The following is a 253,497-nucleotide window of genomic DNA, read 5'->3' as shown; positions in this document are numbered from 1 at the left end:
TCATCCTCCATACCAGAGACTTTAATCACACTGCCTGTTCCACATCCTTAACCTCTGTGATAGTGTCCATGCTCAAGTCCACCCCTCAAACACAGCATCATTTTAGCCAGAACAGGACCCTCTCCATGTCATCCCATAATTCATTCCAGAGTAATGTTGGATTCTGCAGGAAAGGACTGTCTTTGAACACACACACAACCTTCCTGCTCTCTTCTTACTATTAGGGAGAATTCTTGCCTTTCAATGTGAGCAGTTATGCAGATTCTCGAAAACAGAAATGTTTAGGAGAGGAAGTCCTGTGCTCTAAGGCTGTAATTGACCATGGTCATATACAAACATCTTCAGGGAGTATTTTTCGGCTGCTCTAAGAGTTTATATGAGCTATCTTTACAGTGTGTGGCCTAAATTTTGGGAAGTTAGTTAAATGGTATGACTGTGAGCTTACAAAATAACATGGAGATGAGACATAGAAACAGATGCTATATGAAAAGGGTTTTTTGTAGCAGAAAACAACTGGACATGGTTAGAGGTAATTAAGGCACATCCACTATATTATAGTTAGCGAAGCGCTACAATTAGTTGCAACATGAGGAAAAATACCAGAATGGAAGATACACTTGCAATATAAAAGACTAAAATTGCCCACAGATTGTTAGACTCAAATTATTCCTGGATTCTGCTGACTGATAAGTAATATTTCTGAAACTTTAAATAAATTGAGGGCTCTGTGAAAAGTTACAATCACATTATGCTTAACTTTTGTAAATCAGAGCTTCAGACTACAGACAGCTGAAAAATGTGGAGGTCGAGTCTTGTGGGATATAATTTACTGTGATCTAAAATTAAATACCTTCACAAGTGGTCTGAACCTATCTGTGTGTGTGTGACTTACCTTATTGGAACTGCTTTTCAAGCTTTCCTGATCTAAGAACCTAAAATACTAAAGCAATTTTAGTCTAGGGATCTTGCAAGGAAAGACAAGAAAGACTTCTGAAAAGGGTAATATTGAGCTCAAATACATAAATTGTTAATTAATTAAACTAACAAAGAAAGCTTTGTGGGCATTTTGAGTAAAGCTGACTTTATGTTTTTTACACCCTGCTAGGAAATCAGATTACTACTACCATTAGGAGGTTGAAGACTGAGTTCCCTAACACCTATCTGCTTATCCTCCTATCTTTAAATGGGACTGCTTTGCTTTTTATGATTTCTGGCTTTATACTAAGTACATTATGTAAGCAATATTTGTTCTTAAACAAGGCGGCACAAAGTTAAACACGCCTCCTCTTTTCCTGACAGAGTTAGTTTATAAATGAAATTTTCATTTCTGTATTTTAATAAACTGGGTTCTTTGGAGGATTGAAAACAAGGAGGTCAAGACCACCTCAGGTCCTCCTCAGTTAACAGACTACGCCTCATTTCTGGGAACAGGCAAAATTTTATCGACTATTGTGGGATTGGGAGTGGAAAGAAAACTAAAATTTTCTGTAAAAATACAGAAATATTGCAATGTTTATTCTGAATGCTGTGAGTAAAATTTTTTATTTTATTTTCAAGAGGAAACTGGGTGATAATGAATGGCCTTTTATTCCACCTGCCTTTTAGAGTTTTCTGTGAGGTTTTACTCATGCAGTACCATTGCTAAAAAGACACTCTGCCCGAGATTTCCTGTAGATGGCAACAGTAACAAAGGAAGGCATGCATCCATGAGTGTGAATTCAGTCAGCATCCAGGACAAGAGGAATATGGATAATGAACTAGTGTCCCAGCCCAGCTCCCTAAAAGTACGTGTCTGTTATTTCCCTATACAATTTTCTGGGTACCCGAACAAAAATTTGAACAACATTTTAAATATGAGATCAAAATCCTTATATGAATCTTTACACCAATTTCTGTGTCAGGAATGGATGGTAATGTTGGCATTGAGCATTGGGGAGATGTAATGATACAGGCAATCAATAACAGAATAACTAAAAATGAGAATTCTGCACTCTTGTGAGATAGGTGGTTTATTCTTTCAGATGTATATAGCATGTGGCTGCTATAGCAGAAGCACAACCTTAATTACTCAATTCTTAATTAAGTAATTATAGAGAGGAAGCTTAAAAAGGTTATTTTGAAATGTGTTTTAACTTGGGAAGCGACAATTATGTGTAACCATATGTACTTGTCAGCCTTCAGCCATGAAGCAACTCAACAGCATTGTGAAAAACACCTGGTCTTAAAAAAACTTGCCTGTATGTACATCCTGTTCCTTGTGTGTGTTTCAGAAACTTGTCACCAGAACTCCCTTTTGGGGCACATATTGTGGGATATTTTTATGTGCTTTACTTTGGAGCATGAGAGATGGTGGCTCTCTTGATTCCTCCTCTGGAGCTACACATGCAGTGAAATGGAACGGGATGGAATGGAATGGGATATAGTATTTCAGGAAGAGAAGTGATGTAAAATAATCATCCAAACCAACTAGCCTGACCACTTCATCGCTGACCAATAGTTAAAGCACACTATTAAGGATATTTTCCCAATGCCTCAACACCGACAGGCTTGTGGCATTGACCACTTTCTCCAGGAAGCCTGTTCCAAGGTCTGAGCACCCTCCTGGTAAAGAAATGCTTCCCAGTGTCAACTCTGAACTTCCCCTGGCACAGCTTCAAATGATTCCCACACGTTCTGTCACTGGACATCAGTAATTTAGCTTCTTCCTGTTAAAAACTGGCCCTTTTGGGGTTATTTTCTCTCTTAGGATAAGGGATACCCCAAAGATGTTTTTTCCCCCTAAATAAAAAGATGATTATTATTATATAGTTTTTTTTTTTTTAATTACTCCTTGCCATAGTGGTTGTGTAAGAGAGATGGAGAGGAACAGGTAAGTCTTTGGTAGTTTGGGATTTGGGAAGAGCAGAGGACACTCCAGTTAGGAACTGAGCAGCCTGAACTGTAGTGCTATTTCCTATGAAACAGCATGTGTGCCTCTTTTTTTCTGCCAAGGTTTGACGGTTCTTTGGCATGTAGTTTTTCCGTGTTTTGTCTGTTTGCTTCTCACATAGCAGAACTTGGACATGTTTAAGAAGTTTTCAAGTATTCTTCTCCTGCAAAGATCCAGCAATACAAAATATAAACTTCTTTGAAATTTCATTGCCTCAGCAAAGGTGTAAATTACATTGCATTGCAAAGTATGCTAAATTCAAAGTTCATTTTAAATTATTTTTACTTGACTAGTTCATGAGTTCATGTGGTTGTCTGAAAATATTTTGCTACAGAATCTCTTAATTCTGTACCAGTAGGAAGCACAATTTTCATAAAACTGTAACAACGTGGTTGCACAACTGAGGACTTCCTTAGTAGCCATGGGTTGTCATTCCTCAAGAACAGTTTCCCCATCACACTGCATGTAGAAGTTCTCTAGAAGACAAGATGTTCATCATATTTGTCAGCTGCTCTTTACAGAAAATGAGACTCTCCCATGACCTACAAGGAATTCTGTTTTTTTTTTACAAAACTCCATTCTTCCTCCTTTGCATAAGGAAGCTATTGTTTGTGGAATATGAAATGGGGGTAAAGATGATTAAGGAATTAGTAATAAAAATTGTAATTGATTCTCAGATTATTTAGAAAGAGTTGGCAAGACTAGAATGCAAACTCAAGAAACTTCATTTTATTTGTCAAATTAAATGTAGTGAGGGTTTGACCTGACAAAATTCTAGTCACACCTTCCACTACTTATAAGATAGTCCTTTGTTAATTGTATTGTTCTGGTTTGGAGAGTTTTCATTATTTTATCACTAGAGGTGATGTTAACATTGGTGGGGGACGTTACGTTTTCCTGAACTTACTCTCCTTTTTTGCTGAGTTTGGAAAGGAGTCAGATAAAGCAGACAAAATGTCCTATAAAGAGTAGCAACAGAAGTTTTAGGTAAGTGGAACACCACTGCCAAAAAGTATTCAGCATTGTTTGCTGAGGTAATTTATGGAACACCAGGAAACCTTATGGGAGAGGAAAAACTTCAAAATCCCTATAGTTTACAGTCTTTCCTTGCTATGTTTCTAGAGAATCCGACACCTTAATGACTCCCAGGTAAGCCAGGGCATGAAGCCTAGAAAGATGCTTGTGGTGCTCACAGCTGGCAAGAGCTCTGCATTCCAAACTCTTCTGTAAGGGGCAGATGGTCTAAGCCTGTTCGGCTGCATGCTCAGATTGGCATGGGACAGAGACACTTCTTTTGGATTTTAAGAAGTTTGTAGTGGTTCCACAGTAATGAACTTCAGGGAAGGGGAATAAAAAGTGAATACCGTGTAAAGACCTTCTGCCTTCCTAAAGTAGCTAGGTTTTCACTGTAGAGGTATAAGGTTCTTAAGAAATACTGAGACATCATACCAGTCCCATAGGAATCTCTTTATTGGTGTCCATTTTTATTCAGCACATTACAGCTTCAGCAAAGACACGGAGCAGATGTGTTACCAACATTTGTACATAAATGTTGTGAAGACACAAAGAAAAGCACTGATCTGCGGGGCCAGCCCTGTGGAGCTACTTCCAGGAAAGGATAACTTGCTGCAGAAATTCAGACATTTCTACTTGCATCAAGGCAAAAAACCAAGGACAATTTCTGTTAACAACAGACTGTAGTTCTAATTCAAGTAGAAATCTGACAGAAGAGCACTAATTGTATATGCTGATAATATCAAATTGGTAAAGACAAGAAATTGATTTAAAGCCTTTCAAGTTCTCAGAGAGATGCAAGGGACTGTTTCAACATTTACCTAACATCTATCTAGAATGTTTTATCCCCATTAATAACAGTGGAAGAACTGTTTAGTAGTATAAGAAAATAAAAATAAATCCTGTCTCTATTACAGACATCATTATGCTTGAAAAATCTGAAATTTACTGTAAGTTTTTAGGTAAGTAAATTACGTAGTGCTTTGCACTGAAATAAAATAATCTATTAAGAATCCTCATTTATTTTCATCTAGTTACTTCTAATCTCAAGAAGTGAAACTAAATTACAGTGGCCACATGAGTGCTTTACATAGAGATGACAGAGTTTAAAACATAGGACTAAGGTCTAGTAAGGCTTACCAGAAAGTCCAGTGGGCTCATGACAGAAGTCAAGACAAGAAATTAAACCAGTTAAATGGTGATACACTTCAAACTTCTCACATGCTTAAAACCTAGAACTTTGCTGTAAACTTTATCCTCTTCAGCATATCCCCTTGTAAAAAAAAAACTTGTCAAGGAACGATTAGCTAAGAAATCTTTCACTTTTTCTTCAAAAGACAAACTGCATGCTGTCCTACAGAGCACAAGGTACAGCAGGTCTTGTATTTCCCTATTGAAGATGCCAGCCCCAAGGGCTATGTTTTCCAGCTCAAAGCTTAAAATTCTTTCTTCTACGACACTTTTACATCCCCTCTTATACAACATCTCTCTCCAGGTTAAAACTGACCTGCTGAGTTGCAGTGTGTGCTTCACACTTTTGTAGTTCCTGCATCTGAAAATTTGCAATGAATATTTATACAACAATTTGGTAAAGAAAGTCAGAAGTCCTCAAAACTTTTTTTTAAGATTAAATCTTTAGAACTCAAGATGGTGTACTGGAAATAATTTTTATCCCATCGAAAGTCTAAGATTCCTTTCTGCACGTTCTGTGAGCTCTGAGAATTGTCGTACCATTACTTTAAGCTTTAAAGAAATGCCACCATGGAGATGAAAACACAGAAATTTCAGTAATTCATGCCTAACTAATTAATGTAGTCGTTTTTGTTGAAAATACCACAGTGTGAAAGAGATACAAATCTAAGAAAAAAAATTTTTTTTACATTGATTGTAAAAAACCCTGTTATTCTCTTAGCAACTTTGGCTGCACTCCTACTGATTGATCAGGAATATATCAAGTAACAAGAAGAGCATCTCCACTCAGGAAGTTTAAGTGCTTACAGAAAGTTGTTCTTAGTATAGTCAGAAGAGATTGCAGATCTTTATGAGCAAAAAAAGCTTGTGAGAGTTGTGGTCTGTCCCCTTAACGAAATAATTCTGAGGACTGACATTCAAGGCAGGTGATACTTTAAAAAGAATTCGGGAAAAAATGTTAAAAATGTTTGTAATGGTACCACTCCTTAGCTAAAGGTGGCTTGTGCTTTTTGAATGTGATCTTAAAAAGCACACTTTGAACAATTTTGGATAACAACTTGTTTTAGCAAGAATAGGCAAGAAGTTGTACTTCAGTCACGCTGTGTTAATCTTGTGGGATTTAATGCATCCATTTCTAGCAAATCACTCCAGGCCAATATAAGCTTGATCACTCCAAGGAAGTTATTCTTTCCTATATTTAGTATCCATCCATTTAAGAATACACACATTGTACCAAATACTGTGTTACAACAAAACATGCAACAGTGAATAATCTCTATAATCAGGTGGCTAGAACACATAATTTCACAATTTACAGCTCTAGTGGTGGGGAATACATCCATTATGCCATCTCTAACAATAATTCCCTGTATATTCAAGAAGATCCATTCAGAATTTTCCCTATGAAATAGCTTTGTGCTACCAGATGCACCACCACAATCAAAGAGTAATTTCATACACAAAGAGACAAGTAAAGTGCAGAGCCTGAGTGATATATACTTTTTATTTATGTTACTGCAGAGATTACTGAAAGACTTCTTCTGCATGAAGATGAATAAAATATTTTCATTAAGCTTCAGATGCTGCCCACTGCATTGCTTTTAAATAAAAATGCATACTCTCTACCAGTCACAGCAAAGTAGTAAGTAACCTTACAGCACATTCCTTTAATATGTCAAAATGTTTCCAAGGCAATATTATTGAACTTATACCACAGTCCCCAGTAACATCAAGCTGCACAAAGGAGGTGGTAGGGAAACTTATCCAGTTTAAGTGCTCTTCTTTTCTTCACCCAGCAAGTTCACTGTTGCTTTCTTGGCTGCAGGAAAATAAAATCAAGTTTAGTCATAGGCCCACAGACAAAGTGGGTTATCAAATGTTCTCGAACTGAATGGAAAAGTATTTCTTTTTACTCACAAGAGAAAGAACACAGAAGAAAATCATAGCTTTTGTATACACCTAGATATAGTGATAAAACTTATCATAAAAACCATTCAAAAATAAAACATAAGTAAGGAGTAGAAAAGTAACTGTGGTATTGTTAAAACAGGGCTGCTCATAGTGTTAAGGACATACAGGTTTGCAGCAAGAAATATACCATAATGATAAAACAGGCTTGGAATAATACTAATATTTGTGTATGCATGGTCACTTAAAAAAGGCTATTGTTTTATTTTGGTGGTTTTGTTTTGTTTGGTTTGTTTTGTTGTTACTGTTAGGTTTGTTGGGTTTTTTTGGTAGAAATCTTTATGAATAAAAATAGGAAAAAGAAAGAATAAGTGATGAAATAAGGGCAGGAAAATCCCACATGCAGCATTAAAGGACATTAATTAAGGTACATACATGCCTAACAATAAGGACTTGGGAAGAATCATGCAGCAAAATTTCCAAGAATAGTTGAGCAAGGCAGATCTTTTAAGCAGACAGGAAAGTTGGTAAAATGAAATGAAGCTGCACTTATTGTTTGGTGGAGAGGAGCATTAAGATGCTTTGAAATACAGATAAAATCCTTTCAAGTGAAACTTAAAAAATCCTTTATTTTAGCTACTTAATACATCTCCTTCTCTTATTCATAAAACTATCATCAGATATTTTAGAATGCAAGGGTTCACTACAGAATGCAAGGAAATAAAAAACTTAAGCAATCTACAGGCTGTTATAACACATAAAAATAAAACGTAAGTTAATTCCTTTAAAGCGAGGAATCCTTTGATCTCCAGAGGAAGGAAAAAACATATACATGGGAAAACTGCACTTTCCACAGTGCTGTGTATTGTTGTTAATTGTTTATTGCACATCTGGGAGACCCTCTATACTACCAGGTATTTGAGGGAGTATTTTAGGAGATATGAGGATCTACTAAAACAATAACTGCATTTATGAAAGTTATGTCTGGATCTGCCTCTAGAGAGAATGTTTTTAGTGGTGTGTATAATGGGAAGACACAAAACCAATCACATTTCTTCCACTCATTCTAGCCTAACTGCAATTCTAGAAAGCAAGATCCACTGCAGCCCCCATTTCCCAAACTTAACTTCTCCATCATAACTTACATTGCCTCTTGCAATGTATTTTTGTTTCCTCCAAATGATGCATATTAAGTGCAGCAATAAGAGCTCCCCAGTGCAATTGCCCCTACTTGCTGTGACCAGCGCAGGGCCTTTTGCTCACCCTCTTTAGTGATGGTGTCTGCAGTCTCTGCAGCCTTGTCTTTCAGGTCCTGCACGACACTGTCCAGCTGCGCCTCGTGCTTCAGGAAGAAGGGACGGATAATCCTGTGGTAGAGAAACTCTGCCCCATTGGAAGGGCTCGGAGCCATGCACCACAGCAGGAAGCCGCACTGTGAGAACGAGAACATCGGCCTGAGTGGAAGGAATCCTGAGTAGGAGACAAGGTGCCTTTCCCAAGTGCCGGAGAAGCGAGCGCAGTGGGAGCAGGGAGTCGTTCCCTGCACGCTCAGGGCTCCGGGAGGGCGCACACCAGGACAGCCACACACAGGCCATCTTTACACTGGAATTATTTCATGGATAGTGTAAGGACAAAGGAGGAGGGCTGCAGCAGTAAATCCAATCTGGTGTCAGGTGTATCAAGACCACATGCACTTTTTTTTTCTCTTTAAGGTGGAACTATAAAACCTGGCTACAAAAACATCAGTCTCTCTCAATATTTCTAAAGCACATGGCACAGGCCTCACTGAATGCCTGGGTCCCTAAATTACTTCAATTCAGCCAAAACACATCTCCCTCCTCTCTGTCTGCCTGCCTGGAAAACACAGTGAGGGAAAGAACAGTACTGTGTGTACCCCAGAGGTAAGTTGACAAGGAGGAGAGATAAACCCAAGCTACACACAGTGCACAAACAAGAGCAATGGTTCTGCATTACACTTTAGGTATAGCTTTTAGAGCACCATCTGCTCTCCAGAAAAATCAAAGACCATAGTGTGGGGTCATATTTCTGCATCGTAAAAAAGGGGATTGGAAACACAGTTATTACATGTACTACAAATCCCTGTCTTTACTACTTGAAGCACTTTTATTTGGCTTCAGTTTCAATGCCATACATCACACAAAGACAGTCAAGCAGAGCAAGATGAAACATTTAAGGGACAGGGAGTGACATAAACTAAATCTGCCTGAGCGATGAAAATACATATAAAAATACTTTACAGGATAAAACAGAAACAAAATGAAGTACATTTTCTCAGTGTTTGTACAGTTCATTCTATACCCAAATAGTACAGTATTATTCCATGTCAAAAGCCTCTCCAGAAAATGAAGGTATAACAGCTTTTCTCAGACTACCCTTTCCTGAAACAAAAACCAAAACAACCTCAGCCTAGAAACATGACTTGTTTTCATGTTAGAAAGGATTCAATATTTGAGGATTTCCACACATTTCTGGGCAGAAAGGAAACAAAACACACTTCTTCAAACAAAACAGTCTTCTTCAAGCAAGGCCTCCAAATATTTTGAAATATGTCTCCTCTACTCCTTCCCAACAAGGTATACGGAGACTGAATGTTCTGTATGTTCTACTCTTCCCATCTGTAAAATTTTGGCTTTGTTTTCTCTGCAGTGCCAGACCAATTTACCATCCTTCTGGCTAAGGATTAAGGTTTCCTCTTTGAACTATTTGATCATGTTGTCAAAACAGACTGAAAGGAATGTTTGCCAAGAAAAGAAAGAAAGGTTTTTTAAAGTAAAGTGTTCACGAGAGAGAGTGGCCCATCAGGAAAATTCCAAGGAACTAAAACAAATAATTCAACATGCAATAAAATCTGGCACCAATAAATAGCTACTGATGAATTATTAAATATGGTCAAAGAAAATAAAGGCAAAAAATGCCTTTATCAATAAAAACACTGATTTTCAAAAGCTTCAATTCTTTGGAACTCAATATAACAGAAAGACTACATGGTAGGATCTTATGTTGTTATCTTTCATTAAAAGCTGAGAAGTACACTGACTTTACTTCCTGTTCAAGAACATGTGGTCAATTACTGAAAGTTACTTCTCCCTGTTGCCCTGATTTTTAAAAGTGTTTTCTTTTACAGTTCTTTTGAAAGTTTTAAAGTTCTCATAAAACTTCTTCAGCCTTCTGATAATGTTTACATATTTTTACTAGAGTTCTCACACACTGTTCATTTAAATAATGATCATTTTACATTATTCTTTGTGAGAAGAGAGAATTGATAGGCTTAGATTGATCAGTGTGGTTGAAAAAGTGGCAATTTCATCCTCCAATCCACCGTCATTTTTAGGATTCTATATATTGTGAGGTCAGAAATAAAATTAGTTCTTTTTTCTCTCTTGAACTCACCAAGCTTCTGTGTACTCATTTTGTGTCCAATAGCAACATTTCTCCCACAAAACTGCACAAATATCTCAACTTCTACATAAAAAAAGTTAGTTATCCTTTGTTTTAGAACAATCCCTCAAATCGAAGCCCAACTTCCTCTAAAACCAAAAGAAATTGAAATTTCCCTTTCCCTGCCTCTAAGAACAAAATTAGTAATTTTGATTTGACAGCTTTGTCCCACCCTAGTTGAGAAAATAAAATTACAGATTTGTTCTCAAATACTTGTTACTTTTGAATTGTATTGAAACATGTTTATATGCATTTTCTATTGGACTCGTAGCAAAGTTGAGATTCTCACTCTTTTCAAAGCTTGAAAATGTCAAACTGCTAACTTAGTTTATTTTACCCCTATTCTCATGAAAATGAAGTAACACAGGCTAGTTCACTAACTTTGTTGAAAATAAAGAGGGTTGTAAGAAGTTCCAGCAAGCTCAGAGTGGTAAAACTGTTAAGTGGAAAAATAAAAACCCAAGCCCAAAATATATTCTTGCAACCCTGCAGACCAGACAGATAGGGAATGGAATTCACCTGAGCTCAGTCTGGCTCACTTGGACCTGCTTGTAGCAGCTGTTTTTGCCCTGGCAGCACCAATTTTGTTCAGATATAGCATGACAGTATTCCAAGGTAGAGCCATTAGTGGAGTAAGAACTTGGTGGTGGGAGTCACACCCACCACCAAGAATACTCATACAATGATAAACTCTGCTGCTTTTACTGGATACTGTACTCTAATACCTGAATGCCACAGAAATCTTTAAAGCTTGAACGGAAGTATTTAAAACCCAATCATATGCACAAGAAAGTATGGGTTGCATGCATGTCCTGTGCTTCAGAGATAAAAAAAGCAAGCAGGTAAGTAAGAAGCGAGCACTACCAAAAAAACCCCCAAAAAACAAAACAAAAAACCAGCCCATAAAATCCAAGAAAAAACCCACAAAATCAAAAAAAAATGCCATATGGAGAATAAAAGGGCAACATTTCTTTCTCCCACCCATAAAATTTTCTAGTCTGCTGAAAACTTTAATGTTACAGAGTCTAAACTCTGGACTTGGGGACTCTGGAAGCAGTGGTGCTCAATGTTTCAGCCACATATATGAACATGTTTTGAAACACTGAGCAACTAGATCTCCATCTGGAGTGGAAGCTACAAGTGATATCAAATAATTCAGCACATCTTGAGAATGAAAGCAAGCTCAAAATGTTAATGAATGATGTATCTGGGCTTCTACTTCATGAAAGACATATGGACACATCATAACTACCCTCTTAGTTCATGGATGGAATGAAGTGTGGAAGCTGCCTGATTTCTCCTTCTCCTCCTGTGGTGTAACCTCCACCCATTTCCACCCATTCAGCAACACTTTCTGATTCTCAGTCAATACCTGCCTGCCTTTGTACAAACCTGTCCTGCCAGCCACTACCGAGAGCAAACATTTGGCTTCTATGTGCCTTCTGCAGCTATTGAAGAAAGCTGTGTACTGACTTAATTCCTTGTGCTTGCTTTTGCAGAACTGAGGAAAGTTCCTTTCCCTTGATTACAATACTGCATGTAACTATGGCATTCCTGAAACCATTTTATCAGAGCCATTTGAAGTCTTTATTTGGAAATTCAACCTGAATTTCAGCTGTGTGCTCTTCAGAAAGAGAGCTGTGGTGGCATGAAGAAACCACTGCCACATCTTTTTCCACTAAGAATTTAGAAAAGAACCTCTGAAAATACACTGTATGAATTCAGCTGATAGATTAAAGTAAAAGGTGTCCAAATGATTGCCACAGTTGAGGCTTGTTAAAGACTGAAAGGAACAAGGCAGACATGTAAACCAGTTGTCACAGTCAAATTTTGTCTATAAAATATGGCATTTCCTGGAAACAACTTTTGACATCGTCAGGTCTTATCACTAAAATATTAAATGACCCCCACAATAGCTGGCAAGTAAATTGTTTTAACAACTTTGGTGGGACTAAACCAGGATAACGAAACAAAAGAGAAGGAAGAGAATAGCCCACTGAACCAGAAAACCAATAACAGAGATAAAGAGCAACCCCTGCAGCAAGCTACGTCTTTTACCCAACAGCATATAGAGTGATCAGCTATTAGCTATTCCTAGAAGAATTTAACATGTTAAGGTTGACTGAAACCTTAGATAACACATTAACCAAATCATTGTTGCTAGTCAAATCACACTAACAAGCACACTTTAGGAACCATCTCCTCTGATAACTACCAGTTCCTTTCAGGAAACTGAGCTTAATTAAAAATTAAAACTGTAGGACAAAATATACCTTGTGTTCCAATTTCCTTCCCTGCTCCAATAGCACAGATGTTATGACCTCTTTCATTATTTTACTTGCCACTTTTACTAATCCCCTTAAAACAAAAATAGAATCACTCTGTGGGGCTTACCATGTCATTTGTCCAAATTTACCTGAGCACCAAGAGAAAGAACTGTCTCTGGTTTGAATTTTTTTTTTTTTGGGACAGTTACAGTCTTTTCTTCTTTCCTAAAACCCAGCAGACCTTTCCCTTCCACCTATCCCAACTTCCCCTCCTGCCTCATAAAACGATCAGCTGTAAACAGATCACTCTTAAAACAGTAAATTACACATAACCTGCATGTAAAAAGAAGGTGGACCTGGGAATGATTCCAAATGAATCTGTTGTTATCTACCCATTCCAGGAGATGTTAAATCAGTTTTATCAAAAGGTCCCATTTTAGGCGAGGGGTCACATGAATTAACGTACCTTTAGCATGTAGTAGAAAGGGAACCATGACAGAAAGATGTCAGAGAAGAATTCAGCTATGCTGAAAATGCCATACACAACCCAGTAAGTCAGCCACTGCGTGTCATCATCTTTGTTGGGACTTTCAATGGCCTTGATTCTGCAAGGAGAATAAATCAAGTGAGTAGCACAGTAGCATCAGTCTCATCATGTAGCGATGAGGATTTTATGACTCAGATTTGTTGTTATATGTGACTCTCCATAATTCAATTACACCAAGAAAACTAATTAACATCTATCACTCAGACAGTGTGTCAAGATCTTTGAACAGTAAAGCTTCTTCCTTATATACCAAAATTCAAAACTAAAAGATACTCCAGCTGTTTCTACCTCTGGGATTACAAGGAGGATAAAAACCCAAATAAAACCAGTGAGCAGTCTGACCTTGTTCACAAAACATTTTGAAAGACAAAAAAAGAGATAATCTTTGGCCATGGTTCCAGTTCTGGAGGTATTGTAGTAATCCTGACCAGAAAGTTACTGCACATTAGAGCATTATTGATCCATGTAAAAGATAACCTGAGTGAGCCCAGTCCTGTGAGGCACAGGATGTCACTGATTACAACACGTTCCTGGCCTTGCCTATAGTGACCATCCTCCTCTGGAAACCAGAAAGGAATTATGAACAGAGTTGTAGTCTCAGATGAAAAAATCCCACAATACCTTAAGTTATCAAAATGTGGTAGCATTGTCTCCAGACAAGGCCCACACAGTGTGGATCAGAAACTCATTCAGTGCTGCATAGTCTGGGGTTCCCAGCACCACCACTGGTATAACACTGTCTCTATTATTCTGTTTATTTTACACAGTTAGGTCTAATAAATAACATTTTAAATGTACTTGTACATACACTAGATTCCTCTCTGAAAAGGGAAACTTATCATAGGATTTCCTCTAAGTCCTAAGAAGCATACGTTCTACATAAGCAGAGGGAATCCAGATCCATATGCATTTGCATCACCTAATGTATTGCTCTATAAATTAATTCCTACAGGACTTGCAAAGTCTGATGTAGACTAAAGTATTAAGAACAGGGTAAAAATACCTCTACTAAAGTATTGGGCTTTCTGCATAATGATTTAATGGGCTTTTGTTCTCCATCTGCTATGCAAATGTAGTTCAAGTTTATACAGTTTTTAAAAACAGAAACTAAAAGAAGCGCATGTGCTCTTTCGGTAAAAGTAGTGGAGTAGAGTTTCTGGAGCCACTAAATTCCAGATTAGAACTGTAAGAAATTTTAAAAGAAAATACTAGGAAATCCAAGCCTAGTAATTTCAATCTTAAGAGTCTTAGAGAGCATTTGTCCTCTCTACTTATGCTGGAGGATTAAAATCTGTAGACTCAAGTTTAATGTAGTTAGATTAAATTCTTCTATCACTTTTTTCTTTAGTATCAGCTGTATTGTTTCTGAAGCAGCATGTGTGAGACGTACCAGAAGTGCCAAGTTTTCTGTTAGTTCCCTTAAAAAGGCATAGGGAAGTTTACAAGGCAGAAATCAGGGAGCTGGCCTTAAGTCCATTTCCTGATCTGTGAATTGAGAAATGCTGTGGATTATGTCACTTCCTAGTTCTGTAGTCAGTGGGGAGCAGGGAGAGTTGGGGGAAATAATTCCTGTGACATATTTTAGCAAACCCACTACAAGCAGAGGGAGCTGGCAGAGCTGCTGGAACAATTTCCTTTGAAATGCAGTACAAGGACCTGATACTTAATTCATGCATTATTTCTACTGGAGTGCAAGGATGGCCAGCAGTGTCCTGCAGTGGGAAAAGTAGCAGCCCTTGCCATGACCCATCAATAAGGGGATCTTACCAACACACAGCATCACAGGTTTTGCAACAGCAAGTCTAATTTCTGCTACTATTGTCACAGGCAGCCCTAGTCCAAGCAGTCTCAAAGGCAGTGACAACTCCAGCTGCTCCTACTCCCACTGTTAAAGCACATACTTTCCACACCCACACCTCTGAAGTATTCTAGTGAGACCAGGTGAAGTGACTGTACAAAAACAGCCCCTGGACACCACAGGAGTTAAGAAAGAAACCTATAGAGCTATTTTCACTGTGTGAAACTGCACTTCTGGAGGTAAAGAAAAAAGTACAAGGACCAGTAAGGATATTGGAGTGGTGGATAAATGGAGCAGAGAAAGGAACCAATTGCAAAATTTCTCACTGTTAAGGAAAACTTGCTGTAGAGGCTCACTATGTGAATTCCTTTAATTCTGGCAATTTCTCCATTAGAGGCATAGAAGAGAAGGTTTATATTACCACAATAAAGCATCCTAGCTTGGCATTTGTGAGAAAATACCTTGCAGTTAACCTGCCAGCAGTCTTCCTGTTTTCCAGTCACCATATATGGATTTAAGGAGAATTGTTTCATTTTCCTTTTTAACATTATTAAAATCATCTCGGTAACCACAAAAAATAGCTTCCATTAAAAAAAAAAAAAGCAAAATAAAAAGCTTAGAATCTCCAATTTTGTGGCAAAAGGCAGATGGCATATCACTGTGTTAATGGGCCACATTCTGTTATCTTCTCTCCTCTGGAAACAAATGGCCTTTGAGAGCTCCTAAATGCAGTGCCATGGGTGTTCTCCCTTTGAATGTTCACCATCTGTTCCTGTAGTTCCTTAGGGGATACATGAACAACACGCTTTTACTGTCAGACACAAGCAGCAGCACTAGAAGTAGCCAAAGCCCCATCAGGTTTAGCCAGCTGATGTACGCAGCATTAAATCCACACGTGGCTGTTTTCTTACACACTGCAGGGAACAGCACATCTCCCCTTCTCCTGCAGTGGTCTGATATTGGTGGGCAAGGCCAGGGGCAGCACCCTACCACAGCCAGCAGGGAACAGCCACGTCAGCTCAAACTGCTCCTGTGGCCATGGCTCCAGTCCCAGCCAGGGAGAGAGGGAGGGAGGGAAAAGCAAGTCAGAGCAGGGCCACCAGTGAATGAAAGCTTTACTGAAGTCAAGGAAAGGCAAGTATTTTGTAAATATTCTGCTTTGGAAGGTGGAGTGTGTCCCTGAGATGAGACAGGGAAATCCAGCATAACATGTCCCTGCTGAATAAAAGGGCAAAAGTTACCACCATCACTTGCTACTTACACACTATTTCAATAGTAAGTCACAGAAAATAGTACTTGTCCAAGAACAAGCACAGTAAGTTATGCAGAACATCTGAACAGAGAAGGATTTTCATCCATTTATAACTACATTCTTTTCAACATGAGAATCACACCATAATTAAACTTAGTCCTCCAAGTTATTCTAGAGATATTATCCTGGTGTAATGCCCTGCACAATTGAGCTTAGGAGAGACATCACAGACAATCAACCCAAGAACACTCCATTCTTCTCCATGTTAGGTCACCAATCAAACAGGCTGATATTCGAAATGCAATCTCCATCAATAAGTGAAAAGTTACAGACCAAGAGGCACTGACACTATGTTGTACTTTAGGATTGCCTTCTTTTAAATTATTGCTGTGTTGCAAGAGCAAATAAGTCAGTCTCACTAAAACACTGTATTTTCTAACAAATGAAGGACCATCCAAAGACAATGGCTTCAGATTTTAAAAAACTATACTGTTTTGTCTAGTGCTGATCTGACTAAATTCCACTTTAGTTATGCACAATAATTACATATCCCAAAGGATTTTTTATACTGCTTCATCACTAAATGCAGAGGACTTTTAAACAGAGCCTCAAACAACTACTTACAGTAGTTCTGAACCTTGGAGGTAAAAGCAATCACTAGGAACAGCTCCAGTAGTCTGGACAGTAAATACCACAGATCAGCAACTTTAGTTAGCTGCACTACCAAGAGTGAAAATGACCTGCTGTGGGCCAGCACTGTGATGGATGTGGAGCCAAGAGAAACTTCATTTTCAGCCGCATCTGTTCCCCAGGAACCCTGCTAGCTGGTGGTGCCAAGAGGGAAGGGTGGAGGTGGTCACATTCTGTAGCAGCCCAGGGCTCCCATCCATGCTGTACTTACAGTGCCAGAGCACTGGCTCAGCCTTGACCCTGTGCATCCTAAAATCAGTCAAACTTTACCCTCGATCAAGTGTGGTTGCTTACCCTGTTACTGATAGCAACAGACACTGGTCTAATTTTAGTAAGTTGCCAAGTGGAGTTCTTTCACTTAGAGCCTGTGACTCATTGCAACAAAAAATCAGCTCTTTCCCAAGAAGAGACTGTTGCTCCTCAATTAGCTCTGGCATAACAAACTATTTGTTACAGTAAATTCACACATACAGTACTCACAGTTTGAGTAGTATATGTGTTCGGAGTGGGGGTTTTACTGAGCTGAGTCCAGATGTGGGAGGCAGAAATAAAGAAATGCCAAATTTTATTGCTGTGGTCTCCTGTGAAGTGATCACCCTTATCCCTGCAATTTACAAGGTGAACCTGACGATTCTTGTACTAAATAAAGTTACATGTTCAAGGCAAAAGATCAGCCTCCCTTAAACCCCATGCTCATGTTGTAGCTGGGAAAGACTGGACCATTTTGTGCATCCTTCCTTCAGTTTTCTGGTAAGTGCTATATGAAATGAGTAGGTAGGCATATTTGTCATACCCTTAGCCAAGCGTAAGTTTGTGTTTGGTTTTTCTTCACTTAACTTAAAAGCCCATGAAATTACCGACACTTCTAAAGCTTATCCTACTGGTCTGCCCCAACTCTTTACAGCAGGTTGTAAAGTCATTTACTTCTACCTATCTATCCAGACACCCACGCAGAATCAACACTCCACTGCACACAAACTTCCTTAGCTTGGTGCCTCCCTGTCGTCCTCATGTCAGACTCATCCTGGCAGGCTGCCTCCCTGACATCTCACATCATTCCAGTGAAACCTGTGTCTTTGGATTCATTTTATCATTTTGGCTTCTGCACTTCTATCCATCACATAAAGGCCTTCTGCTTTCCATCTTTCTTCCTCCTCATTGATTGCAACAGCAGTCATGCATTTGCAGATATAGAAAAGATCTTCCTGCCAACTGCACTTACACAATTTCTGTGATTTAAGTCTCCCAGTTACCCTCTCTCACAATTTTGAGGATTGAGCAGAAGGGATAAGAAAAACTCATCAAGGATAGCAAGGGAGGGTTTCACTGACCATGCACAGACAGATATTATTTGAAGACACCAAAAAGCTACACGACAGTAGTACAAAGGGTTCTGTGTTTCTGGAAAGGAAATGGGGACTGAAGTAGCAAGAGGAACACATGCCATTTTGGCCACCCTACAGCCTACACGCTAACTCAACACAAAGCAGGGGAAAAAGCAAGCATCCTCTCATTTCACTGCTCTCTGCTCCCTCCTGGAACACGTATTTGTAGGGCCAACCAATGAGTCAGTTCCCAGTTCTGACTCAGGGCAAAACCAGCTTCCCCAAAACAAACTCCCACACATGCTGGCTCTTCTGCTGGGATTAAGATGTGTTAGTGCCTCGGTTCAGAGTAGACCCATCTGTGTAACAAACACTGCGGTGGTGTGTCTTTAATTTGGTATTTGTTCGATATCTGTTCCCCCCCCATCCCTAATCTCCTCCTCTCCCCAGCTGTCAGTCTTCCCTAGCTCTTCCCTAATCCCCTCATCTCCAAATTGTCAATCCTCCTTTACCCTGCCCCTTTCCCTGGAACCTTCCCTGTCATTCCTCCTAGCTCCCTCCTCTGCTTCCAGAGCATTCCCTGTCTGTTTATTAAGACTCGAAACCCTATTGCTTATTTTGTGTTATTCCACTTCCCTGCTTCCCCGATAGGTTTGTGATATGTTAGTTCTGCCCTAAACTCCCCCCTGCTATTCCCTCATTGGTTGATGTTCCTACACCCATCTCCCTGAGTTCTTGTATAAAACCTCTGCTCCCGCTCCCAAAGAGGTCTTGGGGCTCACTGAATAAATCCATCTTGTTCACCCCCAAGTCCCGTGTCGCCTCCCTCTGTTCCCGCACCACCAACTGGGACAGCAGAGCTTCGCAGGGGGAGCGGCCGCCCGTTCTCTTCCCTCTCGCCGCCCAGCACGGCACCGCTCGGGGAACCGCAGCGCGCTACTACAAAACACCTTTATATTTTTAACCTAAACGTAAGATGTGGAAGTAAAATCAAAATGTTCATACTGGTATCAGAGTATTAGACTCCCTGAACCTAAACACTTGCTTTCTTTAGAAAGGAAAGCACCTAATTTGTCCAAATAACTGCTGACATGGCTTTTAAACATGTTAATTTTTTATACTAACATTCTAAAACCTAAAAACTGAAAAGTGAGTATGCTTGGAGGAACTGGTTTGGCTGGACATATTAAGAACAACAAACCAAACAACTTTTTAGTGTCTGAAGCTCCAGATTATCAGACACAAGAGAAAACAGCACAAGTGCAGACAGATTTTAAAAAATTCTACTTATATTTATACTGGGCATTGTGAATCTGGTTAGGTATGTCAACTCTCTCAAATCATATTTATAAACCAGCAGCAGAGCATTACTTCTAAACCTTGGCACATCATGCATCATTTTTCATGAAGGACGAAAGTAAGCATTTGCCTTAAAATTTGTTAAGAGAAAGGAAATTTGCTGTCCTAGTTCTCAAAAAATACACAAGAAATACACAAGCAATTTTGTCTTTTCTAAATAACTGTCCCCAAGGAAAAGCAGTATTCCTGTTTTAAAGGTATGAAAGAGGAAAAGGAACTAGAAGACAGACTCAAGACACCATGACAATATTCAAGCTTCAATTGAGTGTTTAGACTTCTCTAAAATCAATCCAGATTGTTTCCTGCTGGTAAAATGCCACGAGCAACATTTACATAGTGAAAGCAACTAAAGTGAAGTAACAGCATAAACGTAGTCAAAGCAGAGAGAGGCATTATTGTACTAAACTGCTTTTCTCCCTTGAAGACACTAGTAGTAAGTTCAGACATTTTACTGCCCAAAGCTATTTTCATCTTCGCTATTTTTAAACCAAGCATGACAGCACTTAAGAGATTTCCAATCTTTGCACACATTTCTTAGTCATCAAAGGTTCCCTTCCTGCTTGCACTCTAATTTTAACGAGGCAGTTAACCACCACTAACTATGGGTGGAGCTACATTTCAGCACGCTAGCTCTGGAAAGTTTAGAGAAGCGGCGAAAATGCTGGCAATTGTATTTACACACTTGCCAACACTAATTTTTTCCATCTCTAGCCTGATTACTGCTTTGTGCAGTTAAAGCTTGCTAGAAGTTTAAAAAGTTGTGTCTATCACCTATGGCAAACTTTTCAGTATTGGTCTACTGCAACCACAAAAGCCTGTAAATTAAGTATTAGATTTCAACTTAAAATTATTTTTTCTCTTTCATCAGGTTGTACTTACAGACTCCTAAGGAATAAAAGGAGAGATTGCCAGACTTACTGGGAAACAGCCAGAGAACTACTGCTTCATTTTGCCTATGTTAAGAGATTGAGGTGAGTCCTTGCTGTGACATGGCATGTGGATGTACGGGGAGATTTTTGTATTGCCAAAGAAAAAAGTCCTCCATGTATGAAACCACTGAAGATTTACCCAAGGCAAAGCTGAAGGTGAACAAGGAGGAATAAGGAGAGAAACAGCTGTGCCTGCTTGAAGCTGTTTCAGGCATGAAGCAGAGAGCTGCCCCCTCCCCTGGCACTGGTTTGCACCACAGTGATGAGAACACAGGCAGCAGTGCAGCTGCAGCTGCACCCCTTCATACCATCTGCTTGGTCTAGCAGTTACAGCCTCCAGCATTTCTCCACTGAAATCCATACCTGCTGCACTGCACACACCACAGTGAATACAGACATGACAGAGACCAAGAAAAATAAACTGCAGATTTACACAAAGCCTGACTGGCAGATACCTGCACAAAACTGTCCTGGTTTCATGCATAAACAGAATTAACTCTGAGCTGAGGGTCTCTGGGTTTGCTGTGACTCCAGTATATTTTCTTTCAGGAAAGCACAGAGATGGACAGCAATCACAATGACTGAAGTAACCCAGAACTGATATCCAAGTAAAACAGATTTGGAACACGTCCATAGGTCACCCATCAGGCAGCTTGTTTGCCATTTTAAAACTGTAAAGATTGCTGATGTCCCTTGAGAGCACAGACACCTGTCCCACTCTTTCATGAGTGCCTTTTCTGCTGACAAAGAGTCTGACCCACTACTTTGTCCCTGGCCGTGGCAGGGTGGCTGGAACTACATGACCTTCAGGGCTCCTTTCAACCCGAACCATTCTTCTCTTCAACAATTCAATTACCAACAATGGAGAAATGACACACTGGACTACTTCACAAAAGAAGAAAGTAAATTAACCAAGGAAAAGTCTTTCACGCTCGAGAGGAGTTACAGCGTTTTCCTTGTCCCCCCTCCCATCACTGAGGTAGGTTTGGAGTAAACAGCGCTCCTTAATGCACCTTTGTCTCCAGCCCATCACCAGCAGCCGGCACCAGGCACACGCCGCCGATGCGCCAGTGCGCCCCGCTCACCCATCAGCGTTTTAACAAACACCCTCAAAGCGGCGACCCTCCCTCCCGCACGATCCAGCTTCCTGCTGGGGATGACAAAGCTGGGAACCCCACCCCAAAGCTACAGGAACTTGTAATCAAGTGTGGAAACCAGCCGGCGTCTCCCATCTGTAACTCCTGTAGCACTCGCCAGATGGGAGAAGCCTCATTCTTCACCTGGCAGCTGTACCTGCTCAAGGAAAGGGGTGGCCGGCAAAACCAACACTTTGTGCAGCACGGTGCCGGAATGCCACCCCAGAGAGACTCGGCACGGCCGCAAGTGATGCGACTTTGCCACCACATCGAAGGGCGGCACCCGGAACCACCGCGTGGCGCAGGAGTCGCGACACTCACGAGACGTAGGCGGGGTAGGCGAAGCCGATGATGTTGCAGAGCAGGGACGCGCCGTATCCCACCACCAGGTACACGGCCACGACCCCGAGGATACCTGGGGAGAGAGCAGAGAGCCGTCAGCGCCCGAGGGACCGCGGCGAGGAGGCGCGGGCGGCGCGGCGGCGGCCGGGGCTCACCGGTGGCGATGTAGGTGCGGCTGACGCCGGTCTTGCTCTCGATGCGCTCGAGTACGGCGGTCATGCAGTTCTTCTCGTGCAGGAAGCGGTCGAAGCGCTGCCGCATGGCCGCGGTCATGGCGCTGGTGCCGCTCCGCTCCGCAGCCCCGCTGCCCGCGCCGAGCGCAGGCGCCGCCCCGGCACCCGGCGCCCGGCCCCGTGGCGCCGCGCCCGGGGGCGGCGGCGAGCGCCCGGGATCCATCTTCCGCGGCGGCGGCTCGCCGAGCCCGCCCCTGCGCGAAATGGAGGGCTGGGGGCGCGACACGGCAGCCGGCGTGCCCCGCGGCCTCCCGCCCTTCTTGCCCCGCTGGCAGAGATAGGTCCTTAATCCCGGAGGGGGCCAGGGACATTGATGCCCTAAATCCCTGCAAGGATGGTGCGCCTTGGTCAGGTATTCAAACAGACAAGACCCCTGTGTCGGAGACGGCAAGGAGGAGGAGGCCACGCGCGTAGCCGGCTCCAATATGCCTAGAACTGCACTAGTGACTAGGCCAGTCTGATCCTAAAATCAGATTAAATAGCATAAAACATCAAAGAGAAAAAGATAAGGATTTGTATTAACTGGGAAAAAAAAGGTAGCAAAATAAATTAGGACACAAAAAGGGAAAATGAAGAATGGAGTATCATGAAAAGGACATAACCCTGCAATACAGTTTTCTGTTTGTTTCAGAGCACAGCCCTCAGCAGGTAGGATAGGCAACTTGCCATTCTGCATGTGGTGCACAATTCTCCCAGCCCAGGTGTGTCCTGCAGCCTGTGAGTTTAGATGTCAGTTCTGCTACTTCATGGTAACCTACTGGTAGTGGCTGAGTAATCTGGACAAATGGGCTGCTGCTGCCTGTGGTTTGGTTCTGGTGTTTAGGACACCAAATCCTTTATAGGTGCCCCACCCCCAAAACCAATGCGTGATACAACGCTGAACGGTGACCAAAAGTTGGAGACAGATGGTAGGCACTGATGTGATGTAGAAGAAAGGTTATGACAATTTGCAGGTACCCAAAAGGCGCATGTGGCCACGCCGCGGGCAGCAACACCTTGCTGTAACTGTACCCTGGAATTCATGGCGTGTGCAATGTTCTTGCCAACTAAATATAATTTGTTGGCTGTGATGTCCTGGAAACTTCCTCGGCTGGGCTGACCCTTCCGAGCAACTCCTCTGCATTTGACTCAGCATTACAATCAGTGCTGGGACTCTTTATGCCCTCCTCAAATCTGTGTTGTTCGGAACCTGAGTGTGCAGAAAATACTAATCAGTCTTCTTTTGTGTGTTAACTTCACCTAAAAAAAAAAGTAAACATCGCATTGTGCTGTCAGCTGGGAGGGATAGCATCTTGGATATAATTTAAATTTAATTGCTAAAATACATTTTCTTCTTTCAAGTAACTATCTTATTAAAGCAGAGGTGAGGAGAAGAGGGAGAATAATGTTCAGTCTATAACCGCTGTCAAAATGTTTGTCCTATAATAGCAACTTTTTTTTTTTTTAATACAAGGTTTCTGCTTTTATTTAATGGAATAAAAAGATACAGTTAAAAATGATCTTTGGAGGTCATATAGTGCAATCTTCTGCTCAAAGTATAGCTAATGCTAAAGCTAGATCCTGATGCTCAGGATTTGGACATCTAGGGTCTGAAAATGTTAATGGATGAAAATTTCTGCAGCCTCCTTGGGCAGCCCTTCACTGTGCTTAACTGCAACCAAAGAGATATTTTCCCCTCACATTTGAAACTGAGATGTCCTTTGATGTCACGTGTGACTGTTTCATCTTGTCCTTTGTCCTGATTTTTTATACTTCTGAGGAGGGTCCAGTTCACTTTAACCTCCAAACAGAGAGCTGAAGGTAGCAACTGATGTCCCCACTTAACCTTCACTTCTGAGAAGAAGCACAACAGTCCCAGATCATTGACCCTCCTCCTATGCCATGTGTTCCACCCCTCTCCTTATCCCTTCTTTGTCTGCTGGATCCATCTGATATGTCTTGGGTTTTCCAGAGAACGGGGAGGACTATTTGGACTGGAATTAGAGAGTATGAAAGGATATACTGATGTTTTCAAATTAGTAATTATTAGTAACAGTGCCAGATAGCCTTAAGAAATGGTCTGGTACAAGATCTGTGACAGATTTAATTCTTGGCTTCAAGCAGAGCAAAATTCTACACCTTAACTTAAAATACAGCAATATTAAAAATGTTAGCAACTCAACTTATATTCCCTTTCTTGTCTAGTATATAGACGTTGTGTAGAAACTCCCTGCCTTTTAAGGATACTTTAATGTTCTAATGTGCCTATGGGTTAAAAGTGAAACAAGGCAATTACCAACAAAGGTTGCAGAAAGGAACATCACTCTCGTTTTACTTATGATTATGCAGGGATGCCATAAAAGTACAGGATCTGCTAAATCCTAAATGACCACTTCTCAAACTGAAGATTTGCAGGCTTGGATCATAGTTTGTAGGAGTGCAGAAGCCTCGTAGAAACTTATTTTGGTCTTTTGGGGTTTGTTTCTCTCACATGCTCACTCTCTGCACGTAATATGGTCCTTCTAAAAATTTGGGATTTTTTCATCATACCTGTAAGACTGAAGGACTGAGGAGAAGAGCAGGTAAGACACAAAAGTATTATAGAAAAGAGAATTTAATAAAAATGTTAAAACCAACTAAATTCTTGCTGAGTTTTCATAATAACTCACTGTCTAATTTTTTGTTATTTTATTTAAAACTAAACTATAAAACATGGCATTAATAGCTCCCCCAGCTGATCTGTGCTAGACAAATGTTTTCAGTGCACTACAGTGTGCTGTGTAAACTTTTCATAGTAGTAAGGTGCATAACTGTTTTATTTAAGATACCTATGCTACAGGGTGAGAGAAGAGTGAGTTTTTAGAAGAAAGAAACTGGAAAATCAAAGAGAAATACCAAGAATCTTCCAGCACAATATGGAGAACATGCTGTATTGGGCAGTGGTCTTTCATGTTCCCACAAAGTCCTGAAAATATGAATGAGGAAGGAATATCATAACTTGAAAGATCTGGAGAGGAAAGTTAAAGGCAGATTGTATGACCTGCTCAAGAAGCTTCTGCAGGAGAGTAAGAAAAGTAGAAAAATGTAGCAGAACTACCCCATGGAGGACCAAGAGGATAAGTGCCTTTCCACCTATAAAGATTTGGTGTCCTAAACACCAGAACCAAACCACAGGCAGCAGCAGCCCATTTGTCCAGGTTACTCAGCCACTACCAGTAGGTTACCATGAAGTAGCAGAACTGACATCTAAACTCACAGGCTGCAGGACACACCTGGGCTGGGAGAATTGTGCACCACATGCAGAATGGCAAGTTGCCTATCCTACCTGCTGAGGGCTGTGCTCTGAAACAAACAGAAAACTGTATTGCAGGGTTATGTCCTTTTCATGATACTCCATTCTTCATTTTCCCTTTTTGTGTCCTAATTTATTTTGCTACCTTTTTTTTTCCCAGTTAATACAAATCCTTATCTTTACTTTTTCTCTTTGATGTTTTATGCTATTTAATCTGATTTTAGGATCAGACTGGCCTAGTCACTAGACAAGCTCTCTTACTTCTTTAACTGCCTTCAACACTCTTCAACTCTTTTCATCCTGAGCTGAAGCAGTACTCCACTGTTATAATCAACCCAGAGTTAAAGGTCAGCTCATGGCTTTAGCACAGGTGTGTATTTCATGGACTCACAGAATGGTTTGGGTTGGAAGGGACCCTAAAGCTCATCTCATTCTGACCCACCTGCCACGGGCAGGGACACCTCCCACTAGCCAAGGTTGTTCAGAACCCTGTCCAACCTGGCCTTGAACACTTCAGGGAGGGGTCAGCCACAACTTCTGTGAGCAACCTCTGCCAGGACCCTACCATTCTCACAGTTACAAGTTTTTTCACAATAGCTAATCTAAAACCACTGTCTTTGTTTAAAACCATTCCTCCTTGTCCCGTCATTACACACCTTTGCAGTGTCTTTCCCCATCTTTCTTGTAGGCTCCCTTTAGGTACAAGAAGGTGCTATAAGCTTTCCCTGGAACCTTCTCTCCTCCAGCCTGAACAACCCCATCTCTCTCAGCCTGTCTCCCCAGGAAAGGTGCTCCAGCCCCCTAATCATCTTTGTACTCCAGCAGGTCCTTGTCCTGCTGATACTGGGGCCCCAGAGCTGGACGTGGAGTTTGAAAGGATGATCACATCCCGAGGGATGTTGTGTTACTTGGACCATCTGGTTAAGCCTGTTTGAGATCAGTGCTGCCTAAATGAGCCCTGCTGTCTTGACCTGTAGCTTGCCATGTCATGTATGTAAAACAATGCACATGTTATTGCCATTAAATTAATGATTACCTGCAAGGTCTTGGACTACAAATTACTTGATCTGATCATGAAAGCACTGTAATATCAGGAAAAGCCCAGTATAGAATCTTCTGAACAGGCTCACCACAGCTCTCTATACATAAAGTAACCAAATGATTGCTGGCTTACCTTTTTATGTGTGCTTCCTATCTCCTCTGCAAGGGGAGAGGAGGGAAGGGAAGGGAAATTCAAAGGAATTCTCTTCACCTATTAAAGTGGCATTTGAATAATCTTGCTTAAGGTTTCTATCATCAAAGAATAGATTGTAATCACAATTAATCAAATGCAGTTAGACTAGTTATATTGTTTTCAATTAAGTGAAATTTTGCATAAAGAAACAAAAAATCACTTTGAATTGTGAATTTTCAATAAAATTGCTGGCTTACCTTTTTATGTGTGCTTCCTATCTCCTCTGCAAGGTTCTCAGAACCCCTCCAAGGTTTAGGTACCATTATTCATCCAAGTTTCTAATGAGTGCATCTTATTAGATATCATAATGTCTTGTACTTCACCACAAGCGTGTTCCTTTCTATGGTGCTTTTCACTTAATAAAAACCCTTCCAAATTATTTTCAGGTCTTTATGGTTCTTTTTCCTTTGCAATCAGGAAACTGAGATGAACACAGATTTAAGCCTAAAGTTTCGTTAACTTTTGTGTGGGCGATTTGCTTTACCTAAAACTTGCTTCAACGTATTTTAAGTATTCATGTTTCTTCACATGGGTTATATGGGACTAGTTCTGTAGTATATCACTGTCCCCCTGATGGTCTGTGCCAGCTATTCACTCACCTTTTACCATGTAACACATGGAGCAAAGAAGGGGAGTAGTGCTTGCATTGTCTCCTTGCATACAAATTTGACCCAAAATACCAACTTGTAGCAACTGAGGGTGCTGAGCTCATACTGCTTACAGAAAATATTACTTTTCAGTCCACTTACCTCCCACCTCCATATTTTGTTGGAGATTTTAGTATAGAATCTGTTTATTGAAAGGCTGAGTGGAATTAATGCCTGATTACTTAGGCAAGCTGAAGTCTGCAATCTTGATTGCAGACTCTCAAGTTTCTGCCTTGGTCTTTATTCTAATTCACATAAACGGCAAATAAATGTTTATTGAGTTCTGGATTTGGATGGTGCTTCCTATCCAATGCAATTCTCACTTTGGTGAGATTCTCCAAGCAAAACTTTATCCACTTTCAGCTCTTGCTTGTCCTGTGCAATCCAACTCCTTTTCTGAGATCCCTTTCTGAATGCGCAAATGGCTGGCCCATTTTGTTTTCTGCCATCTTCTCTCTTTGCGCAGTTCAAACAGACAACAACATTATTTTCCAAATATCTTATCGCTATCTTTAGGATTGCCGAGTCTGACTGATAAGCAGTAATTTAAAACCAGTTGGACTACATCACTGGGTGATTCTGCATATTGCTTGGAGCTGTGAGGTGTTGTGGGTACTGGATGAGCTTCTCTGTGTTATACCTGGCCTTCCTGCTCTCTTAATTGCCCTTAAAGCTTGACAAAAGCTACTTCCAACTTTGCCACCAAAGCATGCAAGTTTCCCTGAAGGATTTATCTTTGGGGAAATATAACCTGAATGTGTCAGCTTTAACTCAACTTACTTCGTGTGAGCTAACAGGTAAAAGGAGTGCATGTTAATTTACCAAATAAATTAGAAAACACACAGCAAGAAAAAGAAACTACAATGATACACAACTCCAAATCCTACTTGTGAACATATTTTTTCTTATGTTGATGTTCTGGCTAACCTAGTCTTCCAGCAATGTCTCCAAAATGAAGCAAGCAGAAATGTTCAAACACGTCTCTCCTCTCTCCCCTGTCCTGGAACACTGTCTGCAAACTTCCATTATGTTCTTCAGGTAGTACATTTCTCATATGTTAAGGATCTGTATTATCCAAGAATGATTTGTAACTTAGGTAATATTTGACATGTTTGCTTCTTCATTGTATCAGGCTGGGTATTTTTCAGAGACCATGACAGGGCTAAAAGTACCATGGCTAGCATGAGATGTCAAAGTGCATTTTCTAAGCCACCTTTTTTCCTCTTTATCAATTGTAGGAGCTCCTGGTACCAAATTCACATGGGAGATGGGGACCGGGACATGGGGTGCAGCTTGTGAATGTAGCAAACAGGGAAAAACAATAGCACCAAGACCATCCTGATACCTGAAATAATCCAGATGATACAACTTTCAAAGAACCTCCTACATCTGCTCTTTCTGGTAAAAACTGAGCTTTTTGGATTCCTGAGGAATGGGATTGATCCATTTGAACTCAGATCCTTCCAGCTGTTCCTATGTCTAGACATATCAATAGCACTGTTAGTGGACTTTACTTTTCCTAACAAAGTACTTCTGTTAGTCAGTGTTAAAGTGATCCACCCATCACCTCCAAGCATCACAGCAATAAAAAGAGTGGAGCAAAAGTCACTGTCAAATACCACTTAGTGGAGTTTGCTCATGAGTGCGGCACCAATGTATGTAAATACTTCTACAGCTGCTCCTACTAAGACTGGACTCCAAAGTCATCTTACAGTATTGTTTTTTCTACACCTGGTTGAATGCCCTTTCCTAATACTTCTGGAGCTAGTATGGAGCCTCCTGTTCTCTGTTATATCCTTGGAAAGGGGGCAAAGAATCCATCTCTCACTTTCTGTGCCTAACAGTCAATAACAACTGTGAATATACATACTTTTTGTGTCTTCAAATGCTGGACTGGTGTTTCTGTGTTCTAGTTTTGACTAGGGCAGAGCTAATTAGCTGGTATGGGGCCTTGTTTTGGATTTGTGCTGATCATATTCCATACCATATAGCATCATTATCAGGATAGCTGTGGGGAGAACAAAAGGGGGGACATTCAGAGTGATGGCATTTGTCTCCCCAAGTCACTGTTAAACGTGATGAATCCCCATTCTAGAGATGGCTGAACACCTGCCTGGTCACGGGAAGCAGTGAATTAATTTATTGTTTTGCTTTCTTATTTGTGTAGCTCTTGCATTCCCTATAGTTTAATAGGCAATAGTAATAACTTACTAGACAACTTAGTCTTTATCTTAACCAACGAGTTTTCTCATTTCGCTGATTCTCTCCCCAATCCCCTAAGGGAAAGAGCAGCCAGAAGGAGCTCAGGCAGTTTGGCGAGGAAAGGAAGGGGAAGAAGAAGAAGAGGAGAAATGCATCAAAAACTCGCTGCTACTTAAAATCAAAGGCTGCAATGGCAGCAGCAGCTGCTGCGGAGAGAGCAGCGATACCCTCTGCCGGCAGGGAGGCTCCTCCGGAGCCGGGTTTGTTTCGCAGGATCACAGAATCATTCCCTTTCGGAGATGATCCCGTCCAGCCCCCCGCACCAGGGCGCGGTGCCCTGGAGCAGGAGGCGCAGGAACGCGTCCGGTGGGTTGGAATGGCTCCGTGGGGGAGAGAGACCCGCGCCCGCCCCCGGCAGCGGTCCCAGAGCTCCGCCACTCCTCACCGTGACCTTCTTCTTCACACCGCGGCGGAACTTCCCGTGTTTCACTTTGTGGCCACTGCTCCTCGTCCTGCCGCCGGGCACCACCCCCCGGCACCCGCACTGGAGGAATTTACACGCATCAATGAGAGCTCAGTCTTCTCCAGACTAAACCGGCGCAGCTCCCGCTGCCTTTCCTCACAAAGCAGAGATGCCCCACAGCGTCCTCATCCTCATGGCTCCTGCTGGACCCCCTCCTGTGGCTCCCTGTCTCCGTGCTGAGGAGCCCAGAGCTGGACACAGCACGGCAGCTGTGCCTCACCGGGCTGGGCTGGGCTGGGCCGGGCTGGGCTGGGCTGGGCCGGGCTGGGCTGGGCTGGGCTGGGCTCGGCTCGGCTCGGCTCGGCTCGGCTCGGCTCGGCCCGGTCCCGCTGCTCCGCGTCCCGTCCGCGTCCCGGCGCGCCGCGTTATCAGCGCGCTCGCTCGCGGCCCCGCCCCGCGCCGCCCATTGGCCTCCCGCGATCACCTGAGCGCGAAGGTCCCGCCCCGCGCCCCGCCCCATTGGCCGCCGCTCCGCAAGCGGCGGGCGCCGATTGGCCCCGGGAGCCGCCGCTCCGCCGCCGCTCCGCAGCGCGGCCCCGCCCCCGCCGCTTCCCTGCGCCCCGGCCTCCGCCGCGTCGGGATGAGCCGCGCTTCCCCATGGAGACCAAACGGGCCGAGATCCCCAGCAGCGTCCTGGACGACCTATGCAGGTACGGCCGTGGGGCGGGGGCGGCCCCGGGGCTGCGCTGCCGCTGCCGCGGGAGGGCGGGAAAGGCGCCCGCCCCTGCGCGGGGCGCCGCGGGATGCTCGGGACGCGGAGCGGGTGCGAGGCCGCCCGCACCGAGGGGCGGCGGCCGGGCAGCTCCCGCGGCGGCCGGGAAGCGGAAGGACGGGGCTCGCCGCGCTGCCCCCGAGCCCGAGGCTCCGCCCTCCCGGTGGAATCGGTGCGGGAAGGGCGGGAAGGCTGCCCGCGGCACCCTCTGGAGCGGGTGCGGGGCTGCGCGGGGCGGCCGAGTGCGGGAGGCAGGGCAGGAACGTTGTTTCCTGCGGGGCTTTCCTGCGGCGCTCGGGCCGGAAAAGGTAGAGCTGCGTCGGCGGTGTTTGCGCAGGTGAAGGAAGAGCCGGGAGCGCTGGTGCGGTGCCGCTGCTCTTTGGAAGGGCGGCGGGGCGACCCTGCCGTGAGTTACCTCTGCTGGGAGGACACCCTTCGGCCTGAAGCTGCTTGTCGGGTCTTCCAGAGTGAAATCCTTTTCTTCTTCCAGGGGCTTTGCTTACTGGAATGAACATTCCTATACCCCCTCATCAACCAGTGGCCAAGTTTGGTTTTCACCACTGCCTTCCTTATAATTCCTCTGTTGGGTTTGTAGCCTTGTATACTTTATTCGTGGATTCCTCACCTTCTTATAATTCTTCTCATGGCTTTGTAGCCTTGTATGCTTTATTTATTTGTTATACTTTTATTTGCCATCTTCTTATGCAATTTTCGCATGTGATGACACAAACTGTGTGTGATATTTGGCATGAAATAATCCTTCTATTTTACCACCTCCAAGGGATTCCTTAGGTATTTTTGTAAAAGAGGGAAAGGTTAGTGAAGAGGGAAGATACCCCACTTACGTTACAGTTTTCAAATGAGTGAAAATGTTTAGAAGTGAGAATACCACAGGAAGGTAGAACTGTCCTGCTCAGTATTGTTTTCCACTTGTCCAGTGCAAGAGTCAAGCATTTGTGATAGGCATGTAAATTTTCAGTTCCTTAAATCTGGCCTCTGAAGCATGTTTCTGTTTCTGTTGTGTCTCCTTTGGCCTCCGTGCAGAGAGAGGAACTCGCCTTTCGGTTCCCTATATGACACATATGACACAAGATTTAAGAGTTCTTCAGAAAATCCAGAGAGGAATTGCAATGAAACTGATACAGCCTGTTAGTGTCACTTCTGATAGAAGAGCACATGGGTATTTGAATCTTACATTGTAATAGGATCACTCCCAGTGTCTAACTACGTTTCTTTGAGATACTGTCATCTTCCATCTTAAAAATGGTGTTTTGTATTATGATTGTGTTCATATTATAAATGTGTTATAAAAATATCTGTAATTTCCTACATTCTTCAATCTACATATGATACTAGTGGGAATTTTGGTAGAAAGTGACAGGTGATTTTTCCTACTCAGTTACTGGGTATTGTTAAATAACAACTTACAGGTATCCATGTCAGTTTTCGTCATGCTACCTTGTGCTATGGAGCTGTTTAACCGAGTAAAGAAGTGGATGTGCAGAGACATAATGTGGGTTTAGCAGCTTCTTGAAACTCCTTTTGTCTTGTAAACAAGGGCTGTTACCCCATATTTTGACTCCAAGACTGTGGTTGGTTCACCTTGCTCAAATAGCCAGATGCTCACCCAGCCCCTCTTCAAAAAATATTTGAAAAAGAGCTTTTTCTGCATCCTTGTTTTTCCCAGAGAAACTTCATGTCGGCTTCATCCTTTCATTCTCTACTCTCCTCTGCCTCCTCCCCTGCAAGCAGCTCAAGGGATAGGGAATGAGGGTTGTGGTCAGTCTGTAACACAAAATCCTCCCTGGGGCTCCTTCCCTCTTATGTTTTGCCCCTGCTCCAGTGTGGGATCACTTCTAGGGCTGAGGCTCCTTCAGGACATATCCATCTGCTTCAGCATGTGACCCTCCACAGGCTGTAGGATGGACATCTCTTCCTTCTTCTTCTCCAACTTTGGTGTTTGCACTCCTGTTTCATGCTGGTTTTTTCACTTCCTCTGCCTGTCTGGTATTTTTGTCCTTAAATACACTTCCCCGTAGGTTCCACCATCTCAGCTGCTGCCTCCAGCTGTGTCCTACAGTGTGTCCAGCGTTACCTCATCACTGCCAGCACCTGGCAGCTCCATGTAGAGCAACCCAGAGATGCCTGTTGTTAGCACTTCAGTCGCTCCAAGTAACTTAGAAGTTAACTTTTTGATTAATAAGTATCATTGCAGTTGGCTTTTCTCTTGTTCTCTAAGTCTAATCCCTGGCATGTTCTTACTCCTCTTTGATACTGCTGCATATTTTATCTTTAGATTTATGTTCAGCTGCAGTGCTGGGGCAAGCAGATATCATCGACTAGATGTAACGTAGACTTTTAAGTTTTTATCTTTTAGTTACGGCAGCTTCATAGATAAGGGATCTTTTCAGCAGTCATAATAGGACCTTCAAAAGAAATTGGGAGTGGTGGTGCCAATAGAAAATTGGCAAGTGGTAAAATGTTGGTGTGAATAAGGTTATTTATGCAAGGGAGAATCACAGAGTGCTTTGGGTAGAAGGGACCTTAAAGATCATCTCATCCCACCCCCTCTGCCAAAAGCAGGGACACCTTCTAGACCAGATTGCTCCTGAGCACTTCTAGAGACAGGCAATCCACAACTTCTCTGGGCAGTGTGTGCCAGTGCCTCATGACCCTTACAGTGAAAAATTATTTTCCTATTATCTAAACCTGCCTTTTTTCTCTTTAAAGCCATTCCCCCTTGTCCTGTCACTATGAAATTGTAAAAAGCCCCTCTCCAGCTTTCTTGCAGCCCCTGAGGTCCTGCAAGGCCTCACAGAAGACTTGCTCCGGCAGGTCCCCATCATCTTTTGTTGGAGCTCCTACAGCTGGACACAACACTTCAGGTGAGGTCCACCAGAACAGAATAAAGGGTGAGAATCACCTCCCTTAACCTGCTGTGCACACTTTGTTCCATCACAAGAGTGGACTGGGAGCTCACAGTGTCAGCTCATGTCAAGATTCTCTTCCACCAATACCCCAAAGCCTCCTCCCCACTGCTGCTCTCCATCCATTCTCTGATCAGACTGTGTTTATGTTGTGCTTGGGATTGTCCCAGCCAAGGCAGAGCACCTGGCACTTGGCCATGCTGAAATTCATGAGGTAAGCACAGACTCCCTCTCAGGAGACCTCTCAGGCCTGATGAGGTCTTCAATACTATCTGGCCAAGGCCATTTTTCTGTGTGAAAATTGGATAAGAGGATGAGAAATAAAAGTATAATAAATAAAAAAAACATACAAGGCTACAAAACAAACAGAAGAATGATAAGAAAGTGAGGATTCCACAAATAAAGTATACAAGGCTACAAAACCAGCAGAGTAATGGTAAGGAAGGCAGTGGTGAAAACCAAGTTTGGCCAATGAGGGGGCCAAATGAGGGGGTATAGGAATGTTCATTCCAGTAAGTTTAGCTGAGTATGGACCTACTCCTGGAAAACGGGAAAAAATTAGAGGAATCAGAATAAAAAAATATGTAGATGCTAAGAAATCAGAATTAGATACAATGACAAGAAACAAACCTTTTACTTGCACTAACTGACCAACTGCCAAGAAACCACAGGCATGACTCCCAGGAATATCAGCCTGGCCTTTGTATTTGGTAGGGCTTTAGACCTGGGGAGATCCCACACTTGGGGTTGAGGGGAGTGCCACACAAAAGGAGAAGCAGGGAGGGACAAAGCAAGGGTAGGCAGAGGGGGTATAAAACAGGCTGGCTGTAAAACTGGGCAAGTTAGTGCACTTCTCTGTCTGCCCCTTCTGCCCAAGTGTCACAGACTGTCCTATCTTACATCTTCTTAGTAAATATTTATTTTTGTCTGGATAGTTCCGCTCTGTACCCCCTGTGTCTGTGTGCTCCAAGGATGAAGTGCCAGCTGCTGATGGGAGCTGTGTGTGACTGGGCAAGGTGTCAGCTGCTGGAGTGAGGGAGCCGATCTCAGCGCAGCCACTCCCGGGAGGGGTCTCAGCTCCCAGGGTCTGGGTTGGCAATGATGAGTGTCCTGGAAACCAGCTTGTGTGGGGGAAGTGGTGTGAGTGAGGGCAGTGAGGGGCAGAGCACAGGCAGCTGCAGCAGGACTGTGGGTCACCACCCAGACGCTGGGTGGGAGGGGTGGCTGTCTTCCCCAGATCTGTTTGTGCACATGTTCTCACTAGGAAACTTCAGACTGGACCGTCTGGTGGGGCAGCGACCTGTGTGATGGGGGTGAGGGTCTGGGGTCTGGGCAGGGCTGTGGGGTGGAAAATGACACCTGTGCCAATACCTGTGAATGTGTTTGGAAGCCTGGGGAGTATCAGGTGTGTGCCTGCACCGGTGACCTGCCTCTGTCTTTGGCTAGAGTGCCTTAGAGAGGCAACCAGTTCTGGGATCCTGTGACAATTCATACTTGTCAGATTTTAGGTAAAGAGAGTATCCTTTGAGCAATGATACTACGCACTTTTGGAATTTTAGCTGGTTGCACTCAGGAGCTGATGGTCAAAGATCGCCATCAAATGATTTAAGTTCAGTGGGGTGTATATCCTTATGTTTCTAAAAAGGAAGTTCTGCTTTTGATACAAATACATAAATAAATAAAGCTTCTTCTGCTTAACTAAAATGGGCTATCACACCGTGCTGCTAAAACTTTTATCTCAGTGACTCTTATTTGTGTGCCAGTATCTGGGCTAAACCTGATTGTCCATGTTCAGTTTCAGACTGAGGAAATTTGTAGGATCATATTGAATTTTAAAATCTATGTAGATTATTACTTTACTGTGGTTTTAAATGAAAATATGTAACTATATATATTCAACTTGTGTCCTGATAAAGTAGCACTGAAATATCATATCAGAGTTTGCAGATGTTCTGTAATGGTATTGTAAAAATGCTTTCATTTTTGTAACACAGCCATTTAAGTAAGTTGTCTTCACACTCCCTGTTTTCACAACAGTTAATTTACTTAGTGTATTGTAATTGATGTTTCTGAAAGGTCATAACAATCCATTTTCCTTTTTGACTTTAAAAGTTGTATTTTACTCTGTGAAAACCTTTTACTGTCCTTGTGGAACATGAGGAGGATCTGGTGGTCTGTTTGTGTGTGCTAATGGATCAAGAATTGTACTGTTGCAATGTTTTATTGTTAGCTGTATTTAAGTCAGTAGATTTGGCTTATCTTACTCTTTTTCTTTCCTGGCAGCCGATTTATTTTGCACATTCCAAGTGAAGAGAGAGACAATGCAATCAGAGTGTGTTTTCAGATTGAACTTGCCCATTGGTTTTATTTGGATTTCTACATGCAAAACACACCAGGATTACCTCAGTGTGGGATAAGAGACTTTGCTAAAGCTGATATCCTTTTTATTACTCTGCTTGTTTTCTGTCTCAGCGGTGAAGTGTGAACTGAATATTGTTAACGGTAGGTATTTCATAGTATGGTATTATCAGTTCAGGTATTAATGATTAAAAGTTAGCATTGCTAGGTATGTGATGTTACTGAGTTCACTGCTTCCATGATTTTGTGGCACCCACAAAAGAGATGTTTCTTGGACTGCTAAAGAATTATGGAAAATGGTTCATTTCTGATGTTTGAGGATTTTTTCTCATGGTTGTAGTTTGCATGCTAGGTTGGTTTCAAGGCTGAGCTGTTGGCGCTCTTCAAACTGAACTCCACAGTTTAATTAATTAATTTTTAAGTAACTAGTGAGATAAATATTAAAGTAGTTGAGGGTGGTATGTGTTCTGCCATAGGCAGTGGTATATATTTGTTGGAAATTTCTGTAGGGTAGAAACTGCATTTTTACTGAATTCAAATGCTTGGCCTTTGCTTTTTTTGTTGCTTGCAAGGGCTGCTAGAATGTGTACTATCTAGTCATTGCTAGAGAAAACTTTGTGGCTTTCATTCAGCAAGCTTTTTAGTTTTAACCTTGTCGCTGTGTTCTTGATGCAAGATTGTAATATTGCTTCTAACTTTGAGGATAATATTATCCATGGTTTCACTACACAACATACTTAACTGTTAGTTTCATACTTTACATTTACTTTGAAACACTACAGCTTTTAACAGTAAACTGTAAAAATATGGTTGTGTCCTGTTGGTTGATGTTCTGCTGTTATTTTATATGCGTTTTTAATTATAAATGTATTTTCAGATTAACAAAGTTCTCCTATTAATTGTAGGCAGTGCAGAAAAAATGCAGTGTAATAGATGTTATATGCTCATTACATATTTCCCTTTCTAGCCTATATTTGCCACAAATATTTGTTCTGCTGCAGTGTATTTTTAAGTATTCTGCTGTGGAGTATTTTTTACTGGTATTAAAATATATGAAAAATATAATATTAATACTTTGATTAGGGACTTGCAAATTTTCTCTCAAAAATTTAGAGTTATAGAGGTTTATATTTTCTCTGCATGATAAATTGTATTAGAATTTAGATTTCTGTGACTATATGTCATTCAGTATTTTTTTAGTGTAATAAATACTGAAGATAGGATTCTGTGCCATAATCTTAACAAATGATTGTGGCAAAAATTTATTTCCATTTATTTCAAGCACGAGGAATTGACATTTTTTTCTGTCTTGCTCACTTCAAAATTAAGAAAATGTGTTTGCAAATAACACATATTCAAAATAACTGTTATGGGGTTACTTTTTTCCAAAATTACCTTCCTTCAAACAAGCAGCCTTGTGCCATCTTTTTTCTTGGTATGGTTTTTTACTGTTTTGTTGGCTTTTTTTTTTTTTTTTTTTTTTTGGGTGTCTTTTGTGTTTGGTTGGTTTTGGGTTTTGGTTTTTAGGAATTGGCAAATTACTTGATGTACTCTGTGCTTCCTAGTGGATTATTCATAATATTTATTTATTTTCAAGAGAATCTATCTTGAAAGGAACTTAGGGGAGGAAGTGTTTGGTCTAAATTTGGAGTGAATATCTTTTGTATTCAGTATGTGCCTTGGAACTGGCAGCTTAAGTTTATCTTCCTTAACAAGCTGCTATACTCTTCAATCACTGCCCCTTTTTACTGCCTCAAGGTGAAGATGTACAAAAGGTTTTAGATGAGTGGAAAGAATACAAAATGGGAGTGCCGACCTATGGTGCAATTATCCTTGATGAGACACTTGAAAATGTAAGTATGGAAATAGTTGTGAAGGACTGTCTAGAGGGAGGGATGATATATGCTGGCAGAAGTAATTCTTGGTTGTTTACATTTTTCTTCTGGAGAAATTTACATTCACTGTCAGATTCACAGAGATCTGACAATTACTTGATATTGGTGGCTGTGTACAGAAATATAATGTGAGTCAGTAAACACACTTCTGCATGCTTTCCTTCTCAGATTTTATTTTTTATTCTGAGTTACACGATTATGTAAAATATTTCAGTGTTTTTGCTAGAATGCAGCAAACCTAATGATTTCCTTCCTTGAGGCTACCATATTCTTTTGGAGAACAAGGGGATGGTGGAGTGAAGACATTTAATGAAATTGGTTAGAACATCTGCATGTTTGACAGTTGCATTTCCTTGTATTTTGTAGGTTCTTTTGGTTCAGGGCTATTTAGCAAAATCTGGTTGGGGATTTCCAAAAGGGAAAGTAAATAAAGAAGAGGCACCTCACGACTGTGCTGCTAGAGAGGTAAGTTATATCAACTCCTTTAAGGTAAAGAAGTGAAATTTATCTGAAATCAGGATATATGTGTTGGGTGAAAAGGCACTTTACTAGGTAATCCTGATATTGAAACCATGTGAATAAATGATCTGTTCTTGCAGTCATCTTCTGGTGCCTTTCTGGGTTCCAAAATGGTATCAAGGTTGAGGTTATATATTAAAATAAAACAAAAAAAAGGTTTATGTTTCACATTCTTTTGCATTAATGTGCTAAATGAAGTGAGTACTATTTTTAAAGTTCTCTGCTGAACTGTGAATTTACATTTAAACATGTGGTGCTTGGGAAATCTTACATAATTTATGACTTTTGGTGTGTTAATTTCAAGGGTCACCATAACTTTAAAAATGCGGAGAAATGGGAATTCAGCCTGTGTACACTGGTCTGTGTAAAGAGGTTAAAGAGCTGAGTTAGAGGTTGTAGAATTTTATGTAAAAGTTGTGAAGAACCTAACTTTTCTATTTTTCAGTTATGTTCAGGAACAAGAATCAGTGTATATTTGCAAGTACAATCTGAAAAATGAAATAGTCTGTGGTGTTTATTGCTCCTGGAGACCTAGATATATAGTGAAGCTGCATATTCAAAATGGCCTGTAAAAGAATATTACTGGTACAAATTCAGTGTTCATTCAACATAATACTTTCAGAATTTTTGAGAGAGAAAATTAAGTTGAGGGAAAGTAGTATGGTGCATTTAGTGTTCTTCAATTGGACTGAATCAGTATCTGGGAAATCACAGGATTTGTTTTTTTTTTTTGTTTGTTTGTTTTAAGTATACCTATCAAGGATAAACCAGACAGCTACTTCAAAAAGGAGTTACATAAAGTGTATCTTCCTCTTCAAGTTATGCCAGCCAAAGCATTAAAGGGGACACAGTTTTATAGTGGGGAAAAAAAATCTTTTGATGGTGTTGTTAATTTGAAAAATCTATTTAGATTTCACTAGTGAACAGCACTATTATAATCTTTTTTCCATCAAGTTAGATTGTCATTGTAGATAGACTGAGAATTTATTTTATATCTGAAATAAATCTTTCAACTTCTTTCACTGGAGTCAGCACAGATCTGAAATCATAAGCTTCATCTGTGTAAAATCTGATTGAAGAGGTCTTCACTTGGCAGTGCCTACAGAGTTCAGTAGTACCTCAGAAGTTGATGAGGACTAACCCCATCCATATTAATAAATTGCTACATGAAAGTGTAATAGAATTGTTTCAACTTGTATAACAGGTTTACAGTTTCAGAGAAATCTAAAGCATGTAGATAGTTTTTCTATTTATGAGCAAACCTCTGTGTGTAAAGGCTTGTTTTTCTTAGCAGCTTTCATGGATATATCTGAAAAATCATCATTCCTTGGTTTGTGGTAGCAGGTTGTGAAAGGATAACTCTGAATACACACTCACTAACTTCTTCTAAATACTTCTCAGGTGTTTGAAGAAACTGGGTTTGACATAAAAGATTATATCTGCAAAGAGGAATACATTGAGCTGCGAATCAATGATCAGTTAGCACGGCTGTATATCATTCCTGGAGTTCCAAAGAACACAAAATTCAACCCCAAAACTAGAAGGGAAATTCGGGTATGTACTGCCTTGTCCGAATCTATAGCAACTTTGCAGAGGTTGATTTTTAAAGTCAGAAGTGTGTAAAATAATGAACCCAGTAAACACAATGAACACCTTAAATGCTGGGTACCAGTGGCATCTCTTCACTGTAGGTTTTTGTGTTGACTTCTTAGAGCTTGCCTGCAAGTCTGGTACTTGACCATCTGACTGACATCTCTATTCATCATGAAAAGACAATAGAGCATGGTGCTAAAATACAATTATCCTCCTCTTGTAGGTGGTGTATATATTAATAATTTCATATTATTCCTAGTTACAGATGCAAATGTAACTATATATTTTCAAGTTGTAATTATTAGTTGGGGACATGCAAAAGCCCTACATATAAAAAGGACAAACTAACGATTGTTTTCTTTCTTTCATGGCTAATACTGTCAGATTTAAAAAATAGTATATTTTATGGAGGAAGCTGAGAAGGGGACAGAAAAAAGGAACTATTTCAGATGTATTGTGTACCATTTGGCTTTTAAAAGGTATTGTGAAAGGGAAAGACAAAGGCTTGTTGGAGACTTTGTCAGTGGTATCTGTAATCTTTGAAGTTTGAATACTTTTTTCCTTTATGGCAATTCAGTTTAAAATAGCTATATTTCCATGCAGATTGTGTCACTAAATAGGGCACCTTGCTTTCTAAATAATGAAAGTATTTGACAGGACAGAACTTAATTTCTTGCATTAGAGACCTGGTTTTTTTTAAAATATGACATAAGATGAAATTTGAGGGTTTTTTAAAATAAACAGTAAATATGGTACTTTGTAGAACAGTGACCATATATGTGGGAATGTTGAAGCATTCTTGCAATGACAGAGTTTTGAAGCTTTGTCTTCATCTGATCTAATGCCACCAGGCAACCTGATTTTGTACTCCCTGTAGAACTATATTGAAAACTTGTTCAGTTTGGACCTTATTTCCATAATTTGCATCTTGTGTGGACCTGGGGCTTTCAGAGTAGATAGCAAATCTCATCTAGGTTCTCCTACACTGTCTGTGGTCAGAATTCCTGATTTTGTTTCCCCATTCTGCTAAGTATACGTATATAAGTTTTAACTATAAAACTGTAACATATAAGCAGGAACACAAATCCTGTCCTATCCCCATGTTTTTTTTTTCTTTTATAATAAACTTGAAACTTACTGTCAAACTAAACACCCTTCTTACATTTTGAATGGGTATTGGTGGTCCAGTATTGATAACACTTTAAGTAAAAAGTTTTTGGAAGTTATTCAAAGTCTGTACATTTATTTATGGCATTCTGTGTGAAGTGGTTTGGTTGGTTTCTTTATGAAAACTCTTATTCAGAGTTTACTTGTTGATTAATACCTTTCATATTTTAGGTGTGATATCATGCAATGAGTTTCTGCTGTACCATCTGCTACTGTAGTGGCAGTCAGAAGTTAATTAACCTTTTGTGAAAAAGGCTGTTGTGGCCTGTTAATTTAAGTCTTCCATTGTAATTTTTTAATTAAGGGAAATAATTGTGGCTGATACACATTTGCAACATTCTACTAAGGCTACAGTAGAGGATATTGTGATTTTATTTCTTGTTTTTCTAGAATATTGAGTGGTTTTCCATCGACAAATTACCATGCCACAGAAATGACATGACCCCAAAGTCCAAGCTGGGTTTGGCACCTAACAAATTTTTTATGGCAATTCCCTTCATCAGGTATGTTTGAGATGAGGCAAATGCTAGGCCAGGGTCTTTCAGACAACTATAAGTTCTTTAGAGTTGTTTTGGTAAGTAGATCTTGTTGTACTACTCCTTGCTCACAGGCCATTGAGGGAATGGATTTCCCGAAGGAATGGAGACTCCTCAGACAGTGACAATGGTTTTTCATCTGCAGGGAGTGCACCCTCTAAGTCCAACTTGGAAAAAGCTAGGTAAGAACCAGGTCAGTTTAACATCTCTGTATTCTTTCTTACAAAACACTGGTCATACAAATATGACAATATTATACAATGAAAATTATATACAATACTGCTTGTCCTTTTCTCTTTCTCCAAGGATTTGTGTTTCAGTAATAGGTAAATAACAGAAAAATAAGCATAGATGTATATATGTATATCATAGACTAGTAAGTAAGGTGAGAACTTGATTAATGTGATGATACACAGGTGTAAGAACTGAGATTGTTTCCTCAGTCTTGTTTATGGGAATCAAAAAAAAAAAAAAAACCAACAAAAAAACAACAAAACCAAACCAAACCAACAAACAAAACCCAAACAAATAGGAGCTAAAGCAAGTAGATAACTTCCAGTGCTTCAAGTTCAGTATTTTTGGCACTGCAGCACAGGAAAAGTAGGACTCTAAGTAGTCTAAGAAGTGATAGATAAAATCTGTGGGAATCAGTAGGGGAATATATGCTGCTGGCTTTAGATTCAGCTGAGTGAAAAGTGGTAGAGCAAACGTTGAAACCTGTAGTCCCTATGAGAAGACTTCAGTAATTTGAGCCAGGGCAACACCAAGGCTGAGAACAGCAGGACCAATGTTAATGTGGACTTGGCCTCTTGTCTGTGGAGAATGCAGATGGCAGTGAGCATTATTAGTTTTTTCCGTATTAGGTTACTTAAGATTGTCTTCCAGATTGTTATCAAAAAGCAGAAATTTTTTTTCACATTTGTCTTCTGTTCTCAGTAGATTTGAAGTTGTGTTGTAAACTTCTTTCTTTTCTTGTACTAGATCCAAACTTCGCTGTAGTCAGCAGGTGCTTACAGATGGCGTTTCAGGAGAGCACTTGGTGAAGCCAAAACAGCCACAGAAGTCATCTAATCATCCTGAGGTGTCTGAAGTTTTGAAAATAAAGGTAGGTTGTTTCTTAGGCAGGCATATGCATCTGGACTATTTAAAACAGATGTCTTTGTTCATGAGGGTTTCCTCTCTAGGACAAAACCAGTGAATTTCATCACCACAGAATGTAAAAGTAGAAACATGGGAGTAGGGGAATACTCTTGGGAATTCTTTGATTTATCTAACAGTAGAAGTGGTGGTATCAGGTAGCAATTATGTTGTTTCATGTACAGATAGTAATTAGTACATGCCATTTTGCTGTTATCTCTAGTATATCTGCATCAGTGCATGGAAATTCACTTAACTGAATTAATTGTGTAATAATTCTGTTCTTTTCAGTGCAATAGAGAAAGAGTAACAGTTGATGGCCCTGTAGTTTGAGTGTATGTCTGGTTAATTTCAGTGGGCTTCAGTTTTTCTGCAAAAGAAACTGTTAACATATTTTGAAGTTACTTGGAGGGAAGTTTTAGTTACTAAGTAGGAAATGTTAATCCAATGATGTCCAATTCTGCCATTTAAACTCTTCCCTCTACTTATTTTGGACTTAACAGCAGAGCCAGAACCTGAAGAACAATGGCAGAAAGCAAAATCAAGACACTTCCAGCCAAAAGAAGCGAACAAATGGACTGCACAGTCAACCAGTTAAGCAAAACAATACCTTGGTAAGAAACATGCAGTGTCTGTGTCAGTAATGGGTTCCAGTAATGCTTAACAAATGTCCAGGACAATGTCCCACTGAAAGAGAGTAGAATGCCTGTCTATCAAGAGTATGTTTGGTCAGAGTATTTGATACATGTTTGTTGATATATAACATTTCTTACCTTGTATGTATATACATCTATAAAACAAGCATACTAAATTTCAAAGTTTGCATTTTAGAAGTAAGTAGTTTGAGCTGTTGAAAATTTGTCAGCTGTTTCAGTACACAGTAGCTTTCAGTACTGCAGCTTTCGAGGTTCCTGTCATGTAAAAGTCTTCTGTGGTGTGTAGTAACAACTCAGTGTAGTACACATCTTATTTATTCATGTGTGATATCTTTCTGTAAGCCTAGGGATTTGTTATGCAATGCTTAGAAAGTAGTGATGTAAATATGTATTATTTCCCTTCTCTCCAGCAAAAAATGTTGAGACACAGACTTGGCTTGGATGCCAGAATCTCACATAGCTTTTCAATCATACAGTGGAGCTGATTACAGTAAATTCCAGTGCCACACTCTTAGTGTTTTACATTCCCTTGCAGTTACTAATTGTGTTTGTCCAGTTCTCAGTGGGAGTTGACTCAGTGGGCTGTGCTGTCTTTTATAGTAGAATGTGCTTTTGATTCCCTGTTTTTTATGGCTCTTCAGTATATTTTGTTGGCTTTTGTGCAGCAGTGAGCCCCCAGTTCTCTATGCAGCTCAGCTGGCTTGTCCAGGCTTTAGTTTTTCTTATTTACAGGCTTTAAATGAGATTCTTCCCATTCTTGGGTTATTGCCTTCTTTCTCTTATTCAAGTAAACATACAGAAACCATAAACTTGTCCTAAAATCCTGCAGCAAGAAATGGTTAGTTATATTTGAGTCTGAGTGTAGAGGAATGAATTGACTGCCCAGAAATTTAGATGGATAGGAAAAAACTGTAATGGTAATCTTTAAATTCTTCATGGAGATAACTCTTAATGCTCTACAGTTACTTTATAGGCTTTTCATGAACTTTTCTAAATATTTGTTTTTTCTGTTCCACTTGTGTTTTCATGATGGTCAGTCTTTTGAAGTTTGAATATTCTGTGTCCAGTGACAATTTTCTAATGTAATTTGATGGCCAGGAAACTTAATTTGCAGAGAGTGCAAGGAGCCATATTTTTTTTTGTATCGGTGTACTTAAAGCAGCAATACTTGGGGCTAAAACAACTCCTCCCTGGAGAGTTTTGAGTTGGTGTCTCTAAAGCATGTTAATTTAATTGGCAGTAGCAGCATGTTTGCAAATACATTCCCCTTGCCTCTTTTGGGACAAGCTTATTGAAGAGTGGATTTATGCCTGCACAACGTTGATTCCACACCATCATATGCAAGACCCTTCCATCCTAAAACAGTTAGAAAGTACTCAAAATTTTCCCCTAAAAGTCTGCATGTTACAAATGTTTTAGTGACTGTTAAAAAGTTGCATGATTCTGAAAGACTTGTGGATTTAAAGCATGTTTGCTACATCAAGTAATGTGACAGAATTAATGCTGAGTTAGGGGTAAAATAATTCAGCCATTAAGTGTGTCAAAGCAAACCAGCATGCCTGTTAGATGATGCTTAAATATAATGCCATTTCTTCATCAAAAATGTGTAATGTATGGTCATTCTCTTCACCAGAAATGTGAAAAAAGGCTTAATCCAAGAAGACTTCAAGATAACTTTGAAACAGGCAAGTGCAGTCAGAATTTTCATACACTGTCCTGTGCTACAGGCTGAAGGCACCCGAATAATGATGATTGAGGGTTTTTCCTCAACCATTCCTCATGCCAGCCTTCCAAATCTTATAAAGTCATGTTTTTTCAAGGTAGTCTGAGGTTTTGCTTATTTTTTAATGAAAAAGGTACCATTTCATGTTGGTCTTGCAATACTTCTCTTTAATTATTAAGACTGACTGATCACAAGGTGGCTGAGTGAAAAAGTAACTAAAAGCTACTTTAGAAAAACAGCATCTGAGTAGACATAGTGCTGGTAACTGAGCATTGTTTTAAGGCTTTCTGTCCTGCTAGTAATGAACTGCAGCAGAATGCACACAGTTCTTTACTTACTGCTCAGGAAACAGTGCCATTCTTTTCTCCTTGTTAAGAAATGGCTATTGAGAAATTAAACAGTATTATATGTGTAAAAAAAAAAAAAAAAAAAAATATATATATATATATATATATATATATATATATATATGTGGCTATTGAAAGTATTTCCAGATTGCAGTGAATTTGAAGATTTATTCTAGCCTCTATAGACAACTTGTAAATATGGCTGTTGTGAGTTACTGTCTTCTGTTTATGACCAAACATACAGGTTTTGTTATAAATATTAATTGAATGTATGTTTGAGGTATGGCTTTGTGTTGCTGTTGATACTTTTATTGACAACTGCCCATTTAAAATTTGTTTCATACCTTTTTCTCCTTAAGCAGAAGCAGCCTATGAGATGTGTTGCTCCAGCGAAGACGCACTGCCAGAACACGTAGATGGACATTCTATGGCATGCAATGGCCATTACAAATTTGTTTTTTCATCAAGAGCTTTCTTGAGTTTCAAGTTTGACCATGATGCCATAATGAAAAGTTTTGACCTCTGACAGCAAACTTATTAGAAGTAAGAATCAGACTTGCCTGTTGCAATTGAGGGGGTTTCTTATCCAGCCTTACTCTTTCTCAGGAGTTTTTTATTTTGTTTTGTTTGTTTGTTTTTAAATGCAATGCAGGGACTGACGGCTGGTTTGGAAGGGTTTGTTCTCTTTGCAGTATGGGAGTGGCATAGTCAAGTGTTGCACTTTAAATGCAGTCTAGCCTTTGTCCACAAAAGTACCTTTCCAATGTTCAGTTCACTTGTTCCTAGCTGTGCATTAGAGGGCATTCTTTTTACTTGTGTTTTATTTTTTTGTGGTTTTAAATTTTTTTTTTTTGTAACTTGCTGTGTTTTTTGTAGAATGTCATTGACTTTTTTTTTAACTGTTGGAGTATACCAGCTTGCTAACCTTTTAACTGTTCTGATGTAAATTATTGGACTTGTTTGTCATTATTTTGTAGAACATTGCAATATTATGCAGTGGCAATGAACTAATACTCAGAGGACACCTCTGTCCTAGTGATTTTGAAACCAAGTTGCACATTTCAAACCTAGTCTCAGCCTGTCATCCTTTCTCTATACTGATTGTTTGCCACAGATACCTTCCCTCTTTCACACTGATAGTTTTTGTTGGCGGGCAATCACTAGTACTTGAGTCAAATCTATAGCATGTTGACTTTTTGTACCTACTCTTCCTTGGTCTTCAATAATGACACTCAAACTGGGTAAAATTCAGCCCTTCTAAGTGTCTAACTTAGCTCATGTGCACTGCCCACAGCTGCATAAGCAGTTACAAAGCAGCTGCTTGTGAAAAAAAGAGAAGCTTAAACTTTTCTGTGAGAGGTAACTTATGTAGAATTTATACTGAATGTAAATAAGCCACTGAACAGCTTAATCAGGCTTCCAATAACTATTCCAAGGGTGTTCAGTATTGTATTCTGTGCTGTTGTCTTCAGATCTCTTGTGTAGTGTATCTGCTCTGTATATATCAAGTAGTATTGAATTGCACTTGCAGTTAGCATTTAAATGATCTAGCTTCAGTTATTTTCAGCTACAGTGCTTTCTTAGGAAAAACATGAAAGATGGGGTGGGGATGGAGAGGAGGAACAAAAAACCTGTAAGATTTTTGTGATGAGGGTGATGAGTATTACATCACCTGCAAGTCAGTGGGTTTTGAGCATCTGCGTTGCAGTGGAGAGAAATGCACTGGAATAATTTGTCACAGCAGCTTGTAATAGCAAGCATGTCCCAGATTTAAAAATGGACTTTTCTCTAGAATAGAGGTAATTGATAACTTGATAGGTTGAATGAACTACACCCTTGTAGTGTATCTACATGCACTGAGTTTTTATGCAACTCATATATGTCATCCAAAACCAAAATCCTGGTCTTCCTTCAACCACCCTACTTCATATACCCTACCTAGTGTTTTCTTCAGAAATAGCTTTAGAACTTTCTCCTGGGTTATTCACCTGCCTGGCACCGGGTGATTTGGAACTCTAGTGCTGTAATAATTTTGGCCATGGGAGTGTTCAACTTCTGTATCAGTCAACAGGAGAAATGGACTACAGCATTTCCTCCTTCTGGAGGACAAGGGTTCTGAGGGCCTTGTTTTTCAAGACCAAATTGTGAAATAGCTCAAATAGCTTTGACTCACTTTTCTTTTGTTTTTTCTTAAACGTATCCAAAGGCCATACAATGACAAAGAAGAGTAATTGAGAGGGTAGGATTATGCTGGAGGAGGTTACATTATTCAGCTTCAGGTGAATACTAATCTTTAGTTACTTCTTTGTGCTATTTTAGTTGATTTCCCAGCAAAAGTGCCTTTACTCATGGTGAGGCAGAAGTTTGTATCATATCCTGAGGCTGCTACTGCCTGTGGAGCTACTAGGACTCTCCTAAGGCATAATTAAATAACAGGCTGTGGAAATCCTTTTATAAATAAGTTGACTTTTCAGATAAATTAGTAATAGATAATTTAGTGCTCTGTGAAATAATGGGGATGTTGATGAAACAGTGAACTTGGAGCATCTGTTTGGGAAGTCCTGTCCCAGGCAAGAAATCTTTAGAACAATGGAAGCATGTTCTATGAATAGGACGTGCTGGCTGCCCTCTGTTTACTGTGTAATTTTTTTCTTCTTAGTGAAAGGTTGGTTCAGTATGAGACATTGGTTGCTTCATTAAGCAACCCAAAGTGAAGCTTATACATATGTCATTCATTCTAGTAAACCTAGCCTTAATGTGAGTTGCAAATAAATGTGATAAATATGCAATAACTTACTTCTTTGTATAAGGGTACCGTTTCCTGTAGTAGCATTGCTTTCTGCTTTCTTAGTAAGGTTTGTCCTAAAACTATATAAATGTGGTGGCATGTGATCTACTTGGTGGATCCACTTGGCTCCAACATGCCCTGCACCGTGAACATTTTGTTTACTGTTGTTTATGTTCTTATTTCAACATCCCTTTAGAATTGTATTTCTAAGTTTAGAAGTACTGTTTACATTATCCTCCATAAAACAGTGAAGAAATATCAAGTGAGATACAGGCTTCAGTTCTGTGAGTTTTTACTTTACAGGAGCTAGACACAGGGAAATATTAACTGTTTGCATGTCTGACTCAAGAGCTGGTGTTGAGATACTTGAAAAACAAACACTGTCAATTTGAGAATGCTGCCATTTTAGGGGTTATTCAGATGATGAATGGTCAGTCAGTGTTCTTGGAATCAACTTGCAGAGTAAACCAATATTTAGCAAAAAACCCTACAGCTGTGTGGTGCTAGGAATCTGGTACTAGTGTGCTGTTTCTAGTACTACATCAACTCCCTGCTTTAGCATGAGGTTTTTAGCATCTCTCCTCAGAATGCTTCTATTACTTTGACCTTGGACTGAAGAGTGGCTGGCCCAGTTAGTTAAGTGACTGAAGTGCTGCTGACTTCAGCTCCTTGATGTACATCAATCATCCAGCTTTTGAAAGTAACTGTGTCTTGCATAGTTTGAAGCCTGGCAACAGTGGTTCTGGGAAGCAGAGGGGGAAATAGCTTTATTTATTGCACAATCAGAGTATTATTTTTTAACACAATGTAAATTCTTTAGACCAAACATACATAAATTGTTTCTAATGAAATTTTGGGCCTAATCACTGTTCCAGGCTTCTGTGCTGTGTTTCAACCTTGCTGAACTAATTTGGTGATTTGAGAACAATACTTAGTAGGTGATTTTCTTTCACCTACGTGTGAAAGAGAACTGTTACAGATGTAACAGTTATTTTTAAAAACAAGGCAGGCTTCGGGTCTGGCTACTTCTAAGGTACTTGCTCTCAGATTGTAATTTCAAATAAGAATACAGTTCATCCAACCTTTACTTAATGTGGTGATTTGCTTTTGCACTTAGTTATGGTGTGAAGAGCAGAGTCTACATTAAGAATCCAAACTCCAATATCCTGTGGTGCACGACAGCACTGCTGCTCCAGGGGTAACTGGCTGCCCAGTTGTGGGGTTAGTAGGCTGCTTAATCCTCAGATACTTGGGGTTTTATACAAATTCTGAGCAACAGGTTTCTTTTCCAGAGGTAAAGCCAGGTGCCTTCATGTTTGAAGTTAGGAGGTTATATTCTAAACATGTTAGGAAGCTCATAGTTATTGATAATTAGTAGAATAGTCTCTCTTGTTGATATTGATTTCTGTAAATAAACCAATTTTAAGTCTTGCACTGTAAATGTTAAATAATCTGGTGCTTATACACAACTTCATAATTTCAAATTGTTTTTGTTATTACAATATTTCAGCTTTTGAAACAACCAAAATTATTTAAGATGTGGTAAATTTATACAAACTAACTGAAGGTGCTTTTACAGTAAACTAGACTTAGAAACTCTTCCATTATAGGTTTTTGTTCATATGCATTTATAGCAATAGTGTAGTCAAGAATGGAAGTAGGCTAAATGCTAGTATTTGCACTGTTCTTAATCCCATATGTAAGCACTGATAGATGCAGTAGTATTTGTGCTGTGTGTGCATTTCACTTTTTCATGTAGCTTGTGAACTTAAAAGGAAGTCAACATTAAACAATGACATTGGCCGTATTCAAGATTGTACCAGAGGAACTATTCCAGATTGGTAGTAGTACAATAAAACAAAATACTTGGGGTTTGTCTTTCCATTGAAAATGTTAGGTTCAGCAAGACTTAACGTTTTGTGCAGATTCAGCTTTACAGAATATATTTAAATTGTTCTCAGCTCTGGCTGCTTTTGGGAAGTCAAATCTGTCTTCAAGTCCTCCTTCAATACTTCCAGGAAATAAAAAGCTTCCTTTTAAGTAATTGTTAACATTTCAGAATGTTTAAATTTGGAAAGGTCTCTATGGAGATTTTACTGAAAACAGAGTATTTTGTAATTTCTAAGCATTTATATTGTTGATCAGAAGAACTAGCTTCTAGTTTCCAGTATGGGTTCAGTGCCTTTAAGAAAATGATTATAGCTCATAGAGCATTAATCATTTTAAAATAAGGCATTCATAGCTTTTTAAGAAAACATCCTGCAAACACAGTTCTCTATGACACATTTCCAATGGTGAGAAGAATTTTGCAAATTTTTTTAAGCATGTTTGATCAAAATTACTAAACTATGGGGATGAAATTTGTATCTTACTGGTTGGGTACATAATTTTGTTATGCAGAAATGTATGGAAAACCACATGATTAAGAGCTCTCAGCAAATACTTCTCACGCCAGTACTTGCAACGGAACTTTAGAGTGTCTGCATGGCACTGCGCTATGTGGAGGTTTAACCTAACCCCTGAGGAGCAGTTTAGCTGGGTTTGCAAGGCACTTTTACCATTAAAAAGCAAAACAGACCCCCCAGAAGAAGGTGTGGGGTTGTTAATCCAGGCAGAATGCTTGACTGGTGTTCATGTTCCAGGACCCAGACTTGGGCATTGCTTCCAACCGATGACACTTCAGGGCAGCACTGCATGCCTCACAGAAAACAGGAGCCAGTGCTTTGTGGTGTGGCTCAGGCATGAAGGGTTATGTCTTCCTCCTGTGTGTTAAAGCTCAAGAACTCGACCTGTTTTCCCCTGTGTAAGTGGCACATCAGTGCTCACTCGAGTAGAAGGTTCGTACAGCTAAAGAGTTAAAATCATACAGATTTTATACAACTTCCGTTATGGTCTTTGGAAGGAAGTTTGCATTAGTCAGCTCTTCAGTTGTATTAAGTAGAATCTGTAACTACCTGTAACATCTGCTGTACTGATGATTGTGATTTTGTTTGTTATAAATTGATTCAAAACTGAAGCACACCATTATAGGAGACTATGACTAAGTTAACATTTTCTTCTATATTGTTATTTTTTCCTCTGTAAAATTAAATTACTTTATAAATAAACATATTGAATACTGAAGTATGACAATAAGGATTGCTGGTCATTGTGGAATGCGATGCCTCTGCTGCTGGCACAGGTTATTCTTTCACTGTAGAATGTTTACGTGTTGCCTTAAGCCAGCAGTGATTGTATCTCCTCTGGCCAGGAGAGGAAGGATTCTTTTAAGTCAGCTGTAAAAGTGGATGCCATTCAACACAACGGAAAAAAATAATACATGTTAGACAAACTGGAGAAAGGAAGTGTCTGAACTTCAATCAGTGCTTTTAGAATATTTATGTAATACTGAGTATTATGTTTTCTTTATGGTTTGGTCCATATAACTTGTTATTAAAAGAACTGGACACGTGGTAACAGTTTCACATGCACCCTTCCTTTTCTATAACGTGTTCATTGAAGATGTAGAGGGTTCTGGGGTTCTTGAGCACAGCTAAAACCTATGGCCAGATCTGAGTTCTTAACAACTTTTCATGGCTCTGTTAAGTGAACTTCGCTGATAATGTCAAACCATCTCCCTCAGTAACACAGCATGGAGATGAGGTATCTTTGTGCCAAGGTGTCTTTACGCAGTCCCATTCAACAGTAAGGTGACAAGCCATGGTGAAACAACTCCCAAGGCAAAGAAACAGCATTAGAAATTTATTCAGAATATAAGAACATTTGTAATATAAGTACTATAAATGCCTCTGTATAAATAAATGCAGTTTTTACAATTCTATATCAAATGAACACAAAACAGCTATTTTACAGCTTGGAAACTAAAAGTAGCAACACATTTAAAGCTAATTCAGCAAGGTGAAAAGTTTCTAAAGTTACAATGCATGGTGCAGTATGCAGGAGGAGAAAACTAATTAAACTAGTAAAGCACGACATGAATGCAAACTTAGTCACATGTGTTTTGCAAAAGCTAACAGTACATTCAAGTTGGTGAAGACTTGTACATCATAGAAAAAAAATGAATTTTTTCTGAGCACTGTGAAATACAAAGTTTCAAAAAAAGTCCAGTCATTAATTCATGAATGGACTTAGGTTGACAAGAATCACCTCTTTTTCTTGCTTTGCAAATTTATTATTTCTGCAACAAGCGTTAAGAGAGTTAAGTTGCTGTAACTCACGGTGCCCTGCACGCTCAAGTATTTCTGGTGTGCTGGTACTTCAGAGTTGCATAAAAGGAGTTTGAGGTTTTCAAGGCATTTTTGTGAGAGTTGGTGCTGTTTTAATGGGGTACACTGGAGCTGAAGCTGATTATCACTAATGAACAGTTTTCACAGTAACATTAAACCTGTGACCACTTCCCAGTTGATCGTTCTGCTATGCCAACAAATGATGCAGTAGCTGCTTGCTGAGGCAAAGAAATCAACTGCTGGTCTGGCAAGCTACAGCTACTGCCAATGCTGGATGGTACCAGTGCTGCTTTTTCATCTACAACCCTTACAGGGGAAAAAATGGGAGTGGTTTACATTTACTGATGATTTATAATTTATTCTAATGCACTTCTAGAGCACAGTTGGCACGGAAGATTTGTGCTAAATGTAGAGAAATAATCAGCATATTGTCAGGTCTGGAAAAAACCTCTTTGTAAGAGTATCTGAATTTTTTTATTGAAGAAACTCTTCTGTGCTGAGGGTGCAGAAGCAACGTCTTCCACTGGTCCAGGCTGCCCAGAGGAGTTGTAGCTGCCCCATCTCTGGAATGTCTTAAGGCCAGGTTGGATGGGGCTTGGAGCAACATGGTCCAGTGGAGCATGTCCCTGCCCCCAGAAAGGGATTGTAACAAGGTGATTTTTTAGTGTCATTTCCAACCCAACGCATTCTGTAATTCCATTAATCGAAATAGGAGAAAAAATGAGCCTAAGAGGCAGCTCAGTGCAGTATGGTTTCTGTCCTCTCCAGTGAAAGGTATTTCACACAGACATTCTGAGGTGACCTCAAGTCACATGGGTTTTTCAGATGCTGAAAGACAAGAGTGTAACTGCATTTTTGCCACAGCACATGGTCAATTCTTTCCTTTGTGATTCTTCAAAATGAGAGTGCTCAGCTGCTGATGGCAAACCCCAATGCTCCTGAGTGTGAGAAAATTGGGCCAAAAGGGGAAACACCTTAGAGAGCTGCTAAGCAAAACCACAGAGACAGAAGAAATCAATGTGCCTTCTCCCTCAAGAGACTCATTTGCAGTAATTTCTTGTGATATTATAAATTAGGAAGTGCAATTATTCTGAGAAATAGGGTTGATCAAAACCAGAACATCACTACCTAAAAATTTTGAAATCAGCATTGTTTTAATTTGCTGTTGCAATCAACCACATGGGATGCCAGCTTTGTGGATGATGTACTCGTATCCAGGGACATAGGAACAACTCTACTACTCTTCAGGACAGAAGACAACAGCAGCTACAGTGGTAAGAGATGGAAAACCAACAGCTACGCTTCCAGATGTAACCAAGACTTAACAATAATGCCATATTCTGAACACAGATTCCCACAACTATGCTGTCTGACCTAACCCAACAGCAGGCAAAAAGAGTCCTCTAAAATATTTCATTAGTACTAGTAATGGGAGGAATAAATGGAAAAGTTATCATGATTCTAAATATACTAGTAAAAAACTTGAGGTGCAACTCAGCATGTAAAGCAAAACCAATAAACATCTCCTGAAATCAGATTCACTGAAAATCAGCCTGGAAAATGCAAAGCAGAGGCATAACACAGCAGCAGGCTAACACAGTGAAGGGACTACAGCTTGGCTTTTTAAAACACACGTGAAGCTTTTTAACGTACTCTGCCAAAAAAAAGAAAAGAAAAAAAAAAAAAGAAGTGAATTCTGAATATAACAGGTGCTATGGCAGACTCCTGTATTTTGACCCCTACAGAAATCAACCTGATCCCCATGATTTGCTTACTATTCATTAACCTAACAAAACAAAATTTGCACTTCAGTCAGTTTGATAATACAGTAATACGTGATTTAAACAAGTGATTGTTAGCAGTAACAGAAACTAACCTAAGAAAGCTGTAAGACTTCACCATTCACATTCTGTTTGTGGCTGGATATCCATCTACACATCTATAATTTTGTGCCTATGAATTCAATATTAAACAGGTACATTACTTAAGTACCCTTTTTTGGTCAAAAAAAATGTATAAAAAGACGACATTCCACCTCTTGATCACAGTAAGCTGTATTAAGCACAACACATGTGACAAAAATGGCCCAGCTTCTTAAAGAAAACCTTGGATATAGTGTATATCACAAGAAAAAACAATTTTTTTCTACAAAGTAGTTGCAAACACCATGCAATATAAATACCAGGAGGTCTTCTGTAATTTCTTACCCACCCTTGGCACAGACTGTCTGTGTGGCACGGTGAAACCCACAGCCTTTGGCCCTCTTATGCACTGTAAGAATTACACTCTTATTATAATTCTCAGAGATGCAACAATACTTTCTTGTTTTTTTTCCCAGTCTTCCTACCGGACCTGCACTGTGAACAGCAGAACTGCAAGCAGGGCACAAAGAAAAAGCCAGCCAGGTTGTCACACCCACTCTGCAGCTGCCTGTTGGTGGTGAATCCACAGCAGCGAGTCATGAGGGTACAGTATGGACTTGTGTCAGAGAGAGCTCAGGGACTGGGAAAACTTCCCCATGATCCCCAAACTACCCAAATGAAAACCTCTTAACATGAATTATTCTGCTGTGTGACACTGTCACGCATGGGCCATTGATAAAATGGAAGAGAAGCTGTATGAATACAGAGATAACAACACAGACAATGTACACAATTAGCATGATAATTCAGGCACTGCCATTTTACATTATGAAACAGTCCTTAAGGTTAACACTTTTATTATCCCCATGATACCTCTCTGGGATCCCAGAGAAGGAGCTTTTAAGTTTGTCAGCATTGACAATCAGAGCTTTTAACATTTGAAGCTACCTAAAAGTCAACCTCCAAAAGAAAGAAAGTTGTAATGGCACTAAGCATCCTTTAAAGAGATGCACTTAAAGTGAAGTTTCATTGGTGTGTGGTCTGGAGTTCTCTTCTTCCAGTAAAGCTATTCTTTGTTTGAGCATTCTTACTTGGGTTTCATGTCTCTCCACCATGGCCATCATTTGTGATTCCAGTTTCTTCAGCTTATTTTGATGCTTTTTCTTTGCTTTTTCATAAGCTGCTACCAAGTTGCTGTTAAAAACACAAGGTATACAAGGTAATTCTAACAAGCTTGTTTCAGACTAAGTGCTGCAAAAAATCTATGCCAAAGTCCCGTCTTCAGGGAACTTCAAAGGCTGGGAACTGATCCCCGTCCCAAAATTTACCAGTGCTTTAAAATGGATTAGATACAAACCTTTCTGATCCAAACCCAGATCATTATTAATGTCAGTGTCTTTCCTGGGGGAAGCACACACCTTTTCCAGTAAACTGGTAAAGAAAACTAAACAAGGTTCAAAGAGGCAGATGGAGTTTGCTGTTGATGACCTCTCATACCACTTCTATGAGTCAAGACACCGCAGCATCAGATGTGATTAAAAAAAAACATTGCATGGCCAGAATCTGCATAGAAATCAAGGACTGATTTTGCCTTTTTCATTTTTAAGAAGTAAGATTTACATTCAGAGGATGGCATCTTGTGCTAACTTGCTAGCTGCTGAGTAGCTTCTGTGCCTCCACCTTGACTGGGTTGGAAAGCTTGACATGGGTGATGCTTCTCACCAAAAAGGCTTTTAAATGCAATTTAAGGAAAATCACATTGTGAGTCAGAGGGCAGCTGCAGTCCACCATATCCAAATACAGTACAAGAAAAATGCCCTAATGAGCAACGGAACTTTTAAGATTAACCTATTTCCCTGCTTTCTGTTCTTTACTATGTAGTTGTCAGCGGCCTACATGGGAGGTTTAAACCTCCCCTTTCTCTAACTGCAACCCTGGAGTTGACACGTGGATGGAACATGAAGATCCCAAAACTTCTCATTAAGGTAAGTGGAATATTAGTGTTTTGCAAGAACACAGTGAAAATAAACCAACAGTGCACTCATCTGCAGATAGATCCTTTACCTGTTTGCCCTTTTAAGGTCATTCACAAATTCTGCAGACTGCTGATGTCTGATTTCGCTGCTCTTTGTGAGTCTCTCCAAAGCACTCACTAACTCCTGCACTCTTGCTTTCAGTTTCTTCTCCCTGGATCAGAAGAAAAGGAGGTAGATAACTATTTTCAAAACAGAAACAGTACTTCAGCTTGGAACTGTGTAAACAATTGTCCTGTGCTGAACTGACATGCTGCAAATATTTTCCTTACTATTACTAGGATAATACAAGAGGTTGTTCTTACATTAAACTTTTCCAAAGGTTGGTATTTATAACATTCACCATTTTAGAATTCAGGGTCAGAGAAAGAACAGACAAAAGAGTGAACTAACTTCTCTGGTATATCATGGTGCTGTATGCATTAAATCACACTAAGAAATAAGATATAAATAGCTAATATAGTTACCAACTCTGAACCAAAAGCTAATTACATGAAATGTGACAAAATGGAAATAAGGTATCTTATAACATTTTCACATTACAAGTCTCTCTATGAGGAGAAGAAAAAGTCAACAAGATAGAAGTTCTGGGCAGGAGCAAGCATTACAGCCAGGGGATTAAGCTGGATTTAAAAAAGCTTTTCCCAGGTAATCACATGGCATGAAGCAGGTGCTTCTTCCTGGGGAACTCCCTGCTCCAGAGCTGATGGCTGATGCCTGCTCAGCCCACTCCTACACACACATGGGACTGTTCCAGGAGCTCTTCTCTGTGACCCAAGCTCTGCACAGATAGCCCAGAGAAAAATCGTAAGATTTGGAAGGGGGAAAAAAGAAAAAAAACTAAAAAGAAAAAAAACAGTTTTAAGAATTATACAGAGCTGGGCTCAACTGGGACACAGATTTTGCAGCATAAAATCTGCCATGTGGGAACTTTGTGTGTTTACATGGAGTCTGTGCTTCGTTGCCTAGAACCACTCTCCCCTGCTTTGTTGCAGTGCTGCTACATGAGTACACTTGTTTTCACCTCAAAAACGAGACAACTGCTAGTTCCCATATAAGCCCAATGGGAATGAATATACTGAAGTTTGTGAAAGCAGAGACCATAGGGATCCTCCTGGAATCCTAGGTCAGCAGCCTGCAGTTCCCAGGAAGACCTGGATATGGCAGCCTTTTATCACTGGAGAGAGGGACAGCACCCAGCTCCAGCAGCAACAGAAGGGCTTTCACAAAGTCAGCTGGGGAAATATTCCAAGTTAGCAGTCTATCCCAACAGAATCCAGCGCTGGGTTACCAGCCAAATTAAAAAGGACATAAGAGGGCCCTTGTTGAAGAAGAATCATCAGTATTCTTTGTACGTCCATTCATTGAAGGAACACACCCTCTGCTTTCAAGTAATGCAATCCTTCTCTCTTGCAGTTAGAAGTTCAGTGCTATCTATCCCAAATGTAAATTTTAATTTTTATATTCTATCTCAGCAGTCAGAAAAGCTCAGCACAGTCTACAGCCAAAATCTGTTTTCTGCAAAGAAAACAGGAAGAAAAAGAGCCAGAGTACAAATAAATAAAGATCAGATGTGGCACGGGCCAGACCCTAAAGCATTCGTGGCACTGCACTACTGATGTGACAGAACCGAGTAAAAAGTGACTGTAACACAGTAAATTTGTGCTTCTCTGTTCCAATGGTTGCTACATCCAGAGGCTCTGGGGAAGGCTCAGTAGCACCATTTCCAGCGTAACAACCTAGTGTGAACAGCAAGTCCAGTAGAATAAACATGCACAGTGTTTAGATGGGCAGAGAAATCTCAAAATCATGTGAGGTTTATTTAACATCATGTCCAAGAAAACGTATCGCTGTGGAAACGCTGCACACAGTGCCACATGCAAGAGCCCTGTAAGCCACAGTTCACTGCAGCTAAACTGCTTCACACACAGCTGTTGTAATAAAAGCTGTGTGGTAAAGAAATACAGTGGAAACACTTTGAGGACCTTTTCCTGCATAGTAAAGTTTGGTTGCTATGGTGACTGTTACCTGATAAAACAATGATACCGCCTTTTTTCACTCACCACTCACACCTTCCAACCAGCCCTGTTCAGCTAAACATCAAACAGTATTTTTTTACATTTGGTCTAAAACATCCTTGTCTTGCTGCTTGTCAAAGCCACAGAGCCAGCAGAGTGGTAAGCAACCTGTTCAAGCTACTTAAACAACTTTTAGATGCCAGTTCTGAACCTTCTGAACCAGGAAACAATGGGTAATACTTCAAATCTATAGATGGCTCAAATTTACACTAGCACCAGTAAAATACATATATTTCTTTTGGCTTTTCACAATGTCTTCAAGTCAGTGAAATACCTACTCAGCCTTAATCTCATGGAAAGTAATTGGTGGTTTGATTGCATGTGCTGAAATGTCTCAAAAATCTGAAAAAAACCAACACATTAGGATCTACTTTTACACCCTTTTACAATTTTAAAACTGCCTGAGTATCTTTACTTCAAGACACATTTCACAGAACAAGTCACACTTGAGGAGCCACACACAGCAGCAACAGAAAAGGCAGAGCAAACACCTTGGTTTACTCTGGGAAATGAAGATGCACTGGGTTAATGACTATTACACACTAAAACATGTAAAGTTTACTCCAGGGTGCTGCATCTTCTGTTTGAGCAGAAGATGAGAGATCTCAGAGCTGTATGTCACAGGCTGGCAAGAACCCCGTGCCTCACAAGTGTTACTCCCCCTGAGTCCCTCAGGTTCTATCACTGACCAGGCAGTTTGGTCAGAAAGAAGTGTCCGCACTTGTTTCTCTTCAAAACTGATCGCACAGTTAAGTGAGTAAGAGTTATCCTGAATCCTGAGGTGTTGTCCTAAGGGGATTTCCAGCACCACAGCACTTTCCTGACTGCAGGATGTGAAAAATCAGGCACTACAGGGCTTAATATGTCACAAGATTTTCAATATTGCATATGAACCACGACTCTACCATGAGAACACATCAAAGCTGCAAACCAGGGATGAGACTGCATTTGATGTGACAGATATATGGAACAGCCTACTGATGTAGGTATAGCCTGCTGCTGCCAGACAGTCTTCCAGAGTCCAAGGGCCAAACTGCCATGGAAGCAGACACACCAAACTCACACTGCTATTGTGCTCCAGGGGTGTAATATGGACCTCTGTGTATCCCAAGAAAGCACTTATCTGTGTATTTTGATGGGAAGGGGGAAGAAGTAAGTGTTTTTCAGAGAATACAAATTCTGTGAGCCCCTGACTCACACTCTATTGGACTGCAGAAGTCCACAGAGCTCCTTATCCCAACAATTTCTCCTCCAAGTGCATACTGCAAGCTGGACTGCAGAAAACACAGCCACTACACTTCATGTGCACAGAGAAAATGAACAAGTATTCCCAGAAGAGGGAATGAGCTTATGATCTGAGGGCATGGCTCACTTCCAGCACAAGGGTTTTCTGCTGCTGAGAAGTCAGCTGGGGAAATCCCTGACTGCTCCCTTTCCAGGGAAAAGCTCAGAATGAGTGTATTCTCGGCCTACAGCCTACAACATCTGCTAAAAACACTATTTTCAGTGAAATTACTAATATGCTGGTAATAAAGGCTTTTGTTTTGTATTTTCACAATCAAAACACTCAGTGGACAGTTCCATAGTGGTTTTCAAGGGCTTTTTGTTTCAGGATGGCTGAATAGGAAAGGGCTAACTGGTGTTCTCTGGTTTCAATGCTACCGCTTTAGACAATAGGGAATTCTGTCAGGGCCTTAAAGGAAACTGTTTCTGTCAATTTGGCCTCCACGCATTGACACCATGTTTGGCACACTGTAATGTAAACAAGGTCATGAGCACCTTATATTTTCCCTCCTGACCAGGCTTTCCCAGGTATGTCCAGGTTTCATGTGCTAGAAGTCTTCCCAGATTTTCCTGCTCCTTGCTGATTTCACTGAAAATTCCCCAGCGCTGCAAACAAGAAGCTGCTCTTCTCTGGCCTGCCAAAAGTTGATTTTTCTGCCCCTGGCTTGGAGTGCACCCAGCTAACTCCCCTTCTTTTGAAAGCAACAGCTACCACCCCTCTGCCCTGGGGTCAAGAGCACCACAGCTCTTGCCAATTCTGAAGCAAAAGAGGAACAGTGAGGTTTCTCCAAACAAGAGGTGAGAAACTTTCCCACAGCCAGGCAGAGAACTCTTGCAATCCCTAGGGCACATCTTCTTACTCATCAAAAGAGATCTGCTGTGGGCAGATCCCTTCAAATCCTGGCTCCCCTTGAGGAGTGGGATGACCCGGTTCAGCCCAGCACCTGCCCCTGAGCTCTGCAGGCACAAAGCCCTGACGCAGCAGCACCAGCAGCAGCCAGCCCAAGGGGACAGAATTCCTGGCAGAGCTATTCATGCTGGAAGAGCAGCCCCAAAACACGGGGGGAGGGGGAGGAAAGGCACTTCCTGCACAGTCCATAGCTATTCTGCAAGACCTCTGCTTTGAAGAGAAGGCACACATCTCCCATTCCACACTCCACTCCTACTCCTTCCCTGATATCCTCCCGTTGTAGGGAGCCTGGCACCACCCCTCACTCCCCTCTGACTTTTCCAGTTGAACAGGGTGACGCATGATTGCTTTCCTAGGCATCTGACTCCTCTCAGGAGATAACAGCTGGACATTTAAAAGGAATACAGATAAATTCTCTCTTCATCAACTAACTCTAACTCTTTGTCAGCTAATTCTCTCTTCATTCTCTTCATCTAAACTAACTTCGTAAATCAGGCTGACATGCAGAATCCCCAGGCAAATTCGAATGCAAAATGCACGCTTGCCTCACTGGTCTGGCTTGGCCAGCTAAGGGAAACAACCAGAATATAATAAATGTTTTAAAAAGGCAATAAAGCAACAGTACACAAATCCAAGAGAGCCACCCTCTTCAAATGCCATGTCTCCCTGGCTCACCTGCTGAAGCACCACCCGAGCTTGCCAGCTCCCTGTGCACAGGAGGCCTTTCCCGATCGCAGAGGTGACAGAGGGTGTTTCAAAATCCACTTTGCTGGTGAAAAATACCGTACTGCTTTTTTTTTTTGCTGATTGCCAAGATGCTCAGAACAGATCTCAAAAATGGTAACACAGTACCACAGACATGTGTTGCACCACACAGGCCAGGTGTGGTCCTGAAGCAACATACTGGCAGCAAAAAGGAAGAACAGCCCTGGAGGGAGGCAGCACCATGCCTGCTGCACTCACTGCTCAAACCTCCCACCCAGCTTTGCCAGCCCAGCCTGGAAGCTCTCCAGACCTGGAGCTATTTGGAGCTCCCTGTGATGATTCTATCGAAGTGCACAGCAGCTCAGCAGTTCAGATAACCACACGGTGGTAAGAACGACTTACTCTATGTCAAAAATAGCAAAAAAGACAAATTATGGTTGTCTGTGAGGCATATGGTAAAAATAGTTACTCAAGTGCTTCTAAGGAATCTGTCCCTGCTATCACCATGAGTCATTTCTCTTCTTGTGAGAAGGTTTCTCTTAGTGGGACTCTCCAGAGGGATTTCCAGAGACAGGCCATGCCTTCTGAAACCCCCCTGGAAGACAAGGGGAAACCACAGCAGGATACCTGCCTCGTGGATGACTGCAAGCCATTCTAATGTCTGGCTTTCAAATGCCTCAGAGCTTCTTATCTCCTCAATTTAATTGATGTGGTAATTGAAGAATAGAAATAAGCAAACACTGACAGAAAGCAGCTGAAGATGCATCAGTAGGTCCAGAACAAAAACCTTTGTCTCTCCCCCTACTTTTACCCACTGCATGTTTGTCCTGTACCTTGGTCAAAGAAAAGTCTAAAGAGTAATTTTAAAAATGAATGGATATGATGTGTTTTAGGCATTTCTATTTCCATTTCTGAGACAGCCTTACTGTGCTCAGCATAGACCTGAATTTCAATGATGAAATTTACTGACTGCTACTATCATGAAACTAAGGTCAGCCCTTGAAAATATGCAAGCTTACAGTGCCATCACACGGAGTTTATGGAAATTTAAAATAAAGGAAGGTGGCTTGATTTCTCTCTCACTGACCTTGTGTCAGGAAGTAGTCACTGCCACGCCTTGGCCAAGTTTTCTATTGAAATGTTTGCTCTCTGAGGAGAAGTTTGTCATGAAACACAGTTGGGGTCTTCAGACAGGGATTAGGACATAAGAGTGCAACAAACATTGTCTCAATAGACACCAGGAAGTTATGGCAATAGCATGTGTTTTTTATGTCCTACTAGAAATACCTGCAGCTTCCACTCCAAAGAGGTGGGACCACAGTTCTGTGCAAAATGTACCTTTTGTTAACAGACAAGAGCTCTTTGCCAGTCCTACTGATAATTGCTCATTTCCTCTCTCCGAAGTGACTTCACAATTAGTATCATCACTCACTACATTATATCTTAGTTTAGAAGTCAGCAGGCATGGTAAATACAAAGTTCCTTTGCAGTGTTGCCAGATGGAAAGTCACTCTTTTGTGAGGGAGATACTGAAACGTGTCTAGACTGATGGTTCATGTAATCCTGCACAGCCATCAAGGATAACAATTTTGTGCCAAATGATGATGCAGCTGAGGTCTGAACAGTCAGTCTAGTTACAAAGCGTTTTGCCTGCCATGGTCTTGCCTAGTGCTGCTAGATCCTTCCTGGCCAAGCATTTTAAGGATTTATAAATTATTCTCTAAATGTATGGATAAAATGCAACCCTACACAGACAGAAAACCTATCAGCAGCTGGAAATACAAGCACAGACCACAGGAGGACCTCAACCATCAAAACATTTGTAGCAAGGCCTAGGAAGAGGAAGAAGCTTCAGTCTTGCCAGCTTGGCCATTTTTCACAGAATGAAAGAACTTAGTAGAAGAAAATATCAGCTCTATCATCATTATCATCAGCCTTCTAAAGCAGAATGGAATTCTTACTGCCTCCCTCCTGCCACTTGTAATGCATTTACCTGCATTAATGCATAACCTGGTATGTGTCTACTGAGTTACAAACTCATACAGGTCACGCACAGTGCTCCCTGCCCCAGCAGAAGAGATCAAACCAGTAAGGAAGAGAACTCATTTAAGGTCTTTCCTCAGGACTGCACCACGTGTCTGATTTTGGGGTATTCAACCAAATCTTGTCTTATAAAACTGGCCTCTGGCACAATCATTAAGGTGTCAACACCAGACCATAAGGCTGCTGAGAACACATTCCTACCCTCTCAAGAGTAAGATACTTCCTGCCAAGAAGCCTGTTTATGGATGTGTCAGACGCAAGAAAGAAGAGACGTTGTGCCCATTGAATCACTCCATCATTCCATTAAGAAAAGAGAGCGGGAAAACCAAAACTGTTAAAGACTCTGGCAGAAAGTGTTTACATTTGGCTGGAATATGATATATCTGAATTAGTAAGCTTAGCCTGCAACACCAGAAATTGGTATAACAGATGTAGCTTTAACTGCATAGGACTTTAAGATAATTTACATTTATCCCAGTTAGCATAGTGACCATGTAAAAGACAAGTGAATTCTTAAAAAAGCTGGTAACAGGGGTTTTAATGCTGAGCACTACTACAGAAAATCCTGAGTTTTTCTAGAACTAATATGTTATGACCCAACTGCTTCTGTCTTGAATTTCTGCTGATGGGCACTAACAACATAGGTTTCACAACAACGCTACTGGATTCCAGATTTACAAAAATAGCCACATCTGCAGAGAGAAGCCAGCCTGGCTCTGTGGATGAGATTGTTCTGCTGTATGGCCATTTGCAGACTATGAGCAAATAAATGCTTCCAAACTACACCAAAACCCAAACTCCAACTACGCCCTGATGTTTTATTTGGGTTTCACTCTGTTTCAGTTAACTGAGAAGAACCTGACAATTTAACAGCAGCAGAAGGACAGAATGGGGAAGTAGCAGAGGGGGGAGCACCCAGAGCTTTAGTGTCTGTAAGGATGGGATAAGGAGGGGACAGGAAGCAGGGCCTGCTGATTGACATCACACTCTCTGATAAACAGACTCAAAAACCAGTGGATTTCTGCAGCTGTTTTCCCCTGAACCAGTGTCTACTGCCTGGAGAAACAATAGGGAGGACCAATTGCTGGACGTATGGACCAATTGTAACCAGTCCTGAAACACTCCTGAATGCTGGCATTTAGATACTGCTCTGGACCCTGGAGCATGACAGGCACTTGTTTCACCTTTCCTCCCACCTCCACCCTTCAGCAAACACAGCTACTGGGACCAATGCCTTAAATTATGTATTCTGGTCCTACTTCCTTGGCAGGTGAAGAGGATGCACTTGCAGAGGAGAAAGGACTTTGATCATTTTTAGAATTCTTTTGTGGATTTGTGATGGACTAAATATCACTGTGATATCCGACAGCTCATTTATCCATAACAGCAATTAGGGATTTCTGGTATTTTCTGTGGCTTAACAGGTTGCAGTAAGCTTTCTCCATGTGCTAGACAGACCTTCAACTGACTTGCAGAAACAAGACTTCAGGGTAAGGAGGGCTAAGCATGCAGCCTGATCTGGCTGGCACACTGATTAGGGAGAGAAATACCCTGTTCACACAGCTTGCAGGAACTGTGCTTGAGCCCCACTGGCAGCAGCAATCACACTTAGTACAGCTGTATTTCCATTACACAGAAAGCCTTCACAATTTATGTACAGTTTAATCCGATTATTTTTCTTCTCCATTTCTGCCTGACAAACTGTACTTGCGAGGCCCTCGGCTAGAAATCCATGCTAATCAACTTAAGGCCTAGTAGATAAAGCAAAGTTGTTTTCTCTGTGTTGTCAGCAAACCACATTTCATGACTATACTCAAACCTCTGCTAACTAAGGTTATTGGCATCTTCTCAAAATCCAGGAGCAAATAACAAGAGCTGGAAGAGCAGCAGCTTGAGTGAAGGGAGAAAATGCTGGTGGAGCAGCTGACACCAGAGAGCAATGTGGGGATACAGGAGAGGCCAATGGCTTTCTGCAGCATTTATATAAATTACTTTGCTGATTGGTTTTATCCACCTACATACAAATGACAGTTTTGATTATTTTACCCACAGAATTTTGTTCCCTGCATCATGCAAACTAAGTACTCAGCAACTGCCAGACTACTAAGCAAATGGTATGAGATGTATTGATTCTGCAGTGGTAATGATCTTACATTTTTACATAATGCCTTTAAGTGTCCCTAGGCACAGCACATGTTACACCTATGAAAAAAAGCACCTCAGGAATGAAACACCACAGCTGCCTGAAAGGACATTTCACTAACAAAGAAGGTGCACCAGTAAAGCAAAACACACTCTTCCCAGCCAAAATTCTTAGCAGAATTTTGGACTGGTTCTAAATATAAGAGCTAGATTAGACACCAGACAGCCATTTCTTGGTAAAAGTGAAACAAGTATTGAAACAATCATCAAAACTATGAATTTCTTTGTCATTAAGCTTACCAAATACCTGGTGAAGGAAAAGCTGCTGCACAAACAAATATCTAGCTAATGTATAACTATACTGAAAGCTTAGGCTTAAAACCTGGCTGTTGATAAAAGCTGTTTGTCAAGACATCAATTTTCTCTCCCATTGAAAAGCTAATACCTCACACAATGTCATTTGTAATTGAACTGTGGCTCCACTTACATACTCAAGAGGCAAATGGAGCATCTGAGTCATCAAAATGCCTGCAATTCCTACTCCCCCCAGGTTCTAACCTGCAGCCAGCCTTCTTAACCAAAGATCACACTTCAAATCCCGTCTTTACTAAACATTTTCTTTATACACAAGAAATGTGTCATGTCACTGTTTTATGTCTCATACTCTTGCCTGGTAGTGGTCATTACTGCCATTTTAAGAGTTTCTTTTATTTCTAAAATTCAACTGAATTCTGGAGAACCTCAAGGAGAATGGAGTTGAGCACCATGTGAAAGCAGCTAAAGAACAACAGCAGGAGAGAATGGAAAATTAGAAGGACTTTGATAGTTTTCCTTCTCACAGGACCAATCTGTGATCATTCTTCAAACCACTTGAGGGTCAGAGTGAAAGCTCAGAAATAAACTTTTCCCTGGATCTACAGGACTAGTCCTGACCCTAGTGAGGGAAGCTGTGCTTACCTCCTGAGTGCATTTGTCAGCTCAGCAGTCAGTTCACTCTCACTGTATGGTCTCAGCTCAGCAAGTGTTAGTGGTGTTGCAGTGCCATCACTGCACTCCTGAGAAGGAGGAAAAGACACTTGATTAGAAATTACCAAACATCTTAATGAGAAAATTCTGAAAGCCTCTTAGTTCAGAGTACCTTTAAAATGAAGGTGAAATAGACAACACAATGGTACAGCAACACAGCAGTGTATCATCATACTAAGAAATGGACTAAACAGATAATTACTTCACAAATGCCTCTAAATATTTTTAAACCACCACAACCCATTGACTTACAGAATTCTGCTGCTGTGTACAAAACTGCCACTACCTTCCTTGTATTTTTTTTGACACAACACATGAAACAAAGAGGCACTGGGATCAAGAAATTCAGATGATTTATTGCCAGGAATAAGGAAGTAAGACTTCATGTCTTGGTTTTTGTTTTTAAACACATAATTGACATTTTCTGGGGATACACCACTAGAATAAGACAAAGTTTTCCAAGGTATTTATTTCTTAATGCAAATTATTACTGCAAATGCAGAAAACTGTTTATTCTGAATTATTTTGCATTAAGAGAAGAGTCATCATCCTCAAATTATTACAATCTGACTTGGAGAAAGAGATTGTCAATACAATGCTCTAAATGCTGCAAAGAAATGAGTGGTCATGTTTTCATATTTTGTGTTTCTGGGAGAATGGCATTTTGCTTAGACTCCCTTCCAGTGTTTCCAGTGAGTGGCAACAGGCAAAACACATGCTCAACCACAGAAAGTTGTATGTCTGCCAAGACTGGCCTTGTGGTAGTCCTCAAAACACCCTTATTTTAGCCTATGCTTAACACCAATTCTGCAAAGTCCTCAAGTCACAGCATGGAAAGAACCACCTCACAACTGGGGAAGAGAGAAAAGATCTGCATACAGACAAAATAAGAGCATGATTAACATGCTAAAGACTGCAATAGGGATGGGAAAGGTTTAATTAATCATGTTTACAACTTTGGAAATGTAGCTCGACTCCTGACCTTGCCCAGTTTGTCTCTGCTTCCACTGCTGGTTGAGCTGAGAGACCTCATTCTCTGCTCTTTTTGTTCTTCCACTTCAGACTTCAAGTGCTCAATATGGACAAGGTAGGCCTGCTCCTGGGCCTCTCGAGTGCTCAGCTTCAATTCCAAAGCCTTCTTCTCCTTCTCCAGCAGGTAAAGCTGTGCCTTGAGCTCTGCCATCTCTTCCTGTTGAAGAAACATTGTATTATTGCATGCTGCGTCATGGGACTAGGAAGATGAAGTTAAACAAGATTTTCATCCACTCTTATAGCCTAAGTGTTCTTTTAATTGAAAAAACTTTCAGCATCCAGATAACTTTTTATAATCACATTGCAGATTTGTCAAAGACCCGTATATCTTCAGTCTGAGTATGATGAGCCGTGCCACCCTTTTATAATCTTCAGGAATAAGCTCAGAAGCAAAATTAGAATTAGACTATCAGAGATCTGAGAGAATTGCCACAGCTGCTGAAATTTCTCTGGTTCTAATTTGTCCATCAGCAACTATTGTCTTAAAAGCAGAAGTGTATGACTTTGTCCCTAAAAGCAAGATTTCAGTTTCTTATTGATATGCAAGAATTAATCTCAGTGGAAGAGGTTTGAGAGACTAGGACCTATTCAGTACCTTGTAATACCAGCCTCTGTGGTAAAATGAGTTATGTCAGAAAGATCAACTGAGTTTGGCCCCATCAGATGTCCATTTATAATTTCCCTCCCCTAGGTGGCCAGAAGCCCAAGTACACACAACTTGAGTTTAACAGAAAAATGCACTAATTTATTTTCTTCCCTAAACACAATCCACAGCAGATGGACACTGGTACTTGACAGAAAAAAGCTCAATTCTGAGAGCTCCTTCTTGCATCTAACAGGGCTGTCACCTATTGTAAAACAATGTCTGTTGCCTAGGGACAGACCTCTGTTTTAACATCTGTCTGACAGTGGCTGGGCAGAAGTTTAAGAGCAGGGCATGAGTGCAATGACCCTTCTTTTAAGCACATGCTCCAAGACTCCTTTGAAAGGAATAACTCTTGGATTATTCCTGAACCAGAAGGCTCTTTGTGATTAACAATACTTCAGAAATGTTTCTTGTACAGAATGCCTAGTTATTTTCTGTACCCAGAAAAATCCAATATCCACAAAACCTTTGAGATAGTACTAATAAATAATTTACATTAGGTGCTTAAAACCATCACTAAACTAACAAAAGACGGCCAAAACAAAACAAACAAAAAACCTCAACCCAGACTCATGTTTCCACTGTTTAGCTTGCCTTGCCATAGGTCACTTAATGGGTGAATACTAAGTTCATGCAGACATTTTCTGTATTACATTTCTCTTGTTCACTGTGTAAACACCTCTGAAAGACAGAAGTTTCTTGTTGTGTGGCCAGTCTTGGAACAAGTCACTATTTATTAAAACAAACAAACAAACAAAAAAAACCAAAACAACAAAAAAACCCCTAAAACCCCAACCCTAATCACAAAAATAATACAGGCATCTTGCCTTATTGTTCAAAAATAATGCTGTTCATATTTTAGTCATTATTAACAAATGTGATACAAAACTAAATCTTTACATGTATTTAGAAAAAGTTTTTATGTTGAAGATTCCCGGAATCTAAGTTCCTACCAAAAATCTACTGTCTGGATTAAGAGTAAGCAGTGCACACAGGTGTATCACAGTTACAACCATCACTGGCTTATTCAGAACCATGCAAAAATAAAATCCATATCTTAAAAAACCTGAGGGATTTGGAAAGGTTTGTATGAGCTTTAATGTCATTGATTTATTCATCTGTGTGTTTGTGAACTGAAGGTTAGAAGCACAACCAGTTTCATTCAATGTGGTTTACATAAATTTAGTTGTTAGGCAAACTCACCCTTAATTGCCTCTGTCAACAGTAAAAAAAATGTGAACAATACTGATAAATAATGATGGGGAAATTTTATTACAGGAGTTGAACTGGATAGTCTGATATACTCAAGTGTATGCATTTAACTTCTTAAGTCTCTACTTCTAAAGCCATTAATCTACTTAGACTGCTTAGTGAAGGCTGAGAAGTAATTTGAACAGAGCATTTTGACACTTGTATGAATAAAAGATACTTTCGGCTGTCCATGTGGCATGGTCATGACAAGACCTTTCCTGGCTAGAGGATGAAGCTAGGCAAATTCAGTCCAGAAATAAGGGGCATTTATTTTCTAAAATAAAAAAGTGAATTTATCCACTACAGCAATGAATCTCTGGAACAGGTTTTTCTCATCATGCGAAAATTTTGACTTATTTTCATAATTTTAATGTATCCAAATTCAATAAAAATTTGACAATCAATGTTTAACTCCTTTGTTTATGAAGACAGTAAGATTAGATCATCATATATGAATTCAGCAGTTTGCATCCTGTCCCAGAAGACATATCATGCACTTCCTGTATGTTACTTTTCTCATGTCAAAACAATGTGACTTGGAAGCAAAGAAGCAAAAAACCCCCAAAAAACAGGGGAAAAGTTAAAAAGCTTGTGTCAGCCAGTGTCTTACAGAGGCTCACAGAGAAGGAACAGGAGGGAACAGAAAGGCTGATGGTGGCTAAAAATTCAAACTGCAGTTGAGGATTGTGGTATGGACCCAAGCCATTTTAGGAAAATTCAAGTAGCTCAGGTTTACTTAGAGAGTCAATATGCAGCAATTTTTTCCATGAAAATATGTTTTCTGAAGACTGCATCTAAATTTAATTGAAGTGACAGCGCCACCGTTGTACATTTACTATTTCCCTTTTTTTCCAGTTACAGGTTGCTGTGAAGCTCTTTTGCGGTTTAACACACCTGCATCTTCAGAGTGTGAGCACAAGTGGCATTCACTAAATGAAAGCCTGAAGGAGGAGGGAGGTAGCAAGTGCACCTCTTCTAGGGGACTGCACAAGACTTAATACAATCCATGCAAATTCACAAGCTTCAGGTATCAAATCCAGCAGTTGTTTTGGGACTAATTAATTTAATATTGAGGGATATTTTATACTTGCAGTCATACTGTAATCCTGACTTTGGGCAAAAACTTGAATGGAAAATAAAAAATTCTAATTCAAAATAATCAGAGATACCACAGAATTCTCAAAATCAAAATCTGTATTCTATTTGGTCACATAGGACTCTAATGTTGCAAGAAGTTTTTAAAGTCACAGAAAGTCATGACTCCAGGAAAACCACAGTAAACAAGGTGGGACATACCAGGCTTCAGAATTAAAACAAACATCACAGCAGATAAATGTCATGCTCTAGTTAACTGTATTTCACTATACAAATCTGTATGAGCATGAAGGGCTGTAACAACTGTGGACAATGGAATTCTTAACATTTTCCACCAAGAGACTGTAGTCTCAAAGCACATATGAGCAACATTATCAACACCTGTACACAAAAAAGGAAAAATTATCAGTGTAGAAAGCTGAGACTTCTTATCTAGATTAAGTCCTTTGAAATTCAGAAAGGCTGTAAACCAAGAATTATTTACACCCATCAGAAGTAATCTCCTTGCTAACTGGGGCATGACAACAACTGACCTCGAAGCAAGACTACTCAATGACAAACCCAAGACAGAATGTATTTGGAAACATGGTTAATTATTGCTTGAAGCAAAGAATTGAATTTTCTAGAAGTAATGGCAGACCACTAAGTCTTATGCTCTGGATCAGTAAAAAGTAATAATGAACAGGGCAGCATAGAAACAACCCTCAAACTGCCTTTCTAATTAATAATGAAGAACTATTGTTGTAAGGGTATTTCAAACTGATGAGGTGATCAGTTTTTACTGGAAATCAGAAATGGAAGGTGCCAAAAGATGTGGCAGAGATTCCAATGCAGAACCAAATTTTGGGAAAACAGCAGGAGATTTTAAGACCCAGCAACACAGGAAATCATTGAGTAGCTTGGTAGAGCTATATTGTCCTTGCTTAGAATGTAGAACAGAGAGGACAAATTAAAAATGCTAAACAATGAAGTCTTCTGCAGACCATCTGCTTCAAGTTAAATAAAATACTGTAGGGAAACTTTAATTCTCCATTTGTCTCAGAAGGAGGCAGATGCATATGCTGTGTAAGATACATGTTTTATATAATTGATGCAAAAAATATACTCAGAAAGCCGAAGTGATTCCTGACCTTAGGTTCAACTCTGGTCTAGCCTGACAAACAGATGAGGAGGTGAAATGCAGACCTGAGCAACAACCATGGAAGCTAATAGGTAACACATTTGACAAATCACAAATTTTCACAACTGAGTTTTCACAATGCTTCTTTCAGAAATGTAAGGTTTTCCTGCAGTTGTGAATTTCAGCGAAGTACAAGAAATTACAATGAGTAACAGTACTGTCAGTTTCTCCGTACTGCATAGGGCTGAAAATAACTTCACACACCTGTGCAAAATGTGTGTCTATTATGTATGCACTACACACAACCCAATCAAGAAGAAAATGTTCTCCCAGAGGCAATTCAAGCAGTGAAAACACTGCCAGGTCCAGCCAAATGGATGCTGTGTGTCAAAAACAAGTTAGATGACTGTTGTGGGGACAAAAGAATTACCAACACTCAAAAGGGTACCAGAAATTATGATATGCAACTGCTGGTGTTCCTGACAGTCAGGGAAGACTAGGCCACTACTCACAAGGGATACAGCTCCACAGTTTGCCCTTACTTTTAAATTAAAATAATTAGAAAAATTAATAAGTGAAAATTGAAAAATAGAGGTAAGAATGGCGTACATGGCGTACAAGAGATTTCAGGGAAGATCTGGATACAAAAAAGGAGTGTGATATCTGGAAAAAAAAAGAGTGATATCTGAAATACACATCTGATTATCTACCAACATCTTACAGTACAGCTTGCATGTTTTAGTTGTCGGGAATATATTGCTGTTGATCACAAAGTATTCAAACAAGTAACATAATTTTACATCTCCCAAGGTCTAGCAAGCAATCTTTTCTGAACTGCAAATAATGAATGCATTATTGCAAAACTGTGACTGTCATCATGGAAAAACAGCAGCGCCGAGAACATAGTTATCATCACCAGGCTACCACTTAGCCAGAAGCAGGACATCTGAACAAAAATCTCTGGCTTTAGAAACTCATGAAACTATTAGGATTTTCTGTCCCACTCAATACCATCACCTGACATTTCAGCAATTAGTTGGCTAAATTAGCGCTTGCTAAAATACAGAAATCAAACTGAATCAATTCTCAATGCAGACATACACTTGTATTGCCTTTGGTATGTTCCTATGTTTTAGTTCACCTCTCAAAATCAATATAGAAGACTGACTTAAAATAATGTAGGCTCTACACCTGGTCTGTAAAGATCAGCTTTTCTAGATCACATCTTAAGAGCTGGACATATAAACCAGGGTTTTCTCCAAAACCCTCTGTTAATGCAAGTCATTACACACCCTACCCTTTGTTCAGTCTCTGGACTGAGCTACAGATTGCACCACAGTGCCTAGAACAGCTCAGGACTTGTGACCAACTGCCAGAGAGCATTAGGGATGATATCTGATCATTCGTCCTTCCACAACAATATGAATTTATTCTGCTTCAGTTCACAAATAATCATGATGCATATTCTCAAGCTCATAAGTAATGAACTATCTCTTGGGAAGTGCTGAATCATGGTTTTTAGGTCATCCCTGAGCAATTCAGCTGTCATATCTCTCCAAATAGAGCATCTGGTTTGTCAAGAAGAGCACTCCAAGTATAGAAAAACAGATGAAGTCTTCCTAATTCAGAACACACATAGCTCATCACTGTTAATGCACTGCCTTCTGTCGCTTTTTGACTACTGGATTTTCAGTCCAGATTATGTGTTTCAACAAAGTTACCCTTTATTACCCAGTGACCACTATCAAAGCCTCCCACGTGTGACTGAGCATGTTTTGTGACACAGAGGCATTGCCAGCAGAGCAGCTCCCCTCTCGATTATGAATAAAATACCTTCATTGCCATGAGTTCCTGCATCAAGACTGCATTTTCCAGGTCCAGCCTCTGGTTGTCTCCACGTGGCTTAACATCATAACTAAGAGGATCAATGTGGATGCTTTCCAGCTCCAGCATTGTCAGTTTCACTGCTGCCCTGTCGTTTTTCAGCTGCTGGATGTAATCCTTCAGCCGCTGCTCATCTTCCTTTGTAAACTCCGTGTCACAACTGCTTGCAGTGGAGCTGGTAGTACTGGAAAGACAAAGAATGGTATTAGAAAAATATACATTTGAAACAAATTCCTAATTTTTACATCAAACATCCTCCCAATACTTCATCAACGTAACTGAATCTTAATTAAAAGCTCATAGAAAGGACACAGATGTAGCATGACTGGACGGACACTGCAATGTGAGGTGTGACAAATTCAGGATACAAATTAATTCTTTAAGCTGCACAATAAAATTGATTATATGACAACTTCTCTGCAAAGCCAGATATTTAACTGATGTCTAACAGCATTACTTTAGCTGAAATGGTTTCTTCTGAAAAAAAAAAAAGGTGGATTTTTTTTATTCAAAAATGAAAAAAAAAAACTATTAAGACTTCTTAGCAATAACAACACAGCAAACTGCTCAGACACTGAGTCTTCTTTGAGAAGATGCATCTGCTAAGAAAAAAAGAATGAACCTAGACTTGATCCATCTCTGCTTATGACCATATCAGTTATCACCTCAGATATTTTAATGGATACTTTTAGGAATCAACCTAATGAAATATCCACTGGCAGATGCCAGGAGAACTATCACTTCATGTGAGGTGTACTCCTCAGCATTCCTTCAGGGATAGAGTGATTTAAAACTAACCAATGGAGTAGCAGGAATTCTAATAAAAAGTCATCATGAAAGATTTGGTGTATCTTCTGAACAAATAAGGGCCCATTACTCTGCCCCATAAGTGTTTACACAGAGATTGCAGAAAGGGGTAATAATGTCATTAGAGCAACGGGGGCTTGAGTGCTGCCTACCCACCTCTATGCATGCCAATGCTGCAGGGGGCCCAGACTTACACAGCTGTAGCATTCCAGGGCTGAATATAGTTGCAATAACACTAAAAGGAAAATAAAATGCTATGTTGTTTCTATAGCCTCACTCAAAGCTCCCTGCTGTCTCCTGAGGTCCTGCAATCAGCTGCCGGGTGAGGGATAAGTCATCCATTAACTGTGCCTGTCTGGAATGCTAGATGATCTCAGTTATCAGCAGGGGAATAAATCACTTTCTGTATCAAATTGCACTGCTGTCCAACATTTTTGTAATAAGAAGAAAGTCCCACCCGCTAGATGGTGTGAGAGCCAGGATGATGTCCTAAAATATTATGCATGTGCAAAGGGAAAGCCTATCAAGACAGGATTGATTTTTCTCTTTCCTTTGGTTCTACTTCAGCTAAAGCTACATTGTGCTTTTAAAGTGCTTCATATAATTGCCCATCTTTCCACAAATTCCAAGGACAGCCTTGGAAAAGATAGAGAATCAGCAGGATTTTCTCAAAATCCTTCCCCCTCATGGAATATCGTATTACAGCTCTTTACTACAGTTCTACGTTTATTTCACATTATTCCCTCCTTTTCTGAGGGATAAGAGGTGCCTGCTATAGTTGACACAACTGTAAATTGGTCTTTGCTTTTGTTTTCATCCATTTCCTTCTGCAGCGGAGCTTAGGAGCACTCAGTACCCATATGCATAGAAATCCTTTCAGGCTGAAACAAATTTTTGTTCAGACTATTTCTTGATTAGAAAATCATGAAACACTTACTAAAGCCTGTTTTACTGAACCTAAAGGTATCTTGCTGAATTAGATATTTATATAAAAAGAATGAGGATAGACAATGTGGAAAGTACTTTATTCTGTACTGAAGTCATGTTGTAAGTTTCGTCCTCAGCACCCAAAGACTGCAATTGCAGAGCTTTTCTGGATTAAATGTAAAACAGCTGTTGTTGGAGGAAAGATAGCTTTAAAAGTCTTGGGGCACGAAGACCTCATCTCAGTTTTTGCTTGAAAAGGAAAGAAAACCCAGCCTTCCTGCTGCAAATGAAACCTGAGCAAAAAAATGTTAAAAGTTTATTGTTATGTTGAGCTGGACCTCATACTCCATGCATATTCACAGATTTTGGCCCTTGAAGACCCACAGCTATGCATATATATGTTAGGGGAATGGAACCCAAAATGAGGAAGGCAGTCTGGGCTGCTGCCAGTGATACTCAGCCTGCTTTTACTTCAGTCCTGGCTGCCTGCCTGCCTGTCTGCAGCTGAGTTGGCTCCTCTGGTGAATTGCTAGCAAGCTCCTCTTCTTCTTCAAGGTTTTTTTTTTAAGTTGGAGGGAGCTCAGTAACGAACTTGTGTCTCAGCCAGCACACAAGAGGACAAGAACCTTCAGCCTCCCACTGCATTTAGCAGCATATCCCCACCCAAAAGACTGGAAGCAGCTGGGGTAGAAGGGACAGAAACAGCACTGCAGTGTTTTCGATCTCCCCAGCAACTCTGCCAGGGTGTGCTGCCCCAAAAACCCCAACAAACAGCTCTCCATAGACACAGTGCTGGTCCACTACTGCTCTCTTCAAGGGATGACAACTGGTCAGCACTTCATCCTGAATTTCTGATACTGCCTTCCCTTCTGAACAGCAATCAAGACAAAGGAAAACATTTACAGTATAATGCATCCATCCAAAAACCACAGGAAACTGTTGCAAAAGATGTGCAGTTTCTTATTTCTCAAGTGTTTAGGTAAGCACAGGGAAAGGATCACAGTTTCATCACAGCTGGAGAGAATACATCAGTCTGCCCATTCTCACGGATGCTGTATGAGAACAAGAAATATTCTTCACACTTGTTTCATTCCTTGAGTCTTTTATGATGATGTAATGCCTAGGTGATGTAAAATTAATTTTCATACACAATTTTTGGAAAATGTATGGGCTGGTACAGTGTAATGTCAATGTTATTTGCTAGCATGCATGTGTGTGTGTAACATGCAGTGGATGGACATAGAAGAGGTTTTCAGCAGTGCTTCTCTGTGAGTAGTTTCTGCACGCTACAAAAATGTATCCATAAAACCCTAAACGAGCATTATTTTATCTGTTAAAAATCAAGTAAATAAATTAATATAACTGAAATTAAGTAATGGTGTGGATAATACAGTAGAACTGAGATTAACATTGTCAGAACTGAATCTATAAACTTGCTTAATACCTGCACAGAACCTAAAGCTTTAAAGAATGCAGTTGCTCCACTGTGCACATAGTCCAAGCACCTTCTTTCTAGCTGAACATTGTGGTTTGAGATCTGGGACAGCACAATGCCAGCTTCTCTTCCTCAGAAACTGAAAAATACCCCAATTAGGCACAGGACAAACAACAGCTAATACCAGAGCCTTTGGTAAACTGCCCTGCTTCCTTCTGAGACTGCTTCAGTCCAGCAACAAAGTGTTACACAGATAACACTGAAATACCTATTTAGACACTTCCAAATAACTTATTTGCATGCCTCAGCCAAGATAGTCTTGTCTGTCACCAAGTTATCTGAAACCTGAGATGGTTCTGATGAGAGATCTACTCCTACCGTTGACCAAGTTCAGATATTTTGTGACACTGCATAATACTGAAAAGAATTGCTTTTCCACATAAGGAACCCGATCTGTCCTCCCATGAACCCAGAGGTAAGGTTGGGCTTACTAGCAAAGCCTGGAATAAAATACACCATTTTCTGACAGTGTTACAACTGGGCTTCTTCCCTTTTGTTTCCTTCCAAAGGTGCAGTAAGTCAAACATTGTTGGCAGTGTATGTTCTATACTTAGCTTCTGTCCATTTAAAATAATTATGATTTCCAACTATATTGCAAACTGATTTATATTTTCAAGAACTGAATTGGCAACATTATTGTGGTGCTGCTGCCAGTCAAATGAATTTAGATGCTCTTTCATTGCTTTTCATTTATTTTCATTTCAGTTGCTGCCTTTTAAAGTCTTTAACCACTCATCACTAGTGGCTCACCAAGCACTTACTCTCAGTAACATGTTCAGTGATTTGATTCAGAATCTCATCTGAAATTTCAAAGCCCAAGATGGGTCAACAATTCCACTGTAAATCCATATTCTACAGGATTTCAAACAACAGGGAGAATTAGTTATTTGTCACAAGTCTCAACAAAGGATAGTTCTCATCATCCTACTGCCACTTTATTAATTTAGTTTCAAAGGGAAAAGGCAGCAATACATATCTGCAATTAAACGCCTTCAACAGTGAAACATCAAAAGCAAGAAAAATCTGTTTTGCAGATTCAAAGGAGGTTTTAATTGAACACTGTAAAATTATTTTTGCAATGGTCCCCAGGTGGGCAGTGGTTCACACAGCACTCACTAGAGGTGAGAGGAATGACCTTGAATTGTGCCAGAAGAGTTTCAGGTTAGATACTAGAAAAAAAATTTTACTGACAGAATCTTCAGACATTGGAATAAACTGCCCAGAGAGGCAGTGGAGTCGCCATCCCTGGAAGTGTTCAAGAGGTATTTGGATGTGGCACTTGGGAATAAGGTTTAGGGATGGTTATGGTGGTGCTGGGGTAATGGTTGGACTGGATGACCTTGAAGATATCTTCCAAACTTGATTTCTGTGGTTCTGTGATATATAAAAGTACATGCCTTTGGAACCAAGACCGGTATTTCATCAATATGGTAGCACAATGTTTGTGGCTGTAAGCTGAAGAGGGGATTCCTCTCTTTTGAGACAGGGTAGCAAAAATCTGAAAACACCTCTAACCATGTGTCACGTGAATGTAACAGAAGAAAAAAAGAGAAGATTTACATTTTCTGGAGAAGCTGAAGTTTCAAAAATGTCTTCATTGATACGTATGCTTAGGCAAAGATAAACTACTTTGGACATGGGGGAGGGGAAAGGGACAACAATTTTTAAGTAATAATCAGATCAGGGTTCCGATGTCACAAATTCCTGTCTTGCTATGTGCTCTCTGGGTGAGTGACATCAGCTTTTATCTCCTATATTCCACTTATATAAAAAGAAATTGTAGAAGTTACCTCATTCAGCACAATATCTTGCTCTACACCAGAAAAAAATACCATAATGATAATGGTGATTCAAGATAAAACATTTCTTTAATATTAAAACACTAAATTTGCATTTTCATATTCATGACATAGCTTATCCTGATGACATTTTAAATTCTATGCCACTTTAAACATACTCTGCTGAAACTTCATCTTCTGAACCAACATCATACATGGACACATACACAGAGGTCCAGCTGACCACCACTGAACACAGACACAAACACAGACTCTTATCCTCCCAAAAATTCTGTTAAAGCAAGCAAGAGCTATAGAGATTATGTTCCTACCAAACACTTTCAGTGCAAGTCTAGGAAAGCAAATACAGGAACAATCCCCCTCCCCGCCAGTTCTTCCCTGTCAATACTGGAAACTGCCTGAACTGTTTCCAAGGAAAAAAAAAATCACTATACCCTGACTACATGCCACTATCTCACAAGGAACAAAAACACTGAGGTAGTTCTGAAAAACTGAAAATGACTCTTTCAAACAATAGAATGGGAAACAAGCTTGGCTTAGGTACAGGTGTTACTATAGGTAGACACAGACAACATGTTTGCATACAGGTGTAGATATGGCCTAAGACACAGCAAGCCAAGTCTTTGAAACAGCTTCACGTAATTTCTTTCTAGCCTGGTTTAAATGCTTTGGTAGAAAGTGGGACAAGTGTGCTACTAGCACAGATGCTGCCACAATCATTTCTATGTAAAGACACAGCTTCAGTGTACTGAGAGTGCACCAGAAAACTTCTCTGGATAAAACATTAAAATTCACCTCACATTAGGACCCTGTTCCCTCAGATTACCTTTTTGCTCCCTTTTTAGCTATTCCACACCAGTCATATGGCAGGAAATAAGATCCTTTGGAGGAGGCATCAGCAAGAAGAGGAAATGATACAGTACCAAAATAAACTTCTGAAGTGTCAAAAAAATGACAGCATTTGAATAAAGAACTGGCTAGAAAACTGAATTAAAATGAAGGTTTAGAGCAAATCTGAGAAACAAAAATAACTTTTAAAGAGAAAAATGCTCATCTATATTTATCCAGGACACTTGCCAAATTTGTATCCATGCACAAGCACACATATTTACTGCAGAGTACAATTATACCAGAGGCAGGCAAAAACTCAAAATGAAGCTCCTGGCAGATATATTTGAACTGGAGCACTTCTGCAATAATAGCTCATCTATGTTTTATTATTTTATAAGTCTTCAGAAAAACTGCAGTATCCAGCCCTTCCTGGAAGAATCCAATCTATTCCACACCATGAGTGAAAAGAACAGGATAAAAAGGAATAATTTGGATGGGTGCAAAGTGTAAGGAAGGAAAAGGGAGAGGAAATGGTTTAAAAGTGATGGCTAGATTTGCAACATTTAGAAAATAATTCTTGAGAACTCCAGTGAAAGCCTGTTTCAGATCTCTGGTTCTCTGCACATCCATGCTATCTGCATACAATAGATATGAGTAACAAGAACATGATTTGAGTTCCAATAAAACAGTAGGAAAGTCACTGTAGTAAAACAAACATAATGGTTTTGCCCTTCATAAGGAAGATCAAAGTTCTAAGTAACCCATTTGCAACAAATTTACACAAAACTCTTGTTGGCTGGAGTTCCTCAAAGTCCAAAGACAATCAGACCACTGAGGCATGGCAACTTACAAATCAAAGCACAGAAGCCAAAGGACTGAGGTGAAGGAAGGTAGCTCACCAAATACAATAGAACATAACTTTTTGTCTGGAATCAAAGATTAGGAGATTAGGAGAGCAGAAGAGTTGCAGCTACCTGGTGTGGCTGTTGGAGGATAGGCTTTCCCAGGGCTGCACACTACAGCCTGTGACTGCATAGGCTCCCCCACAGCTCCCATCCAACTTCATCAGCAAGGCTTTTGCTGCATTCTCAGCTGTCTTCCGGCAGTCGTGAGCCCTCTTAAGCATTTGTGTGATGTTTTCATCACCATTCTGGTCCCCTGTTTTCAAGAAAACAATGTTTCAGTCAGGAATTAAGGCAAGAGATCCTTCTACTTGCTCTCAGTTTATACCAAGACAATGACAATAAATTACCAATCTATGAACTAAAAGCAACTTCACTTCTTTGTGAGCATCAGTGATTAACTGGGACACTGGCCTGAATTACCCTGCTCCTCATCACAAGCTCCAGGTACTTATGGCTCCAGGCAACATGTCTTAAGTGATGCAGAATTTTAGCTTGTCTATTTGTAATGGGTGTGCATTCTGCATTAGCATTAGGTTTGGATGCTCTAATTATGAACCCACTGGAAAAGCCTCAGCCTCATTTACAACTCTTACTCCAGTCAGTGCAGTGTGGTTTCACAGAGTAGTCATCTCCACAGCTTCTCCAAGGCACCTTGATCTCAAGCCTGATGGTTTTCCAGAACACCTTCTTACAGGCTGCCTGGCCAGACAGAAGAATCGCTCTGCTGCTCAGAAGCACCCTCTCACATTTTACAGTCATGCATACTAAGCCAAAAGAAAACTAGCCCTGGTTAAGTTGCTATAATTTTTAGTGGTTATACAGCACCCATGTAGCTGGTAAACTTCAGGAGAAGCAGAACTGAAACCACCACTGTCACTACTCCTACAGTCTTCCAGCTGCACTGCAGTCAAGTAACTAAATTAAGACATGTTACTGGCTACACAGAAAATCTACAAATGTATTTGTAGATTAAGCTACAATATATTTGTACTTTAGCAAAACCCAACAGCTTGCTCATGTGTTAGATTTTCATGTAATCCTTGTTCAAGTCAATTACCTATACTGCACACTTGTTGAGTGAAGGGTATGCACTAGAAATAACATTGATGAGGAAGAAAGGATGCTCTGTTAGGAGAAGCTGGATATGCTCATCTTTAAGTGATGTAACTCCCATGGATTTTCTGCTCACAGATGTTGATATAAAGCTTCACTGATCTTCAAACCAAAAATCTGTTATTTTATCTAGGTGTGTTCATCAAATTTCATAATGAAGTAAAGTTACATAAAACATACACAACTTCCTCCACGCTGTGCTGTGTAATGGGAAATTTGCACTACTTCTCAGGGCTGTAACCGATAATTAAGAGCTGTAGACAGATACCTACATAAAAATTTAACTACAGTCTCTTCCATAAAATGCACGTCAGATGAAATCCTACTCAAACCCAAAGCATTTCTTCCTTATTAGATTTCTTTCTACCACCTACATGATTAGAAAATCCTAGCCTAAATTCACTTTTGCTACTCACTGATCTCTGCCAGCTGGGACAAGTTCCCTAGCATATTGTAGGAGGGAACAGCAGAGGTTGGAGAAAGGTAGAAGAAAATCTCAGACATCCCCTCTACTGAGAAGCCAGAGCTCTTAACACACCAGCTATGCATCAGCACAGTATGAACAGTTATTCTCCCTCTGAATGCTTCTTTCTCCTTGAAGATTACTATGACTGCCTTCTCCTATCAATTAAAGGAATGGAACTATTAACACTGGAATTTCATTGTGCAATCACCTCTTTCTATCAGAAGAATGGAGCCAGCAGCAATGCCAAGCTCCAAATTTCTGAACTGTACTGTACCTATGATAGTGGCTTGTTCCATTATTTAGTAGGCAGCATATTAAAAAACAACACCTAGCCACAGGATTAACTAAGCACAGAACATACAGGCTAAACAGAAGATAGAATGTTTTAAAATTCCACAACAAAGGTAAAACAGGGTGAAAAACTACAGCCTTAAAAACAATTTTTATTCATACTCAATGCTACACTTGTATTATTTTAATCTCAGTTTTTCACAGATTAGACTGTTTCTGGGGAGTCAATCTTAGTGAATCTGGACTTGCAACTACCACAGCTGCACAGGCCTAAGCCACTGTGCTCACTGGTATTGTGCAGCTACACGCCTACAACAATCTCACCCCTGCCAGAAGAGGCATCTCCTTGTGAAACCAACACAGGTGAATTAAAATTGCTCTCTTGCATTTTACCTCTATTTTTGGGGCGTATAAAATCATTTAAATAGTTAAAACCAAGAAATTACTGGAGCACATTCTTAACTAATGGGTGATGATATGATTCACCATTACAACCAATGTTAGATGACATGCCAGAACAACACTTAAATTAAGTGATACATTGACATCTTACCAACAGAACCAACACCTGCAGCTCTGAATTGTCCAAGAATGAGACTCTGCTCACTTTCTGCCAATGCTAACAGCAGCTCATATGCTTCTATGCACTGTTCACTGAGAGGGAAAACAAAAACCACAAAAAATGTTAACTGCAATTTTAAAGAAGGACAATACCTGCAATAGCAACAACGAAAAAAGAGCTGTCTGATTAACTGCATGATTCTATACTACTTGTCTAGCAGCAGGGTTATTAAAGAATATGATACACATAGCTTCTATCACAAACATTCAGCAGTCTCCCATTCTTGTACCAGTGACAGGCTGGCCTCAAGTAATGTAACAAGTCAAAAGACAAGAGACTGACCCAAAATAAAGGAAGCTCCAGAAGCATGTTTTAAACAGGTGGCAATAGAAACAGCGGTCAAGATGATCCCTTTGACAAATTTTTCCCAGAGTGTCTTAATATACAACATACAGTATACTATACTCTACAATATAATTATACTACACAGTGCTCTAAGTAGAAAAGAGGCAAGAAAAATACTTCTTGTTCTGTCCTGACTGTAAGATGTTCCTCCTTAGGACAGAAGAGCTTCCAATTATATTTATGAGTCATACAATCCCTGTTGAATTTTAATGTTTTTAAAAATACATACTAATACACTATTATAAATTTACAGTTCATTGCAATTTGCTCAAGGCTGATAGTAAAAGAATACATTCTTTAAAAGGCACATGGTTTGTTCCAAGACCAAATCTGCCTTTCCAAAATTAGTTGCAGTTGAAGGTGTTAAGTGACACCATATTTTTGTGAACAGTTTCATGAAAATTTACATACTTACTACCAAATACCAAGCCATTAATCCACAATTCCAACTGATGTGATACAAAGTAATTCTGAGTTATGTGGAGTTTAACAATCTCTGCTCCACTGGTCTTGGGAAAGTACAGAGAACCTGTATCTTAAGGTTGGATTCAGCAACACAGCCTCAGCCTACACACAACCCCTAGTTCAAATACTAATTCAGTATTTAAGAATGAAGAGATAAAACCTCTACATTCCTGTAAGATGCTGGTCAACAACAGTTGAAATACCCTGTAAGAATAACTTCAGTTGGGTAGTTTTGTCAGGCAGTTTAACCAAAGGGGTGTCTTTTTAGGGAGGAAACAAAAAATAAACACTATTACTATGGCACACCATCAACTTCACTCTTAAACACTTCTACCAAGTCTCCCCCAGCTCTCTCTTCCTGGCTGAGCCCCTTGTGTAGGTACATACCTGTACTGCAGTGCCAGCCTGAGGGCCGTGGCATTGGACTCGTACTTGCCCACAAGCATGCTCATCCTCTCTGCATTGCTCTTGCACTCCTCCAGTGTTATTGTCAGCAAGTCGTTCTGGGATTTCAAGTGTTCAATACGGCTGCAAAAAACCAAGTAATTTGCAACCTTCAAGCTTAACTTGCAGTCACTGTCCTGAAAATTCTAGGACAGTCACACTTCAAAACAACAAAAATTTCATAGTTTACAAAAGTGTTTTTTTAATGAAGATGGCAAAATCCATCAGTTCTGCATATCCTATCACAAGGCAAGAGGATAGAAATTTCTCTTAAGTCATCCTCTTCTCCTCCCCATAAAACTTAGTCATAACCCTGTGCAGCAGTAGCAAGCAGAAAGCTGTATCCTGGTTTTGCAGCCACAAGTCTGCATAGGACAGTTTCATATTAACCTTTTGCTCAATTTTTCTGCCTTCATTCCTCACTTTCTGCTGCCACATTAGCAACTTGTTTTAAATGGCATATTCATTAGTGTGATTATGGGTGTGTGCAGGGATCATGCAGTTGCATAAATGCCTTCTTTCTTCTGAAAATCCAGAGTAACCATTCCACCTGAATTCATGTTTGGGTTGTGATTAGAGAGGCAACTTCCAAACTACAAATGAGGTTTCAGTGAGGCAATTTAACCTCCAAATGTTCTGGCAAAAGTAGAATAGAAGCTTAACTGTAATACCCTCCCACAAGGAAGTTAACTTTGAACATGAAAATGAAGATTCAGAGTATCAGTACTACTGTTTATTCTCCCTGCTGAACCACACATCAATATACTTTACCTAACTGTAAAAATTTGATATATGCCAAAACTAAAAAGAGACAAACAATTTAAAACCTTGCACAGGTAGTTAGTTAAGAAATCCATGCCATCCAGGACTCTGAAATCACTAACTTCTTGACAAAGAAGACTGAGAAGGGCTAGTATATATGTTTGTCAGAACAAAGCCCTGACCTTTCTAAATGCTAAAACTGCCACTTTCCATATCTTGACATCTTCTATAATGATACATGTTGTCAAAGCGTAATTGTGCAGTGTCCAGAAAAAAAGAAAAAAAGAAAACAAGAATAAAGTTTTGCAGCAGTACAAAAACACCAGCTATAAATAAAAATAGATATTGTACTCATCAGACTAAATCTGAGCCTAGCTAGCTGTGGGGAAGACAGAATTTGGATAGAGACATGCTGAGACACAATTCTCATACTCCTGATCCAGTTTTGATTTTATGTGCCAAAAAAGACATGAAATACTGGTTTTTATAGAGCTTGCTAAAGGATAACACCAGCAGTGTTTCAACTGCAACCAGAAAGCTGTAATCTCTCTTCTGCAGACAGAAACCTATTTGCTACACCACCAAGTATCAGTACCTGTATTGAGACAGTTAAATGTTATTATTCTGTTTCTTCAGGACAAAACAAAGCAAGCTAATTTCAGAATGATGCAGACTAAGTTATGGGAGTCCTTATTTCAAGGAGCAATGTGTCTTATGACAAAAGATGCCATGACTACTTGGCCAGCCACAGAAAGGGACACTCCAGAGTGCACATAGGGGAAGGGGCTGTGTTGATTTAATAATGCACAAACAAACTTATAGCAGTAGAAAGAATCCTTAGCACACGATTCAATCTCCTCTTCAGCAAGCACATTCCATGCTTATCTGCAGCTGCCACAGCTGAGCTGGAATTAAACTAAGAAATTTTCAAAAAGGGTAAAAAAAGCAGTCAACTCTAATGAAGCTAACAGAAGACAACATGTGTAAGTACATCTAAATTTTTAGCTCACCTATTTAATCTCTCCGTCTCCACTTCAAACTCTCGGATTTTGCTTTCAGATATAGCAGATCCATGTGAATAGAGAGTCTGGAAGATTTCCTGGATGTTTGAGCAGTCTTGGAGGGAATGTGCCAAGTGTTCAGCCACTGTACTAGAGACCTGCATGGGGCAGTTAATAGATCATTGTGAAGAGATATCCACTGGATTTCTCCCAGATACTTTCTGCATTAAGAATTGCATTTGATTGCATGCATTCACTTCAATGCATTCATTATTCAGTTTTTGTTATGAGCTTTACACTGAATAGAACATTTACAAGATTCCACTTTTAGAAGCCATTTTGTTTCTAAAATTCTACTAACCAAGGGGAAAGGCCACTACTTCATTATACATTTAAAAAGTCTACTATGCAAGTTATTTATGTTATTGAGAGCTTAGCAAAGGATTAGAGCCAAGTTCTTCAGTAAAAGAAATATTAACACACAGTAACAACAGTGTTATTGATTTACATTGGCATTTCAAAAGCAGAATCCAGTTTGCTGTTGGTTGAAAGCTGTGAAATGAAACTGGAGAGTCTTTCTGAAGAATATTTTGGTGGAACTGACTTGAAAATTTTCCTCTTGAAGTCACTCATGAGAATGACTTCTATCCACTGGTTTTGGGAAAATGAGATCTTAATACTGGATGAAATATTCTTTGTTGAAATATTTTTGCTCAAGCTAGCTTTTAAAGTATTTTGAGATTGTAAACATATTAATTTTATTAAAAAAACAATGCTTTTATTGGAACATGGATCATGCAAGCACACAGTTCTTAGTCCTTACCCCTATGCTGCTGATTTCTGATCCTAAGACAGGTCTATCAGATGATGAAGACTCTGATCTTGTCTTTGACAACTTCACTCTTTCAGCAATCTGTAAGTCAGAATGCTGCACAAGTTACACAGCAGCCCATACCCCATAAAGATCACACAAACCCCATCTGTTCTCTAGTTATACTTGCAAAGCTGAAGCAAACTACTAGAGAACTGAGTCCTGCATTATGACTGAGAGAACTACAATAAATAATGTTTAATCCCTTTCCACAGCTCATGCTCACAGACCTGTTCAGGACTCCCCTAAACGTCTCCAGCTAATTCCATGTTTGCACAGCACAAAATGAAGCCTGCTTTTCCCAGGTCATGAGAAGGGTTACAGGAACACAAACCCGACCTTGGCGATGGGAATGTCGTTGCTGCTGCTGCTGGTGCTCAGCTCTCCCGTGCTGGGGTTGACGGGGCGGTTGGCAGGAGTCAGGCGGCTCGGGCTGGACGGGCCCGTGGCCTGCACACTCTGCAAACGAGTCTGCAGCTCCCGAACCTGCAGTAGAACACAACATTCTGATTTTTCTACTTTTATGGTTTAAATAGTCTGGAGATTTTCTCATTCTCTAGCCCAATCTAATTGCTTCTGGCTCCATCACAGAAGTTCAGTTTTGTACTCTGGTGGCTGTGAAGTTTTCACGTGGGGAGCAGATGAGTGGAGGTTATTTAAAAATCCCACTCCTATCAGATTTTTAAACTATGTAGAATGTGGAAATATGCAGAATACTGTAGAATAAGTACTCAAAGTTTCAGCTGTACTATAGGTGTAAAAATAATTCTCTCTGGGGTAAAGCTAAAGCTCCAGCGTAAGATGATGATGGCTAAACAAATCAAATTACAATCCTCCTGTTAATGGAAAACTCCAGTGCTGAAAAAACTCTTGACATAAATAAATCACATGACGACTTGGTCATATTTAAAGGTTAAAGAAATTCAAACATTAATCATGCTTTTAAATTGGAGTCAACTAAAACTACCATTTAGTAAGTAATATCCAAACAAAAAAAAAATACCAGCAAAGTATTCAACCAACAGTCTGCAAAAGCTCTCTGTAAATGTACGCTGCAAACACTGCATGGTCCTCATATAACATCAGATACTTTTAGAACTGATGTCAAAAGATATTCAGTTTAAAGGTTAAAAAACCAAAAAAGAAAGGTCTGCAGGAGCCAAACTATAGCTATGCTAAAGATTATGGTGTTTATCTTTGGAATAATTCTTAACAGACAACGAATAAATGATCTGCTTAAGCAACGGTTATGGCAGAAGGTAAAGAGTCAGAGCTCACTTTTCCCACAGATCTCAGACAGAATGTGAGATGGGAGAAGGTGAAGGAAACCATCTAAAAAGGAAATTCCCCTGAATGCAGTTGTCCTTAAATACAATGGTTTCTACACAATTTTGTTGGAAAAGTCCCTCTACAAAACTGAACTTGTGAAATTTTATCAGAAGTCCAGTCAAGTTCAGTCCACTTGATATCTTCCCTTGTATGTAGCATGACATGCAACTGTGATTCCTACTGTCTAAAGAAAGTTATGATTTTATACTAAAATACATCTATATAAAGACTAAGCAAGCTGAAGTCCTTTAGTCAAAAAAAAACAAAATTAAAGTTGCATCACAGCTTAGACTTTCTTAGGTGTAGGTGCATCTGGACAGTGTTTATTAATCTCTGCTTGAAGCAGCAGCAGTGGTCATGTTCTCTGCACAACAGATGCTTCAACCTACTGCAGAGAGGAAAGAGTTCAAGGCAGAATGCTCTCCAGTCACCAAAGCAGTATTTTATGCCTCCTACAACCCTCTACAGCCTGCTTCTATTTCCTGAACAGTATCCCTGCCTCTCCCTCTGTTGCATGCAAACTGAAGGACAGACTATCTGCACATTTAGTGTCAAAAGAATTTTTAGGTATTCACAAATTAAAAAAAAAAAAAAAAAAAAAAGTCTGTGTATTTTACATAATGTGGTATTTTTAAAAAGCCATAAGTAGCAACAATAATAACATATAAAGTCACACTGCACTTCTAAGTTCCCTGTTCAGTTGTGAAGGAGTGTTAGACCTTGAACAAAATAATTCCAAACAACCAAAGTACACAAAACCTCAAATCAAATCCCCCAGTATTAAAAGTAACTTACTGAAAAATGGATAATGGGTGCTTGACCCAGAATTACGTATCATAAATGCAATTATCTCATTAAGTTAACTGAGCAAAATGTACGGACATGCATAGCAAGAATCTTCACATGTTTGCAGCTGAGGCCTCCTTTGTTCATACAGACATATTTAGGTTCAACATGGGTACAGCTGCACTAATACAAACCTGAAGGACAAAAGTGCTCTACTGCTGCAAACCAATAATTTCAGCCTGTTGATATGCATAAACCTGAAATAAACCACGCATGCATATTTTTGCTTGCAGATGTGAAATGTCAGTACAGACAGGACTTGTACTGTGGCATTGACACTGAGGAAAAAAAAAGCAACCCCAAAACTTCATTAAGTCAAAATTGCCATTTATTACTATTTCTTTCAACCCAGGCTGTACCAAATTAAATTCTCCAAGTGCTTAAGTTACAGCATTGTTTAAAAGCAAACAAATAGGAAGACCGTTTGGATGTATTCTTTATAAAATAAAACCCCAGCCTCCATGTCCAGCTTAAAAATTGCTAAAATATTCATCTATGCTCAGAAGCCAGTTCTGGAAGATTGCAGTTCAAAAGCAAGTATTATTTTAAATTTAAGTGCAGCCAGGAAAGAGAGTGGTAAAGTTGCTTAAATGCCAAGTGTTGGTAGACACTGAAGTTAAGAACTACCTTATGCAAAGGCAGTATCACAAAAACCTTTAATGCAAATAGGTTTTCTTTATTCTGTGTTTTCTTACTGTGAAGTGACTACTGGCCAGGATTGCAAAGCTAATTATTCATACAAATCTGTAAAACAACACTGGCAACAGAAAGAAATTAACACATTTAAGAGTGTAGTCAGGTAAAGTTTTGCCCAGAAAAGCACTTCTAGAAGAAAACTTAGAGCACAGCACAATTATTCATCTGTGCAACTTACTGCTTTAATATTGTATCATAGAAGCAACCACGAAAACAAGCTGCCTGCTTATCTGTACTTCCTGAAGTATTTACTAAGTCAGGCCTTCATTTATGAAATTACATGCTGAACTGACTGCTATAAATAACTGCACTAATTTTAGCAACACTCAGTAATGGATGCTAATTCTGAGCAGGATAACAGGGCAAGTTTGTCTGACTGGTAAAATCTCACATCTCACAATTCCCACATTCACCAAGCACATCATGGCTGGGCTGTCCATCTTCCACACTGCCCAGAGACACATTAGGTAACTACTTCTGGTCACCAAAACCTCCATTTATAATAGAGACATATGCAGCATCTCTTCAGAAAGTGCTTTTCCACACTAGTAGCTATTCTACAGAAAAAATAAAGAATGACCAAAGAGAAAAAATATCCCAAACTCAAATCAGAGTTCAGAAGAGCCATTTTATTATCTGGTTTGGTGAATCCACAGGTTATGAAAATAATGGTTTTAAAGGCGTGATTAAAAATTGTCTGACCCCCTGTGTCAAGTCTTATCATCATTACCAATGTAATATAAATTATTCGGTAAAGGTTAACTCATAGAATGAAGATTAACTGCAGTCCTGCATATGAGACACAATAAACACTTGGAAATGGGAGACAGAGGAAGGGAATGTCTTACAGGAAATCGATGACAAAACTGGCAAAATGCAATGGGCAAAGACAAGTATAAAAACAAACCCAAAAAAGTTATATTATAACACAAGAAGAGTGTGGATTTCTGAGTCTGGGAGGAGAAATAACCAAGAAGGATTTAAAGAAAAATTTACTGAATCCCTGCATCACACTAGTTTAAAAACAAACATACAGAAGGGTATAAAAATTGCCATAAACTCCTGAAGCACTAAAATGAGGTGGAAACTGGCAAGCAGATATTATTATGTGGTCAGGAAAAAAAAAAGGATTTGAGAATAAAGGGGGAAAGGATAAATCCAGGGAAATGTCTGTGAAACCCAGAAAAAAAGATATGTAAAGATCGTCCACATGATTGAAGGAAGTCCAAATAATTAATGGAAGTAAAGAAGTGCTGGATGGAACAATGGAAAAAGCAGGAGCAGGTTCATTAAGTGAGACACAAGGCAACAGAATCATTAGGTTTCAGAGCAATGAATAGCCTAGATACAAAAAAAAGGTCAGGTGCAAACAGATGTTCTCAAGCTATTAATATGAACAAAAGTAACTCGAAATCTCACTTATAAATATTTGATGTTTTGCAATTGAACCAACTGTTGAGCTGCATTTTTTTCTTTTGAATGCTGAGAATTGGAGTAGGAAATACTGAAAAATTAAAGGTAGTTTCTTATCAGCTTAAGAACTAAATAAAAAGAAAGTAAGAGTAGAAGAGAAAAGGGGCTGACAATATATAGCAATGTTCAATTTATGAAAGACTTAATAAACTATTAACAGATGTCACAGACATGCTGTCCAAATGCATCATGGCCTACAGAAAAATATTTCAGTGGAATATTTTCATTATTTGTAACCATGAGAAGCATGTTTTTAGTCTTTTTATTTTGTGCATACATAGTGACAACTACATGAGTCATTAACACATCCTCAATAAAACACCACAGCTACGAACTGCCTGTTTCTATCACTGATTTCCACATTCAAAGGACACCTGCTGCTTTTGTTTCTAAACCAGTTTCAAATGAGGGACATGCTCGCGATTATTTCCATTCTATCCTACTTGTGACCTGTTTCATCATACAGTACCTTTGAACCATTCAAGTAAAAGCACTTTTCCCCCTCAGCATTCTAATGCTGCTTCATTTCCTTTCTCCTATTATACAGTGGAGGAAGACAAAATACAACAAACTACAGGGAGTGAACTTCTCCCACTTTCTAATTTATTCATGCATACTACAGATCTGTGGAGGAGAAGATGCCAAATCTAACACTCATGTAACAATCTGAGCTGCTCTGAGTGGTGAGAGTCTTTCCCAGGCAAAAAAATCCCCTACCTTTCATTGATTTTCAGCCAGATAATTTTCTGCCTCTCCTATATCATGAGCACCAGAGCAAACAAAATTTGCTGAGTTTCTATGTATTTTTTGTGATCAACTGAGTATGGTAAAGAAATCTTTCCTGGTATCTCTAAGGTCAATTAAACACTGAGTATTTGCATGCAAGCTTGGAATCAGAAGTAAAACTAATTTGTTGACACCCAGGAGGAGATGATGCTGCATAAGCAAATACCATGCAAGTGAAGGGTGCAGAGAATGGAAATAGCTTTGGGCTGCTAGCTCAGGTTTCTGGTGCTCATCAAGATAAAGGAGACAGAACAGCTTCAGGGTCAATTTAAGCTGTGCAAGCAGAGATATTAGAGATAATAATCTCTAAGGGCTCATAATGTATCAGTGTTCTCCAGCAATCTGGAACAATACCTTCTGATCCCAATGGGAATGACTACAAAACAGAGTCCAGCAGATCTTGCCAGCTTTGTGTCATCTGAGAACAGTGTAGGTCCAAGAACACCTGCAAGACCAAGGATCTGAGTCCTGCTGTGGCAGGGGTAGGTTTCAACTGTTCACAAGAATCATCTATTTTTGGAGAGCCCTCTGCTCAAATAAAAGTTCTCTGGAGTGGGAAATATGGGCAGCTGATTAGATCACACATAAAATGCTGATTTTCTACTACTCCACACATTATGTTTCCATTAGCTGAAGACAAGTGGTTTTTTTCTGGTCAGTTTGGTGATTTCAGCTGAGTTTGGAGAAGGTATAGAACAACTTTCACAACTAGAATCATAGAATTAACTGAACAAGCTGACATATGGCTCATGCAGAACAGACTTAGACTTCCAGAGCTGGGACTGCCTTTTCACTTCAGACTTAGTTCTTCAGAACAGCCTCAGGGAAGCCTGAATGCTGCCCACATCCACTGCCTTTTATGCCAAACAACTCCTTAAGACTGTGCTGAGGTACCACTCATCTGACAACTTTTATAGGCAGTAATTTAAAAACCTACAATTTTTACTTTACCATCAGGATAGAGTTTAGATGCTGTTTCACTGCTGCTCATCTGAATCCCCTGCTGAATACAAGGGCTTTTGTGTAACTTGTAATAAATATTACTTTTTCTTCTACTGCTTAAGCCTGTTACTCTCTATAGCAGTTGTAAATAATGCTGACCCGATTACAGCCTTATTCTCATGAATAATAATATTAATCGCACAGACTGGTACAGAAGATCTCCACCATCTTATCTGTATTACTGGATTCAGGATTATGGTCAGCTATGTGTAAGCAGTTTCTAGGGCACTGACCAGCCTGGCCCTAAATAGATACTATTTTTAATGCAGCAAAGTAATGCAGAGATAAAATAAACCTCTGCATTATGAAACTAGCTGTTACACTGCAGACAACCTACAGAAGTAAGCAATTACCTCACTCGCTAATGACCTGTGAGAAACAAACTCTGAATGTATGATGTTTCTTAGCTACTGTTCCAGAGAGCAGCTCAATCTGTTAACTGAGTGCAGTAAATACCTAATTAAATTAAATCTCCAACAAGCCTGAGAAAAATGTATTGAAAGCACTCTGCTTGATTACAGACATTGGTCTGAAGCAACAGACCTATTGATCTGGTCAACTTCAAGCTTGTTCACTTCACCCAATTTAATTTGAGAAGGACAATAACTAAATTTTATTTGGACCTCCTTTCCCACTCTCCAGGGAAATAATTTGAAGTGACTTTTGAGTTCAGGTGGCGTATAGAAAATATTTCATAGGTCAAAGAAAGCATTTATTTTGTTGTCACTATGGACATGAAGCTACATTAAAAATGCAAATATGGTCTCCAGTGCAAGAATTACATAATGTGCAGACAGGGTCAAATGTCACAAACTAACTTCTCTGGTGGAGGTAATAAATCAGTTATTCTGCATGATAAGGATGATATCAATTACCAGATTTCAGTAAAGTCCTCTGTAGTTACAAACAACTGAAACAAACTGATCATCTTAATTCTGCTTCCATCAGAGATGCCTCCATAATAGAGAACCAGAACTGCTGTCAGCCAGACAAAACATAGCAGAATTGTGAAAAGATGCTAAGGCTGGCTCTAGAATCAATGCAGCTGTGTTAACTTGGCTTTTTGTGCTTTTCTTCGGATACAATCCTAATTAATGATCCCAGTTTTAACAGGTATCTTTGCATAGTAATGTATTTCATTATAGAAACATAACTTTAAATATTAAATTTTAAATTTTAATTTTAAAGCTCCACTTAGAAAGCAGTCAGTAGCTTTATTCCTTACTGTTTCTTCAGAATCACAATCTTCCTGTGTCTTGGGCACCTCACAGTCTAACTTCTGGCCTCATACAGCCACAAGTGTTTCTTGTTCCTGAGTTTAGAGAGACATTGCTCCCTTTTTTTTTTGTTGTTTCTCTAGCATTTATAAAGAGCAAACAAATTAATAATTTGTTTTGCCATGCTGAACAGGACAGGTCCCTACTCTACAAACAATGACCATTTCTCTGACCATTGTCTATGTATTCTTTTTGCCAATTTAAACTGCACCTTTAAGAGATAAGAATGACACATAACAATCCAGATCAGATCTCACCACTCTTTATACAGTTTTTCCAACCCCTACTGAAAATAACTTCTGTGGTACCTTATAGGGCTGAATTTGCTACTATGGCTCAGCCAGGCTGATCTCTGAGTGTACAACACCAATTCTTTCCCCTTTTCTGTTTCTCAACTGAGGAGCTCCTGGATGTCAGCATAAATTCTTGGTACCATTCTTTTAAGCCCCTTAACTTGCAAGTCATACTTCTCAAAATGGGCATCTCTTTGTATACTCAAGGCCACCTATCTTTCTCCTGTTTGATATCTCAGTATTGATCTGTGTCACCTGAAGTGTCAATAACTGCATTTGTGTAAGCAAAGCTCTCAAGCGCACACTTTAATTCTCTGCCTGCTTGTGTTGATGTCCACCCCCTCAATGTGGCAACAATCCAGCCAGTCCATAAACGCTACTTCTGTAGCTCAAGGGGTAGTATTGCCTCCACTAAAAAAAATTGTCAGTATCAGTCCAAAAATTTCAGGACTGAAAACAACCTATGGTATATAATAAGAAGTGGTCTTGCTTTATATGATACGAGATTACTATTCTTGTCTCATCATGCATTCCTTTTTAGTGTTAGGAGAAGACAGTGAGTTTTGCAAAGGTGATTTGAGGCTTCATACCCAAAGACTGCAAATCTCACACGATGTGGGTTCATGCTATAATGGCAGAGTCACTGCAGAACAATGTTGGTTTAGAATAGCAAAAAAAGCTAATCTGCTGCCAACAGGTAAAGAGTAATACTTGCAATATTTTACCATGATATGGTGATATGAATTGACATTTAGACTGAACACAAACTTGAAACTCCCTGCTTTAAAAATAAAAAAAACTTGATATCTAAATAAAACTCTGTAAATTCAACAGGTACAAAGTAAACAAATTTTTAAAGTAACTGAGATTGAGGTCACATTCTCTTGGATGTTTCATCTTTTTTGTGAACAAATCTTCCCCCTTTTTTTCCCACTTTGGACTCCACACAAAGCACAAAGCCTTTATCTGGCCTTAAAGCATCATAAAATGTTGACAGGGAAGCAGGATATAGCTGGAACTACTCATTGTTCAGTATGAGAATTACTGTCCACTGACAGGAGTCCTGCTCTTTTTCTTTCTCCTAATCACAAATTGAATTCCTATCAAAAACAAAGAAATATTTGTTGTTTACAGGAAAAAATAGCCTCACAGGAAAATTCACTAGATGAACATCTGCTTTCTCTATATCCAAGTTATGTATGCTTCCTTGAAGATGAATATCAGTTTTTCTGATTTCTGAAATCAGGCTGTTGTGCATGCTGGCTGTTTTTCACACACTCTTTTTCAATTATGTTCAGTTCTGTCCTAGTTTTGTCACTTGTACAGACCAGCTTTGGAAACAAAAAGTCCTACAGCCTATAGAACAGGAAGTGAGATTAAAGAGAAGCCTGTTCTGGTGACAAAATCACACAGGTTGGACGAAGAAGGCATCATCTGTGCAGCAGCCTTACCCTTCTACGCAGCCTGTCCCTCTCCTCACGGACAGCGTTCATGGTGGCCTTGGTCCTGTTGAGCTCCTCTTCTTTGCTGCACAACATGGCTGTGAGGCTCTCATTCTCTTCCCGTAGGCCAGCCAGCTCCTTCTCCCACCGAGACCTCTCCTCAGACAGGTTTGGATAAAGGTCACGTCCCAGCACTCCCTCAATCTCCTCCACGGTCTGTAAAAACACAGTCATCAACAAACAGAAAGGGGCAAAGACAACTGACCAGGACTCATGGATAGATGGAACAGAACTGTGTGTTAATGGGCAACTCTACACACTTATACATACACTCCTAGCCTCTCAATACCATTAGTTTGCTTCTTTTGTTTGCTAAGTAATATCAAACAAAATTATTACTTGTTTTCTTTTACAGTTTGACCATATCATTAAAACATTTCATACTGACAAACACCAAAGCAGACAAATACATGCAAATAAAACATGTCAACTGTGAGTGACAGCAATCCTGGTAGTTTTATCTAAGACTACTTTAGAACAAATTAATAAGTCCTTTTAATGGGCAAGCACTGTACTTACTGTTTCCCTGCTGAGTAACAGACAGAACAGAGCAGTATGTGAGTGTGCATGGCATGGGGCCTTATTTATTGCTAGCCCAATGCCACAAAAGGGCAATAAAAAGAGTGGGAGAGGATTAAAAGAGGGTCCTTCTTTTCGATGTTCCTGAGTATGTTCTTTCCTTGAGGTGACAGAAAAATAAAAGAAAGAACTCTGGCCTTGACTAGGATTACAGGGGATGTTACAGCCTTTCTAGTACCTATAAAAAGGCTGGGATTCTCTGGGACACAATGGCACCCAGCACTTCCTGTCTGTGCCCAGAGCTGTATAGACACTGCTCAGGTACAAGGGACATTCAGGAATTTCCAGTGGCAGAAACTGAACTACAAGCACCCACCATCAGCAAGGGATGTACTGCCATCCTGAACTGGCTGTCAGGCTGGCCATTAACATGCTGAAACAACATAACAGCCTGTCGGGGAGCCACCTGCAGTTTGGAATCTACTACCCAGTGTATGCTGTGCCTGTGCTCCATGTCTAACTATGGAAAATACCTGCAACAAGCAAAACCATTCCAAATGTTGCCCATAAACTTTTGAATCTCCCTGAAAGCAGTGTGTATTGAAATTATGGCAAGAAACATGGAAAATAAAAGACTATATGACATCACTGGCAATGCAGAAAGTTCATTCCATTGGCTAATCCAAAAACAAGTTATAGGCAAAGCCTATACTTTTACATCTAATATGGAAGATAACCACCATATACGTATTTACCACTACTAAAGCTGTGTTAGAATGACATGTTTAATTCTTATGTAAGAACATAAGTACTGTTGCCTATGAGATGATCACAGACAATGTAAGTGGGACATGAATACCATTCAAAAGGATAAACTGAACAAATAATAAAATTTCACAATGGTCATAGTGAAATTTTTCAGGTATTTTTTGCTAGTAGTAGTTCTCTGAATGCACCAAGGTTAACAATAATCTATTTAGTTGTTTTATTCAAAAGAACATTTATATCCTGATGTGTCCCTTCCAATTAAATATATTCTAGGAATCTATGATTCCATATATGACTGAATATTCACTGCTTTATTTCTTTAAACTAGAGTGAGCAAAAGAACCAACTAGACCAAAAGAATCAACTACAGCTGAAAATAATATGCCTAGTTGGAGACACTATTTTTTTCCTGCAAGAAATCTTACCACTGTTTCCAGCATTGTCTGACTTTGAGGTATCAATGAAGTTTTATTATTTGTTCAGTTTATCCTTTTGAATTGTATTTCATGTCCCACTTACATAAAACTGCAATACCTTTTAGAGCCACAATTATGAAACTCTATTGACAGAGTATCAGAGTATCTACACAGTAATTCTGCTTACAGATTTGACAAGAAACTGAAATTACTTTTCTGAAAAAGAAAAGGCTTGCAACATCTCTGTGAGGTGAAAGAAGCTGCAGGTCTCCCTTGTATTAGCTTCACTCGGACCCATAGGTCTCAAATTATGACCCGGTAAATTATGAGCATGACTTTGCATTAATAAGCACAGGGTGGTTAATCTCACAATGTAAAGAGAAGCTCTGTAATGGCAGGAGCACCCTCTTTTGATGATGACAGCTTTATTTTAAACAGTGCCTCTTTATTGTTGATTTCTCCACTCCCTTCTTCCCCCACACCACCCTCGAACTTCCACTGCTGTTTTTCTCGCCCCTCTAATGCAAAGTTCTGCTGCTGCCTCCTTCCTCCCTATTCCCCACGCTCCAGTGTTGCAATTTTCCCAACCCCTCCCCTTCCTAGACCACTACTTCTCAGAGCACTACATTAGAGCAAATCTCTGGCATCCAATATGCTATCAACCATCCTCCACAGAAAATAAAACATAAACACTGTACACAGATACAGCTATGTAAAATAATGCCGATTAGTATTCTTCAAAGCAGCAATACAGAACAGTTTTCTCTGGTGTGTTGCTGCACAGCAGATAATTCAGGTATAATTTCATGGAGTATGGGATTGAATTACAATGTTGTGTTTTGAGCACAGGGCAGCAGGATGTCATATCATGGTAATTCCAGTCTTGCTGCTGACACTGCCATCAGTGCTCTCAGCCTTATTTACAGGAAGTGTTGTGTTATAGATGAGATATCAGATTAAATCAGCAAGTATCAGGTTTAAAAGACATTAAAGCAGTACTTCTTACCATGGTGTAACTTAATGGCACAATTTATTCCTAACAGAATTTATAGAGGCCAAAAATTTAGACAAGTCCAAAACCAGAGTAGATAGAAACAAAGAGGAAGATTTCACCCATTAAAATTAAACACAGAGACATCATCTTTGGTTCAGGTTCCTAAAGACCCACTTTGCTGGAAGCATCTCTGAAGGAAGAAGAATATACTATGCATGTAATTTTTGGTGCTGTCTTTCCATTAGCATCTGCCACTAGGTAGACAGACTTTCGGTCCAACCCAGTACAGCTGTTCTCATATTCTAAATGTTTCATGCTTGGAAATATTTACAGCTTTTTAATCAGCAAAATTTTAGTGGTTAGGTATCCAGAATAAGCAAAGCATTAACCAGAGTATTCTGTGAAAATTTACTTAAATCCTTTTCTTAAAGTATGCTTTTGTAACTGTTCAGTTAGTAATACAATCTGATAAATTTTTTTCCATGTCTTTGCAGTTTCTGTGGAGCAGAAACAACTGAGACAGCTAGGGTGACATAATTTGTATAAAAGAAGCAAAAAGTAATTCAGCAGCAACTGCAATAAAAGGAACCCAGTAAAATTTAGCCACCAAAGCTGAAGGATTTAAAACACTTAAATGCATTAGTCTGTTGCTGAAGAAAAAAGCCAACAGCCAAGACAAAAAGTAGTCAGAACTCTTCAGGTTTCCATTCACAATTCCACCCACTTTAAAATTCTCTCCGTTTTTTCACTGAGAAAACTTGAAAGCAGAAATGACTGGCAGCCAGGGGTGCAATGGTGGAGTGGGGCTCCATGTGTGGGTTTTGCTCTGTTAATCACATCTCACTTCAGATACCTCTGAGGGCCTACACAGGCTGATCTCTACCTATTTCCCAGAATCCACAGTCTCTCTTTTGGTGAACAGTGACCTCTGAAAACAGTTAATAATAATAATTGGCAATACTCAAAGTCCTGATCCTAATCCTCTGAGACACTCAAATAAACTGCTTTAATACTGATTCCAAGAGACTAGAAGTCAAATACACACACATTCTTCAAATTACTACTCAACGTTAATTGCTTTATATTTTGTTATATTCCTCAGGCACCACCAGGGAGAGAAGGAATTTCTCCCAGTGGCAGAACAAAGGGCTGTCAAAGAATCGTCAGAATCTAGAATGGTCAGAGACCTCCTCATGAAAGACCAAACTGTCAATACAATTTTTCTTGTACAAATGAGTGACTGACACCTTTCCACCTGACACAAAAAGCTTGCTCATGTCTTCCCCTGTATATAGGAAGATTCTCTGTGGCTCTCTTGCTTTCAGATTCTGAACTGCAGTGCCTTTTGTTACATGTGCCACCAAACATCCATCTCCTTGTTCTATTACATTCACAACATACAGGTATCACTTGAATTATTTCTTCCTGAGGCTGACTTATCTCATTTGAACTAATGCACAACCAATGCCTAGTGTTAAACTAGCTTTTTCTGCACTGTGGGGAAGGTGTTCCCCAGTTTAGTGTTCCCACTGAAACAACTGCAAACCACCCCCTGTTCACACACTTCCAAGTTTCCAGTGAAGGGATAGAAAGGAAAATCAGAGGCACAAAAGGCAAAGATTGGGGGTTGAGATAAGAACTATTTACTTGAAATAGCAATGAGGTAAGAAAATGAATAGAAACAGCAAAAATACTAATAGGGGAGTGTACAAGAAATGGGCATTTTGCACATGAGCTCTTACCCCCAAGAATACATGACAGGGAGGGACCCCTTTCCCCCTTCCTGGAAAATGAGGGATAAAGGATAACCAGGCCATGCCCTCTCCTGGTTACTGCAAAAATTAGCCCAGTCCTGGCTGGAATCAGGACAGCTTTGTATTTTAAGGTAGCCAATCACAACTTAGTGAAGTGTTTTCTGTCACTGGTCAATGATTACCTGTAAGACCTTGGGCAGGTGAGAGCATGTTTGCTGGATAAGCAAAATTGCTTAAGAAAGTAAATTAATTGTTGAGTATCCCCATTTCTCTTATCTTTGAAATGAGCATAGGACAAATGCATTTCTGATTTGAGGTCCAGAGTAGCTCCTCCTGTACCCTGGAAGGTGTAGAACAGGTGTGTTACTACTTACAAACACACACTGTGAACTTGAGTTGACTCCTTTAAAGTACTTTTAGCACCTTTGGAAGCAAAGTGCAATTTTAATTATTACAGAAGTGATCAGGTGTCTCAGGCAATAAACATGCTGCATTTTAGAGCCTAATGTTACCATTACCTTAATAGCTAAATCACAATGTTCGCTGGCAGTAGTGAGTTGTTCAATGTGCCTGTCCACTTCTGCCACCGATAAACTGCAGCTGCTTTTCTTCCTCCCACAGACAACATTTTCCAGACCTGTCAGCACTCTCTGCAGTTCTGAATTCAAGTCACTACAGTTATCTAAAAGAAAGCAAGACAAAACAAAACAAACATCACAACAATTAGTGACTCAGTGAAAAAACACACTCTTAACCAGGAAGTGTCTGCTGCAGAACAGCCAGGACTGATACCGTTCAGAGAATGTCCTTGCACTCTGCTACTTTTCCCTTGACAACTGATAGGCTTAAGTACCATAATCACATCAACTGAAATCATGAGCTACCTCTCACCTGACAAACAACATCCCACAGCTTATCTGAAGTGTTCATTCTTTCTTCAGAACTCCCTCTTTTCTCAAGAACATTGCAAGACATTACATGCTTACATTCTGTGACTTTTTAAATGTTGTTCTTCTGGCCATTCAAGGTCTATTATCCTGATTTTATTGAAGACATACATTCATCTCTGTAAATACAAGATTCTTCTGTCTGGTACATTCATGGATGTTATGACTTGATGTTTTTCAGAGGAATTTTTGTGGTTGTACTTAGGTATTGCCTGATTTTAAAAAATCGTGGTGTTTACAGAAATGATCCCTACCAACCACCTTAGAGCCTGTGTTTTAACAGCTACTCCTTCAAACAAAATGGCAGAATATTCAGGGATCATAACACCACAACTTATGTTTCATACTACAACCGTATTACCAGCTTATACAACAATGCTCTTTTAATTATAATGTATCACAGAGAATTATTTCCTTTCCTGTCTTTAGGCAAACCTCTTCTAGTTCCCACTGCCACAGCATCCTCCACATATGTGAGAACAAGTGAGTCTCTGCACCTTGCTAGCTCACTCCATAAATTATTTTTGTCTTATGGTCACCTCTGGTGATGGACAATGGCAGACCCTAAGGCACACCTGTGGCAGAATTCACCCTCGTGCTGTCTCCTGGATGTGCCAGTCAGTATTTCTGGCTTGCTAGGTCAGAGTCTGCAGTAGCTACCCACAGCAGAGCACACAAGGGGCGCAGTATGAGGTGGCAGCACACCTGTACTCCTCTATCCCACTAAAAACAGTGGCAAGCATTCTTGATGGAGGCTGTGACTTCTGTACTGCTGCTGCAAGTGCTTCAGCGTGGTTAGAACTTCATGGCAGTCTCACAGCTGTGGCTCTTGCAGGGCACTAAAGAAGTGTGGCATTGAACTGGGTTGTAATTTTAACATACTTGAGTCACCAGATGATTGCAGACTGCCTTGAGATCTCCCTGTGCAAGGGCAGACTGAGAGCTGCTGGATGAAGGAACAGGAGGAACAGAAAGTGAAAAACTGCAAACTCATGATCATTAACCTAACTCCACAGCCTAATAGATACAAATACAAACCTACTGCTGACCAAAAAGAAGAGTTTAGAATGACGTTATAGCATGGCATGAAAAATTGGAATAGGCAATGTATAAAAATTTCTTCTGGGAAGTAATTTCACTAATTCCTAATTAGCAGCCACCCATGTGTTACAGTAATACCAGAAAAGCCCTTCATAATAATATTACCACTCAGAAGCAGAATATAGCAAGCAGGATGCTTACTTGTAAAAACCTTGTGTTTTGTTTGTTTGAATTTGCTTTTTCCCATAACATCTTCTGTAATAAACATCTTGTACATTTAAACAAACTTCACAAGACCTCGTCTGCTGGGATTTATTCTGACTGTGACATTTCCCCCATAAAATAAATAGTTCACAATGTGAGAACCCCATCTCTGACAGAAAACCAGCACAGCGCAATCACAAGCTCTGCAAGACATACTGGAGAGCATTCACAGTTCTAGCTCTATGTGTTTTACTGCCTACAGCAACGGAGCAGCAGATCCACACGCATTAGAGTGTCATGAGGTATTACTGGTTTTACTAAGTCATGGATTAGGGGCAGTCACTTTATCAGGGCAGTAAGCAAGTCATGCACATGGGTTATTAGAGCATGATTTTTTATCCTTACATACCTATATTTAGAAGGATATAAGATCATACATATTCCTGTATCTATATATGTGTGTGTACACTTTATTTTCACAGGAATATGGAAACAAATCCAAAAAGCATCTATGGGTAGAAGGAAAATATGGAAGAAATGCAGGAAACCCTAGAGATAATGTTCTTACTTTGTCCATTGTTATCTGTGAGCCTACCCTTCAGGGAAATGGAGAACCCAAGATTTGCAGATGCTTGTGGTCAAAGGAATGATGAAAGTCAGAGGGTCAACAAAAGTTCACAAATACACACTTGGCATGGAAACTGAGTCAGGTTAGGCCCTGACATACTATATAATCACATGACAGTGTTTTTTGGATTAAGTAGGAAAGGGAAGAGAGAGAAAGGGGAGATAGAGAAGAAAAGAGTGGAAGAGAGACAAAGAGAGAAGAAAGGAGAAGAAGAGAGTGGAAGAGAGAAGAAAATCACCAGTCCTGGCTCTGGCATAATTCAGCTGTTCAGGATGCTGGGTTGCACATGCAAAGCAAGCACCCTAGGCTTTGTGGACCTGTTTATAGGTAAGTTTTCCCTGCTCTGGATATAAATTTCTCCCTTTCTATTCAAATTAGTTATCACAGGCAATCTCTTCTTTCAGACCTTTCTGAATGTCTGGGAGGGCTTCTGGGGTCTTAGGTGACCTGGATTCCTCTCTACAGCACATGCCCCCCTTCTCAGCTTCACCCCCATGCTTGTGGTGTGCTGCGTTGTGCTCATGTCCTGGAGCTGAACAAGGACACTTGTCTCTGGGAAGTGCTGCCTGTTACCTCCATATGGCTCTTTTCTCCAGCAACATCCTGTTCCTCCTCAGAATGTGTTATTACCTACAATCCTTGGCTGGCTCCAGAGCTATCTGTCTGTTGGTTTCTGAGACAGACACATCATCCCCCTTATCTTCTAGGTCTCTACATTGTACATCATTCTACTGCCATGTTTTTCATTGTTAGAACAAACCTGGACAACTTGCCAGTTATATCCACAAACACTGGTTCAGCTTCACTTCATGAAGACAAAATATACCCTGAAAAGCAAATTAGTTTCTTCTTTTCTTTTCTTGGTAAGAAGAAAATTAAGGAAGAAAAGACCCTCATATTAGAATCTGTTAAAATATGACTTTAACAGTAAGCACTAGCTTTTGAAAGTAAAACATTAACTTCTTTATAACTTTAAAAACCTCAGTTAAATAGTTTCAATTCCTAGGTCAGACACTTCACAGTCACATTATTATTAATACTGTGGTATCAATGTTTCTAGAAATTGTAGACATGAAAATTCAAATGTGCTGTTGCAGGTCTTGCACTCAAACAATATAGTATAGAAAACCATAATAGAGTTATGAACAAAATTCTGGAAATCTGTCATAGTGAGGATTTCACCAGAACTCTGCTAGAAAGTCTGCTTTTGGGGAAATGGAGGCTCAGGGTGGACCTTACTGCATTCTACAGCCGAGAGGAGGCTGCAGTCAGGTGAGGGTCAGACTCTTTTCCCAGGTGACAAGTGACCAAACAAGGGCAAACAGCCTCAAGCTGCACCAGGGAAGGTTTTGACTGGAAATCAGGAAAAACAGGTTCATGGACAGGGTTGTGAAGCATTGGAACAGACTGCCTAGGGGATGCGTGGAGTCACCATGCCTTAAAGTGTTCAAAAACTATGTGGGTATGGCACTTGAGGACAATAATTAAATTTAATGGTGAACATGGTGGTGGTGCTGGGCTGATGACTGGACTCAATTATGTCACAGATTTTTTCCAAACTCAATGACCCTATGATTCTACAATCAAGGCACAAAGATTACTGCACATCTAAGTTCACAGTCATGTAGAAGCTCAGATACCTTTCTGTGGGAAGTCATCACTTCTGCTGAGAACTCACCCACATCTGCAGTGACCATGGTGGACTGGTTCTCTGGCACTGAGACAGAGTTCTGGTCCATGCTGCGTGAGTCTTCATTAACCTCCTGCTGGCTTTGGCTCAGCTCCGACCGCAGCTCCGAGTACTCATCCTCCTCCCTGGCAGAGAGAGCAAAGGCAGAAATTAAATTATCTGAGGAAAAGTATATCTTTGTGATATTCACTTCAGACCTGTAAGGTGAGCCATAGGATCCAATTCACATGAGTGTTCTGTCCAGTAAGAGATGACTTTAAACTCTTCACTGCAAAGCCACTGTGCCACACCCCTAATACCCACTTGCAGCAGTTGGTGCCTGGCTTCCATTTCTTTATTCCCAGATTCATTATTTCTCTTGGCTACTGGAGAAAGAAGCAATGGGTGGAACTGAGTGCTACCAAGGATGTGTGCAAGGACATAGGCTGCTCTGCAGTTACTCCCCATCTGATAATTTACACAAATCAGCACAGGTGGCTTTGATCCCAAAGTGGATTAGACATAACTGGTTTTGGTCTCTTTCTCAATTCAAGGATGTCACCACCTCGTGTGAAAAGTAATCATGCACATGCATATACCTGCATATGTGAATTAAAACGCTCTTGGAGACAGGTTGGTTTTTAATTTTCTCTTCCCAAAAGAGAGAGGAAGAGATAAGTGAGTACTGCACTGAACTGCTGGAGTTAGTGCAAAAGGAAAAGCCTCAATTACCTAGGTTTTAGTTTATTTGTCAAGTTGGATCAACTAAATTAACTGAGGACACAGAATACTTCAGCAAAAGCTAATGAACTTAAAAAATTAGGGCTTTTCTCTCCAGTCTCCACACAAAGAGTTCAAAGCACTGGAAAAAAGATAAGTAAACAAATACTAGCTTTGCTTGAGAACATTTGTAAACATTTTTTCTTTTGATCTATTTGCTGATTTGACTCAGACTTACTATTTTTTTACTTTCATAACAACTTTTTTTTATTAAAGTATCTATTTTAAACATTGGAAAAATACCAGTTTATCCAGGTGCAGGGCCCCTCTGATCGATAACAAACAGCAATCATTTTGTTGCACACTAAATCACATGCAGAGATTAATTTTGCTGCAAATTCAGCAGAAAAGTGTGAGAATGGAACCGTCTGGCCTTGGAAACAATGAGAAACAGCAAAGACCTATCTGGGGATCTGCATCTGGGAGGGGTATCTATAATGTTAGGTCTGTTGTGTTTATGCTACATGATAATGAGTGTTTCTTGCAGGATTCGTCCTGGAGGTGTGTCTCAATTTGTCAAACAGCAGATAAGATGGCCCATCGTGCAGGCATCAATGACAAAATTAAAGTCTGTTCTCAGAGCTGTGGAGCTAAGAACTTATGTACCTCAATAAAACCCCAAAAAGTACTTCCAGCTTGCTTGCTCAGCAGGGTTTCCCAAGGTAGTGAGATGCAATTTCTACCATGCTCTTCTAGCCCTTACATTTGCTTCACTGCAAAGAAAGTGTAAATTTAGCAGAAGCACTTACTGGCTACTATTACTAAACAAGATGCAGGTCAGCTGGTTAACACTGAGATTTACATCAAAGCAAGGTCTTGGAAGCACCATGCAATACTTGTTTAGGACAGTGATAGAACCTAATCATGAATAGCAGGAGTTAAAACAGTGTAATGAAGACACATAAGCATCAGTTAAATGTTCCATGAACCAGTTTGTTATTAGCCACAAAAAAAGCCACTAGTAATTACCTTTAGACAAAACAATTACCAAGCACTCAAAGAGTTGTAATTTTTCATCTGAAGGTAATTGATTTTTTTAATTCATGAAACAATTACTCTGAAATTTTTAAAACCTGCATTACCTCTACAAATGGATAAAAAGCTCTACTGGCCCTAAAGCAACAGCATACATAATAACAATTTCTCACCACTTTTCTTTGGGGTCTTCTTGCACAGATTTTTCTGTTTAAAATACAACACAGCCTCATCTAGCTAGAACTAGTTCTGGGTTTTTCAGTTTAAGTGCCCCTCAGTATCTTGGGACAGTGAAAAGTACATAATGCAGTAGGACTCTCACCATTCTGATGACTCAAGCCAGAAGTCAGTTTCTAAATGGACTAATGCTTTTAAAAGCTGACCAGGAAAGTCAGAAATCCATTTCTGATAAAGTGGCAGCAAGGTCTATCAGTGCCTCCACCACCTGAGAACACACTGGAAACAGACTGAGGGCAAGAATAAGGGGGAATTCAAGGGCAGTGATACATCACAAATATAAATTTTGCCTTTAAAACTGATGCTGCTAGTAACAAAAGATGCTGTTTGATATTTTCCTTTCTCCAAAACAGGGGAAAGTGTTCTCCAGTGGCACTGGAAAGACAAGGTGCTCGACAGCTGACAATGACCAGCCACTGGACTCCAGCTACACCACCCAGAGGTGGAGACACTACAACTTCCTTATTGCTGCCATCAGCAACAGCCTGGTTGTAAAAAGCAGCCATTTGCTCTGTTATGGGCCCGGATGGTCCCACTTGCTGGAATGTCATGGTAAGTTGGGGGCAATTAAGACCAGATCAAGCCATTCCAAACATGGATGGGAGGACTGAAGAAAAATACCTGTGCTTTTCAGTTACTTCTTCACCAATTGCTTTCTTCACAATGAGGTGTAACCAAGGACCAGAATATTGCATAGACACTTGGAAAAATTTGGTCTAACAGTGAGCAAAATTGCACATTTTTCAGCATCCTTTCACACCACAGCACACTGGCAAAAGGTGCATGTTCTCTTCATGGATGCAAACAGTCCATAGCTTTGTACTACAGGTGCCAGCAGATTTTCAACAATCATTTAATTTAAAAAACTATTTTTAAAACCCTCTAAGACCCTCAGATAGAAAATACTACAGGTGTATGTGCACAAAGATTGACTGCACTCTGCATACAAACACTTGAGGTCCCTCTGAACTAGTTCATTGTGAACAATTAGTGAGACGCTTGAGACAGCACAGAAATTAATCACGGAGGGCAAGTGGAACTAGGCATGGTGTGCTGAAGCCAACATTATCACACCCACACTGCCCTTTGAATTGAATCCATGTGCCAAGTTCCACCTAGCAGATATTCCACCTCAAAGCCAGAATTAGACCTTCAGGTCACTGTGTAAACATAACTTTAATTGCTGTGGGTTATTTCTTCTGATGCTGTAGTCTCTTTGCTACCCCTCTTCTCCATTAACTTCCAACATTTTCTAAATGTATCTCAGATTAAAAATTGTAAGTCTGAACAAATTGTTTTACAGTAATGCCTTATACGCTTCTTGACAACTGTTTCAAGTAATCCTTAGCAGGCACCAACATTGAACAGAGTATATTTCTGTCTGGTATTGTTATAGTTGTTCGCTATTTTTAGAGTTACAGGGATGTACCCAAACAGCCACTGGTTTAGAACTAAAAGCAATTAGACATTCTCTTTTCCTTTTCCTGAACCTCAATTTGACATCTAAGAAAAACTGTCAGTCACACACTGAAGTTACAGTTGATTTTGACAGCCAAAGAAATTATTAAGAAAAAAGAGTCAAGTTTAAATGAATCTAAGTCAATACTAAAAACTCCTGAAGTCAGAAATTGTCACCTTAAATGTAGACATTACTACATTTTAGTACTCTACTGTGTAATTTCTATAAACTTTTTTGTCCTTCAGAGTTACTGGGTGTGTCCTTTATGTCCAAGTATTTACAATATGACTCTAGGAAGATCCATTCAACTGGTCTTCCTATCTTCTATGCTGTACACACTTTGAGATAAAATTGCACGGACATTGTCAAAGGACAGAGATCTTTGGCAACAGAGGCACGTCTACTTGCACGTGAGTATTTTAGTACTGGACTCACTTTTTTCACCTTAATACCTCCTTTTGGAGGGGGATTCCAAACCAGCTAGGCTGTCCGGAGCATCAGCAGTAGGGAGATGAGACAATTGCAGATGAACGCTGGCTTGCTCCCCCAAGCATGGTGAACTCATTTTCCTCAAGGAATGCTGGAAGAATGCAGAGCAAGAGCTGCAGCTGAAATTCATGAGGCCATACACATGGACCCAAGAAATGGCTAGCAAACCTAGAAAAATCCTGTAAACTTCTAAAAATATTCCTGTAAGATTAGTGGTACTGGGATCAGCATATCAGACATACCTGGAAAGAGACATATGCATTGACATGTGACTTAAGCTCTCTCATTTCCCAGAAAAGCTGTGCCTTCCCATTCCTGAAAGTGTCCAAGGCCAAGCTAGATAGGGTCCTGAGCCACTGGTCTTGTGGAAGGTGTTCCTTCCCATTGCAAGGGTTGAACTAGATGGTCTTACAAGTCCCTTCTGACCCAAACAACTCCATGATTCTAAAGCTGGCATTACTAAACCACATGAGCAAAAGCTATTACACTTCTAAACTCTGACATTTCAAAAGCAAAAAAACCCCCAATGCACACCAAAAAACAGAGAAAGAAATTCTCAGAATGGAGAATCTCAACAAGCTTATGCATCTTGCCAACACTCCTCCTCAAACTGTTGCAACACCTTATTCAGATTTAACATGGTGTCTCCTTATTTTCTGACCTACATTCTGAGGGCACTGTTCACATTCAAATAAATAGAATACAATTTAAAGTGCATAGTCGAATACCCTCCATGAAGCAGTGGTTTCTTTAAATTGTTTCCAAAATATTTTTGTGTTTAGGAACTATAAGGAATGTCACAGAGTAGAGGTATATGAAGCTAAACATTAGTTATTTTTACAATCTAAAATCAATATGTGAAAAAGAGAGTCACTGTGTCAGCACTGGGGAAACATTAATCTGTTATGCTATTTATGTAAACTCTGCTTCCAGAAAGACAGCCCAGATTTTGTGACAGCATGAGTAAAGCCTCTGCTCAACACTACCTTCAAGGAGACGAATCAAAAATAAAATCCTCCTGTTTTAGAGGAAAGTGTAACTGCTGAGGCCCAAGCAGGGCTGTGGTTCCTGAACACTTTCACTCAGGACTGTTCTGTTCCAGCTCTCAGACTCAACAGTCCCCAGAGCCAAGGGTGGAGTGCTGTGAGTCAACCTGTTCCAGCAAGGACAGCAACTGCACCACCCTTGCTCTGTGGGATGCATGGACAGCTTCTCAAGACTGACACATGTGGATCCCAGAGTGGATTTACAGAAAGCCACAGGAGGAGGTATCAGTTTTCCTTCTTTCAGCAGGTTTTACAAACCCTGTGGAATCCCTTCAGTTTCCATTTTCAGTAGGAATATTATTCCTCTGGTCCCTGGACACCAAATTATTAGCCTGACAAAGAAAATAAGCTATTTCCATCATTAAAGGAAATAAAAAGAGCCACTAACTTAACAAACTATTTTTGTTTTTACTAATAAAACCAAAGCAAATAAAACCAGATAAGGCATTCCAGCTGTCTGAGCAAAACAAGCTCTCATATGATTGAATTAAACTGGAGTGGCATGACAATGGTGTGGCACCTATTGCAGCAGTATTGTTCTGATGCCTTTAAAGACCAGAACTGCCAAAAGGGGCAGCAAAACTGCATTTTTCATAAGAAGCAAGATGTACATCCCATCAGACTTGGCTCTTACACCTCATGTTCCTGTGCATGTCACAGCTGACTCATTTATGGACATGGTTAAACATTCAGAGTTATTCACCTGATTCCAGTAGTTCGTAACTGTACACTACTTGGCATTTACTTTGCCACAAGGATTCCAAACATACCATTTTTATTAATTCTATGTAATATTCTTCTTAAATGTCATAAGAGTTTTTCTGTCACTCAAGATGGAAAAAAATCAGAGCCGCTCTCATGCTTTCTCAGATTTTATTTTTCAACTAGTCTTTTCAAAAGACAAATGGAGAGTTTGTCTGCAGAGGTATCAAGCATAAATGAAGAAGGGAGTCATGGGGATTTTTTTCAGAGAACTACTACCAGCAGGAAATACCTGACAAATCTCACCATGACCATTGCTAGCTGTGATCATCTCATAGGCAAAAGTAATTATGTTCTTACATAAGAATTAAACATGTCATTCTAACATAGCTTTAGTAGTGGTAAATATGTATATGATGGTATTTCCTCTGATTTATGGTACACCAAATATTTTTCTTTTTCCATTCTAATATTTTAATGAAAGATTAAGTGAGTAATTGCAACAACATTGCCTTGTGCTAGCAGAAGTATTTACAACACAGAAATGAAGCAATTACACAAAAAAAAGTGCAACTAATAGGTAAAGAAAAACGGAAAAATTTGCTACATGGCTAGAGCACCACATCAACATTACCCAAAAATGCATCAAATCTAACTTGATGTTCCCTAGAAAATCCACAGATTCTGGCATATCGTTGCGTCCTCACTAGGTAAACTTTAGGAAGCTCCTTCTGCACTCTAGTCCAACTTTTCTACATTGAAAATAATATGTAAAAACAACTGAGGAAAAATGCTTCCATGTAGTCAAACATAAAGTTTATTTTAACAACCTGGTGTAATGCCTCAAGCTTTGCTGCTGTAGAATCAGGCAGTAACATGATTTGTACCATTGTGTTTTGTCAAAAAAGCCAGCAAAAGAAGAGGCAAAACCTACTAACATCTATTTGAACCATATCTTTCCCACGAATGATTTTGCTTAGGTGATCTACAGGAGGCTGCAAAATAACGTTAAAGGCAGAGGTTCAAGTTGGGTGTCTTCACCTTCCTTTATACACTTCTACGGCACACTGGCACATTACAGAAAGGAGTATCCGGATGTCATGATGTATGTTTTGCAGTGCTTGTCAAGTTTTGCAAAGTGTGGCTTTGCCAGAGAGAAGGTAGCACTTCTTGGGTGCTTGGATGATACCCTGCAGAACACTCGCCTTAATTATGGGCACTACTCTGTACCCATCATGACAAGCCTGAAAGTCGTCATCACATTAGATTATAACTCACACCATGTCTTGCCCGAGCCTTGCCCTGGCCCAGAATTCCCAGGAAGCTGCAGTACCTTATGGTTGCACCCTGCAGCCGATCGATTTTCTTGTTGAGCTCGGCAATGATGCTGTGCAGCTCTGTGATCCGCTCCTCGTAGCGCAGCGTCGTTCGCTCCTGCACATCCTCGTGATCTCTCATCAGGTGGGACTGCTCACACTGCAGCAGACAAGCAAGGAAACAGAAAGGCTGTTATGGGCAGCTGCAGGGAGAAGTTGGGCACAGGGCAGGAGTGCACTGCACTATGGTTTTCCTACTCATCAAATCAACAGTGCCTTAGCAAGAGAAAAGGACAGACACAAAACGCCGACAGCTATACGTGGGTAGGTAGTTATAATATTTGAGGAACCCACAGACTATGCAGTGCACTTCTATTATTTGTTTTTTTCCTAAAGAGAAGTTGTCACTTCTGCTTCAAAATAAAACCCCACTATTTGCAACTCAAAATAGCTAGAAATATATAAGCTTTGAATCCTAGGATCTTCCCAGTGTGGTCTGAATTAGAACAAATCCTATGGCAGAAACCACACTATTATAAAGTAATCACACTTTGAGGTTATATCTTCTTCTCTGGTGTAAATACTTCTTTTTCTTAATGTTTATAGGTAACACAGTGTATTTTTAATATGTGTGTAATCTCCAATAAAATGCTCATGATTTGAACAATTAAAAAGCTACATGACTGCTTGTTTTTCACACATATCACAAAATCCTCCTCTTTTCTTCACACAGTATTTTAAATGTAGTCCCCCTAGCTTACTCTTCAGGCCAGCACATGCTCTATTTCAATTACAACAAACCATTACAAACCATTGCAATTACAAGCCAGCACTGCATGCTGATTGAAGATTTGCTTGCTTTGATTTCTAACATTTTGCTTCTGACCCCCTTCAGTCTAGCCTCCTTGCAATCACACAATGCCAAGTATCATGCTGGCAAAAAAATGAAAACTCAAGCCATTTAACAGTATAAAACCCACATTCCTTAATTGAAGAGTTGCAATGTAAAATTCTAGCACTTCTAAGAGCCAAAATTGATATTAATATTGGAGGTCTCCCAAAATTGCTGAATCAAACATTTTTTTTCAAATCAAGTAAACACTCCGTACAAGCTAACTCCCTAAACCCTTTGTACTACAAAAAATAATGAAGTAGTAGATGTGCCAGAATTTTCATAATTTGCTCCCATGTATTTTTGCCACTTACATTCACAGCTTGAGAACATAAGCTACATAAAAGACTGCTTGAAAATTAAAATTTAAAATAAGCTTCAATAACATTTTTATTTTGAACTTTACATAAATTTATACCACAGTTTTTAACTTCCATGAATATACACACTTAAAAGTAGCACAGACATTAGAGCACCTTTCCATACACTGTAACAAAACCATTTCTACCTTCAGTTGTGGTAAAAATCACTTTAACCTACTTCATGTTGGCAACTGATATGGTTGTACATGTAGGCTATGACAAGTCTTTATCATAGAATTATTCTACAGCTTACTTCTCACATTTCCACATCTTAACACTGCATATTTCTAAAGAACTACCATGGCTTTCAAAGTGCAGAAATAACACAAAGAAAATGTGTCACAAAAGCTTTAAAGCAGGTTTAGAGGCATTAAAGAGTTGCTTCTTCAGCCTTTCTAAACCTGAATTTCCTCTGACACATATATGGCCAGAAATGCTATCTCAGCATTATCAAGATCAATCTATTATGTGCAATTGTGGTTTTTTAGCTTTTAAACCAAAGGGATGTTTCAGATAGAGTGTATAATAATTGTTTCCAGACAATAAATAAAACCCTAATCACAACAATTTTTGTCTTTCCAAGCTATGCAGTGAAAAGCAGAATTTGTTTATACTGACTGAAGATATATGGACTTTTGCTAATGGGTCTCAGCCACATTACAACTTGATTTCTGTTTTCTCCAGACATTTCTCAGTCATCATTTTTCAGGATAACATCATCTGGTGACAGATGTACTTTGTGAACAACCATCAGTCTGGCAACATGCAACAATAGCTTCACATCTGATCTTTTAAAAGTGCTCTTGAATTGTCTTAGGTAAAAGCAAGTGGAAAAGGCTGAAAGGAAACCTCTGTAAAAAACAGGCCATTATGCTAAGGACTGGTCTGTCTTTGAGGTGGGGAACTGCACCTGGGACAATTGCATCTCCTAAGTTCTGGTCAGCCATCAAGGAAAAACGGCAGAAGCATCCAAGCAAGTAAATATGGTTCAGTGTGAATCCCAAAATGCACCAGTGGATAGTTCTTCTGGCTATTCAGGATTGCTTATTATTAATCTGAAAAATTTAAAAGGCAAAAAACCAAATTCATGGTCTTCTACCCACTGGTAAAGTTTTTCTCTGGGATACTGCACCTGTTCACCATCCTCCTTAGTTTCTTTGTGCTTTAAGCCTCAGAACAGCTATCTACCACCAATCTGTACTTACTTGCAAGCTGTAGACATTCAGCTCTTAAAATTTATTTGCATGTCAGTCATACAATATAAGGTTAATATAAATACATATACATTTAATAATAAATAATAAATACCCTGTGCCCTTTTCCTCATCTTTCTTCCAGCCTCATACTTAAGAGCTCCAGTCTCAAAACCCTTAAGAGGTCTAATTCTCTAAGACAGCCAACACAGGAATAACCTACTGAGAGGTTGCAAAAGATGAGCAATTAATTGTTGAAGTCAGGAGAGAAGTTTCCAGCACAGTTCTCAATATAAAGTGAGAACTCTTGGTTGTTTTTTTGGTACAGATTAAAAAGGTTATTTCATTTACAACAAAAATTAACAATGGTTAGAAACACCATTGTCTGATCTCTTGATGCTGGGAAACAACAGCAAGAAGTGTCTGAGGGAGAAGGATGAAATTTCCTATTAATGTACACAAATTCTTACTGAAAGAAACACTAACAATGTGTTAAATTCTGTTAATGTTTATATTAAATTTGCAGTGTTCAACCAGAGGTCAAAAAAAAAAAACCCAACAAAACCTACTAGTAGCAGTGCTCATTAAGAGATGCCCCAGTGCCCCAGGCCCTGCAGAGATAAACACTGGCTGTGGTATTGTTCATCAAGAATACAAGTCATCACCTGAACAAGCCACAGTGATAAACCTGTCTAACAGGATTACAAAAGCTAAAAAATCTTTGCTCAACTAATACAGTATTTTAATTTGAAAGGAGTGGCAGATTTAGAAGTGGCAATCCAGTAATCTAAATTTAAGTAAAAAAACAAGGCTATAGTGCTAAATCCTCAATCACAAAAACATGCATGGTCAGATTTAAGTGTTCTGTGGTATGTTTTGTGCATACTTAATGTGGAAGATGAATACAAGCACACAGAATTAATCCAAATCAGATAACGACATCACACAACAAAACAAGTAATTTCAATGTTCATCTGAGCACCATGCATTTCTATTTCAAGATTCTCTGTTAAATGAGAAACTGAAGCCTTCCTGTGAAATTTGCATGTTCTTACATGTCTACAGAGGATGTTGCTTCTGTTCTTATATGTCTACAGAGTTTTGGTTTTATTTTTTATACTGAAACTCTGCTGTTCCTCCCTATATACTGAATAATCGAGAGGATGGCAAAGAATTATTACTGCAGTAATGAGACTTTCTGCTGTGATACAGGATTCAGAACAATATAGCACATTCTTTGTCTACAGCTATTATAAAAATCCAAAATAACAATGAGTAAGCACAAAGAATGAGAGAGCAGGACAACCTTGTGAAAGGAGATGAAATTATAAGAAAAATATAGTAAGTGAATTATCTATTCTTGTTGTATTTGATGACACATTCAGCATGTTATTAAATCCCATGCTCAGTCACAGAACTGCAGAACTCAATGTCGTCACAGGATATTGGAAATGCCAAGAATGCAGATAGGAAGATTATATAAATCCATGGAGGATAGGACTATAGAGGACTATAAAATGTGATGTGGCCTCCTGCTCACAGATGTCAGCAAAAAGGTGGGGGATATGAAAAAGAAAAATTCTCTATGTGCATTTCTTATGCTCTCCCTTCAGAATCCAACTGTTTATCATTATCAAAGCTAGGATACTGTGTCACACAGAGCCAGTAGAAAGCACAACAATCCTCATAATCACAAAAAGATTTTTGGAAGAAGACATTAGTTGTGGTTCACCAGTGTTTCACAGCAAATTTCATTCAAGAGATCGCTTTATTGCTGAACTGTACACTGACAAAAATACAGAGAAAAGAGATCTGCTGTGTTACTGAAATAATAGAAGCATGTAGAGAAATGCTATATCTGGTCTCCATAGACAGCAGATTTGGAAAGGAGTATGCTAAAACAACCACTAATCAATTACATCACTTCACAAAATCTTAAGCCCAGGCAGTGCAACTAGCTTTCTTCACCATTTGTCATCTATTACTTGAGTTCTGGTTCCCCAAATCACCTCCACTCTGCAAATCACTAATCCTTTCTTCCAAATGCCTCACATGCCTTATGAAATTATGGGAAAGGTATTACCAAAAATGCATTTTAAGAGCTATTTGTTCCAGAGAGCATTTACCATGCCAGTTAAAATGAAACATGTGGTGCCTTGGTAAGACAAATCCAGATGGAGAATAGAGACTTAATACTGACCTACTAGCATCTGAGTATGGTTATGCAGAACCTCGAACACCTCTTATTTAATTTATCCCTTCTGATTCACATTAGACAAAGGCTGTAGAGGAAAGAGTAATGAACAAATCTCTGTGGAGTGGGAACAAAAGTTTAAAAAAATGTTAAGTAGCACACATACTTGGTATGCAGTTAGAAAAAGAAGACAAGGTGCAGTGGTTTCACCAGTGTATGTCTCAGTACTTATGTACTGCCAACACATTCAATTCAGTTGTGTTTGTTTAATGATTTGAATTCCTTAAAAAATATTTGTATTTTAAAACATACTAAATTCTATCCTCTTGAGGGCTTCAGAAAAAAATGAACTGCAAAGAGATAAATCATTAAACCTTTATATAAAACTGATCATTAAAAATACTTATTTTCTTAATCTGGAATCTAGCTATCAGCCTGCCTTTCACACATTCCAGTTGTGTGCTCTTCACAGGTCAGGAGGCACTGATCTCTATGTTTGTGTTTGCATGGCTCAATATCAAGTAAAACTCCCAGCATTACAAACCAAGCACTATATACACATGCATAATTGGTAATCCATCAAAGAAAACACCAAACAATCTTGAGCTAACAGAGCACATATTAATTGGTGTTAAGGACTGATCCTTAATCCTAGTTGCCATCAGTGTCTATTTGGTACTGTATGAGAGCACCTAGAATGCACTCATCACTGGCTGAGAGATAATCTCTCTATTTTTAGGTAAAGACCCAGAAATAAAAACAAAACACTAACAAAACCCCGTGACCCTCCAGAGTTATAAATAGCAACAATAAAGTCAGTGCAATCATGCAAAATGATGTGGATCATTCGGATACAATGAATCCACTTGAGAGTTTAATTATTGTCAAATGCAGCCTCATATCAAACTGTAAGCCAGAAAGAAGACTCTATCCCAGGAATGCCACAGAAATTAGAAAAGGCTCTCAGGATTATAGCTGATAAACCATGTTAACTCCAAGCATGGCTCTAGATCACACATTAAGGGGAATAAAAACATGAAAGTGATTTTATTTTTGGGTGTTACATTGATGGCCTGCAATAACAGCATCACTTACAAGCCCATAAATCTTAAAAGCAGCTGAAAAAAACATTAGGGAATTCAGGCAAAGGCCAAAATAATGCAGGACTGAAGAAAGAGCCTGAAAATCAAGACTGCTCAAACATTTTTATATATGGCTTGAATTTAAGTATCGCAGATGAAAGGTCTCATCAAAATCAAATAAATACTGAAAACTTTAAATCTGCAAAATCACAGAACAACTAAGGATGACAGGGACCACTGGAATGTACTCATTCAGGCCCTTATCCAATCCAAGACCTGGTCCAGGTGCCTTGAGTACTTTCAAGGTTGGAGATTCTACAACATCTCTAAGCAACAAATAAGGTGCCATATTTTACAGGACAAAATTATTTGTTTGTCCCTATCCAAGCATTTTTAATTAATTCTGAAATGTTAACTATTTATAAAAGGTATTTGGTACAAGGCAGTATCTGAAAACAAAGATTTTTTTACAGGAGAGAGAAATATTAGAAACAATAGTTCCATTTGCCTTGCTTGCATTTGCCTCTCTGTGAAAGCATTAGAGTTCCAGCCTTATCTTATTTAACCCCTTAGCATTCCACTGGCTGTGTTTTCCACAATTCCACAATTCCAACTGGCATACTGGAAGCCAGACTGAGATCACAAGTAATTTCTCACATAACATCAAAGCACTGAAATTAGCAGTAACTTTTGATCAGTGCTAATTTGTGCTGTGTTTAAATGTGACCCAGGAATGCAAGGCTCTGCAACCAGTTACCTAACCCACTGAGAGCAACCTGTAGTTCTTATATTCTACTATTATTCAAACCACTTGTTGCTTATATTGACTTCAAAACAAAATGTATCCAATTAATTTTTACAGGGTTTTTAAAGAAGAATGTCTTCAACACATTAAAAGTATAACCTATGGCAACGATGTGTCTTACAGTCTTAAAATTCTTTTGACTTGTGACATTGCTTGATATTTTATCCTCTCTCTGAGGAACAAGGACTGCACAAAACTAAGGATTATCTTCAAAATCTTGAACTACTATTGCTCACCTGTGCTTTTGCCAATTTCTTTTCCAATAGGTCACGCTCCTTTTCTGTTTGTTGTAGACGCTTATTAAGCTCCACAATGTCTCCCTTTAATGAAGCCAGGGCTGCTAAATGAAGCTGGAAGACAGAAAGGAAAGAAACAAATTAACCAATTCACATGCCATTTAGCACTAGAGAAGAGATAAAATTATATGGAAGCTATAGTGATGCTGGATTTCTGCAGCAGTTAATAGGAATTTCAGTAGAACAAAGCCTAAAAGAAATCTACATGCAACTAACAATTTAACAAATAGTTTTTTGAACATGGAATTTTTATTTCCAGGCAGAACACACATTCCTTCACTACATCCTTTGTAAGGGTAAATACAATGAGGAGTAATTCAGCTAGGAATGTGTAGATTACTTCTAACACTACTTCATTAAGACGTAGCCTAAGTCTTGTGCTGTAAAACCTTACACTAAATGTTGACTAAGATTTGCATTGTAGAATGAGGTGTACCACATTTGATACCTTTAGACATACAGAGGTAATCAGTCTGATGAAAGTGGATAGCTCCATGCAAAGGATTTGGTTTTATTTTGCAACTAGTGCTTACTCCACTGCGAACTACTCTTCTGCAGTTGTTACTCTCCTCAGTCTCACACCAGCGAGTTTCAGTGATTCTTATCTACTAACCCACATATGAAGAACCCGAGCATTTTTTCTTTTTGCAGATCCTTTTGATGAAAGATACTTTCTACACTTAGCTGATAGCATGTGGAAATATATATCAGGCTAGGCTAATTCACAACATTGAATTTAGGTTAACTACACAACTTAAAAACCAAGAACAGTTCTTAAAAGAATTTTAATTGTTCCCACTCTCTTCTTGTCCCTAAATACCCCATTCATCGTTTCACCAAACACACCAGCCAGAATTCAACACTAAGTATTAACAATTACAACTGGAAAGTCCAAGAAGGAGAACTAGCCACTAGCCCTGAAGTCTTTCTTTGTAGTTTTAAAGAAACATCTTCAAGTTATACTGGGTATGAAAATAGAAGTGACCTTTCACACTAGACCAAGCAACACAGTAAATATTGCTCTGCTGCCAAGATTCAGGCTGAAATACAAACTCTTCTAATCCTCCACCCGCTTTCAGTTCCTCAATCTGATATTCTGTGGGGCAGGTCAAAAAATATTTTTTCTTGTTTCATTTACAATGAATCGTTAGTGCGTCCTATTTTGATATAAATTCTACCTTTATAATACTGGAAGCTAGCAAAACCATAGCTGTTTTCCCATGCTGATGTGTGAAAGCAGCTGCCTGACAGCAGAGAGACCAGAACATTTGGCAACTGGTTCTTCACATACAGTATTCCCATTGTTAATGAAAAAAACTCTGCCTTCAAGACATGAAAGGTAATTTAAAAAAATATTTGGATGTGAATTCTGAGTTTTTAAATGCTGTGTAACTAGTTATTCCCTTGATCCTCACTTATCAGTTCAGTCGACAGGGCTTTTATTACATCAGCTATAAAAATACCTTACATACATGCAGTTATTTGTTTCAGTATAAATATACACATGCATAATTATATATTGCAGAACATTTAAGATTTTCAAGGCAGCCTCATTTTTCATGTAAAGCTCAGTAACTCAGGCTTGCTATGGGCATATCCTACACAGCTTTTATAAAGCATGTACACTGAAACCTCTTAATAAACCCAGAAATATCTTGAATACTTTAAAGTATTTTTGGCCTTCAGAAGAAAGAAACTATGCACTGATTTTACAGTGATGAGAAAAAAGAACCAGATCAATTGTACCAATCTGTTAATAACTTTCTTCCAATTTTCAGGAAATCTAGTAAATTTTTAAGCCATTCTTTTGCCTTATTTCCATAAGAGAGTGGAATTGTTGCAATGAAGCTCACAAGTTTGTTCATCAGAATGTACATCCTTCACCACAGCTTTCAAATAGTACATGAAAAATGGCTACAATTCTCCACATTGAATAAAACAATGCTACATAGTCAAATATAATTCCCTTTCATACCCTGTAATTAAATGATCACCAGCTGTTGTTTTAATTAAATACAAGACTATTAATGCCTATACACATGGCCTTGTAATATAAAAAGACACTATTAATTTGAAAATCTCAATGAAAAGCAAGTTATTCTCTGAACAGCGGAACTAATGAGGCAGACTTCCAATGGATTTGTCTTTGTCCTCTTCACCCTCTGCAGTCAGCTCAGCTGTTCTTCATGTCCCCTAGCACACTGCAAGCTGAGTAAGAAACAACATGAATTGTGCCTGGTTTTAAACCCTGCTGCCTGGTCCAGCAGCCCCTGCCAAACACGAGTATCCAATATGTGAGTTACACCCACCTCTGTGCTCAGTATAGCATCTCTCTTCTCCAAGTAACCAAAGGAGGGCTTTATTAACAACAAGGAAAGCTTGTTGCATCTTTTACCATCCAGAATTACCCTTTCATTAATTGGACTGTTTTAGTTTCCACGGTTAATAAAATAAAAAAAAATAAAAACAAACCCCAAAACAAAAAACAACAAAATCCAAAACAAACCAAAAAACCCCAACAAACCAAACCAAAACCAAAAAAAAAAAAAAAAAAAAAAACCAAAAACCCAAAACAACCCCCCCCCAAACAACATAGTGAAAGGGCAGACTAGGCAAAAAGAAGCTACTGTAATAGAGGAGGGCTGCTTGTGATACTCTAGTTTGATGCTTCCAGCTAGTACTGAATACAGAAGGTTAACACAGCCAGTGTAATTGTGTTCACAGCAGTGTCAAGCTCGCCTCTCCAATTCATTAAAAAGGCATAAGGCATCATTGCTACACTTTCACTTAAGGTGTGAGTGTTCCCACAGACCATGCTTCCCAGTATGCTTGTTTATCACAAGCAGGTGGGAACTGGAACATGATCTTTGGATGTGGCTGTAACTCAGAAAAGGAAACATCTGAGCAAAGAGCTAAAGTCTATGCAGACGTATTCCAGGTGGGGGAAAAATAAAGTTCATGTTTAGAAATCAAGTTTAATAATCCAAAATATTAAAGCGGGAAAAACTTAAGTTAAAAATCTCAACCAGTAAGTCAATCACAATTGTAACTCTGCAGCACTGAACCACTATAGGATTGTGACAACTGAGAAGAGAGAACTGGGGTAGGTAGCCACATGGCATACTGTTTGTTTTCTCTCCTCAGCAAACAATGACAGATAAGACAGAGTCGTAATGACTAGCACTCATGCCATACATTAATAGTTCAAGGTGGGCTGCCTCTTAATGTTACAGATCAAAAACTCAGCAGTGCACAGAATTAACACAGATAGCACAAAGATTTCTGTTCATACAAGAGACTGGTCTGAACCTTTAAGTAACAGACTGCAGAGGGACCTACCTCATACAGAGAAAATAGTCAACTGACAAAGCCTATGCTGTTTAAAAACTTTATACTGATCCAATACATTTACTTGACATCCATCAAGAAAAAAACCACGGTTGTGATGCTGAGGCATCACAAACTGTCCAACAGGACATGCTGGATCAACGGGTGAAAGCAAAGATAAGAATGGTCAGACTAGTCAACCAATTTGCTCCTCTACCATCATCCAAGAAAATAAGAAAATATATTAGATGCACAGAATAAATAAAAAATTCATTACCTATCTTAGCTTAGAAGCTACAATTTCCTTGAGCTTTTATTGCAGTAACAACAGTGGGTTGCTTAGTGAAACATATACACTACATGCTATACCCAATATATCTGTCAGGTTTTAATATATTAAATATATAGTAAAAATTACATATTATTATTAAGATATTACTAATATAAATTAACAAACTGTATAATATGCTTTTGTTAAAATGCAAACCAATGTACACTAAGTTTTGAAAGGTACCATAATTACAAAAACATAAGAACAAGCTTAGGAGAAGCAATTTCCTAACCTCTGATCAAGCCTCCTTTATGAATGCAGTTTCTTCCTTATTACCCACCTGCTCCTAGAAGCATTTCATACAATACTGCAGACACGATATGTGATGCCTATTTTGCATTGTGCTTTGAATACTGGTTTTGGTGCTGTGAAATGTTTTATGCAGGAATTAGGAACAACATTTGTGGGCAGTCAGATTCCTGAAGAATTTTGTGGGAAAGAAATACAGAAGTAGATGGGATAATAAGATGAACTGAATGCCAAGGAAGCAGGTGACTACTGTACTGCTGTACACACTGGTAGATGTGCTCTGATGCCAAGAAAAAAACAAGAGAAAGATCACAAAGGAAAATGAATGAGGGTGCTGAAAAAATGATAAGGTTAAAGCCCTGAAAAGCACTAAAATTACTATTATACTCAGCATTTTTCCAAGACATTGTGAAATGTGATCCTCACCACTAAATCGGATCCACATTTTTTATTCCCTCAGCCTGGAACCAGACTAATTAAACCATATTGCTAAAACCAGTTGTACTGACTGCACATGTTTGTTATTTTCAACAGAGAAATTACAAAAAGGACCTACGTACATAATTCTCTGTGAAATTCACATAAGTATTCATAAGTACTAATATTATCTTCTTCCTCTTGTTTCCTGTATTCCTAAGCTACAGTACTGCTGCACACCAGTTTGGGAACCAATGTTCAGAAAGGTAACTTCTGACAAAACCAGGGAGCCATAAAATCATACCAAACTATATACCACTACAATGCAGCCAAACACCAAAAGCCAGTTTATTCATTCTCTGTGTGTCCTCTGTGGCTGACCAGTAAAGCCTCTCCATGGGAGAAGGATCAGAGACGGGCCAGGGTATGTGTCCACAAAGCTCAGGAAGAATGTGGCTGGACGGGACTGAGCACAGCTGTTTCAAAAAGAGCTGACACTTGATCTCAACACCAAGAGGACCTGAGGGTCGGTTATTTTGATAAACAACTATCAACAGCTGAAAAAATGAGCTGGTGTGTCTTTCTCCCCAAGCTCATTAAGAGTGTCAATGTTTCTATGTTAGCCAGGCCAGTGTGGGGTGTTATACATGGCTCAGCCCAAAATAAAAACTACAAAACCATAATCAGCTGACAGAATTTCAAAGCGAGTGATGAGCTTGAGCGAGTTTCAATTCACACATTTACACTTGGCAAGGCCAGGGATGCCCAGGGTGGTAGCAGGAATTGCATTAGAGAGAGGCTGGGAACCACACTGGTGGTGTGACTGAGCTGTGCACTGCAATTGCTCTCCTCTGCTGTGTTTGACTTGTGCTCTCATTGTGTTTTGTGACATGATGCTAAACCAGAAATCCTGTGAATCTATCTTCAAATAAGTAATCCTGTGTACCATCTTCAAGTAAGTAAATCTTATGTTAAACATCACACCTTCCACATGTGGACTACCTAAAAGAACCTGGTCAGAGAGTACTAGACTCTGCCATTCTCTCCTCTTTTTTATTTCCCACTGGCATTTTGCATAGTTTAGTGCAAATCATCCAAAACATGGGCATTTTCTCTGTATGCAATTACTTAGTTTCATGACAGGCACTCTATGTAAAAACATCTGATTAAATAATAAGAATGTTGTCTCTTCTCTGAAAACATTCCCAATTCTTTTATTATCAAATTACACTACGCTGGCATTGAAAATCCAAGCTGTTTTTTAACATGAAGCATCATAGGTGTAGAGGACAACATGGAAAATACAAGTTAGAACTCCAGCTAACAGCACAGAAAGGGCAAAACAGCAAATGTCTATCTGTTGTATTTTCTGACACCTTTCTTCTTCAAGAGAAGGAGGGATTTTAGTCAAGGAATGAAAAGTTTGGTGATGTGAGTTCATAGTGAAAAACACATCTGAAGACAGAACAATAAAACCGTCAGCAATCTCAGGGCTGTGGTTGTGCTGTGGATTGCTAACTTTCATAACTGGCAGTACAGAACATTATCAAGGCTTGTCCAGGGAAAGCACAGACAAGGCTGGCACTTATCTGCCGAGATGAATGAGGAACTTTCATGCTAAGGCATGGTAGATATACTGAAGACATGTGTGCAAGGCACAGAGAAAAAAAAATACACTGAACAGTAAGTGTGAAAGAAATCAGAGCGCTGCTTCACACAACGAGGAAAAAAACCCAAACAAAAAGAAACAAGTCAAGTCAAAGCTTAAAAATCCTTCTGAGAGAGAAGTTAAAAGATATGAAACTCAAGTTACAGACATTTGTTGCAGATAAAACTCCAAGGCGTTGTCACGTTTACATTTTATCAGGAACACAGATCAGCACTAATGCAAACAACACTTATTTAAAGTGATTGCTACACAAATGTCTGGCTACTGTCAATCATTTTTCTTCTCTGTCCTACATAATTTTCATGCCACCTTCTCTTATCCATGGCCCATAAAATGTGCATTTTTTATGGTCCATGTGATGAAATAAATGTAATCAAACTCAGTTTCTGCAAATCTACTGACAAAATGGAAGGGAAAAACATAAAAGAATAACCATATCCCAGAAGCAGTGACATGACAGATCGATATTCCCCAGACATTTTCAGCCGTATGATCTCTGGAGCACAGCCCTGAAATATCACAGTCAACAGCCTTGTAAGTAACTACCCAAGGCAAAGTTAAAATGACTAAAAAGAAATGCTACCACTGAATTGCTGGATATGCCTACAAATATGCCCTAGAACTTTATGCCTGAAACTCCTGTTACATGCTAATAAAAAGTCTATATATTTTCAAGCTGATGTACAAAATGGACATTTTGTGACTGTGCTTCTGAGGCAATTATTGTCATATTAAACATTAGACAGTTACTTCATATGCTTGTGCAATACTAAACAAATAATGTGCCAACACTTGCCAGGATGGAGCCATTCAAATTCTAGAAAAACAAAGACCAAATTTTTGTAAGACACAGTTTTAATTTGAAAAATCTGCAGAAGATGTTTTCAATCTGTTTGTATTATTTATAAACAATTTCAACTGAATTTGCTTGGGTTTTTTTTTTCAACTGAAAATCAACATTTGCAGGCACTTGCAAATATTTCAAACTATTTCTTAAAACAAACCAAAAAACTATTTCAACTAAATCAAAGCACAAAAATGTTCCATAAAGAAAATACAATAAAGACTGCTTTAGAAGTACACAGAAGAAGTTATCTAATGCTATTCTGGTGAGCAGGATCAGTTTTAAAACGTATTAAAGGAAAAAACAAATAATGTAATCATGGAAAATTTTCCCTTGAAAAATTAATCTGGCAATTCATACTTGATGAATGGACCCTGCTGCTAATTGCACTTCTGAGTATGCCTGAGGCCTAGACTAATGGCTCTACTTCTATTAAGACAGATGTTTACAATATCATTGAAAAGAAAATTTTAGGTGACATGAAAAGAAAAGCCAAATACTAGACCTAAAAATAACAAAAGGAGACTAACACTTGAATCTGGGACTGCAGAAACAACTACACATTGGCAAGTTCACTCGTTTGTGATTCTTAAGAACCTTCCCTGTGTCACTGCAGGGCAGCCCACATGTCCAACCCGATGCCTCAGAACTGGCATCTACACTGCACAGGAAAGGTCAGCCTTGCTTTTGCCTTCCAGAGGAGGAACCTGCAGCTATTTCCACTCCCAGTGAGGGAGCAAAACAACAGTAATGCAGGGTAAGGAAATGGGCTGCTGGGGAGACTAAGCTTAGAACAAAATACTCTATGCATTTTTCAACACACTGTCTGCAATCACAGCCTTTCTTTAACTAAAAATAATAATAATAAATTACTACAAAATGATGACCTAGGAAGGGTTGTAGCTAGATCCTTCATCCAGTCTTAGAAGGATTTTATCCCCCTTCAGTGAACTCATTTAGCATTCTTACTCGCCTTGCACTTGCTCTCAACATAATTTAAGTAAGGCAAATTATCTCTTTACCACTGCACCAATGGATAGAGGAACAGACTTATTTTTTTCTATCTCCTCTTCTGCCTAACATTCCCAGAGAAAATTAACAGAGGAGAAAAACAGCAAGGTTCATTGCAGGTCCTTTTCTCTTGAAATCTCAGGATGCCAAACTCCTTTACTATGTTCCTTTCCATTTCCTTGAGGTAACAGGCACACTATTTTCCCCTTAGGAACAAAGTGAGTGGAAAACTAATCCCAAGAATGCACCTCACTCAATCCTTTGCATTTAGCATTATGGTGACCCACAGTACTGTGTTGGCTGCAACATTCCAGACAGGGTGTAAGCTCATCCATATTGGATTCTTTACCGAGAGTTCTGAACTCTTGGTAACAACTTAACTTGTTCCTTCAGCCTCAGCTTTTTCTGACAATAATACAGATCTTTCAAAAGAGGGATCACCATTCAAGAACCACTCAAACATTAGCTACTACTTGTTATGCTAATTTAATCATAATTTACTAAAGTATTTCATGGTTCTTGAGTTCTTTCCAAAAACTATCTCAAAATAACTTCTTATTTTGAAAGGTAGGACTGTGGAATAGCAATGAAACTATTTACAATGATACAAAGGATCTCTGTCTCCAGAATGACCCATGTGATCTGCTGTCACCATAAATTAAGATAAATAAGATCTGTATTGCCAGGTCCAATCAGCACTTTGTTTCTACCATAAGCAATAAAAAAAAAAAATCAAACCAAAAACAACTCAACCCAGAAAACAAACAAAAAATCCACCAAATCCTCTGGGATGGACTTGTCCAATTGTTTGAAACAATCAGAAAGAAAACATCTCTCCAGCATTCCTTAGTCAGCTTATGCCCTAAAGAGCTTTATATTAGAACATCCACTATGTAACTTCCAAAAGTACAGTTCTAAAATGATTTTTAGAAGCAGCTAATCAGCTTTGGATCTCCCATATGTGACAGCAAAATTCTCTGCATGCACATGTACTCGCTTAACAAAAGATACTCAGTACAGTTCTTAATTACTTCCCCTTCCCAAGGTTAGCTGCACCTCTGAGACCTTCATGTCCTCTTCCCTGCTCCTTTAAGCTCTGGCCAGCAGCCACTCCCTCTTCTGACGGCCACTCCTTCCAGGAGGCCCAGCATCCCTAAGGGCACCCACCAGTCAAAGCCTCTCCAGAGTGAAAAAGTGGGGAAAAAAAAAACCCTCTAGTGGTTTTCAGTAATGCAGATTGTGTTTTTCCAGATAGAAGAACAGGTTTTAAGTGAAATTTTTCAGTAAGAGATTTTTATCAACAGTTATGCCATAGAGAGCAAGAACTTCCTTGAATGGGGTTTAAGTATAGGGGTTTTAAGTATCAACCACCTTTACACTCCTGGCTGTAAACCTCAGACTACTCCATGCTGTATTCCCGGTCACTGTCTCACTACTGCATGCCAATTAGCACAAGCAACTGTTTCCTAGATCAGAACTAGCCATTTTAGGTAGAAGTCAGTTCTTTTGCCTAGTAATCTTCACAAGCCAACCAAAACTGGATGCACAACTTCTCTATGGACAGTTTGGACAGTTAGTTTCTTCATACTGAATACAATTCCAAGGCAGGAAAATTACTTATGCTACTATAACTTCAGTAGGTGCAGGAAATTTCTAGCTCCATGACATAAACCTTTGTGTGAATTATCTTTGAGTATTTCTCTCATAAGAAATACCCAGTACATTCTGGCATTTCCAATCACAATTCTAGCATTTTTCACTGCCTCCTCTTTCTTATTACCTTGTCAATACACAGGGGAAAAGCTGACTAATTTTACTGAAAGCTTTGCTAGTGGATGGCAAACTGCAGCAGCAGTTAGCATTACTTCCTGCTGAGGCTTTCCACTGCACTGTATGTCATTATTCAATTTATAATTTTAACAAATTGGATACAAAACAATTACTGCTGCAAAATACAACCCTGATAAGGCTCTGTGATGAATCATCTCCAAGAGAGAGTGTGTTACAAGGAAGTGAGTATGTCAACAGTTACTACAACACTGCTAAAGGAGTTTATTTAGAACAGAAAACGCTAAAAAGAGCATCTGCTTATTTCGATTTCAGTACATCAGTATGTTTTTTTATATTTATGTAAAGATTCTTAAGGAAAGTATGCTGAATAATGAAAAGACTCAAACACAATTGCTACGTTCTATCCTGACAAACTGCTGCCCCTTTCTAAAAAGTCCATAACCCTATTCAAGGAAGTTCTTGCCCTCTATGGCATAACCCTTGATAAAAATCTCTTACTGAAAAATTTCAATTAAATCCTGTTCTTCTATCTGGAAAAACATAATCTGCATTACTGAAAATCACTAGAGGTTTTTTTTCCCCCTGCAAGATAAAAGCAATGTCAGAGAAACAAGAAACTGAAAATGCCCTCTACCACCTTTCATCCTCCAACTGATACCAGTTATTTGAATGTTCAGATATAGTGCTAGCAACCAGAAAGCCTTATGCAAGATTTCTGCATGATGCCTCAAACTCCTTTTGGATAGCAACTTCCTTTGGAATGAAGCAAACAGCACAAAGATATGCTGCTCATGAACCAGAGCTGTTAAAAAAAACCTCAATTGCATGAATATATTTTTCTTTTCCAGTCATACAGTTTACAGTTAAAGCAATAGAACCTCCAGTGCACAAACTAAGAAGCTGGAAATAAACATTGATAAATGTTTATTATTAATTGCATTAACGCAGACAAATCTGCACAGCTGGCAGACCTCAACTTGCTTACTGAATAAGTATTTGTATAGGTAAGTTTTTCTGTATTTCAGTAACACCTGGATATATTACTCCATTCAGGTATCTCTGTCTGTAGCTTCAGGCACAGCATCTTGTTTCAAGTGGTTTCATACTTTTTCAGCAATTTATTTAGGAGGTTTCTCCCAACATAAAAGCAAGTAGCTGTAAAATTTGCAGAAATCAAGAGTTTGTGGCATGACAAATCCAGGCTAGATCATTTGAGTCAACTGGTGACAGCAATTTTCTAAGATGGGATCAAAAATAATTCAGAGACACAGACAGTAATCATGAACCTGAAGCTACTCCAAGTGTTCATGAATGCATTGGTTAGAATTTCAGCCCAGTTCAAAATTCTGTCTTCAAAACTTGTGGGAAGAAAAAGGTGTCTGGAAAAGCCTGGTACAAGATTAAATGTTTTTCTCTTAACCTCTCTTCCCACAATGACCTCGTTTTCATTTTTTTTTTTTACTGTAAGTTCAGATACAGAGGCTTGACAGATGAACTTCAGTTTTTCTTCAAGTGAGGATGTCTCTATTCTCTTTTTCAACTGGTATAAAAAATATTCTCTTGTTCCTCAAGAAGTGTACAACAATTTTCTTAAATGTCAAAAACTTATGCAAATGAAAAGCCATTTTCTAACCACACTATTTCATATTTGGGTTAAGACTACTCATTTTATATGAATTTTTCTCTGCATTTTTTTCTGCAAAAGAATAAATGCGAGGATTCAAATTTGATTTTAAGGATTTAAATGTGAAGATTCAAAAATTAATCTCCACTTGTATATAGACACACTCAAAATTTAATTGCACTTAATGAAATTACAGATACTTATAATTATCAGACTTGAAAGTTTCAGTCACACAGAAAAACAACAATCGCTCTAACTTTTTGAGATTAACTTGCATAGTATTCTCAGTATTATGTGTCTGTCTCTACCATGCCCATGGCAGATTCACTCCTTATCTTGGACTTTGATTGCCAAATTCAACCCTGTATTTCACCCATGCAATCCTATTAAATAAACAGGAGTTGCATAGATATTTATGAGTCCACAGTATGGTTCCATGGAAAGTGCACATCCCCTGAGACTGTTGTTCTCTCCTTGAGTGTAATTTTCTTTGCTTTAAATCATCAAATAATAACATAAAAAACATTACTAATTCTCTAAGGAAGTCAGCACAGCACAGAAAGTTGCTTCTACAGTATTTTGACAAAATACATTTTTTATGTTTATATCACACAAATGCCTACACATGCACATAAGAAAAAGCCAAATCAGGGGTCATGACAAGACAAAATTCATAATTTATAGGCATTGTATGTGTCACACATCCCACTTAACACTTCAAAATGTCTGTATCCTTTTTAAGACCACTTTCACTAAGAGTCACCCATACAAAAAGACTCACTGTGAGCATGAAATATAAAAAGCTTTCAAGCGGTAACAGGCACAGCTGTAAATCTACATAAGGCTCTACAAATAAATCTTGTGCTCTCTGCTGCTGATATAGAAAATTAATCTTAAGACGAACACAAAGCAGCACCTCCTTATCTGTTTAAAGTAGGGCAAACATTTTACTCATGTTAATTGTCCTGACAGAAAAGGATCCACACTGCATTATTCCATCAAACACATGGTTTATTTTTCACCCCTGAACAGCACATAAGTAAAAGAATTTGCTGAGTCCAAAGTTGTAAAGCTATTCTGCATTAATTCTTCATAAAAATCGTACCTCATTCATACAGCATTCATGTTTGAATATTTATACAGCATGTGGCATATTACTCATATAATCTAGTAGAATGAAAGTGGAAGTTACTTTTTTCATTTTTCATGGCTTCACCATCTGTGTAACAGAATACTTCACAGTTCAGGTGAAGAGTTACATTGGTGCATTTTTTTTCTATTCAATTTCATTTACATTCTCAGTAATTGTTTCTGTGGGCTCTAAAAACTAAAAATATCAAGAATATTATCATTAATGTAATTTTAAGAATGAAACAGTGATCACTGTAATGTAATATCAAGAAATATTATCATTAATGTAATTTTAAGAATGAAACAGTGAACACTGTAATGTAACTGAAGAAACATCAGTGAAAAAAAAAATCAGTTTTTCCATCTTAAAGTAGATTCCTGTGTCAAAAAGCATACTATAGAAGTGCTGTATCAGACCAGACCACAGGCTGACAGACCAGCATCCTCTGAGAGTGGCAAATCAGAGAGAATTTGAAGAAAACACAGAAGATACCTTTACACATTTGTAAAGCTTCTCTGGTATTGCTCTGCACATTCTGCACCTCAAGCATAACTTTTGTCCCTTTTGATCTCCTTCATATAACTTGTGAATTCATAATGCTCTCTCGAAACATATACCCATTTTTCTTCCTTATCATCTGAGGCTAACATACCCTAATCTATTTAACAGGACAAGTCCTTCCACTTTTGATCCTCCCTGGAGCCTTTCTTGGAAACGATTTGGTTTTACAGCTCTGGTGCTTGACACATCACAGCCATGTGGGACAGTGCCTGACTGTACAGCTGGCCATGCTGATTTTTTGCTGTCAGCAACCTCAATCTATGCATATATTACATCACTGACTTCCACTACATTAACAATCTAGCCTGCACATAAGCAATCCTTGTGTTCTCAAGTATTTCTCCTGGGTATATTCCCTGGTTCTCTGTGCTGAGAATTTCAAAGTAGTCTGTCCTCTCCACCAACCCTATCTCAGATAACTGTATCAATTGCAAGGAAAAACGCAGGTCTTCAGGAGAAAGCAGTGGGAAGGGTATTAGCAGCTCCCCCTCCATGAAGTGGGCAGGCTATGTCTTCAGCTAAAGCATTTCTGTGGATTTACTGTGTATGAATGCTGGTAACAGCTGCTGATGTGCAAGCAGCAACACAAGACATGTCTATGCACATGACGGGTATAGGAAAGAAGGCAGCTTACAAGTGACGACATCCTGGCATGTAGCAGAGATGGCAATTACCCAAATTATTCGTTTTCTACAGAACTGTAAAATTAACTTGACTCTTGGGTAACTTGACTCTTGAGCAGCTGACTTCAGTGAATGAAACTCCTACTTCCATATTCATTATTTTGACAAATGCTATCAGAAACATGCATTTCTGGTGAAGCACTGCCACATACATTCATCCCGAGCAACATCCCCACACCTTTCATCAGAGCCCGCTAGCTCAGATAAGCGTGCATTTTCAAGATGCTGTTTCAATATCCAAGCTACACCTACACTCTGCCATGCTGACTTAGTTGTAAGCCTTGATGTTCACAGGGGGAGGTCAAGGGCTCAGAGGCGGCTGCACCCGATCCTCCAGACTGCAATTCCAACCTGAACTCTCCTTTCCTTCACTCCTGCCTGTTGTGATTTCTCCCCTCTCCGGGATCTCGATGTAGTATACTTTTAGATGTTTCTTTTTTTTTTTTCTCTGGATTGTTTATTCCCTTCCCCACATACCATTCTTCTCCTGTTCCCTCCCTCGACTGAAGCTGCCAGCAACTCCCCGTGCAGCCTAGAGCCCGCAGTGCAGCAGCTGTTTCCATTCAGCCCTGTGGTCCCTCCGAGGATGGAATTAGCCCCTCGTTAACCCTCTCCCTCCTGCTGTTATGCATCGATGCAGCTATTTAACTAAGTGCGGGGAACAATTAGTACCGTCTCTGTTTGCAGTCACCATTCCTGCCTCTGTCAGCTGCAATGCTGATATGCAGCAGCATACTCAGCTGTCGCAGGTACCTAAGCCCTAGAACGTAAGAGCTCAAAGACTTTTTCTAGAAATTCAGGTCGCTAACAGGTATTTTAAAGGAGACTGTGTGACAGGGATCAGATTTACAAAAGCAAGGGTCAAGTTTTAATACATGTTATTGCTTGAAAAACAACAAACAAAAGAAGCAATTTTACAAAGTAATCTGTTATTTCTTGATGGTTTTGTGTTTGATTTGTTGATTCCACTGCTCAAAATAATGGAATTCTTAATGACATTTCTTTGCTGAAATGCACCTAACTGCTCCATGTGCCAGAGTATTTGGGAATACATACTGAAAAACAAACTTTTAAAATCCTGTTGAGATAAAACAGCTTTTTAAAAAAAGTGGCAGCTCTAGAAAATTAACACTGTTTTCTATTTTTATATTGCAGTAAGTGTGTGTTCCTCCTCCTCCCAGCCATAGTCCTCAACTGTCTCAGTCCATTTTCAAGTATTTTGTCCTAAACAAGAAGGTACTGATGGCTTTCTTTCACACACAGCTACTTGCCTCAGGCATCTCATCCAAGTCTCAGGTTATATTTGTCATTAGATGGACCCAGACTACAATTTACACAAAACTCTTATTACAAAAGAGCCAAGCTTTAAACAAGTTGCACAGTGCAGGCAGCAAAGCTGGAAGTGGCTATTTGGGCAGAAACAACAATGCCTGCAAACCTGACCCTGATCAGCCGAACACATGCCTCCTCCTGCTCTCCCCAAACTCCTGGGAACAACCACAGAAGTGTTCTGTGCTTGGTAGAAGGCTCGCTGTCCTAGCAACAGACCTTCCCCATCACTGTCTTGTTTACTCTTCCTCTGAACCCACCAGAGGCCCTACTACTTCCATGCTGGAGAAAATCTGACTGCAGGACCTGGGGCTTAGCACAAACCCTTGAAACCACACTGATTCTGTAACACATGTTTATTCAAATGTTTACTCCTTAAGTGAACCTAGGACTGAGTTTGGGGCTCTTCTAGCCACCCAGATGTTAGGATTTCTGCAGGGGTTAGGGCTGGGGAACAAACTAAAAGCAAACAAGCAGTTTTCCTCTGAAGGAAGAATCCCTCCCTACCTCATGACCTGAAATTATTGCTCCAGACACAGTTCAATGTCACCTACTGAGCATTATCTCCAAGCACTCTGCAAAATACTCTTCCCAGTCTCAACAACTGGAAGGGTAAAAGAACTTCAGACCCCACCATGAATTTGCTCTTTCTTGAGTCACACAATGGGACATCTTCCTGCCAATTTGACTCTGCTAACATCACTGCAAAGCAATCTAATCAGCAGGAATCCAAATGTCCACTAAAACAAACAGGAAAAAATAAAATCAGACCTGACCCAGAAAATGAGGGAATGTAATTTATTTTCTTGTCTTGTTCTAGGATTCTAGAACCAGAAAGTGTATCTGAAAGCCTGTGCCAATCTGAATAAAAACATACTGATATACACTGTATATTTTAGAGTAAAAAGGTGTCACCCTCTACCAGGACATGCTTTGAAGGAACAAAATCTGGTCAGAGGACAGAAACTTTATATAAAACACATTACATGAAACTACCACAGTGGAGATAAAACAAGACTCAGTCCTACTGTTACCTTCCACTTCAATGAAATTGTAATCATAAACATATAATTGTATGCATAATGTGGTTTAGCTGCCTATGATATGTAAATTTCAGTTTAACTTTTTATAGTCCTAACAAACCATATGTCCAAATCCAGTCAAATTTAAGTGTGGGTATTTCTTGAAGGAAAGTATGTGAGAGGCAGGAAGGGAAGAAGTGTTTCCTGAGAATGTGTGCACCAGCTATATGAGATTCTCACATTTATCTTTTCAAATAACTCCAGTAGAGCATTTCCGTAAATGTAATTTGTAGTGCTCTTTAATCCTGTTACCAAGATTTCCCATTTGCCCAGTCTCAACAGAGAACCAGAGAAATTTATAATCTGCTTCTCTGAGCACTGATCATGCACAGTTCATGCACACTCAAAAACATCCATTCAAGTTCCATTTATAAATGTATAATGAGACTGCAACAGTCCCCACTGCACTAGCAGAATATTACACAATCTCTTCAGGTGCTGTGGGTCAAAACTGGATTTGTGTTAACCTGGTTAAGATATTTTGCTGAGGTCAGTTCCACTGCCCAGCAAAACCATGAGATTCAAAGTTTGCAAAACTGCAGCATGAGGAATACCACCGGGCACCCTTATCTTTCCAAGCTTTCCCTCAATCCATATTCAGATGAAAATAAATTCAAGTTTGGGTTGCTATTAGAAAACAGAGCAGGAATGCTCATGGCTTGTGACTACCCAAGTTTTTGAGCCACAGTGGTCCAAAGTCTCTGTCAGTAAGAGGTTTGTATCACTGATTTTACAGCCCTCCTTGCAATTACTTCTACCTGAAGCTCAGAGCTGGTTGTATAATTCAGTGCTACCCACCAGCCATACTCTGGAATCATCAATTCTGCCTTCCATTTCTTTTCATATGATACCAGGCTGTGTACCTAGAGACCACGTGCAGTTGGTAGGGCTTACATATGCTTCCCTTGTAGTCACCCCCAACTCTTCCCAAATGTTGTAGTGCAAACTGTGGGGACATGGTCAATAAATGGGGCTGTGAATTAGACAATTTTGAACTAATATACTTCAGTTCCCTGAGATTTGAGTTAGCTGCTCTTAAGCAAGGACATTAAGGGCTTTTCTAATTAATAGCAAATGTTCCATTACATTACAAAATCAGAAATGAGGACAGAGATCTGGAAAAGAATTCAAGGACAGTATAAACCAGATGTCTCTAGGCAAGACCATTACACTTAAACATAAACATCTCTCTGCACAACTCACGCACATTTTTGCAGAGTTACCAACTCAACAGTTCCAGTGCAATTCCATATCCCAGAACTACACACTGCAGGAGATACAAACTCAGCACAGTCAGCCAAGAGAAAATCGGGGTTTGTTTTACATACTCAGCTATGTGACTATCAATGGACAAGCCCGAACTGCCAACAAAAATTATGCAAACTGAGAATTAACCATTCTGTCTGCTCAACCCACTTCTCAGCTATGGGCAGAATGAAGGCAGATGGGAACACCCCAGCCCTTCAAAATCCCAACAGGCCTTACACATTGTAGCTTAATTTTATCCGAGCTGATTTCTAATCCTTACACATGGGATGGAGCTGTTTTCTCTCACCAGTCTGAATCATCTGCTTTGAAACTATTACATCTTCCTCCTCCACACTCCCCACAGATAATCGGAAGGTGAGACTCTTCCATGCCTATTGTAACACAATTATACTATGCCATTTCGAACAATTAAAAAAACTATTACATGGACAGATATTTAAAAAAAAGAGTCCCCAATCACCTTTTACTGAAGTCTCTCACCCAGCTAAAAACAAAATAACATAATGGCTTAACAGAATTAGGTTACTTACAGAATTAGACTAAAACAAACTGAAGAATTCCCCCCCCCCCACCCCTCCAACAAACAAAAACAAAACCCAAATTATTTCATACTCTTAGAATCCAAGTAACACCAACAATAGAACATTGAGAAATTCCTGTAGCACATAGAAAGTAAGATTTGAGAGGCTCATCACTATCAGCTCTTCCGAATTAAGGCCTGAAAACACCATACACTACTGGTTAAGGAAATCCCTGGGATTTCCTAGGCAAAGTGAGAATGTAAAACTACTAATACTGTAAAAATCTTGGAGTGAAAAGTAAGATACCACATAAATACTTTACAGAAGCGGGCAATGATATTTCTTTCCACGGATAACAATAAATGGAATTGCTTTTTTTTTTTTCCAGATCAGACAGAAAATGGCAGATTTGACACTGGAAGCCAGTTGTTTCATTTCCCTGACCAGTGGTCCTATCACCCAACCATCCTGACCCCAATGAATTTTATCAACATATTTTGGTAGGCACACTATAAGGTTAACTCTGCTTCCTATCCTATGTACATGAATTATACAGTACAGTAGTTACATTAAAAAACAGTAATTTCAGAAACTAATAAAACTCTGAATTTTTTTTTCAATCAAAAGTGAGGTGACAGTGCTAGTTTTCTGGTGACAATTAATTTTTTAGACTAGGATAATTAAGAATTAGAAAGCTTGCTTTGAAACAATAATTGAGAAGAGTCATTTCATTCACATGAAACCACAAATGCAGTAGTGATTTTATCTCTGTAAAGCAAAACCACAGAGGGAATGAAAGAAAAGCTTTTATTGTTGTACTGCAATGAATATGGAAACGATTTTTTTACCCATTGTAGACATTAAAATTTAGTAACACTGTTTTGGAAAATGTAGTAGGTATTGAAGTCAAGATATTTCAATCTGTCTTCACTGACCAGAGGAACTGGAAGAGCTTATGCAGCCCCCACCAGACACCAACAAAAAAATGCTTTCTAGATCATCTTAAAATATTTTAATGCAGCAGCTAGAAGGCAGAATAGAAAGTAAACTAAAAAAGAACAGAGATATACAAAACCTACACTGAGCCCTAGTGTCCAGAATTATATGTAAAAGGGAGTTGTACGTAATTTATAGTTAAGAAAGCAGGACTTCAGATGGGAATCGAAATTAGATTGTATTATTTTAGTTGCAACTTGTTCAAATTTCATGGAAGCCATGTCCTTGCAGTCATTTCAGAACACCCTGTTTTCTTTTATAAATTAATCACAGTAATGTGCTCCGCTGTCAGACATCATGGAAATACCAGCCCAGCTGACAAACATAATTCTAACGCTCATTTGCAAAGGTGACCAAATCAGTTCTTTACAAAGGATCTATCAGTTAATAAAGATACATCTGCCAGTACATGAGGTATGTCTGGAAATGCAACCTGTATTTTAAAAACCTACAAAGCTAGACCTAATTCAATGTACCTGACCTTATGTCACCAGGGAAGCAAACCCAGAGACATGAAGGATCGGGAGTGGTGAATCTGAAAGATGTGGAATGGTGTAAGGTTGAGGACTGCCCCAGAAACATGAAATTATTCAGGCTGGATGGCTGATCTCTAGCCCAATCTTGTGCTCACAGTAGAGTCAATGTTGCTTAGGACTTTTTGCTTAGCTGGGTCTTGAAAACTTTCCTGGAAGGAGACTGGATGTGGTAACTGCAAAATATATCCTGTTTAAGTAAAAGCTCCAAGTGTCTCAGGAAGACTTAATTTCAAATTTAATTAATTTACAGTCAGACATACACAACGACATCATAAAGTAAGCAAAAATGCCATTAAACTGTGAAGAGGCATCAACTGGTGAGGCCCACCTTATCTAACTTCAATACCTACAAAAGGGAACTAAATTGGACTAATGACATCTGCAACTAAGGTAAACAGGCTGGTATTGGAAATATCAGTGAAGAATGAGAAGCAGTACATAAGTTTTACAAAGAAAGTTTGAAAATTGAAGTGATTTTGGTAGAAGGCCAGATAATACAAGATAGGATGATATTACACCAAAAGTGAGTTATGGTGCAGCAGGTCCCTGACGGAGGCATAGAGGGAATGTGAAGCAGCAGGAGAAGAAACTGTGCATTTATGGAAGGAGTCAGTAAGATGATAGGCCTTTTCTGCAACTCAGGTAAGAAGTCATCTGGAATAATCCACTCAGTCCTAAAACTGAAATTATCCTAAAAATGAAATTATCAAGCAGAGAATGAGATACTGAGGGATTCAGAAAAGTACAATGAGCAGCACAAAGCCACTAACCAGACTGCTTTGCATGACTATCTACCTACTCTCAAGTGCTATTTTCATCACTGCAGATAGTCCTCTTCATCTCTTGCATTTAGAACATAAAGATATATTTGAAATAGAAGAAAAGAAAAAAAAAAAGCCCAAAACTAAGCAAAATATGGAATTATTCGTTCCCTAAAATCCTTAAAAAATAAAACTTAAATTTAGAACAAAGCAAACTTATCAGTACAAACTAGTTTATATCACGAGATCTTCATTACAGTATTACCAGCTCTTATACATAAATAAAGAGCTTCTCTTCAAAAGTATCTCTGATAGCGATAAAAGAATTGTGCCTGAATTCTTTAGAAGAGTCACACTCGTCATAAATGAGTAATGCCACAGGAAAACCTGTAAATCCATTATTCGGATAGCCTACTACAATTTTGATTTGCATTCTTAGAATCTTACTTTAGGTTGGCATTATTCTGGCTCACCATGGGAGATACCCCCTAAATGCCAGCCCTTCTATCCTGTCCCCACCCTGCTGTGGGGAAGGAGGTGAGCAACCAGCTGGGGAGTGGCTGCCAGAGGCGGTCAACCCACCGCAGTACCCTATAGCACATTCCCAGGTGAGAGAAAATATACAACTTAAGAGAACTCAGGCCCTCTCCCTTGTTTCAAATACACTCTGAAGACTAATTTCATGTCAGTATGTGATTACAGCAACAACAAACCTGGACAAAGGAGCAAGTAGGAGCAGGAAGCAATGAGGTTTAGTTGTTGGTTTGGGTTTTTTTACTATCTGAATTTAAGAACTGAAAATATGTGATTATCAAGCATGTCAAAATGAACTTTTCAAAACCTAAGTGAGATGCTGTGTAACTCAGTGAAATACAGAAAAAAATTCTGTGCCAGAGGAGGAAACTTCAACAATCATCTAAAAATAGTTTTTAAAAAATGAGGGAGTTCACTTCCAGATGAGTGATTGTGACTTTGCTGCTTTCAAGCTGGCTGTAAGCCAGCTGAGCAAGAAAGAGATTTGTCTTTGCAGGTCTGGCTAACACACAAATAATTTCAGAGAGAAAAGCAAATTGGAGCATCAGATATCAGCCTGTTCCTTTACTCTATAATGGCCAGAACACAAAATGACTTATGAGTATAGCACACAGGTCACACTGTAGCTTTTCAGAACTCATGTGAAGTCTGTTTTATGTCATCCCAAATACTCTTTATATCATAGAGAAAATTGACAGAATTTCTCCCAGATTCTTTACAATTAAACCTCTTTTTTTTATTGGAACTCTAATGAAGAAAAAACACTAACGAAGGGCAAAAACAAAAGCAAAGCTAACTGTCAAACCACAGAGGAAGCCAAGCAAAGTCCACTTCGGATGCAAGCCCTGAAGACTATATGAGCACAAACCTTAATTCTTGATCAAGCCCGAACTGTCCTGAATCAGTGGAAAACATCCCCAGAGGAAAGATCAAGGTGGGACACTGCCACCACTTTCACAAAATTACACCATCTTTTCCTTCTGAAAGGCTTTTCCAGTATGGGACTGCCCCAGCTGAGATACCTTCAAGCAAACACCTATTTTATCAGTCCTCATGACTGTCATTCATGAGAGCCCTGGAAACTCAGAGGGTCACAAGTTTAAGCTGACCTCCTTGTTATCACCATCTCCTCCACATACTGTCACACTTCCCACCTGACTGTGTTTGGACTAAGTCCCACAGCCTACTTGTGCCTTCTGTCAGTGTCACTCACCCACCAGGAATGCACCCATGATCATTTCTCTCCCTCAACTCCTATCTCCCCTGGAGTGGGAAAGCTAGCACCACTCTTTTGGCAAAACTTGTCAGCAAGACAGAAGATCTCACTCTGCTTGTTTCACAGCAAGATTCTTCCTGAAGTTTCTCTCCAGCACCTTTTGTTAGTGTTCAAGACCTGCTTTGTACTTTTATCATCTAGCTCCCATAAATCCCCCCAGGATGCCTAGGAGTATAGGAAAACACTGTTGTCTTCGCATCCTAGCTAGCACCAGCTCTCAGAACATCTCCACTGTCTCTGTGATTAATATTTTGATACTGTTTTCACAGATGTTTAAATCAGGTGTAAAGTTCCACAGGGAAGGATTCAGCTTTTCCTGTTTTTTTAACCACTGAAGGCATCCCCTTGAGGAAGTAAAAAAGTGATCACATGGATAGGGCTGTAGCACTTTAATTTCCTCAAAATTCATTCTGAAAATTAAGTGTAAAAATAAAGTCAGTGTACCCAAAACCTGAAAAGAAGGTGGATCCTAGTGAGAAAAGAGCAAGTCTGCTACTAGGACTGTGATCTCTCACTCTTGGCCTCCAGATGACTGCTTATGCTTCCCAGAGTATCCTGTCCATAGGGACATGAAATTTATCCCAAGACACAGACTGTGTGAATAACCAGGTTGGGGGTGTTAATAAGACAGAGGGAGCATGTGAGCAAGCAGCATTGCCAAGATGTGCATGCCAGCCTTTCCAGGCACAGTGTCCCAGTGACAGCTGTAAAACATGCAATGAGTTCACACAAGAAAGAGGAAGAATGCACAAGGGAAGGCCTGTGGACACAGAGGACCTTTAGACAGCACATAGCAGCTCTCATTGTTCACTCTGCTACAGAATTACACAATGACAAAGGGACAGAAAAGGAGGTCTCTAAGAGCAAAAATAATGTGTATATTTTGGCTGGAAATAGAGAATTTACCACACTGGAGCAGAAAAGCAACATATCTGAGGTGTTTACTATTGATGAAAACCCTCCACTTGAGAGGAAGAAAGGCAATAAAATTTATATGGTCAATAAAACACTCTGCATGCAAGACTAAAACTATTCCTTAGTCCCTGCTGTAAGTGAGCTGAGGTAACCTGTACCACATAATCTAGTATAGATTAGAAAATGTATTGATAAAAATAAGAACACCGCTGTCCCATCTGTGCAACAGCTGCCCTTGTCATAGTAATGAAGGAAGTGAATAATGCTTTTGAACTTCTGTCACTGCTGCTGTAAGGTGGAGAACTTAATAACATCCTGAGTGGTAAATGGTTAAGTGTGACTTGTCTAGATCCAGAGTGGCAAAGAGCACTGCACCCATCACACCTCCCACACTTATTCAAAGTTTCGAAAGACCCTCCTTTAGCAGGAGGAAACAAGACATGTGGTAGCTTCTTTTCTAGGTGTGAAGTTTTAGTTTATACCAATTCATACATGATGCATACAGTGCAAATGCAAATCAGCCCACACACTTCCAAAAGGAAGAAAACCCCAAACAAAGAAGTTCAGACACTCTGAAAGGCCTGCACCAATAGAACAAAAAGCTAAATATAAAACAACGCAAGAGGTGTTTGCAATGTTACTTGCATGATGCCAAGGCAATGCACAAAGGAGAGGCTGCAGTACATCTTTCTTTTATTGTAACTGCTATAAATCCTTCAAACATAAGAATAAGGCCAGAGTTAGTTTCTTGGTTGGTTTTTTTTTTTTTTTTTTTTTTTTTTTAAACAGAGATATCTCTGGAAAAGAAAAGGTTATTCTGATTTCCCAAGAGCATATTTTAGAATACAGCTCCCTCCCAACTTCCTCAACAACAGGAAAGTAGTTAAGCCACAGGGAAGAAGAGGAAGAAGATACTATGCTGTAAATCTTTTTCAGCCTTGTCTCAGTCTCCCAAAGCAAGTAACAACAATTTCACAAAACAGGGGTAGTGCTTGCAGCATTCTTCAGAAGCACTGGCCAACTCAAAGGCTGAACCTCTGAAACTAAGGTTGAGAACTAATACTGGATGTAAGCATGGTCACATCCCTTACTCCCACCAAACAGATGAAAGTGAGAGTGAAATGCACTGCTCACTTCTACCTTCTTTATGTGGGACTTGATAGCAAAACCTTCACCTATTTGAGCAGATTGTACACAATCTGTCATAGCAGCACTAAGAGAGGGTTCCAGGACTTTTTACCATTGCCCTTTGTACTATTTCTCCTAAGATGGAAATAAACCAAATTAATTAGAGGCTGCTGGGGCTGACCTGTACTAACACGCGCAAGGGCAGACTGGTGAGGTTTGCTTTGTTTTCTAGTAAAAGAATCTAATATATGCAAAGATGCAGAAACATGTTAAGTCTGTAACAACAGCTCTTATGCAATGATTGAGATTAAAGAGGAAGTGTTCATTGAAAAAAAAAATTAAAATATTTTTTTACCAGAGAACTTTATTACTGTTAACCTGTGATGATAGAACATTCTGCACAGGCCCTGCCACACACAGAAACCACCTATCTACTCTGGGACAAAAGAGTTTATTTTCTAGATTACCATATGCAGAACTGTTTCTCTCAAATAAAGTGTATTCAGATGTGAGGTCTAAATGCTAATGGTTATTGTGATAAAGTATTGTATCATTTATTGGCTCTATATCTTCTGTACTGTCAGGTAGGTTCACATCAAAACACCATCCACAACCTACCTGTATTTGGCAATAGAATTAATGTATTGATGTGAATCAAAAGGACTGATAACTGAAAACAAGTCTGTTCTTGCAGTTGACCTCTGACATGTTTCCAGCTGGCAATGAAATTATAATGCAGATCAAAATACAATGGTGTAATTTCTTTGTACTCAGCAAAATTTAGTAAAAAGAGTTTTTGAAAGATTGTTCACATCCAATTTGCTGCAGCTGGTACTTTAACAAAAATGCCAATAATTATCTGGTAAAAAATTACTTTACAAATAAGACATCTTAAATTAAGGAGTTCAAGATGCTGTATCTATTTCTATACCTAACTGCTGCAGAAATATCCTGAACATTTGCTACGAAATAAGCTTGCGATTTTTTCTCTTGTGTTAGTTGTGGGGATGGAGGCAACTAAAAGCTACAGAGAAACTTTAAGATCAAAGGAAAGAACATATATGCTGATACGAGGTTTTATTTGGTTTATTTCTTAAGACTACAAAGTTTCCCTGCAACTCTCCAGATCCTTTACTGATTTATCCTTCCTAGTAAGTTAAATTATTTCTCATTTTAAAAGTTTCAATGGTCAGCTCAGGCATGTAATTAATCTCTCCTGCACCTCTAGTATGTGATCTCATTGTTTTTTTGGCTGGACCTCCCACTCCCAAGATCTGACATGTCTGAAATATTTGTATCGAGGCTGCTTAATTATCACCCAGTGTCACCAGCACTTCCTCGCCATGCTACCTTCATCTGCCTCTGACACACAGGATGGTAATAGCTGAGACAGAAGGTTTGTGGTTTATAACCCTGCTCCCAGAAAATCAGCCAGCTAATTATGCACTCCCATGTTCATATAAACATAAAGATATTTACAGTACAGGAAAAAGAGAAATATGGACTCATGTTTTAAGTTGTTGCTCCTCCCAGTTAAGATCATGCAGAGGTTAACCACGCAAGACGGGATCACTTATCTGAAGCCGAACGCTCTTACGCTGTAACTTAAGTTTTTAAAAAAAAGATTATGTTTTGTTCACACCTGGCACCTGAGTGCCCCTAGGTACTTGTCCTGTTCGAAAGGGGACAAAAAAAAGCTTTAGTGGCAGAAAATGGCGGGGGCACAAGCGGCACACGGCCGCATCCCGTGCCCTCCCGGCGCCTTACCTGGGTCTCCGCGCCCGCCGGGCTGCGGGGCCGCCGCGCCCGCTCCCCTCCGGCCGCGGCCGCTCCCTCGCCAGCTCCCCCTGCCCGCCTCCGCCCCGCCTCGCCCTGCCCCCGGCCGCAAAGGCAGCGCGGGGCAGGAAAGGCGCGATGCCGCCCGGAACGCGGCGCTGGGGCCAGCCGCGCTTCTGGGAGGCGGAGGAGGGAGCCCCGGGCTGGCGGCAGCAAAGGTGCTTTCGCGTTCTGCCCTCGCCGTGGACCACAACGGCTGCCCCATCCCAATTTCGGGCGAAAAGCTCACCTGGAACAGTTCTTTAAGCCCAGGGTGTATGCCTGTCTGTGGGTGCTCAGCTGTCCTCAGCGGGGAGAGGAGATGGCTGGGAGACAGGCCCTGCCTGCAGGAGCCCCTTTCAAGCCCGCCAGCCTTGCAAAACTATTCCCCACTAAAATCCTCTCCTGACAAAATCCTACATGCAGCCAGTCGTTGTTTCAGAGTTTCAGTAACTATGAAAGCCCTTTCTACAAAGCCTTTCTTGTTCAGGAATGTGTGTGTACATACCTGGGAGAGGAAGGGGCAAGAGCCACGTGCCCCGGGAACAGAGGAGTGGCCGACCCAACAAATGCACCTTCAAGCGCAGCCTAAGTAAGTGCCATGCTCCCCAAAGTGCTGCCTTCTTCAAACAGGAGGAAAGCTTTTCCCTCTACCCCCTGCTTCATCTACAAACCTCAGGCTACCCCACATTCCCTGCAGGGACCAGCAAGAACACCCATCAGCATGCTCTCATCAAGTGTCTGCAAGCACATAAGTCCAATACTGGAGAAGCAGTTTACACAAACCTACTTCTGTTTGGACATTATTTTCTCTCAGTACTTTGCACACAGCCTCTGTTTTCTCCAGACATCTATTTCTCCTTCACTTAAAATTTGTAAAAAATGCCACAAAATGCAGCAGAATGCTGATTATTTGTGAGAACTTCTGTTTTCCTGTTTCTTTATGAAAGCTCCTTATCCACATGAACAGGAAACCTTGTGGTAATCAGCCTCCTCCGTTTTGTTAAAAACACTGATGCCGACTGCCTGGGAAGCAAAAACAAATCCATCCTGAGTTCAAGGGCATTTCTGCATTCCAGTTGTTTCTCTGACAAGGCTATGTGTGACACAGCAGCCAATTTTTTTTTCAACAGCAAAGCAGCAAACCCCCTGCACTTTAAACCCCCACCCCAACAATAAACAAAGCTTCTCATATCTGCTGCTGAAGAACAGTGACCTTACCTTAATACACTGCTCACTTGTCCCATTAGCAGTGAACACAGCATCTTACATCTAACAAGATCTGCCATTTTTTAATCAGTGAAGCTTAATGAAGCATTAGCCTCTTTCACACCCTCAATCTCTGCAGCATATGAAATATCTCAGCTTCAGCCTTCTCTCTGAGTCTGTCCCCCTGCTCTCAATCAGTAAATGATGAACATGTGACAGCAGGACTTCTCCATCGAGACTCATCTCATATCAATAAGAGCTTTCAGAATGACCCAATCCACAGATTACTTTACGTCTCAATGGTACTTTGCAGACCTTATCTGGAGGCTGGAGAGTGTTCCCGTTGCGTATCACATTTCCAGATTAGCAAAAGATTTATTTTCAGGTGCTCACATTTGCAGTAAATTTCAAACAAACCTATAATAATAAACAGGCATATGCAACAACAAAGAACAAAGCATTCTACAGGTCAGCATACAGTTAGAAGTCATGGTTAGAGCAGAAAGGGAAACTATTATTTCTAAATCTAAACCCATGCATATTATATGTATTATAAATACCCATATATAACCTGTTTTTGCAGTGCTAAGTATCACCTTGACAAAACAAATTTAATGAGGCAAATTAAGCCACAGGATTCTTCCATTTCAAGGGGGTATCCAGAATATACTGTGTCAATGCCCATAGGAAGATGTTCACTCCTTTTCTGTGGAGCACTTGAGTCCTTCACCCTAAATCTACAGTTATCGTTAATGCAAAAATAAGAAACTATGAATATGTGATATATACATGAAGTTCCTAAACCTTAGCAAGAGAAGACCAGTAAAATGAACATACATCATTGCCATTAGTCAGCTTACAAATGTCACCGCATTAAAATCCATTCTAAACACAGATCTGGCTCCTAATAACACAGCCAACTTAAGTATGTCGTGAATGATCCTTAATATTTGAAAATGCACACTACTTTTGACTGTTCTGCAAGCTTTTGTCTAGTAAGGGAAGTACCGATTTTGTTTCTTTCCCTATGGGTTAGTACAAAACCATTACAAACTTCTTTCACATGGAAGGAAACCACTCCAAAGGAAGCAAGAATTTGCATGAGAATGTCCATCTTGTGTGCAAGTCACCACAAAAAATCTGCATAAATTGGCACTGTGTAGGTGGATGATAAATTTCCCCACATGTCTGAATATGAAAGACAAATTTCAGTCCTGACCTATTTTACTGAAGACTGAATTCCCTAAATACATACACTTGCAAATACGGAGCTAAATGCTGGAGCACGTGGATACTTTTGTAAGATACATGTTCCTGTTATAAGAAGTAATTTGGAAATTTGATTGAAAACCATAAAAAAAGACTTTTGTTCATCAGTTCAAGATAACATATTTAAACAAAATTCAGTTATTTGACCATACTCCCATAAATAATAGCTGCTGACTTTCTTAAGTGATGCAGAGCCTTCTTGGACAGACTAGTTTTAGATCCATAACCTCACCACCAGGTGAATGGCACTAGTAGCCATTCCAACCTTTCCTTCATAATTTTTCTGCAACTGCTCTATCTCAAAGCTTACCCAGACCCTGCCCCTGCCCCACGTGCCATACCAAGACTGAGCTGTGCTTTTGTGATGCATGCCAAAATATATTTCCAATTCCCTTCTTCATAACTGAAAGCAGCATTCCACTGTAACCCTGAAGATCTCTTCTGGTTCCATCATTAAACTCTGGTATTTTAAAAGGTGGTTTAGATCATACGCAACTTCTAAGGATATACTTGCTTCAGACACTTGCATGCTCAGAAGCTTCCTTCTGATTTTTCCCACCCTTTTTTTCTGCTATAAATAAGTAATAAAAAAAACAGCTGAATAAAGGTGCTTAAACTGCTTCGCAATACCTAAAGTATGCTCCCCTGATATCCTTCTGTATCCTCAAAGAAACAAGGTTCTGACTAGTATGCTGACATCATAAAACCACTTTAACAAAGGTATTTTGAAAGAATCAGAACTGAAGTTTCTGGTTCACATCACTAGGAACAACCAATTCTCTTCTACTATCAGAAGGAACTTCTGAAAGAAAACTGTTTAAACTGCACATTGACAGTACAATGAAAGAGCCAAAGCCCATGAACACATGAATGTATGGATTAGGGAAAAGCAGCATGTAGAGCACTCAGATTTTGAAAACACTTGACATGTGACGCACTAAGGCATCCTGCCAACCAGTAATGATAATCCTAGATGCCATAAGTAGCTATAACCACTTTGCCACTTACACAAAATGTATGTTTATAGCTAACAAATAAGTAAAACTGTAATACCACAGTAATTCTCAGGCACCTTGCAAAAGGGGTAAGCTCAAAAATAGTCTCGGTAGCAAAGTTTCATTTTTACTTCCAGCTTTTAAACCTCTTCCTATTCTTCTAAATGCAAACTGGATCTGGCCGGACAGGATTTCAAACACATTTTTTAATATTTACTTTTTAAATTGTATTTTTATTTCAGACAAACTAAATTAATATCCATCCAAACCACCCCAACCATTCTACTAAGCCATAAAGACAAAACCAGCAAAGGGTTATCAGAGGAAAACAAAATAAAAGCAATAGGTCTATACACAAATTTTCTTTGTATGGATTGCAATATATTCTTCAGACAATAATCATAAAGATGTGCTGCTCTACCAAAAACCTGTCTTATGCCCAGTGCTCCTGAATTACATTAGAACAGTTAGCAGCTTCATCTGACCAATTTATGTTTCCTCTTTTAATGGGCATAGCTGATTCAAGAGAAGATTACATCTATCAGAAAGACATTTAAAAAATGAAGTATATAAAAGGTAACAGTGAGTGCAGAGTTTATTAATTATTGCTATTAAAAATAAGCCTTTGTAGTAATTTTTAAATAAGCTTTGCTGAGGAGAATTTATATACCATCTCAAATGTCAGTATTTGTTTGACTAAGGAAAACACTCAACAGACTCATCATTTTACTCCAGACCCTGCAAAAAAGGAAGAAAATCTACCACTTACTAATTAATATTGCATGACAATCACTCCATCCACAACTCTACCATTTAAAATTTACCAAATAAATTAGGCATTCTAAGAGACAGATAAATTGAAGTAAGGCAGTAAGTGCATAAAGTGATGCTGACTGAAACCTTATTACAATGGTAACAGTGTTCTAAAATGCATCTATCTTGGTCTTGTCCTTCTTTGAAAATAATACGTTCCTTCTTGAAAAAAAATGTGTCTGGCAAATTAGTTATTTTTGGGAGACCACAAACACAGGGAGGGGAGAGCTTTCTCTCTCACCAACATGACAGACAGCCCTGTAGTAATGTTAACCAGTTCAATATGACAAACAGATTTTAATCTACAGACCTAAAACTTAACTCATATTCATGTAAACTAAAAAAAAAATTTCTCAACTGTTCTTTTTGTATTTTTATATCTTTATAATTATGTAAGAGTTTTAACATATTTTGTATATACAAACTCTCAGAAAACTTAAGTCTTTTATCTGTCTCTAAGTAATTGTTATGCAAACAGGATTAAACTTCTGTTACTCAAGCCTCCAGATTTGGCCTAAAGTTGCATGCATAGGTAAATTCATGCCTGCAACCAACCTTGTAAAAATAAAGAGAGCATGAAGTTTTACCAGAACAAATATAGGGCTAATTACACATTGCTGAACTGCAAAAAGGCATTATTTTTAATTACACCAAATACATCTGATTGAACCAATCTTTTGGCCAATTCTATACTCTCCATGATGGAAACAGACTAATACAACCAGCATCACAGAAAAAGCTTTCAAGCAGCTGCAGCTTACTTCAAGGTGACCCACCTACTTTGTCCTTAATTCTGTATTAAGAACACAGTATATATAATGGTAACAACATGCTGTTGTAATATCTGTAATATACAGCATACACAACACATAATAATAACATAATTCTGCATAACACACCATTTTACACTGTGTTTTTATTATTCCTACTTCCAAACCTGTCTGGTGTGCTACCTCTAAAACAGGTTCTGTCCATTTAGCATGAGTTAGTCAGGAATACTTGAATTTCTAATACAAAATTATATATTTTCTATACTCCTTCCCCCTCCCACCAATTTGATTCTACGTAATGCAATAATTTTTATATCAAGTCCCATTTTCCTTACCACATTGCCCTATTGGAAAGCTCTTCATGCCCTGGAAAACAGGCAGCTCTACTACACTGTCAGCCACATATGGGTGCAAGATGATTTGGGTGTGCCGGTGATAAACAAGTATGGACAGTGATTGCATGGAACAACTGGTTGCAGCAGAGTCACAGAATTCAAAACCAGAAGAAACAGTGATGATCTAATCTGACCTCCTGCATAACACACAGGCTGTATCACCCCACCTAGCAATTACCTGCCTCTGTGACAAGTTTGATACGGTAACTCACCAACACTGGTTTTGCCAGATACGTTTTGAAACATTCACCTACAATGCTAATTTGACTCACACTGCATCAGGCAGGTCCTACACCTCCCAAAGACACTTCCCAGAAGAAAGGAGGATGTCCTTTTCTGGATCCTGAGATTACTGGCTCACTTTGCCACCCCATCCTGTGCTGACAGGGCAGTCCTTGTTTGCACACAGCAGCCGGATTAATTAATTCTCCAGGAGAGTCATCATCGGTCCACAGCCTCATGGAGAGCACCCACTGGTGCTCTCAAGCATGAACACCAATGCAGCAGCTCTCCAGGCGGCACAGAGTGCCCAGTCCCCTGATTCAGCTCAGGGACTTGCACCCTGCCTCAGAACAAACCCCAGGGGTAGTTCCCTTGCATGACTTCCCTGGCTTCCATAAGCCAGGTAAGAGCAAGGTGTCACAACGTGGTACCACTTAATTGAAACAACCCATGCAAAACATTTATTCAATTTCTAATTAGATTTGTCATTGTCAGGTAAATTGTTCAGATTACCTAGTAAACACCTATCTTTTCAATGCAAATATTATAGTAAGTTTCATGTTGTCGGCATGTTTTTTAAGTAGAAAGACGTTTTTTGTTTCAGAGACAAAACCAATTAGATTGACAAGATAATATTATTTTGAGTTTTCATATTTTTCTTTAAATTTGGGGCTGTACATAATTCAACTTCTGTATGATTATTTCAACCAATTTGACACCCCAAGTCCACAGACAGAAAAATATAATTAAAATTGTTTTAAACTCTTGTTTCTTTGGATCACAGGATTTTCCAATGAATTAACTGTTACATTTTATACATCTACATGATTTTTTAAAAATTTAGTATGTTTCTAATACCCACCCATGGACATTCAAATGAGAAAACTCCAGAAAAACATTAACTTCTGACTAAAACCTACATATGTTCTCTGCTCAGTATTTATCACAAGTCGCAGCAAAGTGGTCTGCCTTAGAAATCTATCTTGAAGTTACCTCTCCCTCCTGCCCTTGCAGTAATAATCAGCAGATCAGAAAGTTTTTGTATGCTGTGCCTATCTTCCCTGTCATTTCACAGAGTGAAAACTGTTTGGAAGAACCTGCAGCACGACAAATTCCCTGGAATGTGCAGGCAGAACTTCTGACGAACAACCAGCATTAGAAAACCTATAGTGCTGTAACTGCACCTTTCAACACTGAACCTTCTCCTTCCACCTCCTCAGGTAATAACAGCCACACTTGTTTCTCTCTTTTCCTCCCCCTTTTTCCCCTGTATGACTTGTAAGTTATCGGCTGTATTCAATTCTGCCTCATTTATCACAAACGAAACCACCAGCCAAGTTCTAAAAACAGAAGTATTTCTGCAACACACAGAATGAAACCAGCAACTGCCTTTTTCTTTGTGAGTTATGCATATAGTCTAGATGCTTAATACTGATAGAAAATGGCAAACACAAAACCCTTAACAAAACACAAGAGCTTTTTGCATGTTATTGATGTATAGGTATGGGGTTTTTCTGCAGCTTCCAACCTGACAACCGTCACACGGAGGGACACAGTATTTCAGATCTTTGTGTTCTGGGCACATTTCTGTTTAATTCCTGTTCAACATTGAATTCAGTCCACCATAACTTTCTGAAGAATGTTTTCAGCATTTACTCAACTTGTCAGTGTGTAATACTTTCAAGGTTATAAACTAAAGACAACTGGTGTATTTGGTTTTTTCCAAGCACATAATCCTTTGGGGAAAACACTGGTAGGATGTGGTTGGGTTTTTTTGGTGGTTTTTTTTTTTTTTTTTTTTTTTTTTTGTGCAGGAATACTGTCTTCATAATTTTAATTTCTACGTAAAAATACAGACATACAAAAGCACATAATCCTTAAGTAAAAAGAGAATTGGTTTTATGGGCCAACAGGCAATAAGGCTTGATAGAGAAGTTTCCATCCTAATGTTCTGATCATAGGTCACTGATCTAGTTGTAAAAAGTTATCCAAGTATTCTTCTAGCTTCTCATTTTTTAAGTACTTTTAAGTTGTACTGACTTCATAAATCCATGACCTCACAGTGGTTTCCACATTTCAGATGTAGAAAATATTTTAAATAGATGAATGGTTGAAAAGCAAGCTTGTATGGATGTCAGTATCTCCACCTTAACCATAAAAAGGAAGTCTTTTGGTGTTCAGAAAATTTGGCATACAGCAACTCTCTCACTAAAGTTTTTATTTATCAGAGGATAAATCAGGTAATGTGGATCACAGTGGATGATTGCAGGGGTTTAGCTCGGCTGTTGTGAAAATAGCCTTGTCTCCAGTCCTGTAGGAATCTTTACTGAAATACAAAAACACTCCTTGTAACAAAACCTGCTGCTGCATCCCTTCTGAGCTGCAAAGGAGGGCAGGAGGCACGGCCAGTGGCTCTGACTCACATTCCCAGAAAGTGAGGCGGTGCAGCTCAGGCAGTTCTTCCCCCAGCCGACTTCTCCGGTTACCTCCAGAGTACAAAGCTCTTCCTGAGCCACTGCAGCTCACAGCCATCGGCATGAGTCATTCCTGGCTCCCGGCTGCATCCCTGTGCAACAATGCAAAAGGCTGAGAAGTTCAGTGGATGTCCAACTAAGCCAGACCCCTTATAGCCAACAGCAACCTGACAAAGGCAGCAGCAGCAGCTGGACAGTCTCAGCTATAAAAGCTCACCGAGAGCATGACTGTGAGCTCAAAAGAGTAAAATTTCTAAATGCTTTTGCCTTTCCCCTAAGAGATTCACATGCTCTGTGTGCAGATATATTGCTGTTTATATATATTAATACATGTGTATATATGTGCATAAATATGTATGCAAATATATATGTACCACAACAATCATGTGGTCTGCTTAGGTGTGAGATAATAAAATAATTAAGTAAATTTTGCATTTGCATTTTGCAGTATCAAATGTGACTCTTATACTCATTATTTACTGCATTTACTGAAAAGTGTGATACTGAGAGCTTCTGTACTTTTTTCAGATCACTTCCCACTGTACAAATATCAGAGAAGAAATGGATTCTAGGCTAACTTTAAGCCTAAATTGAAGACAGTAATTTGTCACCCAAAACTATTATTGCAAAAAGATTTTCCCATTACAAATAGCCTCACTTGAGAGCCAATTTCTCACAGGTGTCACAAAGCAATTCCCTTTTACGCTGTTGCATGAGTACAATTACTGTTACAGAGAAATCTCCCCAATGATTTTCTTCTTATGTTGTGTCAAAGCTTTTCACAGAATTATCTCAGTACTTCCAAGCATGTAGTACAGATTTGTCTGCACATCCATTAAACACTTAGACATACCCTAGCTCCTGAAGACATTTACTTCAATAGCAGTCATATTAACCTTACTTCAGAACATTTTAATAAACAAACATTTAGAGAATCATGCTGCTCTCCTATTATTATCCTTTACCTGAACAACATTATATCTTGAGTTTGGAAAACAATTGGTTTTCTAAAACTCTCTGCCAAAATTAACCTCTATTGTTCTTTTCTTTTATTGCTATGCAGTTCTCATTTACAACATTCCCAGTAGCGTCTGGTAAAATCATTACTGATGGGAAAAGCAGCAGCTCCTCAGGTTAATATGCATTCAATATGCATCACCTTTTTTAAGTCTTTACAGCGGTTGGGCATTAGTCTGCCTGTGGGAGGTGGTGAGCAAATGCCTTTAAATTGCTTTTTTACTTTTGTTTTCCTTCTCTCTTCTTCTACTTACTAAACAATTCTGATATGTAATTTATCAACTGAGGAAAGGAAGAATTAAGAAACAGAAAAACACGTGGCCCTGAGAAAGTACTGTTCATCAACAGCCAAAACATTACTATGTTATCTACACTGTTTTGCTAAAGATTTAAAAGATAGCTCAGTACAAGGTGCTGTACCTCCCTCCCACCCGGGTCCAGTTCAAGAATGAAAAAATAATGCAGATACATCATGTACTAAGACAAGAAAAATACTTTCAACTCTAAAATAAAACAAGGAGGGAATGTTATGAAAGTATGTTTTAAAGATGTTTGGGGGAAAATGACTGAACAAATACAGTCTGTACTGTTCTGGGGGTAAGACTATTAAGTGACAACCAAATCAGATATACAAAGACATTAGCACAAAATAAAACAAATATGAATGGCAAGGACAATCTAAGGCTAGATCAAGCAAGGTAATTAGATTGCAATGAGGAACTGACTCTTGAAGGAAACATTGACTGTTAAAGAAGAATAAAATCAAGGAATGACTCTTTATTGTCTCATAATACAAAAATGAAGTTGTGACACTGAAAACAATTACATGTCAGGTTCAATACAAATACAAAAAGACTTTCACATAATATGTCACCAGTCATTGGGACCACCGCCCCACCACACAGATAATATTTGCTAGTTTACATGGATTCAAAGAACTCTTTCATTAAGGCAAGAAAAATCCTTCTAAAACTGTTGATCAGAATGGCCTATTAGGTGGGGCACAGCAATGCCTCACTGCTTTACTTTTGAACAGAGCATCTATTCTCAGCCACTATCTGAAACAGACCACGCAGTAATCTGCCTTCTCATCTGATGTCCTGTAGGTTTTCTTACTTACAGCTTAAGAAATTACCTATTCATTTATCAATACAAATTTTGCAACTCCTCCAAGCTCATTTTCCTTGTTGAAGAAATTCCATTTCTTAGGTCCTGCTCCTACAAGTGTCTTCCCAGACCCTCACAAAATGTGGGACCAATTGGTTCAGTCCAAATAGGACAAAGTGCCTTGAAGGCAGAAGAGCAAAAGCTTCCAGAGGCAGGGCAGCCACTAGTAAAACAGAAACTGTGTGCTAGGACAGGAGAGTGCCAGCCCTACCCCTGCTTTCTGCCCAGAGCATTCCACCACCTCACCCAGGCCAAATCCTTTAGCTTGCATGCCACTTGTTTGGCTGCTGTCTGAGCAGGCAAGAATAATTTCTGTTACCTCACTTCTCCTCAGTTTTAGTACTACTTGTTTTCACAAACAACGATAAACTCTAGGGAAATACTGGCTGGAAAGGGAAAGAATCTGAAAGAGCACAGAGTAAAAGGAAAAGGGAAGGAAAATAGAGACTAGAGCTTTATTTACAAAAATGAAGCTGAGGACTGGCAGGGCAAGTCTAACATGGTACAGCAGAAAAAACAGGTTATGAGATCAGTGATCAACTGGCAAGGAGAGCACTTTAAACATACATAGGAGAGGGAGGTTTGTGCCTGCCAAGAATTGCATTGTTTCTTTCCATAACCAAACCAAGGCTGCAAGAGGTAATTAATCTAAAGATGTAAAGGAAAAAATCTGCATGGGTAACTCTCCAGAGTAGCTCAGCAGCACAAACACAGATACAAAAACTATTGACAAAACGGAATGGCTTTCACTCACAGCCAATAAACCAGGCCCTCAGGACTAGTGTTCCTGCTATCAGAAACATTTTGGTTGTTGATGAGATTGCCCTGATGAGAGTGGTATTGTTAGAAATACACCTGGAAGAAAGGATTGTTGCTGAACTGAGACCTGATTAACATGGAGGGGTAAGCCATGTAACAGCACTGAAATCAATGCTGCTTACATCCCAGGCAAAATTCAGCCCAAGGTGGGTTAATTGAAAGATAAATCTTTAGTAAACATACAAGACCTATACAAATTATGACTACCAAAAAGTATGAAAGTCCCAATTTCTTCTTATGTGTAGCTGCAGATCAGCAGAATTTTAAACATCACATGAACACTGTCATTAAGGGAGTTTCTACCTTGTGACAGCAGCCATGATCCACTAACACTGATTAACTGCACTTAAGTGAGACCAGAAGCAGAAGGATTGTGTACTCAACGGCCAACACAAGTGTCAATACCTTTCTTTCCACTTTATTTATTCATTTCTGTCTGCACATTCTCCTCCCAAAATAAAGCAATGGAACACATCTCAAAATGACCCAAAGATAACTTGCCACCAACTCTTACACAGAAACATTCAAAAATCTACTAAAATATCTTAAAATTCTACATTCAACCACACTGCATGCTGTATCTGGTTATAAATTGTTAACTACTAGAAAGTAAGAAATGAGAGCATGTACAGAATACGACCTTCTACTTGTTACATTTCATCTGTGCAGCCAAGTGTGCTATGAACATCATTTAACCATTTTTGTTACTTCCTTATTACTCTGATTTCCAGAAGGAAATCCTGCTCAAATCCAGGCAAATTTTCTTGACATCTGTGAAATTTTAAATAGTGTAGCACAGTCTATCTTTGCTGACTTGAGGGTAGTTTTGAAAGAAACAGCTTGAGATGTTGTGATTCATAAGTGGAGTTAAATCAGTAATCGGAAAAGTTTCAATACATGTTCTGGTCTAAATTTTCTTTGTGATTATTTAACCTGGTCAGCATGTCTTAATGCCAAAGCCATCTCTGACTACACTACACATCAGCTCTATTTGCAGTGATGTCCAGTCTCTTCTATGATGAACAGCTCTCTAATTGACACTAGGTTTTGCAAAGGCTGTTCAATTCTGAAGTTTTAAAAGGGAAACTCTTCATTAATTTTAAATGGTTTAATAAGCTCTAGTTGTCTTGGTATTTTATTTTCATTGTCAGCATGTTTCATTCTTCAGAAAACAAAAAAACACTTTTTCTGCCACATTAATCACACAAGAAAAGCTAATGACGCCTTGTCAAATTGACAGAATTAAAAAAGTTATCCAGGCATAAAAAGCCATAGTCTTTAGTATTCTGCCATATTATCCCTCATATCAACCTGTACTGTACCTAGTTCTTCAATTAATCTGGCAAACTTGAAGTGACTACTTCACTTTCAAAATTAGTCTCATATAAAGTCAGCATATCTAGAACTGTAAAAGCAATAAAGCATCCAATCACACAATTGCTAAAGACTCTCAGACTCTCAGTGAGGTTCAAATACAGTAATTTTTAATGTAATTTTAAAAACCCCAGAGATTATACTTGGATTATGTATCGAGCTTCTGTCATCACCGGATTTTTAAAATTTAATTGTTCACTATGTTTTCATGAAAAAAAAAAAATGAAGTCACAGAAGAGTCAGCATTATCTACTTACTCTGGCAAAATTTTTACCATATTAATCTTGAAATGATACTCTAAATATAATTGACCAAACCTAGTGTATTCTGCAAAAGGTATTTAATGTACTGTTTTTTTTGAGAATAATGTCTGGACATTGCATCTTCCAATCAAATTTGAAAACAGTACTAGGAGAATATTTGCCCTACCAAGAACAATCTCGAGTACTCACCAAAGAACCAGAAAGTTACAAAAGCAAATTTCTCCTTCTTTGGAGCAGTTTTTTTGTTACTCTGGAAATTCCTGAAATCAGACAATTCCCTTCCCATATGAATACAATGGTCCTCGTTAACAATAATCAAATTTACAGGTTATACAGTGCCTAACACTGGGACATCAACTGCTCATTTCTACAGTCATGTTTCTATTAGTGGGCAAACTACAATAAGAGGTAAGAAAGCTGTTTCAAAGCTCATTAACCAAGACAGCATGCCAGAAAAACCAAGTAATGCTACACTAAGATGCCAAAATGAGGACTTAGAATAAAATAAAAAGTTTTACTGAAACTTAATCAGTGAAGAAAACGGTTCATTACAGGAGGTCACAGAACAACACATGTCCAGATCCTACACCAAAAACACATCCCTCTACCCAGTAACTCTTCCCTGTGCAAGAAAACAAAGTCCTGTGATGTCACAGAAAGTATCACAAAAAGGGTCAAATATGACATGGGGAAATTATAGAAGGAATACAGACCATATGAGAGAAGGCAAGAGATTTATGCAAAAAAATCTGTATAATGGAAGACTTTTAAAAGCCTTTCCAAAAGAACTAACAGCAACAACAAAAGTCTCCTAAATGCTTCTACCCATATGTATCAGTAACTTAGATAATGCTCAGACCCTCAGGAAAACTACTCTGATCTTCCTGACACTTCTAATTTCCAGAATTGCTTTAAACTATATTTGAGCTATACTTTCAATACTCCATCTGTAATAAAGTTTTAATTTATTTCAGAGTACACCTTTATTTCTCAGAAACCTTTAAAAACACTATAAACACCCTGCCTGCATGCATAAAAGAAAGCTGCTTTTTTTTTTCAGCCTTAAGTTCCCTTTGTTCCTTTAGAAGAACTATCCTCAGAAATATTTCCCATTATCTATAAAAGTTTATCAGATAATTTTTTGCATGCAAGTCTCCTGAAAATAGACTTTGAGTAATTTGTAACTAAACTATGTATTTTTCACAGCATAGTTTATTATTTAGTACCAACATGCAACATTTCTCTGGAAGCTTTATACAGCCTGGAAGTTTTATTGAAGATTCTTTTTCATTCTGTCTACTTTTCTCAATTTTTCATTACATTTTGTGACATCCTATTTCAGACAGGGAAGGCAGACATTAAAAAAAGCTTTGATGACACACACGCAAGTACATTTGGAGTTAAAAACCAGGCTTATCTTTCAGCCCACTCCATTAAGTATAATGTAGGAACCCACACTCAATTTCTCATACATAGCAGATTACTTTACATCTAAGAATTGATGCTTGGGAAAAAAAAAAATCATTAATTGACAGAAGCCAACAGAAAAGTATGTTTGATGCTAGAACAGAAGCTAAATTAATACAGATAAGTATCTACATATCTCAATATAAATATACGTTTATTCTAAGGAGAGGAAAAAGGGGTACATTCACTTTGCTCCAATTTACCATCCACAGCTGCTTGCTGAATTGTAGCACTGTGCCTGAAAATGGTGATTATTTTTAATGGAGATGGTATCATACAAAGATTATGGTATCTTTTGTTCTTTTTTTGATTCACCATTGGTTGGCATTATTAATTATCTCAATCAACCTCCATTGCAATGATGCACTCAAGGGCAGGACTGACATTGAGAGAAAAATAAACAGGCTGAAGGACTGGGCCAGCAGTAATTTCATTAAATTCAACAAGGACAAATGCAATCTCCAGCAGATAAGAACTAAACTCACTATAAGCCATACTAGGGACTGACTGACTTGGAAACCATTGTTGAAAAGGGGCTGGTAAAAAGAAAAAAAAAAAGGCTAAACAGGTGCCTACAGTGCACAGTGTCAGCAATGAGAGCTAAAGGTAATCCTGAATCCAGACAGCAGATAGGTGAATACTCCCACTTACTCTGCGCTCTTTAGACCACCCTTTGGAAGCGTATGTTCAGTTTTGGGCCTCAAAGCACCAGAACAACATTCAAATCATAATGTCTGGAGTCATACAGTCATAAAATGGTTTGGCTTGGAAAAGGATTTTAAAGATCATTTAGCCTCAAATCCACTGCCATGGGTAGGAAACTGCACTAGACCCTGTTGCTTTGAGACCATCCAGCCTGGTCTTGAACACCTCCAGGGATGGGGAGTCCACAACCTCTCTGGGCAATCTATGCCAGTGCCTCACCATCCTCACAGTGAAGAATTTCTTCCTAATATATAATCTAAACCTACTCTCCTTCATGTTAAGGCCACTTCCCCTTGTCCTGTCTTCAAGGTACCTAAACAAGCTTTTCCAAGGGCCAACTACGTAAACAGGGTGCTGAGCACCTGAGGAAAGGCTGTGATTACTTGTTCAGACGCAGCTTTAGAGAACCTCATGCAGCTTGCCAGTAGCCATAAAGGGGCTAGCATGAAGATACAGCCATGCTTTCTGCTGAGATGCATGGAGGACATGAGAGAACAAAAGTCAAAACAGAGGAAGTTCCAGCCAGATGTGTGGAACAACCTTTTCCCTCTGAGGACAGCCAAGCAACAGATGGGGTTGCCAAGAGATGCTCCATGAAACAGAACCTGGCAGAATTTAGTCAATCCTCCAGCTATCACTGACTCGGTATTAAAACACCATTAAAAAAGACCCTGTATCTATAAGTACTCATCTCTTCATTGTTTAAGTAAGTACACAAGACCCTGAATGGCACTGAAGGGTTGAAAAAGAGAATTGTTTTCTGTGTCATCTGTTTCATTTGGAAGTATGGGATAAGCAGAAGCCACTTCCAGCCTCACCTCAGTCTGTGTTCACATCAGCTTCTTCTATAGAACACAGTATTATCATGAATGGCTGAATTGAACATGAGAAATACTTTTGATATCTGTATTTGCATAAATTGATTTTATTAAACATCCCCCAATCATTATTTACTAGTTCCACTGTGCACTATTTGCAAAATTACTAAAAATTATTTTTGTTTATTTTTTTTAACAGGAAGAGCCAGCTTCTACTCAGGAAAGCCACAACAAAAGGAGAGGAAAGAACAGAATACTTCCCAGAGAGAAATGGTTTTAGATCACTGGATTACTGGAAAGGAACATAAACTGATTTTAAGCTCTACATATAGATATGACTGCATTAAGGTTATTTTACTAAAGACTATGATCTCAAAACAGGAGATAAGAGACTGAATGAAACAATCTAGAATGAGACCTGTCATTGAGACAAAAATACTACAATAGCCATATAAATGCAGCAACACAGGAGCAGTATGTCATTTGTAAAAAAAGATTTCTCTCACTGACATCTCCACTTTTTTATCAAGTATACTGATTTAAAATAGCTAAAGAAAAGATGAATAGACAAGCGGGGAAAAAGAGTAGCATGCGACACATTTGTCCTAAGGGTGAATAAAGAAAAACTCAAAACATTCTTAGACTGTTAAATTGAATGGAAATCTTATTGCACTTGCTCTGTACTTTATATTTGAATTACAGCCTTGAGCAACAGCAGCAAAGTTTCTTTCAGTATTTCCTGTTCTTCTGGTTGACTATCATCAGGGCTAATAGATAGATTATTATCAAAAGAAATAAAAATTATTAAATCCATTATCAAGAAATAAAAAATCTTCTGAAAAATCATTGCGTGGAGTTATTATGAGTTAAGGCAATATATACGTGTAAGCATGTTGAGCAGTGAGATACAAAAAACAAACAAAAAACCCACCACCACCAAAACCAAAAACCCATCAATATATAGATAACATCATATTCCATTATCAATCCAGGATTTTGCACTTGAAAAATGATATAAAAATAAACAAGAAATAACATTAATTTTTATTTCCTTAAACCCAGCCAGTTTCCCTGTGCACAGCAGCAGTTGTTTATATAAATTTGATCCAGAAAGCTTTCCTCAGAATGACAATTTCTTAAGTTTCAGTATTAGGCTTTTCTACCAATTTTGGTGGTGTTTTTTTTAAGCAGTTATAAGCAGAATGAAGATTGGAATTACACTCTGGCTTTTGCATACATGTTTGTAATTTTCAGTAATTATAATGAAAAGTCAAATATTCTATAATAGATCAGAGCTTGGACCACAGAACAAAAATAAACAAACATGCTTACTTTTGAAACATGGAATTAACATCTATGAAGATAAACAAGCATAGGTTTATGAAGGGCAGGTCCTACTTGACTGTCCTGATCTTCTTCTAGAACAAGGTGACCTGCTGAATGGATCAGGGAAATGCTGTGAATATAATCTACCTGGACTCTAGTAAAGCCTTTGGCACTGTCTCCCATGGCATTCTCCTGGAGAAACTGATCATGGCTTGAATAGATATGGAGTCTGAGTGCAAAACTATTTGGACATCTGGACTCTGGGAGTGGAGATGAGTGGAGTTACATCCAGCTGGCGGCTGGGAGTGCCCTAGAGTCCAGTGTTAGGACCAGTCCTGTTGATAATGCAGATGCCACTGAGTTGGGTAGGAGTGTTGATCTGCTGGAGGGCAGGAAGGCTCTACAGAGGGTTCAGAACAGGCTGGATCCATGGGATGAGGACAATGGTCTGAGTCAGTTCAACAGGGCCAAGTGCCAGGTCCTGCCCTTGGGTCACAACAATCCCTTCAGTTCTATAGGCTGGGGGAAAAGTGTCTGGAAAGCTGCCTGGTGGACAAGGACCTGGAGGTGCTGGTCAAGAGCAGCTGAACATGAGCCAGCTGTGCCCAGGTAGCCAAGAAGGCTGATGGCATCGTGGCCTGTGTCAGCAGCAGTGGGGCAGCAGGAGCAGGGCAGTGACCGTCCCCCTGGGCTGGGCAGCGCTGCGGCCAGAGCTGGGAGTGTGTGTCCACTTGTGAGCTCTTCAATTCAGAAGGACACTGAGGGGGCCAGAGGGTGCCCAGAGGAGGGAATGGAGCTGGAGAAAAGGCTGGAGCACAAGTCCATCGAGGATCAGCTGAAGGAAAGGGGAAATGAGCTCAGCCTGGAGAAAAGGAGGTCAGGGGGCCCTTCTCACACTCCACAATTCCCTGACTCACTCCTCCTGAGAAGGGTGCAGCCAGGTGGAGGTCAGGCTCTACTTCCAGGGAACAAGGGACAGGAAGACAGGAAATGGTCTCAATGGGAGGTTTAGGTTGGAAATTAAGAAAACTTTCTTCACCAAAATGGTTGTCAAGCATTGGAACAAGTCACCCAGAGAAGCAGTAGAGCCACCATCTCTGCAGGTATTTAAAAGATGTGTATATGACGTGGGGACATGGTTTAATGGTGGACTTGACAATGCTGGGTTAATGGCATGACTGGATTAATGGTTGGACTCAGTTCTTAAGGGTTTGTTTCCAGCCTAAATCACTCTATAAAATCAATGACATGCACAAATGATCATCGCATTATGGCTAAATCTGATTTTAACTGTGTTAAACACTCAAAGTCAAACATTCTTCCTCTCTTCAAAACTTGTTTTATAATATAAAACAAAGTATTCAAATGCTAAAATGGGAAAACTTGTACAATTGTTTTGGTTAATTCAAGAAGTCCTAGGACTATTTGCTCCGGAAAACAATGAAAACATGTAAAAAATAGTTTTTAGCCTCTGGCCTCAACAAAATAATGAACGATACATCATTTTGATTCTCAAAAATAATGCCTCAGTTATCATCCATTGTTCTAACCATTACACAAACAGTTCTTCAAACCAACATTAACCAGTAATGAATTAAAAATTAAGGATTTTGCACTTTCACCAAATGGAAAGATTACAGAAATGCTGATGAAAATACAACCCAACAGCAGGTGTATGCTTCCCAAGCAATGGAATCTTTAGTACTTCCCATGGGAGGTCAGTATATAAGTCCTCTGAATTTTGGTGAAAATTCAGCTGCTATGTAGTTCTGCTGGACAAACATTTCTAACTAGTTTTGATAATTTCTTTTTTTCACCCTTAATATGCTTCAATTATATGGTTATTCCTGTATGTAGTACTTTACAACAGTAAATGAGTGGAAAACTAAGTACTATTCAGTTGCAGTAACCTTTGTCACTCATTATTTTTTTGCATTTCAGTGAGATTTCCCACTTTTCATAAATGCTCGTGTGTTCCTGTTTTTCTTCATCAGCCTATTGGTTGATCTTTACAATATCATTAATTGGTATAAACCCCTAACTCATAGGAAAAGGACAAAGATGGCCTTTTCTCCTCACAGTGAAGGTACAAAAGTTGAAATTATTTCTTCCAGCTCTTACGTAGAGTTATTTCACAAGGCAAGTGCTCTTTTTTTTCTTTATTTGTTTGTAGCTGTGTACATCTTTACATCTGGATGCTGTTGGAGAGGGCTTTATAGTCTTGCAGTAAGAAGATGAGAGATGGCGTTAAATCAGAAGTCTTTTTTATGAAGAGCACTTAACTCCTGAATTACAGCTAGTGCAATTTCACAGTGGGAAAATTATTCCACTGTATAGGCCAAAGAATATCTCATCTTTTGCTATAGATTCTGTATACTTGAGCTTCCTATTTTAAAAAAATAACTCCTAGTGACTGTGGCACTGCTGTTGTACATATGAATTCTTTTGCAAAAGAAGCCCTCTAGGACAAACAAAAAATCTACAGTGATATAGGGAGAAGACAGAAGACACAAGGATGTAGTAACACAATATTAGCAAGCAGAAGAAACAGTGAACAAGCCCATTACTATCCTGTTCAAAGCTTGTCTAGCCAGGAAAGCTATATAGCATGAGAGAAATGTTTTAAAGCCAATAGTTACTGAGAACTTATTTGGTCTTAATTTGTATTTATCCAGAAATTCAGTTTGTTTTTCCTTTTTTAGATCACTTGAAATTTCTTCCAAAGCAGTACAACTCACAACCAGAAATGGGTATGTTTCAACTCAGAGGAGAGTCTCACCCAGGCAATTCTACCAGCATAATTACAGCTGTTTAAATACAGCAGTGTACAGCTACACAACTGTGTAACACCCCTGTGTAGACAAGCCCTCACTTTTTTCTCACATGTAATATGGGAATAACTCCACTTTCTAAATCACAAAGGTGTTTAGTAATTACAGCACTCTAGATAATCAAACACACCTCTTTTTTTTTTTTTTTCCCCCTCAGATAACACTGCATTCTTCAGCTTCTCTCCCCCCGCCATAAAATTCCTGTAGAAGCCCAAGATTATGGCAGCTTTCTGTTCAGCTAAGAGTGATGTGTCTTCTGTGGAAATATTGTTGCTCTCCCAAGTCATCTGCAAGGATCATTAAAACAAAGTGACTTGGCACTAGCTGGAACTGAAATTGCTCCTGCGGCTGCTGCTGAAACTGGAACATTCTCAGCTTCAGACACCACAGGCACACTGAAGTCAGGCTGGCACACAGTGGGTAACCATCAACTAATTAACACACCACACACAGAGGAGACTATGGAAAAAACAAGACTGCTGTAGTTATTCTTTAAATGAGCAGGCCATGGCCAAAAAAGCTCTGAGGTAAATACACTTGACATAGGCTTCAAAAAATATCCAGTTAAAGAAGTAAATACAGCAAAGACATACTGTATTACTTACCTCTTTGCTTGCAGTCTGAAGCATGGTTATCAAGTGAATCTATGTTTAAAACTATGAAGAAACTTGGACCACAATAAGGATGTCCACCTCAAATGTGAAATGGCATAATTTGAACCATCTATCGCTCAAATAGTTAAAATACCCTTCATGTAGACAAGAAAAGAAAACAGATTTGGGATGACCAAGGGAGGCCTGAAAGAACTGAGAGGACTACCTTTTCTGCTAAGTGTTAGGATAGGCCATTTTCTGAAGAAATACATCAAAACAAGGAGAGAAGATTATTTAATTTCCTGGTTTTCACTATTTTATTAGACACATACAATTAGCACCCTGGCTACTTATAATTTAATAGCTATTAATTGCTACATGGAGAAAGGTAGAGCACATACCAACTTTCCTGTTTCTTTTTATGTGGAAGTTACCACTGAACTCTACTAGTACCTCTCTGAAATGTTGCAAGAAAACTTTGGGGGTTTTTCTAAGCTGAAAAGAAAAGGTGAAGAAAGCTCACTTCAGACAGGATTACAGTCTTGCAGAGATTTGACGGTACACATCCTGGAATCTACTTCTTGAAATACAATTTGGAGTTTTCAATGAGTCTAACAATTTTCCTTCCAAAAAACTCATCTGTAAAGGAATACCACCCTTATTTCAAATTACAATAGGCAGAACTATAGCAGCTAGAGACTCCTGTCTGGAAGGACCGTCTTAGTGCTTCTTGGCATTTGAAGCACACTTGAGGTACAGGTGCTTAAAGAATATCTCATTTCTTTCACAGAGTAAATAACCAAAAGTCACAACAGCAAATCAGCTCACTGATGTGAGGTTTGGGAATTCTTCAGTGAGGAGCAGGACATGAGCCATAATCAGAGTGCATGGGTGCATAATTTTTTAACAGAAATCCTCAAGGGTAGGACTGGAGAACTACACATAGTAAATAAGCATAACTCATGTTAGTCAATGGAACTATATAATCTGTAGATAAGGCACTATAGTTTTGTCAGGACAGGTCCTTTTGTAGGCACACTTCTAATGGGGATGCCTTTCCCCCACTTTTGCTATGCCTCTGTTTCATAAACATGAAGTATATTCTCATTCACCACTGTGCTGGACTCCCAGTTAAGCTATGTACTGAAGAGATTCAACTCTATAAGGATAAGTAAAATACTATATGTCTCTCCCACTTTTTTGTCGCTCCATCAGCTGCAGGCCCAAGCACAGTATTAATAAGTAAACCAATTTAGACCAGGACAGTGTGTTCATCTATGCTGCAGTCTCACGTTTCTCCTACCTCCAATTACAAATTATTTTCCCTTAGAAGTGCTATAGCTCTTACTGCTGCCCTTGGTGGATATCATATCACAGCCACAGATAACACAAGTAACACCATTACCTGCAGGTGCAGGTTGGGATCACATTGATCCAGTTTGTGGGGCCTTGGCTGAAGGTCAGACATACCTGGCTACATGAATCTACGCCTGAAGTGGAAGATGAAGTACTTGAAATTCAGCTCTACAAATTCTGCATAACCTTGGGCTTGGTGTCAAATATAAAGGAGTAAATTTCCTTTCCATCTGTCCTGCTCTTCCTTTATTCCTTTTGTTTTTTAATGAACCTTATCTAGTGCCTGATTACTTATGCAACAGATTTTAAAGAAACACAGAAATCAGGGAGCTTTCTTGTAAGGCTCAGGTGATCACAGACAGGAGTTCATGGTGTTTTCTCATGTATCTACTTTGCATATTCAGTGGCATATTACTAGCAGGAAAAATACAAAGAGCAACAAATAAAAAAACCCCAGAGGACACCCTGCATTTGAATGCAATGAGTAGTTTTAATTTTCAGTCAACACTACTGCTTTTAACCCATACTCCTCCCTTACTTTTTAAAATTGTCTAAAAAAACCCCAAAATCATATCTGGATGCTTCATATAAACATAAGAATAAAAAGTAAGTATTTTCAGAAAATACCAACTGTAAAAAATACTGTTTCCATTAAAAAAGAGAATTCAGAAACACAAATTAAGCAATTTACTTCAAGTTGTTTACAGAATCAATGGTAATGCTGTGGTGACAACTAGACCACAGCATCTCACTGGCAGCAGTGTCTAACCTCAGAGCAGCAAAAATTAGCAGAGCAGGAATAACTTCATTATTGACACCTTATAGCTAAATTTTCCCTATTTGCAAAACAGGCAATTCCTCTTGAAAATGAAAGATATTCATAGTTGTAAAAATAGATTTTTATGATGAATGAATGAACTATACAGTATTATTTTTACTTTGATAAAATAGTTCCATTCTAAGCCTTAAGAAGTCATTTTAGGGATATATATGTACTACTTTAACCACCTCCAAAGCCACACAACAGTTCCTAATATTTGTTTTAAAATTAAAAATCCAGATGGATCAGGTGACAGAACTTTTGTTATAATGTGGCTCTGCTGCAGTTTTGGTTTTCTTCCTACATTAACTCATTGACAGGGGAAAATTAAGATGTGGGCCTTGTGTGTGCTGCATTGGACAATTCCAGAGCTAAGATAGCTCAGGGCATCAACTCTTGAAGGCTACACTCTTTAGTGATCTTTTAAATTAAATTTGTATTTCAGTAAACAGGACAGCTGGAAATTGGCATATTACTTCATAGTAAGTGGAAATGCTGAAAAGTTAATTTAATGAAGAAATATCCTAGAGAAACAATCCAAAACTATGTGACCTTACGGTACTTTTTACTGGACAGGATACCCCAAACTGTACAAGTGTAGAAATTCCTGTCAGGATACTCCCAAGGCAAATGGACACCTCAAGATTTACAATCTGCATGATGAGCTTGTGCCAAAACACATAATGGAAAAATAGTAGCTGAAATATTTTCTTTTCACATCTGGCTTTTGGTTTGTGGTTTGGGTTGCTTGTATTTTTTTTCTTTTTTGGCAAAAATGCAAGCCATGGAACAATGTTAATAGAGCAGGTTGACTGTTACTCAGAAGACATTCTCAAAGCAACATATCCATGCAATGGGCTACTAACCTTCCTGCTACCTTCGGAAAGAGAAAATATTACAGAATCGCAGAATAAGGTGAGTTGGAATAACTCTGAGAAGAGTTAAATTATTCATGCCATTCTTCCAAACCTCAGGATTCTGCAGTAGACAGAGATTAGTTCAGTGCTATAAGCACCCCGCTTCTGACTGGGGGGTGTTCTAGCCACATCAGAGCAGTCTGAAATAAGTCCACCACAGTCTAGAAGAAACTATTTTCAGATATGCTGCATGCTTGCACAGGGAATGTCTGGACTGCAAAAAGTAAGTAAATAGAAGTCACAGACTCAACATTTTTCTATTGCAATTAAATGTACATAACTGAATCTATTGTTGTGTTTAAAACCAACCAAACAAACAATATAATTATTCATTAAATGCTGTTGTAATAAAGTTACACTTATTTAATGCAGATTGTTTTATACATTTTAGAAATTATTTCTCTAGAATAATTTTGCAAGTTCTACTATCTATGTTTTACCTAACAACGTTCTTTTTAGTTTATTTTAATAGATCAGCTATTTTCTTACATCAACTGGCAAGAGTTGATGTAAGAAAGTAGCTGTAAGTTAACACAAAGGCAAAAAGTCCACCTAGTTGAGACACCCAGCAGAGGAGTTTGAGAACTTTCATCTGGAATGTGGTTTGCTTGCATTAGAGTACTAAGTACATTTGGAATCATAACACTTTGTGTTAACACTTAATTCTTCAGAGAAAGATAGGAAGAGGGTTATGCTTTCCAGAGTACTACCTGGCCTGATGTGCAGTCTCATTCACAGACTCTTGCCAGGTACTGCAAGGGAGTGGCATTGAAGGGTGTTACAGAATAGTGAAAGCACTAAGAATAGTCAACTGCCCTTTCTTCTGCTACCAGCAAGAGGATGGCTGGAAAAAATAACTGTTCAAGCCAATGCCAGACATTACGATTCTGATTTGGCGAAACTGTGATGAAAAAATTCCAGGTGATATGAAATGGATTCTAAAACAAGTGACCAAAAGTTATGTGTAAAAAGTAGCCAGTCTGGGAATGCCAAGAGTTACAAAAGCCCTGCTGGTCCCTATGGTATCACTTCTTAGTAAGCACACCCAGTTTGTGTTAAGGCATTTTGCATAACACTCCCTGAGGCATCTGTTTCACTCTTCAGTTAAGGAAGGTTTTCTGGTCTCATGTCCCTGTCCTGATGGGCATGTCAATACGTATAAAAAGAGGGGTAAAAAGTTCCTAGTTATTTGCTACTTTGGAAGTCTGCTTGTGACTGGTTTCCTCTAATAATTTATCAAGCCATCACATCATGGAGCAGGTGACCAGAGGTACTGTAAACCTAAAACTTCAAAGAGCAAAGGAGAATTGCATTTGGCACAGCCTAAGCTTTCACAGAATACACAATCTCTCTGACAATACTTCCAGAAAAGCTAGCACACGTTGCACAGAAAAGAAAAGGGCAGGGGAAGGTGAAAGAGGGAGGGAGGGATTTTGTTGCCAAAACTTGATTTATGCTGCTTTGAAGGTGGTATCAATGTGTTTTTCTGCACTGTAAAGTACAGTTGCAGCATAACTTTGCCTTCTTCATTTAGGCAGAGAAAATAAATGGGATTTCCCCACCAGGCTTACACTTTGGGAGTTTTGGTAGCACTTTTACTTTAGCCAACAGTAAAGCATGTTTTTAGCTATTCTAACTGCAACAACCACCTTGGACATCTATAGCTAAAATCGCTAAAGAAGTCATAGAATAATTGACTTAGAGATCTCAGATTAGTCTACTAGTGAAATAAATGTACAAATATGACAACTTCACGTTACATATTACAACCTTAAGTGCATTAAAATAAATTTATAGCATTTGGCCTCACCAAGCTTTTAAAGCCCTCAGAGAATGAAGTATTTTATTTGTGTGTCAACATAACAGTCCATGGAACAGCTTGTGGAACCTCAAAGTCACCAACTGTGACCAACAAAAAACTGTATGGGAGGACTCCTGATTTTGGAGGAAGTTTAGCTGCTGTATCTCTGTCAAGACTAAATCATTGCCATACCACTAACTATGGGAAAATCATTGTTAAAACAGCTAAGCAAACAGGCACTTAGAATGCCATACCACTAACTATGGGAAAATCATTGTTAAAACAGCTAAGCAAACAGGCACTTAGAAGAGGAAAGAAATAGGCACTTCTCCAGTCACAAGCTGATTGCAAGCAATACCAATACAATACACTTTTACTAGAAATACTCAAGACCAAAACAAAAATTAAACACTGGACAGTACTGCTTAATGTCTTATATAAAGTATTTACAAATATACTTAGAGATACAGAAACCCATGTAAATATTAAAAATCTATTTCTTGAAAAAAATCCAAAGATTGTCTGTATAATTTTAAAAAAAGGGAAACAGTAAGCTGAACACAGGTATTGGAGGATACATACGGTTCTGGGAAGAAGGGCAGAAAGCAGGAGAGCAGAATTAGGTTGACCACAGTGCACTGACAGGGAGGACAGTAATCCTGGTGAAGAGGGATTTAAAATGAAAGGAGCTGGACCTTAGAGAGAGTGAAAGCAGAGGCACCTGCTGGAACACCAGCTGCCCACAGAGGTGGTGCAGACAGCTGCCAAACAGCAGCCTCTCAAACAGCTGCAGCAAGACAGGCAGGAGCTGTCCTCTCAAGATCCTTCATACAGTACATATGAAATTGAAGTTTCTGCTAACTAGTGAGTGAAGTAGGCTATAATAAAAGAATTGACAGTCAGAGCGCTGAGAAGGTTCAGAAATTTCTTATATTTTACAATAATAACAACAAGGTGACAGCACCAGATCTATCAAGATTAATTACTGCTTGGGAAAAAATGCTTAATTAACTCAATGTATGTTACATTTTGCAGATTTTAGAAATTTTTTTTACACAAATTGATTTTCTTACTGACTGCTGGAAAGAAAACACCTTGAAGAAAGCAAAAAGCAGAGTGGCCATGAAATCACACTGCTGGCAAAGGAATTGACTCTTAGATTTAGACAGACTCCTCTCAAATAATAATAGAAAAGAAATGAAAAGGATTATGTTTCAGTGTGACAGAATCTCTTTAAATTAAGCATTTACTAATGCACTTAGTCAAAGTCAACAACATAAAGCTCCAGCAATTAAAAAAAGTTTCTTTCAAATATGCACCATAAACCCAAACTCCCTTGATGATTAACTGTATTGCATAATAGTGGCTCTTAAGAGATACAGTCAATAAGACCAAAAAGACATGGTTTGTGCAAATTATGATTCCTCATGACTTGCACACACCTCTGACCCCTTGAAAGCCATTCTGATTATACCAGGGTAGTTTTTATGAAATGAGCATGACATGCTTGTTTTATTTCATCCACAGTTTTCATCTCCATCAAGACCAATCACTGTCTGTTAAGGAATAATTTATTCTTATGTCAAGCCCTTTTGTTATTCTTTGCAGATGAGTCATCAGAGAGAGTAGCTCTCTTAAATCTTGCTTTATTAAGATAGTGAACTTGCTGTAGTCAGAAAGCATGATGTAACCATGAGGCACAGATAAAACCTGGACAAAATTCAATGCAAAATAAATTCTTAATTGATTTGAGATTAAACAGACATTAATATAACAGACTTTTTGAAAGAACCAAGTGCCAAGGAGAGATGTTAGATCATGAAACCTGGAGTTAAAGAACTACTGTCATCCCAAGAACCTCAGATGAAGCTATGAAAGTACACTATTATCAAACAATGTATTTTAAATCAGAGAGAAACATGGAAACATGGGGTTTATGGAAGAGATAATTCTTTAAGTGGAAAAATCTAAAATCTGCTAAAATCTATGGTAAGAGTGAAAACTCACCTGCTTTAAAGACGTGACTCATAAATGGATACATTCTTTGGTGTATTAATTTCCATATTCTGTGTTGTTAGCTACATATCATAGCAAAAGTAAGACCAATTACTGCCATTCCTCTTGCTCTTTTGGTACCTATGGTCTGTTCAGGAGACACCAGATAGAACAATATTTTGGACACTGGGCAGTCTAGATATTCAGTAACAGCTGGATCAGTTCCATGAATCATAGAAGAAAAGGTTTTAAAAGCTGCACAAGTAACATTTTTAGATTAGTATTTCTATCACAATAAAATGGCATCTTCATTTAATAGGTCAAGTGGTCAATCTTCAGTTACGACCAAGAACTAATCAGGATGATTAGAAAGCAGAGGCCTCTCACCATGTCTCTTTTCATGGTGGCTCTAAGACTCTCAGATACAGTCTCTAACACGCTTAGACTAAGATCAGCTTTTTGATATAAAGAAACAGACCTTGAGATTGTCAGGTTTTACATTATATATATAATTCAAGTAATCCTTTGGGAAAACAACATCCTTTTCTCTGGAACATGGCCAGAGAAAGCAGGGCTTTCAGAAATAGGAAAACATGAAGAAAAACATGGAGGGAAAAGTATTTAATGTCACGCTGTTAGCAAAGAAAAATATACTAGCACAACAGCATCAGAAAAACTGCATTATCGTTGAACAAAACATCTCTATTTCTCATATATTCAAAATTGGAGCCAGGAGGAAAGGGAGGAGGGAGAAATATTTTAGAGACTCTGATAAAGCTCTAAAATGGAACATCCCAAAGCCAAAAATGATAGTATAGCAGTCCTTTTAGACTTCAACAGGGAGAGGACAAAGCTAGAATATTACTGACCAACAGTTTATTATAAACTAATGGACAAGACTTTAGAGAGTCCAACCAAGTATGCAAAGAAGGAAAAAATTAAATCTAGATCCATACAGAGCAGAATCAGTCAGCCTCATTTCCCAAAATATGATTCTGCAAATAATTTAACTTAAGAAAAAAAAAGTTTCAAACAATTTCTGTTTCTTTCCATCAGCAAATAATTTGCCTTTGGATTATCTTCTTCTAACTTAAATCAAAAGCAGCTGTCCTTTTCCCAATACCACTGATGTTTTAAAGGAGTGTGTAATATATAGTAGATACACAGAATTTTGTATTTTCAGAACACTGAAATCACTCACTGTTGCTCAGAACAACTCTGTAAATAAATAAATAGACACAAATAAGAATAGAATCTTTACTCTTCTTAAATTAAGCATGGGAAGGGAGGGATCACCAAGTTTCCTCTTGCCCTGGGACAAACACACTACATGCTACTTACTACTCTTCCTTTTAAAACAATTAGCCATTTGGAATCTCCGCTGTCTCTAATGGTTTTCTGCCTCACCTCAACTGGAATTCATGCCAAGAATCTTACATGTTAAAAAAGGTCTGAGTAATCCAGCTGTGATTCTCAGAAGCTGCATGCCACAAACAACAACTGACTATATTGCAGCTTTAGAAGGCTCCAGGATACTAAATTCCCATGTGTTTTTGGTCATGTTCTGCAGCTACCCCAGCAGAAAGTTCTGTAATAGATCATCTACACTGCCATTTTTGACCCAGTAGGAAAGCACTTTTACTTGTGTTCAGTGCAGCATACTTATTTTACTTTTCATAAAGGAATTTCATTATTTTTTTATCCTGTGTATGGAATCCACCAATCACCGTTCAGTTCATGAGCTTTAATTAGGTGGAAAATCAAACTGCTTTCAATTTATTTCTCTTTTCCCCCATTACAAACATGTATTTTCTGGAGCAGTTAAAAATACCTTTTACTATGAGTCCCAACGCATACAAAAAATATTCAACAAAATCACAAGATGCCAGTTCTCATTCAGCCCCAAAACACTTGGAAAATGCTATCCTTAAATCTGCACTGAACTTTTTAATAAAAGTAGAAATCAATTTCATACTGGTTGCTTCAGCTTTCATATAAAAACTCACTAAGAACATGGGTAGGCCTATGTCAGTAAACATTGGTATTTGCAAGATTAGTTAAATCCTCAAATGCTAGTTTGTCCAACTAACACAAAATTATGTGAACTTCATTAGTCTACTGCTTAGATGATCAATATTTTTTGGCAACAACAATTTATCAAGCAACAATATCAATGAGTTACTTTTTTCATGTCACCCAGTCTTAAATAGAAATATTTTACTAGAACTAAACAGAACTCTCTCAGCACTGCTGTAAAACTGCAACTTGCAGGTAGTTTAGGACTGTACTTTTTTTTAATCACTTTGACAAAAAAAAAACCAGAGTCACCAAAAAAAAAGTGACCAAAAAAATGGTATTATTTTTGTACCCACAGAGTTTTGAATGGGTATATTTTACTTATAATTTGGAAATACTGTCAGGCTTGCAAAAAAATATTTCTTGGAACATCACCTAGCAAAGAACTCTGTACTCTCTGTCCTTTACAGTATCTTTTTACTTCAGTGTTCATTTTAGTTCAGCACAATGAGAAGCAATGTTTTTGTGGGGCTTAAAAAATTCAAGATTTAAATAGAAAAATTATTATAATGCAACGAGTTCACAATCACAATGTATTTTGCATATAACTATGAACTGCATACCACTTATTAGGATGTTGCCAGGTTTTTATCTTAATGCATATAAAATTTTATGCAGGAAATACAGCAGCAATGACAGCAAAACACTGGTTAATATCATGAGACACTGCAGCAATGCTGAAATGCCCATGCCTTCCCCCTGGTCACAAAGGTCTCAGTTTATCTAGATCAAATGTTTTTCATAATTTCTGTTAAAATGCCACAGACAGGTTAGTAAACCACCAGGTGGAACAGAACTAAGTTAAACTTCAAAGCCATTTATTCTCTTTTAGGGAAAGAAGAGCATCAAAGCATTCAGTAATATTTTCTTCTCTGCTTAAACATTTTGTTTTCCCTTTTAAGCTTTGGCTGAAGTCTGCCATAAGACTCTGGCTTTGGGCAAGAAGAATAAGAAGAAACAGTAGTGGCACTGTGGAACTTCTAAGCATATGGCATTTGCAAATTACCATTACTATAGTTCAGAACAACCAGAACTAACGACATTCAGAAGCTTACAAATGCTATCACAGAAAAAAAGTTACTGAAGAGGAGGATATTTCAGCAGATTGCATGAGGGATCTCAGGGAAAGGTAAAGGTACCCTCATACCCTATTACTGCTTATGGCCCGTAGTCATCAAAGCTAAACTCTGAGGAGACAGCTATTTGCAAAATAGTAATGCGAGACACAGGAATTTCAGTAAAACTCAGCCTGGCGATCATAACTTTTGTGTTCTCCAGGAAAAGCCCTCTCACAATGTCAGTTTGTGAAGGAAGCTTGACTTTTTACAAAGTATTCCACAACAAAAAAGTACAACTCCTGAGGCAGAAAACTCAAACCATAAATTCTCCATAAATCTTACTTTCATCATTAGGCTTTTAAATACTGTGTAATCTTCAGGAACTCTCTATGGGTACAAAATAGGAGTGGGTTTTTGTGAAAATGGTTTGGCTGGACCAACAGCACCTGGGATCAGCCTCCCTGAGCCCATGCCAGCCTTCAGTGCTGTTGCTCACTGTGTTCCATTACTGTACTGGTTTAATTGCAACAGTTCATTTGCTGCAACATCACGCTAATTAATCACAGGACAGAAGCTTGCCTTTATGCCAAGAGAACCAAGCCCTTTCTCCAAGCACCTGCAGCCTCACACAGTCAGTCCTGCCAGAGGGGGGATTCTTTCTTCCCTGACTGAAGAATATCAGTGAGAACTCTGGAGGACCCTGCATAAGTCTTGGAGTGCAACATAAATAAAAGGACAGGGACAGGGAAGAGGTAGACTGACACATGTGAAAGGCAAAGGGATCAAGGGCAGCAACAATAAATAAGCAACTGCAAGAGAGCTGAAAGAAAAGACTAATGAAAGCTGAGAACACACAGTGCATTTAGTGAAGCTCTAAGGAGGACAGAAGAGCATGAACTGCAGGCACTGAAAACAAAAAAGCAGAAAAGTCTTCTCAGAGGCAAACTATAAAACCCAATTAACATCTGCTGATTGAGCTTACAGGCTCTAAATACAACTACTATGGGCAGGAGAAAAAGGATGTTAATAATTTATCTAAAAATACATAAATCGGAAGACCTCATGGTCTAGAAATCCTCTGTGTCATGGCCACCTTTTTCAAAAATCAATTTTCTCAAAGTTACTAGATCATATTGTCTCTTCAAGCAATGCCATAAAATCCACATTAAAGCTAGAACACTGTCATTCTTTAAAGAAGTAAGCCTGTACCAATTCAGCCTATCAGTAAAATCCTCTAAAAATCATTGTTTTGCTAAAGAATTGTTTCAAGTATAATTTCATAACCATGCTCCAGCTAGATTAATTCCTCTTTGCAAGACCAAGCCAAGCAACTGCGATTGAAATACTAGTTTGATTAATAAGATTTTTGATAAATCATGGCAACATAGTGAAATTAATAAATGGAAATAGTAGAGTTGTTTCTTATACATTACAATGACAGAATTACATCAATAATGGTGTGCAGCTTATTTCAGCTCCTTAAATGACATGCACTATAAGGGACAAAGCATCACTGTCATGGCAATGGTACTGCATATTACTGGATTTCAAATCTAACACAAAGCTTACTCTATCAGTTGTTCTATTTATATATTCTGTACAAAATACAGGGTTTTATACTTGGTTTAAATAAATAATAATCACTAAATCTTGGCAGCATGGTTCTTTAACTATTCCAGGATAAGTCAGATAGATGATGTAAGGCTACCAACTGTTCACAGTTCCCATTCAGACAAATAAATAGCACAGCTTTAGATACAGCCCAGTTTGATGGGGAAAACAAATCTAGAAAACATCAAAAAACTATAACTCAACTGTGAATTACTTCACTGACTTCAAAAGACCACATAAATCCATAATTTTCATTTCTCAGTAAAATCTCTGCTGTTAGACTTAAAAAATGAATGCTGACTCAGTTGTCAGAATGATGCCCTGAAACCCTTTGAAGTCATGAATCAGCAATGGCAAAAGTTCACATGAGACTCACATAACTTCTTAAGTTTGAGGTGTATTTCCTCTTGACATCTTTCTATTGCTCCCTCCCCCTTTCCCAATGGACGCTGATTCCTGTCCTCAGCTTTTCCTCCACTGCAGAGTGCTTCCATCCTGACTGCGCCAAGTACCAGTGTTCACAGAGTTACAGAACAATGGTGTTAAGAAAAAGTCCTTTCACAGGGAAGGGAATAACTATTTTTTAGCTTTGCACTGGAAACTGTGTTTATACATTGTTAATGAGCAGACTGTGTGTGGATTTTAATCACTGTAGAATTTCCTGCTTCTCAGAAATGGCGTCCAATAGTGCCTGACAGCAACACACAGATATACCAAATAAATCTGCCATCCTCAGGGACCTGGTGTAATGCAGTACTAAACATCCAGGACATCCATATCCACATCAGGAATTATTTGCATTCTTTTTAGACTGAATTTACTATGAATGTATCTTTGAAATCTAAGTTTAACTTCAAAGCTGATTTAAGTGAACAAACTAAGCTAGATTCTGGATTAACAGAAAACTCATTATCACTAGAAACTCCCACATTACTGTATTTAAAAAACAAAATCTAAATTTAAACTTCCCTACTGTGATTTATTTCTGTAGTAATGCTTTTTCAGATTCTTATGAAGGCAGCATTCTACAAGACAGAACATACATAATGTCAACATCTGGTAAGAACTAAAACTGCAAAATTCTTCCTTTCTTCTCTTGGAAGGAAAACATCTTCCATGAAAAGCCACTGTAATTTGCTCTAAAAATTAACAACAAAGGCACAAAGACAAACAGTGGAAAGGTCTTCCCCTTCTATTTTTTTCTTTTTTATCACTGTAGGTCATCCTCTGTAGCACTTTGCCTTTTTTCTTTTAAATCAGAACAATACAAATATCTACTAAATTCTAATCATACCACTCAACAGAATGAAATTAAATGTTTAAATAAACGGACAATTTCTGAAGCTTACTAATTCCTTTAAAGGAATTATTCATGCTAGGATACTATCCTCTCTTGCCACTTCTAAGATAGAAAAGTTTCTGATAGAATTAATTCAATACATATTCTGCAAGTTAATATTGTGTTTATTCACAGAAAGTTCCTTTGGTATTTCTAAAAGATTTTTCTAAAAGATTTTTTTCTGTTTTTGATTCCAGTACATACTGTGCTCCTATCATTTTCAAAGGCACAACAGTTCATGAAATAGTATTACAGAAAGATTATTTGACCACTTTCATAACTGCAAGACAGTGGAGTTTATGACCCAGAGAGGAGAGAGGTGGTTAAAAATCAAGATCACAGCTGTAGATTTCACTCAGACCTCTCCTTGGAAAAGTCCTGTGGGATAAGGTTCTGAAGGGAAAGAGGCCTGTGGAAGCTGGTGGACATCAAACTGAATGTGAGCTGGCAATATGCTCTTGCTGCAAAGAAGATGGATGGATTTTGCCTGGACAGCAGATCGAGAAGTGCGAGTGAGCCTTCTGCTGTTCTCAGCTCTAGTGAGGCACAGCTGGACTGCTGGGTGCATTCTGGGCTCCCCAGCACAAAACAGACATGGACATATTGTCACAAAAAGTATGCCAAGATGATGGATGGACTTTTGCACCTCTCCTATGGGGAAAGCCTGAGAAAGCTGGGACTGTTCATCCCAGAAAAGAAAAGGCTCAGGGGATCTCACCGATGTACAAAACTCCTGCGGGGAGGCTGCGAGGAGGATGGACCCAGGCTCTTTCCAGGGGTGCCGTGACAGCACCAGAGGTGATGGGCACACACTGAAACACAGGAGGTTCCCTCTGAACTTCAGGAAACTCCTTTTCCCTGCGAGGATGACCGAACACTGGTTGCTCAGGGAGGATGGTTGAGTCTTCAACCTTGGAGATATCAGAAAGTTTTTCACAGTCTTGGGCACTTGGCTCTAGTTGACCCCACCTGAGTGGGGGCTTATACCAGGTGATCACCAGAGGTCCCTCAACCATTTTGTGATTCTATAATGGGAAATGACATCTCATTACTGAAGAATATGATTATGTAACATTCTGAATGAGATATGACACTTGCCTATAACACTGGCATCAATCATTGTATTTAAAAGTGCTTAAACACGCTATAAAAAGAGATTCAGCCTAACACACAATACAGAAATATAGGAAGTTAAAAGAAACTCTCACAGGAAAGGAGAAAATCTACCTTCGTGAAAAGCAATTAGCACATTTATTTCCATTCCAGAAGGGGTAGGTATTGAAATTCAACTGCATGGAGTTTCACAAAGAAAGATAATTATGGGTATTCAGAGGTATTCAACCTTGCAGAATGTGAGACAGAATCTAAGTTTTAAAAAGCATGGGAAAAAAGTTCTGCATTTTGCAAATCTCTCTCACCAAGTAACTAAATTAATATAGATCTCCATGCAATTATGCCTTGACAGCTATGAACCAATACATTTTTTCATACTTTGCTACACAGGGAAGATATCCATTAGTGGAAGAGGAGAAATAAAGATATTCTGTCCATTCTTTAATCCAGCATCTCATAGGACAGAAAAGTATAATTGGAAATACTCTTAACAGTTTCTTTTTCTTTGCATACAGCAGACACCTACTTGCTTCAGGCAGACAAAAATTTTTATCTCAAAGATTTACTTATGTCTTTCACTGAAATTAACTGCATTTTTAGTTGGCATAGGCCAGACCTTCCACCAGAGGAGTTATACCCTGGCAGATCACTGACCTGTGCTATACCAAGAATCAAGAGAGACTCATCTCTTCCTTACAGGAGTGAGATCACAACACACAAAAAGAAAGAACTAGCTGATGAATAGGTCAACCACCATGAGTTTTTTTAAATTAAAAAATTCAAGTGAACTGGGATATCAGTTTAAATAAAAAAAATAAAAAGAAACACCTAAGTCAGTAAATTAGACAAAAGCAGCATCAGTAGCTTGGAAAAAATTATGCTGTACAGTGCTATGCAAAAAAAAAAAAAAAAATAGATGAAGAGATGGGAGAAGGAACTTATTAAGATAAAACATTTTGTATGTAATGTAAAAAGGGGGAAGAAAAAGTCAAACATGTAACATATATAACAGCAAAGGACAGTCCTCAGTACAGCATTCTAAAGGTCTTTTTTGCAAATGACAAACACCCACTTTGGTTTCTCTACATGGCTGCAAAACCCATCTTGAGCACATGAATCCAGGCAAAGGAAGGAAGATTCAGCTGATGTGCCTCTTAAGGAGTGGCAGTCCCAAGTACAGTTAACAGCAAGCGAGATTTTACTACCTCCTATACCTGGCAACAGCTTAATGATAAACAAACTGTGCCATTTAGATAGGATGCAAAGTTCAAATGATTATCAAACTAGAGGTATCCAGTTTGATAGGAACGATAGGAAGGAAGGATAGGAAACAAACCAGCACAGTTTGGGGTAGGATTATCACAGCCTCTTGTAGATGAAGGCCAGATAACGTGTCTTTGCAAGCAAATGATATTTTTGTGTTTACAGTCTGCAAAGGGAAGACCTTTCAAGATAGGCACCTATGCTGCTTTGTGGGAACACCAGCTTCAGCCAAATCTCTGTTCAATCAGTTCAACCAAATCAGTTCAGAAGGATACTGAGTTGTCACTGGAATAGTTTTGGATTTTCCACGTAGTATAGTGACAATCTTGTATTTCTCTGTCACCACAACAGTTCTGCTTTAAAAAATTGTTCTGGCAGATTAGAAGCCAGAGGTGCTGTTGTGAACCTATCAAACACTGAAATAGCCTCACATTTTAAAATGCATAAATGGCCTGTTTTTAAAACAGTACCTTATTTCAATTATCAGTAGATGGCCATAATCCTGATGTAAATTTCTGTTTTGGAATGTACTACATTTTAGTGATATCCCAATAATGTGCAATAAAATCCAGCAACCACCTTCTGAAGCATTTCAAAAATTCTGCAAAGGTCACTGAGGGTAATTTATAAAATTTTGCATGCAAGTAATATTATTACAAACAACAATAAGGGGTACATCTAAGCATACTGAAAATATACTTCTTTTCATTTGGGAGGGCTGAAAAGATTTCTGTAAATATTGTGATTTTAATGGCAAATTTTCATATACAATCACAACAGAGTGAGAATGTGTAGGCCAATTTCCAGAGTCTTAATGAATATTTCTATTCATTAGAGACAGTTAAAATCTAAATCTACAGAAAATATACATCATTCATACAGACAGTTAATTTAAATGGGAAATCCTGACATGGGACTGCCTAAAGTAGTTTGCCAGCCAGTGTCAAGAAGCCTTTTTTACCAGCATCAGATCCTCACACCAAACCTTCATCCCTCAGAATCTCTGAACTCTGAGACCATCACAGACTATATTAATTGGCAAATTATTACTACATGCAACAGAAGACTACAATCAAACCTTTCCATGCTACGTGACAAGCAGAAATTCTCATCACAAGTAAAACCTGCAGCTAGAAGTACCATGCAATGTCACAAAGACAGTAAAACCTAAACATAAGGAAAATACCCAGAAGCAATATGAACACATTTCGTTTCCAATTGTACATAAACTACTCAGAGCCCCAGAAGAGGAATGTAATGACACTTCACTGTAGGTGACCAAACCAATGACACAGCCTCTCTTCCCACATACACAGCACAGAAACTTCTTCCTTTGCAAACCTTAGCCTTGCAATCTATGGATTCTTCTTTTATGCATCCTTTTACAAACTACAAATTCAGAGACTGCAGAGGAATACATAAAAATACCTTCTGAAAGAAGAATCTGGTAATTGTTCCCACACAGAACCATGTTCTGGTATGTCTAAGGTCTGATCAAAGGCAATAGCACTTTTTCTTTTTCCAAGCTGGAAGAGGAGGAGGAAAAAGATTACAATCCTTATCTCCAAAAATCTTCCAGGAATAAACTCTGGCATTTTTATCTATGAATAAAAACATCAAATCTGTAAACACAATTCAACAATCCAATGCATTGTTAATGGTACTTTCATAGCATATATTTGTACTAAAAGATTTTACAGCATGTAAGGCATTTTTCAAACATGTTTTTTTCAGGAGCAAGGGATATTAAAGTATCAGGCAGATAAGTTACATAATCTTTGTCTTTTTTTTTCATTAGGAGGCTGCAGAAGAGCATTATCAGTCCTGACAGTGTCTGGGCATTTTAACTAATCTTTTTATAGTGCTTCAATTTAATAATAGCCAAGCCTGGAACACACTCTGTGCCTGATAAGCAGCTCAAACAAATCCTGGAAAAAACATTTTCTTTGAAGTCACAGTGTTTTTTAACACTGGAAATACCATGCACACGGTAAATTACATATATTGATCATGCTGGAGCACCTTCAGCTTGACTATGGACCCAGTCTAAAGGTTGCATTCAGACTTAGAGTCACTGTCCAGGAGCATGCCCATAAAGTTTACCACTGAAGCATTTTCTTTAAGTTATTATAAACACATCACTGTAACAGAGACACAGTGGAAGTCTTTAAAATCTGTGATTTTATTTCACATCTAATGTCTCCACACTCCTCATAACAACAGCATGCGGAAATGTCAGATTTGTAAGGTTGATTAGTTCTTCACAAAGCTCATGTGAAAGGAAAGAGGAAAGAGTTCACCCAGAGATTTGCAAACTTTACCTCAGCATCTCTGAAGCACTAAAGCTGGGAACACCCTTGTAAGGCTACAGGTGTTGCTACCTCCAGATGGAAGTTTTACCCAGGTCTCCACTAGAAACCATTTAAGAAAGTTTCTCCTTAAGGTACTTTGATTTAAGCATACTGGGTTGTAATGCTTGCTTTTCTAAGAGTTTAGCAGTTCACACTGTTCACCTCTTTGGTTTGCCTACTGTTACGAAAAAAATCAGTTAACGCAACTTTATCAAGGTTAAAATAACTTTAAAATGTGCCATATTTGCTGTTTGATAACCACAGTCCACTCTATAGTAAGGCTGCAATATTTTAAAGGATTAATAATTTATCACATTTCCCAAAACATCCTCTGACTGGGAAAAACACACCGCCTCTGTTAGCAAGGCACAGTACACCTTTCTGTGTTACAACCTGCACAGCTTTGGCACTGACAGCTGAGGTTATAGCCTGTAGCAGAGATGGAATTGCAGTAGAATATGGTGTTTACCTGCTCATGAGAGGTATTGGAAATACCCTGGCACATTCATTGCATGACCAGAGACCATTCAGGAAGCTGATGAAGTATTGGGGTGATATTTGCTCACTGATTTTCTTGGAAGACTACCAAGCTCAGGAAGATAAAACAAGTGTTTGGGATTTAATCCTACCTTGGAAGACATAAAAAAAACCTCTTCCCCGTTCCATCAGTGCTCTTTCCCCACACCTAGATACAGTGACAGCACAAGCTGGCAAGCTGGCACTTGTTCTAAAGGAACAGAGGCACACATGAGAAAGTACCTGAGGGTGGGGATGGTCCCGTCTGAACTCTTCCTCTGCCAGGAGGCTTTGAGTGATGTCCTGCTTCTACTGGTTACCCACCTCACACCCCACAGCTCCCTCACACTCACTGGACTTGTGTACACAACTCCAAGCCATACTACCCCTCTTGTTTCTGCAATTCTCCAACTATGTTCTTCATAAGAGTCTACTTTTTAAGTAGAGCAGCAGTGGAATACAAATCTAAGAAGGAAGTGCAATATTGTCCCACTGTAAAATTACTAAAAAGTCAGAATTTAAGCCTTTCAGACTTGGTCCTTTCTTCACATTTTTGTGAAATCTTTTGCACAAACTCATTTTTCTGCTTTCTACAAACACCAGCTTTAAAGCCTTTCCTTCCTTTCCCTCCCCTAAATTTTAAACACCTTGTTGAAACAAAGAAGTTAGTAATCTTTCCAAGACAAAGAGCCCATCTGTTTATTCCAGTCAATGTTGAAGGATTAAAGAATATGAAGCTGTAACTAATGCTGTCACATACAACAGCAGTATCCTAAACACTTGACCTCCAAACATCAAGAAACAGGAGGTGTAAAGTGTGCACCTAAAGCAGCATGCTATCTCCTAATTTTGCCATGCAGAAAATACTAAACTTTTCAGATGTTATACACGATCAACTCATGCAGCAAGTGCTAAAAAACCACAATAAATAGTAACATAATACAAATCAGCTGCAATGATGAACATATTGCTTTACTATAATATCAGCCCTTACATCATTACAAAATCTCTTAGGCACAGTCTTATTACCAGCAAATCCACAAGGCTCACTTAATGAAAATTATAGCAAAGAACACAGCTCGGCTTTTAATTCAAGGATAAAACTTATCTCTTAAGTATACAATTGAGAAAAATATCACTAAACTCAGCATTTAACATTTCCTTCACATTTCTGCACTACTAATTTTAACTGTCCCAGCATCAGGCACAGGAATAAGTGCTGGCCACATTCAGTCCAACAGGTGTACCAGGTCAGATATCAGCTCTCTCTATTTCAGCACATCATCTCCACAATGAATGGGAGGGAAGCAGGTAAAATCAGTGTTCATATGTAAGGAATACCTTCTCAGAATACTGGGGTTTAAAACCAGGTAGTGCCACTGAATACGGAAGAAAATACAGATTAGGCAATCTATCTCCTTCCAGATGAACACCTCTTTCTGCAGAATAGACAATAGGTGCAAAGCATTTAAATTCTGATACAAAGTTTCATTTTTAATGATGTATAAAACAGTTTGCAATTTTGGACACCCCACTGTTAACCTGTACATATTTTCAGTAAAATTCATTATGTTGGCTGTAAAAATATGCCTTGTGTTTACAACAAAGGCTTTCAGAATTTTATGAGTAAGAAGTTGAAGGGATCCAATGACAGCTTTAATAATTTGGGTATTAAGTTATACATAAAAATTACATCCTTCCTTGATTCAAGCCTTAAAGGCAATCTCTGCAAATTGTGGTAAAGGCCCATTTTAGAAAAGTAGAACAGAGCTTTTTTGGCTACTACTGCCTATTTACAAAGGTACCACAGCAGCTGTAGATGCTCACAGACTACACAACAGTGTTGCCTCTCTTACTATATCTTATATATATATCAAAGAAACGCCCCAGCCAAACAAACCACCAAGCCTAACACCACCTTGCTATGTAAGAACAAGGTTTCTTCTAACTCTCTAGGCAGGTACACCATGACAAATCCACCATGCAAACAGTAAACTGGATAATCTTTCTTTCTTTGGACTTGAAACTTGAAGGCAAAGAAGAGCAGAAATGGGGTAACATGAACTGACACATTTCAATAAGAAAACAGCTTGAACTCTGGAGCTGGGGAACCACAGAGTTTAAGTTTTGTGGAGGTCTGAATAACCTACAACAGAAATCAGATTTTTTTGGTCTGCTTTCTGCATGACCTTTGGATGGGGGCAGGCGAGTAAATAAAGACTATCAAGACTCCTGTTTACCTGGACAAGAGTTTAGGAATAGCAAACATCAACCATACACAAGTTTGTACAATCACACAAGAAACATATCCTTTAATTCTTGCAAAAGAGAGATTAAAATCTCAGGTAAAAAGTTCTAATACAGATGGAATGAATTGCAATACATTTATTTTCTCTTTTGTCTAATGTATCCAGTTAAGAATGCCTTTATTATGTCTTCAGGGCTTTGTAGCTTTCCTGTTTATTTTAATAACAGTAGTTTCATGCCTAGAGCTCCACGTACTGAGATAAAGAGATTAAGGCACCTACACGAAAACCCACTGTGTGTCATGTGAATCATAGTACTTCTTGGTCTGTTATCATATTTGCCATTCAGATATGTACAGTAGTAGCAGCCCACTGTAATATCAGCATATGAGTGGTAGAGATAGAGGTGCAGGTGAACACCAAGACATCAGCCATTTATTCAAATTCCTGTTGCAGCCATTTCTCCATCATTTAAATGAACATAAGGCTACTGTCCTTCATTGATCAAAATAAACAGGGTGTATAGAAGACAGAGCCAGAAAGGAAGGAGAAGAGCACAACAAAGATGGGAAAAATACAGATACATAAACCATAGGTACAAGCTCTACCCAGGACATTTTACCTTCAATTATAGCCAGTACCAATCAAGTAAGACCTTTCCCAAGAGGGAAAGGTCTAAAAGAAGCATAGATATTAAGGAGAGCTATTTGAGAAATTAACAAATAGGAGTGAGCAGCTATCTACTACATCTCAAAGCACTTACACATCTTCTTCCCTAGAGAGGTGGAATATGATGTTTCTGTGAGGCTTCCATGTTTCACTGAAAACACAGTGTTTTACCCAAGATCACTGCTGAAGCTGGCCCAGCCCTTACTGGGGACTGGCTAAGGCTCACTAAACAAGCAGCTCAAACTGCAAAGATGAAGATGAACAGCAAACAAATTATGATAAGCAGCTGGGGAAAGTTAGGAGTTTTATGATCTTCTCTGCTATGCCTGCAGACAAAAAGGAACCTATTTCTAACCCTTCTGTAGCACTGGAGTCCAAAAGTGAACTAAGGACTAAAGAAAGCTTGTTGAGAAAAAATCCCAACTAAACAATGACAGTGTTGCATAGTCACAGACTCCTTCAATATCTCCCATGCTAAAACATCAGAAAGAAAAGGTATTTCTCACAACAAAAGTCTTATTCAATCGATGCATGAAGGAAACGTGAATAAGTAATTTCAAGGTACAATGTAAATAGTACCTACTCCAAATATTGACTCCAATATCAATTATTTGAGATACTCCATGATCTATTTTATCTTGCAAAGTCTTGAAAATTAAATGTTGAGGGAATAGAAAGCAGTAATCACCACCAATAAAACAACAGCCAGAAACTCTGACGAAAAGTAACCCAGGCTTTTATGCTGAATTTATGAACCCCACCTATGCTGAATTGCCAATATAAAATTTCTAAGCAATACTTTGAAAAAACTAACACAGAAATAATGTAACTGAACTATTTCTACTTTAAGGAGAAACACATATGATGTTGCTTTTGTCAGACCTCCCAGTAACAAATCTCTGTCCTCTTGTAGGGCAGGGTACAGCACTTGCTTAAGTCTCACCTATTTACTGTGCCTCCCTCTACCAGCCTACTGATTTATTCCACTTATATCATTGTTCCATTCTATACCTCAGCATCTCCTTTCTCTATACAATTAACTCCAGAAACTGTTAACTCTCTTATTCTGCCAAGCATATCCTATCCTTAAAAAACCTAGCATATACAGGATACATCACAGTAAAAGGTGTATCAAAAAATGGGCAGAAGGAACAGAGAAGCACTTCAGTTAAACTGGGACAAGACAGACTGTGGATTCAATTTCCTACCAAATTACCTTAATCAAATGATTGGGATTTCATAGCATAACTAAATTAGCAGTTCTCAGTAAAGCCCATAAGGATTACACATCTAAGACATTCCAGTAACTGAAAAAGTATGCCACTTCTAAAGTATTTATTAAGAATTTGCATAACATCTGATATGGCTTTAATTTCAAATTTATTAAAAACACACACAATCATGTTACACTAAAACATTATCACAATTACAAGAAATAACAGCTTGACTATGGTTTCCAGTGAAAAAGGAAAAAGTTTCTCATTACTTGTTTTCTTTTAGGCAAGGAAGGAAAGTAACCTAATTCATCTAACCTAAACAAACAGTATCACCTTGGCTAAATACAAGTAAAACAACTTCTGCCAATGTTGTTGTCTTACCAATGAATTTTTTTCATTTTCTACTCACCTGACTTCCCTCCTAAATTAATCACCATCTGTTTAATCTCAACTGAGATCTCCATATTTCACCTACTGCAAAGATGAATGTTGGGTATAAACACAGCTCTTGGAGGGAAGACAATCACTGCTGCAGGGTAACAGGAAAAATGTCTCTACATGGTTGCAATCTTTAGCCTTTCACCACTCATTCAGAGCAAAGCAGCAAAAAAGCTCAGGTCATTTCCTGACTGGCACAGCAAGTTATAGCAAGATACAGATTCTATTAATTTTTAATTGCATTGCTCGCGGACTGAAAGCCCGAATGGGGAATGTTTCTTTTTAAAGTGTAAAGAAGGGCACTGAAACTGCTTACCTCACTCAGCTCTGCAGGGGACTCATTTCCATATTTCATAGCAACTCCAGAATTCATGATTAGTCTTCTCAGGGCTTGACGATTTCTGCAGATTGTAATGCTTCAAAGCTTTGTTCAACTAATTCAATACTTTCTTCTCCAAAATTTTTCTCTCTTATACATTTTGCTCTAGACAGCCATTTTTATTCCACATTGAGAGTTTAAGTTAATGATGCAAGATCTTCTAGGAGAGCCGAACTGGCTTTGACTTCACAGACAATCCATTGCTTAGAGAGGCTTGTTAATAATGTGAAGTGCTCAGAGAATGCAGGGAATGACGTGCTTACCAGGATCCCAGGGCTGTCTCAGTCCATCTACAAGGCGTGCTTCATCTCTGCTATCTGCTTTATGCTGCTCTTTTCCACAACTCTGTTAAAGGGCATCTCTCAACGCCGCTGAACATACTCAGAAAAATTTGATGAGCTTCACACAAGTTCACAGAGAAATTAAAAAGAGAGTGCTGCTACAGCTCTCAGTATCTGGGGAGGCAGAAAGGAAAAGAGAAGAAAGCTCCCTTCCCCGAGAGAAACCAGTGCTGCACTTCACGCTAAAGTTTCCCCTGCCAGCAAGCCTGGAGTTTAAGTGGTTTATGATCAAACACAGCTGTCTTGCTGCTGGCTAAAGGGTGCATGGAGGGGCGGTGCCAAAAGGAGAGCGCAAGTGGGAGGGAGAGAGGGAGGGAGCTACAGAGAGTTCATTTTGGAACTACAGGCATCTCTCCAGCTTTGTATACTAATTACTACACAGAAAACTATAAAGCTAAGTAACAGGAAACGCCACCTGGGTAATAATAAATTGGATTCCTATTTCCCTATTCCTGTGTGCAATTAAGTAAGGAAAAATGGGGGGCTGTAGGGGGTGGGGGGGTTGTAATGATTTCAAAAGGTCAAAGTAAGCCTGAAAGCACCATTAGAATGCTGCAGATTTTACATAACAGACTGACATTTTACAAAGAGTTCAGGAGATGCTACTAGAGGAAAGGAAGAAAAAAGCATTTTTTTTCAACATTCTGCTAAAAATTGAGGAAAAATCCTTAATAAACTGGGTTTGTGGATGTCCTGTGCCCATCACAAGAAATAACAACTCCTCTTCCCCTTTCCTGTGTTCCCTAAAACACAATGACAGCTCCACACACTTTTTGATTGGATTTCTGATTTAGTTCTTGAGTCAGATGTAGGAAACACAATCCTCTGCAGCTAAAATTTATCTGACCATCTTAATACAATATATTATTGAAGTGCCAGATTAGTTCAGAAAAAAACCCAAATATAAGACTAAGGAATAAATGTGATAAAAACTGTGTACTCTGACAAAAACATTTTCATAGGAAACAATGTATTCCAAGATCAGCATTTTGGAAATAACCACGTGAGTTTTTTGCTCCTCTGTTAGTCTCATATTAGTATCAGCATGCAGACATAGGGATAATTCACCCCAATTCACTACAAGAAGTGCATTAATATGTTGAATCCAGAAAAGCACACCTATATTGCTCTATGGTACTGCAGACTCGTTGCACATCCTGGGTCCCTGTCCTTCCTCTGTGCCCAGCACCAGAAACTGTAACACTCCTGTGGCTCACAGAGTAACAGGATTGCCACAATCTTGTTCAAAGATGTTTTACTTTCATCCTTCAGGCCTCCAGTTTGCTTTAGCACAGTCTGTATTTTGGGATTTCCTGTCCTCTTTTCATGCCCACCTTGCCTTGCCTCCACTCTCCATTGTTTTTCCCATCGAGTGCATCTTCCCTGTCCCACCTTCACATTCAGTTGTGCCTCAGTGCTTCTGTGCATTCTGTGTGTATTCCTCCCGACTCACCCGCTTTGTTTGCCACGTGTGTTTCCAGTGATGCCCTGCAATCCGCCGCAGGGCTGCACTGCTCTCTGCTGGCAGAGGGACGGAGTCTCGCAGCACAGGGTGGCACTGGGACAGACCCTGCTGTCCTCTCCAGGGCACTGGGACAGACCCTGCTGTCCCCTCCAGGGCACTGGGATAGACCCTGCTGTCCTCTCCAGGGCACTGGGACAGATCCTGCTGTCCCCTCCAGGGCATTAGGACAGACCCTGCCGTCCCCTCCAGGGCACTGGGTCCAGCGCACTGGGACAGATCCTGCTGTCCCCTCCAGGGCACTGGGACAGACCCTGCTGTCCCCTCCAGGGCATTGGGACAGACCCTGCCGTCCCCTCCAGGGCACTGGGTCCAGCGCACTGGGACAGATCCTGCTGTCCCCTCCAGGGCACTGGGACAGACCCTGCCGTCCCCTCCAGGGCACTGGGTCCAGCGCACTGGGACAGACCCTGCTGTCCTCTCCAGGGCACTGGGACAGATCCTGCTGTCCCCTCCAGGGCATTAGGACAGACCCTGCCGTCCCCTCCAGGGCACTGGGTCCAGCGCACTGGGACAGACCCTGCTGTCCCCTCCAGGGCACTGGGACAGACCCTGCCGTCCCCTCCAGGGCACTGGGTCCAGCGCACTGGGACAGACCCTGCTGTCCCCTCCAGGGCACTGGGACAGATCCTGCTGTCCCCTCCAGGGCACTGGGACAGACCCTGCCGTCCCCTCCAGGGCACTGGGTCCAGCGCACTGGGACAGATCCTGCTGTCCCCTCCAGGGCACTGGGACAGACTCTGCTGTCCTCTCCAGGGCACTGGGACAGATCCTGCCGTCCCCTCCAGGGCACTGGGTCCAGGGCACTGGGACAGATCCTGCTGTCCCCTCCAGGGCACTGTGACAGATCTTGCTGTCCCCTCCAGGGCACTGGGACAGACTCTGCTGTCCTCTCCAGGGCACTGGGACAGATCCTGCTGTCCTCTCCAGGGCATTGGGACAGATCCTGCTGTCCCCTCCAGGGCACTGGGACAGACTCTGCTGTCCTCTCCAGGGCACTGGGACAGATCCTGCCGTCCCCTCCAGGGCACTGGGTCCAGGGCACTGGGACAGATCCTGCTGTCCCCTCCAGGGCACTGTGACAGATCTTGCTGTCCCCTCCAGGGCACTGGGACAGACTCTGCTGTCCTCTCCAGGGCACTGGGACAGATCCTGCTGTCCTCTCCAGGGCATTGGGACAGATCCTGCTGTCCCCTCCAGGGCACTGGGATAGACCCTGCTGTCCCCTCCAGGGCGTGAGGAGGCAGGGACAGGAGGCTTCTCCAGACAGCAGCACCAGCATTGCCACAGCAGCGGTGTACACTGACCTCCTGTGCATTAAAATGTGATTCACAGGGATCTGTACCCAGAAACAAAGGGGCTGTATAGTGACCCAGCACATTTTTCATAGATAACCCATAGACTTCCATTCAAAACTTCCTGCAGCTGACACAGTACATTTTAAAATGTTTTATCTTTTCAAAACTATACCTTCATAAACAAGGCAGTCTTTCGTATTTTGGATTACTACCCACATTAAACTTTATTTTCCTGTTTATAATCTGCTCTGATCCTACCTTCATCCAGTTCTATCACATCTATCACAGGTTTACCAACACAGGGTTGATCCTCAGAAGAAGAATACTAAGAATAAAGTTCTGAGGTTTTTCCTTTTCTAAAGGAACCCATATTAATTATGGGTTCAATACACTGCACTTCCCATGCTCTATCCCTATACTGCCAAATACTTCCCTGCTGACTGAGAACAGGCATTCAGAAATTAAAATGTGTGATTTATTTTCTTTAAACCTCACCACTGTTTGATCATTTCTGGCAGACCAGCCATCAGACAGACCAGAGCACATGGTACTACAGCCCAACCAGGACACTTCAGGATCTGAAAGAGATCCATTCTGCATTCTACACCTATGCTACACAGGATTTTTTTCGTGCCTTTTTCCTACTCTATGCAGTAACATGGTCAAAGGGACAGAGACTGACTGAAAAACAACATCAGCATTCACAGCTTCAATTGTGCCTAAGAACCTGGGAGACACATGCAGCTACTTTCAGAACAAAGTTTGTTTAACATTTAAAAATTAATTATAACTTGTGCAGATGAATGAAATGGTTAAACCAAACTCTGATGAAAAATTATTTTATTTTGACCCCAGATGACTCCCACTGCAACCTCTGCATACTTGCACTGCGTGGTACGGGATTAGACATTTTGCAGTTAGAAAGCATCAAGTGTTAACCTATAAAAACTGGCAACACTTGTTTCAACATCCTTATAAACTGAACAGGCATTTCTTTACTGTGAAGGGCTGGCTAAGACTAAATATAATAATTCTTCTAAAATACTTACTATTACATCAAATTTTTAAAATAAACACATCAAGAATGTATCCTGAACATCTGAAGATGTAGAACTTGTTCCTGTGTGAAATGTCATGATTGCCTTGCGTTTCTCCAAGTCTGTTAACTAACTAAATGAAAATGTTATATCCCAAAATCAACTTCCCTGATAGACGTGCCCAGCTATCCACAGGCTGGGCTGTTCCACCACTTCCAAACACATGTGAGTGACCTAATACAATAGCAGGGTACTAAGAACTTTGTTTAAGCCAAAGTGTATTTTCCCAATAGCTTGTGCCAAAGGCAGGCTTCAAGGCAAACAAAAGAAAACCTCAAGTATGCCAATTCTGCTTTGCCAGGAAATGAACAGAGCACCCTGTGACCCAGTGAGAGAGGGGCCTGTTGGACTCAGTCTGTCTCTGTTGTTTGGCAGCTCACTGTCCATTCTCTGTCTTGGTGACTCAGCTCCCTGCCTAGGACAGCAATGCTTCCTTGCCCTCAGCCTTGCTCCTGACTCCTTTTTTAGCCTCTGCAGGCAGGGAGGGGGTTGGAGTGGGAGTGGGAAGAAGAATCAGATGTTTCTTAGCCCAAGATGATGTACTGCCAGTGGATGCTTCCATGTAGAACTGGGTAACAAGAAATGGGCAACAAGAAGATGGACAAACACGACTAGCAGAGGCTTCAGAAACAACATCCACTGCACGCTTTGTCTGAGACAGAGATACTGGCCTGGGCTTCCACTCAATTGCATGGCATTTCTGATCCATTACTGCCTTGTGCACCTCTAAAGCACTCATGATGCACATACTGCTTGTGGTAAGTGCATTTGCACTGACAGATTCTTCCCAAGATAATTTCAGAATTATGCAGCAACAACCATTACCATGGCCTGTTTGCTGATTGCTGAATTAATAATCCTATGGCCACCCTGTTCCATTTGTTTACTCTCATTCAGCTGTAGAAAAAAATCATTGATATATGTCTGAGACTCACTGAGGATTTCTAGTTTATTGATTGTATCTGAATAAGCATTTCATAAGACTTGCTCTATCACATAGTGTGAAAGGATTCTTTTGGGACAAGTGACAGCTCCATCACCTTTCTCATCTGTACTTCTGAAAGTGCCACAAAATATGCAAAACACTAGCGCTCTTGTTATTTTATAAGACCTCTCCCTCATAATATGTCTCAGGAATTATAATAGTATGTTTTCTTACAGTTACTGGAGCAGGTGTCACACTTGGCATACATGAATATTCCTTCCTTGTTTCAACAGCTGTAGTGTAAAAACTACAGCATAAAAGTAATTATCTACTAAATATATGCATGTCACATATTCTTCAGCATTGTGTGTGCCACCTTCTGAGAAGCAGTTTCACTGTGTATGCAACATGCACCATTAGCTGATCATGATTCCAGGATGTATGAAATAAGGCCTTCTTAGTTGGTTCTGTTTAATTAGCTCTGTAATTGAAATGCAACTAATTGAAGTCCACTGAGCATTTTGTTCCTGTTTGTTTGTTTCAGTATCATCCCTACAGTTAGAGCAGCATTCTGCACAATCCAACACACAAATCACACCTGAAAGTATTGCAAATATACTACAAACAATTTGAGTACAATTTTTTTTCCTTTTCATTCTTACACAAAACACATTGGCATAGTGCCAAAGTGCAAATTTCCATGGAGAAAACAGCACTCATATTACCATGAAAGCTAAACTTGGAAGCAGAAAGTCAATACAATATACAAGTTGGATAATGTTTCCAGAAAATTCTTTATTCAATAGCACTAATGCACTATGATTTAAGAGGGAGAGGCTGAAAGGGATGGTAGGTTCATGATGCAAACTGTTCTCATTAGTGACAGTAAAGGTTATGCACATAGGTTGAGAGAAAAAAATTCCAACCCATTTGAAACAATTTGGAGTAACCTACACTGAAAAATGAAGCATTACCTCTGAAGAGAACAGGAGCAAATATTTTTTCTTTCATTCAAACCATCTCAATTAATCTGAAACAGATAATATGTCTAGAACAATATAATTACAAAACAGCACTTTAATCAGCTACTCTCACCTGTTCACCCTCCCCCAGCTACTCAATTTACTTAAAAAGTCACATCCTTGACCTGAGCAGTCTCCTTGGGAGTTCACATTTGATCCCTCTTTCCATCCTCCAGTATTTCACACCATGAAGCCACTCACCAACCTGTCAAACAAATACTCTCTTTTCCTGTCATTTCATCTAAACCTATCACATTATTTTGTATTCCTGCTGCCCCCAAAGAGCCTCAGCATCAGGGCAGGACAGGAACATGACTAAGAGTCAATTTGTGCCTGCCATTTATGTTGGTGACTTATCTGTGAGGACAAAGAGAGACAATAACCATTTCTACATCACAGCCACCTAATTATCATCACTTTATTTGCTCCTTGCTTGGAAATACCACCAAGGCTAATCTATAAACTACAATTCATTCCATCATACTTCTGCTTAGCATCCTTTCATAGTCCATAATTCCTCCAGTTATTAACCACTAGGAAATTAATTCATTTGACTTCAAGTCCCTACTACCTTGGTATCCAAATTGTATTTCCTCCTGTTTATCAGTTGTGAACTGAACCTCTTCCAAAATTTCTCACTTTTATAGAAAGATTTGCCAGAATCCAGAAAGACTCCCCTGCTAAGTCTCTCCTATTTTTCCCAGTCTCTAATAGTGAGGTTCCCTCTATTCTCTCCTTACTCCTTACCTCTCTTTTGTTTCGTACCTTGTCTTTCACAGGCTCTCATTTCAGCTCCAGTCCTCATTCCAGAGTTGCGATCGTGCCTCTGCAAATATTCAGCAGCCCTTGAACTATACTAAGACATCTGCATGTAATTATTTTTCCTAACTCCATGATTTCTCTCCACTCTGACTTTTATTACCACTGGCACACTGAACACTCAACTCCCTAACTTGGAGTGTCCTGAACCATGGATTGATGAGTTCCCACAAAGAAAGGGGATGAGTCCTGGCCCCTGGATTACATCAGAAGTGCTTTGGCACTTCATCCCCCACCTAGCCAAGCATCCCATTTCACCATCTGTGGACAAGATCTCTGAATGTTTAACAGATGAACTGTTGGATAGTTTCTGACTATATGTATATATACACACACATACATATGTACACCTGTTTCACCCATTTGTATATGTACAGTGTATGACCTTTGTAAATATCCTGTACTTACACAAATAAGTGTATGCACATGTATACTCTTCCACATGCATGTACATACACTTAGCTGCATCTATCCATCTGTCTGCTTACCTACTATGTATATTTGGATCCAGTGAAATGTTCCACTTGAAGTATCTTCAGTCCAGTGAATTCTGGCAAATGCAAATCAAGCATCTGACAGATCCCTGATTGAAGCTCTACACGACTTTAGTTGACATGAGCACTTAAATTACAAGAATGTGAACTTCTGTGACCACTTAAAGGTTTGGGGGGTTTTCTTTTAGCAGAAATTGTATCTAAAATTACATTAACAATTACATGAGCTGAAGTAATATATAGAAAAATTTCAGTGACTCAAATCCCCTAGTTTTCAACCAGATCTATTCTATGATTGCCGTAAATGAATTCCTACAGCCCTCATCTACATTCATTAATTTGATATATTTTGTGTCTGCATAGTTTAGTAGCTGCTTATGATAGTCAGCAAGTTGGTCTACTGATCACTTTTCAACTCCCTACTAGCCAATAAATACTAGCATTTTTTTTTCCTAAAGATCTGGTATTTGTGGACTTTTTCTGTCTGTGGACAGCTAAAGATAAAATCCAAACTTGCTATTCTAAGCCAACATATAGATCTGGTCTATCAATTTCAGTTTTTCCTTCTAACAGCTTTTCCATATAAAATTTAAATTTCCCAAGTGACATTTTTCCTTTACATCTTCCTACATTTAAGTTTCTCATCATAATCTTCAAGGCTATCTTACCTCTGCCTCACTCACATCTACTTCAGGCTTCATATCTGTCAGTTCCATTTTACATTTTGAGGGATGGCAGACAACACTACTTCAGTATTTATGATCACTCTTTCTTGTATGGTTTTATTTGATTTGACATCCCAAGACATTTTTCACAAGCCACTTACAGTTACTTCACATGATTACAGAACTAAAATCTTCTTTATTTTCAGTCCTCGCCTGGATAGTCTCTTACTTTAAGAAATTATTTGCTTACTGTTTCTAGTGTTTACTTTCAGATAAGACTCTATCAACCAATGAAATCAAGTAAAATAAACAACCCTGTATCTCATACAAAAAAAAAAAAATCTTGTTTGTTCTGCCTTCACAATTCAGAATCCTGGCACAAGATAATTCATCACTATGAAAAAACACCTACCACTCATGTGGGTGCTACAGAAACAAAGATTTTTCCTTCCTTTTCTAAAATGTATATCAGAAAATCCAGAAAATCAGTATTTATGTAAAAATTAGATTCAAACAACAATATGCATTTATAATCTCTTAAAAAATTCAGAGAATAGAAAGAGTCAATGTCTTTTTATCCAGTCACGTTCCTAAAATTATAGTTTCAAGCAGGTAAATGAGTAAAAAACTCAGTACAGGAAATTACAGATGGCTATTTGGCTTAAAGGCATGAACCTCACTTGAGTATCTCAGTGACGTGAATTTACTTAATTATGGACTCTTCACAGAACAGACAATACCCTTCCTGAAAAAACAAAGCTTACTTTCGTTGCTTCCTATCAGGAAGAAAAGTGGAGTTTACTATTTCACTGCAACACAGCTACAATCATGCACTGTCTCTCACATGCGAAGTGATAATGTGGATTTCTAGCCCAAAATGGAGCAATCATGCTGCAACAGTTTTTAACATAATGTAAGAAGAGCATTTACAAAGAGCACATATGTATAAGTACTCCCCTACCGTTTTCACAGTACTAGAACCAAAACAGTTTCCCAAAACAGCTGTGCTGACAACCACACAGTCATTTAAAAAACATCACAACTCAAAGAGGAGTGGGGTGTTTTAACAGGAGCAGCATTTTGCACTGCCTCAGGTCCATGTCCCAGGCCTGACAGTGGCAAAGAAACAATTCCAAGGAACAGGAGCATCTTGATGAATTTTACTGTGCTACTGACAGGTTTCTGTGGGAAATCTGCCTTGCCTCTGTGGGTTGGCAGGATAACAGCTTATTACTCCACTATAACTAAACTTGCACTGAATTGCAAAAGCACTCAACAGAGTCCATTTTCAACTGTGCACTTCAATGAAAATTTTCACTTTATTACCAAAATCCTGTATGTCATGTAACCAGAACACAAGAGGGTAGTGTATGTATAAGAAAAAGGGCAGTAAGTCATCTCACCATCTTTTTAAAAAATGAGGATTCACAGAAGCTCAGCATTGCCAACTTAAACTCAAGTCAGCAGCTTCCTCTCTGAGAGCAGGCAGAAAATCTGGTGAAAAAGAAAACCCTGTAACAACAGGTACATGGTAATCTTTCTAGCACACCAGAACCCAGGAGGGTAATCTTGCTCCACCAGGCTAACCCCAGCCCTCAGACTCAGCTTGCAACTGATAACAATAATAATGATGTTAACACTATATTCTATGCAGCTGTGTGCAATGATCCTGGCCCACTGTATCAGGTGATTTGCTCTTCATCTCAGACAACTGAGGGAGGGAAAAATAAATTTGGAAAAGTAAAAAGATCAGAACACCTGCACTAGAGCTAGAACTTCCTTGAGTACAGCAAAGAAAATTGGATGCATAAGGGCATTTTCTCAGCAATGAGTGGAAAAAAATATAAAGTCCTTGCAACTAAGTTAAATCAAAAGTTTTGAAACCTTCAAAACATCTATTTAAACACCATTGTTAAGACCCTCTTTCCTATAGTGCCCGATTGCCATATGCCATTTCACATCGTCCAAACTAGGTCAAAACCCATCACTCTCTGCACTTCATCTTTGTCATATGCTTGTAAGAGAGACCATTTGACTGTCATGTAAAAGAGCCAACTAAAAGCCTCAGTCAAAAAGATCTATTAATAGTCTGCCTGAACAAATGTGACCTGTGCTGACACCCATCACACTGTGCTATAATTGTCTCCAGATGGAAATAGTAACAGAATTTTTTATATATATATATATATATATATTTATATATATATATATATATATATATAATTTGCCACTTGCCTATCTCTATCTCTGTTATAATGTTGGAAATTCAAAAGACAGCAAAACTACACTTCATATAAAATAGAGGAGTCCTGCCAAACCTAATCCAGAATGTCCATTTTAAGAGAAAAACAAATAACTGACAATGATTTTAGAGGGCTATAGAAGTCAGGCCTCTATAAACAAAATGCATAATCCCATTACAGCTGATGCCTGCTTGAGACAAACAAAGTGCATTACAATGCTGGCTTGATATCAAAGACCTAACAGCTTCCCACACCCCTAAACATAAAGTCTGTCAGACAAAACTGCCTTTGTGCCTGCTTTTGGACAAGCCAAACCTCCTGAATCTATATTCCGATAATCAGTTCTTGCTTTAATGGAATTCTTGGATTCTATTTTTAGCCTGGCAGAAAAGAAGCTATGCTTGGTTTGGAAGCACATACACAGAAGGCAAGATTATCCTGGGCACAAAGCTTTTGTAGTAAGCTCAACTGCCCACACCACTAGAATCTTCAATTTCAGTTCTTGCTATTTCAGTTCCAACTGAAGGCATGATGTGACTATATTTTTATAGAAATTATTTCTATTGTCATGAAAAAAAATTGCAGTAGAAGTTGCATACAGAACATGAGAAAAGCATGGCTGCAAGGGGAGAAGAGAAAGAGTGGAAGCTCCTCCTAAAAGTGGTTTATTGTATGTACTGGTTCCCAAGTACGGAACAGAGTCCCCAGATATGTTCCAAATATGGAACAGTAACTCATGAAAAATCAGTCTCTACACAAGCAACCAAATTCCAACACATCCCACAAAGTGCCGATGTACTGGATAAATTCCTCAAAATACACAAAATCTAAGTATTTCCTATCCACACTAGCCTCATGCAGAGGGCTAGAGAGACATTCAAAAAGAAATGCCTTGAGAGCACAGGATACCTGATGCTTTGGGGACCATTTCCATGATTGTAAGGGAAGAGGTACGGAAGCTGAAAGAGCAGAACTTCCCAAACTAAGGCAAAAATAAATTATTTTAAAACAGAGTAGATTTGGAAAGAAGGGTTGGGATAAAAGGGGCAGACTTTGCCAGAGGAGGACATACCAATATTAATGAGTTCTAAAACCATAAAAGTATCAGAACTTAAATGAGAAATTTTGAAGTAGGTTCTCATAGCAGCAACACCAAACAAAAGTAGCCTACAAACCAACCATGGAATTCCCTTTCTCACAGTACAATTTTATTTTCAGACTTCTTGCTACCTTCCCTTAAAAGTTCATTTCCCAAAAGAATTTCCACAGAATTACCATTTAATTTAAAACTAATGCCTGTAAATTAGCAAAAGAGAAAATGGTTCACATTTAGGAGAGATGCAAGAGTATCCCTAGACTGCCACAAATCTCTAGGAATCCCTTTTTCCCTCATCCCCTGCAAAAGGAGCTTTGCTTTCTTAGGTAACCAGAAAATCCTTCCTGTTTCTAAGGAGTCAATTTTAAAATCTACATTTACTTGCTTAGTTAAAATAAGCTCAAAATGTAGTCTTAAAAAAAAAAAAAATCACACTACACAGATGAGGTGTACATCTTTTTGGAGAGTGAATGATACCCTGTTTTTAAGCAGTGTAATTTTTAACCTCTGAACACATTAACATTAGACTGACTTGTACCACATAAAAGCTTATACATATAAAGATGAACAAGCAGACATCCTTTATCATCAGGAAATCTGAATTTCAGTCTTTGTAATGGAAGACTTGGTCATGTAGGCACGTGCCCTGATAGTCACACAGCAAAGGACAGCAGAAATATCAGCTGGCTGTCTAACAGTCAAGGCAGGAGGTAAGGTAAGAAGTAACAGAATAATTGATGTATTGTCATATTGCTTGATGTGCTGGAGAAAGGACCAGACAAAGAGATTAAATTCAGTGCTTTGAATTTAATCACAGAATATCACATGTGAACATATCCTATATACCAAGCACCTCTGAAATATTCTTCTGCTAAAGTACTAAGCATATTTTTTAACATTAAGGAATTACAAGAAATTATAATATGCTCAATAACACAACAGCAGTATGGAATTTACATGTAAATCACTTAATTTACTTTTACATGTACCTCAGAGCACATAAATGCTTATTGTGACTCAGCATTAAGAAGGACATTGATATTGTTTGAAGCAATTATCCAGAACAAGCTTCACTACAGCCTGACATAAATGTAAACACAAAGATAATACTAAGTGTGCTCTTTTATACACAAAAGCTATTAATATAAGCAGACCACAGCAAATTAAATTTGCCTGATTAAGGAGCAGATCCAGGTAGGAAAGGAAAAGTCACGTGTTCCTGAAAAATGCAGTAGAGACTTTCAGAATACTGTTGCTCAGTATAAACTATGTCAACTAAAAAGAATAGCCTCCTCAAAACAGTGCTTCTGTCTGTCATAACTTGCAGTTCAATGCTCTCCAGGAAGAAAAATTAGCAAGGCAGACATTCACTGAGTCTGACTAATGAAGAGGTATTGCAGTAAGAATATCTACTGTCAGATAACATGACGCTTCATAAAACAAAGACATTGAGTTCTCATCTGCTAGTGATCATGCCGAGAAACTAATACTAACACAACTATGTTGCTTTGCAGTACATGTTTTTCACAAGTATCTTCAGTTTAACTTTGTGCTTTACAAACTTTTGGGCAATGTACACAATAGAGATGGTATCTGCATTTGATAGAGTCCATAGCTAGAACTAAATCTAGTTTAATTGCTTTAATTCTGCTGTACATAAAGCATACTTTGTCAGGCAGATGCAAATTAACAGTCCATTCTCAACCCCAGTGATGTCTTTAGTATCTCCAGATGAGATTCAGACACATGCAAATCAGACAGTGGGAGATAAGAGCATATACCAGAGCAGTTACAAGAAGATGCACTGAGAACATTTTTGCACTAGTTTATTGTTTGTACTTGATGGAGACATTCCAGAAACCAGCTCCTCTTGAGATGAGAAGTGTAGATTTGGCAGGTGGAGCAGTCTGCACCAACACCCTCCCACCTAGACACATCCATCTTGCATTGACAGCCCTGCACAAGATAAAAAGCAGGATTATGCACACTTTGTGGTTGGCCAGGAGAGTGAGATGCTGCAGGAAGTAATTCTTCCTGCAGCTCTTCTCTCTGACTAAGAACAACCACATCTGTGGCAAGGCTACATTGAGGAGGAAATAGAAACACAGCCTCCTAAAATATGGTCATAATGAAATTCTACCACACTCTGTTCTCAAAAATATAGCTGTACCCTTTCCTTCTGTAAGTCAACCATATTCTCATAAAATCTTCTCCAAGTAAAAAAGCTTTGGCAAGAAAGGTGCAGTCCAAGAGATTCTAGTATAGCAAGAGTGTCTTTGGATGGAAAAATCAAAGTGTTCTGGATCTCACCAGACCAGGGAACGGACAATTAATGTCAACATACTTGGGGTCACATTTTAAAGACTTTTCTCGGCAGACCAGATGTATTTCCAACTAAAATAATAGAGATCTTATCATTGAGGCAAATGAAACAGACCCAATGGCTTTTTATTTATGTAAATTAAGTTACTTCTGATAATAAATACATTCATCTTCACACCTCATTTGGGCAACAGAAACCAGCATTAGGCACACATACATGCATTACCATTTATATGCACACATTCTATTAAAAAAAATCAAGTGTATTCTAATCACATACAAGGAGAATATGAAAAGGGAATTAAGCAAATCTTATTGCTTCTGCTTATTAAACTTCAGTGGAATTTTAATGTGAAATATGCCTATTATATTGAGATATTGCCTGTGTGATGTTTTCACAGAACAGCAATACTGCATTTGCTGGATAAGAATTCCATCCCTCCTTGTGGCACTCTGTAGGGTGCACACTGAGATCCCATGGCTGCTCCCAAACATCCACATGCACCAACAAATCCATCTAAATGCTTTCATTCTTTTCTGTCCATGAAGATTTAAATTATTTACAGCTCCCAAACACACACACATGAGGACTCCTACTGGCACAAATAGGTACATCATCAGTAAGTGGCAACAAGTCATGTGAAAGGTTAATGTGAAAGGTTAATATTTTAAATGTTGGTACCAAGGGTACCAACATTTATGACTAAAATTTATACTAAACCTCTTACCAAGGGGAAAGAGTTATAAAGAGGAAAGCGTTCTTAATATTTAAGTTTAATAATGCAAATCTGGAAAACGCTGAAAGGGATTAACACCCTATAAAGATTACAGAATAAATTATTCAGGTAAAACAAAAGCTGAATTTGAACATGGCTTAATAAATCAAATTATAGCAAAATGATACAAAATGAACAATGATAGAGACATATGAATGAGTATAAATGGCTAAATTTCAAATAGTACTGTTTAAAAAATTACATCACTCCTGTGATGAAGAATAATGCTTCAGGGCACCCATTATGTTTCCATAAAATCCTGTAGAGCTGCATGTTCCCAAAAATATAAAAATGCATTAAAAAAAAAGTTTCCCTTATAAAATTATTTTCTTTCCTAGGCACAGTGGACTGATGTTAATTTAGCTTTTGCAAATGGAAAACCTAAATATTAAAGACAGCATGGACACCTTCTGTCTTGACTGAGGGGTATAATCTATGCTGTAGGAGTACATTATCACCACAAGGATGTCTTTAGCCTGACTGCACAGTATAAAATCAAAATGAGGCTAAAAAAGCCTGCCAGAAAGTAAAATAGGTCATTTATAGTAAGAATTGACACTTGATTAATTAACTGAATTCAACTTTTAAGAATGGGAAAGCTGAGATCTGTAATATCTGAGAATGAATGCTAGGGAGCAGCTTGCTTGTCATTGTGGCAAACACAGCTCCGTAAAAGATCTGAGAAAGAGACAAAGAAGGAAGAACCTATATTAAATCTCAGCTCTGTGAAGGCTATGTTTATCTCTCTGAAAAGCCTAAATTTAGACTGCAGTAAGCATGCCCTGTAGTATTAAATTTTGTGGAAAGATGAATAAATACTGAAACCCAAAGTAAATAATTCTCTCAATTTTCTCTCGCTCCTTTCTCTCTCCATTTTAATAAAGCCAAAGTAAAAATTTATATATGACCCATGACACCAGTGCTCAGCAGGAGTCAAATGAAGATGTTCTTGTATTCATCTACATATAAATGAGAAACTGATGACTCTACTGTGGTTTTGAAAAGCATAGAAGAAATACTTTAAAGCAGAAGTGTAACAGATTAAAAAAAAGGTTGGGCATCTTTCATGACAGCAAGCATGGAAGGAATATAGAGATCACAAAATCATAGAATATCTTGAGTTTGCAGGGACCCAGTCAGGATCATCGAGTCCAGTTCCTCGCCCTGCACAAAACACTCCAAGAGTCATACCATGTGCCTAAGAGCATTGTCCAAACAGTTCTTGAACTCCGTCAGATTGGTGCTGTGACCACTGCTCAGGGAAGCTTTTCCAGTGCTCAGCCAGCCTGGGGGAAAAAAAACTTCTCCTGATCCCTCCTCTGACTCAGAAAGCCATGAAACCTGGGATTCCATATTTTTTATAAGCCTCCTGCATTTTTATTTTTTAGATTTCTATGTGTCATAGCAATGCAGTAACCATCACACTGGGCATTCTTGAGTAACACTGCACACTGCAGCTTTGTATCCTATCTCTGTAAATGACTGACAGCACAAAACTTTGGAATCATTGTACAACCATTAGTAGTTACACTTAAATTACGTTTCTTGCCTTGATGATGTGAACATCACTCAAGGCAGGGTCAGATGTTTTACCAGAGAAATACAATGTGTATTGTTTGCCTTCCATCTCCTCTTAAAGGAGGTGTTATATTGGGTAGACTTGATTAGTCTTTTACAAATCTACATGTTCTCTGCTCTCACTTAAAATTGCTTTTATCTCCCCACAGGTAACAGAACATACAAACAAAGCTGCTAAATGACCTATAATCTCTCAATCCCCCCATATTATTCTCTTTGTAATACATAAGTGCCTGCTTGTTTTCTGCTCCCATATGCTGATCTCCTTTTATAATTCCTAGGAAAAATGAGGACACAATTCCTTTAAGAAAATATCCTTTTTTTAAACTCTTTTTCCCTCTTAAGGAATTTTTAATATCTACATTTTTTTACTCTGCATATGGAAATAGGTCCTATATCAGCTCATGTTTAGGAACTTGGGTAAAACAAGAAAGCTTTTGCAAGCATTGTCAAAATACTTTTCATCTTTTTTTTTTTTAAATAATGTAGCTGGAACACATTGATATTCCTCTGTTGTCAGCAATCACTTCCATTTTGAGTAGGATGTTGGACCAGACAACCTCCTGAGGTTTCCCTTACAGCTTAAATTATCTTGTGATATCATTAACTAGGAGTCTACTTCATCAAGGTCGGGCATGCCAATGAAGAGTAATTTTTTTAATTAGAAATTTTTCACTTTCATTTTATCATCTTTTACTTCTCCACCTAATCTTTGGGCAACATAAACCAGAAAAATAGATGGTCTGTTATAGGATGCCTGGGTTAAAATTAAAATACAAACATAGTCTTAACACAAATGGGGAAGAAGCAAAAAATAGTATCTTATTCCTTCAAAGGAGTTCTTCAAATCACAGTTCCACACTGGTCACCGTGAAGAAAATTCACCTTTCTCCAGTCAAAACCAGCACAGACAGTTATGTGGGCTTTTTAAAATGGAAAATAGTATTTGCCTATAGAAATAAAAAAGCACATCAAGGTCATTTAGTGGGTAGTAATGAAATAACATGTGAAGAATTCTGCTACACAACACTTTTGAGCAATCTGACACACTTAAAATTAATTGGGAGGACATTTTAATAAACAAATCTTCTGTTAAATTGTATCAGATAGGAACTTCAGTTTGACCACTCACAGACTCCTAATTTTTTTGACACAACTGGGTTATCAAGCTTTGGAAACACTATACACTACACAACATTATTTCTAAAATCACATTGGTTTTCTGAAAAATAAAGAAAAAATTACTTCAATAAGGGCTCTAAGAGTGGAATAAATATGCTTCTTCAAAAATAAAAACAAAACAAAACACCAGTCCTCCTACAAAACTTAAAAGCAAACTTAAATATAAAATGCACTTACAGTGTTGGCAAGTTCTAAGTAGCTTCCTCCACCAGAGTTGCTAAAATTTGAGGCCTGAGCTAGAAGTCTTTGCAGAGCAGCCTGTTGAGTCACATTGCTTCTACCATACTCCAACACCTTTGGTAGCATAAAATGACTGTGGAGGTCAGGACTCTGAAGGTCTCTTGCTCCTGAATCATACTCCCAGCTTTCTCTGACTCCTGATACGGCACCTAAAATGCAGAAAAGGAAAAACATTCTAGTATGAATGGGGAGCCTGTTCCAGTGACAAGCCATCATTCCAGAATGGAACCATTCCCTAATATCCAGTCTGAACTTTTCCTGATGCAACTTCATTCCTTTTCCTTCTGTCCTGTCACTGCTCACCAGAGAGAGGAAATCAGCACCTCTGTGGTCACCCCTCAGCCTTCTCTCTTCTCCAAGCTGAGCAAACCCAGTGATCTCAGCTGCTCCTTGAGATCTTTCACCATCTTGATCTCCCTCCTCTGGGCATAGTCCCATAGTTTGATGCCTTTCACATACTGAGAAAATGCCCAAAAATGCACACAGTAGTCAAGGTGGGGCAGCAAAAACACAGTGCAGATTACTACCACCACCTTCTTTGACTGGCTAATGATGCTGACACACACCAGGACACAGTCCTTTTGGCTGCCAGGGCACTCTGCTGACATAGGAATAATCCTGACCATCATTCCAGAAAGAAAAAAACCCCAAACCTCCACTACTATTACTGCCCATCTTGCACGTGCTGATCGTATCGGGGAAAGAAAGTAGTAAAATTTCCAGGACATAGGTGAAATACTAAATTACAAGATTCAGAAGGAAAACTAATAGCATTTCCATATGTTATTTAGTACACTGCAAAACTAGTGTCGTTTAGAACAGCTAAGGACCAAGAAATGAGTACCAGTAACTTACATCAGACTGAAAAGCAGCAGAGATCAAAGAGCAAAAGAGGAACAACATAATTCCTTTAAGTTTTTGCTTACTGAATGCCAACAAATAAATGAATCTTTTATCTATATAGTTATATAGTTTTTTATGTTACCACTGCCTTTTTTATTATCTCAGGTTTGCTTGTTTCAATTCAAGTCCCAGACACATCAATCACAAGATGTTTCATTACAAATCAATATAAGGATATGATCTTGTGGCAAGTGACAATGAATGCTTTGAGAAAGTTTCTGTATCATGAAGCTGTACGGTTTCTATTTCTCCATGAACAATCCTTCCAATTCCCTATGCACACAGTTGGGGTTAAAGCATAAAACAAGTAGAAGAAAAATTTCTAATTTTGTCAGTAACTATTTCATCCCTGGCTGCTTGTGGTTCCCTTACAAATGTCCCACTCTTATTAAAATCTTGTAAAGTTTTAGATTCAACAATTTTCTATGTCAAAACAATCCAGAGCAGGCACTAGATTATTTAATAACCCTAGGCAGTACTGTAAAATTTCATCTATAGTATAATGAAGATTAAAAACTAGTAACTGACTTGTCCAGGCATACACTGTGGTTAATAGGAAAGTCAGAATAGAATCCAGAGCTACATACTCGACCAAAACTCTAAATTAAGCATGCAATTATCAAACCATAGTTACCTGTAAGTCCATCCTGTTATATTGAAAGTTTTTCCTTTTTTGAACTAGATTTCTCTCTCATATATTAACCAGCATGATAAGGAAGTGTTTATTAATCAGTGGTTATTATTTACTCAGTACATTACCAGGCAAAACCAATAAACTACATAATGGACTATTAGGAGAATGTCTCCCCCTCAACAAGAAAAATTTGAGATGTAAAAGTACAAGTGGAAAACCAGCCAGAAGGGTTGCAAGGCAGCAACTGATCTGTTGTTTCAGGTCAACACCCTAATACCCTGTAAAGCTGTTATGCATGAAAAGCAGACATAGGAAACCTGGAGTTGGGTTCCCTGTCTTTGTGCAATATTCTAGTCTTGAAACACTGAAGTAGAAAATAAAGAATAATAATTACATTTTATACCAATATAATTACCATGATTCCTTACCATTGGTAGAGGGAGATTAATTAAAGATTAATTAAATTACTTTCACACCAAGAGCATGCACCACTGTACCTCATCTAGCTACGTGCTGCAAGCTTTCCAGCCAAATTGCACTGAGATACAGCAATATTTTACATAGCAGGCAGGGCACTGTAGCTGCACAAAACATTGGGTGTCTCTGCCCTCATGTGGCTACAGAACACCACAGAGCAAAAACAATCAGCAGCTCACCGACATGAAGCCACTGAAATGTCTCAGGCATCCAAGGGCAGCAGAGGATCGGTACTGCCACTTCCCAGGCCTGCCAAGAGCAGGTGAAACAACCATCTCTGGGCAAGCAGAGAACACCTAACACAAAAAGAGTCAATGCTCCTCCAGTCTCTCAAACACAGAGTTCCAGACAATATAAGAATGATATAACTGATCCTCTTGAAGGAACCTCAAGAACCTATTTACCAGAAGAGAGCAACATGTACCATGACAAGGAATAGAGGGGCCCTGCCTCTAGCCAGGTAGAGGACAGGGACAATTGGATCTATTGGACCGTGTGGATTCGATGGCCTGGCACATCTGAACCACAAAAATATACAGCTTTGGTTGACACCGGTGCCCAATGTACCCTGATGCCATCAAGGTATGTAGGAGAAGAATCCATTTGTATTTCTGGGGTAACAGGAAGATCCCAGCAGCTTACTGTATTAGAGGCTGAAGTGAGTTTAACTGGGAACGGGTGGCAGAAACACCCCATCGTGACTGGCCCAGAGGCCCCATGCATCCTTGGCATAGACTATCTCAGAAATGGATATTTCAAAGACCCAAAAGGACATCGCTGGGCTTTTGGGATAGCTGCTGTAGAGACAGAAGACATCCGGAAACGGAATACCTTGCCTGGTCTCTCAGATGACCCTTCTGCTGTAGGACTGCTGAGAGTTGAAGAACAGCAGGTACCAATTGCCATGACAACAGTGCACCGTTGGCAATATCGTACCAGCAGAGACTCTGTGATCCCATCCATGAGATGATTCGTAAATTGGAGAGCCAAGGGGTGGTCAGCAAGGCCCATTCACCTTTCAACAGCCCTATATGGCCAGTACACAAGTCCAGTGGGGAATGGAGACTGACGGTGGACTACCGCGGCCTGAATGAGGTTACACCACCACTGAGCGCTGCCGTGCCAGACATGTTGGAGCTTCAGTACGAGCTGGAGTCCAAGGCAGCAAAGTGGTATGCCACCATTGATATTTCAAATGCCTTCTTCTCCATTCCTTTGGCAACGGAATGCAGACCTCAGTTTGCCTTCACCTGGAAGGGAGTGCAGCACACCTGGAACCGACTGCCCCAGGGGTGGAAACACAGTCCCACCATCTGCCATGGACTGATCCAGGCTGCACTGGAAAAGAACGAGGCTCCCGAACATCTACAGTGTATCAATGACATCATTGTGTGGGGGAGCACAGCAGGGGAAGTCTTCGAAAAAGGAGAAAAAATTATCCAGATTTTACTGAAAGCTAGTTTTGCCATTAAACAAAGCAAGGTTAAGGGACCAGCTCAAGAAATTCAGTTTCTAGGAGTCAAGTGGCAAGATGGACATCGTTAGATCCCGACAGAAATAATCGACAAGATCACCGCTATGTCTCCACCTACCAATAAGAAGGAGACACAAGCTTTCCTAGGTGCCATAGGCTTTTGGAGGATGCACATTCCCGAGTACAGCCAGATTGTGAGCCCTCTCTACCTGGTCACCCGAAAAAAGAATGATTTCCACTGGGGCCCTGAGCAGCAACAAGCCTTCACCCAGATCAAGCAGGAGATCGCTCATGCTGTAGCCCTTGGCCCAGTTAGGACAGGACCAGAGGTAAAGAACATGCTCTCCTCTGCAGCCGATAACCATGGTTTGTCCTGGAGCCTTTGGCAGAAAGTGCCTGGGGAGACTCGGGGTCAACCACTGGGATTTTGGAGCCGGAGCTACAAAGGCTCTGAAGCCAACTACACTCCCACAGAGAAGAAAATCTTGGCTGCCTATGAAGGAGTTCAAGCTGCTTCGGAAGTAATTAGCACTGAAACACAACTCCTCCTGGCACCCCGACTACCAGTGCTGGGGTGGATGTTTAAAGGAAAGGTTCCTTCTACACATCATGCCACTGATGCCACATGGAGTAAATGGATTGCCCTCATCACTCAGCACGCCTGTATTGGAAATCTGAATTGCCCTGGGATTCTGGAAATTATAACAAACTGGCCTGAGGGGGAGACTTTTGGATTGTCTGCTGAAGAAGAGGAGCAAGTGGCAAGTGGCACATGCTGAGGAGGCCCCACCATATAATGAGCCACCAGAAAGTGAAAGACAACATGCCCTTTTTATGGATGGTTCCTGCCGAATCATAGGCACTAGCCGGAGATGGAAAGCTACAGGTAGACCGAGCTGCCAGAGTGAAAATATCACAAGTAGACCTAGATTGGCAGCATAAGGGAGAACTATTCCTAGCTCGTTGGGCCCATGATGCTTCTGGTCATCAGGGGAGAGACGCAACATACGGATGGGCACGAGACCGAGGGGTGGACCTTACTATGGACAACATCTCACAGGTCATGCACGACTGCAAGACCTGCGCTGCAATCAAACAGGCCAAACGAATGAAGCCTCTGTGGTACGGTGGGCGATGGTTGAAATACAGGTATGGGGAAGCTTGGCAAATTGACTATATTACGCTTCCCCAAACCCGCCAAGGCAAGCGTTATGTACTGACCATGGTGGAAGCAACCACAGGATGGTTGGAAACCTACCCTGTGCCTCATGCCACTGCCCGGAACACCATCTTAGGCCTAGAAAAACAGGTCTTGTGGAGACATGGCACCCCTGAGAGAACTGAGTCAGACAATGGAACACATTTCAAGAATGGCCTCATCAACACCTGGGCCAGAGAACATGGCATTGAATGGATATATCATATCCCCTATCATGCTCCAGCTGCTGGCAAAGTTGAACGATGCAATGGACTGCTTAAGACCACCCCAAAGGCACTCGGTGGGGGAACTTTCAGGAATTGGGAACTGAACTTGGCAAAAGCTACCTGGATAGTCAACACCCGAGGGTCCATCAATTGAGCTGGTCCTGTCCAGTCTGAACCCTTGCACACAGTGGATGGAGATAAAGTCCCTGTGGTACATATGAAAGGTATTTTAGGAAAGACTGTTTGGATTAATCCCACCCCAGGCAAAGACAAACCCATCTGTGAGATTGTTTTTGCTCAAGGACCCAGTTATACTTGGTGGGTAATGCAGAAAGATGGGCAAACCTGTTGTGTACCACAGGGAAACTTAGTCTTAAGTGAGAACTATGTGTAAAGTTTCATCATGATGAAGATGGAAATAGGAAAGGGGGTGGATAATGTCCAAGATTTAAAAAAAAACTGTTTTCCTATTACCATCTGAGTAGGAGTTCCTTAGGGCAGTTTTCCTTATCTGCTGTTAATGGCCCCATCAATGCCTGGCCACATGACTCAGAGATAACACCGTCCAGGAGGAGGAGGTAATTAAGGACACACCTCATAACTCATAATAACCCACTGTGAGATGCTCTGCCCAGGGGGGAGGAGCTAGGCATTCCCACCTGGATAAAACTGGAGATTTCTAGACAGAGGGGCAGCCTTTTCACAGGTTCTCCAAGAAGACACAGCAACTACATCTGCCATCCCAAGAGGACTGCAGCGACTCCAATTCGGACTGCTACCAGAACGCTGGCCAGGTTGTATTCTGACTTTGTCAGTAGTCTTTCCCTTTGTATTATTGCATGTATTTTTGTCCTTTTCCCCTTTTCCCAATAAATTGTATTTCTGACTTGCAGTCTCTCACTAGTTTTGCTTTCAAACCAGAACAATCAGGAAACACTGGGGATTCATTATGATATTATGACTGTATCTTTAACCCAAGTTTTCCTAAAAGCTCATGTCAATACTCCTAATTTAAAACATACATACTAAAAATGGGAAGAGAGATGACTGGAAGTCATTTCCAGTATTTTATTTTGGACTTAACCCTAATCCCTAAATTTTCCCACTGTTTTCCCAACAGATTCCAGAACTCTGGCTGTTAAAATGCTGTCCTGGATCATGCACCTCTCAAATCTCAGCTCTGCAGGGAAACTCTGGAGTCAAAACTGAGATTTCACTGGTAATTGAAAATTCAACCAGGAATTAACAGACAACTCTTGTATCTTGCTGTAATTAACATATAATTCCTTCTCTTACAATACTAATCAAAAATAAGGAAACATTAGGTATGATGGCTGATAGCTGAGCGAGTAACCAGAAACCTATAGTTAATAAATCTGTGTTTAAGATTAGTCTTTACAGAAGAACATAGATCCCATGGTAGCTTTTCCCTGTGCAGTTGCACTTAGAATAACAAGAAGAGTGAAATTTCTGTATCAAGTGAATCAAAATTATCATGAAAATTCCCAGGTAATAAGCATGATGGAAGTTGGTGTTACTACAATGATTAGACAGAAGGAAAACATAAATAAATAAATTCATTGCACAATATTTGTATTAGACAGGTAATATAAGAGCACATAATTGTTTTCAAATTATGTAAATAACACTTTAATTCCAGAGTAAGAAAGTTTAAACAACACTGTCTAGAGTGAATGAATACATTAAGTATTAAAGAATAACAAAGGACAGTTTAGTTTGATGGCAAATGAAAGATTCCATAATTACATAAAATTTCAGTTTGTGAATTGTACCAAAGTGTTTAAAACAACTTTAATCAATTCACTCGACTCTGAAGTTATGTTGGTTCACAAACATGGCTCTGAATAGTGTACCCTTCCTACCTGCACTGAGAATTCTTGCTGTCTAAATCTTTCTTTACGACCTGCAAAGCTCTCTGGTCTGTGTTCTGGTATTGGTGCCACCCTGCCACTCTGATCTGAAAGAAAATGGTGTTTTAGCTTATGTTCCAGCAGTTCAGCTTCTGTCCAGGAGGCTTGTATTCTGGAACAAAGAAACACAAGCCTGCCAAAAATACAAGTCTGCCCACACAGCCAAATTTTTGGTTTGGTAAAGGCTAATTTTACCAGGCTATGCTGGTGAACCAAGCATTATGTAATTTCTTCATTGCTCACAGAGTAGAAAAGATAAACAACCAGAATGCTAGGACACTGAAGATGTATTTGTTTCTGAGAGGACATGGGGTATCAGGAAAAATGAGGTACTGTAAAATTAGCCCTGCATCAAGTTCTGAAATGAGTCCGACTTGTGAATGGTGAACATGAAGACAGCTGACAATGTAAGTGCACAACCAGCTCCTTGGTCACACAGATGGACCTCACACAGTGAGGAGTCTGATCACTGTTTTCCATGAGGTAGCCATGACATTTAGCTACTTAAACTTATATGTATTATATTACCAAAAGAATGACTATTTGTCAGCTTTTTTTTTTTTTTTTTTTGCCATCTTTCATTCAACAGGTAAATTGTGATAACCTATCACAAAGAGCTGGAAATTTGAATTATTATTATTCAATGAAGGCAACAGGGAGATTAGTGAAAAGCACTAGCCATTTCAGAGCTCCTTGCTAACTTCAGTAATAATAGTTTTGGAGGTAAATGCACTGAATGAAGGGGGAAATGTACAAAATTAACAAAGAACAGTCATTTTGCACTTGCTAGCCTTGAGGAGAAGGTCTTCCTATAAAAAATGCAGGTAGTTCAGGAAGGCAAGAAACATGAGAGTAAACCTTTGGACATTCAGACAATTCAAGTCTTCCAGGCTGCTGCAAACATTACAAAACCCAAATTAACTTTAAAGAAAATTTAGGAACTGAATAGAGTTCCAACTGCTCAAGCAACATACCAAGAACTGTAAATCAAAACAACTGAAAAGAAGCTATTTTCTGTAGAGGGATCAACTTTATATCAATCCAACTTGATTAGGAAGGTGAGAATAATAGTATTTGGAGCTTATTGCAATTATTTCCACTGTTTTCTACAAAACACTTCCATACAGGAATCAACGGCCAAAGGTTCTGGCTTCAGCTGGTAGCCTGACAGCTAATATAACTCTTTCCTTTTTAACAGGAATCACTATTTTCAAACTTATTATTTTGCATTAGATGATAAGACAATACAAATGACACCTATGAATGGTACAGCAGCAGAGTGATGATGATAATACCTGATCCTCACATGCACAGCTGGGTGAGAGTGTTTAATACAGAAAGCTAACTGTACATCCATTACAAATTCTAGGAGAATTCAGGGTGGAAGAAATGTATTATCAACTCAGCATTCAGTCCTAGAGACACTTCACGTTAGAATTTTTTGCAACACTTGACCAGTGACCAAGAAGGAAATAATTAACATGGGCAAAGCAATTATGGAAAATGGGGAATCTCAGGGCAAGAGTCTGTGGGATCACTGTCTACATTTTTTTTCTCCCACCACAGCTTTTTTTCCGGTTTGATGAACATTGCACACAACATAAAACATTAGGCTGTGTTATTTCAGTCCTTTTCTCATTAGCCTTGGGAGTGAGGATAACAAGCTCCAAGGGAAGGAAACCACAGCTACACCTCACACTGACTAACTAAAACAACTTATTTATGGGAGAAATCCCTTTTATGAAATTAGGTCTAAGAGGAAAACTGAACACACTGATAATTTCTGCTCTAAAAGACTGCTGTCAGCTCACACGTCATCTTCCTTTTGTCCCTGAACTATAAGTTCACACATTTGCACTTTCTACTGGTATATTTTGCAAAATCATCACAAAACCTTAACTGTATTTCAGGTTCAGTGAAGTAACCCCAACATTGGTACATTCAAAATTTGGGAATTCTCCAATTTTGTGCTGCCCACCCAACTCACTACAGGGTATCATTATAGCATAAATTTCAGAAACACTTAAATGCATATTAAAGAAATGGGAATAGTCTGCAACATAATCAGCACTCTTACTTACCAGAGTAATACTATCTCTTTTTTTTTTTTAGGCTTTTGGATTTTAATTTTTTACATTACATGACATATTTTTCTAAGGAGATTTTTATAACAAAACCTATGTCAAATCTTCAGAAAAAGAAATCAAACGGCTACATAAAAATTAGGATAGATAAGTGACTAAGCTTGCCAAAAGCAAAACCATAAAGTAGACAAGGTAATTCATAAAACCTTGAGAAAGCAAAACACAGAGACATATCTAATTAAAGATGAAGTCTCTCTCATTACAATTTCCCAGTTATTCAGCACAGCTTTTGGATGAAGAAGCTGGGTTTGTTAAACCAACAGTCCAAACCATATATATTAACAAATGTTTGTGGAATTTCCATCAATTTACCTTCTTCACATTTATTTCAGTTACTGGAGAAATACAGCTATGTAAATAAACTATCATGGATTCAGTACTTTCCAGCAGACTGGCATTGGCCATATAAGAAATAGTTACATAGAAAACAAAATAAAAGCACACTATCCATAACTCCTTCATACACCTGTACTTTACTCTGAAATTATTTAAGACTATCCTTGAAACCAGATAACCATTTGCTCTATTCAGACATAAGAAACAGAGAATGGGGATGACTTCTCAACAGTCTAGAAAACAAGGTCTCCTAGTACCAGTATTGTTTAAGCACCTAAACTAAATTTTGCCAGAATGCTGCTGATTAACAACTGCATTGTGTTCAGGAACTCAATCTAGAATTTAATTTGAAGTTTGTATTAAGGAAGAAAACAATCTTTTTTTTTCCCCTGAAAATTAATAATCTCTAGTAAAGAGAAGAGTATACAGTATACAGGAAAAAGAGTACATAAAACCTTAAGCCACACAGAAGCTAAAGGAATTTCCAACATACCTTTCAAGTACAGTATTTGTACTGTATGCACTGCATTTCTAAAAAAAGTTGGCTTTCCTTACATGGAAATTTATAGGTGAATAATCAGTTTCCTCCCGATTACTTTTCACTCAAGACAACCTCACTTTAGATCTGACTTTAATACACATGTATCCAAGCAAACAAATGAAACATCCAGAGTTCTTTGCCTGTCACTTTCATTTTGTTCCTGTTTCATGAACCATAGTATGTCAGAGCCATAGTAGAAGCAGGCAAGTGAAGAGCAAATCACATAAATCAGGAGAGATAAAGCAAAAATGTGCTGAGAGGGAGGCCTTGATTTACAAAAGCTGAAGTGTAGGATGTGTGACAGTGCTCATCTTGTGCCAAATGAAGCATACCTTCTATGAAAACCCCAGTAGCCTTACAGCTGCTCAAGCTGATCACAGTTTGCATGGAAAGCATAAACTGGGACACAACTCAGGAAGTGACCTTGTAATCCATTCCAAACCATATGGCAAACCCAAACCACAGCTAGGAGTGTAACCCTGGAGTGACCAGGAGGCACAGACAGCAGTGCCCTGACACAAGCCTGACCTGTAGTGCTCTGCAGAGCTGGTCTGCACCAGCCCTTCCATCAACTCTGGGTAGCAGCAGCTCTCAGGAACAGCAGCTTTCTGTTTCCCTCAATTCTACCCACTCAGCTGTCTGTCCTTCCCCCTTCCTCTCCCTATTTTAAGGTATTTGGTTATTTCAAGGGCATTTGGTGTCAAATACACTGAATTCCTGTAACTTTTATGGAAGGCACTCTGTTAGTGCCTCTACTGAGGAAGGTAACAGCTGAATGCAATGCTCAGCCTTGACCAGATACATTGCAGGGGTGGGGAAGAGAGGCTTCCCTGCAAATACATGGAAGGATGGAAACCTCAGGACAGCAAGAAGAGTTTGTTCCTCATACAACTGGAGGGCAAGATGTGCTAGTCGTGGTGGCAGACCATGGTGAACACTAAAGACTTGCAGGTGTTCAGAGGCTCAGTCCTGCAAGACAGGGTTAGAAGGAGGGAAGCCATGTGTGTGTGAACAAGTGCAACTATCTCTAATTCAAAGTCCCTGAGCTGAAATTTAATATGCAAGCATTGTTACATGGGCACTCAGTCCCTACTACCTTCCCTAATAATTTTCTTCTCACCATGCTAAGGGACAGAATAAACATTTGAGAATAAAGTCTGGTCTAACACAGATTAGCTGTTCTTACATTTTACAAATATTCAAACCAGAAGAAAGCTTCAACCTAGTTTGTTTTTCTATTAGACACTTCTATCCTGTATAGATTCACTGGTGTTTAATGCATACTATTTGTTATTATTTTAGTAAGAGTCATCAGATGTCAATTGTAAACCTCCAGAAATTCATGTTCATTTGTAAGGATGCTCACAGAACTTAAATTCTATGTTTATTAAAGAAAAATTACCTATATTCTGCTGCTTTGCACAAAGACAGTGGTATCAAAAGATTATTTAAATGTAATAAATTAAACCACTTACAGCTAACAGGAGTTTGTATGTAATTAAATTTGGCCTAGCAGAAACTCAAAGCTTTTCTAGTTAAACATATCTAAGGGTGAAACTTTGCTCATAAATCTCAAAATATGCAGCATGTCTCTGAGTCCATATAAGCTCTGCAGTTTTTAATTAAATACAGCATAAATAAATGTAATCACTGCCTCATTTTATCAAGAGCAATTTATTTGCAGTAAGATCAAACATGGAATTAATGTAAAGCAAAAATAATGACTTTTCAGCCCCACTGGTCTGCCTCTCCTGTTTACCCATAAGCTTAATTTAAGGCTGAATCCCTGCCATTCCTTTGATTATTTCTCATGCTTGATCCACTATGCAAATAAATTATCACAGCAAGTTTTCAGGGGACTTATTTTCAGTAAAGAAAGAGGAATTGGCTATGAATCAATTATTAAGTACTAACCTACAGACAAAAATTGGTAAAGGACTCTTGTATTCCTCACTGTTTATCTAGAATATGAAATCATATCAATAAATACACGCAGTTACAGGAAACCAAGAATTTACTAATAAATAGTGCCATTTCCTGTTCATCCAATGGGTGCTAAAAATCGGCTATTTTTTTAACAAGGGGAAAAAATAGCAATTTGCTCCCTGTAAAGAACTAGACAAATCTATACAATGCATAATAGAAATAATTCTAATGCTAGCTTCTATAAAAGATATACAAAGCTATACAGTATTGAAAAAGCTATCAGAAGCCACAACTGTTTAGGTAACTCCCTCCTTTAAATATTAGAGATGTAGTTCTGCTGTGTTAAAGTTTTCATGTGCCAAGCAATCCACCTCCATCACTCACTACATTATTCACACAGATTTACTGTACCCATCATAGCTCTCCTTCTCCATAGCTGGACAGATCAATCCACAGATTTGATCAGTAACAGACATTCTTCCTGCATTTCCTGCTGAAATGATATAATAAAGAGTCAGGTCACATTTGATGACTGCAAGATTCCAGCAACACTGTCTAAAGTTATTTTATTAATTTTTTCAACTGTATTTTAAAATGCAAGAATGTTAACAGAGTTTACATTCCATTTCACTTATAGAAAAATAACTGGTTATTACTTGCAAATTATTGTTAAAGCTCCTGCTGACATTAATAGTGTAGGATAAGAACAACACATTTTAACAGCTTTGAATTGCTGATTATAAACATCAAAAAGCCTAATTCTAGTAACTTAGAAAACTTCCTTTTTTGTGCACTTGAATAAAACATGAAACTTTAAATACATATGCTCATTTGCTCACCAGGATGGTAGACATGGATACAGTTTTGGCTTACTGAGCACACACATGAGTAAGTATTAATAAACCTCAGTCCTGTACCTTGATTAAAAGAGTCAACCAATTTCCTCACTTCTGCATCCCACCTGGAAACATGGCATGAACATTTGTTGGGCAAAGTTGGGCAAAATTATTTGAATAACCTTATCAATGATAAAAAAGATGGATGAGACGAAGTTCAATAGTAAATTAGATGCAATAACTCTTGCAACTTTTTTTCAAGTTATTTTCTCCATAATGAAAAGCAAAACTTCTAAACAGCAACGGTAATGTTATATTTCGGTAAAAGGTTTTGCCTTTTTTTTTTTTTTTTTAGGAATTTGGAACAGTTCCAAGAAAATTAACTGTTCCAACTGTACCAACAACAAAATAATGCCTGACTGGTAATCTCTGCACAATTACACACAAACTTGCAGTCTAAAAACACTCATGTCAGAGGCTTGATCCCTTTGTTTCAGATCATCAGGACCCCTGCTACTCAACACCAGTCAAATGAGTTTTGAAATTCTGTCATTTATGTGCCCCACATCAATACATTATACCAGCTTTAAATTTTATCAGCAGGTCATATAAACTATGTAGAAATTAGTCTTGGAAAAAAAGCCTGTAAACTATCTTTGAAAATAAAGTTTAATTAAAAGTGTTTTGACCAGCAAAAAAATGGTAACATAAAAAAGAACATCCACCAAGCTCATGTTTGAATTTGTACATTATGTCTCTTGTCTCAAGCAATGCTTAGAAAGTAACAGCAAAGACTCAATAATAACATAATCTATTCTTTGATCACTAATGAGTATATAAATGAGTCCTCAAAGATATGAAAGGCACAGAAACATCAGAAAGGCACATAAAGGCGCAGATCATAATTCAAGCTTGACTGCAAGTGTAATTCCTCAGCTGTCATTATGTTCGTGCCACAGGCTGGGTTTATATCGTAGAAATATATTGCAGTGCTGTTTCCTTGACTCTTCGAAAAGAAAGCTGTGTAGAACATTTTGAACAGTGCTGCCACAATGGTTTTCATTTACAACCAAATAAAAACCAGTTGCATCCTAAATGCTCATCTTTAGTATTTCCTCCCATCCTTTTTTTGTGGGGGAGCATCTCCGTATGTTCTCTAAGAATTCGTGTAAGAGTTAAGGCAGGACAAGGACAAATTGCATAATTCCCCATAGTTTTAGAAGTACAGTGCAGTAAGATAGACCCACTTGCTCAGCAGAGCAAAATATATCAAGGCAGAAAATAGAAATGTCTTCTGAACTTAACTTTTGGGGAAAAAAAATAAAAATGGGTTCGCTCACCAATTTAAAAAATGCATTAAATTATTCTTGTAAAACTAACAGAAACTGGGGAATAGGGGGAAAAAAAGTAGTTGGGATTGAATTTTATACACTAATAAATTTGGAAGTTCATCTATGAATACTTTTTGACAGCAATTAGTAGCATTTCTTTGTGGGATAAATTTTGAGACTATTATGTTGGCCTTTCTCTTATCAAGTTTCTGTCTTTCACCTCTGATTATTACAAACCATAATTACTTGGCTGGTTTGTCTAAGAAAGAAGATTTCAAACCCCAGAAATCTGGTCAGCAAACAGGGAACTTTGTATAACCATCTGAGGGCAGAACGACAACTCTGTTTTGCAGAAAAAGTAATTGTATCAGCACCAAAAAAGCAGGCAATGGAACATAATTGTATCAGCAAGGCAACACACAATACCTTAAAGCAAAAAAAAAAAAAAAAAAAGGCACAATTTTGGCTTTGAAATATTGTCTGACAGCTCCAGAAAGAGATCCACAGGCTGGAAATCAATTGAGCTTATGAAAATTTCAATACAGAAAGTGATGGGAGAAATGGGCACAGGAACTACAGAGTTTTTCAATTCAAGACTATATATGAAAGAAGCATAAACAGAAGAAATGCTAACAACAAACTACCTCTATAATAAAATATGACCATGAAGCTACAAAATATGAGATGGAAGAGAAACAGAGCTATGAAACAGATTTGCTCTGCTGAGAAGCCAAAATGAAAAGCCAAGGCACATGAGATCATAGGATGATAAGGGAGTGGTACAGACCATCTAAAAAGCAAAAAGATAAGATCACCAAGAATACAAAGTAAACAAGGAAAATTTGAATTTCTGAGATAACTAGCCAAAAACATGTGCAAAAGTGACTGCAAGACAGAACATGCTAATCCCATACCTACAAAGCTAATACATAAGTAAATGGCTAGACAGACCAAACCACCAAAATCAAAACATGCCCAGTTTTACTTTCTATGAAGCTGACTACTGATGAGATAAATACAGGTGTGACTAATCAGTAAAGTCCTGCTATGGGAGCAGGATAAGAGATGGGCTAGGGTGATGTGCCTATGAAGATCAGGGTGTGTGCTAGGACTGATCACAGCTGTTGCAAAAAAGCTGGCTTGATCTCAACACCAAGAGGACTTGATGGTGGGCTTTGCTTTAGATAAACTATAAACAGTTGAGAGAATCAACTGGTGCTGTATTTCTCCCTGAGTTCAGTAAGAATGTGAACGTCTCCCTGAGTTAGCCAAGCCAGTATACACAGCTCAGCCTCAGTGGTATTGTGACTGAGCTGCACCCTGAAATTGCTCTCCTCTGTTATATGTGATTTGTGTCTGTATTGTGTTTCCAGTATGCTTTGCATCCTCACTGCTAAAACAGAAATCTCATGTTCCATCAACTACCTTCAAATAAATAAATAAATCTGATGTTAAACATTATACCACCAGAGGCTGATGCCACTTTTGTGAAGAATGGACGCAGGTCAGTTCCATGGTCACCAAGCCAGCAGTTGTGCTTAGCCAGCACACACCTATTAAAGGGAAGTGGGGAATGGGCAGCATCCCCAGATTTTTCCACAAAAACACCACAGTTTGCCATTTTTGACCCCAGAATCTGTCCTTTAGTCTCTTTCATTTTTTACAGGGTGAAAGGAAGCATTGTGCAGGTGTTAACATTTCTGTTCTAATGCTGATTGGTCACAGTGCTATCAAGGACTGTGCTCAATGATACTCCAAGGAAGTCTGTTCTGTTGCATAATTTGCATTTTCAGAAGAGTATGCTGTGCACACATTCTAGTTTACATTCTGCTGGCAAGTCTGCTTCCATTACAACAGCACTCTAGCATATGATGAAATTATGCGAAGGCAGATTCACAAAGCCCTTTAGGGGCAACCCTAATGCCAGTGCAATCAGTAACAAACACCCCACAGTCTACCTTTTGTCAAATTACACCCACAGGATATTCAAGTCATACCTACCTAAACTGTTATTGCTGCTAGTTGGCCAGGAAGCTACTCTATCTCTTAACTTTTTCTTTTTACAAGAGTCATCCGATTTCACAGAAAGCTCCACTTCCTCCTTCTTGATTTCCTGTACCAGTTCCATGCGACACTGACTAAAATCCTGGAAGGAAATTTTTCCATTTTCATCTGCTCCCAGCTGGTGCATGATCTCTGCAACAGACGCCTCCATATTCAGCTGGCGGCACACCATCAGCAAGTCATTCCTAAAGATATTTTTAGAGGGAAAATAGGGGTGGGGGAAGATTGGAAAAGTGGGAGTAGAGAAAACAAAAAAACAACAACTTAGTTTAGAAGAAAAGGAATACTAGCCCTGTCTAATCTGGATATGCATTAATGCACAGGCGTTTAAAACCAATAAGCCAACTCCTGAAGGAAACAAAATCTTAAAACAATTTCTCCAGCATCTGAATAATGACAGATGCATATTTATCAAATGACAAATAATCTCATTCTAAATAAAATGTTGGCAAACCAATTCAACCAGATCTGAAGCAACAGCTGCTCTACGCTACCAAATCTTCTGGGTGCCCTATTCTCTCCATTAGAAAAAATATTTTTTAGAATACTACCACTACTTTGCTACTCTCACATTTCACTGCTTCTTTCCTGACATCCTCTTCTTAAGCACTTTTTGGATTGCACAGCACTACCATACCAATTTATACCACAAATAGCATGACTGTGTTTCTATGTTAGGGCCCTTTTAAGAAGCTTAAAAGCATATAGCTTATTTCTGTGTTGTACAAAATCTTTCAGTAGACGGAAGGCAAAGGAATAGTGTAATATTACTATGATGTGAATTATTAGCAGATTTAATAATATTATTTCATTACTAGTATCAGGGCATCATTCAGAAGGTTTCTGTGAAACCATGATACATTGAAATACTCAAAGTTCTTGTATGAAGAGCTTCAATGAAGTAATTTATTATCAGAATCAAGGCCCATTCTATTCTACAGAAAGAAGTTGTACATTGGGTGGAGGTCTGTAAGTGTCTTCTATGCAGAAATTCCAGAGCTGCAGCAACAGAATTCTTCGAGTTGTTTACAATGAAATTGGATAATAGCAATCACAGTAACAAAAGTAATAGTAATGATGACAAGAATTATGATAATGACAATAATAATGATAACATGACCATGTAGTTTAAAAACAAATAAACAAAACCCGAACAAAAATAACAGAATGCAACCAAATCTCTACTTATGACAAGAAATAACTTTATTGCAGAAGAATTAATCACACAGGCCAAATACAAGCTATACTTACTTGCAGTTCAATTTTTGCTCAGAGTTTTGTTCTTAGATTTGAATCTGATAAATTAATAAATAATCTCCATGGCTCAGTTCCTTGTTTTTAAAAATTAAAACAACACAAATACAATCTCACAGGGTGTTGCAAAGAAAAACAAGGATGACAGCATGTTTAAATTTTTACATGGGGAGTGACAGATACAATTCAGCTACATCTATATCTGTTCTCTTGGAACAGATCAGACGTAGCCTCGGATTGAGGCTTAGATGCTCAGATTGAGCATTAACTTCTGCAGAGGTGTGCTAATTTTGAAGTGAGTAACAGGACAAGCAGTGCAGGGTGATTTTGCCAGGGAATTCCATGACACAGGTCTGTTGCCCTGGTTCCAGAAGAATTCATCTGCTATATTGGGGCAGAAGGAGGCTGCAGCACTGGTAGCACAACTTACACCGCTCGTTTTCCTAATTTCAATTTTCCCAGATACAATTCGGATTGCTACTTCAAAAAGGAAGTTAACACACTGTTTTCTGCCATTATATAGTTAAGAAAAACAGTCTTTACATATTTGAAGCCCATAATTAGATGTTGCACCTTCTTTTGAATAAAGAACCCCATTTTTTGTATCTCAAATCATCATAAGCTGCTCTTGTCTTTCTCTAAATGATCCACCAACTGAATGAATGACAGCACACAGAACTGGACACCAGCTTAAAGCATACAGTGAAAAAAGACTAGAAGGTAAAAGCAGAAGTCCTGTTCTGCAAAAGCACAATTCTGTTAATTTAAATTTTACTTGAGAATCACTATAAATCTTCTGAAGTTTTTCATCAAGCACACATCCTGTATGTGTATCACCAAATGTGCTAATGTCTGCTTATCCCTACTTTATGTCACTTGATTTTTTTCAAGCAATAGCTTCATCTGTCAGCACCAATTGTGACTCTTATCCCACAGCAGGCCTCTGATTTTCCTTAGCTTGATGTCATCTCAGATTTAAGGAAGTTTACCCATTATCATGTCATGCAGATCATTAATCCTTAATAATGCTGCTCTAGTCCAGGCCATCCTTCTGATTTCAATTTGATACAGTATTTTATCTGTCAAACAAAGCACAGGTGTCTAATGAGCTCCAAGTATAGCTTGGAAAAAAAACCTGAACAAACTGAATTCTCTCAGTCTCTCTCTCTCTAGTTCCTTAACTTGCCTACGAGTGTCATAAAACAACATCAAAAGCCTTAAAATAGCTAAGACGAAGGGCATCTCTTCTTTCACTCCCACCACAAACTGCTGACACTACATCTAGTGATCTAGATGAGTTCAACCTAACTTTTTCTTAACAAATCCATATTCAGCAAGTTGTCGACTGGCCACCATCTCAACACACTTTTAAAGAAAACCAGCATATTTTATGTTTCCCTGTTTTTGCTCTTCTGTCTTTTAGAAGAGCTCAGGGGAAAAGAATGGAAATAATTCTGAGATTGTCTTTAGGATTATTATATCAAAATCTCCAAGTACAACTAATTAAAACAAATCCAAGCACTCTTCAACTTATTTCTTCCCTCCCCATCAAAGGTATTTGTTACCAGTCCTATTTGCAGGAACAATTTCACTACATGTATTATTTTAAATGTAGAAAGCAAAACAAAACAAACCGAAAATATCATACATCTTAGCATCATCAGCAGCTCACTGACTCCCTCTCTTGGGTACTCTGTTTTTTTCTGTCACTTTTTCAAAACTGTGGAACAATTTTACACTTGAAATTCCCTGCTAGTTTCAATTTCTGCATATTCCAGTGCCTGCTCACAACTACCTGCAACTTGATCCAGATCTACAACACTGAGCATCATCAGGAAAAAGATAGGGTTAACAATCAGCCAGCCCCAAAACCCTGTATGCTTTATTCATAATTCAGCCACCTGAGCTTCTTCTTCACAACTCTGTCCTGCCTTGGCTGCTTCTCACGATACTATTCCAAGCATGCTGCCGACATCACCACTCCTTCCTCTGAGGAAGCAAGGGATGGTTCCCTTCCCACCTCCCTACCTCAGTGTGTCCGTGTGTGTCTCTCCCGCACAAGACAGCCAGCCTGCAGTACAGACCTCTCAGAACAGAAATGTATTTTACAGATGACACAAGAAATGCATATTCTACTCACTAGAAATAGCTTAAACTTTGTGCTCTGATCACCTACTCTGTATTGATAATAGGAACTGCAGCTTTCAACCTGCAAGGACAGGGTGTCTCTTTTCAGCTAAGGGTCTTATCTCTGGAGAAAGAACTGTTGCAGGCAAACAAAGGTCCGTCTGTCAAAGGAAAAGCAGAGTTTGTCAACAGAAGCTCTGCCATTCGACACTTTCTTTTGTGCTGTTCACTGGTTTCAAATATACTGGTATTACACAGTAACAATTCAACTTACATACTCTTCCATATGGTTAGAACCTATCAGGAGCACAGTTCTCGTTCAGAGATGGTCTGGTCTCTGCTACCTGGCTTACCCTCAAAAATTACATGTGGGATTTCATCAAATAATCACTAATAATACATAAATATTGTTCTTTTCTGTCAAATATTAAAATGTACTGCTGTAGAAAAACTCTCAGAAGAAAGGAAATATTAAATGTGCTGATTACAATTTAGCATTATGGTGACATTAACACAGGTCAATTAATGCAAAACTTGCTGTACTGGGATGAATTCCACATATTTATTCTAAAATTCCACTATTTGTTCTAAAATATGCATGTAAACATTCACAGTAAAAAAAAAAAAAAAAAAAAAAAAAAAAAAAAAAAAAGTGGATTTGAAAAGCCATGTATCCAAAGCATAACTCTGCCTTCAGATGCCATTTGAAGCCCATCCTTTGGACAACACTCAACACTTAGGCACAACACAAGCCTTGTTAATGCCTTTCATCTACCACCTGAGACACAAGAGCCTCAGTAAAATCTCTGTTGTTCTTTTACACTTCTGAAAATGAATTAACTTTTAGTGAGATTTCTTAGTTCAGATCATTTGGATTGAAGCATGTTTTAAAAATCAAGAAGACATAACCAGAGGGATCACAACTACCCCCAATTTAATTTCTTACCCCCCTCCACCTTCTTGGGCCAACATTAAAAGTCACATAGCCAGATAAAAAGTCACAACTATAAACTGGCCATGCAGCAAAGAAATATTTCTTACCAAGCTAGTGTATAGCTAAGGTGACTCTTTGAACAAATTCTCATGCAGACAGAATGAAACTTCAGGACCAGTAGATAATCATCTGGCAAAACAGGCTGACTTAAAAAAAAAAATTAAACCCTCCACTAGAAATTCACAACTCATTGTGTAAAGAATGCAGGTGCACAGATTAGGGGTGTATATTTGCAAGAAAGGCCAGGTACCCAAGTATTTTGTGAGGTTCCTTACTCCCAGTCAAAACATGTATGACCTACTGCTTCAGTCAATGTCAGGTAATATCCAGCCTACCCCAGCAATCAAAGACAAAGAGGATTTAAAAATAATTTTAGAATCCATCCACAGCTACCAGCAAAGGACTTGCACATGGCACCCTCAAACAATAAATACAAAGGAGTTAACTGGAAGAATGCTTTTCTCATTCAAGAGCCTCCCAACACTGTCAACCAGTCAACACATCCATGAATTCCAAACTATAGGTCTTGGCAAATTAATTCTAAAAACATACAGAAAGTTGCTCCCTATGAACATGAGCTAACCGACTGTGATTAAGGAGGGTGCTAACTGACTTGTCTGCTGTAATGGAAGATGCACTCACATATGAGCTAAACAAAACCATAGCCCCTGTCATACTGCTATTACAACCACCAATGGTTCCTATGTTATACGCCCAGGGCTATGGAGTTGCTAGAAAGACCAAGCACCAAAGCATCTTATGAGGGCTTGAACTCCCTATCACCCTTGGGAAGAAAGAGTATTTTTGTGAAGTTGATCTTTCAGAATTGCAACAAGAAAACCAAGAAAACACGAGGAAAAAAAAACCAAAATCCCAGTTTAAGAATTACTTTTTTTTTCATCACGAAAGGGAAATGACTGACTTCAAAACTACTGACTTTACAGAGTGATTAACTTACAGTAATAACCCAACTAGCGTGGTATTTTCAACAATCTCAATTAAAAAATAAATATAAACAACAAAATTAATAAATATAACAAATAACTTCACTGCTTAGAAGCCAGCTGGATGTAAACTTTCTACAGGATCAAAAAATTTGACATTTGTATTTTCAAGTGAATTACTGTTTGGTCAGTTTCTCCACAGTACAAGCTATCTGGACAACAAGGTCCTAAGAAAGAAAATACAGTAATACCATAAAACTACAAGTCTGAGAAATACTTTAGTCCCTTTTACCAGACTAATAATGCCAGTGAGGAGAGGAAAAAAGCAATGTATAAAACACACCAAATAACTCCTCTAACTTTAAAACATTCACAGCTCCAGCTAAAGCACCCTTCAGGTGTCTGATGTTTACATAAGAACTGAAGTGCTAACCAATTAAAAAATGTATTATGTTCAGGCAATTCAAGTTCAAATACATTCTTTTGACTGTGTACCAGTTGTAATAAATACAGACTTTGAAATACATAATCCCTTAATGAATGTTGATTCTTGGTGTATTTTCTAGACACAATATTTGTAACAAAGGGAATACCTTTTTCTTCATCCTAAACTATATCTCTCTGGCTTCTCATACACATCCACCCTTCAGGCTTTCCCCGTAACTTATTCCTTTTTTGGTTATGATGCTCCAAGAGAAGCCGGGGAAGACAAAGTTGGACTAAAAACCCCACAAAATTCTATACAACTCTGGAATCATTGACTAAGGCAAGTCCCAGGAGAAACAGAAAAAACAGACTACAATCATGTGAAAAACAGCACAGTGCTTCCAGTCACCGTTTTACTCGGCATATATCTACCATACAGTAAGTATTGTGTTGTGTCCATATAAAAGCAATCCTTCAGTTACATGGATTCCAAACCCTGTGACAGCCTCCTAATGGAGATGGATGAAGACTAAAGCCTAGGAACAGAATCTGGGAGCTGAAACTGTTTTCAAGACAAACTAAAGCAGCAGTGCAAGGACAAAATACATTTTACCAAGGTTTGGGGGGGTGGCTTGGGAGTTTTGGAGATTTGGGACCTTTCCTCCCTGAATTTCTAAAACTGAGCTGGTTTAAAGAAAACACAGAGCAAATAGTCCAGACCTCAAGTGAGAACAAAATCCTGTACTGAGGTCTAAACTTTTTTGGTAAGAAGAGCCCAGTTATATGCAGAGCCAGACTGAAGGCAAGGACTAAGCAAAGCTTTGTCCCAATCTTACTGACATTTTGCAAACTGCTTCTAAATGATTTCTCCTGGTTAAGACAGCTGGATTGAGGCCAGACTTAAAACTGTACAGTACTGGGATCAAACTTCTTTTGAAATTTGAAATGCCAATGGCTGAAAAACTAGCAGAATTAAATATTACTTATCTCACAAGACTTCAAAGGCAGGGGTTTTTTTCCACCTGTTCTGTTAGAGTTGACATTTTATAAAACTCTTGCACGTAGGATAAATAGCTTTATCACTGCCTAGCCTGCTGACATTTGAGCACTCACAACAGCATGTCTCTGATGCTACTTTTTACCAGCACAAAATACCCTGCAGAGATTAGATGCAGAATATTAACTTATGCTCAAAGTAAGTTTTTAGAGATTCGGATTGACCATGTTCACATAACTTCATAAATGATCATCTTATGGATTAAACACGTATTTTACCAACAGTGGTAAGATGACTAGTCACAGATAACCCACACTGATTTTGCTACTTCATTTTATCCGTCCTTAAGTGCTTCAATAGGTATCTCTTTAAATGTTAAGCATAGAAGTTGAAGCACATTAGCAAAATCAAACACTTGAAAAACAAGTTACATGAAGTGGCAACAGAGAGTAACAGAGATCGAAGAGGAATAAATCCCCTCCTTTAAAAAGACAATGAATAGATTAATATTTTGTTTTCTTGAAAATACTGGGTTTTCTCCTCTAACAGCACACAGCCACTACATGTAGAAAAAATGGAGGGGGAGGGAGAGGTGCCAAAATACACTCAGCAAGAAAGCAGTGAATGTCCTCTTACTGTGATAACATATTTAAAACAGAAGGACCAGCCTGTACTTGCAAAAGTTTTGAGCTCCCAAAGCCATGTACACTGAAACCACTCAGGTAACAAATCAAATTCAGCTAGTTCCTTTTAACTGCTTCTGTGCAGGGCTGGAGAAGCCACATCCAGCATGTCCTTTTAACAGGCTCATTACAAAGTTAGTAGTTTTTAACATCTTACTCTATGTAGTGGTACTCTGTTTTTACCAAGACTTTCAGTAAGACATTGACCAGTGTAAAAAAAAAATTGTGCAGACAGACAACACCATTTCGAAAACTCTACCAAGAAAACGTAATTCCATTATCGTTAATATAATGACAAAGTTCTAGCTGAACTAAACACTAGCTTTAAGTCTTTTCTTCACTATCGTAAAATTATTTATCCATGCTTAAAAGTTAAAACTGGAAATCTAACATATTTGTAGCTTAATAATGAAATTAATTTTTTCTTCACCAATTATTTACACAGCTCATAACCTCATTTTTTAAAGCAAAAGTATTTCCTGCAGATTCAAAGTTATCTTTATATTTTGCAGTGTTACAACTGAGTAACCCAAAACTGACTTAGTGACTTGTGCAGTGAAGATGAAATTCATTGTGTGCTAAATGGAAATTTAATACAATCCACATATAATAAAGTTACAAGGCAATTAAGTTTCTGAAGAAGACATTAATCTAGCCTGTCACCCATAGAAACCCACCATTCAAGGCTATATATGCAGACAACATCAAAAAGAAAAAAGGAAAAAGCACACGTCCTCAACAATTCACCAACCCTCTGAAACGGAAAAATATTTATAACCGTAACATCAGATTCTGAAACTTTTCAAAGCAAACAGAATAAAACAAAGGAAAGCAATTACTGTTTTTTTCAGTTAACAGTCTTTTGTTAATAGCAACACAATCCAGCTACAACTGCAAAACTAAAGTTCTGCTGTAAACAATGTTTAAGGCTGCCTTTGCTCTCAGCAATGCTCATCCAGCTGATCACAAGCATTAAGAATCCAGCCTTAATTGCGGAGTGCTTTGCAACTGAGTTGGGGGGTGGTACTTTTTGGTTGGTTAGTTCGTTTTTGTGAAATTACTTCTTGTTGCAGAAGTATCATAAGAATGCCAAACATTTCCAAGATGTTAAAATAATTAAGTAACAAATATTAACCCCAAAAGAATCAAAAGCCATTTCAGTACAAGCCAATAAGTTAAAACTCTGTTATTTTCTCAGGATTTTTCTCTAGCTAGATGCTGCAAAATTTCAATATGCGCATGTCAATGCAAGGCTCAGAGACACTGGTTTAGCATTTCATATCCCATAGCTCAGTGTCTTCTGGATTATAACCACAAATGGCACATCCTTAATTATGCTCTATTGCTTTGATATCATCCTATTTAGAGTCTGAAATTTAATCAATATCTCAGGTGAGAGCCTGAAAATTAATCAGTATCCCAGGACATGGTCCTCCTCTACATCTGTGTCTCTACTTCCCTGCTACTATTTAAAAAGGTTTATTATAGTTTGATGCACAACAAACAAAGGATTTCCACAGCTGAAATAACAGGTTATTTCATTAGGAATGCAAACATCTCTTTTCCCCATGCAATATGAACTAAATAAATAGACATAAAATGCCTGCCTTTGCTACAAGTATAAAGATCTTCTTTTCCTTAGCAGCTCTGGAGTTGGAAAAAAAAGACACCTTATAAACAAACTGCTGCATGTGCTAGGCAAAGAAATGACTGACCAAGCTTCCAGCCTGCAAGTAGAAGGAATATTAATTTTCAAAGATAAAATTTATACCCAGTAGCACCTGCAAAACAGCAAATTTCAGTCCCATTGCATTGAAAAGAAACTAGTGTTTAAAAAGAAGATAATGCTAATAATAGGTTATAGATCACAGCCAAGTCTGGTCTAATACACAAGGAAGAAGATGATTTTAAAGTGCTAGCTTCTGTGTTTTCAGCTCTTTATACAGATGTCCGGGCATTTATTGTCATGTTTAACGTGCTGTGAAAGATATCGTGAGGTGCAGAATTCAGCCTCCACTCTCCACTGGGGCTGCAAGAAAGCCAAAAAAATTGTTGGCCACGAGGATGAGCAAAGAGAAGTCCAAAAAAGCGGGGCAAGAAGAACAGGAAAACCAAGAAACTGGCCCATATGAAACAAAACAAAACAAAGCTCTAGAAAGAAACAAACACAGAAGCCAGACAAACAGTATGCAAAAAAAAAAATGGCAAGATGAAATTTAGTGTAAAAGCAGCCATAACTTTTTTGTCTTTCTTTTAGTTGACTACATTAAAAAGGATGCAATAACCTAAACACTAGCACTCTACACAACAAACCCACACCTGCTATACTTTCAACAGGGACACTGTGAGTAGTCCATAAACCTGATAGAGTTGTCTATAATACTATACTATATATAGTAATAGTAATAGTAATAGTATTATACTATACTATATATAGTATACTACATACTATAAAGACATCCAAATCCAACTGGTCAAGTCTCCTCCTGCATAAGCCACGGCCAAAAAACAGAGTAGAAGCAAAACTGAGTAACTACAGAAAACAAGAAAGGCATTATACAACTCATCACCTAATGAAGTAATGTCAAAGATAATTTCTTAAATATTCCTTCACTACTTTGTCACACATATAGAGATGTAAGGGAAGACAGTAATATGTAACACCATGTTCTCTGATAAAGGCCACGCCAGTTCTGCCTTGAATGCAAAACTCCCTTCTGAAGCAAAGTATTAGCAACCTTCAACAATGAACCCACCATCTCCTGAAGCATTTTCAACACCACCCAGGCCCTAGGCTTTATTGCCATTTTGTCATGAAATTCAATGTCTCTACTCAGACATATCCTGGCATTTTCAACACTCTAGTTCAAGCAACACTCTGAAACACTCACTTTGAAGAAAACAGAATACAAATTTGGGACAAAACTTAGGGAATGTGGATTAGTCGATCAGAAATGAGTAGTTTCTCTCAACTGTCTGTATGAAACACTAAAACATTAATATTCCCCGAGTAAGGTCTTTAGATTATAAATACACAGAGAGTTTACATTCCAGAAAGACATGACAGTACAGAAAAGCAAGTGTGCTCTGAGGAGACAGTGTACATTTTACATGAACATCGCAAGCTTTCAGACATCAGAATAAATTCTGTGAAGACCATAAGCTAATGGAAAGAGAAGCAGTCTTAGCACACTGGTTGAAAAGTACACATTTTCAAAGTGTGAAAAACAGCTGTTCACTTTGAAAATTTAAAAGGTTTATTAAACCGTAACAAAAATACAACAAAAAGACTATACAAGGAAATATTTGCAGCGCTTGTTTTGTATTTGAAACCCATAACTGTCAAAATAATCATTAGACAGAGAGGGGGAAAAAAGCATTCAGGGAGCTGTTTAGATAAGAAATATCACACCCTTGAACTTTATTTTAAAAGTTGTTACAGTTTTTCAACAACTTTCTGGCTCCAAAGAGATGGCAGTGGGAATTCAAGTTTACTTAGCCTTTCTTTGGGTCATATTCTTAGGTTACAGTATGGCAAACTTAAGAAATTCCCTCACTGTCCCAGTTCTCTAGAGACACGTACTAATTGCAAACAACAGCATAAGTTTTCATTTTGAAATGCAAGTTTCCACGACCTCTGGCAAATCCCGCCTTTTGAAGTTCAGTATTTTTTAAATTACGGTGTGAGAGCTCAGAAATACCATTGCCACAAAACCAACTCCTGACCAAAACACACTGCTAGTGCTTTCAGACACATAAACATTGCACTGTAGCTTATTTCCAAGTATCTATTGCAAATGAACAATCCATCAGCCTGCGTGACACTCCTCTAACTCTCCGAGGACCAGCAGAGGAATTTAAACGAAACTGTGTAACAACAATATTGATAAACCCGTACTGACAAAACAAAATCATAGGATCCGGGAGAACAGTATGAGTTTTCTCCTAGATCACCCACGACCGGCTTTTTGTGTGTTTACTTGCAAAAACCACCTGCCCAGGGCACGAGGTGATCAAACCCAGGCTCGGAGCGTCACCTTTCCGCCCCGGCAGAGGTGGAAGCGCTGCGGGCAGCGCTCGCCCGCTATCCCGGGAAGCTCTCGGCGCCGAGGCCCCGCTGGAGCCCCTGGCTCCGGTGCCGGCGGGAGCCGCGGAGCTCCCACCGCTGCTCCAACTCGCCCACAAGTCGGGGAACGCGGGGCGAGAGGAAGGACGGGACGGCTCCGTACCAACAAAGAGCCGCCTCCCGCTGTCGCTACCTGCCGATGAAGCCGTCCCCATCGCCGTCGCAGGTCTGGAAGAGGCGCCTCATCCTCTCCTCCTCGCCCGTGCTGGAGGTATCAGCGCTGCTGCTGCCGGTGCTGTTCACCTCCGCTACGGCGGCTGCCGCCATCATGCGCCCCGCTCCGGAGGAGGAGGCGGGGAAGAAGACGAAGAAGAAGGAGGGGCGCCCGGGATTCCCAGTCCCGCCGCGCCTGCAAAGTGCGAGCGGCAGCACAAAGCCGGGCCGGGGGCCCTGCCGGCCCGCACCCTCCGCCCGGAGGCACAGCCGGGGCGGGATCCCGCCGGGTCTTGGAGCGGGGTCGGGGCGGCCGAGGCTCGGAGCTGCTGCCGGATCACTCACGGCACTCCCCGGCGCCGGGATCGCGGTGGGACCGCCGGGAGCGAGCGGGCGGTGTCGCCAGCCCGGGGCGGCTGCCCTCTCTGCCGGGGCCGCCGAGTGCCGGGCGGCCCCAGCCCTGACAGCGCCGTTTCTGCTCCTTGGGCTGGGCAGGGCCGGCTCCCTGCTCCGGGGATGCTGCTTTGGACGGTCTATGGAAGTCTAAAACCTCCAGCGGTTTCGGTGGCCCTGCGTTTTCATTCCAGGCTGTTTGATGTGGTACTGGTCAGGTAAAAGCATTCTGAGGTGCAGAGCACCAGCCCCGTCTTGATTCATCCACTGATCAGATTTTACCTGCGAAGTCAACAATTCATTTTTCTGTCCCTGAACATGTTTGTGGCCTGTACACTTCCCTGTCTGTTGGTCTCCTTTTAATTTAAAGAAAAATAGTTTTCTTTGCAATCATCATTTGGCCAGATGAAAAAACTAAAATCGTGCCTGTATAGTACAGCTTCTTAATTTCCCCTGGTATCTTTGCCACTCTTCTCAATATCTAAATTTTATCCAGTGCTTTTTATTCTTATTCCTGTGAAAAGAAGTTATACAGCACCAGCACTAATCTGTTTTATGATCTCTAACTGGAAATGGGTACTCTGAAACAGTCTACAACAGCATATCAGTTTACATAACACATTATGTTTCTTACTCCATCATGTCGCATGATTAATTTGGGTGAACTAAGTTTTTTCCTAACCTATTTCTGTGTTTGAAAAAAAAGACCTTGTTATTAAGGACACATATTTCCCTCATAGCCTCAGGTATTATTCCTTTCCTATTAATTAAGTCTTTGAAGATAGCCAGTTCACACCACAAAACATCTTGATCTTCCTTGTTGCTGTCAGGGATTAATGAATATATCAATCCAGCAAAGTTATCACATTTGTTGCACAGTGCCTTTGAAAGTACATGAACTGATGGCAACAATTCTAATTGTTAATATTTATTGTACCTTGATTATATGAGTCATTACAAGGTAAAGAGTTCCTCTGGCATTTTATTAACTAAAACTACTTGCAAGTGTAAGCATGCATACACTCACCCTCATATGGTCTTGGTCTCTGCAGATTTCCAAATTACATTGCTCACATTAGTTCTTGATGGATGACCAGGGCACTGTAGTATAGAGCCAATACACTTCCATACTCTTGCAAGGCACTTAAACCAGAAAATACTGCAACTGTCCTTTCAGATGTTCCATTTCCTGACCTACAGTGGTCTGACTCTTAGTCTTAGCATATGCCTTTTCAGTCCCAGGCAGGATGTTGTTTATTTGTGATACTAGCTGATTATTCCCGCTGTTTGTTTACACTGAGGACTAGAGATGTGAAGTCACAAAACCACTTTCTTCAGACAGATCCCATAGACAAGCTGTTCAATACCACACACAAGAATCCTTGCACACATTCTACAAGTATAAGCACATACTGCTTCTTACTAAGAATGAAAATTCTTAACCACAGGGAGTTGGACTCGATGTATTTGTACGTATCCCTTTCTTCTCATTATATTCTTTGATTCTTTGATTCTTTGCAGAGTCCTAAAAGAGTGTTTCCTGATGAGGCCACCAATATCAATGGAGCAAGACTGGATCCAAAATACAGCACCGATAATCTCCAAGAACAATCTCTCTCCATCCTGATGCTATGTGCTAAGCTTCACAGCTGGCCAGTTCTCACAATTTTTAAACTAATCTCCCACTTCTCATCTAATCTAGATAACACTTCATCTTTTGTTGTAATTTTAGATGCAAGCTTCACACAATAGCTTTCTTTGTGGATCAGAAATTCACCCATTCCTTATCTTCTTCCTGCTCACTGTGAACAATTTTTGGGTTAGCTGAATTGAATTTTTCCTGCTGTCTTTTCCTTCTGGGGATCAGCTGTAGTTAACTTTTTTTGCATTTGCACCAGTCCCAAGAAAACCTGATGCAGTGTTTTCTGACTTGCCTGATAACAAAGTGAAGAATGTGAATTTCAGATGGCAAAATCCCCACATTTAAAACACAAACTATGCCGTGCAGCAGAAAGTATAATTCTGCCTGAAGTATCCCTGGTGTGAGGGGTAAAAAGCCTCACATCACATCCCTGTGATGTGAAAAAAGAAAGCCTCACCACACATCCCTGTGTGGTGCCTAGAAAGTTGTGAAGACAACAAGGAAGGAGGGCAAGGAGTAAGAGTTCTGTCCTGCTGTGAGTAGCAAAATAGGCTCAATATTTCACAAAATAAATATTTAAGAAGTTTGTATGTTTTCTGTTTAAGGCTGTGGGTTTTAGCTGTCAATCCGTTGGGTATTTGTCTTCTTATGTAAGTTAAATCTTTTGGTTTTCAATATAATTGACATTGTATAATATAAATTTTCCATAATGCCCTGATTTCTAAATTCAAATAAGCATATACAGCACAGTCAATGTAAACATTACTAACAATGCTGTAGTGTTGGGGTGTGTTTTAAGTTCCCCCCATGTTATGGTTGCTCCTTTTCCCCTCTTTATGTTAAATTGTCTGTCCCTCCTTCTCCTCCTCCCCCTCTGCCTGTCAGTCTTCCCTTTCCCCACCCATGTTATGTAACTTTGTGCTGAGTCATTCCCCTGACCCCACCCCAGGGCTTGTCTGTCACTCTGAGGCCTCTCCCTCCTTTCCAGAACCTTCCAGCTAAGGCCTTGGGTGATAGGCTGATGCTTGGGGACCCCTCCCTCCTTCTCACCTCATTGGATACCCCTCCTGGTTGTCATTCCCTTCACCACTCCCAGGCGGTTCCCTATTGGTTCACTATTGTTCCCCTCCCGTGTTGCCACACCCTGTTATATACCCGTGCAAACTGTTTTCAGTTGCCTTTTGGGGCATACTCGATTCGAGTTGAGGTTGGTCTTGTGGACTACCAATAAACTTGGAGCTGTGATACCCCCAAAGGACGACTCCCTCATGTTTATCAACATCGCCTAAGGTCCTTTACTAGCCTGGTGCATCTGAAACTACCGGTCACATCCCTCGCCCGCAGTGGTCATAGGGAGTGGCTGTTGTTGTCAGCCGTGCCGAACACCTGAGCTGGCCGCAGACCAAAGAGGAACTGCGACAACTTGGCGCCCAATGTGGGGCCTGGAATCACCGCCAGACTTCACGGACAGGACCAGTGGGGCTGCTGCCCTTGGATTACAAAATCCAGACATCAGCCTGCAAGAGCTCCGTGGCCACTAAGTTACCCCTGGTCACAGGGGACCTTGTTCTAGAGGTTGCGCTCCTGGGGGATGGGAGAGGCAGCTTCTTCGGAAGTCTCTCCCCGACAAAGACCCCACTTCGGATTTTCTGTTGCCCCCCGGACGTGGTGAGTAGGGAAAATCCCTACATCTTCCCTTTTTTCTTCTCTTTCTCTGGGTTTGGGACAGGAGGATTCCCTCCTCTTACATTCCGTGGGTGGGGGGAAAGATTTTGGGGTGTCCGGTTGGGATCTTTTCAGTTCCTTTCTGACTTTTTTCTGAAGTGGGAATTTTAAGTGTTCACGCTCTGTAACATCATGGGCAACAAACTCTCCAGGCTGTGGGTGTCTTTATGGGGGGTGGGGTTTCTGTTAAAAAGGGACAAATTAAAGATCTGGTAAAGTGGCTCTTTTTTCATTTCCCTGAGGTGACTACCCCTGAAAAGGTTACTGACATACAGTTTTGGGACCAGGTCGGTCAGAAATTAACTATTTTAGGGAATACGGGGAGTAGTCCCATCTCCAAATTGACATTTTGGGCACTACAAATTTGAACCATCTTAAAAGCAAAGCAGGGAATGGAGACAGAGCCACCTTCAAACAGATCTTCCCCAGTTATGTTTTCTCCTAGCCCTCTTCCCTCCCCTGTGTCCCTTAGACCTGGAATTCTGAGGGGAGCAACCTGCGATTCAGCGCAGGGTTGCTACTGACTCCTCGGCTCTCCTCAGCATTCCAGATCCCCCTGCCTGGGGAGTCTTGGACATCCGCCTCCTTGGGAACTTTCCAGCCCCCATTTTTCCCCAGAATGTACAGCCCCGTACAAAAAACCTCCAAAGTTTGTAAAGTTTAATATTCCCAATTCCCCACCACCCCAAGATGGCCCCTGGAGAGGACAAGATGGTGGATGTTGCGTGGCTTTTCCTGCCACTTGCTCTCCTCCCATAAACGGTGCTGGTGCCGAGGAGGGACAAGATGGTGGACGCCACGTGGGCTTTCCTGCCACTTGGTCTTCTACTCCCCACAATCCCTTTTCTTCCTCTTCCAACCCCTTCCTGTCCTTCAACCCCTCCCTGGGTTCCTGCTCCTCCCTTTCTGTTGCCCCTCCTCCTCCCTGCAGTCCCTCCCCCAGCTCTGCCCCTGGTTCCCATGGGCTTAGCTCCTCCCAAAGTTACACCCCTGTACCTGACCCCTCCCTAAACCACTCCCCCAGAGCAAAGGTCCTTCATCCCATGGGCTCCACCCAGTTCCCTGGCCCCTCCCATTTGGAGCCGGTTTCCGGTTCTCACGGTCCCCCTTCCGGTTCGCACGATACTGGGACCGGGGGGGAGGGCCTGGGAATGGAAGTTGTGCTCATTTGCCATCAGGTTCTGTTCCTGATCAGATCAGTCCCACACAGACAATCCTGGCTGCACCGGTCACGTACATCCCGCAGGCCGAGGGCAGCACTTGTGCCCAGTGGACCCCGCTGCCTTTCCAGGTCACCAAGGAGTTATGTAGGGCACATCAGAAGTTCACTAGGGAGAGCGAGTGCTTTTGGGGGATGCTGATGGCTACACTCTCCACCGACCTTACCCCTGCCGATACCTGCCAGCTCTTCTCCTGCCTCTTGACTCTTACGGAGTTCTTGAGGTGGGAGACGGAGTGGTGGAAGGAGGTCCGGGACTCCCTATATCAACTTTGGGAGAACCCGGCCACTGCCCATGACGCAGGAGGAAGGATGCTCTCCCTCGACCACCTCTGCGGCCAGGCAGAGTGGGCCGGTGGAGGGTGACAGGCCTCAGAAATTCCCTGGGGCCTGTTGCGGGAATCCGTATGGGTGGTGGAAAGGGCATTTCTGAATTTAAAACCGAGGGGTCCGGTCTTGAACTGCCTTAAAATCGTGCAGGCCCCCAATGAGACTTTTCTAGACTTTGTCGAGAGGCTCTGCAGGTCAGTGGAGCTCCAGATCAAGGACAAGACAGCGAGGCAGGAGGTGCTGCAGGAGATCACGGCTGTAAATGCCAACGGACCATGCAAAGCAGCCATCCTGAGCCTCCCACTGGAACAGAAGCCGACCTTGCAGGACATGCTGGAGGTGTGTGAAAAAAAAGTAGACCTCTCAACAACAGAAGACCCAACCGCAGGGGAACCTGCACCGGCCGCACCACCGCTGGCCAGATCAAGACTGACCCAACGTGCCTACGCCACCAATGCCGGACCACCAAGGCCACATCCATGCCCTCGGCTGATGCAGCGCAGCCAGAGACCAGGGGATCAGTGTTATCTGTGTGGGATTCTGGGACACTGGCTTGGGGACTGCCCCCTTAAAAGAGACTTTCAGCAGTGTAAAAAGGAGCAGGGCAGGGCCTAAGGACAGCGAAAAACCTGATTTGTGAGTGCAGCTCCCCCCTGCACTCTGACACAAATTTGGTGGGCCCCATGACACCGCAGGGAGGGGGAATCCAGCAGATGCCCACAACAAAGTCGACCTTTACTAGACTGGACACTTTCCCAATGGACAAGACGTGCACTTTATGAAGAACAGCACTGCAGGCCCATCCTAACAACCCTATTGCATTTCAGGCTCCAGCTGACAGAACCATTGCACCTCTGGGACTCTGACCTTCACCTGGTCTCGGTGGAGTCAGAGGGCTCAGGTACCTGGAGCCAGCTGTGATGTAAGTACATTGTCGTTGGGGACACAAAGTACGCACCCCAGGTGATCACAGTATTACCCGGGTTAGTAACATCAGACCCAGGGCAATTTGCGCTTCCCCTGTATTGCGTTCACCTGTTGGTGTTTCTTCCCAAGGGTCAGACAGTGGCCTAAGCCATCCTGGTGCCCAAACCATTTTGGGACCGGGAGCAGGCGGCTAACCTCATGAAAAGGCTCATTCCATCCGTACACTGGGCACAGGCTCTTGGGGAGAACAAGCCAAAAATTACATGCTGCCTCAGTTTCTGCAGGGAACGAGAAACAGTGCAGGGGCTCCTGGACACAGGGGCAGATCTGATGATCATTCCCATTTGGGAGTGGCCGTCACATTGGGAATTGCAGAACGTGGCCGGTCCCATGCAAGGTATAGGAGGCATCCAATTGGCTCATTGTCTTGGTTTGACAAGACAGGAGTCTGTGAAGGAGGGCAAAAGCCTCCTGTGCAATGGAGAAGGTAAACCCCCTCCCTCCGAATTACTAGGATTTTTAAATTAAAAGGCTCTCAGGCAAAGATATGCGAATGGGAGTAACAATTCTTTACTAAGAGAAAACTAGATAACAATTTAAAAAAGGCAAATGCAATCAGTACAAACAAAACTAGTGATAAAGTCCACAACCTGAGGATTCAGGGTGTTGGTAGCAGTCCGGTTGAAATAATATCTGCTCCTCTTGCAGTGGCTGATGATTTGCAGCTGAAGTGGTGATCTTTAGAAGGGTATAGTTTTCTCTGAAGATCTGGTGACAGTTGGGCCGGTTTTCCTCTGCACCGGGGCTGCCTCCAAGCTCCGCCGCCGCCGCCTCACCGCGCTCCAGCCGCTTCTCTGGGAATCCTGCCGAAGGAGCTGCTTCTCTGGGAATCCCGCCAAAGGAGCTGCTTCTCTCGGGAGTCCTGCAGAAGGAGCTGCTTCTCTGGGAAATCCCACAAAACGAGAGCTGCTCTGTCCCCCAAAAGGTACCACTTTATACAATAAAAGAGTGCTTGGCTTCCCCCTCTGGGTGGAGCATCTCACAATGGGATGGTGTTATGTTTCCAGCCCTGCAGTGAGTCAGTCAATGGCCCATTAACAAACCATTACCTCTTCTGAGCAAACCATTGTTCTTGGAAGAGATAACAAACCTGCCCAACCTCCAACAGATGGCAAATAGAATACAAGCTTATCTTACAAACCAGGACACTCGTCAATAAAAGAGCATTGTGCAAATTGAGGGGCTGGATGGGCAATTAGCTTCAATACACCCATTCATTTTTGACTTTACGGAACTCCTGTGGGGAGGGACCTGATGGCCCAGTGGGGGACAAAAATTGACATCCCAAAACCCCCCCCCAGCTTTTTCAGGTGGCGGTCACTGAGGAGTGTGCCACCCAAAAACTGAATTGGCTAACCGATGAACCAGTTGGGTGGAACAACAAACAAAAACTAGAGGCACTCGAGGACCTAGTGAAGGAGCAGCTTAAAAAGGGTAACATCATGGAGACCACCTCATCGTGGAACTCCCCTGTCTTTGTTATTAAAAAGCCTAACAAAGACAAATGGCGGCTCCTCCACAACCTCCGAGAAATAAACAAAGTCATCAAGGATGACTCTTCAGCCAGGGATGCCATCCCCATCAATGCTCCCCCAAAATAGGAATATCCCCCAAAATTAGATATCAAAGATTGTTTCTTCCAAATTCCCCTACACCCTGACAATGCCCCACGGTTTGCCTTCTGGGTTCTAACCATCAACCGAGAAGCCCCAAGGCAGAGATACCACTGGAAAGTTCTTCCTCAAGGTATGAAAAACAGCCCAGTGATCTGCCAATGGTACGTCTCTTCCTTGCTGTCCCCCGTCCGTGTAGCTGTAGGAGACACCATCATCCTGCACTACATGGATGACATACTGGTATGCGCCCCACTGACAATCTACTTTCCTATGCACTTGGTCTAACAATGGATTCATTGATTGCTGCAGGGTTCGAGCTCCAGATGGAGAAAATTCAGAGGATGCCACCTTGGAAGTACCTGGGACGTCACATGACGGTGAGGACCATTGCTCCTCAAAAATTGAAAATTCGAAATTCCGTCTGGACCCTAGTGGACCTTCAACAACTCTGTGGGTCTTTAAATTGTGTAAGACCGTGGCTGAGTATCTCCACAGAGGATCTGGACCCCTTTTCAATTTATTGGAAGGGGGAGAGGGGCCTAGTTCCCCACGGACCCTTACCCCAGAGGTGCAGAAGGCACTAGAAAAGGTAAAAACATACATGTCTGCCAGGCAGGCCCACCGCTATTAACTGGGCCTGTCCTTCCAGTTCATCATCCTGAGGAAATTGCCACACCTCCATGGGATGATATTTCAATGGCACAGTAAAATCAGGGAGGAGGACTAGGGCTCAAGGAACCCTCTCTTAATCATAAGAGTGGGTTTTCCTCAGCCATCATCGGTCCAAAATAATGATCTTGCCACAGTAGCTGATGTCTGACCTCATCCGGAAAGCGCAGCTGCGCATCAGGGAGTTGGCAGGGTGTGACTTTGACATCATTTACGTTCCAATCCAATTATCTACGGGCCAGTTTACAAAAGTGATGCTAGAGCACTTACTCCGTGAGAATGAGTCCCTGCAGTTTGCGGTGGACAGTTACACCAGTCAAATTTCAATTCATCGGCTAGCCCACAAAATTTTTAATTCGGTTGTCCGAATCTTATTATCACTCAAAAGGGTCCAGAGTAGGCAACCCCTAAAGGCCTTGACAGTTTTCACTGATTTGACCGGAGCATCCCACAAGTCAGTAATGACTTGGAAGGATCCTCAGACTCAGCAATGGGAGGCAGACATCACCGAGGTGAAAGGATCACCTCAGATAGCTGAGTTGGCCGCTGTTGTCAAGGCCTTTGAGAGGTTCCAGGAACCCTTCAATTTGGTTACAGATTCAGCATGCGTAGCCAGTGTAGCGTCCAGGGCGGAAAACGCAATCCTGCAGGAGGTGCGTAACACTGCCCTATATGAGTTGCTCTCATGACTGGTAGATTATGTCTCCCACCGAGAGCAACAGTTTTATGTGATGCATGTCAGGTCGCACACTGACATGCTGAGGTTCATTGCCGAGGGCAGTTGAAGAGCGGATGCCCTGGCAGCCCCGGTACACATGGTGCCACTCCCTGACCGGTTCCACCAAGCAAAGGTCAGTCATCAGAAGTTCCACCAGAATGCACCTGGCCTGGTCCGGCAATTAAAACTGACCCGCGACCAGGCCAAGGCTATTGTGGCGACATGTCCCAGTGCCAGAACCACCAAATCCCCGCACTTAGTGCTTGGGCAAATACCCGAGGCTTACACAGCTGCGAGGTGTGGCAAATGGATGTCACCAAGATCCCTGAATTTGGCAGGCTTAGGGATGTCCATGTATCGGTAGATACCTTTTCTGGTGCCATCTATGCCTCTACCCACGCAGGGGAGAGGGCAAAGGATGTCATCAATGACCTTATCCATGCCTTCTCTGTGTTGGGAGTCCCTATGGTTTTAAGAACGGACAATGCCCCTGCATATGGATCCAAGGAGCTCAGGAGCTTCCTGCAGCAATGGGGAGTGGAGCACATGACTCGCATCCCCCACTCCCCCACAGGTCAGGCCATAGTTGAGAGGACCCACCAGAGCCTGAAGATCATCAAACACCAACTATGAAGGTGGAGTCCCCTCATATCCAGCTGGCACAGGCATTGTTCGCGCACAATTTCCTGAACTGTGCGTTTGAGAACCTGAACCCTCCCATCACGCGGCACTTTAAGACCAACCCTCAGCTGGAGCTGAAAGAGAAGCCCCCTGTCCTTATCAAGGACCCTTAAATATGGCAACTCCAAGGGCCATTTGAACTTATCATGAGGGGGCATGTGTACACATGTGTTGCTACCCCCTAAGGGCTGAGATGGGTGCCTGGTAAGTGGGTGCGCCCGTACATCACAAAATCAGTCCAGGCCGCATTAACCCAACAAGTCAAGGACGTCTGCTGGAGGAGAAGGCGAAGGACCAATTCAATTTAAGTTACCCCTCGTTAATCCTGTTTTTATATTTATTTTAAAGCCTCAGTCTGAGACCACAGAGAAACAGCATGGACCCCAACCACCTGTTCATCCTACTCTGCCTCACCATCCCCAGCTCTTCATGGATCATTCCCCAGCCGAGAAAGAACATCTGGAAGACGGTGGCACAAGCCCTTGGACAGGACAACATCTGCCTGTCCACCTCCTCCGCTGCTGACCCATTCCTGTCCTGCCTTGTGGGGATCCCATATAAATTGAATTATTTCCCTTTCACCTTCCCTAACCCTACAGCTTCTCCTGGCAGGAAAGCCCATTCCTTCACCGTCCACCAGCTGGAGGCATGGAGGAGATGGGTCAAACTGCTCCCCCTGATGAAAGACAATCCCCAGGAATTAGACCTACTCGGATCCTCCCCTGCCTACACCTGCATCCGTTTTGATGTTACCCCAGATCCCCAGGACTGGCCTGATACTGAAATCAAACAATTTAATCAAGCATACACCGCTAAAGAAGGGTGCCGACGTGTAATCAAAATCCCTATGCTCTCCACCCTTGACAACCAACCCCATTCCCTCCCAAAAGGCACCTTCTTAATTTGTGGCACCTGGGCCTGGGCTGGCATCCCCCCTCACCTTATCAGAGGCCCATGTACTTTCAGCCAGTTAAGCCTGTTAACCCCCAGCCACACCAAAATTTCTCACTGGAAACAGATGAATGGAACTTCCCAATTGGCTTGACCAAAACGAGATACCAAACTCACTAATTTGGATGAAAATTGTGATTCAAAAATTATTCATTGGTCCAAGCCAAAAGCATGGCCACCATTGTATTTTTGCCATGGGTGGCCATTGCCCATGCCTTCAGGGAATTGGCCGGCCTGGAGTGCTGGGCGGTGAAGCAGGCCAATGTTACATCAACTGCGCTTGCTGGTCTCCTATCAGATGAGGAGGTAACAAGGCAGGCAGCCCTTCAGAATCGGCTGGCAATTGATTTCCTCCTTCTCCTACGTGACCATTCCTGTCAGGAATTTGAGGGCTTGTGCTTTATTAACTTAACATCCAAGGCTGGGAACATCAGGAAAGCGATCAACAAAATGCAAGAAATGATCAAGGACATCAAGAAAGAGACTGGGGATTGGTTGAGTGATTTGGTGGGAAATTGGGGCATCTCGGGCTGGGCCACCTCTATTATCTGTTCCGGTTTAATGATTGTGTTTGTCCTCATTTTAGCCCTCGTTATGTTCAGGATTCTGAGACGGGTGGTGTCCGGCCTCATCACCAAAGCACTAACTGTACAGACAGCGAATCCAGCTGCGCTCCTCTCTGCCAAGGAACCTGACAGGATCAGCCAGTCCCAGAACCCAAAGAAGGACCCTGGGTGGAGACGGCTCCCACCTGCCAGCTGTGGTTCACCGACACCTAACAGGACTCGGAATTCCTACCCCGACCCAAATTTAATTCATTTTGAGAGACTTTTAAGGACTTTCTCATCAGTTCTTTGTTTTGTTTAAAACAAAAAAGGGGGAGTTGTTGGGGTGTGTTTTCAGTTTCCCCATATTATGGTTTCTCCCTCTCCCCCTCTATATGTTACATGGTCCGTCCCTCCTCCTTCCCCTTTTGCCTGTCGGTCTTCCCTTTACCCACCCCAGTTACATAATTTTCTGCTGAGTCATTCCCCTGACCCCACCCCGGGGCTTCTCTGTCACCATGAGGCCTCTCCCTTCTATCCAGAACCTTCCAGCCAGAGCCTTGGGTGATAGGCTAATCCCCAGGGACCCCTCCTTCTCTCTTACCCTATTGGATGCTTCCCTTGATTGTCATTCCCTTCACCACTCTCCGGTTATTCCCCATTGGTTCACCATTGTTCCCTCCCCATGTTACCACCCAGTGTTACAATCCCCTGTCAGCTGTAGCCTGCTGCCTTTTGGGGCATACCCTATTCAAGCCAATGTGGATCTCATAGACCACCAATAAACTTGGAGCTGTGTACCCTGAAAGGACGACACCTGTTATGAACAAGTTCATTAGCTGAAGGAAGTTAAGAAATTTAAAGTTAAATGTATTAAGTAAGACTGTTATTACTTGTTAAATCCCCAATGATGTCTCCCTTATATCTCTCCATGTTGTGCCCCTTCATTGTACCTGTCATCCATGTTGCGACCACCGGGTATTGCCTCCGCTGCTCCCCAAAATGGCGACCAGAGCACTTCTGGGGATATGCAAATTAAGGACAGTAACCAGAAACTCTGAAGACAACAAGCCAACTTAAAACTTGAACAACAAACTGCCTTTGGCGATCGGGAAGGAGTCCCTCTACCTTACCAGCACTACAGATCATCTCCAAAGCATCGCCATAACCTAAGTAGAGCCAACCGAGAGTAAAAACCCTAGCCAATGAGCCAAGAAACATCTTCCTAGGCACGCCCGTGAGGACGGAAGCCCCAGTTCTGCTGCACAGCAAAAGTGACTACCTCCTCCTCTGTGTCGCCAAAGGAAGCAGTGGCGGTGTGCGTGACCCCTCGGGCCCCCACCCAGAGCTGGTCACTTTAATAAAGGCATTCAAAAGGAGCTGGTCTCCTTGCCCATTCATTTCAGCTGGGGGCTCGTCCGGGATAGCCACGACTGAAGAGGACACCAGGACTGGGACAGCTGCCCACCCTGGGCCTCCAGGACAGCTGGACATCCTGACGAAAGAGAGGACCAGCCTGGGCACGGCGACGGCGAGGAGCGCCGAAGGGTGAGTAACCCTGGTGGTGGGTGAAGGAGGCGTGCGAGTGGCGTGTGAGTGAGATGAGAGCCGGCAGCTCGGACCCTCAAAGCAAGTGAGACTCCTAGTACCGCGGTTCCGGACTCCTGCGAGGAGGCCGGCTGGGAACGGGGGGAAGCGAAAGAAATAAGTGAGAGAGGTGTCTCCTGGGGATAATAAGGGGCTCCCCCGGGCATGCAGGGGATAGCCAGGTGTGAGTGGCACGCAATAGGGCTAGGTCTCCCTTGATAAGGCCGTTGTGGTCTGGGTAGGTCCAGGCGTGGGGAATACCCAGACATTGTGTGAGTCTCACTCATTTACAGGGTGCCCCCAGGCACTGCCGGCATTGAGCGCCCACGATGGTCCTCACTTCCCAGGGCCGGGCCAGACGTGCTGTAGGTGGTGCGCTGCCGCGGTGTCAGGAAGGGGACTGTAAACCCATGGCCGAGAGCACCGGGGTGGGAAGTTGGAAGGGCAAGGCCAGGCACCACACATTCTGCACACATCCCTTTTTCCTAGACTATTCCGCTGGGGAGGGGTAGCCAAGTCGGACCGGTGGACGGCAAAGGGGTTGGGCCCCACTTGGGTTGATCCCAGTTTCTGGGAAGGGATACCCCCGGGTAACCCCATGGAGTCTCCTAGACCCTTCCTACCTCCGTTCAAAAAATTTAGGAAGGAACGGTATTAGAACAAGGCGGTCTAGCCTGGGGACCCAGCATCTACACCTGGAGGAGTTAAATTCCATACTGAATATTTTATTCTGCCCTGAAGAAGTTAGGATGATACGGGCAGCAGGAATACGAATTTGGGAGAGGAAGAATAGGATAGAGCCCCCTGGAGACCTGAAGATGCCCTTAGTAGACCCTGGGTGGGCCCCCAATAGGGAAGTAGGCAGAAGAAACATGAGAGATTATAGATCTCTAATAATCAAAGGTATAAAAGAGTCGGTTTCCCAAAGTAGCAACACCAAATTAGCTTTTGAGGGGACCCAAGAAAAAGATGAAACTCCTGCAAATTGGCTTAATAGATTAAGAAGAAATTTTCAATTATACTCCAACATAGACCCCAATAGCCCAGAAGGACAAGTGCTTTTGAAAGTAAAATTTGTGACAAAATCTTGGCCAGATATAAGGAGAAAATTAGAGAAGATCGAGGACTGGCAAGAAAAAGGCATAAATGAGTTGTTAAAAGAGGCGTTGAAAGTTTATCTAAGAAGAGAAGAGGAGAAGGCCAAGGCAAAAGCTAGGATAATGGTGGCTGTGGCTTGAGAAAGTGTCAGGGCTGATAGTAAACAATTAGTTCTGCCTCCGGGAACAAATTAAGGGAAACCCACACCTTTGGGAGGGCGAAGCTGGGAAAAACCTGGACTCAGAAGGGAAGGGGGGAGACCAGGAAGAATAGAAGGGACATCTAATGATAGGGCATGTTACTATTGTGGGGAGGTTGGACATTTTAAGAGGGATTGCAAGAAATTATTGATGGATGAAACAATTGCACAGGAGCAGGAGGCCCTAGAACGGGTCTTGAGAGGTGATGATTAGGGGTATCAGGGGCTCTATATGTTGGGGGACCCAATGAAATATCAAGAAGAGCCCCTAGTAAATTTTAATGTAGGTCCGCAAGATGAAGACTTTGAATTTCTCGTGGATACGGGAGCGGATAGAACAAGCATAAATAAATTACCAAGGGGAGTAACTATTGGAAGTAAAACTTGTGAGGTACTTGGGGCAGAAGGGAAACCATTTAGAGCTCCAATTGTGGAAAAAGTAAAGGTAGAGGGAAATTCTAGGCGGTGCATAGTAGATATACTTTACTTGCCTAACCTAGAAACGAACTTGTTAGGCAGAGACTTACAAGTGCTGTTGGGAGTGGGGATTTTATCAGAAAAAGGAAAAATGGTAGTCAAACTCATGAAATTAACCCAAAAAGATCTAGAGGAAATTTACCCTGAGGTGTGGGCGGAGGAAGGAAAATATGGATACCTAGATATACCGCCCCATAAAGGTAGAAATGCACAGAGATGCTCCTCCCATACGAGTAAAGCAATATCCAGTATCAGTAGAAGGAAAGAAAGGACTGGTGCCTGTGATTGAACATCTATTAAAAGAAGGCATTTTAGAGCCATGCATGTCCCCACATAATACCCCTATATTGGCTGTGAAGAAGACTGAGGGAAAATATAGGTTAGTCCAAGATCTGAGAGAGGTAAATAAAAGAACAATTGAACGACACCCCGTGGTATCTAACCCCTATACATTGTTAAGTCAGATTCCAAGAGACCATGCCTGGTTTACCATAATAGACTTGAAGGATGCTTTTTGGTCATGCCCTTTGGCAGAAGAATGCTGGGATTGGTTTGCATTTGAGTGGGAATATCCAGATAGAAACCGGAAAATGCAGCTAAGGTGGACACGCTTACCCCAAGGATTTACTGAATCCCCTAACCTGTTTGGGCAAGCATTAGAAGAATTATTAGATCAATTCCAGCATAAGGAAGGGATAGAAATATTGCAATATGTTGATGATTTATTAATATCAGGGGAACATGAGAGTGAGGTAAAAGCTGTGAGTATACAACTATTAAATTTCTTAGGGAAAAAGGGGCTGAAAGTATCAAGGGACAAAGTGCAATTTGTAGAACCTGAAGTTACTTACCTCGGGCATGTGACTGGAGGAGGGTATAAAAAACTGAGCTCTGAGAGAATAATAGGAATTCTGGCTATCCCAACTCCTAAAACGAAGAGAAATGTGAGGAAGCTATTGGGACTGTTTAGATATTGTAAACTCTGGATAGATAATTATTCACAGAGTGTAAAATTTCTGTACAAAAAATTAGTAGACCAGGAACTAATTAAATGGACACAAGATGATGACCAACAATTACAGGATCTGAAATGTAAATTGTCCTCAGCCCCAGTACTGAGTTTGCCTGATCTTAGGAAGGAATTTGACCTCTTTGTAAGTGCGGAAGAGGGAATTGCTTATGGGGTACTTGCCCAATAATGGGGAGGGTCTCGAAAACCTGTGGCATTTTTATCCAAGCTATTGGATCCTGTAGCTAGGGGATGGCCTAGCTGTCTACAAGCCATAGCAGCAGTAGCAGTTCTAACAGAAGAAGCTCAGAAGCTAACATTACAGGGAAAGATCAAAGTGCATACACCACACGATATTAGAACAGTCCTCAGCCAATGAGCACAGCAATGGCTCACTGATTCTAGGATCTTGAAATATGCAATTATATTAATAGATACTGAAAACCTAGATATTAACACCTCTAAATGCCTTAATCCTGCACAGTTCCTTTCCAGTGAACCAGAGGAAAATTTAGAACATGATTGTATTGAGTTGATCATTATGCAAACAAAAGTAAGGGAAGACCTTGAAGATATGCCTTTACCTTATGGGAGAGTACTGTTCACGGATGGGTCCTCCAGAGTGATTGCTGGGAAGAGGGTCTCTGGGTATGCGGTAATAGATGGCAAAGATATGGAAGTTGTAGAAAAAGGGAAGCTGTCTCTGAACTGGTCAGCCCAATGTTGTGAAGTCTATGCATTAAAGAGGGGATTGGACCTACTAGAGAACAATTATGGCACTATTTATACAGACTCCCAATATGCATTTGGCATAGTCCATGCATTTGGGAAGATCTGGGAGGAACGGGGATATTTAAATTCAAAAGGTAAAAGTTTGGTACACACTGAGCTGATAAAATTAGTATTGAAATCTTTGCAGAAACCCACAGAGATAGCAATAGTGCATGTAAAAGGACACCAAAAAGGGTGTCCTAGAGATAAAAGGAAATAAGCTTGCTGACCAGGCAGCTAAGGAGGCAGCTTTAGAATCAGGGGAACCAATAAAAATTTTCAGGTTAGAAAAGAAAACTGGACAGGAAGAAGATGAAGTAACACCAATATTCAGTGAGAAAGAACGGAAGGCTATAGAAGAACTTGGGTTACACCAGGGGAAGCAGGGGGAGTGGTTAACCCAAGATGGGAGGAAATTCATAAACCAAGCACTGGCCTGGAAAATACTAACAGAAATACATGACACATTGGGGAACTCAGGGACTATGCGACCACTTCCTCAGAGAAAATCTTTGTATTGGAATATATGATCTGGCCAAATCAATAACCAAAGGATGTGTAATTTGCCAAAAGATAAATCAGAAAATAATGAGGGAAATAGAACCAGGAGGAAGAGAATTGGCTTTAAGACCATTCCAAAATATTCAAATAGACTTTACTGAAATGCCTCCCGTACAGGGATATAAACATTTACTGGTAATAGTAGACCACCTCACCCATTGGGTAGAGGCTTTTCCTATGAAAAAGGAAACTGTAGAAGTGGTTGCAAAAATAATCCTACAGGAAATCCTTCCCAGATACAGTTTGGTGAACACCATTGATTCTGATAGGGGACCTCATTTTGCTGCTCAGGCATTACAACATGTAATTGAGGCTTTGGGAATGAAATGGAGACTGCATACTCCATGGCATCCCCAGAGTTCGGGCAGAATTGAAAGAATGAACAAGACACTCAAAAATGTGTTAATCAAATTGATTGTTGAAACCAAATTAAATTGGCTCAAGTGTTTACCTTTAGCTCTGTTACGCATTAGAACAAGGCCTAGAGCAGACATAGGAGTGTCCCCATATGAAATGATGTTTGGGCTCCCCTTTTTACTGTCCCCCTATAGTGCGGAAATTATGTAGATGGGGAAGAGGCTACTCGAAAATATTTAAAGGCTATTGGAAGGACCCTAGAGAGCCTGAGAAAAAGAGGATACATACCTCAAACTTCTCCCCATGATACTAATGTGCACAACATTCAACTGGGGGATTGGGTACTCATTAAGTCATGGAACAACACTCCTTTAACACATAAATTTGAAGGTCCCTTTCAGGTGCTGCTGACTACACACACTGCCAATATGGACTCAAGAGAAGGGTTAGACTCATATCACTAGAGTCAAGGGGCCAATACCACCTCCCATCCGAGGACCTAACTCCCCTGCACTGTCTGAGAGACCAATAGACGGAACCCCACCTACCAATCCAGGAGAGTGGACAATAAGCCAGGACCCAGAAAATTTGAAAATAACCCTCAGGAGAAAAACAGGAACCAAGGACCGTGGGGTATAAGTTGTTATCAGCTGCTAAGAGATTTATTAAGAGAATCACTGTGAAGGTTAAGAAGTTGTTATAAGGTGTTAAAGAGTTTATAGAAAAAGTTATAAGTGTTCAGACTTGTTCTCAGTATTAAAGAGCTGAAACCCTCCCTATAAAGGAAAACTTCTCCTACTGAGCCTCCCTAAAGGGTAATAAAATTTAACTAACAGAGAGTGGAGTATTTAATAGTAAGGGACTCTTTTAGGGAACCTCAGATCCAAGAGGCAAGACCGGGGGGTGTCAGTGAAGGAGAATGGCCCCTACCGGACTCTTGGGAAAATTGGTGCTCCTGTTATTGATGGAGAGTACTCTCAGCAGAGAGAGAGACCCTTGCACCAAATGTTATCACCCTATCTATGATGGGGACGACTTGAGGTCCCTATTTAGAGTCCACACTAATATAAACCCGAACTGCTTTAACCACTCTCAATTACCTGCCACGAGGATGGGAGAATCTATTGGACCACCAAAAATACTGCCTCTTATAGGCAGCGCCTACTTGGGGAGCGCCCAGTAGAAGAAACATGGTTCTGTTTCGAGCATGAAGGGTTGAAAGACCTGATAAAAGAAAAACCAGTAATGCAGAAGGAAGATGATTCTGAAACCCCCTTAGGGAAAAACTTATTTATAGATTTGGTCGAAAAGATTAGCAAAGAATTGAATTTGACTGACTGCTGGGTTTGCAGGAGTACTCAAATGATAGAAATCTGGCTGTGGGAGGGAAGTAGTTTAAGTCCACTAGAAATCTTAAGATGGAAGCAAATTAGACCACCAAATGAAATTCTAAAATCTCAGGGGAGGGAAAAATGGGAATTGAAATTAAAGGTATTAGGAGAAGAATGTATACTGACAACGGGAAGGAGGTACAGTACTCAGGTGGGAAAAATGGCATGTAAAAGATACTTGATAGTAAGGAATTCAGGAACTACATGGGTCCCAAAGGAACCTCTTACATACTGGGCCATTGAAAAAAAAGGAAAGGGATGCATATACCATGAAGGGTATAAACTCCACAAATGCACAGAAAAAGAGATCAACCCCTTCTGGGGAATTAGGGAGCTGTCAAAATTTTGGGAATTTCCAACTGAAACAAGAGAGGGGTTCTGGCAAGCCCCAGAGTACCTATTTTGGATTTGTAGGGATACTGTATATACTAGGTTACCTGGGGACTGGGCAGGGAGTTGTACTATTGGAATCATTAAACCAGCCTTTTTCCTCTTACCCAAGAAATCAGGAGCACATCTAGGGGTCCCAGTATATGATGATTTAAGGAAAGACAAAAGAAAGAAAAGAGACATAATTGACATGGGAGGTACACAGACATGGAAAAGTAAAGTATGGACCCCAGAGGAAATTATTCAAACTTATGGGCCAGCAACATGGGCTCATG

The 253,497-nt window shown here is 39.8% G+C and overlaps 3 protein-coding genes across 13 annotated transcripts; 1 reads left to right on the top strand and 2 right to left on the bottom strand.

Moving 5' to 3' along the window:
• Nucleotides 1-4,381: 4,381 nt before the first annotated feature.
• Nucleotides 4,382-22,461, bottom strand: REEP5 (receptor accessory protein 5). Its single transcript, XM_021524797.4, has 5 exons — nucleotides 22,302-22,461; nucleotides 22,126-22,219; nucleotides 13,235-13,373; nucleotides 8,306-8,474; nucleotides 4,382-6,953 (listed from the first exon to the last, which is right to left on the bottom strand). The coding sequence occupies exons 1-5, from the start codon at nucleotides 22,417-22,419 to the stop codon at nucleotides 6,904-6,906; spliced, it is 570 nt and encodes a 189-aa protein (XP_021380472.1). The 5' UTR covers nucleotides 22,420-22,461; the 3' UTR covers nucleotides 4,382-6,903.
• Nucleotides 22,462-30,751: 8,290 nt separating this feature from the next.
• On the top strand, nucleotides 30,752-51,737 carry DCP2 (decapping mRNA 2). 5 transcript variants are annotated; one of them, XM_021524804.4, is made up of 11 exons: nucleotides 30,752-30,906; nucleotides 36,179-36,330; nucleotides 37,979-38,106; nucleotides 38,515-38,613; nucleotides 40,069-40,221; nucleotides 41,818-41,930; nucleotides 42,038-42,145; nucleotides 42,945-43,068; nucleotides 43,607-43,714; nucleotides 45,390-45,441; nucleotides 46,189-51,737. In XM_021524804.4, the coding sequence occupies exons 1-11, from the start codon at nucleotides 30,854-30,856 to the stop codon at nucleotides 46,350-46,352; spliced, it is 1,254 nt and encodes a 417-aa protein (XP_021380479.2). In that variant the 5' UTR covers nucleotides 30,752-30,853; the 3' UTR covers nucleotides 46,353-51,737. The 5 variants fall into 5 exon arrangements, with proteins under 5 accessions (XP_021380479.2, XP_021380478.2, XP_021380477.2 ...); XM_021524803.4 differs by having other exon boundaries at nucleotides 46,186-51,737; XM_021524802.4 differs by having other exon boundaries at nucleotides 43,604-43,714.
• A 596-nt stretch (nucleotides 51,738-52,333) lies between these two features.
• Nucleotides 52,334-234,050, bottom strand: MCC (MCC regulator of Wnt signaling pathway). Of its 7 annotated transcripts, none has more exons than XM_021524798.3 (19): nucleotides 233,887-234,045; nucleotides 222,140-222,387; nucleotides 206,118-206,329; nucleotides 119,008-119,121; nucleotides 112,261-112,403; nucleotides 105,249-105,385; nucleotides 101,269-101,432; nucleotides 96,249-96,455; nucleotides 87,435-87,581; nucleotides 87,048-87,137; nucleotides 86,234-86,382; nucleotides 84,405-84,545; nucleotides 83,139-83,239; nucleotides 80,785-80,968; nucleotides 73,901-74,135; nucleotides 67,906-68,112; nucleotides 66,855-66,952; nucleotides 56,767-56,889; nucleotides 52,334-55,896 (listed from the first exon to the last, which is right to left on the bottom strand). In XM_021524798.3, the coding sequence occupies exons 1-19, from the start codon at nucleotides 234,021-234,023 to the stop codon at nucleotides 55,716-55,718; spliced, it is 3,018 nt and encodes a 1,005-aa protein (XP_021380473.3). In that variant the 5' UTR covers nucleotides 234,024-234,045; the 3' UTR covers nucleotides 52,334-55,715. The 7 variants fall into 7 exon arrangements, with proteins under 7 accessions (XP_021380473.3, XP_085424281.1, XP_085424284.1 ...); XM_085568155.1 differs by having other exon boundaries at nucleotides 233,857-233,973; XM_085568158.1 differs by lacking the exon at nucleotides 233,887-234,045 and adding an exon at nucleotides 218,383-218,464 and having other exon boundaries at nucleotides 222,140-222,197.
• Between the last annotated feature and the right edge of the window lie 19,447 nt (nucleotides 234,051-253,497).

This window comes from Lonchura striata, chromosome Z, assembly GCF_050655825.1.
Source record: "Lonchura striata isolate lonStrDom1 chromosome Z, ASM5065582v1, whole genome shotgun sequence".
NCBI classification, from domain to species: Eukaryota; Metazoa; Chordata; class Aves; order Passeriformes; family Estrildidae; genus Lonchura; species Lonchura striata.
The sequence above is the reverse complement of the archived record's forward strand: the minus strand, read 5'-3'. Positions and strand labels throughout refer to the sequence as shown.

What these genes read in the sequence shown, in the direction of transcription:
- REEP5 (XM_021524797.4), bottom strand. Translation starts at nt 22,419, where the DNA reads ATGACCGCGGCCATGCGGCAGCGCTTCGACCGCTTCCTGCACGAGAAG. An exon ending in CCGCACCTACATCGCCACCG is followed by an intron (nt 22,220 to 22,301) that starts GTGAGCCCCGGC and finishes CTCTCTCCCCAG; the next exon opens with GTATCCTCGGGGTCGTGGCC. An exon ending in GCCTACCCCGCCTACGTCTC is followed by an intron (nt 13,374 to 22,125) that starts GTGAGTGTCGCG and finishes TTCTCCTTGCAG; the next exon opens with AATCAAGGCCATTGAAAGTC.
- DCP2 (XM_085568161.1), top strand. Translation starts at nt 31,476, where the DNA reads ATGAACATTCCTATACCCCCTCATCAACCAGTGGCCAAGTTTGGTTTT. An exon ending in CCTTATAATTCCTCTGTTGG is followed by an intron (nt 31,556 to 36,178) that starts GTTTGTAGCCTT and finishes CTTTCCTGGCAG; the next exon opens with CCGATTTATTTTGCACATTC. An exon ending in TTGATGAGACACTTGAAAAT is followed by an intron (nt 38,107 to 38,514) that starts GTAAGTATGGAA and finishes TGTATTTTGTAG; the next exon opens with GTTCTTTTGGTTCAGGGCTA.
- MCC (XM_021524798.3), bottom strand. Translation starts at nt 234,023, where the DNA reads ATGATGGCGGCAGCCGCCGTAGCGGAGGTGAACAGCACCGGCAGCAGC. An exon ending in CTGCAGGGTGCAACCATAAG is followed by an intron (nt 105,386 to 112,260) that starts GTACTGCAGCTT and finishes TCTCTCTGCCAG; the next exon opens with GGAGGAGGATGAGTACTCGG. An exon ending in ATTGTGATTTAGCTATTAAG is followed by an intron (nt 96,456 to 101,268) that starts GTAATGGTAACA and finishes GTGTTTTTACAG; the next exon opens with ACCGTGGAGGAGATTGAGGG.